Here is a 288,358-nt window from a genome sequence, read left to right as displayed (position 1 = left end):
ATATATTTCATTACGAATTCTTTATTTTCGATTATTCCCCAGGAAATGAAGGAAAAAAATCTCTCGTATAACAAAGCGTGTAGAAGTTAATTCCGAAGTGCATATTGAGACAAAACAACGAAAAAAATACTCGTTGTTTTGAAATCCGCTAAGTAATAACTTCTATGGATTTCATTGTTCAATAGATTTTTTCTTTATTTCTTAGGGGAATAATCGAAAATAAAGAATTGGTAATTAAATTTAAATTTATGGCTTAGCAGCAAGAGCGCAAGACTTTCCCCCTTAAAAGTCCATTTATGTTTTTGCTTATATATATTACCTTTAACTTTCGAAATAGATAGATGATATTAAGTTATATCAAAGTTTTATTCTACTTTGAAATTTTCAGGTAGTAATCAATAGTTTTTCTTCTCACTTCTGAATAGATTAGGTTGAGTATTTAACTGCGACAAAACCTCGTATTAACTCAAAAACTGTATCTCGTAACCTCGTAACTCGTAACCTGTATCTAACTCAAAAGAGATACTTTCATGTAGGACTCATATAAACTAACTCACATTTACCTTATATGAGAAAAGCTATGAAAACCTTAAGAAGTCAGCTCATACAATTTTCTTACAATTCTTTCAAGGTTTAAGTGATATATTCTTCAGAACGAAGCGATAAAATGTTAAAGGCTGTAGTTAGGAGTCAAAGCGTAATGTTATTGGTTATCTAATATCAAAATACTCTGTCATACTCCTTTACCTCCGTCTGATTCGTGAAGTATTTACTTGCAAAGGATAAATAGTTGCTGCAGATCTAACAGCTCGCAAATGTTATTGATTTCTTTTGGGTAAGCTTTGCCTCATTAAAACTTATTTACATTGAGTTTTGCTTCGATAAGAATTTGTTGCTTCCCTTTCCTATAGATCTTCAAGCATTTGGTTGGGTTTTATGTACACTTGATCATGAGTTGAATTATTATTTTATCGTTCTGTAAGCTTCAGAGATATTGCATGTTAAACTGTTAAACTCAAAGCAGATTAACAAGGAATTAGTTCGCATGTGTACGAATTATGCTTTCTCAGATTTTTTCCCTGAAGATGTAATTCACAGTAAGATATTGTTTCAAGGCTTGAATTAGAGACATATCAGTCATGGAAGGATCAACAACAATAGGGCATAATCAAGAGCAATATAAGTTCATGAACTTAAAAATTGATGAAACGTAGCCTAAAAATCCGAAGAATGGTAGAAAACATAATGCTGATTTTAATTAAATCCATGTAAACTAGGGCAAGTTAAAAGTTAAAAGTGAATGGCATTCAGAAAATGGCTGCGGAAGACATGTAGGAAAGACTAAAAAAATAATTAATAATTATAATTAAAATTCACCAAAATGTAAAGAGATAAATAAAAATGTAATAAATTAATTTAATAATAGCTAAATAATGAAATAAAATACGTACCTTCTCATATTCGGAACTCCGGCTAGAATTAAAATTTCATTAAGTAACTAAGAAATAACGGAGCAAGAGTCCGGCTAAATTTAAGCCCTGACTGTACAATATAATGTCATCTTTCAAAGATTGATAGAAACAGAGATTATTCTTTTTCTATTGAACATTATGAGAGTGTTGATGGAAATTTTCACTGAGAAACTAAGTTCAATGATTTCTGATTAAGACCCTTTTCCAACATAATTTTAGCTGTCAAGCAGAACTTGGCAGGAGAAAATAAGTTCCTCTGAACAAGCGTACTCTGTACAAGCGACCGCTTTCATTCTGTATATGTATGGTTACATCGCTTCGAAAAGTCTACAAGGCCTTTTTTTTCCGTGGAAACAAACATCAGGTTCTGTAAAAGCGACCGCTTTCATTCTTTCGACTTTATCAAACCAAACTAAAACTTTTATTTAAAATATAAAGACAAGTTTTTGTTAAGATAGTAATGCATTCAGATGTTAGAATCGATTTTTAAACTTATTTATTGCTGAAATTATAGTTATGTGATCAAAATCATTTTTTGCTCCTATTGTTGTTTCATTTCATAAAAAAGGGCTCTATCTTTGGAACGCTACAGATAGAATTACTATTTATCTCAGGAACTGAGAAATAACGAAACCGGTTTCAGCACATTTTAAACTCTGACGTAAACTATTGTTTTCTAAATAGGAGGTCTACTGTTTGCTAACATCATTTGTTATTAATTAGAGTCTTGTAGAGTTGTTTGGTTTATCAAAGCAGGAAAAGTGGAAAATGAGCCATGTCTTCACAAGGATTCGAATTTCGGATCTCCCACTCACTAATGAAATTCGTTTCCGATTATATTACGAAGGTACATGGTAAGGAGAGAGAAAAAATATTACATTCTCCTCCATTTAAAGGAGGACTGGAGAGAGAGAGAGGGACAAAGTCTGTAAATCCAGGTCGCAACCAATTATCATCCACCACATTTTTAGTTCAGTCACCGCTGTGAGTCATTTGGAATTTCTCAAAGCCAGGAAACCAAAGAAATCCGTAATGTCCTTGCTGGGATTCGAACTTCAGATCTCCCAACTGCCAGCCGTATGTACTGCCAATTACACCACGAAGGCACAAAGAGGAAGAAAGTACTCTACATCTGTAAGGATGGTATTTTGTGCTGATATTTCGTTTATTTTAAATTAATATTTACGTTGTACAGACTTTAACTTGCTCTAAACTCCTCCTCAAAACGGTGATTTAAATTTGATAAGTTTTAAATCGCAAGTACCACTTTGTACTGGTTAAACATTTAATTTGATTTTACTCTTGTTGTATTCAGTTAATACTTCGAAATTATAAGTTAAAAGAAGGGATGACAAGTCGTTGGTGGCTCAGGAAGACTAAATGCATGGTTAGTTTAAGTGTAAATTTCATTTATCCTTGCAAGCCACCTGAGAAAAGAGACACAAATTAACCTGTAAGATGTCATTTTTAAAAATATTTTGTTAAAACATTTAAAATCCAACAAACATAAGACAAGATAATATCAAAATGTCTATTTACGGAACAATTTCTGTAGTTATTTATTCTAATGTACAAATGTATGACTATGCTCCACATATTTCCTAATGTCTGGTAGTTTATAAATCAAACTGTTTCTTTTTGAACAAAGGCTCTAAATACAAACTATATTAAAATACTTCCTTCTTTATTATCCAGTGTAACAAGAGTCCTCACTTCTCAGGAGGCAAAACAAGTTTAGCTCTGTCTGACATTACCATAGCTTCAGTATTGGGATTATTAAAAATGGTTTACATTTCAGATTGTTATATACTGATTCATTGCCAAAGTTTTGTTAATTATCAGAAGAAAACTACAATAGAACTTAAATAGAACTAACTAAACTAACAAAAGAAGTAAAATTATTTCCTCTCCGAAAACAAAAAGGTGAGCCCCAACAATACAAAGATAAAATCGTATCTTAAGTTCAACTTCATATGATGAACCCTCTCGAGAATGTTAACAGAAATTAATTTGGTTCTTAAAGACATTTATTTCTCTATCACGTTCTAGAATTGTTTTTAAGTAGGTAATATTTATAAGATTCATTTCAAGTCGTTAAGATAAGACGTATTAGGAAGGATTAAAACTCAATCAAAACTCAAACGATAAATTCGAAACTTACAATATCTAATATTTAGCCTATCTCGCTACGCAGCAAAAGAAAACAGAACGCACACCATCCGAATCTTAGGTCTCAATAGACTTCCATTCATTTCCGAACGCAGTCATAGACTTACTGCATAAAAAAGAACAACAACGTGAATCTAAATTTAAACAAGGAACAATTAATTTCCTCCTCCTTAGCGAGTTGTCCTCTGGATAGTTAATTTCCCAGCGTTGGGTCCTCATTTATCCAGATTGACGACGTAGAAGCATAAATAATCCCGCAGGTTTCCAGAAGGTAAAGTGGGAATAGAAATCTTTTTTAATAAATTGTTTTCTTTCTTGACAGCGAAAAGACAAGTGCGGTAAAAGTTGCTTCATCATGATGATTTGTAATGCGGATGAAGCCATTTATCTTGGAGTCTGTCAATTCATCAACATCCTCTCGCCAGGGCTTGTGTTGTTTAATCTCGGTGAATCGCCGCTTCAGGTTCCACTTTCGCGGATCAAAGGGCAGCTGGAGTGTTTATTCTGCGTTCTAGGGAAAGGAATTCCGGACGAAAATTTGGCACTATTCTTGTATCCCAACATTATATTAATTTTAAATTAGATAAGGGTCGGCAAAATCCTCAGCTCGAAACGGAGGGCGTTTTAGTCTGTTTCTACAAAGTGAGATTTGTTCCGATAAGACAACAAATCAGTTCAGTAAGAATTTTGCAGAAATCTTAAGTCTCTGGATTTTCGCCAGCAAGAATTTAAGCCTTTCTACGAGCGTCACTTTATTGTAGGTGTAAGTCATTTTCTAAACGTAACCATGCCTGGAGTAGCGAAATGAAAGTAGCGCTGAAATAAACTTCTGAAACTATAAGCATTTTTTAAATCATAGATGCAAGACATTTTAATATGCAGCGAATTCTACTTTTGCTTGGCTTTAGCTTCAAATGAAAAGATTAAATATATGTCAAGAGATGCATTTTCTCTTTTCCATTTATTCTTTAAATTTCATTATAGGAGATAAATAGAAGCAGAATAATTTTCTCCTAAAATGAAAACATACTTTACTATTCTTTATAATTAGATTAAAACCTTTCATTTAAAATTAGTCACAGACAGAAATTTTCATAAAGCTTGAATTTTACCAATTATTAGTGAGAATATGTATTAAAATTTTTCAATAGACTTTTTCATATTATGAGTAATCATAGATAATGTAAAGTATGTAAGTTGATTCCGTATAATAAGCTAAAAGAAGACTGAATATGATTTCTTTCCAAAATCAAAACAAATTAGAAGCTCGTCTAATATTGTTTGTATTCCTATTTATCTCCTACACAATAAAAAAAATTCAGAAAGGGATAACTTAAAAACCATATAATAGTAATGCTGAATTTTGCCTAATTTCACAAAAATTAATAACAGACAGAGAATTAACTTTATATCTAACTCTACTATTTTTTTCGAAGTGATTATTAGAGACTTTGTATTTAATTTTCTGAATCACATAATGAATTTGGAAATATAGTATACAGTGATTATCATAAAAATAATGTGAAACAAGTATCATAAACATGCATGGGAATATTATCAGTATAAATGAAATCTAAGACAAATAAACTGTTTATTCTCTGGCCGATAGTCCATTAGCGGAGCAATTTTCAATGCAATGATTAAAATCTTCTCGTCAAAAGGAAAATGTCTTCTAAATTCATTTCTTAAAGCAAAACACTTCTAAATCTTCTAAATGGTCGGTGGACCAAGCCAGTGCGCATAACATTAAAAGAATGCCTTAATTCCTTACAAAACTTTGAAAGTATGAGGAATGCAATATCTTGCAGAATTCCCAAAATTACTGCTTCCTTTGTACTGCTGTTATTATAACGCAATTTATACAAATATAAGTTTTTAAAAAAATCTAAGAAATATTTTGCTATTGCAAAAATTCTACTGTACTTCAGTAAGCAATAGTAAAGGAAGAATAATTTAATTTTGCTGTTTATTCATTATATGTCTTTGAAATTAATGTCTGAAATACAGTTAGCATCCAAAATGCACTTTACCTTTCATAATAAGAAACTTTCATGTGAAGTTTTCGTTTCTTAAAGTCTTTCACCTAATATAATTCTTCGAAATTCCACATATGATAATTAATCTTCTTACCCAAGCGTAAATATGACCCACTTCGAAAATTGATGATCAGTGCTTATGAGAATTTAGGACAGATTTCTACGAAATTCATTTTTGCTTAATGAATCTTCAACGTTCATTATATTCGGAACTCGGAATTCTTCAAATGCCATCTGAAAGCTATTGTGAAGTGCACATTATTGCTAGAAATTATATCCACTCCCTCTTCTTTGAGGAAGAATAAGAATAAAAAAAATTACAATCCATATTTTTAAAAAATTTTTATTTATAGCACTGCAACTTTCGAATAAATAAGCTTATAATAAGTTTAGGTTTATTTATTTTCATAATAATTTTAACTTCAATATAAAATTTCATATTCAAATTATTTTGCAAGTTAGTGTTTTATTTAAATTTATTAAATAGTTACCATTGCTTCAGTTTAAATTTTACTTAGTTCAAACTCAACATGGAATTTGTTTAAGCAACTTATTGTTTCGTCATTGCGAATAACTCAGACTCCATGATATAATTTAATAAAGAAATAGTTAAGCAGTGTTTATTTGCATTTGTAATTTTTAAACTTTGATATTTAACTAATTCTAAACTTCGTACTCTAAACTTTGATTTCATTGTTTGTTCTCATCTCGTCAAAATTAAAGGATATTAATGCAAACAAAGGCTGATACAAAATTTAAGAATTACTGAAAATTGATTAAAAATAATTTGTGCAAAGGCATTATTTAACATAAATTACCATGCTTGATGCAGTTGATTAATATTAAAGCATTGAATTTAAAATTAACTTTATGGAAATTTTAAATGATAGAAAATTATCTCTCCTATTTTGGAAAAATATTGTTATTTAATAAGGTATACAGTCAACTCTGATATAAATGGAAATACCATATCACGATTTCCATATAATTTTTAAAATTGTTGATCATGTTTTGTAAAATTTGAGGCCACTCTTCTGAAAGTGCCTTTAAGGTATTGAAGAGTACGAAAAGGCATCTTGTGTGCTGCCGTTTAGCAGCCTATGACATCCTAGATGGGCTTGATCGAGTTCAAGTCTGGTGACAGGTTCTCTAGCCGCCCTTCGAATGATATAATCTCTTTCCAAGTTATTTTGATACCAGAGATTTTCCATGAGGTTGAACATTGTTAATTTTAGCAAAATCGCTGAGCAAGGAGTTACCCAAAATATCCTTACATGACGTTTCAAAACGTCGCCTAGATTTCTATGAAGGGTTAGAGAACCACCACCAAAGCTATGCAGCACGTTGTCGACATTTTTTATGATGCCACTCCAAACCACGAAACCTGCTTCCGTGTAAACTAGTTTAATGACCTATGGAAAGTAAGTAGCGTGTTCCTAGCTCCCTCCAGATCAAAACACACCTAAAATCATAGTTCAGACTAAATTTAGGCTCAGTAAACGGTCCCATTAATACTGGCTAGGTCTATCACGGGAACTGGTTTTAGCGTGGAAATCATAAATTAACCTCATTGACAAGGGATGTTAAAATTCCCCTAAAATTCAGATTGTCTGTATTGTTCTGAAGAACTAAAATATGAGTTTTACTTCAGAAAAGAAAACAGTTAGTTATAAGTTGAATCTGTGAAGAATTCGCAAAATTCGTTATGCCAACTATTTCAAAAATACGTGATATATACGTATGTTGCGAATTATATATTCTAATTGGCTTGAAAATCTTAGGATCTTGCGTATGTCGTTTTCGCTCCCTCCAGACCGAAACAAGTCAGGAATCATGGGCCATGCTGTAACCCGGCTCGCCAGTAAACAATACACGGTCTCATTAATCTCGAATCCATTCAACGTCACAATGACACCATCTTAAGCGAGTCACCACTGGCGAGAGTGGAGCACAAATCATTGGTTCTAAAATCCAACGTCGTGAAGTTTCCGTGCAGCAGTAGAAAAGCTTATTCTAGTTCCTTTGGCTGCCTGGAACTCCAGAATTAACTATTTATATCGAGCCGATAGTAACAGGAAGCGGAGCTGCCTTTGGCCAGGCTGTGTACTTACATATTCACTGCTCAAAAAGTAGTTCCATGTTCTTGACCTTCCACTTTGAAAGATCTTCAGCTCTCGGGCGACCTCTTTTTGTATTTATCTCTACTCAAGTCCCAATTAAACGCCACTTTTGCTGTTCGTTCATATGATACCTTTGAATCAGAATAATAATTAGTGCTAACCATTCTCAGAAACCTCAGTAACTTTAAACAACATCACCCACCTCGCATGCGTCTATTATACCCCCATTGTCAGTTACCTAGTTTGCATAATTTATTTATAACTTATGCACAGGAGTTCAGTTTTGTATTCAGTTATGGATAATTATCGTAAATAATTATTGCACTGTACATTTGTGGAACATTTTAATCAGTGAGCAAATATCTTCGTATTACCCTTTAATTTTGACGAGTAATGACTTAAAAACTTTCTTAATGTATTAAAATGTACTGAGATGTTCTGGAAATCATTTAATATCGTTATATGCACTGAAGAACCAAAATATTATAACCGCCTACTCAATAACGCGTTGCCGACCTTTGGCCTGTAAAACAGCTGCAACTCGCCTTGGCATGGATGCCACACGCCCTTGGTAGATAACATTAGGTTGTACCAAATGTCTAAGCAGCGGTCACGCAAATTCGAGATATTCGAAATGGTAGCGTCTGAACACTGAGCAGCTGCTCTATGATATCCCAAATGTGCTTTATCGGGTTAAGATCCGGCGAGTTAGGTGGCCATGAAGCATAAGATGAATTGAAATTCATCTTATGCTCCTCGAACCACTCCAACACAGTTCGAGACAGACGCCATGTTAAGAGTGCAAATGATCCGCTATTATATTCAGATAGTCGGTAGCTTTTATGTTCTATTCTACAACAACTAAGGGTTCCAGAGTCATTCATGATAACATCCCTGAAAGCATAATATCTCTACCACCAGCCTGTGTATGACCTGTTGTACAGGAAAGGAGCAACTGTTCGCCTTGTAGACGACGTACCCTGACATGGCCATCAGTGTGATGAATGAAAAATCGTTATTCTTCCAACCAGGCAGCATTCTTCCACTTATCCACGGTTCAGTTTCGATGTTTCTGTGCCAGTGTAGGTGCATTGACAATGACGTTTCGTCAACAGAGGCACACCAGTGGGACATTTGCTGCGCAGTCCCATATCTAATAGTGTTCGCTGAACTATGTGTTCCGAAACACTTGCATTTGGATCTGCATTATATTGGCCTGGCAACTGAGCCACTGTCTGGGGTCGATTTTGTTGAACAAAGCGGCACAATCTCCGACGTCCTTTCTCTTTGATGATACGCGGGCGTGCAATACATTGGCGTTTACTGCTGGTTTCTCCGTAATTTATTCACTTTACATAACTACTAACAACGGCAGATCGTGAACAACTTACTAGTCGTGTAATTTCGGAGATACTTGTCCCGAGTCTTCCGGCCATTACAATCTGCCCTTTATCAAATTCGCTTAGATCAGAAGTCGTTCCCATCACTCGCAATTCCAGCAGCAGTTGAATACCGTTCCCACGTAATCACAAGGTCTCCACGTCATCCACACGAGTTAATTGAAAAATAGGGGATGGTGATGAAGTTTTGGTTCGCCAATTGTGTTATAACTCTTATAATCTCAAGCAATGTTTGAAATTTCTGCAAAGCGTTATTTTTATTCTAGCTAATCAACTAATTTAATTTAATATCTATAGACAGCAAAAGGCATATTTGTAATAACAAATTATTATCGAAAATAGATATAGTTTTGAATGTATACAATTCAAATAAAAATAGCCCTCAAGGAACAAGGGAAAAGAACAAGAAATTTATTAGAAAACTCAGTTATAGATGAAAGCATAACTGAGTTTGCAAGCTAAGCAAGCAACGTATTCAAAGTATTCCTTTGAATACGTTGCATAGCCTTAATATAGAGCTGCAAGCAACGTATTCAAAGGAATACTTTGAATACGTTGCTTAGCCTTAATATAGAGCTTATTCATTAAAGTAGATTTTGTTTTTTCAAAAAATATTTCTTCGATCACTGATATATCACCGCCAGTATATGTGACATCTCAGGATTGTGTTTCTGAAATTTAGCACAAGTAACTTTTTTACAGTCATTAGGTTTTCCTGAAGGAGTAGACATGAAAATTATGCAATGACCTCTCCAGGACTCGAATCTGAACCGCTTGAATACCCGCTAAGTGTGCTAGATTTATATCATGAAGGCATGTTGGAATGAGGGAGAAAATGCCTTATATACTCCTCCTTTTAAAAGGCGACTGGGGATTAGGGGACCCTATCGCCAAATCCTCGTGGCGACGGATTGTTATCCACCACCATCTAATTTGGGCGCTACTGTAGAGTCATTAGGTGTTTTTGAAGCAGGCGACAGGAAACTCTGTGCAGTGCCCTCGTCAGAACTCGAACCTGAACCTCTAGAATATGCACCGAATGTGCTACTGTTATATCACAAGGGCATGCTCGAAGGAGAGAGAACTTATAACTTAAGGCATTATATGGTGGAGAGAATAAGAGGACGTTCGCTGTAGTTTGAAAACAGCAGCTAAAGTAACGAGCTGCAACCCTCCTGGCCGAAAATAATCGGCTTCGTGTTTAACACAGCATGCCTAACACAAATTTTAAAAAAATACTGTTAAAAACTTCAAATCAAAATTCTCAGTATTGTTCTATTGCCATTTATAAAGTTCATCAAACTCTTTCCTATGGCAATAAAATTCCTTTATGTTGCCGTGTTTCCCCCGAACATGTCGCAATAATGCGCAGTCTTCGACGAAATGCCGTGCATTGCCTTCAGCACTATAAGAATTGCAAACACTATTATTTTGCAAATTAAATCTTTTCTGGTATGCCGAAAAGCGCCCGTGACTAGTAATTATTTAACTGTAATCAAAATCTTATATCATTCTCATATTTTTAGAAACTTCTCGGTTTAACAAATAAAGGTTTTTTTGAAAAGATTCTGTTGTTTCCAACAATCATAAGAAAGATCCTTGATTTTTGCCAATAACAATTCTTTTGGATGCCTGAATATCAAACGCATAAAAATGGCAGGTATGCAAGAATAATGCTGTTCTTCCATACCTGACATTATGTAAGAATCGCGTTATTCAGAAGCTGTTCTAGCATACCTACCAGACACGCGAGTCTGGTAGGTAAGGAAATAGCTGACAAACTTGCTAAATAAGTAAGTAATAACATAAATGCAGAGGAAATCAACATGCGGGCACTTTCCTCTTATTTGAAAAAGGAGCTGCTTCAATAAGCCACCCAGAAAGGGCAGCGCGAATGGGACGTAAATACAACTTCTTCCAGAAAGTCAACTTCACAATTACTTGTCCAACCCACAACTCACCAACTCTGTCCCGGACCATGAACCGTTCTTCCGTCACTTTTGCATTTCGGAAACTGCAACATGAGTCTGAGGAGCAAAAACGCTCTCCAGACCACTACGTCTATCAGTGTCTTCTTACTAGCGCCACTCACCTAAGCCAGTGCTTCACTAATGTGGACACTTACAGACACTTTATTATATAAAACCGTGTAACTGTGGCCAAGACATGTCAGATTATTATCACAATTGTAGCCCTGAGACAGAATATTTGCCAGGTCATATGAAATTTTCCCTCACTTAACTAACCCCACTTTAATGAACATAACTTCACATATTCTGCAATGCAGAGCTGCAGCGACATGCGCAATCTGAACGCTTAGTGCAACATAGTGTGATTATGAAAATTACAATAAACGGCGAACTGTGAATTTAAACAAACTAGTATGCACATAACATGAATTAATATTAAAATTACCTCCATGCTTCATTGTGTGAAAGCGAGTAGGTGCAAAATTATCATCTGCAAATATCTGACGAATACACGGACTCTAGGGACTTTCTAGGGTTTCTTTGCATCTATACTACCCTATTAGTCTCTTTAGCATTCTCATCCATTTGCAACATTTTTATCATTACTAGTCAAGTACATCTTTAGACTAGCTCTTTTTATGTCCAAGTATCCTGCTTGTACTCTACTAACTTTATTTGCATTCGTCACAGTATTAAAATGTTATTTTCACTGTAAAGCACATATTCACATTGTACCTGAATATACACTGGTGTGCAAAAATTAAGGACGAAGTCGAAAAATTAACATATCAGCTGAACGAAGAGGCGGAGCGGACAGAAAGACCAATCAGGAGATTAAGTAAGGTGATGTACGGTAGCACATGCGCAGATATGCAGGTAGACGTAATGGGGGAGTGTCTGAGTAGTATAAAGCATGTTGTCGGTGTAAGATCAGTATTTCTGGCAAAGAGATTGCACGCCGTATAGCAGTTAAAATCACACCGAGTTGCTGCCTCAGCGAGAAATGGCGAATAATCATTCTGTTAGACGACATCTGGATGCTTTTATCCGAGGTCGAATCATTGGAAAGTTGGAGGAAGGCCGCAGTGTGACAAATGTGGCTGCAGAGTTCGGAATTGCTCACAGCATCGTTTCACGACTTTGGAGACAATTTCAAACTACAGGAACAGCTATCCGGGGGTTTAGTAGTGGTCGTCTACGAGGAACTACACCCGCAGATGACCGGTATATTGCCTTACAGGCCAGAAGAAACAGGCGGCAGACAGCGGGAGAAATCGCTAGACACACGACACAGGCGGCTGGACGACCGATATCGCGTTTTAGCCTGGCCAGAAGACTGCACGGTGGTGGTCTGTTTGCACGACGCCCTGTACGGTGTGTACCTCTAACGTCTGCCCATCGGAGAAGGCGTTCTCTGTGGTGCCGGGAACACCGGAATTGGAGAGACAATGAATGGGGACGAGTACTCTTTACAGATGAGAGCATATTCAGTCTGAGTAGCGATTCTCATCGCATACTCATCTGGAGAGAGCGGGGAAGCCGCAATCATCCCTCGAACATCATTGAAAGGGACAGGTATGGAGGTGGCGGTGTTCTCGTTTGGGGAGGCATCACGCTTGGTAGTCGTACAGACCTTCACCTTCGACGCAGGTTCAGTCAACGGGACCCGTTATTGTAACGAGATTCTTCTTCCATATGTGCGTCTTTTTAGAGGCACTATGGGTCCACAGTTCCTTTTCATGGACAACAATGCACCATGTCATCGCACAGTAGCTGCCGAACAGCTCTTAGAGAGTGAGGATATTGAACGTATGAATTGGCCGGCACGATCTCTGGATCTCAATCCCATCGAGCATGTATGGGAGTTTCTAGGCAGACGCTTGGCAGCTCGTACCTTACCACCAGTAACGATTCCGGAGCTTCGATTGGCGCTGCAAGACGAATGGGCAGCAATGCCTCAACAACTCATTCACAGCATGGGCAGACGCTGTGAAACCTGACTAGCAGTCAGGGGAGATCATATCCCCTATTAAAGACCGGATGTTTCTTGCTGGACACCCATCACAGGGATGTTTCGGCCTTCAGTCGCATTGCGCTCCATGCTACTTTTTCAATAAAGCTTCTTTTTATCCCTCTGATTTCTCTTTTAGTAAGTGTTGCTTACATTACTCATGTCCTTACGTATTGGGGATCTTACGGTATTAAATGTGTTGATTTGGAAAGCTTTTGTACAAAGTTATATTGAAAAAAACCGTCTCGTCCTTAATTTTTGCACACCAGTGTATTACGCTTTTTGCCCTAGGCACATTATCTGTTCCAAGTAATTACGTATATCAGAGCATTCAATTATTTGCATTTATCTATTATCATTATTTGCATTATATCTACATTTATTACGTATATGCAGTATATGCAGCCCACAGTATTGCATATAAACTGTGCTCGTTCTTCTGAGACGCTACTAGGAACCTTCGCATTCAATGAAAGCTGAACTACTAGATTGCCGCATGTTTTTAAAAGACAGACAAGTAAGCCACCCACGTGTATATAGTTTAATATATGTTCTTTATTTGTTTGTTAATGTCTTAGTTTATGCATAACTTTAATATTTTTTATATGTTTATATCTTATGCGTAAGGCTTTTGTGCACGATATCAATGTAAATGTGTTTAATATGTATGTGTGTATGTGTAAGCATTAAACTGTCTTAGTACCAGAGCGACATGTAAACCAAACAGTACCCCAAAAGTTGTGTAAAATAACCCAGCTACAGACGCCCTGGAACTGTAAACAAACAATTCTGCTTAATAAACTCCCGGCGTGGTGTTCCCATATGGCCGCATGGAGTTAGTTGTTGGTTCTAGCGAGAGGACGTGGGATGTATACCTGCTTACCTCTGTTAGACACTAGATGTCCCCATCTTCCGTCACCTGTCATCAGCGTTTATACTGAATAGGCTACATTTATTATGTATATAGAGTATTCCATGTGTCTTTTCCATTTACGTTCAATGGGCTAAGATGTTTCTGTACATAATCCTCATGACAGAACAAATGTGAAAAATTCTGAAGTTTTTTATTACTTAATAAAAAAGGGGATTAATACGAAAGATCTAAAATACTGGATCATTTTCTGAACTTCGTGTTCATAACGGATTATCTCGGGATTACTAATGAGGCGAAAACGTCAAGTGCCTGAGCTGTTAGTAATATTAAATTGTGTAAAAATGATACTTTGAATGTTTTCGTATGTTAATAAAGGCATACTTTAAAGCAGAAAATAATACTAGCACATTTTTGTTACATATTTCTTCAAACTACTTATGAAGACTAATAGCTGAAATTATTAGGAACACATTTAATAGGTAAATACTAAAATAATCGAAAGATTTAAACAAAGGAATCTTCGGTAAGTTTAATATTCATATAAAAGCGTTTGAAATTTTAAAGTCACACATTTCCTCACATTCGTTTTCCCTATTTTCTGAATTACCAACATTTTTTTTAACTTTTATATAATTCTTCTTGTATAAGCTTATATTATGACTGCTTTGATTTATAAATAAGTACATCGGTATGGGCGTTTACGAATGAAACTCACTGAACGGCTTATGCCATAAAGGAACACTTACACAGATTAAGTGAGACCGCACTTATTACACACGCCACTCACTAATTCACGAAACATTGAAAGCAAGTATATTATTAAACGGTTTTCTAAATGAAAATATATTATTAAAATGTAATATTTAATTTGGAATTACTTCATGTAGGTGTAGCAATTTCTTTAGAAATGTTACTTTGTTAATACGCAAAATTGCTAAAAATGCAATGTGTACATTTCTGCTCATTTAAAGGATCGGTAACTAGGGGAAGAGAGCTGATAAATTTAATCTCCCAGATTAATCTGTATTTTTGCAGCTAGCTAGCTTATCAGACAATATAGTATCAGATACTTCAAATTACAGATACATCTATTGAAAAAGGAGCTATAGCTCTAGAATAAAACTTTGATACTCAATGAACAAACGAAATTTTTTACTGTAGATACTAGGTTTCTCTTTCAAAGATTCTATTGGCTCATCCCATAAATAATGGGTTTTTTCTGGTGCATTAATCGTCGAAGGAGCACAGGATAATCTACCTGCATCATCTTGCAATAAAAGCAGGTAGTAATTTTATCTAGTTCTTATCCATAATGCAAATTTAGAGAGTGCAGTTAGATTTTTAAGAGTTATTTTCTCAAAACTAAACGGAAGTGACAAAGGAGCATATTCGATATATTTTGCTTTATGAGTTCAGTTAAATAACTAGTAATTGAAATATGAATGCAGTATATGGGAATACAAACAAGCCAGTGTCAAAAACTTCCGAGCCGAAAACTACAGCCTAGAAGATAAGCTTTCTCTTGGAACATCTGTGGAGCTCAACGAGGACGTCCTGCAAACGCTGGTGAAATAAAAACCCATCGTAAATTTGAGAAATTAACATAGAATGAAGGAGATATATTTTACATTTAAAACGGAATTTATATACCTTAATTTTGAAACATAAAGGAAGTATAAAAGTAATCCATTATTTATGGGTTGACTTAATATTTCAAGGAATGCCCATTTCTCAAAAATCAGTCACATATTTTAACTCTTGTAATATTTAGCTGTTAATATCTTAATTCTCCGAACATGCTGTGAGATTAATGCTCTTGGACTTCCTGCAGATTGCAATTTAGATCTTAGAGAATGAAAAAGCTTTCGGCGCTACAAGCATTACTTTCAATCTTTAAAATTTGGAGTAATTTGATAATGTTAGTGAGATTTCATTCTTTAAAATTTAGAATGGATCTTATACATGTTGTAATATCTATATAATATAATGAAATGGATGTTCATTTGTAGTTTTACTTTTACATGTACATATAAATTCTATTACTCTGCACTCTTTTTTGTGTCTGTACATGATTAGCATATGTTTAATTTAATCGAATAACGTAATTTTTAAAATAAAATATGCCAAGTAAATTTTCTGAAATAATGAGCAAATTTCAGAAGATAATGAAAATTTCTGTTAAGCAACCTCTTAAATCTTTCCAGTTTAAGTGACGCCTACCGCTATATTTAAATCTTAGTTACTGTAAATTAGGCAGTCACTTTTATTTAAGGTCAGAGAATAACAAAATCTCACCTTTAAAAAAGATTTTAGTTTATTTATTTAAGACTCGTAAAAATACTGCTACAATAAATAAAATCTTTTCTTTGAAACTACTCTAAAAGTTGCCTTTCTATTTCCATCTCCTGAATGCTTTTAGTAAAGAGCGGAAACAAAGACATTGGCGGATGTTAATGTTTAAAGAGTTGATTTACTGCATGAGGTTGTATAAATTTACGCTGAGAGAACAAAGAAGTTAGTCAACTAACTAGAGGCATCTTCTTAGGTGGCATAATTAGCACTGAGTTAACACTTTTGCATTGTGTCCTTGCAAGTGATCAACAACTGCAAATTTACTGAGATCATTAACAAAACATTTTATTCTGATAACATTCATTCTCGCTTACTTCATCGATTTTAGGGAAGAATGTATTTCTAACCCCTAAGTATGAACCCATTTTAGCACAGATAAAACGTCAAGGTATATATATATGTATCTGTATATGCAAGATGGTCCAAAAGTCCATAGAGAGTAAGAATTTAGAAAACACGAAGAACGATATTTAATAGATTGCTGTTTGAGGGAAAAGAAATTTATCTCAAAGAGGACTTTTTTCGTCGGATATAAATATTTAGTTCAAATTCTCATTGATTAATAGCGCTGCAAAATATCGGCATAAACGATCACAGTTATAATAATATTGCAAATGATTTATCCACAAGAAGGAATCCCATTACATTTAAAAAATAATAATTCAAGTTATTCGCAACCAGAAGCCATTCAGCGCCGTATTCAAATCTGTTCTTATTGTTGATATTGTGCAGCATCATATGGTGCTGAATATTTTGCCTGAATATTAAACACTTTCAAAAATAATCTCCTTCTCTGCAATTCATTCTCATGCAAACCACAACCTGCTATACCCGTTTGTTTTCCAAAACCGCTTCATATCTTTATGGATTTCGGAACTACTTTATATGAGAATAAACTCTTCAAAAAAATTTCCAATAAAGCTTCGTTATTCATTATTAATTTAGTCTATAAATTTAATTTATTTGTTAAAAATTTTAAAATATTGTAAGGATTATGTTGATTTTATTATTAACAGTTAAATTTTAAGTTAAAGTTCCTTTCCTGTCAAATTCTTAACTTCAACTTACTAATTCCGGCCAGAACGTAGTTTTAGAATCACTCTGAATACATAATGAGGAACAGCGGTATTTAACCGCGAAGTTCTTGGGTTACTCTCTCTCAAAGCTGTTATTACGCTCGGCCGGACTCAGGCCCTTGATAGCTTCACAGTCATTAGAGTGAAGAGGCCAACTCGATTAAAACTTTTGTAGCTTTGGCTATATCTCCTTAGTTTAAATTAGTTTTAGTTTACTTCTTAGTCTCTTAAGTTCAAGCCCAAGTGTCGGCTTTTATTGTACACTTCAAGACGGAGTTCTGTTAAATTTTATTGGAATAATAAAGAGTTAGTTATCCTTCCATCTTGTTGTTTCTTGTCAGACGAATTTAAGCGATTATTCACTTAGCAGTTCTTAAGATTCTTCACTTTCTACAGTAACTGAGAAATACACAAGTGAGAATCTCACAATATAATATCAACTGAAATTTTAATTTAAATAGTAAACTATTTTCATGTTAATACAAAATACACGTGATATAGTTTTCACGTATATTTTGTATTTACATGAAAGTATTTTGTAAATATCTGAAACATGCTTCACTATTTAAATTAAAATTTCAGTTGATATCACATTTTAAAATTTTTAACAGAAAAATTAAATTTGCGGACTAAATTTTCTGCTCAAATGCTTCCGAATAATAAAGAATAACGAAGCTCATTTTTGCTGGAAATTTTTTTGCAGAACAAATTTCAGAAGAATGAGAGAAAACTTAATTTCTTTTCGCTCAGAATAAATTGTAATATTTTATTTAATATTGAAGCTACTGTTATATAAAAATGACTCAAAGACATGAACACAACATTGGAAGTATTTTAGATACTAATTTACATAGTACGTAATTATAGTTGAGTCAGGCATTTTTAATTTTAATATTTATCTTGTGGAATTATATACAATTTCAAGTGTTTCTAAAAACTAAAGACGAGGATTTGGCCAATAAATTCATTAAAAAGCTGTATTCGGTTTGCATTGCTAAAAACAAAAAAAAAAATTAATCAAAAATTTAATTTCCATCTTTAGAGTCTTATTTGGTAGGATGATGATTAAAGGTACTGTATAATTCAGAGCGTAACTGTTTCAGCTACGAAACCTGAGAGATTCGAAACTTGAGAACCATCCTGTTTTAAACTCAGTGCCTATAAACTGAATGATTAGATTTACTTAGTTATCATTATTGATAGTTAAAATAATGCTCAAGTTACAAAAATCGAGTAACTGTTAGTAAGAAATTCAAATTTTACTGGTCCTGTAGTTAAGATTTCCTATTAAAGTGATACTAAAGCCTGATCAATATCTTTAATTTTTCTCTTTCCTCTTACTCTTTCCTCCAGTGACTGAAAGTAAAATATTCTTCTACTACACTAATATTTGTGAAAATTGCAGCATCACGAAGGAATTATGCACTAACAGAAAATGTAAAATGAGGTAAGACATTCAAATGATTAGAATTAAAAAGGGATTACGCAAACGTGGTGAGAGAACCGGCCGCTTCTTCCATGTGTGTAAATGACTGTAAAGATACGTTGAAATCTGTTTATCGTCCTCTGCCTGCGGTAAACATTTGATTAGTGATCAATATTCCTTGTCAACAGCGGAGGGTGCCATGGCAACAACTAACGAATTTCAAACGTGGCCGCATCGTCCTTATGCGAGAGGGTAGGCTTTCGTATTGAGCAATCGCGGCCCACACGTATCAACGGCAATGATACGAGTTTCGAAGAAATGGACAGAAGAGAACCAAACAAGGAGAAATCCTGGCAGTGAGGTACGCAATAACACAACGGCATGGGATGACAGACATATCATCCGCATGGCTGTGACGAATCGCATAACGCTGGAGCACGGCTACAGGTGTCTAGCTCGACGATTCGTCGCCGTCTGCTGCAGCATAAACTGCGCGAGAAGGTTCTTCGACGCAGGATTCTCCTGTCGTCGAATCACAAACGCCTCCGACTTCAATGGGCACGGCAATAGAGTGCGTGGCGTTCCATATGGCAACAAGTTGTTTTCTTCGATGAATCTCGCTACAATATGGAGTACAATGATGGAGGAGCACACGTCAGACATACTGTGCTATCCAGCATCATACCGCACAAACTCCTGGCATCATGGCTTGGGGAGCTATTGGGTATAATTGTTGATCTCATCCTCTGCAGATTTCGGGCACCCCCCACAGTGATCGCTACATAAGGGAAGTTGTGGAGCCAGAGATCCTCCCCATACTTCGACTCATTCCGGCTGCTGTATTTCAGCAGGATAATGCGCGTGCATATGTTTCTCAGACTGCACAAACCTTCTTAGGGCACAACAGGTTTCACTTCTTCCATGGCTCTCCATATTACACGGATATGTTGCCCATTTAGCATGAATGGTGTTTCATTGGTTGGCTGCTCTTCCTTACAGCTGGTGAGGCACACACTAAGACTGAATTTGGCGTCAAGTGGAAGTCATGTGGAATGCCATTCCCCAGGATTACATTTAGAACCTATATAATACAGGCTCTCATCGCTCAGCGAGGCGGACACACAAAGTACTAGTTGCCGACGTTCGTTCTGTTTTTTTAACTTGTAAATTTGATTGTTAATTTGTACCACAATCAGTAATACGTGTAATAAATTTCATTCGTTTCCGACAATTCCTTCATAGACATTAGTTCAGGTTTGAAGTAATATGCATTTCATTTGCACATTACAGGTGAAAAGAAAAGTAGCACTACTTATGAAAGAAAAGAAGGAAGAAAGAGCTTGAGAATAAAGTATTTATGTTTAATTCGTTTTAAGATATGAATTTATAGAATTTATCCCTAGTTTTACTATGGTTTTATTATGTCTGTTATCTAATTAGATCTTCACAGTCTGCGACGAGCTCTTTCCCTCAATAAAGTTTAAATTATTCTGAATTTTAAATTAGCCAAAGCCAGCACTCAAATGTAGAATCAAGCTGAAACGTATTAGTTACCAAAACCTGTGTCACAAACTAAAACATGTTGCATAATTTGTGAGAAAAAGTTTTTGGAAGAGCGTAAACTATTTACAGATTCAAAAAGTCTCTAATATGTTTAGCTGCTTCTAGCTAACTTATTAACATTTACTTTCTAATTAGAAACCCCATTAACCAAAGTTCATTCAACGTTAAACTGCAAACTTCAAAGATAAATAACTTATTCACTGAATTTTAATATTAAGAGAGACAGTCACAAAGCACATACTCCAGATTGTAACAATAAGATTGAGCTAGTTAGCACCAATAATCAAGCATACTTGTCGCATTTCTTTTAAAGAAACAAGAAAGCAGCACGACTTTAGGTTGATACGAAAGCTAATTCGTTCGCATTTAAAAAACTGCTGAAAGAAGATGTGTAAAGCATTCAGACTGTATGAACTTATTTTGAATTAAAATGAACAGTTACATTTCCGGCACTAAAGAGATATTGTAATTATAAATGTTTAGTAATACACATTCGTACTGATATACATACTAATTAGCTTTAAATAGCATTGATTCATGTCTCGAAATTTACGAACTGTACACAGGATTAAAAACTCTCACCCCTTCTCTGAAGAAAATAAACGAAACCATCATTTAAAAAGCCAATGTCAATGCAGTGCATTAAGTTTTACTGGAAGAACTTGATGTACATACAGAAATTTCCTCTCAAAAATTTATTCCAGTTCAATTAAACAATAATTATAACAGCTTCAAATAAAATAAATGAAGTTTTAAGTATAGGAGAGTAATTGATCTCATGAAACATGATATTTCACATAGTATGAAAGACATTACATTTATTGTAATTACTTTAAAATATTAAAGAGCTGATCAGTGAGATAATGTCATGGAAATATTCATTACGTTGCTCATAAAACCGTCCTTATCTTATAATTAACTCCTAGTTCACTTCATTACCATTTATTAATGCTATAGAATTACTTCATTCGAAGTCTTCGAATAAGACAATGAAAGTAAAAACAGTACTTCATTATAAGAGCTCAGATTTTTGAGAATACAGACAATATTATATACGTAAATAATTTTGAATTAAAAATAGTTAAAGGATATATAGAAATCAATAATGTCCTTGTCCTCTTGTAACCTCTTATCAGCGTTTGGTACACTTGCAGACGCTTGTTTTTTTTTTAGCATTTGTTTTAATACTGCCTCGTTTTTATTACTGAAGCATGTAAATGATGCAGAGAATTGACCAGACATTTATTACTCTAGCTAAGTTGAGAGTTTTGGTGTATAGTGTTTCCTCTTTTCCATCATTTTTCTTCACCAAGCGAAAGAAATTACCTAAATTACTCGAATGGAAAGCTGTCGATACGATATTTAAGGTGAATAAAAAGTGGCCGTTTGCTTTTCTCCCAAGTTTTACGGAAATCCAATATTTAGGTACTTAAGTAAATCACAGCTGAATTTAATAGTTTAACGCAGTGTCTGTACTTCTTACGAAAGATCACGTGGTAAACCGATAATATAAACTAATTGAAAAAAAGAAAATGTTTAATAAACGCAAGCGTTCTTTTTATGGCAAATAATTCGCTGAGCGGTAGAAAATACGAAGGCGAAATAATTTAGTCTAGGCAAAACTTCTTTGACGCTTCCCAGCAGGAGATAGAGGCACAGGCAGAATTGGATATTATCGGAAAAGCATTTGTTTCATCGTGATGTGATGAGCCTAATATATCAGTGCAGTGCTGTGTCAAATAAAATTCGCGTAATATTTCATTTGCTCATTATGGGGAAGAACTTGACGACCTATTCACCTCTAACTAGAAACAAATCCCTTTTCGGAGTTTCTTCTTCATTTATGTCATGTAGCTGCTTTCCCTACAGTTGTGAAAAACTTAATTTAAAAGCGATGTTTATATCTGAAGTTTTCTTGTTTAATTTATTTTTATTTTAATATATATATATCATAAATAAAACATTTCTTTTTGTAGAATATTTCCTGCTCGCGAGGAAGTGATTAGGATATAATTATGTGTATCAAAATGAATGGGATTTTGATTATCTGCTGTGTTATTAGTTACTAGCGGTCGAAACTCAAATTATGGATTATGTTTTAAAACTAATGAGACTACACAAGCAAGTAAGCAAATAAGATCCAACGAAACTCTATCTCGGTGATATAATTTATAGAACTGCATAGCATAAAGCGAGACATAATACAAAATGCTGAACGTATGTAACTTGGATTTTGTGTACCTTTTGATGGAGAAAATATTATGCTACTGCTATACAGGCTGATCCAACTTTACAGTATTTAAGAAAGTTATCCAAAGGAAATAAGCATGCCTAAAAAGTCCACCAGCGGCCGAGGGGTAAAGTCGATGAACACTGGTAATTCGGTCCGGGGCTCGAATACCGGCGAACGGGCTGGCTGCTAGGGCGCTTTCGAAGTTTTTTTTTTCCCATATTGGGCCCACCAGCCGCCTAGCGGTTTAATTCGCTAAACACTGCTAGTTCGGTCAGAGGCTCGAATCCCGCAAACGGACTGGCTGCATAGGTGTTTTCGTGGTTTTCCACATGTGTAACGTGTATACGAGTCTTAGAAAGTCCTCCACCAAGACATCTCTCCCCTTAGGCAGACAGCACTCGAGGCTTTGCTGTTATTAAATAAGCCAAACCAAACCAAGCATGCGTAAAATTACGTTTCTTTAAATATTTTTTTATGCAGTACCTTTTTTTTTCACTTTTTATCTCTCTGTCTGTGAAAAATTATATCCAGTGGGTGGTATTGCAGCAGGGAGGGTGTCATAAGGGTATTTGGGTATAATGATGTGTGAAGAAAGAGGTAATATAGAATTTTATGTGACGTCATTTCATGTTTATGATCAAAGCACTGTTGATGAAACTCCATTACCTTAACAAGGAACCAGAAACTACAGCTTTGCGAAATTTTCATGAAAGGATAAGACTTCGCATGGAAGAAATAAATGTTAAAGATAATAGCGAATATGAGACAGCTTTTCTAAAGATCTAAAGAGAAGAAACTGCGACTGCAGTTGCAAAAGAATTAGATGTTATTAAAGTCGTCAACACTATGAGTAGCAAGGTGTCTTTAAGTTTCATTGCGAATTGACATTCCAACACTTTGACTGCTTATTTGTTAAATCTTTAAAAAATTTAACATATTTGTGAATTTACTACTTCAACCTTTCTACTTTTTTAGTAGATTCTACTTCAATCTTCAACTTTCTTAAATACCATAATCAAGATCAGGCAATACCTGTTGGTTTATAGTGTTTAAGCAAGACACAAAAAAATTGCTTAAAAAAATGCAGTTCTGTGCAAGTTCTTTATTTTATGTTATGAATTAGAATATAGATTTTTGAAAATGAAATATAGATTTTTGTAAAGGTTTACAGTTTTTGTATTTAACACTGAAATTTCAGATATTAATCTAAAATAATAAATTTACCATATAGGAATGCAGTTTTTGTCAATTCATTTTTCAAAGGAAATTTTATAGCATTAAAAGGAGTAAAGCTCTGTTAATTATCTTAGAGAAGGCTTTAATAGAACACCAGGCTGGCTTCACAACATTAAGTTAGTATTTTATATAACGTAAACATATGTTTTCTATATTAACATGTGCTTTTATTACTATTTGTCATCTAAACTTACTATTACGTAACTGCTGTGCTAATATTACATTTTTCTGAGCCGTTGAATACCTAGAAAATGAATCCCTCTTGTTCTGTCAATAGCTTTCTAATTAAAGACACCAATTCTATGAATGGAATGCAAATTTAGGTATTAACCTGAAAATTACTTTGAGTCTTCGCCTTTCTATAGTGGTCATTATTTTCTTACAGTTCTTAACCATAATTAAATGACAAAAATACGCATTTCATAGTTAATTGACTTGATACTAACACCGTTGCAGTTTCCTGTATGGAACCTATAGAAGCGTCTTTAGAAAGTAGTACAAGTTATGCAAATTTTGAAATCCCTTTATAAGAATTTCTGTTTCAGATATCACAAAATCTGTTTTATTTGCTGAATCTTGTTTGCGCTGTAGTTACTATTTCTTGCTTCTCATTTCATTGAAGCAGGAGTGAAGTTTCGGTTAATATAACATATTTTGCAGCTTCTTTAAAACTTTATTTCAAGATAGATGTTGCGGATTCAGTTAGCATGAAATATAAAAATCACAATTTAGCGACTAGTAAATAGTCTAAAAATTTAAATAAACAGTTCTTAGCTTTGTCCTTCATATTTAACAAAGTGAGGCTCATTTGGGAAAAGCATATGTTTTTTGTAAACGATTATTTTTATTTAAACCTTTACATATTTATTGAAAGAAATTATTGAAAATTCAGCATATAAGCAGTTTTTGTCTTCTTATACGTCCTATATAGGAAATTTTATACTGCTGAAATTAGACAGCTTTTCCTCAATTGATGTCTCTGGTTTTGAACGGCCGGCGAGTATTGAATAATAAAAAGGATACAATTGATAATAATTATAGCACTTTATTGATTAACATATTGACATTCTACAAAACAATTGCAAGTTGTTTTTAATTACTTTTTTCCTTTTAATGGCTTTAAAGATATAAGGGCTATTGTAGAAAATATTTAAAACAAAAAACTTAATATGCGTTCAAAATGTTTGTTCTTTGAGAAACGTTGCAATTATCAACTGATTGTAACGTAAAAGATTATTTATAGTTTACATTTCCTACAGAGAGGCTTACATGTGTACCAGTGGTAACCACACATATGTTCTTCATGCTTACTGGTCGTTTCAGTTTAAAGTCTTCAAAAATTCAGTTTTACAAGGAAAGAAACATTTAACCTCCCCTCCAACCCACACACACATCAAACAAGCAATGTTTAACATTTTAGAAGAAATACGAGAATGCCGACATCTTGAATTATGCATCTGGTGTTACAGTATCATTTTCAAACAAATTTCCATATCTCCTTTCAACTTCAAAATAATCCCTGAGTTAAAATTGATGACTAGTTGTTGTATACTGTCACAGTAAAATGGTTGCATGTTATTAAGCCACGATAGTCGAAAAGAGTAAATGGAGAGTTTTATTTAAAAAAAAAACGGGGAAAAAGTGAAAATAATGAAAAAATGATTTTTAAGAAGCACCTTTATTTAAAAATATTACTGTAACCTATTATTTAAAGCGAAATTTAAAAAACATCAGGCGAAAACTTTGAATTATTTAGAAAAGGTAACAGAACTAAAGATAGGATAAACATGAAGAGCTAATCAATTTTTAGTTTTCACCTTTTTAACAAATCCTTGATTCCATATATTTAATATCTCTTTCAACTGAATATCTATATCCATAGCTCCCCATCAGTGGCTGAGTGGCTAATATTGTTGATCTGTGTTCGAACCAGGATGAAAAGGGTGGCTGCATTGTTGGTTTTCTGGGGTTTTTTTTCTGATGAATTATGAAAAGACGTCAGTTTCTTTTCTTAAAATGCCTAAATACGAGCCAGTTTCCTTCGCTGTCTTTGAACCTCCTCCTCGAAACATCCCTCCGTTCAGGTAGATAGCCTTCGTGTGCTCCGCCATACGCGAGTAATGTGTACCCAGAAATTTCCTACTGTTTCTTACTATGTAATATATATGAAAATGCTAATATACAAGAACATATTTTTCAAAATGAAAGAAGCATTCGACGAGCATTTTAATGTACTTAGCAACATTTCTGTGAGTTGAGAAAGCTTTTTTCTAGCGAGAAATCAGAACTTCAAAACATTATATTCTGAAGTGTCTACTGACTTCATCTATGGAAATGTCAATGAAGTGCCCTTGTAAAGATACCTTCAAAGTGGAAATTTTGTTTCTTAAAGTAAACTAGTACTTTTTCATACAGATCTAGCCTGATTGCAGAAAATATGTATGTTTTTTAAGTGGTAAGCGATTTCTTTGTAAATTGTTGACTCTTAACTTTTCCGGAAATTTTTCGGTCGGATAAACAAGGTTTTAAAAATGTCCAAAGTCTCCATTTTCCAAATTCCATGTATTTCTGATTACATAAGATATTAAGACTGCATACAGATAAGTTTCATTACAATTAACAATATCTAAGTTATAATTCTAAAAATGAATGCATATAAAAATCGGAGCAGACGAAATTTATTTCAAAGTATTTTCAGTTTTGTAATGAAAACTAAAAAGTGAAATGTGGCGTTCTTATTTGGAACCAAACAGACAGAAATTCGTCACAGGTATCCCAATATATCATTTTTCCAACTCAGCTCTAGTCAGAATTTAAAATACCTTCTATGCAGGGATATTTTCTCCTCTACATTTGTAGAAAAATAAAGGTTCCTGTGTTCTTTGAAAATATAAAATTATTAAAACTACTTCTTTCTAAGCTGTGTATTGTACAAAATCAGTAATTATCAAGATTTGCATGCATATATTTTCAAAGATCTGCTGAGAAAATAATTTTATTTTGTTTTATATTTATGGAGTAATTTTTATTGTTTGAAAACCAATTTCACAAAAAAATAACTTATGGAATACAACTTATGTAAGCCTGGATAACTTTCCTGTAAATGTATCTAACTAAGTTGTATATGCATATTGAACACATAAATATTATCACAACTCCTAGATTATGAGAATGCATTCTCTGTCCACCAGCGGTTGAGCGATATAGTCGCTGAACACTGGTAGTTCGGTACGAGTTTCGAATCCCGCGAACGGACTAGCTGCATGGGCGTTTTCGTGGTTTTTCCAAAGTTTAACGTGTATACAAGCCAGTTTTCTTCAGAAAGTCCTCCACGAAGGAAGGCCCACCAGCGGCCGAGCGGTAAAGTCGCTGAACACTGGTAGTTCGGTCCGAGATTCGAATCCCGCGAACGGGCTGGCTGCATGGGCGTTTTCATGGTTTTCCCCATGTGTAACGTGTATACGAGCCAGTTTCCCTTAGAAAGTCCTCCACGAAGGCATCCCTCCCCTTAGGCAGATAGCCCTCGAGGCTTTGCCATAATCACACACACACACTCCTCTACGAAGGCATCTCTCTCCTTAGGCAGATAGCCCTCGAGGCTTTTCCGTAATCACATAAGCCAATGCATTCACTAGAATGACGTAGATGGTACATAACAAAGTAGCAATTTTATTCAACAGTACTGATAATACTGAGGTTTCATTATGCGTGCTTATAATATGAAAGGCTACTGATTTAAGGAACTCTGGCAAAACCTAGATCATGATGGTCTGAAGGCTGGGAACATGTATCTCAGAAATTGATCTTCAGGTGTTCACAAGCGGCTGTTTTTAGCATCCATTAAAAGTGGAAGAAAAACGGTGAAACCCGTTCAGGTATGGGTAAAGGTTGGCGATACAACAGAATTTCAGCATTCATCAGGTACAATCCCGCCGCACTAACTGCGCAGTTCCGCTCCAATTCCATCCTCAACACACCAAAAGTTTCACACTTCTGTTCTCCCTGCCACCAAGCCTTTAACACAGTCGACACGCTTTAACACACGTGTATGTGTGTCCTCTTGCCGCACAGGCACTATAGGCTTACATACATCTGTGAATTCTCTGGAATTTGAGCTCCGGCTCATACTTACGGCAGCTAGCGTCATTAACACTATGCCAGACTCCGAGGCATTGCATCTTCATGCCTTACAGAAGCGGAAAATTAACCTCTTCAGAGAAGGTAAACGGACGGTGTCTGGTAGCAACACTTACAGCTGAATACAAAAGCAGGTCCCAGTACAAATGTGTCTTTTCATCCGACTCTCGTACATGAGACACCACAAAAGAAGCAGCTGCCATATGTCTGTGTTACCCAGCATCTTTAATGTTTTCATGACTACAGTGGTCCCATAACAACATGAATGGACCATGAAACCGCATCATAGAGTTAGTTGCTTAGTCGGATACATTACATTTCTATTAATTTACACTGATCGATGACCGTATTAGGGTAGGTCGTGTACTAAGTGCACGGTTGATCGGCACTTGTACAGTAGGATGTAAATAGGCTGGTGAGGAACTGTGTTTTGAGAGACGTGCCTGAAACTGGTGGTTATTGTAAAATACACCGTGTTAGCTTCGGTCTATATTAACATCACTGCTGACAAATTACACGGTATAATTTCTGCAATCCAACCAGAAATGGGCTTTTCTTGGAGGATAATCTCCTTGTCACAAGACAAGAATTCTACTGCAGTAGTCTGAAGAACATGCTAATGAAATCCAGCCACTGTCTTGGCTTCCTAACTGACCTGAAGATATATTAATTCTTTTGAGCTCAGCTTGGAGCCAGGGAGCACTAACTTAGAACTCACCAACCAACTCCTCATAGTTTACGGAAAATGCTTGATTTCTGCTTATAAATCTGGTAAAATGTTTCTTCGCATACTTAGGAAATACTTGTAGAATCCACATTACGATGGGATGCAAGTATTTAAAGGATTAGAATGGAGAAATAAGATACTCAGAGAGTGGTTATACTGTTTTGTGTGTCAGGCAGAGCTAGATGCACGGAATTCTCGCTTGCATATCACGGTCAAAGAAAATATGAGCCATTTTTCTCTAGAAATTCTTCCAAGTACAGTTTTTCAAAGGCAAAATGTCCCCGCGTGTTTTGCTATTAAAGTATTGCTTTGTTAATCTACTTTCCACTTAATTCGCAATTTTTTCTTAGGAAAATCTGTGTGTTACGAATTATTTCTATTACCCTGCTCAGACTTTCATTTTTTTCGCAACTGTTAAAATATTCGTAATAGTTTTGACAAAATTTTATTTAGCGTTTTTCCTTTATCCAATCTCAAAATACATATTAATATAAACGATTTATCAATTCAAAACTTTCTATCAGCCAAGAATTTGAATTATTTGCATATTAATATTTATTATAATTTTTATAAATTTTTATATCTAAAAGGTATAAATATGAATGTACAAGAATAAAAAACAGTTTCATTTTAATTTTACCTGAAAATAAAAGTAATGCGGTAAACAGTGAAAGTAAACAAATACATTAACTTCAGGTACTGAAAAAATATTAAAAGAGTTTCCTACAAGTTTTCTTAACTGGAATAAAACGACAGAAATATTGTTCCATAGATATAATAATAGTAGGTATAGGTCTAGCAATACATTTCTGATAATTGTAATTTAAATGCATATAATAACCTGGTTTACATTGTTTAGCTTACAATAAAGCAATTTTCTGCAATTAGCCAACTCGCGGTGAGAATTAAGAATTGTACTACTGGGACTCTTATAGTTGTAAACTGTATAAGACAAGCTTTCTTCAATTTATTCATGCTATATATGAACTAAAATATTTAAAAAAACAAAGAAAGTAAATTACTTTTTTTTTCTATGTAACATATATTAAAAATTATATAATTTATAATTAACTTGATTTTCAGTTTTTAATAAAATTTAACACGATACGTATTTTGCTTATTCTTTTTTAAGTTAAACATATATATAAATATATATATATATATATATGAATGCGTGTCTGTGCGTGTATGACTATGAGTGTGTGGTCATAACACTTGTAGAGACATTAGGTAATTTGGAAGCAAGCAAGATGAAAAATTAGCAATGTCTTCGTCGGGAATCGAACCCCGAACCTCTAGAATACGCGCCCAGCGTGCATACCAACACACCACGAAGGCAGGCCAAAATGTGTGAGAAATACTTTATATACTCCCCCTTTTAAAAAAGGGCGACTGGGGTTTTTAGGGGACCAACCGCCAAATCCTGGCTGAGGAGAATCATTATCCACCACCCTTTTAGTTCGGGCGCTACTGTAGAGACATTAGGTAATTTGGAAGCAGGCAAGATGAAAAGTTAGCAACGCCTTCGCCGGGAATTGAACCACGGACCTCTGGAATACGCGCGCAGCGTGCAGACCACTATACCACGAAGGCACACCAAGAAGGTAGGAGAAATACCTTGTACACTATACACCGTGTCCGCGAACGTCTTAGCCAGCCTTTATTTTCGCAAAGTTTTGTCTTATATATGTACACTTAAAACTATGGAAGTGTTTTAAACAACACAAATTTTCAGATTTCGGTAACTTCAAGTTTTAAAAAATCAGGTTTGGTCAAATTTCGTGATCTAACTTTTTATGCTGCTCCGTCCCTGTACCTATATTAAGAAAATTTTATACTATTATAAAAAATAAGAAACAAAAAAATTCTCTCCCGTATGACAACGCTTTACCGGCAATTTAATTTCGAAATCTGCGATTTTTGACGTCATTTTCAACTTTCCTTGAGAGATCAGTTAATAAATACGTTAGAAAACTTCAAACTTTTCATTTCCCTTAAATGCAGTCCAATGATATTCTTCTGTGATTTTTCTAGTGTGTAACACCGTATGATTTATGATTTTGTTATAGTTAATTTGCATGCCGAAAGAATTTTCGCACAATCATCTAATAAGTTTCCAAGCCCTAAAACTACGTTATTATTAATCTCATACAGTTTTGTTGCTTTAAAATCATAATCTAACAATCATACAAAAAATTCCGTTAAACTAGAGATATCTTTTATTTAGGCAAAAAATGTTCCGACTTAGTTATGTGTCAATATAAGTTATGTGTCTGTCAGTTATGTGTTATGTGTCTGTCAGTGTTTTCTAGAATAGGAATTTTATAAGTTTCTGAAAACAATCTCTCCTTTCGAAGAAGTTTAAATTGATCAATACGCTTCACAATAATCTGCATTGAAATAGTCTTCACTTATATATTAACGTCGGAAGCCATTTTCTAAATTCATATTTTAATTTTAGGTATGTGCAAAAGCAAGCACTTTGCTTTTTTGCAAGCAATTTGTACGCGTTCCCTGAATTTTATTTGTAATTTTAAATTGAAATATCTCAGTCAATTTTTGTCGTCTAGTAGTCACCCGTTTTTCTTCTATTTTTATAACAAATATAACATTTTTATACATCAGCAGAATGCATAAAATGTTAGATTTTTTAATATTTCAAAAACTGACTTTTTTTAATTTAAACGTGTCAAATCCTGAAGCTCCGTGTCATATAAACAGTTTTGTGACTGGATGCATACATATGTCTACGATTAACAGTTGCGAAAATAAAGGCCAGGTAAGTCTTTTTTTGGACATAGTGTACTCATGAAATACCTTATGAAGTCTTCTAAATTTACTTTAAAAGCGTTAAATACATATTTAAGCTTATTTAGAGTATCAGTTAAAAATATTTTCGAACTTTAGATATTGATATCAGTTGTTAGAGACTGCTCCTTTATCAGCATTCAATGATTGTTTTCCAGTTTTATACTTCACTTCTCAAACAGTCTATAATCGCCCATGGGAGACTGAAGGAATCTATAAAAAAAGAAAGCTGACGGCATCTAGTCTTGTAAGGAAGTAATCTGATGAGATGACAAAACTCGGCAGTCTTACTAAGTGATAATCTGCAACAATAATAAACAGTTAAAAGAAGATAAAGCAATACATAATAGTAGAAATAATAAAGTTTTGAAAATGAATTGAATTTAGGTTTTTAAAAACTAAGCCTTTATCAAAGCAGCTTACGTGCTGGTCTTATAGCTTGTTTATGTTTGAGATTCGTGCAATGATTGTCAAGCAGTTATACCTTCGTATTCGCGCCTTCATTCGATTTCATGAAAATATCTGGACTCTGGACATGTTTGCCAAAGTATCTGAGGAGAAGGGAACTTAGGCATCACTGTTGACAGCAAAGAAACGTTCAGGAAATAGGAGAAATATTATTCTAAATAACTCAAACTCACGAATTCAAGTCTGACATACGAAAATTCTAAAACGTGATCCTAGATTCTCTCTAAAAAAAATCAAACGTGATCCTAGGCGATCTCGAAAAAAAATTCAAAGTTGTTTTTTCTGTACATCGTACAAAAAGGCCATATTCCCTATTCGTTTATTCAGAACTTCAAATCTCTGAGAATGTATCCAAAATAAACAGCTCCATATTCACAAAGCCGTCATACACATGTTGCTCAGGGAAGTTTGGAATTACACTTAGCGACAAATTTTCCATAAATTAAAAAAGGTATAAAAAACTGAATCTATTTCGAACCATGAGGTGAAAAAAATTGAATTGAAAAGATATTCTTAAATTATACGATACGTAGATGAAATAAAATTATAATTTACTATGAATCAAATCTATAACATTCATTATCTGAAAAATACTAATAAGATGCAGAAGAAAATGTATAGAAAAATATTGATAATAGTAGAAATAATAACCCTTACTTTTACATAAGGAAAGAAGTCATATTTTAATTGAATAAATAAATACTATTTCGTAATAGTCAAACTCGTAAGCCGTTTTCAAGGAATTTGTTATTCGCTGAAAAGAGAGCTAATTAAAAACTTCTGCTTCTCGGTTTTTGTATCTTCTGTCATTCTTTGAACTAACTGAGTACCAAGTAAGCTCCTAAGCTCGACAGTACGTATTATTGCCTCTTGGAATCTCTGACCCATTTTCTGATTTTAAAAAACAGTAAACTTCTATTGGAAATGCAAACTATTTTCTCAGAATTATTTCAAAAGCAACTAGGTAAGGCCTATTCTTTGTTCTCTTACTAATTTTTAGTGCACTGGTCAAAATGAAGACCTATATCCTAAATGAGATTTAAATCCAAAGAGAAATGTATTCTAAACACTTTGAAAGTAATACAGAAATCCAAAGAATTACATAGCATGCTGAAACTGTTTGCGGCTATAAATATAACAGTTCTTAACGTCTTCGTAAATAACTTCAAGAAAGTAAGCATGCTTGAAGATAGCAAAGTCAATAAGTTTAGTTTAGACCATACTGCAGGCTTGCAGTTTCTGACCTTCAGAAATTTCTACCTGAAATAATCAAATATTCTATAAGGATTATGTGAAATAAAGTAAAACAAATTTACAATCAAAAGCGAAAGTGGGATATTAAAAGCACTAATAACTCTTACTACGAAAGCAGAAAGTCCAATATCATTATAAGAAATCAGGCAATTATTTTGCAGAAAATTGCATTCAAATTCAATATAATCTCCATTACTATCTCATGCAAAAGGACCTATTCATCTTACCCAGATAGAGGTAGGCTGCAACCACACTAGTATATCCTCTTGCGACTGCGAAGCAAATAGGATTAAAGTCCAGCTTGAAAACGTTTAACTCAACTATACCTCAAAGGCTAGAACCATGCTATCTAGTCTGATGAATCATTATGCTGGCGCTGGTATGCTAATGGAAATTTGAATGTATGACGTAGACAACATAAAACTAGTTTGGCACATATGTGGATATTTAGTTATTATTGGAACTTTATCAGCGTGGAACTCCTCAGAATTCTAGTTTCCCACAGAAATAACTACGTTCCTTCAAAAATTAACTACACTGGTATTCAAAATTAAGAGAATTTTTACATTTGGTCAATTATCTCTAGAACTAATGCATAAAGGTTTTGGTATGGACATAGATTGATGTAGTAGTAAAAATATACCATGATGGTGCACAGATGGTACACAGTCAAGATCGTACATGTTCCTCATAGATGTACGAAGATCAGAAGCTAATACGGGTTTGGTCCCTTCTAACAATCATACATTTTTCACATTTATAAGTCCCTGAGGCAGCTTGTCCCTCTCCTACAGTAACGCTGTTTTGAGATCAGAGAATGTTATGGAAGAAGGAAGGCCAGTTGCAATCGTCCTGCCAAAAGCATTCGAGACATATTCTATGGGCTTATATTAGGAGGCACGATTAGCAAGTCCATCTGATTAATATTCTTACTTTCCTGAAAAATCATTCACTAGATTAGCCCCAAGTGTAGGAGAGTTGTTCATAAAAATGAACTGAGGGCAAGTGCACTCCAGAGAAGGCGAATATATGACTCTGGGTCCCTTTTCGATAATTCACAGCATTCACAAAGCCTTTATGAACACGAAATTCTGTGCACCAGTCAGCATGATGCTGTCCAGACCATCAAACTTCCATTGCCATACTGTTTCCTTTCGCAGATGTTCGAGGACAAATAATGGGTCTCTGGTTCTTTCTAGATGCAGTTACGTCGAGAATCAGTGTGGTTAAGCTGAAACAGAACTGGATTTATCTGTAAAGGGATGCTTGGTCAAAGGTCGATGTTCTATGCACCATGCTAAATGGCTATTCTGTGGACACAAGTGTGCAAGATGCAAACAGATATCAACAGATCTACAACAAACAATTTTAGATTGAAAAACAAGTTTTAAGACCTGATAATGGTACAGAGTACTGCAACAAACTGACTTAAAATTATGCAATGAAACCTTATTTTTCTTATCAAACTTTGCACTCTTATTCTGCAGCTCAAAGTGATTCAATAGAAAAGGTAAATCATTTTCTAATTCAAATGGCAGACTATGCTAATATACTCAAATTCACTGCAGAGATGTCACTGATGATTCAGAATTAATTCACTTCTATTGCTCAGAAGATGTTTAAGGGAATAATAGAGAAACATCTCTTAGAGATGACGTGCAGCAGTTTTAAAAGAAAGAGAAAATTTTGCTAAATAATGCAGATAATATAGAAAGAAAAATTCTCAGTATAACTACTAAAGGTGTTCCATCGGATAGATTTTCCTACAAAGCATCAGCATTATCTTGAATAAAAGTTCCGAAAAGGTTGAAGACGTTTTTAACTTATCGAAACGAGAATAAGAAGATTGAATCAAGGCGACAGAGAGAGAAACGAGTTTTCTAAAAGAGAACAATATTTATCAGCTTACAGATTTACCTCCAGGTAAACTTGCAGTAGGTAGCAAATGGATCTTTAAAACCAAACACGATGATAAAATGCAAAGGAAGATTAGTTCCCAAAGAATTTACTCAAACGTATGAAAATGCTTATGATGAAACCTTTGTCTAGTAATTAAACATACAACAATTAGAATTTCCTAACATGCTCTCCGTATAAAAATGCAAATGTGCATAACCTAGATGTTAAAGCAGCGTTTTTACATGGCAAATTAAACGAAGAAATATACATGAGACAACCAGAAGAATTCATAGTTCCAGAATAAAGAAATATTTTCTTTCATGGGATAATACAGAAGAATTTGTTTCCAAGGTAAGAAATCTGTTTCTTAAGTGAGTAGTCTCAAACTAAAATAGCATGCAGGTGGCCGAATACATGATCTGAAAGCAACTGGCAAGCCGACATTTTTTTTTTCTTTCTTTTAACCAAAATGGGTATGTTTTAACAAAACAATTTTTTTAACTAAATATTAAATTTTATTTACTAAATATCTATAAAAACATGCGTTAACAGTAATTATCATGAGGCAAATGAAAAAAGCCCAAGTTGTATTTATTTTCCGTCTTAAGTCTAAATGTTGCTACTTGCAAGATATTTCTATTGATTATTCTTTATAATTCAAACGTATTGGCAACTGAAATTTAAGTTTTCAAACTGTTATTTATTTCATACAGTTGTAATATGTTGAATTAACCATTAAATTACTTATTTCTAAATTAAACTAAAAATAAACAATTTAGAAAATCTTTCCAAGTGGAACAAAATTTGAGAACAAATAGTCACAACCTATTATCCTTTACTAAATAATTTTTTCTTTGATTCATACTTTGATTTTTCAGACGAAAAAATGCATATATTTGTACGTGAATAATTACAAACTTCTTTATTTTTTCCCCGAAGCCTCCAGTTACGGTACCTCTGTTTCGATTTTGAAAACTTTGTAACCTTGGAGAAAATTTACGAGAAACTATTTCTGTCACGAATTATAGACTCCCATCGATCAGTCTAGTCTTTTCTTCAGACTTTTTAATTTCAACTGCGGAAAAAAAATTATTCACATATAAACAAGTTCCCAAAAAAATTATTTTTATTGAAAAAATATGTACTACTAAGAGTGCTTATGTTTTGAGAAATGCTAAAAAATTAATCAAATCTATGCCTTCGAATATTTGAATAAGATTTATATCGCAGCGTAAATTATATAGCTCCATTTATGTATTTTCGAAAGAGATAATCGCATTCATTTTTAATGGCAGTGAAAATAATGTAAAATTGAACCCAAAATCATTAAAATCTGAAACCTTCGTTAAAATTTATTTGTAAATTATTAATATTATAACAATGCTAATTAACTTAAGCTAAGTGTATTTGCAGACCGAGTAAAATCTTTTCGAGGATTGCATGCAAGCCGCGGGGAGCCAGTTTAAGACCTATGTCTTAATTTAGTTATTTTAATAAACAAATAAAATAAATAAAATGGAGTGGCGCACTTTTAAATCTTTTTATTTATAATACTTACACTGAAAATGAGAATATTATTGTAAAGAATTAGAACTATCTATTTAAAGATGGACAATAGGCAATAGTATTGACTAAGATCAATTCAAATGAATATGGTCTTCATTCCGGCATCTTTACATGAATTCATATGAATAAGAATGAAATTATGTACCAGTACTATTACAATATATGGCGTATATATCTTACTGTAAAGAGCTGCTTAATTAGTGTTCTTCTATTGCAGAGACAAGAAGCAGGAGATGTGAAAAATGAGCAATGTTCTCACCGGGCCTCTCGAATACAAGTCGAGCGTGCTGACCACTACACTACTACGAAGGCATGCTAAGAAGGCGAGAGAAATACCTTATATACTCCCCCTTGACTGGGGTTTTAGGGGGCCCAAACGCCAAATCCTGGGTGTGGAGAATCATCATCCACAACCCTTTTAGTTCGGGCGCCACTGTAGTCACTAGGTTATTTTTAAAGCAGGAGTGATGAAAAATGAGCAACGCCCTCGCCGGGAATCTAACCACGGACCTGTGGAATACGCGCCCAGCGTGCAGACCACCACACTACGAAGGCATGCTAAGAAGGCGGGAGAAATACCTTATACTATAACGGAAAGTATCTGACAGATTATATTATTTAATGAAAAGTATAAATTATAAGAAACGTGTCTCAGGTAAGCAATACTTTTAAAAGAATAATGCTTTAGTCAAAAAATAGTCACTAAAAGTGAATTTCTGTAAAATATCTGTTTCTGAATACCTTATTATATCCTTCAAAATTTAATACCTTATTTATATCCTTCAAAATTTAATACCTTATTTATATCCTTCAAAATGATATTGTAAAATTTATAATGTATGAAGCAGAATGAGATTTAAATGAAAGATACATAGTAGTTTCGTGAGGCGATCGTGAAACATCCTGTATTAATCAAGATTTTCTTAACCTTTATTTCATTCGTGACTCCTTTTTAATATCGAGATATTTTCGCGACTCCAGTTATTAAATGTAAAATAAAGATATAAAAATAAATATTGTCCCATAAGTAATTTATTTCCTTGGTAAAAATATATGTATGAAAAGAAGTAGTTTCAGGATTTGTTTCAAGTGTAAAAAAAGGATTGAAAGAAAATCACGATTTAAAAAGATGGATGTGCCAGCTTTTTGCTACATAACAAATTAAACTTTGGTTAAATATTTGGCACTGCTGAACATAAACCGTCTTCATCATTTCTCCAATATCTTCAGCGTTGGTGGTTCGAAGTTAATATTTGGATTTAAGAAGCGTTAAATTTGTAAACATCGTTTCACGTAAGTATGTGGTGCTGAATAGCAAGAACATAATGAATGCCATTTCAGATATTGAGGCAAATCTAGTTTTAGCTCTTATCCAGAATTCAGTCAAGGGTTCTAAGTTCAAACACAAGTTCTAAGTTTCATTCACTCGATAGCTCAACAAATTCCTATTTGACTTTACTAGCAGGTGATTAATCTCATTACTGTCAATCAAAAATAGTGTTTGAATACAAGATACTTCTAAGGAATCAATTATAAAATTGTCGAAAACATTTCGAATGAATAATTTTGCACTTTATTCTTCCAAATAATTATTCAGAAAAAAAAACATACGCTAATTGTCCCTTGAAAAGGAAAGTCGTGATCGTTTAGTTTCTCAAAAATATCTGGCAAACAAAACCACTTTGAAACCCACAAGACATTTTGCAAAACAGTAACAAGATCAGATTTTTGTTGGGGTAAAAATACAATAATTTTGTTTTTCAATGATAATGATCTTAAACTCGCTCTCTTGACATTCATTTTAGTTCTACGCGTAATAATATTAATTTTTGTGTTCGTATTCCATACCTTTACAAAACTTTTAAAATAAGGGGTTGTTTAGACACGGCTTTTAATAAAATTTATAATTTTAACGGCATCCTGGAGCACATGTTTCAATTCCTTTGCTAATGAGTTTGCTGAAAGTGCTTGTCGGTGGATCAGGCAGCGTGTAAAAGTTATATGTTCATTACCATCAGCCTTAACCAATTGATTTAAAACCGGTACTTTTTATCCGCCATCGCTTTTTCATCATCTGTACATTCTAAACCTTTAATTTTAAAAATCATCAACAATCATATATATCTTCTTCTCTTAGAATTAGAATTCGGCACTGAGACTCAGATTTTAGACTATTTTTTTATTAGTCCAAAGGGGCTTTGTCCCTGAAGGACTATTGTTTTCGTTTTGCGATTTTGCGTTGGTTCATTATAAATGTCAGTTTCACTTCTCAAACTGTTGTCACCAAATGTTAGAGTCCTGCATTATATTTGAAGAAATTAAATAATTAAAAATCTGCATAAATGTAGGTATATTTCTCGCATTGCGATAAAACAACGGTACATAGGCCATCGAATTTTGAATGACGTAATCTTCCTACGAATATGGGCATGGGGAAGACCAAATTTGAAATTTGGAATTGTTTTTATTACCGATTTCATATTTTGTAAAACTTTAACGAATTTTTGAGTAACAAACTCGACGATTTAAAAGCGAGCAATAGCAAGACTCTACGGAGGAAAAAAAAAACCTTTTTATCTCCAGCGGGCGCGATACTGTGTATCGGAAATTCTAAAGATAGGTTCATTTTAAAATTATTTTGCTACATTACTAATGAACTGAAGTTCCTGGTTTAAGTTCAAAGAACGTGATATTTAATAAATAAAGGCAACACACAAAACGTAAAAAAGAAAAACGACTCTTTGGGCGTAATTTAAAATCTGAAACCTTTCAGATTTTTTTTATTTTTTATTTTTATTTTTTATTTTTTTTATTTTATTTTTTTTTTTTTTTTGGCCAATCCCATTTTTTTATCATACGTTGTGTCGGCTAGGAGGATCGGAGCTGTACCCTTATAAAAATGTCTTTTATATGTTTTTCCAAAGGACGACAAAATAATACGTATTCATCGGTGTTCTCTTTATAAATATATCTGACATATATATACTAACAGCTGAATAATTTCTGAAATATATATATGTTGTTTCGTCCAACTAAATTTTAAATTTCAGCTTTCTTTGAGTTTATTTTCTTCTTCTTTTCCGCATGCCTTTGTGGTGTAACTGGAAGCACGTTTGACGCATATTTGGGAGACCGAAGTTCAAATCCGACGAAGGTATTGCATAATTTTCACGTTCCTGTTTCGATATAACCTAATGTCTCTACAAGTTTATTAATAAGTTACTCGAATCTGTCTTCGAAAAAAAGTAATTTTCTTAATTTCGTATCCATATTTATCATATTAATAGCAACAGTTAGTACAAGATCCTCTCCACTGGTGTATGGCATTTTATGTTTAGCAATCAAATAATTCAAATTATTGCTTGCAAATTAAAGAAAGAGGTTGTTCATTGCCATCCCAGTTGCTGAAAGTAAGGCCAAAATCGATGTATATCTCCTCAGCCTTTCCTTTTTTGCATATTAGATGCCTCATTCTAGTTACTAGATCCTGCTTCGGATCTCGGGATGTACTCATTTGTTCCGATGACAAAGAAACGACTGTATCGAAATAGCATTATCACCACTTTAGTCGCTGTGGCACCCTGCCTAACTCTCGGCAAGCTTGCGTGGTGGAAGACTTTACGTGCTGTGCGTTTGAGGCATATTTTGATTCTGAAATAACTCATATGCTAAAATTGTAATGTGGCACTTCTATTGTGAAGGGCTTAGTGGAATGTTTCAATATGTAACTATAATTTACAGCTTAACTTAGCCACTATGCGATTTTATTGCTGCACTTCATAGAAAATACAATATATTAAATTGAAGGTAGTGAAAGGTTACGATTAATGTTATTTTGAATTCACGTATCTGATTTAAATTTTCGTGACCCCAACATTTCGCTTTGCGACCCCATTTGGGGTCATGAACCCAAAACGCTGTTTAAATCATAACATTATAATAATTATAATCACACAGGAAAGATTAGTTTTATTAGATCCCATCGAAATACAACACGCTCATTTCAAAAATAGAATTTTAAACGTGCAAAATAAATTTGCTTTTGGTCTTGTATGACTTTCCTATTAAGTAAATACCACGGTTATGTTTTGTACGATTTACCCGCAGAATAAACACCTCTTCTCCTCCCCACATATGCATAATCTAGGTGTAGAGACATTAGGATTTTTGGAAGCAGGAGAAGTGAAAAATGACTAATCGCCGGGAATCGAACCACGGACCTCTGGAATACCGGCCCAGTGTGCAGAACCACTACACCACGAAGGAACGTTAGAAAGGCGGGAGCAATACCTTATACATGCATCAAACCAATACGTTGCCTGTTAAAGTAACTAATTGTTTACTGCAGGTATTATGTGCACAGAACTGGTTTCAAACAGCGTGTATATAGAAACATAAATAGATACATACATACATACATACATAATATGTATATGAATTTTGTGACACTGTAATTAATTAATATATGTGTCAAATAAATTTGCTTTTGCGTCTTGTATGAATTGCCTATTATGTAAACACGGCGGTTATGTCTTGTATGATTTACCTGCCGAGTAAACACGGAGTAATCACCACATAGGCATATTCCAGGCATCATGCATACTTATTTCATATCCTAAATTGAATATGTGATTCTAATATTGTAATGAATTATTTATCTACATATATATATATACAGAGAGAGAGAGACTATATATATATAGGTAGATAAATAATGTGCAGATAGCATAAAATAACAGTCATTTCTAAATTAAGCAACCTGACTTTCGGCTACCAAAGTCTACAAGGAAAAACGCGCATACTGCCAAACTTCTTTATTAAAAGCCAAAAAAACGGGCTGAGTCAACAAAAGTTTGTTTGAAGAGGATTTTCTCAAGTTGTTCGTTTCTGCAAACAAACGCCGTTTTTCAATTTATTTATGCAGAAAAGACTTTGAGACTTCATTAATCTGTTTATCAGTTTTATTTAATATCTGTGTGTTTAATGTTTACCTTCCCGTATGATTTTGAAATTATAAAGAAGCTTTGAGGAGGATTTGTTTCCTTAAAACAAGCACGATCTTTATAGATTAGAGCAACTTTAATTCATGTAGATATAAATGAGTTTGTTCTTTTGAAAGAAAGTGGCAGGAAATGTATTTAAAACCTCATTCTCGTAAAACAGTGTCACGTTTAAAAAAAAAACTAGCAAAATTTTAGCAAAGCAGGGTTGATGCGCATTAAAAGGACTCGTATCAGATTTTAAATTTGAAATATACTGATAAAAGCACTAAAACAATGCATACTGAAACATCGTGGTTTTGAAATATGAAACGCTGAAAACATTTAAGTTTCCTTCGGCGCTGTAATTATTAACTTAAAAATATAGCGTTATTTCAATTTCCTTTAATCATCAGTTAATGTTTCTGTACTCCTATGTTGAAATATATTGAATTTGCCACTAAACTCTTAATTAAGCCCCCTAAAGGCTTAGCTGATAAGACGTAGTGCATTAGGCCTTTAACGCACCTAGTTCGTCCTGAGTTCCAGCAAAAGAGCTCCTTACTTAGAGCTTTAGGGATTTTCCTATGCATAATGAGAATACGAATGGGTTTCTCTCAGACAACTTTCCTCGAAAACGTTCCTCCTAAGGCAGGCAGCCTTCGGGTATGTTGCCAGAATCGATAAACCAGTAAAATGTAGAATAAAAGATCGTGTGAATAAATAAAAGATTGAGAGTTGCATGGTTTCAGCTTTAAAACTATAATATTATTTGTTATCAAATCTGTTTGTAATTAAAATTGCACAAATAGTAAGCTCACACTTCTTTTCGTAATAAATGAAACAAATAGAAATTAATGTAAGCATAAACCTGCTTTGTAAGTCAAGATAAATTAATGCTGCTTTAGTAATAACACTGTTAATGAGAATAACGACGAAATAATCATGTTTGAGTAATTTGAGAATAACAACGAATAAGGGTTTAACAATCAAAAACCATCGCCATTATTTAACGATTGAACAGCTTTTAATTAATCCATTTCTCCTTCCAATTTAAATGCGAAATTAATTCCTGTTTTTCCATAAATTTGAAATGTATGTTTTTTAACATGCATTTATTATAATATGTGTTTAACATAAAACTTTATATTAAGTGGACTTTTCGGGCTACGAGAACCATAATAAAATAATAAAATATTTTAATTTTTGTATTTACAAAACCCTTTTACCTCTAGCGTTAAAACTGCCTTCGTAAACTTCTGTGTCGTATATTTAAGTACTTAGTGAATGAACGTGTATAGCTATTATCAATTGTTAAGGAAACAAAACATGCAGCCACCTTTCTCGAACACGCTGTTTAGATAAATAGTCACCTACATGCTTACATTATTTTACGTTTAGGGACATACGCCCCTAAATATTTTGTGTGTATATATATATATATATATAGGGGGTTGAATCCGTGTAATGAACAGCGAGAATTTTGATGTCGTAGAATGCTAAAACGCCGATCCTCAACGAATAAGAAATGTGGCAGTCAAGGTAGATTTAATTCAATTTTTATTTCAGTAAAACTTGTTGCGGTCACAATCAAGCTGGCACATTAATAGCGCCTATACCGAAAAGTTTTACATTTTAGATAAATTTCCAGTAAGAAAGAAGGAGCAGACAGATAGCAGTCCAGCTAGGCCAAAGCATAGAAAGCAAGTGCTTTAGGCTCAGGGTGAAATCTTAATTCAGACTGAGTTAGTTTCGGTTCTCAAAGCATTTTTATTGGATAGTTAATAAAGATATAAAATTACTATAGGCTCTTTGAGATTTAGTTCCATTTATATCATCAGAACTGAGTAAGAATCATATGATATATATATATATATATATATGAGGTAAAAATAAGTTTACGGCAAATTCTTAAAACTCTCACTATTATACTCAGATCAACCGCCATATAAATCAAAGTAAACATTTTTATACCCTCATTAGGAAGCCAAATGTAACAAACGATGTTGTTAATACAGTTCAGTAAGTTGCTGTCTGTAATTTTATTAAAATCAAAAAGTAGTTATAATTAAAGGTGAGGGAATAAATTAAAAGCAAACGATTAAAATCAACTACGAAATGATGAATAAAAAATTTATCCCTTTGAGAAAGAACTCAGTTTAATCAATTTTATTTTCGAACTTTAATATTAGATTTTTAGAATTTTTTGTTAATTTATTTTTTCACCTTTCATTGTAATTACTTCTTGGCTGTGAAAAAAAAATATATTACATTTTTTTTTTTTTTTTTGTTTTCTTAATGAGTGTTTTAAAAATTATTAACTTTTAACTTTGTGTGCGTACATAAACATAGTGTACAATGTATATATACATATAAATATATATATATATGTGTAAGATAGCTATACTTTATGCACCCACCTAGTATAAATAGCTACTAACTGCATAGTCTCTCTTTTTCGCCTCTTCGCCTGCCTCCTGACAGCGTGTCGCTCAGATTCTGCCAGCTATTCGCCATTATTTAAAATGTAATTGCATATCTAAAATTATGGGACGCGTTTATCCCCCCTAATCTACTCCTAATTTTCTATCGGTTATGAAGATGTGTACTAAGAAATTCGTCATCCAAAAGTAAATTATGTTTAGTTATCAAGCTGGCCGTGCTTCTAAAATTCCATCGAGTCATTCCATTACGTCGCAATTTCCAATCATCTACGTAGCATTATTTTCGGCCATGACTAGAACTTGATTGTTTTTATCTTCCGAACCGCTATATATATCAGTCGAACAGGCGTGATAATGGTTAGTGAAACTGACTGCCGTAGCGATGGGCCTGGGTTCGAATCCCGCCGGAGAAGATATAGTTATAACTGTCCGTTCCTTCATAGAAGGCGACAGTGTCACCTATTAGGTGCTTCCATAAGGAAATGGCAACCACTTCCGGTCCTTGCAATGGCACAAAGCCAATGGTTATTAAATAAAGCACCCGGCCATTAAAAAATAAAATAAATAAAATATATACATAATATATATTAGCATGACGCTCTAACAAACTGAGCTATTTTGATATATAAAAGTTTTTGATACATATATCAAAAACTTAGAATCCATAAATTAGAAGAAATAAATTATACCATTCTGAGAAAATTCTATAAATTGAATTAGAAGTTACCTTTTAAATTTATAACAAAGCAAGATACAAGTTGCTAGAATTTTTTTTTTTTTTGAAAAGCTGGTGGTAAGTTTTGGAAAAAAAATTAAATTATATATATAATTGTTCAGTATTTTAAATTAAAATAAAACAGGCAAAGTATGGTAGAAAGTAGGAATGAAAATTATTCAAATTTAATGGTTAGTGGAATCTATTACATTGACTTGGACTGAGCTAGAAATGTTATTTGTAAAAAATAAAAGTACACAATAATGAATACAAAAAGGAAAAATGCAGTGTTCTCATTGACAGACTGAAAACCTTTTCTAGATTAGGAAGAGTATATCAACAATATCACTTTATTTTCTAACAAAATTAATAATATTTCTGTCCGTTAAATTCCGGCAAAAGCAAGGAAAAATGGAAAAAGGTAAATTTTTTAAAAAGAGTAACAGTGTTCCAGCTTATAGGCTTACAAAAGCGATTTTGAAAATTAAAATCGTACAGTATTCTAACGGCACTGAGTTACTGACTGCATCAGAGCTTAAATTCAGCCGGAGGCCCTGAAACCTGATTTGGTACTTCTCGGTTTTCGAACGAAACTGTAATTTCACGCACAGCCGCTTGTAAGATGAGCTCCAGTATTTTAATTTTTTATTTACCTATTTGTCAATAATTTAATTTTTTACTTTGTATCTATATCATTATATCTCATTTAATTTTATTAATTATTAATCATTTTATTTACTTATTTATGTTTACCTTTCCTCATGGCTTTCCATAGGGTTCCAGCACTTCCGTTGTTAGAAATTAAGTTCGTGAACAATGGACAAACAGAGCATAAATTAAGAAACTGGAATAGGTTTGACTTTATTTGACTGTTATCTTGATTTGTTCGCAAAGAATCATATTTCATTTTCCTTCCGTTGAAATAAATTTACACATGAAATTTGTTCTCTTAATTGAATATTGTAATACCGTTACCGTTCTGATTCACTCTAATCGCAATAAAAGAATAAACAAATTTAAGATAATTTCGCAAATATTGAAAAACTGAATTAAAAAAATACATTATAATAATTTTTAATGTTTCAACCAAATAAAATTAAAGATTGTCATTTCAGAAACAATTACTTAGACATTAAGCTGATACAGTTAAATTTTTCTTACCGTCGAGAAGCGAAGATTTTTTTTTTTGTAGCAAAAAAAATAGTTATTAAGCTTCCGTCTATAGAAACATTAACACTAACAATTAAAAAATCGGTTTCAGTATAAAAATAGTAAATGGATGCTTAGTTTTTTGCGCTATATAATGCAGTATGTTTCTTCTTTCTGTTTTTAACAGGCCTATAAGTGATCGAGGAGAAAAATCTTGATTATATTTTTTAACTATAAGAAAACTCAATCTTATATTGATTTATAGTTATTAATCCGATAAAGATTGACTCCAACCTCTCTTCTGCAATGAACAAAAGTATTCAGCAGAATATTTTTGTCATTTGCAGAAATTATGAATAACATTAGCTCATCCTAATCCAATTATCAGCGAAATTAGTCGCTGTGTAGAGTATTTCCTGATCTTTACCGTACATAAATAACATAAACAGGAACGTCTTTCATAAATGACAGCACTCTCTATGACGAACTATCTTTTCGGTTTTTACTGAACTTAATTAATCAAATATCTTACGCTCTTATTTCTACTTATTATTTACATTTGCTAATCTAAATTTATGGATGTACAACAAGTGACTGACCTTTTTTTTAGTAATCAGTTATCTAGTATTTCCCTTTCTTGGGTCTATATGCCTTCCATAGATTTACCAACCTTGCTTTATTAGCATTAACATAGGCATATTTTCTTCTTCTCTCGCTCCAGACTTCTTATATTTACTTTCATTTATCGCTATGCAAAATGGTGATTAATGATACTATTCACGCTGTAAGCGAAGGATTTTTCTTTCCTAAATTTTACTGTGTTTTACTAATTTTTCTTTTATCAATTACATATGTTCCTTTTCTATCGTATGTTTCACTGCTTTTCTATTATTGTTATCATTATTGCATCATTCCAGTTCATTGTTTTCCATTCATTGCTTTTATTATAGCAACAAGATATTTATTTGACAAATAGCACTGAATAAATTTTCAGTTTCAATTCCTGTCAAGAAATCTCGATCCAAGTCAGTGCGAAGCTATCTTTCTAGTATCGTGATAAAATAAAGAAAATTTAACTGTTATGATGTAACAATGAAGTATTTAATACTCGTAGTATTAGAAGACATCAAATTTTTAAAAATATTTTTTATTCATGATGATACCACTTTTCAGATTTATTTATGGAGCTTTGCAATGAAGTGATGATTTGGAGATTCTATCACATAAGTAAATGTTTTTCTGTCAATTTCATCGTTACTGTTTTGTTCATAAAGCTTTCTTTATAATCATCTCTCCACATTAGTAGCTGAGTGGTTAAGACCGCTGAATACTGCTAATTCGGCCGAGTGAACAGGTTGGCTGCATAGGTGGTTTTAGGGTTTTTCCCCATATGTAAGCTGAATACGAGCCAGTTTCCCTGAGGAGGTCCTCCACTAAAGCAAACAGCGTTTGCGGTGTTTTGTCGTATTCCAAATAATTTAACCTTATGCTCAACTCGTGCAAAGATCGCTTATCCCAGAATTATGTTTTATCGTACATATTTAAATTTTCCGTCCAAATCACAATAATCTCCTAGTTCTTGCAAGTGTTTTTCTTGCTACTTTTAATTCCTGATACCTGGAATTCTGAAATAATAAATTATCTGCGTGGCTTAAAAAACATCTGGATTATGAAACCGTTATGAGGCTTTTATTTGATCCGTTAAACGTACATTTTTGCCTTCCTTGCGCTACAGCTTTTTAAATTCTAATCAGGCAAAATGTATAAATAAAATTATGAAAAATGTTATTGTGAAACTTCACTCGCTTTTATACAATTACTACAGCGAAAATTAAAAAACAAAGAACTATATCGTTTACCTAGAAAAGGAGTGCAAATGTGGTGCTTATTAGATCAGAAGACTGGATTTGTATATATATATATATATATATATTTAAACAGGATTTCATCCTTCCTCTCTTTCTCTGATATGTGTTGTTGAATGTAACGTAATCATGGAATATTCGATGCTAAGCGGGCGACAGGATGTCTAGACGAAGCCTCAATGTCTACGTTTAAAGGATTGTGCAAACATTCTCAGACTACATTTATTCTATCAGAGGAACTCTACTTTGAAGTTGAGAAGCTGTAAGTTTAAGCGGGAAAATCTATGCATAAATGCATGACATTTTAGAAGCACCCTTATGTGAATCATTTGGTTCTAAAGGAGATCATGGATGCAAGCGGTTTATGCAACTGTCCTTCAATCAAGGTTCCTAGTTTATCTGCATTTGTGTAGATAATTTGGGGATTTAATTAAATTGCGAATCAAAACTATTAACTTAAAATTCAAGTACGAATGCCACAAAATGTACAATAATTTATGCAAAAGGTAAACGTTTAATGAAAGGTGAAAGATTAAAAGTCATTAAGCATTCGTAAAAAATTGGCCTCGTGTATTTTAAACATCATAAATACCAACACTTCGACAAATTGCAAATAATATTATTGCAGTTTGCCTAAGTGTTGATAGGGCAGTGATCTTTTTATGCCTTGTTCAAGTAATTAAAATAGTAAACAACTGTAAACATTTGGTAACCGCACATTAAATCCCTGAGAGTATCAGTATACATTCAAAATACAATGTGAAAAAAATTACAGCAAGAAAATATACACAAAAGCGAGGAATGAACTAATGAAACACTATTTTTAAAGCTGTCACTTTTATGTCGTAGCCAAATACTTGTAAACCTTTTCTTATGCAGAAAGCAGAGTGGCAAGAAAAGTCATGAAATTATTTTCAGTATGAATTTTTATTGTTCTGTCATTATTTCCTTTAATATAGCACGCCTAGCTAACTGCGTACATTTTAAAAGTTCCCTTTCTCTTAAATAGAACTAACTGTTGGAAAAGGCCATATAAAATTTTGATTTTCTGTCAAATAACCCCATAAAAATTGGTTTAATAGGTAGAAAGAAGCTAAGCCAGCCGTAGCACTACAGATGGTGAAAGTGTTAAGCTAACTGTTAGGCTTCCGCGCCACTACCATGAAAATATAACCTGTTCAAAAGAGCAACCAGGACATCATAGATTTTGAACATCACTATCAAAGACAATACAAAGGAATGTGAGGATAAATTACTTTAGCTTCAAATGTGATAGTGACTTCCCTTACAAACGTTAAATTTGAAAAATTCCGAAGAAACTTTATTCCCCGCTAGAAAATCTGTTGATGGTAAAAGTTTTGGGAGAAACATATTTGTTCTATCTCATTCATAGCAATCATTGCAAATTGATCATTTGTCAAAATATTATGTTTTTGAAAATTTATATTAACATGTAGAAATTAATAAACATTTAGTAGCAAGAAACACGAAAGCTCAACTATGTCCTTATTGAGATTCGAACCACGTATCTTGTACTTGCTAGCTGGGGACGCTAACCTTTTACAGTTGCGATAATGCGATAATTTCTTACAAAGATATCCGGTAATTTATCCTTATATTTGGATAAATTTTCAGCTTCAGTCACCCTGTTTACAAAAACGAACTTTTGATGGAATAATTATCTTTTATTACAATTCCTAGGGCCAACGAAATATTCATAATAATGTCTGCCCAGATACAAGAAAAATATTAAAATTTGTTATTTAGTTTGAAATACTGTAATTATGCCATAAAAATAAATAAGGTGGCATCTAAAATAATTAAATATCTTACGCATGAAAGAAACGCCTAAAGAGTTTTGAGAAAGAATAAACATTTTTACCTTTGTTGAAATTTAGAATGCGTCTTCTGATCGTAAGTGAGAGCAACTGACAGTGTTGACTAGCGAGGAAACAAAGAATAAATGCGAAACGAAATGGAACTATGCTAAATTGTTATGTTCTTATAAAAGATAAAGGAGAAAAGTGAAATTTTTTCGTTCAAAGACGCAACATATCACTCCTAATTTGTCGGCTGTTTTTGATGTACTTCATAAAAATTATTACATTTCTCAAACATACTGCATTTTGCGCTTTCGCTAGCGTAATACTTTGAAAATCTGAAATTTAATCGTGTCGGTGCTGAATTGCACTTTGCTGCTTTGTCACTGATAACCTACATCCAACCCCCTCCCTTACATTATAACATTCAAAACAGTTTTTTAGTTGTTAGTTGTTTTTAGTTGTTTTTTGAATGGAAAACTAATCAGAGTAAATGTGAAAGACCTTTAGCATAAAAATACACATTCATTCATCTCTAGAATTTATTATTAATGCATTATTAAATGTACTGTGATATCATTGAGCTGCTACTACGCAGAATTGAGTCAAAATCTACAGAATGGGTGTTATCTGATAAATTAATCAGCATTTTCGATTTGCACATCTTTTAATACTTCAAATTATTGTAACAAAATTATTTTGACTAATTACTAAAAATTACGTTCGGTTAGGCATTTTGAATATGGAAAAGCACACAAAGACTACCAGCTTAATGGAAGAGACGACTTCGTGGAGACTTTCTGGGGGAAACTGACTTGTATTCATGTTACACGATTGGGAAAAAAATGAAACCCAAACCATGCAGCCAACTCGTTAACCCCTTAAGTTCAAACCCAGGTCGTATTACCATCATTCAGCGTGTTTAATCATTCTGCTCCTTTTGGAGGCACTAATTATCAAAGTAAATGCAAACGTACGCTAACACTTGTGAGTTACTAACACATGTAGGGTTCAAAAAATAGTTTCAATCTGTGTACATAACGGGTTCTCGAAAATAGATATAACGAATATGATCCTAGAACTGGAAGATCAACCTTTTTATGTTTATCGAGAGGTTTCATATGTTTTACCTAATGCCTAGCACATTAATTTGAAGGAGTGCTACACGTAGTGCTATAAAAGTACAATAAATTATTTATTAAGTAATATGCAAGCTGTGACAAATTATCACATTCTTCAGTGCATGCTGTCTAGGTGTTAAGTGGTTGGTATGTCCAACCAGCAGTTGAGAGATCCGTCTACTGAATACCGTCGAGAGCTGGAATTTTTTTTTTTTTTTATTACGACAGAACACATGAGGCTTATCTGTTTAATTGTAGGAATGTCTTCGCGAAGGACTTTTTTAAGGATGCTTACTGGTATTCACATTGCACAAGCAGAGAACCACGAAATTTCCCATGCATTCATCCCATTCGCTACTAGCATCCGTAACCAAGTTGAATTACCAGTGTTCCACGATTTTACCATTCGGTCGCTGGTGGGGGATAGAACAGATAATTTTTCAAATTTTCTACTCTAGAATGTATAGTAGAGGTGATTTGCCCTACAGATGCCTCATATGACTTACACCCTCCACGATGAACGCACTCACGAATCGAATGCACTCCTTCCCACTTTACGAACCGCTAGTGTTGTTCCACATTATTAATACGCTAAACATGCAGTTAAAATCGTTTTATTTTCTTACCTAGACAAAGTGTAATTACAGAAAATGCATCTGTGCATGTAAGAAGACAGATCAATAGGGAAGTAAATGTATCGCTTAATATTATATTACCGCTAAAAAATTGCAAGCTTTGCTTGAACATCAACACAAAGACGCTCGAAATGATTTTTTACTGCAGTAGAGAAATAAGTATGTAATAATAAAATATAAGTAAATTACTGTCGTTTCCAACTTTAGTAGGACTTTTAACATTCTTTGAAATATTTTTAATATGTTTCTCGATTTTGGACTGGAATCAGCAACAAGTTAAAATTATTCTCATACTAACCTATGGGAAACTGTGCCCCGCATAATGTATGATTTACATAATGAACGCAGTCTTCAAAAGAATCACGTTCATTAAACAAAGCCACACCGTAGACTCTACAAAAGCGCTCGAACTCAAAATGTGGTAACTTACCAATGCTTGGATCTGGTCGACTGAGTCTCCTATCTCTCTTCCGGCACTCTTAAAGTGGGAGAGAATGTAAGGGCTTACCACACTCTTAGGTGCTTGCTCTGGTGATATAAGGAGTTAGAGCGTGCAGCTAGCACTTGAAGGATTTGTAGTCCAAATACAGGAGAGATCATAGTTGATTTTTTTCTGTTTCCTGCTATAAGGTACTTCTCCTGCCTTCCTAGCGAGCCTTCGTGGTGTATTAGTTCTGCACGCTGGGCCGGTATTCCAGAGGTCCGTGGTTCGATTCCCGGCGAAGGCGGTTGCTAATTTTTCATTTCTCTTGCTTCCAAAAATACCTAATGTCTACACTGCTCCGAAAAATACCTAATAATCTTTCCAGCTTATTGTCTTTAGATCTTGCTTAAATCCATTTTAGAGTGAAAAAGAAAAGCATTTTTTTTCCAAAGTAATGAGAATTCCTCATTATGTTTTATGATTTTAATAGTTTGTTCAAGTTATGAAGAAATCAGTGATATAAGTAGTCTTAAATATGGGTTCGAAACCATATTTAAGATTATGCATGTGTGTATTACCTAAGATGTGCGTGTATTACCTTTCTATAAAAATGGTATTATGAGTGGGTTTGTGAATACTAGCCAGTATTTAGCATACATTCAGACTTGATGAATGTTTCTATGAAACTTTTATCTGAGGCACTTTTTTTATCTAAAGCATTATTTCATTTGAAAACACTTATGAAAAATACGTAGATTTGTAAAATGAATATGTTTTTGGCATACGTAAATATAATCAATTTCTTTTCGAAAAAATGAAAAGCAAGCAATAATTTTATGGAAATTCTCTCAAATTAAGTTTTTTCAGTCACGTGCAGAAGCCAATACAAAAAATACTTTATTTTCAAAATTTTCATATTCAAACTTCTTATAGCCGAGTTAAAAAAATATACCTGAAACACCCAGTTAAGATTTTTGGTACTATGTAATAATGACTGGAATATGTAACAATAAAAAAGTTATAAATGTATATGTAATATATCAGTAGAAAATTTTAAATAATTTTAAAGAAATTAAAATTTAATTTTTCAGCTGTGTACCAGAAGAGAAATTCTGAAAAGCCAATATAGAAAACTTTATTAATGTTTCAGAAAAAATAACATAAAATCACTGTTATGGAATAGAATTATATCTTGCATTATTTTTGAAGTTAGTTCTTATTAATATTTAGAGACATAGACGTGCGTTACCACTGAAGCTGAAATAGAATTTAATCTAAATTCATTAAATAATAGATTTAGAATAAGAACGGCTTAAGTCACAACAAAAACACTTATTACATATAGTTACAAATATTAGTAATTCTGCCCTTAAATTAAACGTTTCTATTCATTTGCTGGTAATTAATATTTAGTTTTCATTTTTTAACTTTATTTACTTGTTTCATTTCTTGATGTCAATATGCATATGGTAGAATAATATATATAGGCGCCAAAGCAGAGGAATGGTAGGTTAGATTGATTGATTTCAGTGAAAGGAAAATATCGACTACTAGTGCACTTCTGTTTGTCCTAAGACTTTATTTGATATGCAATAGTACCCCCTATTTATTTACCCAAAAGTTGTTTAACTTCATGTTAGGCAAAAATATAGCCTTAATTTATGTTTATTTAGAACAAGAACAGAAACCGTATATAGACGTTTCCTTCCGGATTTAGTTTATAGAGTCTATTAGATTTATTTCGAGCTGATAAATTCCGAAATGACGTCGCCGGGACTTGAGCTTCTGGCCTTCTGATGGCTAGCCAGACGTACTTCCAATTACATCTCGAAGGCCTGTAGTAAGAAAGGAAAAACTTACTTTACAAGTTAACTGTATGGGAACTGTATATACATTATCTATTTGGGATGACAACCGGAATGATTCAAACAATGCAAGAAGTACGCTTTAAAGCATCTAGTTTAAATGCCTCATTATACATAAAAAAATCTGTTCTGTAAGTCAAATGTGAATGCATATTTGAAGTTCTTTTTTCACACAGAAATACCATATTTCTGTACTACTTTTGGGCAAAACTTAATAAACTTCGAACGTTTTTTAGCTGTACTCGTTTTGTTTAGCCTGTAGATTCATTAGGTCTTATTTCGGAAGCAGGCAAGATGAAAAATAAGCAAACACCTTCGCTAGGAATCGAACCACGGACCTCTGGAATACCGGCCCAGTGTGCAGAGCCACTACACCACGAAGGCATGCCAAGAAGGCGGAAGAAATACCTTATATACCCCCTTTTAAAGGGCAACTGGGTTTTTTTAGGGGACCCAATCGCCAAATCCTGTGTGAGGAGGATCATCATCCAACACCCTTTTAGTTCGGACGCCACTGTAGAGTCATTAGGTTTTATTTCGGAAGCAGGCAAGATGAAAAATGAGCAAATGCCTTCGCCGGAAATCGAACCACGGACCTCTGGAATACCGGCCCAGCGTACCAAGAAGGCGGGAGAAATACCTTTATAAGCCATATGCTTTAAGAAATATGTGTAGCAGATGAGCATAATCTACGTAACAGGCGATAGGATATCGGTCAATAAAAGGTTGCTAATCAGTAGCATTGTTAGCTTTAGTTTTCTTGCATATGGATTCAATTGTAAGACCTATGGCAGTTCTGATCATCTATTATAATTTCTGTTACATTCTGTATATTTATGCTAACAATTATAATGTTTAACTTCACGTTAATATAATTATAATTCTGTTATTATTCTTTATATTTATACTAACAACTAAATCAACATTATGTGAATAATTCATATTATCTGAAGTGAAGCTAGGGACCTATAATTCTCATTTATTGGTTATAAATAATGCATCACCTTTTCGTTTGACCCACAACTAGAACAGTGAAAAAAGTCAGACCTTTTATTTAAAGCTTCCGGAATAAATATTATTCGAATTTTTCAAGAGCGCAGCTAGCGATCTAGTGTCGCGGGAATTGACAGATGCACTCTGAACGCTTTCAGTACACTGTATAGTCCAAAGGGGAAGGGAGAATCGGTGGCATTAAATGTTCATCACAGTCCAGTTATTTTCTCGGAATTTACTGTGAGGAGGGGCGGCACCTTTTTACGACTTGACGCCCTGAAAACGGTGCAAATGCTTTTAGAGGATGCGTCCGATCCACTCTGGGAGAAAATAATTTTTGATAATGAAACCCGATGGACCTTGAGTGTTTCAACGAAATGAATCATCGGGGATGATCTCCGGCATTTAATGTTCATCGCAGTCGCTCCAATTCAAGTAGCGAGCTGGTTATGGCGGTGGAAAAAGTATCTCTTTCCCCAATAAAAACACTTCGCAGTTTGAAGCTCTTTACTAGGAGAAACTTGATAGCGGAAAACAGCCAGAAACGCTGTATATGGTGAAATAAAAAAAATAATAAAGTTTGAAGTTTTTTAGCATTATGCCTATCCAGAATCTTTCTTTCCACGAAATTTCACTTAATTCCTTAGCATCTTATATCATGTGATAGTAAGGTAGTATGAAAAAGTAACATTAATTTAGAATGTGGTAGGTAATAAATTTTTCCTTTAACTTTTAAGAAATTGCTAAAGGTCTAAAAGCGTTCAAAATATTGAGCTTCAATCAAAAGAAAGTTGAAGTTTTATTAGATTTATAATGCACAATAAATTTAACCTTCTTAAGAAGATAAAAAGATGACAACGAAACAAATATAGGACCTGACTATGTGCCTCATGGATTATTACCGCATTGAATTAATGTACCATTTCTTTTCACTTCCCTGTTTTCAATTTCATTTTTACCATTTTTTCGACAAAAATGACACGATAATCACAGTAGTAATTATGTGCTAATTCTAATATGCTTCTCTAAGACGCAGTTCCAAAACTTTTCATGCCTAAAAATTGCGTTATTATTCATGTTTGTATATATATATCAACGGGTCCTCAAACTCCTTACCCGGCCTTTATTTTCACAACCATTGGTCGTACACATATACTTCCAACTACAAAAATGTTTTAAATGATGCAATATTTATGTCTTGGCATTTTTAAATTTAAAGAGATAAATTTTGTAAATATTAAGAAATCTAACTTCTTCGTTCTTCTGATTCCTGTAGTTAGAAAATTGTGTACTCGTTATTAAAGATAACGTTTGACACACGTACACAAAAAGTTTGACTTACGTACACAAAACGTTTGACTCACGTACGATCAAATTTGATCAGGATATTTCATTTCAAATTTTGAGAAATTTGATGTCATATTCAATCTACATTGTGTGTTCGACTATTGAATAAATTGATAAGTCTATATTGATTTTTCCCCCTGAATGCCTTTCAATGATATACTTTCGTAATTTACCAAACTTTAGGTTATAATTTTGTTGTATTTGGTATGCCGAATGAATTTTCACACAAGTAATTTATAAGATTTCGAAGTCTAAAAATGCAGCATTAATATTTTTATTATATAATCTTAATCTGGTAACCGTACAAAAAATTCATTTAAAGTACAAATATTTCTTCTTTTTTAATTCATGCAAATAAAATCACGAGTTAACTATGTGCAAATGCTGGAGCCTTCCATTGCTTCCTAGAAACATGAATTCTATAAAATTCCGTGAATAAAATCCACATTTTCAAAGAAACTATGTTGATGAGTATTTTTTATAATAATCTGCATAGAAATAAATGCTCATCCCGTAATCTTTTAGTATCAGAAAACTTTTCCTGAATGATATATTTTCGCCTTTCAGTTCGTGTACAGCTTCTGAATATGATGTTTGAATTTGATATCAAATATCTCGGTCAATTTTTGTCGTATAATGAAAAGTTGAAAAACCAAACGTTTCGTGTTTGATCTTCTATTACGAATACAAAATTTTCCCAAATATGAGTATAGGGACCTGAGAAATGTATGAAAAGTTAGATTTCGAATCTTATAAAAAATTCACATTTTTAAGTTTCGATCTAGGAAAACAAGAATCTTTGTGTCATATAAGATATTTTTGTAATTGAGCTATGTATACGATTAACGGTTGCGAAAATAAAGGCCAGGTAAGGACATTTGCAGACACTGTGTGCATGTATATGTAATATGATGAATATTTAGAGAAGTATTGATGTAGGAACACTGAGACGAAGAAACGCAGAAGAAGCACGTAGATGGCATACTGAAGAGGAAGAATTTTGATTACGTAGAATGCTAATCCATAATGAATAGGAAACTTGGCAGTCAAAGCAGATTAAATTTCATTTTTATTTAAATTCACATTTGTAGCCACATTTCACTTGGCACTCTAATCATGTCTATTTTCAGAACATTGCATTTTTGAATACTATTGCGATACGAAAGAGGGCACAGCGAAATGGCATCCAAGCAGCAACAGCGAAGTACGCATTTATCTAGTACGGAAGATCGCTATGAGGAAGATTTTGGTTTAGGTTAGAACAGTTTCAGTTTTCAGAGTCTAGGTTCCGAATCAACTAAGTCATTTCGTGCCACGCAAGCTCTGGCATAGATTTATCTAGAAATGGCGCAATCCAGAAATGTAATTATTTTTTTAGAATAAAGAGAAAATACCCAGATTAAAAATGAGAAATTAAGAGGCTATTATTAAATTAAATTATAAATCGTATTTACATACTTTTTTATCTTACACAAATATATATACACCAAAAATTATAAGAAAAATATTGATTACTTATTTTGCGGTCCAGTTTAATTTGTTCTATTATTTTTTAGCTCAGCTAACCAAGGTCACAATTTCTGTTGGATTACTGATAATAACCCCTCTGTTATGTCAGCAATTAAAAATCTCTAATTTCTAGAAATAAATTGCTATGATTTTGAAAACCCTTAGACTATTTCTTTGAAAGAAATTTTCAATAGTCTAATACTTCTTCCAGATTTATTTCTCGAAATGCTTATTATTTTTTCAAAAGACAAATGAAAAGATTTCCGCCAATGAGCACTCTTTTACAATTATATAATATAGTAAATTTAATGACACTACTTTTAAACAAGTCAACGGTATCCCTATCGGAACTAATTTCTCTTCACAAGTCTGTAATTTACACACAATCACAAGTTATTTCCAAAAGAATATCACTTTCAGAAGCCTCTAGGCAATACTGATTTACAATTATTTGCCAATATCTACAGGTATATAGACAATATAATTACTTTCAATAATTATGTATCTGCTCAGATATTTGATATGTATCCTTATTGCTTAATACTTAATAAAAACTAATATAAGTCAGCAAGAAGTAGATTATCTTGATCTTCAGATTATTCAATACAATAAAATTAAACTGTTTAGTAAAAGAAGAGAATTTAAATTTACAATTATTAAACTAATCATTGTCAAATCAACTTATCAAGAAAAGTTATTAAAAATAATCAATCAAATTAATAAAATAAAATATATCTGTACACAAATAGACTACTTAAAAGATGAACTAATTTTACTCACACAATCTCTTACGGAAATCAAATTCCGTTCCATTTTACTAATTATTCACTTAACAAATCAAGCATTAAATTTCAGAATTAGTCTTTAAACGAATAAGTTATGATGGGCTTTTCTAAAACTGTCCACAGATGATAAGACCGGAAGTTTTGTTAGCTTTTAAGATTTGCATATTTTGTATTTAACTGTGAATTACTTTAGTGAAAATAGCTCTTTTTTTTTATTAAGAAAAGCCGTTTAGTTTCTTAAGTCCCAAATATCACTGACCCTGGGTGTATTTTTACTATTTACTATTTCTTTAACTTCCAGCTGTAGTATATAATAATTTTTTAATTTTGATTCATATGTTTAAATTCAAAGCAATGGACTTATGTAATAGCCGAAAGAGATATAAAATCGCTCGCCTAACATCCTCTCTCTTACTATTTGGATTTTTTTTTTCTACAGCCTATCAATAAGCTTCTTTGAATAATTTTCTCGCCATTCTTTTATATACACTGCTCAAAACAATTAAAGGATATTGTAAGTTTTATATAAAATAAAGATATAAGGGAATTTTTTTTTGCCGAAAATGGAAGAAGAGAATCAAAACTGCAAATTTTTCTGATTTTCAATCTGTGGAGTATGCTAATTTTGAGTTCGACGTCAAAAATGTCGCTTCAGCGGCAGCGAATGAAATTTGACTTTCAACTGAACAAAAGACAAGGAAGACAAGGATGATCGGCATTCAGTGACTGCTTTGTTTCGATGAGTACGATGTCTCAGCGAAGTCATTTAACCGATTTAAAAGCTTGGAGATTTGTTGGTAGGTTAGAAGGAGGCCAAACTCAAGCCGAAGTAGCGCAAGCCATTGGAGTGTCACAAAGTGTGATTTCCAGGATCTGGAACCGTTTTTTAGAAACTGGAAGTCCAGGCCGAAGACCAGGGCGAGGTCGTAGACGGGCAACAACGCCCAACAAAGATCGTTATTTAGTGTTAACGACTCGGAGACACCGAAATATGAATGCTACTCTTCTCCAACAACACCTTCGCTCGGCTACTGGCAAAACGGTTTCAACTCAGACTGTCCGAAACCGACTCTATGGTGTAGGTCTGTATGCTCGCCGACCGATGGTATGTGTTAGACTAACATCAAGGCATCGTCGCGACCGCAGGGAGTGGGCAACAGAGCATGTGAACTGGAGGAGAAATGAATGGAGCAATGTTCTTTTTTCTGACGAGTCCCGTTTTTCTGTTCATCCTGATAATAGGCGTATTTTCATCTGGAGGGACCGTGGCAGCAGGAATAATCCTGCGTTCGTGCACGAAAGTGTCAGATTTGGCGGTGGGGGACTGTTGGTGTATGGTGGCATCTCCATTGACGGGCGCACAAACCTCTACATCATTCGAGATGGACCTCTGACTGGTCGCCGATATAAGGATGAGATCCTCAGACCTATTGTAGTCCCTTACGCTGCAGCAATTGGAGATGACTTCATTTTAATGGACGATAAGGGCAGGCCACATCGTGCTAACCTGCTGGAGGATTTCCTTTTCGAGGAAGGAATCGTACGAATGGAATGGCCAGCGTGTTCTCCAGACTTGAATCCAATAGAGCACGTTTGGGACGCTCTAGGAAGACGAGTTTCTGGCCGCCAACCACCCCCACAAACTCTCCACTGGAAAGAGCTCTTCTGGAAGAGTGGGGCAGAATACCCCAACTCGTGATTAATAGCCTCATTGACTCCATGCCTCAAAGGTGTTCAACGTTGCTGGCCGTCCGTGGAAACCATACCCCCTACTGAAAATGATTTCCTTTGAAGAAAACACCTTTTCTTATTCTTTTTTTCTCATATGCAGAAATTGTGCTTTTATCCTTTTGTACACAAATGCGCAATAAAATGCAATTTTTCTGCCAAACACGTATAATTTATTCTCATATAACCTACTACGTCTGTCGACCATGTATCAATCAGCTAAAACGTTTCCCAGCCACAAGATTCACCTAAAACCGCAATATCCTTTAATTGTTTTGAGCAGTGTATATATATAAAGAGAGAGACAGTTTTAAAACTGGCTCCCAACTCTTTTATGGTAAACCTAAGAACTACTCAAGTGTCGGTTCCAACAAACATCCATTTCGATTAAAAGATTCAAAACTACAGAAATAAAATTTAAATTGCAAGTTAAAATTAGAATTATATGTTTGTGTATGCATGTAGTGAGGACATTTATAATTGCATAGTAGTTTTAAATGTATCATATTCTTACACATTTTTAGCCGCTTAAACGGGATAGCGATTAGCGATGCTGACTGCCTTACCAAAAAGCCTGAGTTTGAATTTCCGAGAAGCCATGATTGTTTGTAAATGTATAGTGTCTATGCGGCATGGGCGCACTCTAAATATGCGGCAAGTCGAAAACCCTGTCGAAATGTAGGGGAAGATGGGCAGGAGCCCTCGGACCCATCACCCCCCGGGGTACTCTGCATCAAAATTGGAGGCGGAACTGAGCGAAGTTTTACTCTCATCTGTATGGTGCTGTCAAGGCTCTTGCCAACGACAGGCACTATTGCACTCCTTGGCATGATGAATTTCGTGGGTTTGTTCTGATGTTACTGTCAAACAAATGAAATAAGTAAGAACAGCAATAAAACTTTTTATATGCATTGCCGATTTTCAATTCTAATCAGTTCTTCTAAATGCCCCATCAGTTTTTATAACAATGACGCTCTCGTGTTTGGCTATTTTAAAAATCTGATATGATACTACACCTTTAACAACATATTAAATTATATACATTTTTACTGCAATTTATTTAAACTTATTTCCCCGAATTATTCTAACTTAATTACCCGATCTTTCAAGGCAAGTTGAAAATGACATCAAAAATTGCAGCTTTTGTCGTACTGGAATGAAACGTGTTTTTTGAATGAAAAGAATTTTTTTTCATAACTAGTATAAAACGTTCCCAGTTATAAGTACAGGAAACGGGAGACCACATTAAAAGTTACATTTCGTTACTTGTCGAAAATTAACACTTTTTTTTTTAATTTACGTAGCCAGAACATTAACATTTTCGCCATTTAAAACATTTCTGTAACTAGAAATATATGACTACGACCAACGACTGCGAAAATAAAGGCCAAGTAAGCACTCTTAAGCCGGGTAAGAGGAGGATATACATATATATGTATGCATTTGCACACGTTTTGGTTCCGCCGATTGCAATAAAAGAGAGAGGTATACAACTATATATTATAGCAGTCCCATATACAAAATTTCAACGCTCTTAAGACTACTTTTTTTTAATTATACGAGATACATACATACATACACGTACGTACATAGAGAGGTCTTGCAAAAATCTCTTTTGAATCATTTTTAAATCCGTTTTACAATTCGTTTTGGAGAAAAACACTCCTTTATTCCGTCCGTGTGCACACACATCACGCAAAAAAATCTCCCAGATATATTTGGAAACGGTCAAAACGAGTATTTTTGTTGAAATATGTTACCCAAAGGTTTTCGCGGTTACAATACTTCCTTTACTTCGTACAAGGAAGTAAAAAGGAAAATGTCATAATAACACTCTCTTGTTATGCAGTTTAAGGATCTTCCAGTTGCTTTCTAACTTTTAAATGGGAAATGTCTTCTCCTAACTCCTATCTTCATCTAACCAGTATGTTATCTGCAATGTGCTTCTGGCTCCTGTTGGGTCAGTTTAATTGGATTAATACACGATTATGCAATCTATAATTATGCTCCAAATAAAGATGCTGAAATGTCCAGGACTGATGCTTGTAAGGCCCACGTTTGTGTTTTGTATCGCGAGGACCTAAACCAGAACCATTCACTTAAATATGTATGGCAACAGTAGTTTGTAGTTCGTTTTTTGTCACTGCGAGCATAAAGTGTTGCTGGCTTATATAGACTTCGTTGACTTTTTAATATAATGAATGCTACCTAACTTCATCTCCACATTTCATTATTATATCAAGATATTACATTTCCTTATAATGCGCAGCCGGTATCTTTCTAAAAATAACAAAAAAAACGTTGCAATTCTTTCGAGAAAGCTTCTAAGCAGCTACGCCAAGTTGCCATTCAACCGCTTCTGATGAACTTGAATACAAACACATCTGATGAGTACCTACGAATATTTGCCCAGACGTTTCTATCTTTCGTCTGTGTTTCGACCATATAATATTACTTTAATAATGATTATAATATTATCAGATTCGTAAAATTTTCTAAAATAGTGTTTCGTTGATAAATAATAAAATAGTGTTTCGTTAATAAATAATAAAATAGTGTTTCGTTGATAAATAATACTTCTTAACTTCATTTCTCGTCAATAACTTCGCCAAGTACAGTTTAATTATTACCGCTTCTCGCCAAGAGCAGCCGTGAACATAGAGACAAAAATAATGTCAACAGACGTAAACATTAATTTCTTTAGAAGCGCAATCGCTTCGTCATTTAACTATCGAACAGTTGAAAACGGAATAGCATTTCAGAAAACTTTTACTCAAAGGAAATAAAAATGGATTAATCTAGCGCATTGTGGAGGATTAATATTAAAAGATGTTGAAGATGCAACTTTAGATGAATTAATTACTCTTCGTATGCGGTTGCCAAATAATGATGAGAATATACTTCCTGGTGAGAAGCAGAATTACTAACAAAACGAGTAGAATTTTTATATAATCGTCTTCATCCATTACTCTCCCATACATACACCTCATCCTTCTCAAATAAATTTAAATATTACTGAAAGGCTTACTACTGTTCGCACCTTATGTAAATTTTGATTTTGTTCTCTGCAAGAGGGCGCTTGCGAGCGCCGAAGTACCTGTATATCTATTGTATGAACTTGTTCTTCTCACGGCCAATAAACGCAATGACAAACGTCTGTGTCTACTTTCCATCCACTAACAACTACATTGATGGACAAAACTTCTCTTATTAGATAGACAAATGTGTTCAACAAATGTTCTCTAAATAGGTTGAAAGAATTTCAACAATGGCTCACTGGTCAGAAGAACTAAAATTAATTAATGCTGTTTCTCGCCTAGAGGGTTCCGCAGAAAATTAGCTGTTGAGCAGGGAAAAATTATAATGATCGTATTGCGTTGAAAAATGTTCATGTTTAAGAGGCACATCACAATGCAAGAAATTTTAGTACTACAAAGCGAATAAAAACTGAAGCACAGTGAAACATTAATTGATTATATTTATGCAAAAGATGCCTTGCTGGACTTCACCTTCTACTCCAGCACTCTTTTGTTTCTGCTACACTTTCTAGGCGTTTACACCCGCAATTTATTAAAAGTGTTTACAAATAATTGTCGAGATTGTTTACTTCTATTGGAGTATATTTCAGGATATACATTCTAATAAACGGACAACATTGCTTATTCATTCCCTACCTACAATGAGCATATCGGTGTTTCTATTATTAGCAAATACATTATTAATAAAACAATAAACAATTAGTACCATCTTCCATCAGGTCTTGCTTCAATATACTAACACAAAGTACTGCCAAGAAAGGTCACAACGCAAGCACTATAAAGTAAAGCAAATGCAGATGAACATACGAACATCGTAGCCAGTAACTACGCTATTAAATGGAGCAGATAACTGTCAGTACTTACAATTTTGATATAACGAATATCCCGTACCTGAAAAAAAACATCACTGACATTTTACTGTATTAATGTCAACAGATATTGGTCTATTTTCAAAAATTTAACTTCGTTCAAAAAGTACACAATCTAATGAATATTAAAATCCGGGCACAAATTATGAGCCCTTATCTAATCTTTATCAACAGCACATTTTACTTCAGAAATAACCATTATTCGAGTTGGGATTCATCCTATATAGATCAGATTTGGGATTATCTCCCAGGGAAAAAAAGGGAATTAGGAAACTTAATAAAACGTGAACTTTAATGCTAGTCTAGTAAAAAAATTTTTAGTATTGTCTATAGCAATTAAAAACATTTTTATTAAGAAGTATTTATGAAAAAGGTATAAAACGAAAATGTTAAGAAAACATGAATCAATTATTGCTATTAAACGAAAATTAATTGACTTTCCAAGGGAACAATATATCTCGATCAATTAACAATAATAATAATAACATTCCTTTTTTTTTAATGTGAGTATAAAATTTCACTAAATGCAACTATATGGACTCGGAAGCCGTATACGTTCCGTGGTTGTTGCAAAATTGATTTTTTAAACATTCAAATGCGGCAGCATAAATATTTTCCTTATTTAAAGCATTTGTGTAGTTGGAAGTATATGTATACAACCAATGCATAAAAATGAAGGCCGCGTAAGGATTTTTATGAATACGATATATATAGAGAGAGAGAGAGGAAGAGACGTCTAATTCTATGCCCCCCCCCAAATGGGATGTTAGCTTTTTTATTAGATTTCTTCAACCTGAAGGCAAAAATGTAGTTAAAATTCAGTATAAATTGTGCAATAGGTATGAAAAAAACTGGATAAGTGGTTGTACCCCGCGTAAATTGTATCTAAATTTGAAAAAATGGTGATCGGATGTCGATATTGGGAAACGTCGAGGATAAAAATGTGTCGAGTGATGATTTCCCTCAAGCAATGATATGGATTATTTTAATGATTAGCCGATAAGTCCCTGTGACAAAGACATACAGAAACTGGTGACGCCATAAGGAAAATGTTTTAATCTGAAAGGCAGCTGCATAAATATGTAACATAAGTGTGTGCCTAAATTTTTAGCACATTAAAAAGTCTTTTCTACAGTCCCATTTTTATTTTCAAGAGCTTCGAAATCTAAATAAATAACTCTAATATATTCGATATACTGCTAATAGACTAGAGTTGTAAATCAAACTGACAAAGCTGATGACTCAATGGAGACCTAGTATTTAACAGCTTAAAACCCAAATTTTAACTTCAGGTAGCATAAAAATGTTAAAATGAAAAGCAAATTTAAAATCGTTTGAGATCCTTTAAATTTAGATCTGCTTAAAACTTTTTATATACTTGAAAGTGGCAACAAAAAAATGAAACTTCTTTAAAAGCAATGTAGCTTATTAGTAATTCCAGCTGTAAAACTAGAGTTCTAAATTTCTGAATGTTAGAACAAAATAAAAAGGCTCTAACTGTGATGTTTAAGCAAGTTTAGCAAAACATATATCATACATTATTATTACGCTAATAATAAATAAGGATTAAAAAAGGGAAACCAATATAACAAATCTAAAAGGAAAGAAATCCTTTTTATTACTCCCAATAAAATACCTAAGAATATTTTACATTATAGAACAAATTTCTCTAAATGGCTTCATATTTTCGAAACATGTACCTGAATTTCGCAATGCTCTGCAGTTACTTATTCGGAACAAATCATGTGGTTCGAATGAACGGAGATAACAATCCTAATAAATAACAAACTTAGGTACTACGATAGAATCACGCTGAAGAATATATCTTTGGCATGAGATAAGGACAGAACAGGACACTAAGCAATGCAAGTTTTCTAAACCTTTTATTCATTTTTTATTACTTTTTTACCCTCTATTACACAAAAAGATGAAGTAAACCTTTTCTGTGTTATAATATTTTAAGGTCATTTTATACCGAAACGTAAGAAAATATGCTCAATAATAGTCTTTCTCCTCATAAATTTTATTGGATCAAATGGCTTAAAATGCTTTTAATGCTCACAGCATTTATATAAAGTATTCATGTCAGAGTTATAGAAATTCTTCGAGTCTGAGCAATGTTTGGACTAAATTTGTTCATTTCTAATTCTCTTTAATGTTATTTAACAATTTTGTTTTGTCTCTAAATCATTTAATAAAAGTTTAGCCATGCCATTTTACACATAGTAAACAATGAGACTAAACTAAAACAAGGCAAAAAAGCGTTTAAAAAGCTACTGAAAATGTGTTTGTGTAATATAAAATAGCACAGTAAATATGGAGATACGTAGGTAATATACGTGAAAAAATGCTGCACTTGAATTTGCTTTACATTAGCCATTTATGTAGCAAGGTGAAAAGATTCAATAGTAACCAAAATACTTAAAAAGAAAGGAAAATCATATACTCACCACTGAAACGTGAAGGCTTGTTTCTCAATCGAACACTGAAATCCGCTTCTTTACTTTATAAAACAATTGTCCTCGAAGCTTTTTTTACCAGATGCTTTTTGTAAGTAGTCGGGATACAGTCTAACGTTTTGCTAAATTTTTCTCATAAAAGAATAAGTACTAGTATGTCTTTCAGACTAAGAAATTTTAGATAAAAATTCCATTTAACAAGGTAAATGAAAAATGCGTTACCAATTAAACGTCTTCTCATTAACTCTGCGTTTTTCGTAGCACGTTTTACATGAATAGGATAAAATAATTACACTATGAACAGAATTAAATTACGCGAGTTTATAGTTATAGGATGTTTGATCACTCTACTCAAAATAAAAATGCTATTACAGTCTAAACAAAACTCATTATAAACACTCTAACTGAAAAACACTTTGGCAAAATTTCTGTTTCATAAAACAAAGAAAAATACTTAATTTATTACACTTAAAATCCTTTTTGAAAAGTAAACCTCGAAACCAAGATATAAATATTCCATTCTTGCTCCAATTTAAGATATAAACCGATTAATTCTTATGTACTTACGGTCAAACGCAAAAATGCAAGAAATATTAAAGTGTATGACTCACATACACTCGTGAGCAAAATTAAGAGAATTTGCAAGTTATGTGTATTTTTACGAAAAGTATTGAAACGAAGGTACTAATTATGTCTAAGAGGAATTAATGCAAACATTCAAAGTCAAATACATAAGCATATACATGTGTGTCTGTGGAACTGTGATTGTGGGGGAAGCATATAAGCGCACGAAGGGTTTCTACTTTTTTTTTTTTTTTTTTTTTTTTTTTGTGTGTGTGTGTGTGTATGTGTGTGTGTACGCTTGTATTTCTCTACGGCATTCGCCGTCTTTCCAGCACAAGCTGGGTGAATTTTATAAGGTTGTAAGATCTAATTATCTTGGTTATCATAAGTAATAGGATCTTATTAGGAAACCTGGCGAGTTCTCACACAGGCATGAATAATACCAGCATAGAAGAATAGTAAAACAAACCCTTTATTATTCCTCAAATTTTAACACAAATGCACGAACTTCGTGCTTATAATAACACCGACGACTTGCAGTGGAACTTCAGAATAATTTAACAATAAATTCAAAGATAAATAGTAGGGCTGGACTAAAAATTTAGTTTAGTCTAACTAGTAACAAAAAATTAGTTAGTAACTAAAAATTAGTAAAAAAGTCTAACTAGGCTGAAAAATTTAGTTTAGTCTAAGTAGTAACTAAAAATTAGTTAGTAACTAAAAATTAGTAAAAAGGTCTAACTAGGCTGACTCAACAACCCGCCCGGAGATATACAATATACTTATTAAATGGCCAAAAGACATATCAGCAACTCCACGTAACAATAGCAAGGTCGAAATAGTAATGTGTGGCGACTAGCGAAATCACGCTCTGAATAAACCTCTCAATTCGTCTATATTTATATTCTCTTAACTTTAAATTTGCATCTTGGAGGAAAAATGCGAGGGGGAAATAAGAGGTTCAGGAAAGATACCAAACTTAAAATAATTTGTTTTGCAAACTAGGAAAACCTTTATAAGGTATTATATAAAATGAGTATCCACGAAAGTATGGATGACGGAATGAGATGGAGAATTGTTGGTAGATTGGAGGCAAGCCAGTCACAAGCGCAGGAGGACACAGAGCTCAATGTAACGCCCAGTGTCGTCTGCGATTTGTGAGATCAGTTTCAGGACACTGAATCCATATTGAGAAGATCTGGACAAGATAACCAAGATCCACAACGAGGACTAAGTATCGTTATTTCGCACTTTCAGCGCGGCAACCCAGGGTTGTTACAGCTTCAATGTTCTCACGAACTCTGTATGTTGCCAATGGATCCCGAGTTTCACGGTCTACAGTTGTCTGAAGGCTTCGAGAGGGAGCAAGGCTTCAGAATAAAGGCTGTAGGCCAGAATACTCGCTGCTTGCACCCCTACTCATTGCAGCACACAAGACAGTATGTTTAGCATGGTGCCTTGGACATGCGCCTTGGACCAGACTTCAGTGAATCACCGTGCTTTTTACAGAAGAGTACAGATTTAGTTTGACACTGATTCTTGCTGTTCCTGTATCTGTACAGAACATGGAACACGATGCCATCCCTCCCTCATCAGGGATAAGGAACATTACGGTAATGGAAGTGTAATGGTTTAGGGTAGGCAATATGTAGGACGGCCGCACATCCCTGCTTCTGTTTGACAAAGGCTCCCTGTCTGCTAAGAAGTATATAGAAGAGATCTTAGAGCCTTATGGTTGACTTTTCAGGGGTGCAGTTGCTCCTGAGTTCCTATTTATGGACGGCAATGGTCGTCCACATAGGGCTGAGCTGATCGACGGTTACATTGAAAATGAAGATATTCGCCACATGGATTAGCCAGCCAGATGTCCTGAACTTAAGGCTATATAGCATGTCTAGGACGCTCTTGGGAGGACAAATTCATCTCGCCAGTTTATTCCGAGAACCATCCCAGTGTTGAGAACTTCATTGCTGAAGGAGTGGGATCGACTGCCACAGGGTTTCCTCAGCTGCCTCCTGTTTATTTTTCCTCCTCTAAAAGTTTGTGGCTACATTTTGAGACATCCTGATATATATATATCTTGGGTTAACATGTACAAAAACTGACATGTTTTGGTGTGATTTTATAAAGATGCACGACTGTAACCTCTATATATTTAGGAAAAAAATATCAGTATTTAGGAGATAGACGAGACGTCACGAGTTTATTGAAATATTTGTTACTCAAGATTGAATTTCCGTTAAAAGGGAAAATTTCTGTCTTTGATCTATGTTAATACTTTTAATAATTGACTACATCTGAATAACAGCAACATCGGAGACACATATGTCATAATCATTACTTATTTGCATTCTTGCTGATAATTTTCTTAAGGTTATATGTACAATTGCAATATTTATTAATGCAGTATTTTTCCATAATGTATTTTCCTTTTGAAAAACTCGTGTTTTTTTAAACAGCATTCACTATTAGAGTTTAGAGTGGTTGTTTAATACTCAGCTTACATTTTTAAAAAACGTCAAGCAATTTTCAAGTTTTAGAAATTTTTTTTTTTTCTGCAAAGAAATTAATGCTTAAATTCTTTATTTCGCTGTAGTTAGAGTATTCTGTTTTAGAGTGGCCATTAGGTTTATTTAGTTCTTAGGCTTAATTCGGAGCAGAAAAACCAAAATATCAGCAACGTATTCTCCAGAATTCTAATTCCGACATTCTGTTTGCCAGCCGGACGTGCTCTCAATTGTACCACAAAAGCAAGCGGTAACTAAAGATAGGTATACACGTTACACAAGGGGAAAACCACGAAAACGCCCATGCAGCCTGCCTCGGACCGAACTACCAGTGTTGAGCGATTTCACCGCTCGGCCGCTGCTCTCCGGAATTCCGGATTCTCCAGGATCTCGAATTCCAGACCTTCCGATTGCTAGCCGGACTTGCTTTCTAACTGCATTACGAAATCATGCAGTAATGAAGAAGAAATTTCCTTTCAGCCACACCTCAGGCATTCAAATATGTTTTTGGATTTACTGAACATTTAAAGAACAATTAACTTCGGTATAAATTAATTTTTCTTAGTTCTGAAATGTTCGTGTAATTTTAGAGACACAGAGAATACATAACGGTTCCCTCTTCTGCCTCGATTGGAAAAATAAAACCTTTCTTTATATCCTTTGTCCGAGGTAACATTTTGTCAGCATAAGTTTTCTTCAATTTATTCAGCTCCCTTCCCTAAAGTAAATGTTTGTGTTGTTAATTGACATCGGTCAATTGTTTATTTTAGGAATTGCAGATGTTATGTTTAAAAATTTCGTTCACAGCATTTTCATCTTGATACTTTTAGTTCCTCCATTCTATTGTTTCAGTCAAACTTCATGTCCTTCGTATATTTTTATGTATTTAGTTTCAGTACTTCTGGATTGCTTTAAGGATACTTCCTTCACAACTATCTTCTTCCTCTCTCCTAGTTTTAATTAATTTATTTCTTTTGAAAACAATTAAATTAATAAAATTACATTTTCTTTGGTATTTTCCCTTTTCAAAACTTTTGATCCTTACTTACATCTCGGTTTCGAAACATATTTTTCATTTAAAGTATATGTTTATATTTCAGCTTTCGAAAGTTCTAACAATGCATGATTCTTTATCTTTCCTTTCCTAAAGTTTTCTTAGTTTTAAAGTTTCATAATCTTGCATTCCATGTTTTAGAATAAGTTTTTCATTTTTGTACGTTTTCATATTTTTTTTTTAAATTGTTTTATAGAAATTCTGCATCTCTTAAAATGATTGGCTATCACCTTCTTCGCTTACCCCACACCACAATGTTGAACATCTTACTTTGCATCTTCTATTTAGTATTTATTAGAGGTGGCTTTCTAACTTTGCTCTAACTTTAAAACATTTAGTTGTACTGGTCTCAGAGATATCCGAAGTTACTTACTGATGTAGTCAGTAACAAATATTCTATCAGTAAAAATCCTGTGTTCGTTGCATAACGAAATCATCTCATCAAACCAGGACCTAAAAGCATATACAGTTGTAAGAAAGCCAACAATAGGCCTGTCTCGCGGCTAATACGGAAATTAGTTTCGAGAAAGATGAATGATCTACGAAAACGAATTACATTATTCTCAGTAGAATAAATGAATAAATACGTCATTCAGCAAGTAAAAGGCATACGAAATGAAAGCTAAACTTTATACACAAGCAGAGAGAACGAACAAAAATCCACAAAACATTTTTGACATCTTTCATCTTTACCGTTTAGTGTACTTTCATCTACCGTATAGAGATTGGTTTATCTGCAGATATACCCAAGGCATAAAACTGATTAATCTTTTTTTCTTTCTTTCTTTCTTTCTTTTTTTTTTTTTTTTTTTTTTTTTTTTTTTTTTGCAAAAAAGCAATTTATTTTTTTTAACTATACCCCATGATCATCTAATCTTTCGTTCCATCCGCCCCCTATGTGTCAGTATTTATTTCCTTTTATTTTATCGTATTTTTTAATGCAAACGATACTCATTTTTTGAACTAGATAATCTCCGTAATCAGCATTATTAAAGACAATCTCAGCGTTTAGATTTTATATTTCTGGTTCCATAAAATTTAGTATTTCTTATTTTAAATGTTAACATTTCACCATTTTCATAAAAATGATCTCCGCGTTGCGACTACCATTAAAGATGTGAAAGTTCTTTCATGAGCAAAAAAAATTACAAAATTTCAAAGAAAAAAGAAAGAGTAAATAACCTTAAAGCAATAAGTGTAAAGGAAAAAAATGGCAGAATCGACAGCTGGTCTATACACCTACCGTTCTTCAACATTTGCTCTGCCAAGAGAGAAAAAATTTACCACCCTGTTAAAAAGTTTGATGCAGCGTAAGACCTGCAGATGTAGATTGCACGAAAAGCAGCCACGTGGTGAAAGCTTTTATTCTTATAACTTTCGAACTGAGGTGTTTACAACAATGCTGATTCTTGAGTAATTAAGTTGCATTTTCATGTGATTCGTGCAACATGGTTAGTTTAACTGTTGTCGAAATTATATTAATAGTAAGACTACATGAATCCTTTCCAGAGTGTTAGGTTTCAGAGTTCATATATCAATCCTTAAATGGCATTCTTTATTTTCTTTTTTGTGAAATCAGGATAATTTAAAGCGAAAGACATTTATCCACAGTGACCAGTTTCAGATAAATTAAATAGATGAATGCTTATATTTCCATATGCGGGGCTTATTCCTTGTGGAAAAGTGTTAGTTTCCCTTACAAGGTATCCCACGAAGATATCTTACGACAGACAATAGCCATCGAATATTTTGGGAGGCACGTTGAATGGATTCTCGCTTATTTTATGCTGAATGAATTTGTTACATCTATTCAATGTGAGAAGCTGATTTGTTAACAAAATGATTAATGCAGTCTGGAAAGGAAAAAAAATCCAAATCTATCAGAAGACATAAATAGACGAAGTATGAAATAAATATTTTTGTTAATAATGTAAAATTGCTTCATGGAATAAGTTATTTTCCACAATTGCTGTATGACAAATATTTCAAACAACAAAAATATTTCATTTCTTTGACTTGTTTGGTTAATTTAAATATTTTATTAACATTCGGCTACTTTCCATGAAAAATGTATTTAGGATTTACTATAGAAGTTAATTCTAGATAGTTCTGCCTTCCTTTATCGATTTGATAATGCATAAATTTATCTCAGATACTGTGCACTCTTTATAAACCATCTCTACAAAGAAGTATTTTTTATTTTAAAATTATTATTATATTTGGAACTTCGAGAACAAAACTTTAATTTTTATCAATGGATTTTGCAATAAATTCAGGAAATACTAAAATACTTAATACATATTCTTTTAGAGAACTGTAAGTACTTTGGCACAACAATGCAAAACCTGAATTACCTACTCTCACTACTACTAACCGAAATTTTTTGTATCCAAATTTGAAACCAAACATTAGCATTGCTCTGACGTTGCTGGCAAGATTACAAACGCTTTTGCATAATTTTTGGGGATAAAATACAAATTGTTAGTATGTATTGAAACTGTTTCCAAGTAGAGTCCAAGATAATCTGTTGATAGAGTAACAGTGATTGGTGATTGTGATTTGTTTAATCAGAAGGTAATTCGAAAAAATCATTAATTCACAGACTTTGGGTAAACTGTTCCTTAGTATGTCAATTAAAAATTCGTATGCAGAAAATTCTGATCGATCTGCTCATGGTGTTTTTGAAAACACGTCCCTATGGCCTGTGATAGTATCAGATCTCACGATAACTAAGCCAGAAATAAACTAAGAATTTAAAAGTTCTGATTTCACTACTTCTCTGACCTAATTCTACATCTGAAGAAAACTAGGAGTCATAAAAATTTAAAGCATCTGTAGAAACCAATAAGATTTTCACCACCATTAATCATAAAATTCTATTTACTCCAATAAGATTTTGCAGAGCGAAACTGGACATATTAATCACTCATACCACAAGAGCAGGCATGGGGATGTGATAATCCTTTATATGAGTAGATTTAATAGAACTTGTATATATATATTTGTAAAAGACAGAAAACTTTCCTTCTAGTAAAGCTTAAAATTCATTATTTTATCCTCAACAATGCAGTTTAATGATTTAAAATATTACAATGCTTTACACTATTTCGGCGCCCACCGAAAACTTTGTGACGAAAACATCTCAACGAAAACATTGACGAGAAAACAACGCAAGAGATAAATGTCGTCGTACAGAACATTGTAGGAGGAAAAAAAGCAGAAAAAAGACATCACACACTAAAAACTCCGTGGTAGAAAATAAAAAGGTGAAAAATGTTTGAAGTTTTAAAAAATCGCCGTATAAATATCGTAGTAAAAAATAAAGCACCTACAAATCATTGCAGACCCGCGTTTTCTGTCTATATACGTTTTAAGCGAATTTTTGTATAATGATTTTGGGAGAGGTAATTAAGTAGAATTAGGTAATATGTTTACCTGTAAATTTCATCTTTTTTTTCATTAACAAATAAATTTTCGTTGAAAAACCAGAAAGAAACTTAGATATTAAAAATATGAAAATTAGAAAAAACTAATACTAAGTATAGCAGTTAATAGAATTTTTAAATTTACGCTGTTAACTGTTTAAAAAAGGGAAATTAAAAAATAATGAAAATTACACAAATATTTCGTTTCTGATGTCATATAAGAAGTATTTATTTGAAATTGATATTAATTAATTATTTCTTTTTTTAAAGATATTTTTAAAGATACAGCATAAATAAATTAGATATAAAAAATGTTGCAAAAGTTTAAAATTCTATTAACTGGCTATATATAGCATCAATTTCTACTAATTTCCAGATTTATGAATTCTTAATATTCTCTCTTGCTTTCTCAGCAAATTTATTACTTAATACAGTAAATTTATTACTTAATACAATAAGATTAGTTCTCGGTAAATTTATTACTTATTACAAAAAGATGAAATATAGAGGTGAAAATATTACTAATTTCTTCTTATATTCACAAATTATTACCCGAAAATTCACTTAAAATGCTTTTCATTCCGTGATATTATCATCATGCGATGATTTTCAGCTACTTTATTTTTACCACTGTACTTTTAATTACCATGTTTAAAGAACGGCGATATTTTCTCGTTTTCTTTTCTCCCGTAATCCTTTGTACGACACCGTTTACCCCTAGTCTTATTTTCCCTACGACGTTCGACCACGATGTTTTCAATGTTTTCCCAGCTGTTCATTCAATAGTTCAAGAATAAAAATATTTAAGTCCTGGACTCGCATATAGAACATGCTATCAATGCTTAGTTCTTAGTTTGGTCTGTTTGAGTATGGTAAAGCACTCGAAGGGCTATGTGCCTAAGGGGAAGGGTGCCTTCGTGGATGACTTTCTAAAGGAAACTGGCTCGAATACACGTCACACATGGAGAAAGCCACAAAAACGCCCATGCAACTAACCCGTTCACCAGGATTCAAATCCTGGATCGAAATACTAGTTTTCAGCGACTTTACTTCTCGGCCGTTGGTGGGCTCATGCAGTCAAGGATTTCGTAGGATATGGAACCATGCTTTCAAGGAATGACAGATTTAAGTTATAAAATAATTAATTTTATTTCCAAGGAATGTATTCTACCCCCACCCACCACAACCCACGCTTCAAAATTTTCTTTCATGCAAATCCCAGCAAAAGTGGTACAGCATGTTGCTGCAAATTTACTGTAAAGGACACAAGGTGAAACTAGTATTTCGGAAGGCAAATACTGGTTTCACCTTTTGCCCTATAACGTGAGCTTTTACATCAAAAGAAATCAAGTTTTTTTTTTTTTTTTTTTTTTTTTTTTCCCCTTTTCTTTTTCTCACCTTCAAAATTTTACCTTATATGATTCTGACACTAGTCATTTTTCCTTCTAATTATCTTAACTCTATATAAACCTTTATGGGGATTAAGAAAAAATTATCAGCGTTATACAACAGGCGGTAGGTTTAACATAAAATTACAAAGAGGCCAGAAACGTAGAAAAAAGTTAATTTCTTTTTTAGTTCAAAATTATGATGTTACTAAAAATCTTTCATTCTGAAATAAGACAAAGTAATTTAATTACTTCTGAAAATAAAATTTCATTACTTTTTTTTATGATTTCGATATGTTAGCCTGAGCAAAAGAAAAAGGAGGAAATCTCTTAAAATAAACGAGGATAACATTTTATTTTCAAGAACGGACGTCGAGAGACAGGAAACACAAATAAAGAGCTTCTGGCGCCATCTGGGATTCATAGAATGAACTATTTCCATAAAGTAATACAATTGAGAAATGATAAAAAATTATATTCGCAAATTTTAAGCTGATAATTGACACTATTGTCTAGCAAAAAGCATTTAATCTCTTTTCATTATCTTTATATTCTATGGCCACTTAAGACTGCATTTTTTCAAGTTGTTAAATTATAATAAATTATTAATTCAAAATACTTTCCCTCTCCTAATTTTTTCCTTTTAACCATTCAAGTGTATTTCATTAGTAAGACATTTATGACACCAAAATTATGATCAGCAAATAAATTGAAAATTTTTACATTCAAAAGAAGCATGGTTTTCTGTGGGTCTAATTTCCAGTAACTACTCCAGACAAGATCTTTTTATATCATTAACCAGGCTTCAGTCAGGACTAAAAAGAAATCAAAATATACGAAACTTTTTTTCTGTATTAAAAATGAATTTTTAAAAAGCATTCAATACCCAGTTTGTTTATTGAATATAAAAAATTACATATCATAAAGTTTGGATAAATGAACCATTTTAATACTAATGATGTTAATTTCTCTAATTTTTTAAACAATAAAAATCTCGAAAATACTTTTTCTAATATTAATATGAGTTCAGTTTTCATTAACTCGTTTATATAAATCTTATGATCAATTAATTAATGATTTAATAAGTAGCTATAACATAATAAATTACTGAACAAATCAAGAAAAAAAAATTGTGTGTCTGTGTGTTTTAACAATTTTTTCTTCCCTTAACCTCCCTTTCTCCCTTAATTGCTTCTTATACATATCTCACTGCAGAATCCAAATGTGGCATCTACCTTTCATGGCCACCTCCTTTTTACAAAGAAGCATGCTCTGAAAAATGAAAACATTACATAAAACATCAGATGGAGCTTTTTTTTATTTATTTTTACTTTTTGGGAGTTCTTAAAAACCACTATGAATATGGAGATATAATTATTTTTAATTGTATGAAGTTTTTTCATAAGTTGAATATTAAAACTTTATTCTTTGCATTGGTTCCTTTCGTGGACATCAGTTCAGCTCATATAAGAATTCGACAATAGCCATCCATCATTAAAGTGGGTACCTTTTTTTTTCCTTTACTTCATTTCTGTATAGGCAAAATATACTGCGTTCAGTAGTAGTAGTAACATATAGTAATGTATATATTTCAAACCTGCATGCTCCCCTTAGGCAGATAGCCCTCCATTGCTTTGACATAATCAAATATACCAAATTCCAAACCTGCATGCATACATCTTTTCTTAATTTTCTTTAAATAATAATTCCCTTTTACAGTATTTGAATATATTTGACTCATCATTATTTAATATATTTTTGTTGTTTGGTTGTTTACTTATATCGTTTTGCATTCAAAAATGAAATGCAGGAACAGGAATCAGAGTTTTTAAATTATAATTCTTTATGGGTTAAGTTTCAACGCTATAAAGCATAAAGACTTAATTTAATGAGTTGCAGTTCTAAAAAGTATTTTTATACGAAAACAAAAATGAAATATTCGCGTAATTTTTCATATTTTTGTTAATTTGCTTTTTTTAAATAAGTTTTCTCTTATTTTGAGCATTGACATTATTATCTGAAGGTTTCAGATATCAAGTTAAATATTTTTAAACATGGCTTAGGATGAATAATTTCTGTCAAATTAGGTATATGAAACATATTAAAACTATAATATATGCATGCATGCGTGTGCAGTTTATGTCATGAAAAAAATTCAACTACATCTCATTAATATCTGTAGAAATTACTTCAGTTGGGCTTTATTCACAACTTCACGAATATCTGCCAAACAACTATGTCCACCTTGTTAACTCCATTCCTTATCCAAACCCACTTAATACATTCGGCTTAATTATAAAACATTCGGAGGAGTATATAAAGTATTTTCTCCTTCCTTACCTCTTGGCTAAGTAGTGTAAATGATAGCATGTGCAGCTAGCAATCGGGAAATAAACTTATAGCCTATAGATATATTCCCCTAATTCTGTAAACCTATTTTTTTATCATACTGTCAATAAAACGGTGTGACCGAGACTGACGAATTAATTAATTGTGCGAAGAAAATTTATATGCTTTGTATAATAAGTGTGCATATTTCAATATAATGCCTATTAATAAATAGCGCTGGTTAATGGAGCGAGTTAATTGATGGAAAGTCTAACAGCCCTGAACAAACCTGTTAGTTCAATATGTTACTGTTTTCCTGTTATAATGTATCTGGTTCATTCAGTTGTACAAAATATTAAGATTTCATTGCCTGGGAGGCGCATGATGGGCTGCGTAAGATAGCGGAGCTGGTTCTGTGACGTAGAACGACAAGGCTTTAAATCGGAAATGAAGGCTAGTAAATGGGAACTGTGGTGAACCTGGTGATTTATTATGGAGGTCCGGTGTTCCCCTCACTTTTACATCTACTTTTAGGAATCGGAAGATCTGGCGTCCGAATCTCAGACAGGACATTGCACATTTTTCACGTCTCCTACGTCGATAAACCTGATGACTCTAGATTCCTTTCAATAACAAGATGTACCGGAACGCTACTACGTTTAATGTTTCGTATGCATAGTGCGTGATAAAAGAGATGAGAAAAAACACCTAGATTAGTACCGGCGTTTAATTTTGGAGTTATTTGAAGTGATTTTGGGTCTTTTCTCGAATCTTGTTTATCACATCTAGCGAATATAAATATATCGATGAACTATTTATTATATCAACTTTTTATACTGAATAAATGATTTCATTTATTTTAAATGAAAAGTATTATATTAAACGACATTTGATGGAACGGTGTTTGAAAATCTGTCTAAGACTGCAAAGAAATAAGCAAATTGTCATTACGTGTTATATTTGTATACAAGAATGAATATTATAACCTGTTTTATAAGGTTTTTTCTCCTTCCTTCCAGCATACCTTCGTGCTGTAACGTAGCACACTCGGCGCGTATTCCGAGAGGTCTAGGTTCGCGTCCCTGCGAGGGCACTGCTCATTTTTCATGTCTCCTGCTTCAAAAAATCCTAATGACTCTATATTGGCCCCCGAACTAGAAGGTGGTGGACAATAATTCGTCACCACCAGGATATGGCGATTGGGTCTCCTAATCTCCAGTCGGCCTTTAAAGGTATTGGTAGCGCACTCGACGACCATTCCGAATCGTCCAGGTTTGAGTCCCGGCGATAGCATTGCTCCTTTTCAATATATCCTGCTTCAAAATAACTTAATAACTTAACTTTCAAAAATATTCATTTGAAAATGTTTGGAGAACTTACGTTTTGTAACTACATTTATCTTAAAACACGCTTTGATAAATCTGAACTAAGTTCCAAAAAAAGGGCCAGTATTAAACTTAATTATAATTATTAATTTAATTTAATATTAAACTTAACGATTAATTGTGCTAATTTCTTAAGCTAAATTTTTTCATTTGTCTACTGCACTCATCTTGTCGTAGTGTGGTCATGATACATAAAACAGATACAAAGTGCTGCTTTTGTGAAAAGTAACACTGCATTACGTCTTTATAAGTGTTGCACATAGAGAAAAAAATTAACGTATGATAGATACCCTTCGTTTAAACAAAACATGTAACAATGTTCAAATATAAACTGAATTTTTTCGTGCTCCGTTCTTGTAATGAGTTTAAAGTAATCATGACTCGTTGGGCAAACACTTACATGTTTGATCTTGTCAATATTAGTGCCAGTTTCTTTTTCTATCTCACCTATTATTTGAAATCAGTATACTGTAGCAGAAGGTTCGCGAGAGTGTTACGCAGCGAATAATCTTTAGAATTTTGACTAACGAAGGTGTCATTGCATCTCATATTTTTGAGACTGAAAAATCAATTTTTAGGTGACTGTCTCTCTCAATCTAAAGTGTATGATCGGTGCAGGCCTTTTAAATATTTCCCAGTGAGAGGTAAAGGGAAAGTACAAATCTAATGAGCCTGTATTTACACGTAATGTTATCACTGTGCAAGAATAGATGAAATTCAGTCAAAAAACTTTTATTCTTATGGAATTAAGAAGCTTCCTGGGATCTGGGATGAGCATATTGCAGTGGCAAATGACCACGCTGAGAAAGACAGGGTAATGCCCCTCGTATAAGCAAACTGAAAATGAAGTAACTTATATGCCTTTATAAAAACATAAAAATTAAACACCTAAAAATTTAAGCGTCATGTCTGTGTATAGTGAGATGAAGCTTGACTCTTTTTTATTTCTCGGATATGTTTTAACTGTATCACATTAGGTTCATCTATAATAATAAGAAAGTAATATTGTAAAATGTCCAAACATAAGTGAATTAAATGCAAATATACATTTAGTACATTTTTTAAGATCTAGTACATTTTTCTTGTGCAAATTAGTATAAACTATTTTTGCTGGGTGGTCAACCTGGCAGCGTGTAATTTATTTATTTATTTATTTAAACGAAACAAAGCTGAACAGATAATTAGAATGATTGTTGGAAAGAACAGAATTGTTCAAACTATATTAATATACCTTTAGACTAAAGGAAAGTTAGCCGCAAAACATGCCAACTGTTTTCAAAGCGACATTTAAAGGTCATATGTGGTTACACGATGTTATGACCTTTAAATCATTTGGACTTAATGACTTTCTTCAAATATCAGTATTAGCAAAGATCAGCGTACATAAGAAAATATTCAAATTAATTTTTTATTAGTTTCTAATTAAATGTCTTGTAAAGCAAGCACGGAGTTTTTAGATGAAGCTAATTCCATAAACATAAGTTGCTTAGATTTTAGGAACATTAAACAAATTTAAATCCTAGAGTTAATTTAATAGTTTTTAAACGATAGCTTAACAAGTCGCATAAACAATAGCCCTTCATACTAAATTTCATATCAATTTAAAGCACGTAGCGAAAACATCATATTAATTTAAAGTACGTAGAGAGACCTCATAATCTTTATTTCCAATTAAATAATTAAGCAATTTGAAACATTCTATGTAAGGTGAGAGCCTTTTGATTAAAATAAATGAAATAGATAATATTGCGCAAACTTTGATGCTTTAGAAAAGGAAACATATATTTTGAATTATTGAAACATAGCATACTAAGGAGACAATTGATCCGTAGATATTGTAATATGCTTCCGTCTCTGTCCTCATATAAACATTTTCTATATAGTATATCTTCCGTCCTCATATAAACATTTCCACTGTTAAACAGAATTTGAAACTGTAATGTTTAGATTATTGCTTGCCATGCAAGGCTTAACGTAAAACTTCAAAAGTTATGCGAATCCATTAAACCCTATCATTAACATTCCGCGGCGATGCAACTGAAAACATCTGAAAACAAAGAGTTGATTTTTAGTACATTCTTGTTATTCAAGTACGCATTAGAAGGCTTATTTGCATCAAGCCAGTCACCGGAATTCTGCTTCCACCTTTCAGGCACAGTTTCGGACTCATGCCAAACGCTTTCTTCTTTCCAGAACTTCAATTAATTTCGTAACTAAGAATTTTAAAAAGTTATAATTAGTTATAATGCGATGTCCAAATTGTACTACGGGTCTTTCTTTTTCTCCTTTCTGTATGCAATGTACAGTAAAATAGTGTATGTCTATGATAATGTATTAAAAACTATTAAATAGCATTCTTTTGTTTAATTCAGATATTCAATTTATTAAAAATTTTTTTAATTCCAGCCCGGCCAAAAAAAAGCTTATATTGTGCAGCTAACAAGCAGGCTGAATTAAACGTTCATTTGCACATGAGAATGCTAAGCAGAAATAAGTTACTATAGTTTAAGATTGATTTTGGCTTATTTGAATGTAGCAAAGCACTTGAAGGTTGTCTGCCTAGGGGTAGATAGGCCTTCGTGTAGGACTATAGAAAGGAAACTGCCTTGCACAAATGTTACACGTAGGAAAAACCACAAAACACTCCCACACAGCCAGCCCGTTGGCCGGTATTACAGCCCCGGACCGAACTATCAATGTTTAGCCGTTAATGGACCGGCTATGGTTTAAGAATAAAGTTACAAGAAAAAAAACCTAAATTTTCCTAGTCAAATCGCCCTGTACTGCGAAAACAGAAGTTAAAATTTAAATAAATAAAAATTGTAATGTATCTTTCGCACGCAAGTTATATTTATTGCGTTATATTTATCGCAGCACAAACTGCGAAACCAGAAGTTAAAATTTAAATACATAAAATTGTAATGTATCTTTCGCACGCAGGTTATATTCATTTTCCCAGTGACATTTCCAATTTGACGCCTACATTTCACAGAAACTTGATCCTACAAATGTGCAAATCAGATTCAAATACTGTCAAAATACCTCACACAATGAAAATATCTCAAATAGAAATTTTCATAGCGGAAACGAGATTTTCATCTAGCTGATGAGAGTTAACAATCGGGTGTTTAATGAAACTGACAGTGAATTCGATTCTCTCAGCGACACATTTTAAACCGCTCATTTTCAAATGAGCTTTGGTGGCAAAATTTTTAAAAAAATTGAAAGCTAAAGATAAAATTCAAATGCATGGATCATTTGGGAAAACGACCGATAATCGAGGCATATTTAATTCTTCCATTTGATAACTTCGTGAATGGCGTCATGTAACAGTTGCTTTTAAATCATCTTTTGATCTGATAATCATGAAAATTCCCTGCATTAGGTGTATACTTTTGATGGGTCTTTACTCTCGAAATGCGAAATGCTTAATCCATTTAGCCACCGCATTGTTTGGGAATACTTATAACATTTTATGCGTTGAGGTGCATCAGGCCTTTTAACTGATCACTTCAAATTTAATGCAATCTATTTTTTAGAAAATCTACATGAGAATCAAATATACATATTTAAATAGGCAAACGACTTCAGTTATCCTTTATTCACAACGGAACATTTCCCTCTTATTTAATTGATTCGTGTATTCAGAAATTCGTTTACTGATTCCATAAACCTCTCTCTTCTCATGACCTGCATTTGGCCATAACATCTTTTCATTTTCTGATGTGTTTTTAATATATTACTTTGAAAGTCAGATCAATCATTATTTACATAAATATTTTAAAGTGCCTAAAGTTCTGTATAAAAATGGAAAATAAAGTTGATGAGAGGGGTTTACTTAGATTATAGTTTCTGTTCACTTAAAGTACGTTAATATTTTACATTTTGAAGCATCCAGTTAGTTTTAAGATTTAAATAAATCTTAGATGAGAAGAAATCGTACCAGTTTGTATACTGGTTATTTATTACAATTTATACCAAATATTCTTTACAACTTTTTAACAAGCCATGAGGTAAAAAAAATTGTTTATAGTATAACTGGATAAACAATTTTGGCTTAGCGATGATTTCGAATTTATTGATAAATTGAACATGCGTATTAATTGTAGGTGGCTTTCTATATAGTAGAATCAGCATTATAAAACACTAATTTTTGGGCTATTTTGTTGCTTTCATGCCTAATAGTTTCCTAGCCTTTATTTGCTTTTACCTTTAGGAGAACTTCAGATCATCTTCTGATGGGTTTGCTGTAGTATACACTCTGGTCAGTGTTCAACAGAAATATTACGATATGCTTCTAATTTGCATAACATAGATATTCTGAGATAAAAATTAGTCAACAATTAATTAACAATTAAATTGCAAGCCCGTAAACTGAAAAAAAATTCCTAGACTGCTCATAAAAAGATTTATGAAATATTTTGGCTTAAACCAAATTTGTGTGATTATTAGGCAGTGGTGACGCAATATGTCTCATATCTATTCATGTATCTGAAATATATCTGAATGAATTTTTTTTATGATACGAGTTCCAGAATATCTGAGTTTTTCACGCGATGCTGTTACTATTCTGTTTTTTCTCTAGGAATACGTAGCGTCAAGGATCATGCTTTATTTGTATAAAATTGCTTCTAAGTTAGTTATATATACAAAACTCTAAGAATTTAAGCATATTTTATATTTACACTGATAGTTTGAAACTGACAGTTTTATGTTGATAATTTGCTTTAGGAGTAACTTTACCGTCTGTCATTGATTTTCACAATGTATTACATTAAGAAACGTCTTTTGTGAATGAATATAGCAGGCAAAGAAATTCAAGGAACAGTTGGAAGACTTAAATTGTGCCTTTTATTGGGAATATGCTAGTACTGTGTTGAGACATTAGGTATTTTTTGGAAGCAGGCAAGATGAAAACTTAGCAACACCTTCGCCGGGAATCGAACCTCGGACCTGTGAAAAACCGACCCAGCGTGCAGAACCACTACGCCACGAAGGCATGCTAGGAAGGCGGGAAAAATACCTTATATACTGCTAATTTTAAAGGGCGATTGAGGTTTTAGGGGACCCAGTCGCCAAATCCTGGGTGAGGAGAAACATCATCCAACAACCTTTTAGTTCGGGCGCCACTGTAGAGACATTAGGTTAATTGGAAAAGTCGACAAGATGAAAAATTAGCAACGCCTTCGCCGGGAATCGAACCACGGACCTCTAGAATACCGACCCAATGTGCAGAACCACTATACCACGAAGGAACGCTAGGAAGGCGGGAGAAATACCTTATAACTGTTCGCGGATTACGTGATAACTGTTTCACAAACTACTTCCATTTTGCATAAAGTTTTACCCCTTGCAGAGCGGTCGTAATGTGCTAGTTCAACATGGAAGCTGAATGAGTCCTGAACTGGAATCAGTAATTGAGCTTGGAGTAACTTTCGGTAACAAAACAGGCATTTCAATTTACCTGTAGGTTGGAGAATCTTACGTATGCGGTAATTTTTAAATTATAAATAATTTTTCAGTTAAAGTCTAGTCTTTACTTTTATTTTGTAACCTAAGACAGGTTAGTAACTTTTAAGTTGTTTCAAGTTGCAAACTTTTTACAGTGAATATCATAGCCATTGTAAAGACACAATGTATTTTGTCAGAAGGCCTAATTAATGTATTCATTTAAAAAGATAGAATGATGATATATTACACAGAAAAATGTGAACTTCTAATAGCTCCCTCTAACTTGTACATACCATGGAAATGATTGATAGCACAGCAGAAAAATGTTTTTGCACCAATATTGATAACATAAAATAATCTGCTACTCAAAGCCATGATGGCTTTACAGCTGTTCAGTTATTATTAGCTTTTATTTAAGCCTTTATTGGTTTTAATTTAATTTTATTTTTAGTATGACATTATAGCGAAACTACCGTACTAGTTTTATTGGATGTTTAAAAAATATTTGAGTCTGCCGATTATATAACATTCAAAGATCAAAATATAAGCGAGGGTAGGTTTTTTTTGGCTCATTATTTTAAAGATTAAAGGACTTTATTTTCATCGCATTGTCTTTAGAAATAATTATCTCTAAAATTCATTTCAAGCTATCCATAGCAATAAAATGTAATGAAATGCAAGCTTAAGAAGGATCCAAATGCTCAAAATATTTTTTAAAAAACACAGATGTCAAATAAATTTTATGTTCAATATTTTTGGCATAATTTTAGTCTTGTTATAATGGAGTTCGATATGCAAGAATAAAATCGAAAGGCAAGGGTAATTTCAAGAAGAAAATAAATATTAGTTCGAGTATTTACCTTCTTTCCTCTTCCGAGAAATTGTTATCGCTACAAGGTGCTGTAGCAAAACTACATTACCGATCAAAACCATAATAGCACTGCTTTCTATAGTAACTTTCTACCATGCATGGAATTTCCATTAAGATTTATTACGAACGGTTATGCATTATTCATTTAAAGCAACAAATTAGCTTTCAGAAATCATTTTTAGAATCGTTTACTTCGAATAAAATATCGGTGGGTCATATTTCTTTCAGTGAAAGGAAATGCAAATTCCTTCTTAGCACTCCTTATTCAAATGAAATCCTATAAAGAAGAAATTTACATTTTATATCAATTACAGTAGGATCACTTTACGTCAGTCAATGACCAATCATTCAGTCTAGAAACTGTAAATTACTGAATAGACACTTGTTTCATCACAAAGATATCTGCTTAAATGTATGTGAAAAATGAGAAAAATTTCTTTGGGTGAGAAAAATGAGTTTCTTTGGCTGAAATATTTTGAAGAAGGGGAATGAGACTCATATCAGAAGTTTAGATTAATTTTTAAAAACATTTTGTATAAGAAACTTTTCCAATTATGAAATTATTTTCCGTCATCTTAATACTTAATATCTTTAAAAATAATGAATCATAATTAAAGAATGAAAAATTTTTAACAACACTTCTGGCAATGTCCTTTTCAAATACTATGGTCATCACTGTAACTGTAATTTACAATGCATGATGTCTAACATCACATGATTTAAACACGCAAGTAATTCAGAGCATTTCTTCTAAGAATATTATTAACAAAACATGAAGTCTGTTCCATAGTTTAAACCTAACACGGGATTAATTTAACTTGCTCTTGATAAACAATGATTTAATGCAATGCTATTTCGTCGACAATTATATAGCACTTGTATAAAATAGGCTTATGAATATACAGGACTTCATTAGACTCATTTTCGGATTAAAACTTTCCTCGGTCCCCGTTGACCATCCTGAAAACTAAGCAAATGACCACATCCCCGCCCTTTCCGGAAACTAATTTATTCTAGACTCATCTTTGGAAGATTCGCCGAAAGCATATGTTTAACTCATTTCGGGACGACGTGATTTTATCCTGAGAGCTCGACTTGTGAATTAGATTTTCAGATGATTCTAATGGAAGGAGATTTCTAAACTTTATTAAATCTTAATCGAATGGTGTAAAGCCTTGTAATGAGATGTCTTTCAGTTTTGTTTGAGTGGAGATGAAAGATGCTGAATTCAAGCAGAGCACCCATTTCTTCCAAGCGTCTGAGCAATTAGACATGATGAGCAATTTTCGTGGTGGTTCAATGTTTGGATTAATCTTAAGAGTAACCCATACCCTTGTTGAGACTTATATGAATAAGAAATGCAAAGAAGCATACCTGCATTTCTCTGCACCGAGAAGAATGTGACCTATAATGTCTTACTTCAAACAGATATTTTATTTAACGTTTTCACTCCTTCATTAATATATAAATAAGTACCAACCTATAAACAAACTCGCGATAGTTTTAACTTAAAATATGAACTGTAAAATAGCTGCAGTCGGCTTTTAACGAATATATGCTACTAATCTAGCTTTAGATACTTTTAAAATACCAAGCAAAGTCACTTCTTTTTCCTCTTCTACAATCTTTCTAAGACACTTATCCTTTCACATCCTGATCGGATCGATTAAAGGTCAAACAAAGGGAGTCTTTATGGTTAAGTAGACACCATCCAGCACTGTTAACGGCTTTTAGATAGCTCAGTTAGTAGAAATCCTGTCCGTAGGTCCTGGGTTCGATCTCCAGCGGAAACAGATGTCTTTAAATCCTAAATCAGCAAAAGTGCACTGAAGTTCCTATGATCAAATTTTATCATGCTTGAGGTAAAAAGACTGATTTTTTTAGTAAAAACCGCTAAAGGCAGAATAATAAATTTGCAAAATATTTGCAAATAAAAGAAGGTGGTATTTGGGACTCGAACATCTCATAAACAATATGAAGACAGTATTCTTAGTAGCTAATACCATAATTCATATTCAAACGAACCGTAATTTATAACAAAGAATTTCATAATTAAGTTTATAACATTTATTTAATGCCTAAAGCTTCCTTATTTTTATAATAAGTGACATCTTTTTTGTCTCCCGGCAAATTCCACCGAAGACCCACTATTGTGGCAAGATACGACCTTGATTATTCTTTCGACGGGTAAAAAGGCTTTCGCCAGTTTCGACAATCATTCCGGGCACTCAGATTTTAATATTTCGATTATCCTCCAAACCTTTCACTCATATAATTATTTCAATCAATAACAGTTTTATCGAATAAATCCAACTGATGTTTACACCATTTAATGGACGGCTGTTCATATGCCCAAAAATAAATAAATCTTAAAGCTTTTAAAAATTCAATGCGATTGTTTTCAAACCACGTACCAGTTCGGACACCAAAATTTTGTTGACAATTTTTGACATTGCATCTCCAATAAAATCCTGAATTATAAAACCCGTTTTTACAAACGCGTTCTTTGAGTTAAATTCCAGCCTCTCTGAAACATTATATCGCTTCTTCTTCATTTGAAGGAAGTTGGAAAATGTTGATATCCATTGGGAAAAAAATAATCACAAAAAGTTTCACGGGTTTAACCTAAACGTAATAATCCGCGTAAATGTAGCAAAAAAAGGTGTGGTAATAGCAAGTGCGGGACTGTTGCTAATACTCTTCATTTTAGCGCCCTCTTTAAGTTAGAGTTAACCTGTATAACCTACAAGGGTCGCCAGTTATGGCGAGATATCTAGGTAGTCGTCATAGTACGTAAGTACCAAACTTTAATACAGGGTTTAAAATGTCGTCATCAATCGATGTGATTTCAAAAATTTTATGCAATATTGTATTCTGGATAAGTTACAGTTAATTCCTTATTGTTCCCAAAGCATTAAAAAGGTGTATTTGCATTCTAAAATGTTTGAAATAAATAATTATTTCCAGTATCAGTATAACATAAATAGAATATTGTCAAACAGAAAATCTTCTACTAGTGATAGTGAACAATTTGTTTATTATGAAATAATACCCTTATATCTTTGGAAATAATCCAGAGGGAGTTTGCGTTGCATAGGGATAATGCATGTCAAATAAAAATAACTAAACAGCGAATTCACAAGAATATGCAATTTTTATTTATTTATTTGTTTATTATTATTTTGCTAAAATCTCACCCTTTTCTACATTCTAAACTAGCTAATTTATAAATGCTTATTTTATACATTTTCTGTTTAATAATGTTCCCGTTTCCCCTTTACATATAATAATTTCGCGTACTGGCTGAAAAAATCCAGTTTGCTTCTAGTGTGTTAGTAAGAAAATTTGTAAACAAGATTATGTTTCATTTCAATGCACCTTTCCTGGCATTAATTTCCTTTTCAGAAACGCGAACATTTTTATTTTCTTGCATTTTCTATTTTATTTAATCGAATTAGGAAGTATCTTATATATCAAGCTATATAAAATTTTAATATTTTTGTCATGCTAATATACGATATTATTCACAAAATCGTCTTTCCTTAATCCATAATTGCGTGTTAGAAACTCATCATTTTTGTGAATTTTACTAGTCTTCTAAAACATACTTTATCTATTTCCCTCTCGGAATTTCGTAATCCAGTTCGTTTTTACGAAAAAAAAAACTGTTTCTCACTTGTTAAGATAAATAATTTCTGAAGTACTTTTCTTCAAGTACTACAGTAATAATTTTAGGACTTTTCTTTTCTTAGCTAATATATGTAACAGAAAAGTTATACATTAATTATTATATATATGTGGGTGTGGGTGTATGTATGTATGTATGCATACATATATGTGTGGGAGGTGGGATGCAATAATATGTAGTTGGCTAATTGGTTTCATGCAGATGCATAATAGAATGATAAAACTTGCAATCATGGCTGGATTAGAATACTTCTTTTATTCCTTGTCAGCCAAATACACTCTTTTGCAAAAAAAATCGAAGCACCGTGAAGGAAGTGGTTGTTTTTGATAAAATTGAGTATGTGTATAGCTCATACACAAATATTAAAATGGTTAAAAAATCAACCTGGTGACCTTGCTGGCCAAGGAAGAGTATCAACCGCACGGAGACATTCCAGTGATATGCGAACGGTATGTGGCCTGGCATTATCTTGTTGGAAAATGGCCCCAGGATAACGTGCCATGAATGCAACCGGCCGCAGGATGGTACCAGCATATCGTTGAGCTGTTGAAGATGACCTGCTGTCATAAGAAATAGCGCCCCACACCATCACACCAGGGGTTATGGCTGTATGCCTTTGTAAAACAAAGGCTGATTGGAACCGCTGGCCCCGTTCTTTCCAGATACGAACACGGTGGTCATCTGCTAATAGTGAAGCGTGATTCATCGCTGAACACTATACGATGTCAGTCTGATGGCAGCCATGATGATCGGCTGCATCACCACTCCAGACGACTCCGCCGATGTTGTGAGATCAAAGGCAAACGTCTTAAAGGCCTCTGTGAGCGTAACCTCGCCTCAGACAAGCGCCATGAGATGGTGGGCGGTGCCACGGAAGGTATAGACGTGGCTGTAGCGCGTTGAATAGTCGACAATGATACCATTGGGACGGTTCAGGCCTGGCGAACAATCGTCCTATTTTGCCTCGCATTGGCCTTCCAAAGCCTTCATTTCGTCGGCAATTTCCTTGTAGCAACCAGTGCTGCCAACATCTTTGCACAGCAGTGTCTGTACGCTGCAGGTGGCGGCCTATTGTTCGGTATGACCTCCCAGCTTCACGCAACCCTACAATGCGACCACGTTCGAAGTCGTTTAGTTGTCTGTGAGATCTTCGATGTCGTCGTAATGGCATCTTTAGTTGCTTCTTTACGGAATTACAATGGCAGCAACAAAAAAAGATAAATTTTCCGCCTCTGTGCTGGTTTTATACTTTACGAATTGCGCACTAGAAATGCGCGCTATGATCCAATTCTTGTTCGTTTGCCTCGAAACTTTGATCATTTGCATGTTCGATCAAGATGTTTTTGCATACAAAATTTCGTCCCGATCACAAAAGTCCTTGGTGCTTCGATTTATTTTGAAAAAGAGTGTATTTTTCATTGGTACCTTCACATTTTTGAAATACAATTTTGACAACAGCAGAAGCAGCAAGTTTCTTAACAAGGGAAGGACAAACGAAAATATAACGTAATTCCAGATGGAGGCCTTTTTGAGAAGGAAAAATGTTTGGGTTTCCAGCCCCCTCATTGCCAATTAAAATTTTGGATATTGATGATTTGGATTTCAAATTGCAAATTACCTACGTCGTTAGCGTTATGAAAATAATGGAGAGGGTAAATAACCAAATTAAAGCAGGGAATTAATAAATTAACATTAATTTTGCTTTACATATTTTTAATCTTACACATAAGCACATATAGATATATACATAGATTTAACTACCTAAATTTAAGAGTTAGTTTGGATCATAAACTCTTAATCAAAAACTTTAGCGTTAATAAAACTTGGAATATTAAAACTTACAACACTGCAAACTAGAGTACTTCAAGCAGCATAGTTGTAACGATATAAAATTGAAATCATGGAAATCATTCAAAACATTAAAGAGAAGCTCAATTAAGAAACTGTTTTTATTTTTAAACTAAAAGGGCATTATCCTTTTTGAGGCAATACCAATTTTCGTTAGCAGCAATAACTTTTAACACAGTTCCAGCATCTATAAAAATTGGAAGCTTTTCAAAAATAAATCTAAAACGGCTGCAGGGGCAGCAAAAAATTCAAACTATTTTTTTACACCTACGTAAATCTTTGATTCAATTGTTAGTATACTTTAAAGCAAGAAAAATGGGAAAGAATTTTAAAAAAGTACCTTTGCCCTGAAAAGCAATGAGCTTAAATAGCTAAAAAATAAGTAAGAGTAAATATTTGCTTGTCTCACAATCGAAGGTACTGTTGCTTCTCAAATCATTGATTTTTAATTACGAAGCCATCCAATATCATCCCCCCTTTCGGTTTCATGCCTTTCTCGGTAAGATCTGTAACTCCTCGTCTGTCTTAGGAACTTCTAGGAAAAACTGCAATATTTGCTTTAAAATGATCCATAATTCATGTTACTGCGGCAAAATTTTACCGAGAAACTCTGCAAGAAGTTTCTTCAACTCTTCCAATTCAGAATCGCTATCTTCTTCGTTTGCATGAATTTGTAAATCTGATAGCTTATGAAGTTTTTACAAGAAATTTTAATTAATTCTCAATGTTCGCATTGTCATCTTCTAATCATACTCTAGTGGTTAGCTTAATCGTTCGGATAAAACTGTTTCTTCTATCTAATTTCAGTTCCTCGCATATTCGCGGCCATATGACTTATTCCATATTTTCATTCCAAACGAAATTCACTGTAGCATCTGGGATGTGACAGACAAACTCTAAATGGATATCTATCTGCTAAACTATTACCACATATACACTTTTAAAATTTCTTAGGATTATTCATTTTCGCCGTTCGTTTTAGCTTGGTTTGGTTTACTTGATTACGGGAAATCACACAAAGGCTAACCGATTAAGGGGACGGATGTCTTCCTGAAGGACTTACTAAAGGAAATTGGTTCGCATACCTGTTATACTCGGGGAAAACTACGAAATTGTCCGTGCAGCAAAGCTGGTTTGCCGGGATTCGAACCCCGGGCCGAATTACCAGTGTTCAGCGGCTTTGCTACTCAGCCGCTAGTTACCCGTTCGTTTAAGTACTGAAGATTAGGGCCAAAAAAACAGCGGCAAATGAATAATAAGGAATGGGGAAAAGGAAGGAAGGAAAACATTTTTGGGGTTAGAGCACTATATTCGTCAATGATATTTTGAACAATTTGTCAAATGAGTCAAATGAGTTTTTGAACCGCTTTATTTTCGACGACAATGTTTTGTGCCATGATGTTTTAGAACTGCGACGTTTTCTCTTTGCTTTATTTTTTCCCACGATGTTTTGTACCACGAGGTTTTCGCCTTGCGGTTTTTTCTCCGCGGCGGTTTTGTCCGCGAAGTTTTTGTAGCCATGTTTTCGAGAGACCGTAGCAAACACCACTAAACCACCAACGCAGGACAAATGCTCGCCGCGGTTTCAACACGAATTGAACTACCATTGTTAACCAGTCTTATCTATCCAAGCACTAAATGAGGTTTGTTAAAGCTAACAAAAACATGCTTAACTTTCAGTTAAAAAATATTATAAAAATGAACTCTGGCAAAGAAATTAGGGTAAAAATATATTTACTGGTACCCCTTGGCGGTACATGAACACAGAGTTTCTGCAATTCTTTGACTTGTTATTTTGGCTTTGTGTAGCTGCAAATTTCGCGCCAAAAATCCCCGCTAGACGAATTCAAAATAACAAGTCAAAGAATTGCACAAACTCGGTATCCATGACATCGACCTATTTTCACTTGGAAAAACATCAGAGAATGAGATCATTCCGGTGACGTCGGAGGTCACGTGATGTAAGAACTGCTAATATAAACAAACAAGCTTGTGCTGCGGTAGATGTGTTGAAAATTCGGAAACTTTGTTTATTTTTAATTAGTTATGAAATTTGCATTTCATCTTTAATTATTATTTCATCCATTAATTAACTGTCCATTCATTTGGTTAGTATAATAACAGTAACATACTTTGGTTAGTAGGTTATTGTTATCTTCATGATACTCTTTTGTTCGCTGCTTCACCATGTTTTGATTGTTAATATTTATTTATGAATTCTTCCCTTCATCTGATAATTAATTCATTTATAAAAAAAAGTAAAAATGAATACATAAAATCATGTTTACATAGATTGCTCTTCTACACTGAAAAGAAAGTTAGGAACTACTCTGATATGCGTCCTCAAGTCGCCAAATATTTTTGGCGACAAACTGCACGCTGCCATATTACTATCTAAATTTTTGTCTACATTTCGAACTTTAAGCCTAAAATGTCCCCAAAAACGTGGTTTTCGAAAATGCAAAAACCACGTTTTGAACACAATTTAAGCTAAAAATCCGAAACAAAAACCAAAAAATTTAGATAGCAAAAACGTAAATTTTCTAACCGAAAATATTTGACAAGAATCCATGTACACAGCGATATGTTTTAACTTAAAAAAACATCTTCGAATGACACAATCTAGGCAACGAACGAATCTACGAACTACGCTCACCTCGCTTTAATAAATTAACATAACAACAATAAATTTCAAAGAATACCATGTACACAGAATTCTATTTCAACTTTAAAAAACATCTACGAATTGCACAATCTAGACGCTACGCACTAATCAACAAAATAAACTAAAATAAATTTCAAACAACTTTAAAAAAAACAATAACCACAGAAATTCAAACTGAAAAAAAAATGAACATAACATTCTATAAAATAAGAACAAGAATAAAATGCACTTACCATGAATTAATGCTTTTTCGAACAGCAGAAATACCAATTTCATACCGCCTTTAACATCCCGCCACGTAATCACTATCGTATTTATATGACAGCCAAACACACTATCCAGAAAATTCATACTATGGTTCACAAATAAATAAAATCACAAATCCCAGACCCTCTTTCCACACCTCCAAATACCCACTACCCCTCAACAGGATGGCCACGATGATATTTCCTTCTGCCGAACTTCAATTCAATAATCTTTCGCCCAATCTTCTCAGACACAGAGCATGACGCGAACCAACGAGCTCCAGCGAAAGATTTTTCAACGTCAGCGGGGTTGGCATACAACACGCAATCGCGCCAAAAACCAGCGCAGAACACATATCGCCACATTTGGTGAAATTAAGGAGTATATCAGAGTTGTACCGAAAGTTACTATGAATATTTTTAAGTCATAATTTTATCAGCTTAACAAGCAGAACAGTAAATATAAAGAGTTGGTTTCTGAAAATCGTAATACTCAAATTTCCGGAGCACTGTAAATGCAGTTGGCCCTTAAATGATGTAAGGATAACGATGCCAATGCTCTGCGCGGTTCAAAATTAATATATAATTTTATACAACTTAAAATTTAATTTTTAGCAACTGACTATTATCCTATTGATAGTATAAACTGCAAATTAACACATTTCATATACTATAATATAAATGTTAAAAAAATATAGATTTTTGCAACTGAGCTCACTGCAGTACTAGCTGTGAAACTAATAATTTTCATAATACATTTTTCTTCATTTTATAATACTAAATAATAATAAAGTACTATCTGTGTACATTCTAAATATTCAAAAAAAATTGACGTTATTTTTAATCTTGTAAGTTACATAATTTGTGCAGAATTTTTAATTTTAAAATCATGTAGCTCAAACAGATTTTCAAGTGTATTTATTGAAAAAATCTACCATAGGAAATAGACTAGTGTAATTCTAATGCACATGTTATCTCAAACTATGGACTGACACAACTACTGATTTTCAAGGACTAAATATACATGCTAATTTAATATTTAAACTAAGAAAAACTCAGCAATCTCCCATAAAAATTTAGAATTAAGTATAAATTCTTATAAAAGCATCCTTTTATATCAAAATTTTTCAATATTACGAATGCTTCTAATATTACAGCTGTTGGTATACTTAATATCTACAATGGAAGGTATTAAAGAAATTTAACATTCCGATATTTATGTGTATTCATTAAAAACGAATTACAACAGCTAAAATATTAAAACATATCCCGATGAAATTAATAAAATTTTAGCTGTATAAAATATTCTATGACACTAATTAATATTAATAAGAGAAAATTGGCTCTGTATTTATGTTCTTGCAAATTAACAGATCTTTCACGAATTCGGCTATTCCAGTAATTTAGCACAACTATTCATGAACTATGAATATAGTATTATTACACTTACATTTAAAAGTTTGGAAAACGTTATTCAAAGTCTCAGGAATAGTTTTCAATTAACTGATATACACTTAACATTCTTAATGGAAACATTATTAATACTGGTAAGCATCATGCATAAGAAAAAATTATAAATCTTGCCTCGTTTTCTGCAGAAAATTGCACAGATGTTTCATAATTTCGGCCTTCACACAGCTTGTTATAAGTACCGTGCTATCCGGCATTACTTTGAAAGAATATTGTTCACATATTTTTCCTTAAATAACAAAAGACCCTTCTTGTTGACATCAAGGAAAGATAAATCATTTCGGTACTTTTCCGTTTCGCCGGCGCAAATCTCGCCAAGCAGACTTTATTGGCGACAACATACAGTACACACATAAAAAATATTTAAAAAATGTTAGTTCTAAGAATTTTTTATTTTGAAGGCATAAACATTTTAAAATATCGCTTAAAATTTTATAAAAAGCCAATAAATAAAGACAATAACTTTGTAAAAAAGACATTAATTTAAGAATTTACTATGCTTTCATGGTTCAACATCCCGATTCGCCGGTTCATATCACGTGACCCCCAGCGATCTCATCTCACGTAAACTACTCTACAAAAATCTAATGCTCTCAGAAATTATCTACATTATTTTCAAGTTAAATCTTTATTTGGAACACAAGTTTAAATGCAAGAAATATTTCAATTCGTACGACTAGCTTGCTCATAAATTATGTAAAACTGCAGTGCTTTACTTCGCTAATGCATTCTCATTAGAATGGATGAATTTAACCCTTGACTTTACCTTTTCTATATTTTCGGCTTCGGGTAAGCGCTGTGATTGCATCCTAATTGACTTAATTACCGAAAGTGGCCTTAGACATAAAACTGAACTATCTGATAAAAATTCTGTGTAATTATATGCCAGTATTGAAAGAAACAGTCAATCTGATAAGAAAAAGCTGCGACATGTTTTGAAAATGAGGCGTAAAAGGTTACCAGCGAGAATATTCCGTTTGGACTCGGTTGTACCATTATTGGCGACTTTATCGCTTGCGCCGGCAAAACGGAAAAGTACCATCATTTCCAAGCGTATTTTTTAATTTCCGGCAATAGTCATAAATTTCTAAATTCGAAAAATCAATTACTTTCAGCGGAATATCTGCTTCGACTCCATTGTAAACACAGCACATGTTGTTACTAGAGCACGTGACCACATTTTTCCTCTTCTTCTCTTGCGGAATGTACCTCATTGCACAAACTAGGCATTGCGGCAAAAATATATTTAAAGGTACCCCTTGGCGAAAATTCGCGATTTTTGGCGGTACATGAATACCGAGTTTGTGCAATTCTTTGACTTATTTTGGCTTTGCGTATTTATTATTTTGGCATTTTTGCGCCTACACAAAGACAAAATAACAAGTCAAAGAATTTCAGAAACTCGGTATCCACGTACACATCGACCTATTATAACTTTAAAAAATCAGAGAATTGCACAAACTTGGCATTGCGCATTCCCTTGGCTTTGTCCATGTACACATCGATATATTTTCACTTAAAAAGTCAAAGGAGTAGCCAACAAAAAATATATAATCTCAATTAACTACATTTTAACTCAAACAATCAAATAACATAATCAAGAAAATTCATCTTAGCACTACACAAAGGAAATATTCACTTACCTTATTTAGAATTTTTCCTTTCTTCAGTCAAACAAAATTCCTTAACAGCTTTCCGAAAACTTCCTAAAATTATCTGAACTAGAATCTGTATACTGGCGTCGCCACATAAATTCACAAATATAAGAGTCTAAAATATCCTCCGTATTGCAGGTATCCTCCAACGTTCGACCATACGCATTTCCTTCCTACAAATATGATACTTTTAATGGCAATTAAATAAGCCTTCCTTTACACACCAGTCAATTAATGCTTTTTTCCCTTTCGTTCGAAATCGCAAAGAAGCTTCAAATTAATCTTACAACATTCAGCCATTTTACCGTGTAAACCACAAAATAACAAGGTACTAAAATCTGTTCCATCAATTCAAATTCAACGCAGTCATGCACCCAATTACGTCCTAATAGGGTTTCCATAGAATTCAACTACTCAGGTTACCATAAATGAAACAACAACTTAGCGATAAATGAAACAACAACTTAGCGATAATCCAAGGGGCACCCTTCAGTCTACTCTAACTGAAATAAGAAAATATAGTTTACAAAAATTAACTGCTTTTTAGCCAAGCTATTGAATTTCCCTATATTTAAGAAATTAAAAAAAAAAATAACGTAATTCTTATCACATTTTTATCACGCAAGACTTGCAAGGAAAAAGGAGCTGTTTGTATAAACTTTCTAGGAGAAAAAAACCGTCTGAATTCAGAAGTTTTTTTTTTTTTTTTTTTTTTTTTAAAGGCAAAGAATTAATTTCTAAGAATTTCTTTAAGCTGTCTCTTTTTCTTAGATGCCTGAATTCTACAACCTAGTACTTTACCTAAGCCCACATGAGGCGTTAACTTCTGGTTCAGTTTTTGGCCAAGAAAATGCCAACCCCTTAGTTCCAGTATCTATGGAGACTGGATTCTTTCGGAGAGTACCGGCAATCTGATTGACAGAGAATATTCGCTTTCAGAGACTATCGAGATTTCGATCTTCCTTTGATTATAGAGAATATTCCCATTCGGAGACTACCAAAACTCCGATGTTCCGCAGACTCTCTTTTCAAAAGTGTCGGAATCCAGGAGATCCAGAATTTTTTCCTTTCGCAGATACATTCTAACTTTTGTTTTTTCATTAACATGGAACTGAGTAATTTGCTTCCAAAAGTGAGGCAGAATTTTCATGTCCTTTCTTAATATTACTTAACACGAGTATGCATAAAGTAAACATTTCTCAAACTAATCTTGTGATACTAAAGACTAGAAATACTGCATTAAAACATAAAACGCAACAAGAAAAAATTTAACTTTTTTCTCCTTTTCAACTTTCTAAAACATAAATAATCATTCTATTTGTTTAAATATCGTAAGACTTAAACTTAGCCATAAATTAAAAACAAACTTGTTAATGTAGATCAGAAGAAAAAAATCTAAAAATGGCATAACTGCCTCTGCATTCTCGTTCAAAACGTTAAAACTCACTTCTACGACAAGTACTTCATTGCTCAGTTTATTTTTCGTCAAGTATTATTTTTTATGCTTAAGTGAATTTTTTTTAAGCTAAGGCAATTTAAAATGTCAAAGATCAAGTCAAAAACAGTAAAACATTTAGCTTAACCAGCTTAGTGTTCTTCACGTATTTTAGACAGAAAGGTTTTTTGCATATATCTGCTTAAAAAACTACTAAGCTTGAAATTTTTCTTTTACTGGTTTATATTCATAAAGTTTAATTATCAGCTCTTCCGCCTCAGCAGTAAATTCGTATTATGCTAAATTTTACGATTAAATCATTATTTTTTATAAAAGTAATTAATCGTCTAATCTGAGTGTAACTATTCCACAAACGCTTTGCCAGATTGTTTCACATAAATTTTATAAATTTTTCTCGAAATCTGACATATAAATTATTTGCTTGTAAACAAAAGTCTAGTTTGCTTAAAACAAAACTCTCATACTGCATTCTGTGACAAAAATATGGAAGTCAAAAGTTTAGGAATGTATAGCAAGAAAACGTAAGACCTGGCTGTCTCCATACCAGCTTAAGGTCCAACTTCATTCACGCTTATTTCATCGTTTATGCTCTATTCAAAAAAGTTCTTAGACTTCACAGTTTATTCACTGTCAAAATTTTCTCTCTTCTTTCTCAACATATATGCAGAAGTTAAAATATCTACCCTTGCATTTGGAAACATTGCTTTGAATTTTAATATTTTAACAGGAGTTAACTTCCTTTTTCGTCACGAAGCATGCCGGTCGAGAGAATGTTAGTAAAGACTGCTTGCCAAGATGCCGGGCCCTCGTTAGAAACACAATAAGTTATGGATCTTCGTATTTTATGACTGTAAAACCTTTGAATTGCCTTGATTTACCTAGTGATGGTAAAGCTATCAGAATACGGAGAGTAAGGCCGTCATTTAAGACCTTTCTAAAAGAAAATTTCTAATATTTATGTTACACGAGGCGAAAACTAAGGTTAATGGTTTACAGCATAGTTAATAGATTACTACAAGGTTTCCTCTTACTGACCAGAAATATTTGAGTGTGTGACGTCAAATTAAAGAAATAATCTACTCCAAACTAACTGCTTACTTGAAGAACTAAATTTAATTGTATCTTTGTTTCTTCCAGTTCTGTAACTCAAGTGACGTCACTGAACTCAAATCTTGGGAACAGTATAATCTTGTATGTCTACTTCAGCAAAAACCATCGAAACCTCATACAGCCTCAGGTAGTATAAACTTCGGGAATGGAATTGCTAGTGCTTCATGGTTCTAATTACTCAGCTATTGATCGGCCATGTAATATCTTTGTAGAACAGCAGCATTTAAAAGACGTTTACTACGTAGCGGTTGTGTGGAAGACGACTCTGAGATTTTCAGATTCCATTTCCTTCGAGATACAGAATGGATTAATTTAGCTTTAGCTGATTATGGTATAGCACTCGAGGGCAATCTGCCTATCTGCCTAAAGAGGAGGAAGCCTTCATGGAGGACTTTCTAAGGGAAAAAACGAACTTCATTTCTGCCATAGTTTCCTATGAAATGTATTTCCTGTAGCACTCGAAATAGTTAACAAATCTTAGTCCGATAATCTTAACCTTCTACACATTAATATGAAGCGTATTAATATACAAACCAGAAAATCAACTTCCTAAACTAAGACATGCTTTAACGAGCGAAATATTTTTATCGGTTCATATACTTTAGCATAGACTGCATTAATTGGATATTAAGTATAGTTTATAATATGAGGAAGAGAGGCACATCAGTACGAAAAAATGTAAAAGTATCCGCCCCCGAAAAAGCTTATATTGGCTTATATGATATACAAAATTCTGATGATCAAGAGGGTGACTGCTATAGGGTGGAGGATATTAACGTTGAAATTTAAACAATGAAAAACATTTTTGTATGCTATATTATTTAATTTTCGCTGTTTTTACCATCAAATGCAGTTTATGGAAATATGTTTGCACTAGATCTCAAAAATAGTACCAGTGAAATAGAAAGCATAAGATAGCCTTGACTTAGCCTGCTATATCCAGGTATTTTTCAATAATTCTGAATAGAATTTTGGATACTAATTCTTGTACTGCTCGTCGCATATTGTCTTTAAACCATTGAATGGTTCACGACTTATTTTCATATATCTTTCCTTTTAAGTAGGGGTGGCGGGAAAAAAAGTTGTTGCCGTTAAATCCGTCGATCATGATTTCCAATTAAGATTCGAAATTCTGGAAGTCATGCGAAAATTTTCCTTAAGGGTTACAAAATGAAGTTTGTGCTAAAAATCTCAGTACCTTCGAATCTGTTGCTACTGTAAAAATGAACAGAGCTGACTTCGTTTAAAAGAAATTGCTCCCAATTCTTATCGATGAATGTATTAAAATAGCTGCTTTGGTAATAAATTAACGAGAATTTGATGTTACTGCAGATACTTTTTTTATAATTAAGTCTCTTTTGTAAGATAAAATTTTTATATTCGAGACAAGTTCCCATCTTCAGGGCACATTTTAAAGCTTCCTGTTAATATTTAAATTCCATATTTAATATGTAACTTTCGTCGCATCTGAAATTTGTTTTGAACTAAATTAAATGAGCTTTGAACTAAAAATTTCATGAGTAATTTCTCATTTTGTTTTGAATTGAAGTCATAAAATAGATTTTAATAAGTAAAAGTCAATATTTTCACGCACTTTTTTTTTTTTTTTTTTTTTTTTAAATTTTTAATTTTCATCACATTTCAGTTCAGTGTGAAGATAATACACACATACAGAAAGTGTACAATATTTCTAGAAAGTACCATTAACCATTTTTTATATATTATGCACGCAATAGTGGAAAAATTGTGTTTTTAGAAAATCAAATTTTAGTGTGTGTCTTTTAAAGAAATACTTTTCCTATTAGAAAAAGCATGAAGTGTTTATTTTATGTAAGATATCATAATATGTAAGTTATACATAATATATGTATTAGTTATACATAATATATGTATTATATATATGTTATGCATATATTTAATAATATATAAGTATATAATAATATATAAACTCTAATAATTGTCATAAGCTTAATTAATATAAAATAAGCTAATTCACCAAAATACAAGAAGGCGACTGAAACTGATTTGACAATGGTACAACACAGATACAACTAAGAATTTTCCCCCTCGAAATAAGAACTTATCCGTATTCCATTGTTTAAGCTAGAGAGTATTCTGTGATATGTTAAAGTGTATCATGTACATAAATTATTGGATATGTAGCTTCCAACTTGTACATCTAACATATTTTAAATATTATGCCCACAATTGCAAAAAGCCTTGTTTTAAAGAATGCTTAGTGTAAATACAAATTACAGCAAATTATACAAATGATAAGCTGAAAACACAAATTATAAACTGAGTTAAGATATGGGTAAAATGTTTGCATAGAAAATTACTTTTTGTAGCTCTTGAAGCCCTTGCAACAAACATTTTGGCAGCTAATAGCTGACGTTAGCCCTTTAACTCAAAAACGGCGCCTGACTTTACATTTGATCGTAATTTACATTTGATTTACTTTTACGTTTGATCGTAAGGTACCAGAGCAGCCATCTGGAAATTTAAGAGTGTTGCAAACGAAGTAGAAGAAAATTATTCTAATTAGCAAAAATATGAAAATCGATGTTTTAGAGAATTTAAAGTACGTACTATGTTTTGGGGACGCAGTACAAACAGGGAATTATTTAAATGATCTTTAATTACCTTTCATCTCATTGTTGCCTCATTTTGTTTAATAATAATTTCGAAATTATTTTTATTATACGCTTCTAATGCAACGCAAGGAACTTCCAAAAGAATCCAAAAAAGTTCCCAAAGATTTTATTAAGGTATGCTGTCTTGGACTTCATAATTGAAAAAAGAAAAATGAATGGAGAACAAACCATCAGATTATATGTCATCTAAATATCACATGGAGAATAGTAAAAACGTTTATTGAATAAATACAAAATAATGCATTAAAAATAAATGAATTCATAATTTCAATATGCAGAGAAACCGTTAAGAATATGATTATTGGTAACGTTCAATACTACTGTTTAATTATGTCCTCAGAAATACTGAACGCTTTCAGAGGGGATTGCCATGAGAATTTTCTCTTTAAATTAATAGATAAATATATCTTAAAGTTTTAAAATCCAACTTTACACTTCTGGCAAAATTTGCAGAATAATTTTGTCATTCTAAGCGTTAGTAGAAACTCTACTTAAACAAACTTATACAATGATAATAAATGTACTAGACTGCGTAAAAACTCGAAAGGGCATGCCTTGAAAAAATCTCATCCTTCGTAACAAACCTATGAGAATTAGAAAAATTCACAAAGCTATAAATAAAGGTACCTTGTAGTAACAAGACCATCTTCCGGCAATATTATCCCATTATTCGAATAACCACGGGATAACTCTATAATAAGTAAAGCTGTTGAAAGCTGTCTTTCGGTGATACAAAAGTAAAAACTAGAATTTATTTTGCTTTTATTTCAAAGTACTAGCTAAATGAGTGTATAACTGACCATATAAATTCTTCTATTCTTTGTTCAATTAAAGATTTTAAGTTCTACAAACAACTAATAGATGGCGGCACCAACCCTAGCTTTAAATCTGGGATTCCCAAATTTTTCTTGCATCGACCTCTTTAAAGGAATTGTTTTCTTCCCCGACGTCTTTATTTTTCGGGTAATGTTCGGAAAACAGCTTTAATAGGACTTTGACTCCTTTTGTTCAAAAAATTCTCACCAAATTTGTTACCTCAAGAACTATTTATTACTCGAAAATAACTATCTATATCTCTTTAGTTATTTAAGACTCTACAATAATTAAATAGTTCTTTTATTCATACTCTCAAATGATGAAAACAAAAGTTACACTTAACTCTTTAAAAAAGAACAACATCATAGTATATTGCCATTCTCTGAAACATAAACTCTTACAAAACATAGATAATAATAATATGAATAGATAATGAATAACAAAAAAACCTATAGATTAAGAAAACGATTACATCTGCTTGAAGCTCATGCAGTATTACTCAGAAGCTTCAGTTAGATAAAATATAAACAAAAATATTAGAATCCTTCCACCTCGCAATATGAAATTTGGGATTGAGTATTGCAAAATAATAAAAAATTAAACATTGTTCTCACAAGTCCAATCGATGAGGAACTCTAATTGTCCTTCCTGATTTGGTTATCGTGGGCGATTTTAAATGGGTATGGATTATTCTATTTGTTTCTACAGGTACATCATCAATTGGAGTTTGCTCTACCGAAATATTTTCGCATCGTTCAAATCCCCTGAATTTCGATGGAAGTTCCTCTGCAGTCGATAATTCCAAAGGATAAAGATTTTGTACAGCTCTTGTGACTTTTCCATTTTGCACTTTAATTTTGGCTCGTCGACTTTCACCGTCGGTACCTGGAAATAATTGTATGATTTTACCAAGAGGCCAATTTAATCTCCTTTTGTCATCGCTTCCAATTAAGACAATGTCTCCTTCTTTTAATTTACAACTTCTAGCGAATTTTTTGCTTGTTGTTTTCAAAGTTCCCAGATATTCCTGGCGAAATCTTTTCTTGAAAACCTGATTAACATTTTGGATATAACGCAATCTTCGTTTATAAAAGCTAGAATTGAAGTCATGTTTCACAATTGGCACTGAATAGTTTTGTATTTCTCGTAAAAAATTTCCAGGTGTTATGGAAGTGAGACTTGAATAAGCCGATACAACTGTTAAAGGTCTATCATTTAGGATAGCTTCACAGTTACATAAAACGGTATACATTTCCTCATAACTAAGGCAGGCTCTCCCAAGAACTTTTCTTAATATTCTTTTCATCATTCCTATGAGGCGTTCCCACCAGCCACCCCACCATGGAGCGCCTGGGGGAATGAACTTCCAAATAATACGTTCATTAGCTCCTTTTTTTGCAATTTCATTGAAATCGATTGAAGCAAGTGCATTGCATGCTCCAACAAAATTTGTTCCATTATCAGTATAAATTATGGATGGCTTCCCACGTCTAGCAGAAAAACGATGAAACGCTTGTAGAAATTCATCTGTTCTAAATGAACACAACGGTACACTGCGCAAGTGAATAGGCAAATCCATGCCTTCTTGTAGTCTCTTAGAAATATAGGTCCAGCATAATCTATGCCGGTTATTTGAAACACTGAGGCATCCTGTACCCGATTTCGAGGAAGTGGTGGCGCTGGTGGGTTAACATTTTTGTTTGAATAACGCTTACAGGTTATACAAGTTTTCAAAACGGATGACATAACTCTTCTTCCCGCTAATATCCAAAATCTTTCTCTTAAGGAATTTAGAAAGTGAGAAACTCCAACATGTCCTTTCATCTTATGTTCTTCTATTATTAAACTTTTTATAAGAGGGTGATCACTTGGCAAAATAGCAGGAGTTCTGAACTCCGATGTATCTTCTCTTTGAAATATTGCTGTTTTAGTTCTGATGATCCCACAATCAATGAATGGATTAAGACTTAAAATCCGTTTATCTTCTATTCCATTAAAGGACTCATTTTGTATTAAACGAATCAAGATATTCTTTGCTTCATTTAACTCAGATACAGTAAGTTCATCCTTTTTCTTGTTTTGATGTTTACAGTTGTAAACAAAACGACACATCCACGCTACCAGTCTGATTGTCTTGCGATAACTATTTCACTAGCATTAAGATTTATTAAGGACGAAATAATCCTTTTCTTTTTCTCAAGAGCTATTTCTTCTTCATCAGCACTAAAATCTTCTTTAGGCCATTTTTCAGGTGATAAATATAGCCATTTAGGTCCTTCCCACCATCTGGATTTAATTAAATAAGAAGCAGAGCATCCTCTACTGGGCAAATCAGCAGGATTCAGTGATCCTAGTACGTGCCTCCAGGATTCAATAGAAGTCAGTTGCTTTATTTCCTTAATTCTGTTGTGAACAAATACGTCCCATATTTCATTTCTCTGTATCCAAGCTAGCACAGTAGACGAATCTGTCCAAAAACAAATATAATCAGCTTGGAATTCAGGTATTATGCTGGATGCTAAACGTGCACATATTGTAGCTCTAAGAAGTTCCAATCGAGCTATTGTTGTCTTTTTCCTTCCGCTGGGTGCAACTCTCGCTTTAGCTTGCATCAAATGAACTTGAACCGAATCTCTTGTTTGTACTCGAACAAAAGCCAAAGCTGAATATGCAAGTTTACTCGCATCACTGAAGAAATGAAGTGAGATATTTTCAATCTCACGATAACAGTTTAACCATCTTGGTATTCTCATTCTTTCCAGAAACTGCAAATCATTCAACCATTTACAAAATTGTGATTTTGAATTTGAATCAACTTCTTGGTCTCAAGATAACTTAACTTCCCATAGGTGCTGAAGTAAAAGTTTCGGCACAAGTGTTACGGGGCAAGCTATTCCTAAAGGGTCGAATATTTTGTGTGTAGTAGCTAAAATCTCTCTTTTAGACAAAATTTCTGGTAGACTGTAGGTGATGTTAGTAATATTAAGGCAAAGGTAATCTCCACATCGTTCCCAAATCATTCCTAATACATTTGTGGTACTAGAGGAATTATCTGTTGGGTCACTATATTCCCAACCACGTAATTCTAGCTTTCTTGTAGCTAAAGTATCTGAAGCAATTTGTATGAATTGTTGCAATTCTAAATCATTTTTTACACTCGCTAAACAAGTATCTACATAGAAGCTCTTCTTCAATTTCTCAATAATATCCACTTTATACTTTGGGTTTCCATTTAGTTGTTTCAAAGTGGATTCTAGAAGATGGTGAATTACAGAAACTAGCAAGAAAGGGCTGCATGTAACTCCAATACTACCCTACAATGCCTGTAATACTTCAGTTTTCCATCAGTTCTATACCATATGAATCTTAGATAGTCTTTATCCTTAGGGTTGAGACTTATTTGTAAGAATGCTTATCGTATATCTGCAGAAACTCCTATTCTGTTCATTCGGAACCTATGACGAATTGAAGGAATCAGTTCGATAAGGTTCTGACCTTTTTCTAGACAATCATTGAGACTAGGGGATCCTTTTTGTTTGGCCGAGGCATCAAACACTGGCCTGATTCGTGTAGTACTGTTTTCTTTTACTACATGTCGATGTGGTAGATAATGGCATGTTACATCAATTTCGCTTTTTGGTACTTCTTCTATGATGCCTTCTTGTTCCCATTCACTAAAAACTTCTCCATAAGCATCATAAAGTTTCTCAGCTTTTAGTCGTTTTACTGTAGAAGCTAATCTCTTTACAGCTAAGTCACAATTATCTTTTAACGGTAGATGGTTATCAAGCCATGGCAAGCTGACTTGAAAACGCCCCTCTTCGTTCACCTTTACAGTAGACAAGAAATGATATCTTGCTTCTTCTTGAAGTTCCAGTTTACTTTTCTTCTCTGATGGATCTAGAATTCCAAGTGAATCTAGAGACCATAGATCGGATATCAATATTTCCTTATTCAACATGGATGTGACGAGCAGTGCGGAATTGTCCGATATCTCACGCATATACCATTTTTCCCGAAAAGAGTCCAACCAAGTTTTGTTTCTATAGCAGCAAGGCCTGAAGTAAGCAATTTAAATCCTCCGGTCATCAACTTGCCTGCAATGTCAGCGCCAATAAGTATTTCTATTGATCCATTACTATCGTCGCATACGGATATATTGTTCTCTTTAAGCTCTTGAATCCACTCGCCATTAGCAACTGGTGGTATATTTCCACAAATAATATCTTGGCTAAGAGCTTTGAAGTTACAATGATAAGTTCCATCCGTTTTAGACAAGAACACTGTAAAAACATCGTGGTTTATGACATCAGTACATGACCCGCCAAATAATGAATGGCTCAATCTTTCTTTAGATGTACTCTCAAATTTCACTTCATCTGCAGTGCTTTTTAAAATATAAGATCTCTGTGAAGCTGAATCGATAATAGCACGGGCCTGGCGCTTTCTATCTCGCCCTTTCAATGTACCCGTTAAAGTTTGCAAAAACACATTTGTTGTTTTCACCAAATTGGCGAGGGTTTCATCTCGTTCAGGTACTGCATCCGTATTTTCATCCTTATTCGTGCTAACAGGAACTGGAGATTTTGATTCAGCTTGGATATTTCTACATAAAAGTATGTGGTGTTTCTTCCCACAAATCACACACGATGTTCGTTTTTTTACATTTAGCTATTACATGTTTTCTGTCTAAACATAAAAAGCAATTGCGACTATTTAGAACTGCTTTTTGCCTTTCCTCAGACGTCATCTTTCTTGCTTTAACGCAATCACCAGATGCATGATTTCCAGCACAAAAAATACATCCAGTTGAATTTTGTTCAGATGTTGCTATTAGAGTAGAACCAGAAGGTGTTTTGGAAAATTCTCCACGGTTTTTGAAACCAAAGTGTTTAGCATTCCCAGGCTTAGGTGTCTGATATTTAGTAAAGCACTGAGTAGCTATAGATACTCTCTCTTCACCTTCAATTTCATCGAGCAAAAATGAAAGCAAACCATCTAAATCCATGCGATGTGTTGACGCATTTTTCTCTTTTTGCTCACTACTTTCAGATTCTCTCTGACTGCGATTAATAACTCGGAATCTTTGCCATGCTCTTAATGTATCATCCGGCAATGACGATTCGACTAGAGGATATAACATCGCCACATATTTATCTCTAGCAACACCCAGAACTTCTAACGCTCTTAGTTTCGATTCTAAGTTATCATAGAGTTTTCGTAATGAAAATTTCTGCTGAGAGTTTTTTAACAATACTAACGAAAGTAGATCTCTAACATAGACTTCTATAAGAAGGTCTTCTTTCCCAAAACGCGATTGTAGTTGTTCTAAAGCTTTACTATAACTTTCGCCACCGGGCGGAAAGCTTTTGATTAACTCTTCAGAAGATGACCCTTTTTCCATAGACTGCAATAAATATGCAAATTTATCATGATCATCTAAATTGGGATGATCATTATCGATCTTTTTAAACTGGCCCCAAAATCCTAAACAGCTTTTAATATTCCCATCAAAAATCGGAAGTTTAAGCTTAGGATAACGAATAGTAGCATTTTGAGTTAAGCTTTCATTAACAACAGAACCGCTTTCCTTTTCAGCTAAAAGCGAAACTAATTTGCTTTCTACTATTCTCCACTTATCAATATAACATTCTGAATCATCAAACTCATTATTTATCACAGTTTCATCTTTTTCAATTTTAATCAATTCTTCTCTATAAGTCTGTTCTATTTCAATCATAGGTTTTGCTTTGTCCTCAACTAATTTAAGTTTCGAAATTTTTCCGTCTAAAGATAAATCATTTTCATTCTTCTCAAAATCACTTAAAGCTTTTGTAAACAATCTCCTAAACTGAGATCGTTTGCACTTCAAAACATCCATTATAAATAAACGAAAGAATTCTACTTACAGATAACAGTCCAGTCAGCGGACGCCAAATGTTCAAAAAATTCTCACTAAATTTGTTACTTCAAGAACTATTTATTACTCGAAAATAACTATCTATATCTCTTTAGTTATTTAAGATTCTACAATAATTAAATAGTTCTTTTATTCATACTCTCAAATGATGAAAACAAAAGTTACACTTAACTCTCTAAAAAAGAACAACATCATAGTATATTGCCATTCTCTGAAACATAAACTATTACAAAACATAGATAATAATAATATGAATAGATAATGAATAACAAAAAAACCTATAGAGTAAGAAAACGATTACATCTGCTTGAAGCTCATGCAGTATTACTCAGAAGCTTCAGTTAGATAAAATATAAACAAAAATATTAGAGTCAAAATATTGTTCACCTTTAGTACGCCTCCTAACATTTTTTAGTACGCCAATGGATGTGAATATTATGCGATGAATAGTAACTAAGAAGAAGAGTAAAATATGTAAGGAAAAGTATTTAAAGAAGTGTTTTTTCCTATTTACCGATCACTGGTTCAGATCTGTTCTCTACCGAAATAAGTAATAAACGTCAACTAATATGCATTTATGAGAGAAGTAAGATAGGGACGAAAGGTAGGGAAAAGGATTTAAAGAAGTATTTTCTTCTATTTGACAACTTATTATTCATTTAGATCTGTTATCTACCGAAATTATTAAAAGTCATTAAAAGTATTAAAAATTATTAAAAGTATTAAAAGTCAACTAATATATATTTGTGAGAGAAAGAAGTAGGACAGTAAGAAAAGGTAGGAAAAAGAATTTAAAGAAGTGGGTTTTCTTCTATTTGACAACTTATTACTCATTTAGATCTGTTATCTACCAAAATCAGTATTAAAAGTCAATGTGCATTTATGATAGAAAGTAGAGCAATTAATTACCGTTGGAACTTTAACCAATTACATTTGTATTTCCGCTCAAAGCAAATTATAATACGGTAATAAAGTCGAGGAACACCAGAGGCGTTTTCAGCGCCCGCGGGCATCTGAAGATTTTGCGCCTCCTTCTGTGGGCCAAGAATGGAAGACATTTCATTCTAAAATTTCTTAATTACAATTTGGCCCTCTTTCGATGTTGCGTCTGGGAACAGATATCCTTCTTGCCCCACACTAGCTACGCCACTGCGGAACACTGTAGCTCGTTCCGAGGTTCGAATCCCGCGAACGGGTTGGCTGCATGTGCGTTTTCGTGGTTTTCCCCGTATGTAACGTGTCTACGAGCTAGTTTCCCTTAGAAAATCCTCAATGGAGATATTCTTTCCTTTTGGCAGATAGCCTTCGAGTGCTTTGCCATAATTAAATAAACCAAGTCAAATCGATCCACGTTTAACTTAAATTTGACTGTTTCGCATAGCTGCATCACCACGAGCTGTGGTGTTTCGCATAGCTGCATCACCACGAGCTGCTTTTTCTTGTGCTAACAATATTGTTGCGTGCGTACGGATTCGTTACTAAATGAATGCACAAGTCCGATGAAAAATGAACAAAAATTTATTATTATCACAACAAAAATGCTTAAATTTTCTCAAATTATCACGCAGTATTACAATATCTCACAGTAGTTTTCTTTTAACTACTCAAATGTCCAATAGAACGTAATTCAAAACAGCTAAAGAACGCTAATCCGCGAATTCGCTGCAATCAACAACAGTAGTTTTCTAAACAACAACAAACTAAGCAACTACTACAAACTGAGATGTTTTCCTCCTTTTATAAGATTTTAAAATCACGCGCTAGAATTTTCCAGTACTTTCTCGAAATCAAAAAGAGATATTTATTTATTTAACGCACGCGCTCTTGTATTTTTAATTTTTCCGGCTTAGCTTTCTTTTAATATTCGTCACGCGCTGCACTGCGCGAGAAATAAAACCATTTAATTTATAATTGAACTAACATTAGCTTTTTAAATACCAAATTCGTAACACTGCCCCCTTCCCAAGGACTGCACGTCCCGGGCAGTACAATCCCTGGACAGGAAGCTAAATTTACAACTGTGACATAAATGCAACTGAGGCATAAACATTACATTACAATATCAAACAATATAAACAATAAATGCAATAACTAACTTAAACAAATCAAATGCTATCAAATACTAAATACAAAACAAATACTAAACGCAAATCAAATACTAAATACAAATCAAATACTAAATGCAAATCAAATACACATTTAAAAACAAAAAGGACCATGGTCTGATACTATTTACAATTATTTACATTACGTACTATGGCCATAGTAATAAGCTAACCTGTCGTAAGAGTTCGAAGATCACGGATCCGAACCACGACGTCATTCGTGTTCAGCACTGTATATGGACCATCCGAAGGTGACTGTAATTTAGGACTCAGTCCTTTTCGTTGAATTGGGTTCCACAACCACACCTTGTCTCCTTTGTTGGATCTCTGTCTAGTAGCTCTTGTGTCGCATCTGATCTTCATTTTCTCCGTCGCCAAGTTGACTCGCTTTCGTGAAGAACGGTGCATCCCCTCAAACCGGGCCTGGGCATCTTGGATGTGTTCCTCAGGCGATGAAGGCGCATCCGTAGGGCGACTAAACAGGCGGTCACAAGGCAGACGAAGGTCTCGACCGAAGAGCTTCTGGGATGGAGAATAGTCTTGAGTTTCTTTTCGACCCTGGTATGATTTCGGCAGCTTCCCGAGCTCGATCTTTCGGACAAGGCGTCCACATTTCCAGGCGAGGATCCCTTTTGAGGATGGATAGTCATGCCATCAGATGCTGAATGCAGCTTATTGTTTTTGAAATCTAAGGAAAAATTGTATTTCCTTAAAAAGTCCAATCCGAGTATGCATGGATCTGTAATATCCGCCACATATGCCGTGTGATGGTAGGCGGCACTTCCAAACGTGATGTTTACGTTTAACTTCCCAGTTATGTCGATCTTGTCACCAGACGCAGTCTGAAGGGTAACACAGGATGGCGTCCAAATAAGTTTATCTTTAAACTGTTCAGCTAAATCTTTCCTAATGATGGTAACATTAGCTCCTGTGTCAATGATCATATTGCAAGGAACTCCATCGATATTCCCATTGATGGACAGTCCGTTATTGTTGCCACTCACTATAGAGATCTTAAGCGCTTTAAAACAGGGTTTTTCATTATCTGGCAACCTCCGTTCCTTGATATGGTCATTAATTTGTTTCCTGCGTCGTTGCTCAGAAATTGTCTCAATTTTCGTACCCTGGGGTGTTCTGCAATTCTTTCGTACGTGGCCTTCAGCTCCACAGTTCCAGCACTTTGGTTTCTTGTCAGTCCTTTTCCTTCCCGTGGCATTTAATTGTCTGTTTAAATCGTATGCCTTATTTTCCGTGCTCTGGGGAGTTCTGCAGTTCCTTCGTAGGTGGCCTTCAACACCGCAATTCCAGCACTTTAGGGTCGGTTTTGTTTCACCACTATTCCGTCTTAAAGCATTCACTGGTCTTGTCAACTCATCTGTTTTATTATCCATGCCCTGGGGTGTTCTGCAATGCCGTCGTAGGTGACCTTCAGAACCACATCTCCAGCATCTTACAGCCACTTTGTTCTCACTGCTACTCCGTATCAATCAAAGCATCGACTTGTCTGGATAAATCATCTAAACGAGCCATCAATTGGTCCCCTGGGTCGTGGACTCGCACAGCTCTGACTGGGTAGCTATCCCTAAGAGTTGCTTGCTGGGCTGCCTCAAATTTCATGGCATACACTAAAGCGCTTTTCAGATCTTTAACATCCGCCATTCGCAGTGCTTTCTGTATTTCAGGGTCCCGGATGCCATCGATGAAATATTGCAGGGACAGGATTTCCCTTGTTTCTGTCGGGCACTCCGAAAAGGCGTGATGTGACAGCCTTTCAACATCCGTGGCGAGCTCCTGAAGCGTTTCGGTGAGCTTCTGTTGACGAGATTTTAATTGGAGCCTGCTGTAGTCTTTTAAACATTTCTCGCCAAAGTGCAGCTCCAATGCGCTGGATAGAGCTTCGAAGTCAAGTCTTTGGTTTTCGGGAAGCGTCTGCAGTATATCCGCTGCGTCTGCTCGCAGAGAAGCGGCGAGATGACAGGCCTTAGCTTGGGAATCCCATCCATTCGCATCCGCAACTATAGAAAATTGGGTCTTATACACTTGCCAGGATGTCTTCCCATCATATGTGGATAGCTTCAGAGGTGGACGAGCAGGCATCGGTAAGAATTTAAAATCATCATTCTTGCTCCCTGCCGTCGCTACGAATTTCTTTAACGTTTCCATTTCTTTGGCAACTTCAGAAACTCTCTCATCAATTTGTTGTTCGATTTGGTGTTGGACGGCACAAACTCTTCCTTCAGTTCGTTCCTCCACAGCAGAAACTCTCCCTTCTATATGTTCTTTTACAGAAGAAACTCTTTCTTCTATTTCTTCTTTCACCGAAGAAACTCTTTCTTCAATTAGTCCAACTTTATTTTCAACTGTGTCAATTCTGCCTTCCATAGCTTCAAATTTATTTTCTATTATGCAGGTAATCTCTCTTTTCATTTCTTCTTGACCTGCTTCAATCTTTTCTTGACCAGCTTGAACGGCTTTCATTTCGTCCTTAACAGAGTTGACGGCCCCTTCCATCTTTCCTTGGCTAGATTTCATCTCTTCTTTCATTTCTTCTTTAAACGAGGCAAAGGCTGTTATCAATTGCCTTAACTGCTCTTCCATCGCTCTTGTTATTGGCATTCAAACCCCACTCCTGACACCAAAAATTGTTGCGTGCGTACGGATTCGTTACTAAATGAATGCACAAGTCCGATGAAAGATGAACAAAAATGTATTATTATCACAACAAAAATGCTTAAATTTTCTCAAATTATCACGCAGTATTACAATATCTCATAGTATTTTTCTTTTAACTACTCAAATGTCCAATAGAACGTAATTCAAAACAGCTAAAGAACGCTAATCCGCGAATTCGCTACAATCAACAACAGTAGTTTTCTAAACAACAACAAACTAAGCAACTACTACAAACTGAGATGTTTTCCTCCTTTTATAAGATTTTAAAATCACGCGCTAGAATTTTCCAGTACTTTCTCGAAATCAAAAAGAGATATTTATTTATTTAACGCACGCGCTCTTGTATTTTTAATTTTTCCGGCTTAGCTTTCTTTTAATATTCGTCACGCGCTGCACTGCGCGAGAAATAAAACCATTTAATTTATAATTGAACTAACATTAGCTTTTTAAATACCAAATTCGTAACAATATATTATTATATTGTTAGTACAAGAAAGTGCATTTATGTCCTAAATTCGGCTTAAATAAGAAGGTTATTTGAAACCTTTTCATGTTTTCTAGTTACTCCAGACATAGCGATAATTCTCTTTACGTCTGTTGGGATTTTAAACCAATATACTAACTAGTTCTAGATCAAGTAAACCCCACAAGTAACTTCTACTGAAATACCTTATTTCCAAGAAGAAATTGTTCTACTTATTAAAACATTAATTGCAAATAATTCATCTTACAAATTTATAAATTTTATCTAAAAAAAAGGCTGTCATAAACTATGCCCTATAAATCTTTAGTGATATAATGATCATGCTTATTTCTAAATTGAGAGGAGGTTAGAAGCGGATGAGTAAATTAAAAATTTATAGTTATGTACATTTTGTGAATATGTAACTATGTAAATATTCATTTAACTTCTATCCTTTAACTAGCCAGGCCATTTCTTTTCAGTTAGTCACTATAGCAACCATGTAGTCAGAGGAATGTTTGCTGCTGATCTCTCTCTCTTTTTTTTTTTTTTTTTTTTTTTTTTTTTTTTTCAAACTTTGCAGTCAGATTTTAAATAGTTTTTAAATAAACTTTCAGTTTCGCCATTTGCAACATTTTTTTTTTTTTTTTTTTTTTTTTTTTTTTCCCCAGTAAACAACAGTATTATTAGTCACCAAAGTTTCAGACGATAAATGTTTTCACCCATTCAGTAAACCCCATAATACATTGCATAAGCAACCGTATTTCCTTTCTAAGAAAGATTCTAATTATTATTTTTCAACAAGGAAACAAAATAGTACATTACATTTTTAGGCCTTATGGGGATTTTACTTTATTTTCCTAATAGTTATTTTTATTTTGAAACAAGACTTTCCTTCCAATTTTCTACCAACGTTTCTCTGCCAGAATGAGTTTTCATTATTACGCTTCATGCAAATAAAGTAGAAGCTAGTATTTAAGCTGAAGTCTGAATGACTTCAGCAGGACAACGTGTTCTAGCTTTCAGCCATGTTGTTGCTATTCTACGGCCGTACTTAATACGTGCCTGCTAATATACGCCAGTTATTCTTAATTAAGGACCAACTTTGCGAGTTTGATTCTGTGCAGCTTCGGCTGATTAAATGTACCTAGCATTAGTTTTATATTTTCTGTTTTGAGTTAAAACCCAAATGAAGGCTTCTTGCACATCCAAGAGGGACCCTCTGTAAATATATTATGAGTTAGAATGTAAAGGATATTTTAACACTTCTCCGGAGTTGTTACATGAAGGCTTCTTGCACGTCCAAGAGGGTCCATCTATAAATATATCATGAGTTAGAATGTAAAGGATATTTTAACACTTCTCCGGAGTTGTTACTTACGCACAAGAATTGAGCGAAACGTCATTACACAGTTCTTTTATATTCTAGCTTCCAAGGCACTCTATTTTAGCCAGGATATTATAGCCTCTTTGTTAATTTGCATTTAACTCGCTGTATAATTGACATGATGATTTATGCTTTATTAACCATAACTCTAGAATTATAATTAATTCTAGAATTATAATTAATTCTAGAGTTTATATATTTTATACGTTTTAAAAATGTTTAAGGATTTTAACGTTTTTACAATTTTTTAACCATTGTTAGTTTTTTAGTTTTCTAATTTTTGTCATACCACATGAACGGCTTATAACTTTTACTTGGGAAACTGTTAAATTTATTTTTCAGACTGTGTTAGTTACATAAGGAAGATTTAAAAAAAGCGTAGGGGTGTTATTCTTGATTTTTAAAAGCATACTTATTGAGAGACGTTTGGATATCAACAAAGCCAGAAATATATTTTATAGGACTTCTTGATGTTAGCTGATGGAAAAACTTCAGATAAGCACCTCATGACGATTTTTATCTGAATTTGTTCAATTAGCTACATCATCAGTTGTTTTCTTTATTTATTTTTATTTTTCATTTGATTCCTTATAGATCATCACCTATGGTAATTTTTAGCCTAAAGTTTTAAGCAGTCCTTTCTCCTTTTCTACGATAATGTTACATTTTATTACATTTTAGTACCTTACCTATTTACCTTGTTTTTTATTTTTTATTTATTTATTTATTTAGAAAAGCAACCTGTAAAGCATCAATTTATTTGTTTAATTACAATGATTTAGTGCTGGATTCTGTAAACACCTTGAAGATTCGGTTCGGCAATAGTTACGTAGATACATAAAATGGCAATCACAGACAGACGTAGCTGAATAAAAAAACATAATTTATTGTTGGATATTTAAATCTTGCAATACACATGCTCAATGACACATCATTATGGATGTGATATGCACCCCACAATTATATATAGCTTATCACATTTTTAGGCAATATATAAATATATAAAGCAGAGCGGCGAAAGATGAATGTTAGCAGCAGTAAAGAAAAGTGAAAAAAGAAGTAAATGTGCATTCCAAAAAAACATGAGAAACTCAAAAAGTATCTGGATCTGTGACTGGATACGATATGTCCGCCTTGCAAGTTTACGTAAGTAAGCATCAAACCGATTAATTTCGAATGACCTTAACCTAACAGAGCATGTTTGGAAAGCTCTTGGGAAGGCAATTTCCTTTCGCTGTCTTCCTCCGAGAACCATACCGCAATTTGTTTGAAGACTGTTTTGCTGCAAGAAGCTGCAGGAATGTAATCGACTGCCATAGGAACTCTTCAACTACCTCCTGTCCAGTACGCCGTCATGCTGGGCGACCTGTCTGGTTGTGCCAATGGACCATACCAAGGCCAATCCATAACCCATTTTAAACTCATTTTTGGCTCGATATTACAACGTGGATTTTGAACATTCCTTTACTGATAATCATGCGTACATAAAATGATTTTTGAATGTTACATCTCTTTCTATGTTATAAATGTACCAAAATACCAAATTTCATAAAAATCTGTCCATTAGTTTTCAGAAATTCGACATAATGTGCCAATTTTCTTAATTTTGCACGAGGGTGTGTTTTCGCTCTAAACGCGCCCCATTAGGTGTGACCTTGCCAGTTATGCATGTTTAGCCCGCTTCTTAGTTCAGCGCTACAATATATAATAATTAATAATTTTTATACTACTCTCTTATTCAAAGAGTAGAACTTTACTGCAATAATTGCTCGTCATAAAAAGAAGCTGATTAAAAATTAATTAATACGACATCTAATAAGCCACTATGCTTTGACACGCTTCATAAACATGCATCAGAGCAAATTTGAACGCATTCAATAAGTCCATATGAGGATTTCGCTACCTCACATGTAACTTCTGCTTTGATTACTTTCAGTAAAGAGAATAATCATGCGTAAGCCATATCATTCTAATCTGTATAATCTTAACATCTGTATAATGTTAAGCATGATATAAATTCTGAGCACATGAAAAAGAGTTGATAATATTGCTAATTTGAAACAGTATACGTTTAATTTGAATAATACAGCTAACATATTTGTCAAGTGACATTTATAACGTAGTATTAGGAAACAATAATGAGAACTTTTCGAAATTAAAGAACACTGTCGTTTAGTTTGATTCAATAATCGCAGGATATTTGTAAAGAGTTGCAGTATTATTAATTTTAAAAGTCAAAATTTTTAATTTTCATTACCCTGGACATTATCCGGGAGGGCAAAATTATTGTTATACTATTGCTATTAAATTTGTTTACCTTAATAAAGATATAAATACTGCAAAATCAGAGGGATCTTTCCATGGAAGATTTTCTAAGGCAAGTAATCAGAGTAAGCTGCAAATAAAGTACTTAAATCCGAAAGATCGTCTGTCAAATAGCAATTGAATTATGCGACAGAAAAGATAATTTATATTTTATATAAGTATTTATAGTTTCGGAGTATTCTTTCTCATTATAATCGATCTGGGCTTACTAACGGCTATGAGGTAAAATTACTAAATACTGTTTTGGTTTGGTTTACTGGATTACGGCAAAACAGATGAAGACTAAATACCTAAGTCAAGGGTGAAGGGATACCTTCACCGAAGACTTTCAAAGGGAAGCTAGCTTGTATCTACGCTCGTTACCTTTGTATCTATGTTACACATGGGAAAAACACAAAAACCGGACAGAGATCATGTGTTCAGCCACTGAATACTACTAGTACTAATAGTTCGATCTGGGCTCTGCTCCCAAGAAACAAGCTGGCAACATGGGAATTTTCATTTTTTTTAAAGCCAGTTTACATTAAAAAGCCCTTCCAGTTTAGGTCCTTCCTCCTTAGCCTATTTTGCCATAATGGAATATAATACAGTTTAAACCAGTTTCGTGTAAATATGAAAGAAATCTCTTTATTTAATTTACATATATGTCTAAGTTATTCACTTAATTTTTGCATTCCATTTTCACAATAAATTAAATACTTTTCGTTAATATTTCTCTCTGCCAAAGAAGCGAAATACAGAGACTCAAATTTAAACATGGACACCTGTTTTTTTTCACATTTTATGAAATGATTTATAATAAAAGAAAATTGTGAATAATTTTATTTACTCTTTTAAAGCACATATAAATTCAAAAAACAATAAAGCAAAATAATTTTTGCTTTGAGTTTGGAAAAATAGGTTAGGTTATTTAATTACGGCAAAGCCTCGAGGGCTATCTGCCTAAGGGGAGGGATACCTTCGTGGAGGACTTTCTAAGGGAAACTGGCTCGTATACACGTTATACATGGGGAAAACCACGAAAACACCCATGCAGCCAGCCCGTTCGCGAGATTCGAACCTGGGACCGAACTACCAGTGTTCAGCGACCTTACCGCTCGGCTGCTAGTTTGGAAAAAGGGAAAAATAAAAGTTCAACAAAACTATGAGAAATAGTTTCAAAATCGAACATGGACATAGATTGTGGTAATTAATTCCAATTATTGAAATAAAACTTAGTGTTTGGTTGGTAAGCCTTGTTTTGCTCCAATACCTCGTAAATTGTTTATAAATAAAAAACGTTTTATAAATAAATGTTCATCACACCCTGCTAAATTATGAATTATTAAAGGAATAAAATTAGGTATTTGATAATTTAAACTACAACTATTAGATGTCGGTCTTCTAAATTTCCCAGTTAAATGGCAATGATCCATAACTTTTCTTTTGTCATCTGAAGCATCAGATAATAGTTCATTTTTACTTATATAAGTTCTACTGTAACTGAGAGATTGTATGTAAGTCCTGAAGGCCCTACGAGAGTGCTAACGAGTTATCGCTTAGTACTGAGACCACCAAAAATATTGAAAAAGTTTAAAATAACCTTTTTATTTAGTCTTGAACTGTATAGAACAAGCACAGTTTGTGTTACAACGGAACTTCCGACCGCTCAGACGATATAGTAGTTAGGGTAACCTACTGCGGTACCGAACGGCCATGGTTCGAATCCCGGAGAAGGCAAAGGCATGGATATTTTTAAATATGTAGTGTCTTTGCAGCATGAAGACACTCTAAATATATGGAGAGCCGAAAGTCCTCTCGAGAGGTTGTGTGTAGGGAAAAGAGTGGGAGACCCTCGGACTCGCCCCCCCCGGGTGCTCTTCCTCAAAATTAAGGGCGGAACTAAGAGAAGTCGTACTGTCACCTGTATGGTGCTCAAAGCTCTTGCCAACAACAGGCGCAGTCTTGCTCTCCTTGCTATGATGAATTTCGTAGACGTGTTCTGAGGTAACTATCAAATAAGTGAAATAAGTCACAACAAAAACACGAACAGATAAGTGAGATAAGTCACAGCAACAACACGAACGGGCTATCTTGCGGGTAGGTGATAATAGAAAGTTAAATTTAATGCAGGTAACGTAGTCAGAGACTATACATAAAGTAGGTCAATTACGCTGGCTTAGAATTTTACCAGTATTTTAGAATATTGGCTAGTAAGACGCTAAAGCCGGAATATATCTTTAGGCAGAGCTTGTGCGAGTAACATCAGGACGCGGCTGCCAGAAGATCTTAACTAAACATCCAAAACTCTCAGCTGAAATACATAAAAGCATAATTTGCATTCTGGTGAGGAATACGGAAAGAAGAAGTTATAGTAAAGCCTCAAATCATAATAATTGATTAATTAAATTAAAATACCTTAACATACGAGGGCTATCCAGAAAGTAGATTACGTTTTGGAATAAAAAAATAAACAAAGTATAGGAAACAAATTTTATTATATACAGATGAAAGCCACACTCAAATACTACTTTTCTACATAGTCACCATACAAATTAAGGCATTTATCGTAGCGATGTACGAGCTTGGAAATTCCTTCGTCGAAAAATTCGGCCGCCTGCGCCTTCAACCACTTCGTTACCTCTTCTTGCAGCTGTGCGTCGTCATCAAAACGCATTGATTGCAATTTCGTTTCACAGTTCACATGTTTCACCCATGTTTCGTCACCAGTAACGATGCGATCGAGTAAAGAGTCACCATCCTTATGGTAAGCGTCCAAAAAGTTCAACGCTGCAGCCATTCGCTGATTTTTGTGGTCCTCTGTCAAGATTTTTGGAATCCATCTTGCACAAAACTTGTGGTAACCAAGCTTTTCGCTGATGATTTCGTGCAACAAACTTCGCGAAATTTGTGGAAAACTCAAAGAAAGTTCCGTTATTGTGAAATTTCGATTTTCACGGACTTTAGCATCGACTTTTTCGAGAAGTTCGGCGGTCACTATGCTGGGTCTCCCACTTCGATCTTCGTCGTGAACATTGGTTCGGCCATTTTGAAATCTTATGACCCACTGACGCACTCCACCTTCAGTGATAATGTTGTCCCCATACACTTCACGAAGCTGCCGATAGATTTCTATCGGTTTACAGTTTTTTGCAGTCAGAAACCTTATTACTGAGCGCACCTCGCAGCTCGCGGGATTTTCAATTAACGCAGACATTTCAAACCGTCACAATATCTGAACGGAGCACAGCACGAACCTCTCACTAGCACGGCTAGATGCAGACTGAGCTGCGCAACGCTCTGACCCCAAGATGGCCGCGCTAGCCCCGCCCCTAGCGGACACAGACGGAAACGTAATCTACTTCCTGGATGGCCCTCGTATATACTGCTAACATTTGGACTTTTATAATGCTCAATACAATAATGCAATAATAATATACAATATGCTATGCTTAGTTTTTTCATTTTTTCTTCAGTAAATTTTCAATTTCTTGAACGTCATTTGCTAACATTAATACAAATTTATTAGCTGTGACATCCCCTCTTTAAATAACAGGTGATTTATAAAACTCATGTACATATTTAATATAACAACTAAAACTAGAGGATTGATACGTTTGATATTTTATTGTGCAAGATTTTGTTTGTTTTGGTTGAAATATATCTATCATTGTCAAAACGGATTCAAAATCGGCATAAATGGCAAATGGTACTTTATATCTGTGCTTTAAAAACTGGTCCATGACTTTTGCGAAGTAATACTTTTTTTCCTCTTGTTTGTATTTGATCAGTTTATTTTTTAATTGTTTCTTTTTTTCTGCATTCATTTAATCAACGCTCTCTTTCATAAGCGAAAGAAATCCTCCTCTTCAATTTTTTAATTTTTGTTTGTTGTGTGTCACTTGTCCTTGAGAATGTTTCACTCTCATTTTTATCACTTCCGGTGGGCATGTGTCCAGTTTTCCAGAGCAGCGAAACTTTTTGGAGCTCGTTTTGAGAATGAATTTATCTTTTTTTCGAACGAGAGCATTCACTTGAAAGATTATTAAGCGCAGAAGTCAACGGATTCAGAATTTTGAAAACGATTTTAAAACACTTTTGGAGGCAACCAAAGAATTAAAAAATTCTGGAAAGCCTAACAATTTAACAAATAGTTATTTCCTTTTCTCTTTATTTTTTGTTTTATAAATTTCATCTCTCTTTTTATCATAATTCATCAATTCTTTTCCAAAAGAAGTTCCTTTAATTCTTCGTTATTAAAATCTTTTAGTCTATAAGTAGGAGAATTCGTGATTAAAACTTCAGAAATAATAAAACCTCTTCTCTAAATGATGGGTTATAATCTTTTCTAAATAGGTTCTTAAATCTTCAGAGTCTAACAATATCACCGATTTTGAATTTTGGCTTTATAATTTCTCTCAGTTTATGTAACTTCTTATATACTAAAACTTCGTTATCTTTATCGGATGACTCTAGAGATGTCATTTTTATAGATCTATGATATGAACTGTTTTAACCACTAACTAGTTTATCTGACACGCCTATATATGTTTTAGTTCTGTGTACATCCAAATATTTCCTGGTCTTTTTAAAGTCTTATTAAATCTTTCAACTATGGCACATTTGATTTTTGCATTTTCTCTAGTAAACCAATGAATATTATTATTTTTAAATAATTGTCTAGTCTCTTCATTAATAAACTCTGTACCCTTAAAAGTCTGAATCTCCACGGAAATTCGTTCTTGAAAGATCTTTTAAATGCTTTTATCACTTCTTCCCCAGCTTTCCTATTCATGGGAACAACACAAGCATATTTACTAAAACAATCACTCAGTCAATAACAGTTAATAAATAATTTATTCCACCGTTATATTAACTATTCCGCACGAGTTGGCCTCCGACCGGGATGTTAGCCATATAGAGTTTAGGTGCCAGCTTGTTGGAAGATACTAGGGCTATGATAGTGAGATTAGTACTGATGAACTGACCAAATGTAGCTTGGAACTTATTAAAAGATGACAGTACACTTTGTTTTGAGGAAGACCTTGAGCATACGAGTCACTTTGTGCAATCAGGGAGAAGCAAAACCAGAATGGCCTTGTATGGACAAAGTTAAATTCCACTAGGCATAAGCTAATGCAGCAGGTCATATCATTTAAACATATGGGCAGTCAATTAGCAAATAATCAAATTAGAAATATAGATATTAATACTGAATTATGTATAGAGTTAAAATACTGAATTATGTAAATACTGTAATACTGAATTATGTATAGTCAACAGCGTTGAGTATAGGGAGAGTGTGCCGCTGTACTTCTATTGCCGCAGGAAACTTAACGTTGTGGGCGTGTTTGAGGGCAGGCTTCATATGGCTTGACATGACTTAATGAGTAGGTAGTGGCTCAATATGCAGTGACTGAGGCATTGTGTGCACAATCTGGTACTGCTTGTGTTAGTCGCTGAAAAGTTTGTAGAAGCTTGATTTTTTAAGGTGCTATCTTGAAGTCTGTGGGCAGTCAAATACGTAATAGTCCGCTGTTCTTTCCCTACCGCATGCGCAAAGATCTGTGTCACTGCGCCGGAAGCGGTGCGAATAAACTGGGAATGGACCATGTCCAGAGAAGTATTGCGTCAGTGAAGCAGAGCTCCTTCATAACTATATTGCTACTTTTGGAAAGAAAAGGAACGTCCTGCGACCCGTAGTAGCTATGAGCCATCTCTTCTTCCACGTTTTGAGCATGTGCTCCTGAGTGGTCTGCTTAAGCTATGATGCTGGGAGGAGAGCTGAAATCACTTCATCTTGGACACTGTTTGTTGCCTGCTTTGCCAGATCATCAGATAGTTCATTTCCGGTGATACCCTTGTGGACTGGAACCCAATACAGAATAGGACGGTAAGGAATAGGAATTCGCAACAACAGGTGGCGAATATCATGTACCAATGAACTTCCGCTACTTGTGCCCGATATGGCCTGAAGGCTAGATGCCAAGTCACTAAAAATCATGGCGTTTCGCGCATGTTCAGTTGCACAGCAGATTGCAGCATACAGGGCAATTAGTTCCGCTTGGGAAACGGAGTTGTTGAGTCCGAGTCTACGTGTCCATTTGTACTGAAGGATTATAAGGCATTTTCTCCCTCTTTTCTGCATGCCTTTGTGGTGAAAAGATAGCACACTCAGAGCGTATTCGAGAGACCCAGGTTCAAGTCCCTGCGAGGGCATTGCTCATTTTTCACATCTCCTGCTTTAAAATAATCTAATGACTCCAGTGGCGCCCGAACTAAAAAGTAGTGGATGATGGTTCTTTACCATCAGGATTGTGCGATCGGGTCCCCTAATCCCCAGTCGCCCTTTAAAAGGGGGAGTATATAAGGTACTTTCTCCCTCTTCTGCATGCCTTCGTGGTGTAAAGGTAGCCCACTCGGCCCGTATTTGAGAGGTCAAGGTTCGAGTCCCGGCGAGGGCATTGCTCATTTTTCACATCTCCTGCTTCGAAATAATCTAATAACCCTACATGATGTTATTCAGCAGATGGAAAAAGCCACTGCCATTACCATTTTTCGTCTTGAATCCGCCTGTGTAGATGGCTTCCGTTACTTCAGTGTACGGCGAAGAGTCCATACTCACATTTTGTTTCAAGTTTTCGTGCGCAGGATGGTAATGCATATGAGTCTTGCATTTTTCATAGATGAATCGTTATATGCACTAAAGGGTTTTTAAGATTAATTGAAACCCTTTTGCAGCAACAAAATATAAACCACTCATTAGAAATTTTAAAAGGAGAAGAACATATATGCCCCGCACTAAAGATCAATGGTAAGCAAGCAGATTTATTATTCTTAAAACTGCTATATTTACTAAAGAGTTTTAAAAATAATAAATTTGCTTGCCATTGATCCTTATTACTAGGCATATATGTTCTTCTCCTTTTAAAATTTCTAATGAGTGGTTTATATTTTGTAAAAACATCTTGTTGATGTAAAAAGGTTTCAATTTCTTTGAGGTATTTAAGTTTATCTCTGCAGTCCGTTCATGTTGTAGTTGTCGGTTTCGGGAATACAGTAATACACATCTTTTAAGACTTTTCTTTTTCTTTAGATAATCGGTTTGACTTCAAAAAGTACATCTTTAGAGTCGTAAACATCACAGATACCTCTGAGAATGCCTGATTATTTTTAGAAACGGTTTCATGTGAATTTTTAAATTAAATTAAGTTTTTAATTTTTGTTTTGCACAAATTTTCCCATTCCAGACTTCTTTTTTTTTTTTTTTTTTGCTTGAATAATAGCAAGCAATCTGTCTTGCTATTCTTTTACGAAGTGTAGGATTTAGAATTGCATCATATTTTTGCTTCTATATCTTCTTCTTCTACCTATCTTCTCTCTAACTTCTATCTGTCAAATTTACATCAAATATATTATTTCTAAGCTTAGTATCGTTACTTTGTAAACAACACATATCATGTTTGTATGCAATTTCATCCAGTCTGTTTATAAGCTTAAACCATTCTTTATAAGTTAAATCAGGATTTAAACTGTTCAAGTTTTCCTTTTTCAGATATTTTTTAATTAAGAAACGCTATAAATCTTTAATAAATTCTCGCTCTCTTACCCAAACTTCTTTTGTCACGGTTTCAGCTTTCAAAGAATTTAATAAAAATTTTAAAGTGTGCTTATATTCCTCTTTTTGAAATTTTCAACATTTTACCTAGAATTTTGATCATTTCTACTACAATATTCGTTGCCGCAAGAGGCAAAATTGCGAAAGCTGATAATGAGCTGGCATTTAACAAAAATTTTAGAGACTGATAACGAAAAACTGATATCATTATAAGTTTTATAACTCTTCCGATAAACGTACAACCAATCTTACTAAGTTATTTTCCATTTATATAAAATTTAATTTTTTCTGTATCTCATTTTAGAATTTTTAAATTCAAGCATGATGAAATCATAATGTTCTTTAACACACCTATTGTACATTTCACTAAATGTTTCTCTCGTTTATTTTCCAGAAATTTCTCTCATTTTTCTGTTGCATTTCCTTCTGTTATAAATTCAAAAATATGAAATATTTTTTTAGGAACGTTGTAATAGGCTTGAACTAGGTAAGTGACGGGCACATTTCTGTCTGCCGCAAAAACATGATTTCTGAATACTTGTCTGATCTTCAGCAAGACATTCATTGAATACAATTATATTCCTTTTATTAGGATCTAAATCTTCTAAATGTATAATTTCTTATAAATCATCAGTTGCAAAGAAAGGTTTGCTATATTTCTTATATTTTCGCAACAATTCTTTTTGTAACTTTTAATAAATTGTAAAATTTACGATATCTTCCCTTTAAATAACTTCAGACCTTTTAAATTTTTCAGGTAAATCTGAATATTTATCTTCATAAGTATTTTTAACACATATGTATAAGGCACTATAATTTAGAAGTTTCCTAAGTAAATTCTTGGAAACTTTTGGTTTTCCTGATCCAGATTTCCCTACAGTCACAAGCCTGAAAGATTCAAAGGGCATGAGACTGTTTTGATTTAGACCTAAAACATTTTCTTTTGTGTCACAAATTTTATTTTTATATGCAGAAATAAATATTGGATGATGCAAATTATGTTTTGCATGACGCAAATTTTATATTGTTATAAATGAGCGTTGCTAAGAGAGAAAAAAGAAAATAAAGCACACAAAAAGTTTTAGAGGCCATACAGTTACATAAAGAAATTAGACTAAATAATGAAGAAAGCGTTACAAAAGAAAAAAGAATACTTAAAAATATTCAGAAATTTCCTAAGCCTGTTACTGATACGATGGAAAAAGCTCATACATATTAATTAAAATTCAGTCTTATCAAAGCCATTAAAAAATATTCAAAAATTTCTAACGTTTGGTTTGAAAAAAGAGTTAGATATTAGATTTTTAGAAGAAAATAATTTAGATCTATATTCAGAGCTGCTTAGTACTCTTGTAGAGAGAGACATTAGGTTATTTAGAAGCAGGAGACATGAAAAATGAGCAATGCCCTCGCCGGGACTCGAACCTCGTACCCCTCGAATACGCGCCGAGTGTGCTGACCATTACACCACGAAGGCATGCTAAGAAAGGCGAGAGAAATACCTTATACTCTTAAAGAGTGAAAATTGATCAAATGATTTAAAAAGCGAGTGATTTAAAAACAAATTTAGGGAAACAAAGAGGCCAATTAAACAGCCAAATTTCTCGGGCTAAAAACTTGACTCAAGGACTTGAAGAAAAGAAATCGATTTCAGAGGGTAATGATAAAAAAAGAAAAAGTGCTGGAGATGTATTGAGAAACATTATATAAAATAGGAAGTTCTTCAAAATTACTGACCAGTAAGGACTTAAAAAATAAAGAACTTTTAATTCAAAAAATTTGCAACGGTTCTAAATGTTTAAATAATAATAATAATAATAATAATGTTGCTTGATAACTTACTAAGAAATGGGGTAGTGGATAATGGTTTTGCGAAGGAATATTATAATAAATTTCTTTCCATATAAATGAGACATTGCTTTAAAACGAGTATTTATCTTTCTGATCTACAGAAAAGTAGTATGAGAAAAGCATATGAAAACAGAAAAAGTTGTTTCATTAAAAATCACAAATGATAAGGAATCTTATTTTGATATACTTTTAAGAAAATCTCAAATAAAAAATATTCAAAAAATGGAGAAAGCGCATCATGGCCCTACGGCTTGTAGGATCCAACAACTAAATCATTATCCACTACCCCATTTCTACGGCTTGTAGGATCTAACAACTAAATCATTATCCACTACCATTTGTTTTGATTTAGTTGATCCAACTTTCAGTAAGATCAACTAAATCAAAATAAAGAGCGGGGATTTCTTTCCCATTCTGATCCATGCTTTAATAGAGGCCATTCATAGGCTTTACAAGTAAAAGCTTCTTGAATATGGAACCGTCTCAAAATTTTTGCGGTTAGTTTTAAATCTGAAACTATTAAGGAGAAAAGGCGGTTACTGTGCATAGTTGCTGATTTCTATCAGCAAACATTGATTTCAGTGAGCTCATTCAGTTACCTGGTTTTGCTGCCTGTTTATCGTCTCATGGATCCTACAAGCCGTAGGGCCCTGATTTGCTTATTTTCCTGCTTGTGGCTGATGCTTCATGTTCTATGATGGAGATTCTGATTAACTACATTGCATCGGAAATTGCAAACCTAGAGTTACAAGCCGAGGTTCACAACAATCTTCCTGACAACGATGTTCGCGGCCTGTCCTTTTTAAGTCGACAAAACGAATCATTGACCAGGAGCTGCTGCAAGACCAAGTTAGTGCTGCTACTTCTGCGACCTGCAGTGATAGCTACAATGAAGAATTTCCTCAACTTCCAACTGCTAAACCGAAATGTCAGACGCGCTGAAGGTCCTGCATGTTCCGATAAGGACATCAGAAAATATAAAGCTTTGAACGAAAGTTCAGATTCGGAGAATGCTGCGAAACCTCCTGAGCATTCTGATTTACCGATTGCTGATAAGGCAGCTGTTGCCTCCAAACCTGAAGTTATGGATACCACTCCAAATGATCAACCTGCACTGATGACACCTTCAACTAATCAAGGCACCTTAGGACGTAAACCACCACCCATTATAATAAAAGATGAAAGATTCACCTTCTCTCATGTAAAAGCTCTATTAATTGGATATAATCTGCAAGCTGAACGTTAAGCTGATTAAGGACAGTTAATTCAGGGGGGCTTCAAAATCCAATCTAAGACTCCAACTTTATACAAACAGATAATTAAGGTGCTTACGGATGCTGGAGTCCGCTATCACTGTTTTGAACTTCCTGAGAAGAGGTGTATCAAAGCTGTAATCAGAAGTCTAACTTCATATACTCCGGTTGATGAAATAACGGATGAGCTACTTGCTAAGGGGTACAGTGTTATTCCTGTTAACCAGCGAAAATGTGTAGAAGAAATGGTGAAGTAATAAAACTTCCTCTATTCCTAGCAACTCTTGAAAGAAAAGATAACAGCCATAAGATTTTCCATGAAAAATTTATTAATGGAATGAAAATCACTATGGAGAGATATAACGGTCGTGCTGGGCCACTGCAGTGTTTTCCCTGCCAGGGATTTCATCATGCTCAATCACACTGTAAGCACGAATCCAAATGCGTTCGATGCGGTGACTCACATGAGTCATATAACTGTGATAAAGATAGAAGCACTCCACCGAAGTGTGCTAACTGCCAGCAAGTGGGTCACACTGCAAATTACAGGGGATGCGAGAAATTTCCTAAGCCAAGACCTCTCCCAATTTTTTATTTATTTTATGCTGCAGATTTTCCGTGCTATTAAACCTGAACAAGCGAGAAGTGGAATACAATTTAATATTTGAATCTGAAGATAAAAAAGAATTTAGAAAAAAGATATTTAAAAAAAAAAATTACGAATTGCTGTTACAGTTTCCTGCTATATAAATGAGTGATAGCTGATATAGAAAGAATAATAAACTCTGATGTGGACACCACGACTTTCATGTACGGCCTATTAAATTATACACAATTTTTGGTGCACTTCATTTAAACTTGTTTTCTCGAATTATTCTAACTTAATTAACTGATTCCTCAAGGCAAGCTGAAAATGGCATGAAAAACTGCAGATTTTGAAATTAAGTATTCTGATCAATTTTTGCAGTTCCGGAGTCAAACTTCTTAAAGTTTTATTTTTTTACAAGGAGTATAAAATTTTCCTAAATATAAGTATAGGAGCCGGGCGACCGTCTTAAAAGTAAGATTTCGTTTTTCGTCGAAAATTAATTTTTTTAAATTTTAGATTGCCAAAATACGAATATTTTCGTCATTTAAAACACTTGTGTAGTGTCGCTTCAGTTCCGTTAAGTTTCTAATTAAATTTAGTTAAAGCGGAATGGCAATACCTTCTAGTCTCCGCGAAGAACGAAGTAAACAAACTTCGAGTTTTTGTCACGCGATGCTACGTGCATGTAAAATGTAAATAAATCTTATGAATAAGAATCTATAACATCGTAAGGAATAAAATATTGGTTCCATAGGAGTCAGAGAAGTGTTATTTTTCTATATTTGCACACCAGACACTTCACTGGTGTATCCCGGCGTGATCGAATTCTACAATGGCTGACGAAGACGAAACCGAAATTAAAGCAACAACTGCATCTGTCGCCAAGGTAAGCGTTAAAGTTCCTCCTTTTTGGAAGCCAGATCCTAAAATATGGTTTATTCAACTAGAAGCACAATTTAGAAATGCAAAAATTAGTGCAGATCAAACAAAATATGATTATGTTATAAGTTCCACTGAACCCGATATTTTGTCACAGGTATCTGATATTTTGCTAAGTCCACCACAAGATAATAAATATGAGGCAATTAAAAATAGACTAATTTCATTATATGCTGATTCAGAGACTCAAAAAACCCAAAAATTACTGAGTGAGTTAGAACTGGGTGACAAAAAGCCATCTCAATTACTGTGTGAGATGTGTAATTTGGCGGGCGATAAAGTAACAGATACTCCCGTTAATATGCGTAGCATTATATCTGTTAGTAGTGAAGATTTGTCAAAAGTGGCTACAATGGCCGATAAGATTTGGGAATTAAACCCTGTTACTCCCCAAATAGCTGCTGCATCATCCATAACGGTAAAAACGGAAGTGGTTGAAAGTTTACAAAAACAGGTTAGTGAACTTAGCTTACAAGTTTCTGCTTTAAACAAGCAACGCCACAGTCCCTATTGTCGTAACCGATCCAAATCACGAGATAGGAGTTACAGTGGTAACAGATCTAGTGATATTTGTTACTATCATAAAAAATTCGGTGATAAGTCATTTAAGTGTAAACAACCCTGCAACTACTCATCAACATCACAGACAAATAGTCCGGAAAACCAGCTCCCCGTCTCTCATTGACGACGGAGGGACAAGGGGTGCAGCTGAGTCGTCTTTTCATCAGCGACAAAGAATCGGCTACCCAATTTTTAATAGATACCGGGGCAGAAATTTCTGTCATTCCTCCCTTGCCTGCAAATAAAAAAAACATCTCAAAATTAGAACTCTTTGCTGCAAATGGTACGAAAATTAAAACATATGGCCAAAAATTACTCAAGCTTAATCTTGGACTCAGACGATCATTCACATGGCCTTTTGTAATTGCGGACGTAAACAAACCGATAATAGGCATGGATTTTCTTGCAAATTTTAACCTTTTGGTAGATTCTAAAAATCGCAAATTGATTGATGGTACTACATTCTTAACAACCAATGGAACTCCTTGTTTTCAAAATAACAATAATAATATTCCGATTTTAAATGCCGTAAATGATCCATATAAACGTATCATTAACGATTTTCCGGATTTGTTAAAACTGAATGTAGTTAATAATAAAGTTAAAAATCATAACATCGAACATTATATCGAAACCAGAGGTCCACCAGTTTTCGCTAAAGCCAGGAGACTGTCAGCTGAGAAACTTAAAGCGGCTAAAAAGGAGTTTGAATTTATGCTCCAAATGGGTTTATGCAGACCATCCAAAAGTAACTGGTCGAGCCCACTACATCTCGCTATGAAGAAATCAGGTGATTGGAGACCTTGTGGAGACTATCGAGCGTTAAACAACGTCACGATTCCTGATAGATACCCTCTCCCATTTTTAACAGATTGCAGTTCCATTTTAGCTGGAAAAAGAGTTTTCTCATACATAGACTCATTAGAGCGTACCAACAAATTCCAGTTCGCGAAGAAGGTATACCGAAAACGGCCATTCTCACTCCCTTTGGCTTATTTGAGTTCCCATTCATGACGTTCGGCCTACGAAATGCGGCCCAAACGTTCCAACGTTTCATGAACAGTGTGTTGAATGGACTAGAATTCGTGTTTTGCTATTTGGATGACATTCTAATAGCCTCTCCAGATGAAGAAACTCATCGAAAACATATACGAGCAGTCCTCGAGAGACTAAACGAATATGGCCTGTGTATTAATGCGGCAAAGTGTAAATTTGGTCAAGCAAAACTTGCATTCCTGGGATACGAAGTGTCAGCTGAAGGACTTAAACCTCTCTCAACGAAAGTTGATGCCATCAAAAATTTCCCAGGACCAAAGTCATTTACTAGTTTAAGACGATTTTTAGATATGGTGAATTTTTATCACAGATTCATACCAAATTGTGCGAAATTGCAACAACCTTTAACAACATTTCTCAGTGGTATAAAGGTTAAAAGGGTTAAAGTGGTTAAAAGGAACTGCAGTAAAGAAATAACCTGGACGGCAGAAACAAGAAACGCCTTCCAGATCTTAAAAGATGCACTTATTCATGCCACAAACTTAACTCACCCATCCGAAAAGGCTAAAATATCGCTAACAACTGTGCTTCCGATACTGCCATTGGAGCCGTTTTACATCAGATTGTGAATAATGCAAAGCAACCCTTAAGTTTCTTTTCCCGAAATTTGACATCAGCACAACAAAAATATAGTGCCTACGACAGAGAACTCTTAGCCATCTATACAGCAGTAAAACATTTCAAATACATCTTAGAAGGGCGAACGTTTGCAATATACACGGATCACAAACCACTAACATTTGCCTTCCAACAAAATTTGGAAAAAGCTTCGCCACGACAAGCTAGACAACTGTCATATATTGGCCAGTTCTCAACCGATATCCGATTCATACAAGGGCATGAAAATACCGTCGCTGACGCTCTCTCTCGCATAGACACCATTTCTGTACCATCTGCAATAGACTTACAAACTATAGTAGACTGTCAAGAAGATGACGACTTGGAGATACTAAAAAACAACCCAAACTTAAAAATCCTACAGATCCCTATACCGGACAGCGACAAGAAAATTTACTGTGATACTTCTACAAATTATAATCGACCATGCATCCCTGCAAAGTTTCGGCAGAAAATATTTTCTTCAATCCATAATTTATCTCATCCTGGAATAAGATCCACGATAAAATTGATAACACGACGTTTCATATGGCCCAATATGAATAAAGACTGCCAACTATGGACTAGAGCATGTTTATCTTGCCAAAGATCTAAAGTTCACAGACATACACATTCATCTTTGGGAGAATTCAAAGTACCTCCACACAGATTCCAGCATTTAAACATAGATCTGGTGGGTCCGCTACCTCCTTGCAAAGGATTCAAATACCTTCTAACCATCATCGATCGTTATACACGATGGATCGAAGCGGTACCGTTAGAAGATCAATCAGCAGAATCTATTGCTAAAGCTTTGATTTATACTTGGTTTTCACGCTTTGGAATTCCGAATCGCATAACATCTGAGCAAGGTCGGCAATTTGATAGCCAACTTTTTCAAGCTTTAGGAAAATATCTTGGTTTTCATACAAACACTACAACTGCGTACCATCCACAGGCAAATGGCCTGATCGAAAGACAACACCGAACTTTAAAAGCAAGTCTCAAATGTCATCTACTCGAATCAAAATCATGGCTGGAAGCATTGCCTTTCATTCTTTTAGGCATAAGATCTGCCATCAAGGAAGACTTAGGTTGCTCATCCGCAGAACTTATATACGGAACTCCTTTAGCATTACCTGGTGAATTCTTTTCAACAGTACCTCATATGAAACAGTCTGAATTTTCTCAAAACCTTCAGAAAATAATAAGAGCTATGAAGCCAAGTTCTACCACCCCCCATGGAAATAGAACAGTCTTTGTTTCTAAACATCTTTCCAACTGTTCTCACGTATTCCTATACAACAACATTAATAATTCGTCGCTACAGCCTGTCTATCTTGGACCGTATCCTGTAAGAGCAAGAAAGGATAAGTACTTCGATATTGAAATCCAAGGAAAAGTTAAAAGAGTTTCAATAGACAGACTAAAGCCATGTTTCCTAGTGCAAGATTCTGATATTCCTTTTCAAAACTACCATTCCAAGAAAGCGGAACTTGGAGAAACACCTGCACTCAAGAACACTGAAGAAAATTCAGAAACTCATCATAAAACCAAGACTACTAGAACCGGCAGACATGTGAGGTTTCCCAGTCACTTTAAAGACTATCTTCCATAATCGCTGTCACTAGGAAGGGGGTATTTAGTGTCGCTTCAGTTCCGTTAAGTTTCTAATTAAATTTAGTTAAAGCGGAATGGCAACACCTTCTAGTCTCCGCGAAGAACGAAGTAAACAAACTTCGAGTTTTTGTCACGCGATGCTACGTGCATGTAAAATGTAAATAAATCTTATGAATAAGAATCCATAACACTGTAAGGAATAAAATATTGGTTCGATAGGAGTCAGAGAAGTGTTATTTTTCTATATTTGCACACCAGACACTTCAACTTGTGCAAATGGAAGTATATAACTATGCAAACGATTGCCAAATAAAGGCCAGATAAAACTTCTAAGCCGGGAAGGAGACGAGTGTGTGTATATGTTACGGTGAAACACCGAAATCTGGAGAATGTCGACTTTCACCGGTGAATGTCAACATTCACATAGTCTGTTGGTGTATGTCCGAAATATTTTCCAAATACTCTTTATTTCTGACTTACACCGGTCAATGCCGACATTCACCATGTACTATTTATTCACCATAAACATATAACAATATTATATTTTCTTCTCCGTAATTCAGTCGCGAATAAACGCACTCGAAACTTGAAATAAGAACTTAAGAACATGAGAACCTAAAACACACAATACATTCAAAATGAGAAAGGAAAATAATTGAAGTTAAAAACTTACTTAATTATACAGTACGTTCTAAATGAGAAAATAAAATAACAGTAATAAAAAACTTACTAAATTATGTGATTCAAATCTTATTTATTGCAACAACTTAAACTATTATGGCACTTTATGACCTCTCTTTTCGACTTTCACCAGAGCATATCTGTGATTGTCGACATACACCGGTGAGGGTCCGAACATACAAGAATGTAGTGAAATATTCGGTCTTTCACCGACGTATTTGGTGAATGTCGACATTCTCCAATTTCGGTCTTTCACGGTAACATATATACACATTAACGTTTGGTAATGCCGATTGCAGTAAAAAAGAAAAGTGCACAACTAGCTGTTATAACAGTCTCATATACAAAATTTCAACGTCCTACGGCTAATCGTTTTTAAGTTATGCGAGATACATATGTACGTACGTAGTCACGAAAAAAAAATCCTTTTGGCTCCTATTCTAAATCCATTTTATTATCTATTATTTTTATTTAACTATTCTACATCAGTTTTGAAAAAAAAAAAAAAAAAAAAAAAAAAAAAGAGTCCTTTATTTTGTCCGTACGTATAGAAGTCACGCAAAAAAAAAAAAAAAAAAATTCGCCCAAATGGATTCGGGGACGATCAAGATGGATATTTTGTCGAAATATGATACCCGAAATTTTTCGCGATTACAATACTTCCTTTGCTTTGTACAAGGAAGTAAAAACCCAAGGAAGAGAGTTTTTTTAAAGGTATTTTAACTGAGATCAAAAATGCAGTATTAGGAAAAATAAAATATGTTGTCTGTGACTGAGAGATGTACTTTCTACGGCAGGTTTAAAAATATATAAGCTCTATTTCATTGATAAATAAATGGCAAAGTTTTATGATCTGGGGAATACGAATTTTATAATCAAAAAATAAAGAGTTATGAACTATCAGAAAAACATTGATCTCAAGGATGAAAACGCAAAAATGAATTTTCAAACAAGAGTCTGGATGAATGTTTTCTCTTTTCAGATGGTTTTCTTCATCAAAGACTTAAAATCGTAAAATCAGACAGTTCTCTGATTAGGAATGACATGTAATATTTGTTAATGTAACTAGATTTGATCAACTACAAGTGTTTAAAAATTGTACCGTTGAGAAAAAATCAACAAAGTACGGCACTCATGTTACAAGCATTGAGCTTTAAAAAACTTTACTACTAATTACTCAAATTCCGAGCCTACCAATGCGTTTTCCTACAAAAATACAGCCGATTATGCAGATACTCATTTAAGTTATTCTGGAAATGGCGAAGATTTAAAAAGACTTGAAATATTATTAAAAATATAAAATTTAGTAAAAATTACAACCAAGGCTTTGCAAAAAGCTTTGATTTACGAAAATAACTATAAATACTATAAATGCTTATAAACCCTTGAAACATATATTTAACTTCTTTAACGAATACGGAAGTGTTATTACAGGTTTTAAAGCTGAAATGGAATCTGGAAGGACTAAAGATGTGCATATGTTATACACAAGTGCAACTAACGACTATAAAGCTGTTATAGAAGAAGTGAGTTTTATTTTTCATTGTTACTTTCACAAAAGATGCTGACATTAAAAATTCAAGTAAATACTTTGAAATAAACTGGAATGAATTTACAAGTGAAAGATCAAATCCGTTGGAAAACATGGATGGTATATAAGTCAAATCATCATCAGATTAAGCGCTAAGTGTTTATGCGATTCCACAATATGTTAAACAAGAAAATAACATATAGATGAACGATATTTGTTAATTTAGATAAGATTGTAGCGATTTTTTTTTTTTTTTTTTTTTTTAAAGCAAGAGTATATGAAAAATACGGTGTTAGGTTCTATATTTTGAATTTCTTCTTCATCACTTACATTTTGGCTTTTCTCTACAATAACTGGTTTGGCGTCTTTGTTTTTAATTTCTATTACTTCAATTTTGGTTTCATTGCTTTCTGTCATTTCTGCGCGTACTTCTTGGTTTTGAGAATATTCTCAAACTTCTTTTTCTATAATCTTTGCCTCAGACTGAACTTCCGCATCAATATTATCTGTTTTTATATTAACAACATATTTAACCAGAGCATTTTTTGTTTATTTCTTTCTTCCTGCATTTTTTTCTATCGCAACCGGAAGCATTAAGATAATTTATATGAAAAGCTACTTCAAACACTTCAACTTAATCACTACCAAAAATTTAATATTTAGAGCTAAAACTCATCCCTCTATTCTTGATGTTTTTACTTGACTTCTGCGCACCATGCAATACGCATCCAATATCACGTGTCACACCCCCCACCTACACATTAGCTAGTCAACTCCGCTAACTTATGTACCATGGACCATTTATATGAGTACATCTTAATAAAAAAAGGAAATCTGTAGATTTAGATTAAATTTTAATTAAGTATGTGGATAAACTTTTATTTATTTGGTGAAATAGAAGGAAACTCTTATTTTTACATTTTTTTTTCCAAAGTTAACAGTTTGACCAGGCCCTAGACATTTATCTGTGTTATAGTACGGCCTGTGTTTGACAAGTAATAAAGTGTTTGAAAAACTGTATACCATGTTTTGTTTTTATCTCCAACGTCACGAAGATTGTTTAGATTTAAACAGTTTAGACACAAAATTTCACTATGAACACAGAAATGCTCCAAACAGCCTTAGATTTCACTTCCGTTTCCCACCACAGAAGAATCTGTAAAATTAACATGGTTTCTATGGCACACTCTTTGGTAAAATGAAATTTTTTATTCTTTAATAAATGACTCCGTGTTATCCCTTTAGTAAAAGAAATAAAGAAAAATCAGATTTCAAACTGACAAGCGATAGAAATTATGATATAGAAAATAAACTTTTAAGCAAATAAGGAAATTCGAAGAATGAAAAAGAAGTCGCATATTAAGAGTTCGTTTGGAATATATAGACGACAATTGTTTAAAAATTAAGGATACTATAGATACAAGATATAAATGAATTGCAAATGTTAAAGATTCAGTTGAGCCAAAAACTTTAATCAATAAATGATATTTAGATATAGTCGTATATTTCTATCTTCATAAAGTATCTTATAGTTGAAGTCACATTGAACAGTCTTGTTAAAAAATTTCTCATTACTCCTTTTGATAGATAGTTTCTATTTTTAAATCCCTGTGAAGGAGTTCATTCCTGATCAGATGACAAGCATAGGTAATAATACGGAGAAATTTGTTTTATAGCTGATAAAAGTTGATTCCTTGTTGCCATGTCCCATGCTGGAGCAACGTAGCATGAAATAGGCCTGATGCACGTAGTGTGTCTTTTGGTGCGTAGGATGAGGGTAAAATACTTCCCAATAACAAGAAGAAATCTACTCATAATACCAATAGCTTTGCTCTTGACGCTTTTAATGCGATTAGCCCAAGTTGGTCTTTGATTCAAAATAATGCCTAAGTATCTGGCCTGCTTAACTAAAGAAACTGGTTTTTGAAACAAGAAGAGTTCTTTGAAGTTGATATGCTTTCTGGTCTTGCTAAGGATTAACAATTGAGATATGTTTGCATTGATCTTGACACAACAGTTAGTACATCAGTTTTCTACTGAGTAAAGATAATTTTGCATTTTGGTGATAGTTTGATGGCTATCGCCATAACACGCAAGCAGAGAGTAATTGTCCAGTCCCGGATGTGGAAAATCTGATATATAAAAAGGGAATAGTACCCAAGATTGACACCCAAGTTCAGTATGACTCTTTGTAAAGCGTGGTGGTGTGACTGGGGTATTACGTTTTACATTAATTTTAGTTGCCTATTTGCATGTGGCAATGCAACCTCTCTACTATAAATTGTATACTTTAATTCCTTTGTTTACATTTATACCTTTTCTTTTAGCGTGTGTCGATTATTATTTTTGCATGAGTGCATTTTACATACAGCTTTTATCACATTCATCAAAAATTTACCTTTTCACCTCATCGCCTTTACTGAAAAATTTTCTCAATTTGAAAGCTCAGGCTGTGAATGGTCGGGAAATCTCACTGATTAAGAGTTGTTAATTTAAATGCATCTTTTCATAGTTTATATTTATTTTATGCGTGTGTATTAGAAAAACTAGATAGTTTATAATATAGTCAAAAGTCGTTAATCCGGACTCGTCGGGACTTCGGCGATTCCGGATTATAGATCATCAGTTTAAATCTGGTAAGATGGCATGCAGAAATTATAAAATTAAAAATATGAAACCGTAATTTATGAAATAAAGAACACTTATGATCTAAAGGGTATCAAAATTTACAAAAAAAAAAAAAGCTTAATATTTATTTGTTTACTTTATTAAACATTTCTTTCAATGCAAGTTGTTTAAGTTGCTTCGTTTTTTATGTGATAATACATTCTCTTTAATTCTATAAACAGACAAAATTTCTTGTTCAGTTACAAAGTTCCGCTGTTCAAGTCCTATAATTGCTGTGTCGAGAATACCGACTAATTTGTCAATCGAAATTTTTTCGTTTTCAATAACTACTGTGTCACTTTCTTCACTATCGGAAGCAAATTATAATGACGAGGAACTTGATTTAAATCATAGACGGAGTACATCGAGATGAAATACTACATTTAGTAAGGAATTATGAGCCAAATAAAATAAAAACATCTGCCCTGAAGATAAGGATAGTGCTGACAGATCAACTTCCAATTCATTGCGCGCCGCGACGTTAAAGATAAACAAAGGATATGCCTTTATCCATTTTTCGCAGCAATTCCACTTTTTGTTTAATGGACTTTGAAACATACTTTCGCTTTGTAGATCCTTTACATATTAGTAAATATATATCAGAAATTCTATTTGACATAATCGAAAGTTCAAGCTTACTTTTATAAAATTGCTCTAACAGTCTGCAAAAAATAATAAGCCGATTCCAATTCGAAGATTAAAGAACAACGCAATCTGCAACATTAACTGAATTAGATAATTTTAGCTTAGCTTATACCGTCCGTTATACATTTAAACGTGCATTCGTAAACGTATTTTGCGCACGCGCATATTCGCAGCCGTAAAGGTCTTACGAGCATGCGTCAACCCGACGCATGCGCAGAAAGTTTGTAGCTTTGAGGTCCGGATTATAGATCATTCCGGATTATGGGTGTCCAAATTAACGACTTTTGACTGTATGCTTAAATGTGTCCTCATTCGATCCTTTATCAACTACTAACAAACGGTTTTAAACATTTTCTCAAAGTGTAAAAAATCACATATAATATAAACAATGATCATATATGGGTCCTTCCCTATTATTCGTTTACCCTTTTAACATGTACCCGTGATAGAGAAACCATTCCATCCTTCAGAAAATTTTTTACCATTATATGTACAGTACCCACTGATTATTACATTCACTGGTTAATAAACTTGATCACTTATTCCGTTCAAATTTCCAGAAACCAAACACATACTAAACAAAAGATGAATCGCCAATATTTAACTCATCTCTGCCAGTAAACTCACATTGGTAAAACACCAATACTTTAGTGCTAGAATTACCTACTTATACGTATCACAGCTTTTTGCCATTTATCTGCTTAATCCAACTCCAATTTAAAGGTTACAAACATGGCCAATGCTTTCATCAATTTTTCTTTAGCTTACAATTATCAAATCCTTTCCATTCAGACTTAACGTACGATAATGCTAAGAAGCATTACCGCGGCATTCCGTATAATGTGGCCTTTATCGTTCAGGTATGTAGGGCTTCAATAAAACGGATTCGAAGGAACTTCTTCAATCCTCCAGTCCCTGTACCTCTAAGACACCATTTTCAGTTTTGTGTTCGCACACGACTTTAGAGGAGTAGACTTTTCTCATCTTAAGGTTAACAAAAGCAATCATCTAGAGTAGAAGCACTGTAAATAACCTACTTATATGTATCACACCTTTTTGAAGTTCATCTGTTTAAAGTAATGTGGACCATATGACTTTATTATTCAGGTATGTAGTACTTCAATAAAATCGATTTAAAGGAAATTCTCCAATCCTCCAGCCCCTGTACCTCTATGAGACCATTTTCAGTTTTGTGTCCATACACGACTTTAGAGGAGCAAACTTTTCTCATCTTAAGGTTAACAAAATCATCCAGAAAAGAAGCACTGTAAATGAGTAAGGTCCCTTCTCGAATGCCAGCTGATTGGAGATGGAAGTGCAACTGAAATATATTTAAGTATATCTGAAATATATTTAAGTATATCAATTTAAGTGTATCAAATATATTAAGTATATCAATTTAAGTATATATGAAATATATTTAAGTATATCAATGTGTCCTTTGTGGTCTAAATCCATCTTCAAACGACTGCAATTTCACTGCATCTGGGGCATGTGATAAATCTGTTCTGTAATGATAAAGGTTTAATAACAAAGGGTAGTATTTCTGATGCATATGCATGCAAACATCCATTACAAGAACAAAAAGTTGCATACTCCAGTGAAGATAAAGCAGCAATTTTCATCTCACTAACACCAGCTGACCTCAGTTTCCAAAGAGATTAAAGAAGTTCACTCCTGGCTTGATGTGTCCAATGTAAATCCTCTTCCTGTAAGAAACTAAAGTCTAGGAAAGTTCTTGAGCTATAGAGCACTACCAATAATACAATCACCAAGTTTACAAGCATTGTTATACCTTGTAAATAATTATTTCAAGATCCTGATAATACACTAATGTCTACATATTTCTCAGACTTGGAAGAAACACAGCTAAACCTAAAAGCTTAAACCCCAAATTTACTCTGGGTACTATGAAACATTCATAAAATACTCATCTTAGCACCGAAAGTTTACTTCTCTTGATATGCAAACAACTGAGGTTCAAGGGAAAAAATTATCCATAACCACAAAAGTTAATAAGGTTAAATGAGTTTACCCAAAGCAACAAAAGATGCATTGCACTACATACACTTGTATGGCAAAAGCATTCATTTGCATCTGGCATAAGGAGCTTCATAAATTGATAAAAAAAGGAACATCAGCCCAGAAATTATTCTACAGTCAAATCCTTCTTTAAAACAGAAAATCCCTATAAAATATGACAGTCCTCATGAATATTATCATATCCATACTGCTACTGTAATAAAGTCATTGAATTTAGATATGCAATATCAAAACCTTACAAAAATTCAGAATTGAAAAATGGTATAGTAAAACAGAGGTTTAAACCAAAAGGAGGAGGTAAAATTCTGGTCCCAGTCACTATTTTCTGACGTGACTACCTCATTCTCTATATAAACTTTTAAAGCTTTTTATATAGTTTTTAATAACTTTTACCATATAAAATGTCACATTTTAAAATTTACTTTTAAAAATAATTTAATTCGAACATTTGCATCATTTTAAAACTCTTTGCAAATGGAAATGTATGTCTATTAGCAAAAGTAGTACAAGAAGTTTTATAGGCAGTGTGTATTCAGGATTGTATAGGTTATGAGAGTTATTAGGGACGTGTCCCAAGCTTTTAAATATAAATGTTCAAAAAACTGCCATGAACTTCATGAAATTTGAGATTTCAATGACTCCACGTACCAAAAGCGACAAATATGGAAAATAAAGTAATGTAAGCTGAATTGTTAAATTTCTATTTAGCTAAAAGTTAGATACTGGCCAAACACAATACAGTCTTATTTCTTTTAGCTTATCAACATGCCAGTGAGTATTTTTGTGTCAAATTACTATTAGATAAAAACATCTGTTGCTGCAGCTATAATATTTTTAATTTCAATATTCAATGGACACACATAAAAAAAGCAATAATACTTTTTTTTTTTTTTTTATTTAGTATCTTTCTCTAAATTACCACAAAGGCTGATGTGTGTGTGAGTGTAAATTATGGATAGGAAAACAAAACTTTTTTTTTAAACTTTTAATATACAAAAAACTAGAGCTTAATTTTTCACAACAAAGCATGGGCTTAAAAATGAGCACAAAAATATTCGTCAGAATGACTATTAAAATCTCAGTGTCAGGAATTAGTGTTTTAAAAATTAAAGTATATAATCCTCTTTGCTGAAAAGCACAAACGTCAATAACAAAGATTTTTAAGTACTTTAAATTTAATATTTACATTTGGCGCATTTTAATGTCACAGTTCTATAGAATTTCAGTTTGCCTGGTTTAATTACACACTTTTACATTTTCTGTGAATCAAAGCATAATACTTTTACCTTGAAACAATAAGAATGAAATTTAGCACTACATCAATCTTTATTGCAATAATAATTATAGCAGTTTCCTAGCTCCACACACATTTACAACCCTTAAAAGTCTGAAGTAGCATGACTATCCAGTTGAAAACAGCAAAGCAATACCAAATATAATTGGATCAGGACTATCAAAATAATACGCATTATCTTTTTTGGGGGGGGTTCCAATGCAATGTTAGTTTAGAGCCAGAAGTTTTGTTCTTACTAAGTAAAGATGCTTATTTTTTGCTGTTCTAAGTAACGGGAACAATTTCCTGTTTTAAATGCTCTACTGAATTTTGATTGCTTATAAATTCCCTTCAAAATTTCATGAAAGATACAAACTATTAGTTATGAGGGTTACAAAGCAGTTGGTAATATATATGCTCTTAATTACAGGCAAAATTTAGAAAATGTGTAAAACCAAGGTACTTTTTCTGTTAGCAAGGTTGCATTTTTAAACGCAACACACAAACAAGATAATTTAAAATTATGAATCTTATATGTACGGATAGCAACAGTTAGAAAAGCATATGTAACACTTCAAAATTTATTAACATTACTAGATTAAGATAAAACATGTCAAACTTAATTTTTCACTAACTCATTTTTATTGAAACAGAAAGGGGGGAAAAACATGCACAATGATGAATGCTCCAAATTTTATTCTACAATTCATCATGGATGAAATACACAAGATCAATGTCAAAGTGTAAAAAATTAACATGAAATTGCACAAATATGTCATAAGAATAATTTGAACAGTTAAACCTAACAATTTGGCTTCATAAAAACACAGAGGAATTACCTTTAATTACAAATAGAGGTGCTGATTTTTTATAGCTTAACATTTTTTACACGAAAAGTGGCAAAATATACTTTCAATTTTTTTTTTTTTTTTTTTTTTTTTTTTTTTTTTCTCCCCAAAAGCAACCTTTTTCATTCCTAGAAAGCTAGAAAGTATTCTCTCTCTCGTAACACTAGCACATGCCAATTAATGACTGTTCTGATAATATAGTCAGAAGATAGCTCTTGATATAAAGCCTTTGACATTTCAATAAACACTAATCTTCTTACATCAAGAAAATACAAATATACTGATAACAAAGAACAAAATTATCAATAAAATTTTATTTACATACAGGCACATATGCTGACAAATTCTGCTAAACATTTACCAATCATTTCAAGTCACAAAACATTTTAAAAACACCTTAAAAACTCAGAGAAAGTTTCAGTTGCAAAATAATACAGTTAAGATACAAAAACTAAATGCAGAAAATGTTAAAAGCTAGCAAACAGTAAAAAGTATTACAAAGAACAAAAATTTTCTTCATACTAAATATATAACTTGATTCTGGTCATGGAATTTTACAAAACAAGGATAAATTATTTAATATTTCATTTTTAATATAGCTGCCTCTAATGTTTCAATGAATCCTTTATAAGTAAACTCATTAGAAACAGTACTTAGCTAGAATTTGTATACAGACTTTGTCATGGATCAGTAAATATTTTCCTTTAAAAAATCAACCTTATAATACATATAAATCAAGTATACATATTTAGAAAAAGATATGGGACTATATTTTCAAGTTTTAAAAAAGAAAAATATAATTGGTTCTTGACATAATACAAACAGGAAGCAGGGTATTTGCCAATCACTTTTACTTTTTTGCGACATATTAGTAAACCCCATAATGTTCACACCAGCATAATGGAAGAAGTAAGCTGAAGTGACTATTCAGTTCATCTCTAGATGAATAACCTATGGAATCTCTGAATCCGAAGCACACATTTTGAACATGATGCAGGCCATTCAAATTATGAAGTTATACAGTCACATCCAGCACCAAGCCAAAGTGTAAATAAGTGTTGGCAGTTATACATGTGAAATATCATACTGAAAGAATAAAAGTAATTTATGCAATCTATTTCCAAAGCTTATAATACTCATCTTTAACACACTTCATTAAAATTATTAATAACTACATTCCAGAATAATAACTTACGTATAATGATCCTAATAATAAAATGAAAAACACAGAGGTTCTCTATATATATACATACACTGCTAGGCAATTGCTAACTACTATAACTAATAGCTACCACAAAATGTGGAAATAGTGCAGAATACAATAAAAAAAAAGGTGTGCCTTTGCAGATTTTCCTTTCTTTGCCTGTTCATCATGTGACAACGTTGATAAAAGATTCGAAGAATTTCAATCATGCAGGCGGTTGCTGTACCAAGTGGAAGTTTTAGGAGAAAGATTTAATTGGCTCATCTCAAAAGTTTCATTGTCTTCTGAACATCACTTAGATAATTTTACACGTGCCCATTGGAAGGACTGGAAGAAGGGTGAAGGAAAAAAAAGATGCTGCCCGGGAGTTCAACACTGCCCACAGCATTGCTTCATAGCATAATGATGGCAACCATGTTAAATGTATGATGCCTGCAAGAGACAGATACATTGCTCTACATGCAAAAAGAAACCAGTGCATCAAAGTTCAGGACCTGGCGAATTAATATCTTGCTGCCACAGGATTGCAGAACACTAAAAAAAAAAAAAAAAAGTAGCCAGACATTTGAGAGAAAGAGGTCTATATGCCCATAGACCTGTTATGTGTGTCCTACTATCCGTTTGCAATGGTATTATGAGCATTGCAAATGGACTGACCTGGACTGGGCTCGAGTGCTATTCTCAAATAAACACAGGTTCAGTCTGTAACCATAATATGGATGCCAACTAATCTGCTGTGAAAATGGTATTGCTTATTATCCAGAAAATATTCAAGAAAAGGACCAATATCCAAGATGCAGTATCAAGGTATGGGCAGGCATCACGATCAGTGGCAGCATACCCCTACATGTGGATGCAACTGGGACTATGAATGGCCAAAGATAAATTCACAGTTTCATGTTCACCTTCTCTGTGGCACTTCTGGTTATAAGCGGTTTTTTTTTTTTTTTTAATTTTTTATTATTATTAACAACATACCATGCCATCAAAGACTGGTTCTTCAGGATTGTCTGACAGTGAGAATATTCAATGCTTTGAAATGCCAGTTTGTCCTCCAGATTTAAAGCCCACTGAAAATGTTTGATGCTGGTGTTTTGCTGGTAAAAAATATTCTACAATAACAACGAAAAAAATGCTCATCTTTGCACTGACAGAGAAGTAAGATCAACTCTACCAACAGCTGCTGGATAATGTTTTGCGATGCAATGTATGCAAAGTTGCATAACACTTCACGTAGAAACATCACCTAATGACACTTCTCACAGGTGCTTGCTGTTCCTTCATATGTATTTCCCCCTTCACAGCATCAAAAGAAAATGTTTTTTACTTTTGGATGTTTCAAAACCTTCTGCATTTTCCTGAACAATAAATGTCTTATTTTAATGCCCAAACAATGTGGCAATGGCATTTTATCCTGCTTAGCTTCCATCCTTGCTTAAAGTTATGCTACACTACAATTTGAGATCTCCCTTAGCAACTGTCCAGCAATGTATGTAGCAATTCCCTCTACCCAAAAATTACTACTTTCTTACAAGACGTAAGTTATCTAATTATATCAAGAATATAAATCTAAACTCATCCATACCATAACATTTAATTCATTCTATCTTATGAAGAAATTTTTATTTACATAAAGAAGCACAGTATTATAACTTTTAGGATTAAATTAAATAAGTTTTTAAACATCTCAACTTGAACAAAACTTCACAAAAGAGCCATGAAGAAAGCCCTTTCTTTTAATCTTATTTCTACTTGAATTTTCATTACATGAAAGTGCTTGTGAAAAGTGACAGGTTTCTAAATAATAAAAGGAGATTTTAATTATTTCAATTATAACTGAAATGCTTAAAAAATGAATAATTCTTTTCCTTTAAATTTACGTGTGCTACATTATGCTCTTTATAAAACTTTGAATAAATATATAATACACATATTTTACAGGTATTTTAATACTACAACCAGGGCTGGGGCAAGGCATTTTGAAGCCCAATGCTATCTCTGCAGATCCAAATTATTTCCCATTGCCTCCCTAAATTCGAAAATTTTGCTACCCGTAAATTCTGCTATGAATTGACTCCTTCATATTAAAAAAAAAAAAAAAAAAAAAAAAAAAAAAATTCTCACTCCTACATTTTCTGTTCACTACTTCTCTACATTCAAAAGATTCTGCTGCTTCTAAATTCAGCTACGCTGAGCAACTGCACTGGTAGCACTGGCTCTGACTACAACTAATACACTAACAACATTAACAATATACATTTATAATACACTATTCCAAAATAAGTCATTCTTGCAGTTCATACAGAAATGGCATATTAATTGAAAAAACTTCTATAATGTAAATTATGTCTATAGAAGGAAATAAATGTTTTATCAATACATGTATTATTTTTAAACCTATTTTAAAATGAATTAATGATAATAAATTACATTAGTTTAAGATTTCCGAAACTTTAATTTCTACTCCCTTTGTCTGTCTAAACTTTCAAATTAATACTTTAAATTCAATGTGAAATGAAAAGAAGTCCACTGTACATTTAACTGTGACAAAATTATCTTATTTAGCTCCCTTACCCCTTAACTGATGGAAATTCATTAGGTTTGTTTTATACATTTTTTTAGATATAAAATAAGCATTACATAACATATACAAAGAATTCTTTTTATTACGAATCCTTACAAGTCTTTAGAAAACCTTTAGTTTTGTAACAATTCATTATAAACTTATACTTTCAATTAAAATATTTGAAATAAGGCAAATATTCATATTTTTAATTTTAATATTTGAAATAAGGCAAATATTCACATTTTTTAATTTTAATATTAACACTAATTTTTAAAAATTATGAAATCTAACTTTTTATACGGTTTCTAGTCCATATAGCTACATTTAGTTAAAACGTCATACAGGTTCTACAAAATAAAACAAGAAGTTCAACTGCCACATAATCGAATACTGAGATAACGTGTCTTGAAAATTCAGATTGTACCCCCAAATGGAAAGTGAAATATTTAAATATATATGCAACTAAATATGATACCTTATATGATTTACAATATATTTAAGAAAAGATTTTTGATGTTACATTTCATGACATGAATTGATAAAACAACTGTGATGAAAAATTTTCATCAATGCAAATTGTTCCAAAAAGGAATTTTATTCAAAGAAACTTACAGAATTTGTGTTTTACAAAACAGCACCAGGTTTCAAAGCACTGGCACACAGGCAACCTTGCACAATCATTCACATAAATTAATGAAAAATATTTTTAGTCGAATGAATTTTTTCATATGATAATCAGATTATGACAACTAAAGTAATAAAACTGCATGTACTAAATATTAACATATATTTAGCATTTGGAAGCTTATGAATTGTATAAAAATGTTTCTGCATATCACATATAACAGAATTATAAAACGTTACATACTAGAAAATCACAAAATGACATTATATGAAACAAAAAAATAATTTTTAAAACCCTTGAGGTAAGCTATAAACACTTTTTGGTGCTAAAAAGTCCATAAGTTTTGAAATCAAGTATTTTAGCCTTATACTGGAAAGGAGTTTGTTGATGGTGTTTCGGTGTTTTAAAATGAGTATGAACTTTAATTCAATCTATCTACAGATGCACAATCGAAGTTAGACTTTAGTAAGTAAATAGTAACTTTTTAATACACCGATTTCTTTAAAAATAAAATGAATATGCATTTTTGTATTTGAATGTATGTCTGTAATTATGATTGGCAAAAATAAAAGCCACACAAGAACTTCCATGTGCACAGTCTGCAAAAAATTGCAAAGTAAACTTTCAGAAAGCAAACTTCCAAATTTGGAAATTTTACCTGCAGGTGATAATGTATTTTGGCATGCAGTAAATGCTTTCTTAATCAGCTATCAAATCCATTCATTTATAACAAGAAAAAAAAAAAGAGATTAAAATGCAACAGAGCTTGCTTATCTCAGATGATGTGTTTTCCATGACAGTGTCAGCATTGAGAAAAAGTTACTACTGCATTAGTTACAATGGCTGAAAGATGATAGATGGGTGAAAAGCACAGCACCTTTTGTTATGAGATCTAAAGAAAGTTACAGAGCAAATAAAATGCTGTGTTTGATTTTAATAAACTCAAACGAAGTAATCTCCTCACAGTCTAATAGGAAAAACCAAGACATGTTCTAAAAGCCCAGTCATGTGACAATGAATGGAAATGACAGCAATTTTCTTACAAATTTATTATAACCACATGATTAAAAATATAACAAAGTTCTTTAGAAGTTTATTAATATGAAAGGTATTTGAAAGTAGTTACCTTGGCAGTACTTATTTCACATTTATGATGCTACCTTTTCCTTATCTTCCTTCTCCTTCTTGTGTTTCTTTTTCTTTAGGAATGATGGCGTGCGAAGACCCTTCTTTTTCTTTTTATCCTTTTTAAGAGACTCATCACCTAACTCTTTTACAGGTGAGCTCTGAAAATTTATACTTTTAATTAAAATTTTCACAAAATAAAAATATGATTGCATACTTTATTGTTATGTATGATGTGTATGAGATGTATGATGATGTGTATGAGAAGGCCAAAACTTAGATGTCTTTTTTCCACTTCTAAAAGAAAACAGATTTATTTTATACCACAGCACATTATACTAATGAAAGTTCTATGCCTATTTTATATATTTAAATAAGAAAACTACCTTCTACATTGATAATATGTATTTGTATCAAATTTTATTTATACATAAATAACACCAAAATACAGTGATTGTTATGTAATAGTTTCTGACACTGGACATTGCACTGACATAAACCAACACACTGTTTATTTTCCACATTATGGCAACAGTTTGGAATAAATTCTTGTTTCAGCTCAACAATGGAAGGTCTCCAGATGCATGACTTGAAATCATGCCAATGTAAAAAAGCTGAACTGGCTGGTCCAACGTCTTACTGCACACCTCATTGAATATCACTGGAATAAATTGGAACATTGATTGACCACAAAACTTTTTAACAAGCAGGCACTTGCCAGTTACGGACTGTCCATTAAATATGGCCAACACCTATTGGTCATTTAACCATCTCTTCAAGAATTCTGTCCACGGTGCAACCACAGTTGCCAGCAGAATGAACAAACCAAGTTTTACAAGGGAACTGATTATTCATTTTCAGTTAACAATTGAGTTTCTGTTAACTGCTAAAGAAATAGTGACAGCACAAATATAGAGATACACGGTGGTACATGGAATGCAGAGGTCAAGAACCTTAAAAGGCTAGCCCAAAACCTTTCCTCAATCCTACTACACACTACTTGGATGAGCTGAACATCCACTAATGACAGACTGTTTACCATCTATCATTCATCAAATGCTCCCCTAAGAAAACAAGTTTATGTGAAAGCAGGCTTATAAAGTTAAGATGGTACAATCTAAGTATAACTAAAACAAATTGTTCTTAAAATCAATGGAATTTTTAAAATTTTAAAATAATTTGCATTTTCAACAAAGATTTATTTCTTGAATGTAATGAAATTATGTATTTCAACAGGTGGCCTTATTTTCAGAATGCAGTCTTAACAAATTTATGATAAAAAATATTTGTTTTAATTGGTGTTATATATAAAAATTTTGTTTACAATTTATAATGCAATACACCAATATATAATAAAATTGGTGTTTACAAAGTTTTTTAAAAAGTATTATTGATATTGTACAGATAACTTAAAATAATTCAAAATATTATTGACTTCTATAAATTTTATACATGAATTAGGTGAAGATAAATGATCTCACCTCTTTGCTACTTCTGGATGCAGCTGACACTTCTCCACTTTCAGCCGACTTTAATTTTTCTTCTCCATTTACAGTTATATCAGCAGCTGAGAAGAAAAGTAATTTTGATACACTTCTGTTCACACTAGTCTACGCTCAAAAAAAAAAATACTCAAATACACCCAAATATTTTTTAATTGAAATTCTTTTCGAATTATGTTTTAAATTTACTCAACAGTAAAAAGTGTTTTATGAGCTGACAACAATCGATACGATTTTAACTTAATAACAAGAACTGAAATATTTGTATAACTTAAATATATTTTTAAATTTTTCATGATTAATTCTTTTCTCAGTTACTAAGTTGAAATCTTGGAAATAAAGTTATATTTTTAAAAACTATTTTCTGAAAAATATTGGTCACTTTCAGAGGTGGTTTTCTTAGGGAGGCGATTGCTTAAGATTCTATATATATATTACCTTTCAAATTCTATTAAACAAAGTTTCACATTTTAAATAAAACAAAGATTGATAGTTATTAATTAAAATTTCGATCAAAATGAAAAAGGATTACCAGTGACTTGTTTAAAATCCATTTTTCATGCATATTTATATTTTTTCATTTATAACGACACACATTGTTAATCAAGTTGAAATTCTCAATCTTTGATATGGCATATGATTTAAGTTCTAAATTTACATATGAATAAAATTTTAAAAGACAGTTTCCATTTTTGAAATACCTTCTAAAGGTTCCTCAGACAACGTATTTTAAAATATATAGTTAAAATAATTTTAGAATTTTCTAAATATAAAAACTATGTTTAAACTACAGAATGTTTAGAATAGTGAATTAATAATTCAAGATTTAAAATTCTGAAAGATTTTCTTTGAAGAGCGAAAAAATGTCAGGGTTAACAAAAGTTTGGCAAATGAATTTCCCTCCCCCCCCCAATGTGAAAATTACAGCCAAGATTTAAACACGAATGCCTCAGAAATGGCTTGTATTAATTATTCCCAAATTTGATACAGTAAAAATACTATACGGAAAGCTTGGAAAATGTAAAACGCTGGGTTCTAGAAAATTTTGGATAGTTGAGCATATTAAACACGCAAAGCTAAATTAAGGAAGACTAGTTACTCTGGTCTACAATCATAAACACAGTCATCTTATTTGTTATCAACTTGAATATTACATCCTTTATTTAAAACTGCATAATATTTCAGAGGGAAAATGCATAACAGATAACATATTCTGTAAGCTTTAAAAATTTGAGAGTAAAGCATCCCATTAATCATGAAAGTTGGTAGCAGTGTCATTAAACTTAATGCCAATTATTTGATCAAAAGTTAGTTGTGCTTTTACTTCAACTCAAACATACAACTGAACTATCAAAATGCAGTGATCTTGAGAGCTAATCAAAAATGCTCATATTACAAAGCAGTTCGAATATCAGAATCTGTTGCACTAGAACTCTTTTTCAACAGCAGTATAATATTTGACTGCCATGTAACAGACTTAAAGATCGAGTTCCATATATGTGTAAATAACGGTATGCAAAGAATAGAATGTTGCACAGAGGACCAAACCCTTGAATGTCCTGCTGCATTTACATGTTTCACCTTAACATGGATTCTTAGATATATAATAGAATACCAATATACATATATACGAGGGCTATCCAGAAAGTAGATTACGTTTTGGAATAAAAAAATAAACAAAGTATAGGAAACAAATTTTATTATATACAGATGAAAGCCACACTCAAATACTACTTTTCTACATAGTCACCATACAAATTAAGGCATTTATCGTAGCGATGTACGAGCTTGGAATTTCCTTCGTCGAAAAATTCGGCCGCCTGCGCCTTCAACCACTTCGTTACCTCTTCTTGCCTCCCATCTTGCACAAAACTTGTGGTAACCAAGCTTTTCGCTGATGATTTCGTGCAACAAACTTCGCGAAATTTGTGGAAAACTCAAAGAAAGTTCCGTTATTGTGAAATTTCGATTTTCACGGACTTTAGCATCGACTTTTTCGAGAAGTTCGGCGGTCACTATGCTGGGTCTCCCACTTCGATCTTCGTCGTGAACATTGGTTCGGCCATTTTGAAATCTTATGACCGACTGACGCACTCCACCTTCAATGATAATGTTGTCCCCATACACTTCACGAAGCTGCCGATAGATTTCTATCGGTTTACAGTTTTTTGCAGTCAGAAACCTTATTACTGAGCGCACCTCGCAGGATTTTCAATTAACGCAGACATTTCAAACCGTCACAGTATCTGAACGGAGCACAGCACGAACCTCTCACTAGCACGGCTAGATGCAGACTGAGCTGCGCAACGCTCTGACCCCAAGATGGCCGCGCTAGCCCCGCCCCTAGCGGACACAGACGGAAACGTAATCTACTTCCTGGATGGCCCTCGTATATAACAGAATCCATCTTAAGATTCCAAGGGCCCTCTATGTGTGCCATACGACACAGTTAGGAAGCCCTATGGAGCAAAGACAAAAACTGAATTCAATGTTACATATACCATAATTTAGCTGAACACAAAGCAAAAAAGCTATATGCTTTTGTTTTGATTCCCATCTAGAGGAGAGCTCTCAAAGTCCTTATGATAACTGTTGCTCAGGCTTATTGTGAGAACAAGTTCTGAATTGCTTGATGCGAGCACATTACAAAAATGAAGGACCTTGAAGTTCACTAGAATTCTCAAAGCATCTATCTAGTTTTAGGAAATGATTTTGTATTGTACCCACATGTAAAAATTTCTCTTAAATACAAAAAGATTGAGTTGGCTGAGGGTAGGAATTAAAACTTTTTTTGGACATTATAAACATTGCACCAATTCTTGTTTCAAAGCTTAGTTATACAATTAATTTATTTACATAAATCTCATAATAGTTTAATCTTAATGCAAAACAAAAATCTTTAAACAAAAACATGAAATTCCATTAATTTTTATTTGTAATTTAATGTATGTGCTTGCTAAATTTCAGTTAAATTTTTTATTTACATTTTAAAACCTGTTAAAGATGAAAATGGGGATTTCTAGTCTAGATACTGTTCCTTACAATCTCGTGCAGATGACATACTGTTTCTTCATAAAGTCGATTATATCAAAGGATGAGAGTGCTGTCTGCCTAAAGGAAAGCATACTATGTGAGAGAAAGTGAGTTGTATTTACTATTGCATGGGAGGGGGGATATCTAAGCTATTAGATCATTCACTAGGTTTCATACCTAGAATGAATTACTACTGTTCAGAAGTCTTATTCATTTTGCCACTGACAAGAATTTGGTATATTGATGAGACTGCCTTAACTTTAGCTTGCAGAGGTCATAGGTTAAGAGTAAAATTATTAAAACTAATATTTCGATTGGAGATGAACAAAAAGAAAAATGTTAAATAAATTGCTTATCATCTTATGAAATGATATAGAATATAACGTTTTCAATAAGCAGAAAATACTGAATAATATTAAAATTTTCTTCTTGATTTAATAAATGATGAATTAAATTATTTACACCATTTATATGCCTTTTTGTTTATAAACTATAACATTAAACAAAAATCTTATACTATGGAGAAGAAAGCTTTAAATGGGGAGAAAAAAAAGAATTGTGCACTGCTTTATAGCAGGCAATGAAGAAAATTAAAACTGCTGATCAGTATCTCCAAGTTGAAAATTCTAGTTAAAAATATCCAGCATTAACTTTGAGGTTATAGGAACAGTCATCAGAAAATAGTGAATATTTAAAATGCAACATCAGACAGTTCAAATTCAATTTTAAAAATTAAAAATGTACCAGAAACTATTTCAACTGAAGTCATTGAACAATACCTGTCAGAAAATATTTAAGCTCCAGTCAGAAATAATGATGTAAAAAAGTCTGAAAGTGTTCCAACTACTTATAGAAATTAAAAAAAATGAAAGATATCCATCTGATTTTGATCTTTACAAAGGGATAAGAAGATATTTATTGAAAAATTTGGCCTTTGTAGAACATTAATCCCGTTATTGCATACATAAGGCATAGTTTTAAATCTGACTCACTTTTATTAGAGCGCCATAAAAGGTAGTTAACTCTGTCAGCAGCGGGTGCGCATTTCTCACTTTGTGTCGCATGGTTGTGTGCATACATACACACTACTCAGAACTTAGAAGTTTGTCTATTCTTGCCTGCTACACATCTCAAAGTATAGGAATTGGCAGAAGCCTGTCAAATCCTGTTGCATTTATTTTACTAATCCTTTATTTTCTAGATACAGGCAATTGGAATATATTTTTTGAATTTTTGTTGAAGTTCAGTTGGTTTGGCACCCCTAAATTTTGCTGCCATAGGCAATTGCTGACTTTACCTACCACTGGTCCTGAACACTGGCAAACATTATCCATGCGAATAAATAAGGGCAAGGGATGTTCTCATTATTTTGCAAGCTGTATTGAAAAGAAAAACTGGGAAACAAATAACCATATTGATCAAATACTAGATAAGTCTGTAAAAGATGAAATCAATTTCAGTTACTTTTGGAGACACTAAATCAAGATAACTTGAATATTAGGAAAAAATAATAGCAGTTTTCAGGGACACAGAGAAAGGACTTGGTTACATGTGGAATTATAGTAATTTTGACTTCTGCACAGCAAATACTGACCGTGATATTTAATTAAAAAGTTGCAATTTTTTATGTAATTTTCGTGGACTCTGATACATGTGTAAGTAATTTTTCTATCTGATATTAAATTACTGGCAAAATATGACACAATGATGCATGAGGTTATAAAAACAGCCTCAGGCACTGTTAAAAGTATTCAATTCCTGCAATACCAAAAGAATTGATTGTTTAAACAGTTGTTTGAAAACAAAGCTTTTGGATAAAATTAAAGCTCCTAGACTGTAACGTACCACTGCAGTAAGGTACACCTAAGTCTCACGTTTGATCACTCTAATACATATTCCTAGGTATCTTTGAATTTCCCTATGCAGAGCTTCCTCTATGGCAGGTGTGCACGTAGTGCACTGTTGACTGATTTGCTGTTAACTCAGAAAGCTCTAGCCTCACTTAACGTGCAGTTGTCCAAACAATGCACAACTTGGCAGATGTGGAATCGCTCTTGGTACATTCGTCTTGCACCTTGTCCATTTCTATGCATGGCTTCATATGCACATCAGCCAGTTCCTTATTACTCAACAAATGTGTCCTTCTCCTGTAACCTCTTTACCTAAAATGGTTCCCCTTTCCACTCGCCAATACACCTGCACACATAGACCTCTAGGGAACAGCTGATCAGGGTTTCTCATATAATTTCCTATGTAAAATTTGTTTGTCATGGTCTGACAGACCAGCATGTTAAGTTAGGAAACCATCTTTTGGGACACTCTTTATAAGTCTGAAAATAAGGTGCATCATTTTAAAGACTGATAGCTGATGAGATACTTTATACTTTGTAATCAGGTTTAAAACTGCAAGTTTGAGTATGAAAACTTAATTCATTCTGATGATGTACTCAAAATACATTTCATTTGGAATTTCTAATATTTCCTAGTTTTGTTCACGAAAACTCAATCATTAATTATTTTTCAACACCGGCCAATACCTACTCATAAATCCTGCTCGTTTTTCTTGCTGCAAGAATTTTCCTCTAAATACTTTTAAAAAATACCATTTCAACAAAATAAAAAATATATTCATAATGTAATATGAGAAAGAGATTTGAAAATACTAAATACTGACAAAATAAATCACCATTCTATATATACATGTATAGTACTTGACATAACTTACTGTGTTTAGTTTTCGGTTTACGCTCTGAAAAAGTACGGTGTTGAAAACCCTTTTCTCGTATCTCTTCAGCAGCTATAAGTAACATGCAAACATGCATCACAAGATTACATGCAAATAGAAATCAGGCAAAGAGAGAAGCAACTTTACATGCTGAGAATATAAGCACTTACATGCATCTCAAAACTAAAAATTAAAATATGCGCCATTGTGCATTTTCAATGCAAGCAAATTTTTAATGCTGGTTTTTTCCTCCAAAATTCTTATTATTTAAGAATTGCAAAAAAAAATTTGCTTTCAAGTATCTACACAGAATACTTTTTACATCAAATAAATTTAAAGTAAACAATTCATAAACTAATGTTTTAATGGTTTTTAAACTTATATACTAAGTGAAGAGTTTTATTAAAAACTTTAAAAAATACCGAAATTTTACATAAATGTATTCTATAAGGCATCTAAATTAATTTGAAATCGCAAATAAAACATGCAACAAAGATTCACTGAAAATCTCTAAATATTAAAAATGAATCACCAACAGGAAAATGATTGCATGCCTCATCTATTAAGGCAGTCTTACACTTAAATATAATACTTTGTGGCTTACATTCATGATCCATGACATGTGAAAACAGCAATAACATTTTGGTCAAATTACCTACAGAATAATCTTAAAACAAAATTCACAAGCATCTGCATAACATTAGAAATGAAAAATAAGAATATTTAAAAAACTGCATTTATTTAATAATACTGAACTTGCATTTATAAATAAACTTTTTGATTTAGCCCACCAAATGTAGTTTTCTCTAACGGGGAACACATAACATTTCAGTGTGATTTCATCTTCTCAGTAAAGCTTACGCACCTTTAAGGAGGGGTAAAAGTTTAGGAAATTGAGTCCACTTTGTAAACAGTCTCCAAGACACTTGGATTTCTACAAGATATTTGCCGAACCACACATCTTCCAAGATGTTCTTTATAGAATTTAAAACAGATTTGGCTATGCGACTTCATTCAACATTTGTGGTTCAAGAAGTTCATCCAGTTTGCATATTATCATCCATAACAAAAATAATTTAAAAAATTCTCCAAAATGATTTATAAGAGATTATAAAACTTCATCTCTATTTCTAAAGATTTCTAGATGCCTATTTCTAGGCAGCCACAGATTTACAAGAAATGTGCTCAGAAATATGATTATCTCCATAACATCACATTTGCACCATCACTTGATCACATTCCCTGGTGTGGGTAGGAACTTTTTTGCTAGCATTTTCCCTGGGGATGTAAATGTATTTAGAAAATATGTTAAACTGAGTCTAAACTCATCACCGAAAAGAGAACAGGTCGATTGTTATAGGCTTGGGACTCGATGCTCTCTGCCCTTTTCTTGTGAAACCAGAAATGCAACCCATTGATTTTCTGGACTAAACATCTCTCATTAAATCTTCGAAGTATTTAATTTCTGTTACATAAAAGGCCTAATAGGCAATAATTGCAAGATATTAATATTGCTGTCTAGTAGTTAGGTTCCAAGGTTGATGGCCAGTTGCAGACTGAAACTGATGTTGTGAAGCAGTTGCTACTACAATTGCCAAGCTAGAAACATGAAAAACTAGGAGTATTTTACACTGCACCAACATGGCTTAAAAAAGAGCCAAATATGATTTGATGAAAGGGAAACAAAAATTACATTTTTTGCAGTGGTCATAGGGTAAATTTAATATTTTAGTTAAGCTACTTTATACTGCTTAATTTGAATGATTAAATTAGTTACATGATTTCAAACTAAACATATATATAAAAATTTAGACAAGTAAACTAAATATTAAATTTTTTTGCTAATTTCACTTTGTCACTTCTTAAAAATGTATAGGGGAAAAAAACCAGAGCAGGGAAAAAGCTTCTTGGATTAAAACAGTGTAGACAAAAAAAAAAAAAAAAAGCTTGCAAAAAAGGGAATTTGCACAATTTTAAAGTTTCACGGTGATATAACATTGTTGCCTAGTAGTGTTTTTTTTTCGGGGGGGGGGGGCATAAAAATTCTTTACTGCATTTCTTTTTGATACCTAAAAACAATAGTTCCAGAACTACAGTTTGAAAAATACAATGTACATTTAGATAACATAAAAATTGGGAGATGTGGTAAATCAGTCTCCTAGTTTTATTACGAAAGTTTGTAACCAAGCATTTCTATTCAGCAACATTCATAATTTTTTTTCTGTTTTATTCTCTAGTAAAAAAAAAAAAAAAAAAAAAAAAAAAAACAAGCTGACTAAATCATGCAGGTATCTTGCCATTTACATATTTGTTTACTATGCTTCTAAATGGTGACCGGAGAAATGCCCACAGGAAAAAAGGCCCAAAGGAAAAATTCTCACACAACACTTCTCACAGGTATGAATGCTCACAGGAAAACAGCCCACACAGAAATATGCCCACATAGAAAAAAGCTCACATGGGAAAATGCTCACTTAGAAATATGCTCACACGGAAAAAAGCTCACATAGATATATGCTCACAGGGAAATAAGCCAACTGATAAATAAAATACGTAGAAATATTCTTAGGTTAATGAATAATTAATCGATTTCAACATCGATTGAATGCTCACAGGGAAATAAGCCAACTGATAAATAAAATACGTAGAAATATTCTTAGGTTAATGAATAATTAATCGATTTCAACATCGATTGAATGCTCAAAGAATTTTTCAAGGTAAAATTATTTAAATTATATGATATAATGATTCATATACACACATGTATATATATATATATATATATCAGAAACTGTATAACTTATGTGTAGATTCAGTTGCTATATAAGATTAATAAATGGGCTGTTTTGAGTTAGGAAAAGGAGATAAGAAAGAAAAATGAAACAGAATATACAATGAGAAATTATTAAAATTTTAATTGTTAAAAATAAATAATAGTAAATATAACTTTTATAATATAAACAATTAGAAGAATAAGCAAACTTAAATAATTATTTTATTTAAATTATGTAAAATACCTTATTATATATAAATCATAATTATATATTTAAAAATGTTATAAATACATAAAAGTGCTGAATATTAGCTAATATATGTAAATATCTAATTTTATATTCAATTTCATCATAGTTTCTTACATGATTCACAATTACCAAATGTAAGTTTTCATACTTTTTTTTTTAAACTTTTTTACTTTCGTCATGCGTTTACAATAGCGAATAATAAACGTTGACAGGCTAGATCTTTTTTCAGTCTGTCAAATAAAAACCACGTACTGGGATGGCTACAATTACATAATGAATTTAGTACCTTATTAACCACTTGCATTAAAAAGACATGCCACGCACGTCGAGATGCTTTTGTCTCAAACCGCGAATGACGTGAACACCACATCAAAAGTCATTTATCACAAAAATGAAAATGTGGTGCACATGTCGCCTAACAACGAGATTGTTTATTTCTCGAGTTACAGCTCTGGATTGCACTCGCAGACGCGGAGCGACGTAAATGAGACACTTTACCCCTTGTTATATTGTAGCGCACGGCACCGTAACCATGAAGTTTAATCGTAGCGCAAGTGTTTAAAGCTTCTGTAACAATTTGTGGTTTTAGGAGACTTTTCGAAAGCTGCTTTATAATGATTCCACACTTCAATTGAAAACTGTGGTCTTCTAGAACTTTTTTGGCACCAAACTTAACTACATTCAAACATCAATTTCTATAGATACACATCAAAAGTATGCAAAAATTAACTATTGGCAGTTACAGAAATAAAAATGTTGTACAGGGGCAGTGATATAAAAAATAATAGTACACGAAAAAATTTACTATAGTTTTCATTCTTTTATATACCGACTCCGAAAATGTTTATGTGAGCATTTGTCCAATATTTTTTTTTAAATGGTCAAATAATTTTTTTACAAAAATTAAGTATGTTTATTATGTTCAAATCGATTAATTATTGATTGATTAATATAAGGATATTTCTATGTATTTTATTTATCAGTAGGCTTATTTCCATGTGAGTTTTTCTGTGTGAGCATTTTTCCATGTGAGCATATTTCTGTGTGGGCTTTTTCACTGTGAGCATTATTCTGTGAGAATTTTTCCTGTGTGCTTTCTTCCTGTGGGTTTTTTCCCCAGATCCGCTTCTAAATGCACAACAGTGGTAGGTTTACCAAAAATTTTCCCAAATGATAGTTCACCGTAAAAAATTTTTGTTTCTATAAATACAGATATCTGATTTCAAACTACAAAATTCAGTTTGCTTATAAAATAAAATGGGTTTGCTTTTTACCCATTTCATTAAAAAAATACATCTGACTGATTACTTCATGAATATATTAACTTACATTTATTTATGTAAAGATAATTTTGAGCATAAGTATATTTTCAGATCAAAGTATTACCTTTTAATTTCTGCAGCCATTTTTTATTTTAAAAATTTCAATTTTTTTATTACTTAATAATGTTATCTGATCAGCAGTTTGCAAACAACATGCAAGTAACATTTCATGCCTTAGAAAATGGAATAAGTAATTAAACTTCCCATGAAGAATTAAGTAAACTAATTATAAACATTCATTCATTCATTTTAATAAAAATTTTAGTTAAAAATGGTTCCTGACATGATTTATAATAAATAAGAAAGAATTGTCTTTGAAATTAAGAAATGAACTAAGAAATCTTAATTCACATCAAGAAGTGAAATGAAAAAATACCAGTTAACTAACATAATTAAAGCTTTCATTTATATCTTAAAAAGCCGTTCTTTAACATAGCCAACTTGTGTTTAAAGAAAGCACATCATATATATGAATAAACCGTTCCTCAGGAAACTTACCTTCAAGTTTTAAGCACTCAGATTGGTCTAGAAGCATGAAAAACAGAAGCATTGGATATTTAGAGTATCAAACGCAGAACATTAAATTCAATATTCTCCAGCAGTATCTTTTAAAATTGAAATAAACAAAACACCTTAATATGAACAGAACTCAATTATATCAATAACTCAATGATTCACACTGAATGGAAGAGGAAATGAACTTTTAAATAGACAAAAATTCACAGCAAATGTCATAACATAAGAATTAGAATACAGGAACTCAAGAATAGAACACATAATGGCATTTCCAAATCTAAAAGATTAAAAAGTTAACAATGGTATTTATTCAACACTGCAAATGAATGAAAACTGAAGTCAAAAAGCAAACTATTTTTTGCAATTCTTTTAGTCCCAAATGCAGTAAAAAAAAAAAAAAAAAACATGCTAAAGCAAAGATTATGGAGAACTAAGAGAATAGTTCTGAGATGCAAAGCAAGCAGAGCAGTGCAATGCAGACATTTACATTTAACCAAAGTAACTTATACATAATCATTTTTCAATATATAAAGACTTTTTCAAAGCAGAATATCTGAAAAAGCATTTTCTTACTTGATCTAAATTCGTTTTCTAAAATTTACAAAAGTCAATCTCTTGTTTTGAATTAAGCAAGTACATTTTTAAATACTGAATATGTGGAATAACCTTTAATACATTTTGTAGTGCACAGATTGCTGGTAGTAAATAACATAATTCCTGCAGAGTCAAATACTATTGCACATTATTTTCTGTTTTAGAATTTTAATTCATAGCAAACAAAGCATTTCAAAGCCAAAATTCATTTTTACTGCAAGTTTTATACAAACATTGCACTATATACACATTAACTTTCAATTACATAACTTGGGATGCGGTCCCAGAGGCTCACTATATTCCAAAAGGTTTCCAAAAAGATATGTGGAAACAGAATATTACAAATACAACAATAAACTTAAAATGTTTCCTGTAAGTTTTCTTTTTAAACCGCATTACTAAAATTGTTAAAACTGCCAAATTGCAATAAATTTACATAGTGGTGTACATTATTAAAACATGCTGCTTCATATTAGTGGTCAATATTAAAAATCTACTCTAAAATTTTTAACCCCCTTTTTTTGGCACAAATAGATAAAATCATATTAAAAATAGTCTGTATAATATGCATACAGATCTTAAAAGAAATGCATGCAGATCTTAAAAAGAAATGCATGACAAACCCTTAACTTTGTTTCTTGCTTTTAACAATATTCTGCAATATATACCAAGATGAAATGACTTAATCCATAGCAATGAGAAAATTATATTCAGAATGCAATTAATTTATATCCATTTAAAAACATTCTTGGAGATTATTTACCTTCAACACTCAGTCTTGCAGACAGAGACCTCTGAACAGAAGCACCTGATTTGACAACTGCAGGTAAATAAAACAGTGAAAGAGACAGCATGCAAATTAGAATAAATTAAAAGAATATGCAAAGCAAGAGTTCATGCTTAAATATAAAAGAATAGGTGCAGTTTCTTCAATTTAAAAATGACTTATTTTTCAATACATGATATTCTGATTATCTTAATTTTAAAATATTGAAAGGAATATTTATACATGCTACAAAGTAGGCAATTCAAAACATAGCAAGCTAATTATGTTTAAAGATCAAAATTCAGTGCAAGCAATTCATCCCATATAAAAGGCTTATGACAAAACAGAAGTACCTTCTTCATCAGAACATGGTGATGCAGGAGACTGTGGAGGTGTATTAAGATCTTGGACAGGAGAACTGAGTGTCTGGTGTTCTGGCGCTAGTACTGGCTCTAATAGTAATGGTTTGATATGATCCGGAATATCATCTTCAACTATAAAGGCAAAATTTTAGAAAAAATTTTTTTTAATTTCAGTATTTTGTTAACAAATTTTACAAGAAAATTTTCTAAAGAGAAATTAATAAATATAAGTAAAGATTTTTCACAATTAAGAATATGCTTCTGTTCCACAAAGAGACCATTAACTGTCCCTTTCAGCCTAAGAAAAACCTATGCATATCCTATATGGTTGGGTATATCATAAATAAAATCATATTTTTCACAAACACTTTAAATATGTAATCATTACATATGAAAATGATTAATAATTAAATTTTAGGATGTTTAAATATTTCCACTGAAATTTTAACATTTAATTAATTTATTCAGATGTATAGCACTTTAAAAAAAAAAAGCAAATTCATTAAAACAGCTCTGCTTAGGTCCCAGTTCTAGACATTCGAGTATTGGGGTTTACCTGGCAAGTTCCCTACACCAGTTAATGGTTACCTTAATATAAAGTGCAACAATGCATATATTTATTTGATAAAGTCACCACAGATACAATTGAAGCAGCCCTACACAGAAATTACTTTATGTTACTGCAAAGATTTCAACTAAAAATCTAATGCAATTTCAACATGATTTTGCTGTCACGACATTCCCAAAACATTCTATAGTAGCAATTAATATTAACCATTGATAATATAATATACGAATAAGAATACGAAACATGTATTATTTTCCATATTTAGATGCTAGATTTACACTTTTCCATCATATGGACCATGATTAGTTGAGTGGCTGAAGTCTCTGAATAGTGGTATTTTTAAGGGTTTCCCATGTGTAAACTAAGCCAGTCTTTTCTGTCTCAATGCAATTTATGTGCATCATTCTGAACCAGCAATTCTCTACATAAAGGGCTGAAAGGAATTCCTTGAGTGATGACACAAAAATCATCACTCAAAGAACTGCCAATAAGCTGATACTGTAAGGAGATCAAATATATTTGTAGGAAGTGTACAAATATTAAAAGAATTCCCAGGGTGAGGACCATAAAAAGGTTCGGAACTATGTTTTAAGCTGTTATTCAGCAATACATGCAAACTAATCTTGCAATAAAAGTACACCTGGCAAGCAACAGACTTTAATAGTATTAACAAGTCAATAGCTCCAGAAATTCAAATTAATTTACCATTTGTTTCCAGAGATTATCACATCCATAAAATGCCAACATCAAAATCTCCTTGCAGTAAGCTTTACCACTATTCAGAGAAAGGGGGGAATGTCTGTCTAATACTATCAATTACCTGCTCTGAATCATTTTCAGACAGATCTTCTGTTTGTCATATTCAAACTTATTAGCAACTGAAACACATTTATGAACCTAACAAAAAAACCATCTGATCTTCCCATAATAGTTTAAATGCCATAGAACTAAGCACAAGGCTGCATAATCTATGAATATACGAAATTAAAAGCAAACAAGACAAAAATATATATTACATATTACGAACACAAATTCGCCATATAGTCACAACTTGATACATAAGAAACTTTCACTGAATTTGAATCAACATAAAATGAGAACTGCATGAATAAAAATTAAAAGTTTTAAATCTATCATTAAGAATGCCACAAATGCAAATTTACATATTAATGATGTATTTGCATTGAATTACTTAGCTGCTTAAGCAAACTGAAGAGCTACAACACTATGATCCCAGTTTTGCAAAAATGAAACATACTAAAATTATAAAAAAAAAAAAAAAAAAAAAAAAATTCTACCAAGCTTTCATATTCATTGATAAGTGTATTATAATAATTTTATGCCCTTTCCAAAATAATTTTTAATTTAAAACAATGAAATCCAAGACTGGAATGAATTTAGGTAATGCATACAAAGATTACCTGAATATGATTTATCTCAATTTTGTAGAAAGGCATCTGAGGGCTTTATATTCTCCTCTCCACCACAACCTCATATAAAGACATTGTGCCCTCATTTTGCAAAGACAGAATTCCAAACTTTGTCCAAGATTCAAAACCAGACGCAATGCTGGGTATCTTTGTTAGTTATTATACTCTACAGGATAACTATTATAGAAATGAAAGCAATTACTTGCATAAAACTATGAATATTTATTAGTTTATTTGGCAATATTCATGTGAATGAATGGTTGTTGTTGCAAGCTACAGTCAAATTTAAATATCACTAAATTCATAACATCTAAGGCAATAACATCTCCCTATAGTAGGCCCAGAGTATTCAAGAATGGCTTACAGAACATGAACATTGGAGGGAGAGAGCAACATAAACCAACATTTTACTGAACACAAGCCTTTGGGTCCTTTGCATTATTCAGAACCAAAAACTATAGTAGACCAAAAATATAGCAATAGTTTGTCCTAACTCGCAGCATGTACTGCAAGAATAATTCTCTTCCTGGTCGACGTTTAAAACTCAACAGACCAGATAACTATTGTCTAGTTACATTATTTTTCTATGTTGAAACAACATAGTAGAGAACACCTAAGTAGTATATATTAGTGAACAGAAAGTCAGCCAGGCCACTGCCACACAAGAACCGCAGCAGCTCATTCTAAGAAAGTTACCTCAGCATCTACTGAAGCTTTCAGTTTCAGATTCAGTTCAAGTACAAGATTTTTCCCTGGTCTTCAAAAACTACTCAGAGATCAATCTACTGGAAAAGCATGCAATGAGAAGTAACTTACTGGTAAAGATATAATTAAACAAAATATATGCTTCACTAATGAACCATTTGAGTAACACATTACCCAACATATTAAGCAAGTGATCATGTTTTAGCTCTTCAGTATATTTCTAAGATAGAAGTAAAATATTCAAATATGTTTTAGCATTTATAATATTCAATTACATTTGAACTTTAAGGATAAAATAACATACCTGGTTCACCTCTTTGCTTTCTTTCCACAATTTTCTTATATTCTTCTAAATCCTGATCAGAAATGTTATCAAAAGGATTTTTCGCATAAGCTGTTTTATACACCATTGCATTATGTTGGAATTCTCTTTGTATTATACCTTTTGATGCAGCACCTACCAATACCACATGATCCCCAGTAGCATTTGTCATTTGTGCATCCTGACAAAGAAAGATGGGCAAAATACAGTTCTTATGTCAGAACAAAATATATATTTAGTGTTTAAAAGGTGTTCAAGGTCTCAAAATCAATTTCAAATATTAATTAGGTTTAGTTAAATTATCCAAGTTTTAAGATATCTTATGCTATCTCTATAAAGCTTATGTAATAAATTGCTGGCTTAAACAAAAATTTCAACATAATCTTTTTTGAAAACATCTATCCCAAAAAATAAGACTAATGCTGGAAAAATCATTGTAGCCAACAGGTTCAATTAAACTCAAAGATCTTTAAGTATGGTCCTTGGGCATTAACACAGTGATTCTAGCATTCATAATTACATACTGTCAAAATCTCATCCCCATAAAGCTTGTCTTAAGATTGTAAACAAGGTGGTTGTAGATTTACCCATAGATGCAAAAGTTTATAATGAAACATTTTGAACTCGCTGCATTTTTCTCGCTATGACACAACACTAAAACACTTTCTCATCTTGCTAAGGACCTTAACAATATAATGTAATGCAAGCAACTGAATTGAGCTTCAGTGTATGTCTTGACATTTTTGATCAACCACCCTCCCTAGGATCCTAGGAAATGGTAGGATTGCTCGGATTCAGCCATGAACCTTCTGATTAGCCTGGCATAACTTGAAATTTCTTTTAAAAAAGGGTCTTTAAAGTTAACTCCAGCTGTACAACCTGTGGTGCAACAGCCCACCTTAATACAGTTTATAAAAAAGATCTGATTCATCTTGCATAAGCTCGCCTCCCACAATAGTTTTGTCACATATAACATTCACCATTTGTCATCCCAAATGAAGTTCTGCATAAATAATGTTATTTTATCTTGTGTCCATTGGTCACCAAATTATTGTTTTACTGAATCATTTGCTAAACATTGCCCTAGTACAAGCCATAATTCACAAATGACCTTTCAGAAAATAATTTTGTACTTGGTTTTATTGGATAAAATAAAATTGAAGTGATGCTTGTATTAATAATTTGTGCAACTTCTTTTTTAACTATAGTAAGTTAATATTAAGCCAGGTATGAAACAAAATCATTATTTGAGATTTTTATTTTTCTATTAACTTTGTTGTTCAGTTATGTCCATTGCTGCAGTTGTTTTAGATACTCTACATTCTTCCCTACTCTCTACCCTAAGTAAGAATGAACAGAACTAAACAATGAAGTCAAGTAAAAGACACAACAAGACTCCTGCTTTGGACATGGCCTTCAGCTCTGGGCCTGCATTATTTAGCAATATTCCAAATTTTATTTCATATTAAGCTGCAGTAAGTTTATTTCTGTTACTTTTTATTAGTTAAGCACTGTTTTAGGAGTTTCAAAAGTAGCCTTAAGTTTGGGTCTACAAAGAATACAGAGCATAACTGAGACCTACTGAAGCTTTACAAAACGTAAAAGAATTTTTCTTAACTGCACATTTTTTCTGTGCAAAGCAAAAATGATGCAAACAGTAAAAGCATTTTAAGTCTTAAAAAAGTGCACTTTCAATTAAAACAAAATTCAGCAAAGAAACCAAGGACAACGTACAACAGTTTTGTTAAAATAGATATTTTTAAGGTAGAGATAACATGCCAGCCTGCCAAGCTTAAGAATCAGAAAATTTTTCCACTGACAAAATTAATTTTTAAACAAGAATATACAAAATGAAAATTATTTTTTAAATATTAAACTCTAAAAGCTATCCAATATCAAAGTGCAATCTAAGTTTTAAAATGCAATCAGTATAAAATACATTAAAAAACATACTTTTTTATTATTTCAAATATATTAAAGAAATATAACAGTTTGATCTGTTTCAATAGTAGCAGATATTGCTTTCTTTAAGAGATCAAAATTTTGCTCATAGCAATTCCCTGAAGACCCGTTTTTTCTAACAAGAGTTTTACAAGTGTGCCATCATTCATAATGGACCTCAATTCAGTCCATGTTTTAGTAACAAAAATGAAAATTCTCTAACATTCCGCATTCCTGCTGAGAATAGTACAGATGGTTAACATTACTTTAGAGAGTTCACTATATATTCTATCAGCACTTTTTCATTTTTGAATGAGACTCATACAAGTTTTCTAATTGTAATTTATCTGTTGCAATATATATAAATCTCTGTCTTTGAAAACTAAGCAACGTAAAACAGAAAAATCTATTAAAAATATTTTACATCAGAAAAGATGCATTTATTAGAGTTGAAGCATTTGCAACTTAAGCATGTAAAACGAGTCCAGTGTTAATTAAAAATTTACATTGTATGTAATCACACATTTGGCAGAAGTAATTAGTAAGTAAATAAAATTTTTTATCTTCACTAGGAAATTCTTTCACTACTCCGCTAGCTGTAGCCCCCCCATTAAAAAGTATTCATCACTTTTTGTTTTCCATTTTGCAACAATTTACCTGATATCTAAACACATGTTGGTTCACAGGAAGACAAAACAGAGGTTGGTTCACCGAACATTAATAAAATGTATTTAAACAAATGGCTTATAATTACATTCAAAACATGAATTAATGGATTTTTTCGCTGCAGTTACGTGTCAAGAACATTGAGTGATGTCAAAATGGAGCACATGGAAAAGCAAAAAGCCCTGTAAAGTTAAAAGAATGAATAATTGTTCTAGATGAGATAAACTTAGATTAGTAACTGGTAAATATTTTCGTTGCCAAGCAATTTTTCTTTACTTATTTAATTTTGTGAGACATCTGTGTCAATTTTATTATTTTATATTGTATTCTTCTGAGCACTGGCAATTAAACTGCCGAGTACTAAAAAAATTATTTTCTTATACTTATTTTTAACAGAAGTAGTAGCCCTGCCTTCATTTACTTTAGGTATTTTGTACTATCATTAGCGAGTTTTAATATTAACTCTTGAAGCATTTACTTCTCGCTCAGAAAATGTAGGAAGCGGGTTCCACCACTCAAACTCTAGATAAACATTTTTCGAAAAATAACCAGCATGTACATACATTTTTTTAACTCTAGTATTATGTAGGTGTTGGAATTCTTCCTACTTTTCTTTCCTCTTAGAACTCTTTTTTAAGCTAAAAACAAACAACAACAAATTCATCTATAGTTATTAGTAAAAAAAAGCTGGACTTTTTTTATCACCTGAATTTAAAAAGGTAGAACCAAATAAAATCAGAAAATCTCAGTTTTTTCCCACTGCCTGTAACACCAGTCTTCAAATCATCATTAATCAACTTGGTTTAAGGCTTCAAAACACTTTCCCCTTAACAAGTTTTGTTTGAAGCATTTATACAGAGGAGATAAACATAATTTTTATTGTTTTAGTTTTATCTTTACTTTTTCCCAATTTTTTCTAGCTGAAATGTCATTCTTGTTTATATTTGGTATTTTTCTTTAATTTGTAAATTTCTTAAATTAAGTCTTCAAACTTACAACTATTAGTGCATTGCCTGTACTAAGAGCTAAGAAGTTAATACAAAAACTCTATTTTCCTAAAGTTTCACTGATTAGCTATGCTGTATTCAAACCTATAAAATCTCCATCCAAAAAGAGAACACAAAGTAAACTAACTATACTCAATTTTTTAAAGCCACACGATTATAGATAATTATACAAAATTGAGGCATTTTATTAATATTATTTCTTACATCGATAAACAGGCAGAAAGAAATCATTCTAATGCAATTCACAACCGAGAATTTATTTCACCTCCATTTATGATAATTTCTGTTCTTAGTCATGAATACTTCTTAGTGATTTCACCATCAAAACCATTTTTCTAAATAGAAAGCACAGCATGATGAAAGACATTCAAATGCAGATTATACTTTGGTGAAAAGGCAACGATACAGTTCACTATCCTTGCAATTTCGTGTACATACATATTTTAGTACATCGGCCCTGCCACCATGTGAAACTGAAAAACTTCAATGACAAATGATAACATCATAAACATATTACAATATAAGGAAAGTCATCTGCATATGTTCTTGAAAAGTGCACGAGTAGTTTACTTTTTTTGCAGATGTCATTAGACAAAAGATTGCAAATCCTTAAGCAACTTCAACAACTACAAAAAACTTTGTTTCATTATTCCAGAAATGCAGAGGGTTGTTTTGACTTTTATTTTCTGCTCACTGGCTTATGTCCACCACATAAATTGCAGCTACACTTGGCAGCCATCACAGAATTACTTTACTTATCAGTTTCAAACATCTGCCACATGCAAAGCAGTAACAGTGCATAAAACACACTCCCCTTTTTTTTTAAATTGGTAATGAAAAGGAAAATCAAGTAATTTCATAAAGAGGAAATGATGTTTTGAGGCGAAAATAACGAAATATTAAACCAATATAATAAAAATTTTAGGAAATTTTAGGAAGGGAGAACGTTGGAAAAAACATGTTGTAAACTGGTGTTGAGAGTGATCAAAAATCAAATCTCGTGCCTAAGTCTGGAGAGTAGGCATGTGCAGTTTATAAATATAATAAATTTTATTTATACACAGGAGGAATAATTAAAGGAACAACTAAGAAACTGCTTCATGTTAATTCTAAACTCGACGTTATCACACACAGAGCTTCATCTTTGCTACACAGACATATGCAGATTTTTATGACCATTTTTTTTCATGTGGAGGAAGACGTGCAAGAGGGTGCACTTACTTCTAATTTCAAAGAATATACCAGCAGCTGAGCACAATTTTCACTTAAGGAAGGTGGAACATGTTATTGAGAAGGCATCTGACAGATTGTGAAACACAGCTAGCAATTGGATGAATGGACGCAATACAGACACTGACACAGGTCTGTGAAGACTTACAAAAGTAGCCAAAAGTATCATGTAAACCACAAACAGTATACAAGACACTAGCAATGTATGCTGACAATCAGGTCAAGGTCAAAAACATGGCACAACAGCCTCCCAGGACAGCTGCTTGGCAACAACTGGCAAAAGAAATAATAAGACAAATGACTTTACTCCTATCTACAGGAGCTTGATTATCCAGATACCTCATAAGCAACAGGCTGCATAAAAATAGCTCTTTGTATGCAAGCCTATGATGCGAGTTCCACTGACTCGGGCTGTTAACTTCTACACTTCGCTGTAGCAGTTCAGAGATCACTGTGATGAACAATGACCAAGTTCTTTTTAAGTTTGGAACGTAATTTTAAATCTGGTTTGCCTGGAAAGTGATTACAGGTAATTTTACAAACTAAAGTGAGCAAAAGACACACTAATACTGAAAAACATCTATGAAAGGCATTGGTATAATTGTGATGAAATCATGGTACGGGTGAGTATCATTCTGAATAATCACATTGACCTACACATTTTTTTAAGCATAACTTTGAATCTTAAAATACAGAGATTCTTGAACCTTATGTTCAAGAATTTCTGTATCTTATGTTTAAGAATCTCAAGTTGCTTATGGGTGCAATCAGTAATAACTTCCTTCTGATGAAAGACAACTTTTGTCCAGATTGTTCTACAGTGACCAATTTGTCTTGAAGTAAAGGAAATCCTGCATTCCACCCATTAAAATTTAATAAATCGAGATTCTAATGCACGAATTTTTTTTAGGCAGTCAATATACATGATTTGTCCAATGTTGGCAAAGAATACGACAGCAACCTGTTAGTACTCATATGCTTTGCTATAAATTTCATATTAATTTGAATTCACACCACATGATGAAAGTCGAATGTTTTGTACCCTCTTTCTCAACCACCAATGTTTCACAGACTTTCGACTAACAAATTTTAAGCGTCCTTATTATAAAAACACAATACAATGAACATCTGTGTCTTGTCTTGGATTCGATAATAACTAGCACTATATATTGCACTAATCATCACACCATTTAACAGCAAAAATATGAATAATTCCAATTGCTTAGAAACACAGTATGATTCCACAAAAATCTTTTCTAGTTTAACTGATGTCATTTAATTAAGTCTCCACTTACAGCAACCAACATTATTTCAATGGAAACAACAAACTCTTATAACCACCCCTGCTACTGGCTACTGAAAGCAACTGCAGCATTTTGTAATGATTGCAGCCAGTATGTAGGTTTCAATCCATGCTTCTAGACACTCTGTTAGCTCACTCTATATTAGGCAGGAAGAGACAAGTGCTAAGTACCAAGGTGGGTGAAAGCCACTAGGCTAAAACGAGGCACAGCATATTAGCTGAGAAAGGGAGCCTCTAATAAAAGCCAAACGGCTTAAAGAGAAGGGGGATGCCTTTCAATTAAAAAGGGAAGAAGGAAAAACTAAAAACTGGTCTAAGAGGAGAGCCTTCGTGGCTAAAAAAGAAGGGGTGTTACAGTTCATGTATCTGGCCACGAGAGGGCACAGCTTTTTTACTTTTAGCTTGTTATATTTTTCTTACCGCATTGCGGATTTTGATACAGATATAGTGGGAAACATGATGAACGTTCTTCTGTAGCATACAATTGTTGTAATTAACTGTAAATAAAGTTTCTGTATGAAAAGCAAAATGGAAAAGAATTCCAAGTGTTCCTGTGCATATTCATCAAGAAAGGTAAGCAAAAAAAATCACTTATCAAATGTTGAATATAAAAAATAAGAATAAGAAAATACAAATAAGAAAAAAGATATGCAAATGCAACAAAGGGAGCAGGCGAAATGAAGCAAAGCCTAACGACAAAAGGGGGCTGAGAGGTAAGGCCTAATGGCAAAAGGGAAAGAAAAAGCTTTGCAAACTTAAAACCAAACAGGAGGGAATTCATGTTGGCTAAAACAGGAATGAGGGACGGCCAATGAGGTTACAATTCTAGTGGAATAAAAAAAAAAAATTTTTTTGTTTTTTTACATAAATTAACAATTAAGGCAGAGTAAAATTCAGATAAACATATTAACAGATATACAAAAAAATAGTAAATAATAATCATAATAAATAAATAATAATAAAATTCAAATAAACTTTATAAACAGAAATACAATTTCAATAGGGGGAACCTGCATCAATTAACATAAAAGGTGTGTCAAAACAACCACAAAGATATTAAAATACAAATCTGAACATAGGTACCCATTGCATTATTACTTTTTGCACTTTATTCCGACATCAGACAAGATCTGAAGATTTTATTTAAACAATTAAGCCAGAGTGGCATAGGTTCTTTCTATCCAGTAATGAGTTTATCATTTGATATATTACCTTATTATTTAAAATGTTTTCTTATTTTAATAATCTAAATAGTATGTTAATGAATGAAGGTTTATAGAAACTGACTCAAATAAATAATTACACACATTTAGCTAATGCCACATTTAGCACTTAAATTCTTCAAAAGCAGATACAAAACATAATTTTACTCAGAGCATCAAAAGCCTTTTTTATTCAAATGATAATTCAAAAACAGTAAATAAAATGGACTGGTACAGAACAGTACAACAAAGAAGAAATTAAATCTAAATTTCTTTCCTGCATAAAATGACTCCTAATTCAATTTAAAATGTAACCCTTAATTTTATTCGCCATTCTTAGTATACTCTGTGATACTGCGAGGAGCTATAAGATTATTTTCGTGGAAAATTCTAGAACTGTGAAGTGCTTCTTTTGGTAAAATAAAATTTTATCAAGCTATCATCAGTTCTGCATGCATTCAATCTATTACAAAACCATACACATGCAACAACAGTAATCCATTCATTCAAACACAACATGAACAGATTCCATTTTCTAAAGGCTAGCTTCCATAATGAAATTTTAAATAGGAGGGAAAACCTACAAAAAATTATATTCTTGTTCTACCAGGGGATAAGAGACAGACAATTGACAATTCCTTGCCATATTCCAAATGCACTCAGTGCTTAAAACTTATACACAATTTTATGTGACCAAACAGATTTTAACATTGAAATCTCAAGTCTCAATAGCATTATTGAGACTTGAGATTATCTTAACAAGTTATGCTTATTATATTATAACTTAAGATAACTAATGTAATGCTGGTTCTTCTTGATTTAATATCAAAACTTATATATAATGTTCATGCAACTAATTATTTCTACTACGAATGAATTTTTATTTATAAAGTGAAAGTGTTTACTTTTTTAAATTCAGAATAAACTTCCTTCAGGCATTAATTCAAAATAGATTTTAACTCTAGATGTACTTTAATAAAATAATTACAAAGTTAACCATTACTTTAAATAATAAGCAAAAATAATCTGCATCAGAGCTGTAAAACTGCTAGAAAACAGATTGATTCAATATAATTCTATTTTTAAAAATAAAGAGTGAAATAATAATGCAAAAGCAGCTTAAAAAATAGAAATTAAAAAGGCAAAGAGATACTCGAACATGCCAATCTATAATAATTTTGAAATTAAAATACAACTGCCCATTCTGGCATACTTTTTCTTGCCTAGTAACTTTTAATCAAACTATACACTATTTAATCCCTTGTTGAGAAAAGTCTACATAAAATAGGTGTCCTCTTGAAGCACACTTTACGTTAAACATTCATATTTACACAATGCACACAAGAAGCTATAAAATGTCCATGCAATTAATTCTTTCTACTATGAATGAATTCCTAGAGATAAAGTGTTTAGTAATTTTAGGAACTCAACCACTGACAGGCTTCAAAATTTTAGAAATCCTGAATGTTACAACGTTCAGTGAAATTAAAATTTTTAACACACATCATAAAACATATCTCTGGCATTGAAAACTTACTTGCATTTTCTTTATTTCTTCCCATGTCACTCCATCCAAAATAGATGACTGAGGTCCAGCTGTAATTTTTGAATGCATTCTATTTTGTTTGAGCTACAAAAGAGCAGAATATCAATGGAAAACACACATCTGATATGTTCAAAAATAATATTTTTACTAACATAAAAAGGCAATATAATTATGCTTAAGTACTTTATCCCTTTTAAATGCTCATGTAGTATAACCAAGATACTCCCAAATATTTTACAAGAGATTTATATAGGTGTAGCCAAAACGTTCAATAACAATTTCTATACATTTTTAACATGAAAATATACTAGATGTTTTAATACTTTTGTTTTAGAAGAAAACCTTTTTCATAAATTCAGGTTACAGATAGAAGCGCAAATGTAAAAATGACACTAAGGTTTGCAAAAAGTTCAGATTTAACTGCCAACTTCAGCACACACAGAACATAAAATCAGAGATTTCACCCTTCTGGAGACGGTCATATAAACATGACATGTCCTCAAGACAGTCATGTAAATAGAAAACCAACCTACGTGAACAACAAACAAACCCAATTTTAAATGTCTAAAATTAACATATCAAAATCTGTCAGAATGTAATGAATATGTACACAAAACTCACTTAGGAGAAAGATGAGTTAAATATTTATTCTTACTGGAGTATAATGTACATAAAAATTAGTTTTTTTTAATTATCTACAATGTTATAAATAATAACATAATGCTATAAACGTCTTCGACAAACATCGTATCCAAGTACTCTTAAAAAAACATCCACTATCCAAGAAAAACATTAAATTTAAAAACTGTCCAGAATTATCGGCCTCATTTTTCCAAGTGGCAACAGTGCTAATATCAGCAACAATGGCAACAGTGACATACCAGCAACAATGGATGCATGCCATTCTTGCTGGTATAATGAGAGAATTATTGATTTGGCATGATTTCGTCAAAAAAATAAATAAATAAAAAAATTCAAATTAAAAAAATTAGCTTCGAGGTGCACTGGCTCTTGTCTAAATGCACGTATGTACCAAATTTCGTAGCCCTGGGTCTATTAGCTGACGTGCAGTACGAATTAAAGACACAGACAGACTTCCTTTTATTATATGTAAATTAAATAAAAATGGTGTATTTAATTATGGCAAAGCACACTAGGGCTATCTGCCTAAGAGGAGGGATGCCTTTCGTGGAGGACTTTCTAAGGGAAACTGGCTCGTATACACGTTACACATGGGGAAAACCACGAAAACACCCATGCAGCCAGCCCGTTCGCGGGATTCGAACCTCGGACCGAACTACCAGTGTTCAGCGACTTTACCGCTCGGCCGCTGGTGGGCTGATTAAATAAAAATATTTATTAAATATAATTTATTGTAAATGTAATTTTAATTAGTAATTTGTCTATACATGATACAGTAATTGCATTACTGATATATAATAAAACTTATGCTATAAACTTATGCTATGTTAAATGAGTGTAGTATAATTATAAGTATTAACTACTTTAATTTTACAAGTGTAATTTATTCTATATTAGAAAAGGGAAAGTTAAAAAAAGGGGTGTGGCAGGTATACAATTAAAAATAATAAATGTTTACTAATATGTTTACTAATGTTTAAGAATGATAAATATTTAAAAATGTTTTTACCTAAAACACTGAATATTGAAGTTTTTGATTAATAAGTTGATTTTATTTTGTTAAATTTACTGTCCACTGCTGCACAAAGTTCGAGTTGTAAAATAATTTATCTATCTTCATCTAATCTTTATTAAATATTATTTATCTATTATTTAATCTTACTGCCAAGTCTCAAAATGCCTACACAACTTCCATGTTCATTCTCAAGCAATTCATATACCACAGCAATGTTTCACACACTTGCATATTCGATTCATTAGAGAATCAGGGGCTTACTAGTGATCAACGGATACTCAGACTAGGGCATAAAAATTTGCATGAATGCTAGAATGATAATGTAAAAGTACACAGTTTACTACTAAAGAAGAAGATAATAAACAGTCATAGTTACCTCCTTTTGTTTCTTCTTAAATTCATTTGGGTCACCCGTTTTTGGTATAAACTGATGGGGGCTCTCAATTTTCACAAGAGTGCTGTGAGAAGGTGAGCCCTCTTGAACCCACTGAAACACAAAAGCTGCACTCAGTTCTTTTTCACATAAAGGCAGATAAAGCTTTGAATTTTCATGCAATAACCATTAACCATCCCAGTTAGTTCAGAGCAAAGCAGGCATGCAATTTGAACTTTAATTTAGGTTATTTCCAGAATTGCATTTGTTAGAAACTACACTGTTTAAAAACAAAACCACAGCAAAATTGCAGTTTTAATTTTATCAGAGTAAGTTCATATTTGTAATTCCATGAACTTTCTTGCACTTCAGACTTATGATTGTTAGCCATAAGATTAAACATTTGTTATAATAACAAATTAACTTTTTCTAATTTACTCAAATCATGAGCTTGAACACCAGCATTTAAAGAAATATTAAAACATAGGCCAAGATACTATCATTCAAACACTCTTTAGAACAGAGCATGCTGTGGAGAATATTTCTATACAGATGGAAACCAAAGCATGAAATTTCAAGTTATACCTTAACTAAAATTAAAGAATGTCATTCAAGCAGTAGCATAATGAATTGCAAAGAGCAGTATTTTTGTTATGTTTGGATTGGATAAAGGGCTTACAGAATCATTGTCCCCAATATCTGGCTTTTCGACCCACTGTAGGAATAAAAAGAAAATTTTAGAATGCCAGACAAAATTTTAAACAAACTTAAGTGAAAACCTTATTGAATAAATTATTGCACAAAATACATAAAAAAATAACCTTAAAAATTTCAATAGACACATTTAAATATTTATCATTTAGAAAAACACCCTTACACAACCATAATTCAAAATAAACATAATATATTATACCCCTGTTTAATATTTATAATAACATGTCACAACTGCCATAGAAGCATATTCTCAATGTATAATTGCCAATGCTAATAAAGAAAGGTGAAAATGCTCTCAATTTAATAAATTTAAGTAAATCAACCAAATGAATAAATTACATAAACTGCTATCACACACAAAGTTATTTCACATACAAGAAACACTATTATTTCACATACAAGAAACACTATTATTTAACAGAGTTCCCACTCAAACAAAAGAATGAAATTCCCCGATTTTTTCAGGTTTTCCAGGTATGTTTTAAGAAAATTCCAGTCTATCTGCGTAGTGCACGTTGGCTGTGCTGAGAGGTAAATTAATTATAGTATAACTTGAAAGAAAACACAAAAATTTGCTATTTACATATGACATATATAATCCCCAAAGCATTATTATTATAACTATACTAAAAGTTGTTTTCCTCCACTGAAGATTGAGATTAGAATCTGACAATATATGAACTGAATTTTTTCCCCCCTCCCTGATATTTTGCAGCTATATGAAAAAAATCTATTTAATGATACTTTAAAATAAATTCAGGTATTTTATATTTATTAGCAGCATATTTAGCTGCAAAAATTCGCTCTATGCCAGCCGCCCGAATGACGCTCATGCAATACATTATTCGTCAAGAAAGTTGTTGTTTCCAATGCTGATGCAAAACTCGCTTTTCTTTATAGAATCGCCATATGAAATTCCCCAACTTTTCCAGATTTGTGACTATAATATTTAAATTTCCTGACATATTTGGTCAATTTTTAAATTCCCTGACTTTTTCTGGTTTTCCAGGTAGCGTGGCAACCCTGATTTAATCTAGGTAACATACTGACAGCACCTGATAGGAATATTTATTACATGCTGTTAACATATAAATTATTATCCATGTTCTTGTTAGTCTACATTACAAATATAGATATAATAAAATATTTACCACTAGACAAAATGCTGAATTGTTTACACTAAGCTTGTTTCATAGCTTAATAAGAAATTTAAGATGTTTTAAACTGAATGCTCTTAATTATTCCACAAAATATGCATTGTTATGACAAGCTGCCACAGCAGTAATAGTGTTAAGCACATATTTAATTTACAAGGAAGTATACTTTATCTAATACCAATCATTAATGGTGCTAAAATTTGCTTGCATTTCAAAAGCACTAAAATGTCCCATAACAAAAACAACCATATCTTCTCTCTTGCAGCTTCACAAAGTATTCTTATACAACCAGTACTCATTTAGAAGTGACCCGACAAACTGAAAATCTGAGCCCAAAATTTAATACATGTAAAAAAATGCTTAACTTGATATAGAATTTAAAGTATGTCATAATTAACTTCTTCATACTCAATATTTTAAAGAGTTATCTGCTTACAGAATATTGACCTCATTAAGTTTATTAACTGACTGACATGCACCATTTATACATAACTCGGAAAACCCCAAGACCAAACTAACTGCAACAGAAATTTACAAATCAAATTTTCTAAAATAGCAATTATATATAAAATGCAGTTACACAAAATTCTAAATCTGAAAGAAATTTACAGATTAAAATGGTATGAGCTTAAGTAATTTAAATATAGCTAGTGCTCAGAAATTCCTAACATGGATTTCACCTCTGCCTTATATATATGGTTAAAATATCCAGTTATCTTACACACATAAATTTGCAATTCGGCTAGGATATTTTTTTATTTTGAAAGTTATTGAAATGTACCAATTTATAGGTCTCTTTAATTAACTGTGTTCAAATAGTGAAGAAACAAAACAAAAATTACATGATCTTTCCTAAACATCACTGGCCGCAAAGAAAGTAGCTTCGGATGACTAGATAACTCAATTCAAATGCCACCAAAGAAAATAAGGATGCACATAAATGGTGACATGAAACAGCACATTATATAATGAGATGAATGATTTAAATCAAAACAAAATAGACCATGAAAAGAAAGAACTGGAAGTGCCAGCTAACATGGAAGTGAACTAGGAACTTTTTTCTTTTTGCATTATATAATCATTACTGTATCCTCTCTTAGTTAGGACTGCATCCCCATAAATGCTTACAAACATCACTATTACATATACTAATGCCATATCACAACTACAGTGCTATCTTTGATTCAAGCAATTTAAAGGCAGAAACTCCAATTTTTCAAATTCTATCACAATTGGCCAATGAATTATCAATTACATGACATTCAACTGCTATGTACCTCCACACGTTTAATGTGATCTAGTTTTTACATACCCAACAAACTTACATTTGAATAGAAAATGAATCATGACTGGCATATGTTTCACCACCGACACATGGCAAATTCTTGGACTGTACTACGAAATGCAATGAAAAATGGAGGGATTTCTGTATGACAATGCAAAGTCCCTGAAACAGTGATTTAAGCCCTTTGCAATTTCTAAAGCAGGCTCATCTCCACTTAAGACTTTAGTGGGATATGGAAGATACCTATTTTGCTGAACAACAGTAATCACTGCTGGCATACGCTGCTTCACCTTGACAAAGTATATGTACAATTTAGCCTTCAAATAACCAGTACTGCTCTATCACAATGGCAATTTCTTACAGCAGGACAGAGAGATAAAAAGAGTAACTGACAGCAAGAGGTTAGAACTGAACACTGCTGGAACATTCAGCTTACCCTCCAGGCACTGTTTCTACAGAGTATCGCCTTTTCTGACCAACACAGCATTTCCTGGGATGTTAAAAAAATTAAATTGAAATAGTTTTTTATTTTTTATTTAATTTTTTTTTTCAATTTTTGCATTATAAAACCACATTTTTACAGGACAGGTAACCACCACCAGCTACTTGGATGACAAAAGGTCATGTTGATGATGGAGATTATATTAGACCAATTTCTACTCATACATAATGCAAGTATATTTTTTTTTAAGATTTAATTTAGAGAGATTACTTCCTTTTCAATCATTTATCATATTTATGTACCAACTGCATAAGCAGCACTCTCATACTTATACCACTCCAACCTTTCAAGGCACTGTGGGTTTAATTAGAATGCAAAATTTACCCAGGCTCACCACCTAAAAGAGTTTTTGGTTGTTCAGTCGGGGGGGGAATCATAAAATTATTTCTTTTTATCAGAGTAATTCAAAATTCGCAGAAGTGGCAAAAATTTACTTTTTGATGCACTAAGCAGGTCAACAGGATATAACAACACTCTGAGTTTTATTTAACTGCAATCAAGTCAACAACTTAATTTTTAAAAAACATTTTAGCAAAACTACATAAAGATATCTCATTACTAAAATATTAATACCTAACTATTTATAATTAAGCTAGCATTAATTCCTCTATTTTCATAGGAAAAAAGTTTGCTATGCAGTCTGACAAATGTCTCAATTTGTAAATTCATAATTATAAATCCTTCATTTACTAATTTTTTTCAAAAAAAGTATAAGCTAACAAACATTCCATGACAGTATTTACAAACTATAACTAGACCTTTGCTATATGCTTCTTTATTTGAATACAGCAAAAGCAGACCAAGACCATCTGCCTAAGGGAAGGAATATCTCTGCACAAAGCTTCGTAATGTTAAGGTAACTTGGTAATGAACATGTTTTTAAGGTTAGAATTATTAATTTATAGTAAAGCATATTTGGGCTTATCTGTGAAAGGGGGATGCCTTTATGGAGAGCTTCTAACGGAAACAGGCTCATATTCATATTACACATGAATTACACATGAGAACCCGCCCATGCAACCAGCCTGTTTGCCAGGATTTTAATCAGGGCCAAACTACTAAGAGCAGTAAACCAAGTAGTATTTTCCACTCAGCCATTGGCGGGCATTTTTTAAATTTCAAATGATGCAAATTAGCACATTTATCACTGGGACTTCATTCTGACTGAAAATAGTAAAACACATATATTCATAACAAATATAAGAAACAGCACCAATTCAGATATAGTGCCACAGATGACATTCAGTGACAAGATACAAATGTTCTATCCTGGCCAAACATACTTCTAGATCATATTGCTGAAATAGTCTTGCTTAAAAAAATTAAAACATTTTTTGTTACACAGAGCTACAGTTTGAAAATATATTTTTCATTTATTACAGAATTTTTAACTTTGTTCACAGAAATATAACAGCATATGACCATTCTAACATTTTAATAATACTGAATGAACTTTTAATGTTCACTTCATTTTATATGGAGAAAACCATAATTCTATTAAGTAATGATGACTTCGTGTATATGCTTTTAAGAAGAAATTTCTTCAGATACAGAAGTACCATTTTAATATACATATCAGAAAGTTAATCCTTTCTTTTAACATATCCATTGCCATTACAGTTACCAGCCATTTATTATCTCATTAATCAACAGAAACCATAACAAACTTGTCATTACATATGAAAATCTTACTTAACATGATTAATCCATCAACTGAAGAGTTCTATACATAATTGCATAAAGCAAATATGGCAAAAACCAAGCAGCATCACTTATTATTCATACATTACTTAGCATATGTAAAATACACACTTTATATGTGTGTCTTAAGAACAAAAAGAGAAGTCGGAAAAAAAAATCAGTTGTCTAAGCTTTGATTTGAAGGAGATGAGACACAACTGAACATTAAAGATCAATCTTATACCTCAAAGGAGATTTTACAATAAAATTACTAAATGCCTATTGCAGTTAACTCATCAAACAATCTTTTCCGATAAACTCTCCAGAAGTTTCAGAATTGAAATTCTCCCATTTCTTTGCTGCTTTTTGGATTGAGAAATAATGTAAATAAGAAAATACCCAAAACAGAACAATGTTTAAAAAAGAAGATAACCATTTTAATGAAATTGTAATGGGGATTTATATGCATACAAATGCTTGCAAACATATACATGCAGAGAAATGTTAAAAACAATTTCACCACCCTAACATTTTGCAGAATCTAATATGCATTCAGTTGTGCTGTAATATGACAATGTTGTAATCAGGCAAATAAAAATTTAGTTTTTCGTTACCTGCAATATTAAGAGTGAATGAAGGAGGTAAAACTTCATTTAGAAGTAAAACTGCACAACATTTGGAAATCATCATTTAGGAATGGCGTTAAGGGATAATGCAGTGACATCATTTATGAAAAGTATTGAAACAGTACTAAGTACTGAAGATTTTTCAATATATTATATAGCATACAATAGAAAGGATCAGATGTAATCAATCTAGTGAAAGAATTTGCAGATAAAATTCCATCAAACTAGGGCTGCAAACAAGAACGCTGCCAGTACTGGTTGAAAAAAAAAAAAAATAATGTACATTATTGGAGGACCAACAACTTGTCCAGCATTTATACACAGTAAAGTGACAGCAGAGCTCAGGATTGCATATAATGCAGAGTATAAAGTGGATTTAAGCAGCAGGACTGTCATGTCACCGCATATGCATTAATTTAAAAATTCTCATGGATTGCCACCTGTGAGCTAATGCTAACAGCATAGGACTAAGCTAATGCTCATAGCATTATGAGATCTCAGCTTGTAATGGACTATTTAATATTGGAAAGTAGTTTTCTCTGATATATTTAAAAACCTGGATTTAAGTCATCACTATATAAAAAAAACCCTCTTATCAAAAGACTGTGCCAAGCTGCTACACCCACTCAGAGCTCTTTGCAAAGACTGTAATGCTTGAGCAGATTTTAAGTGACAGTCACCAAATAGCCAGCAGTCCTAATCATGGTTATTTCTATCTACATATAATGAGAGATTTCAGCAATATTAAACTTTTTAATATACTCTACATAATTGAAAAGTAGCTCACATTGATTTGCCATCAACTTCTTATTCTCTGGCCCATATTCAGAATGAAATTAGATCATAGAATTCTAATTTAAGTATTTTTTCTAATCAAGAAGGTAAACATTCTCTCCCTCATTTGACTCTCACTTTCATTCAAATTACCAGTGGAGAAAGAATTTTACAATTAAAATCTGATCCAGTATTTAACAGATCTTTCTAAAGTATATGGACTGAACTAATGGACCCTAAAACTAAATGGCCATTTTTAAGTTATCTTTTATTAAATTATCATCAAAATTAAAAAGTGAAATTCCACAGAAAACATTTAAAATATCCCTTTTCTAATTATATTGCTTGAGATAAATAATCTTTTATTTACTAACATTTTAGACACATGAAAAGTTGCAGCAGAACGTTTAGTTCATGGTATAACAAAACTAATATGAAAGATCCATTCTAAATGTAAAATATTTTTACCAAGAATAAATTTAGCCCTAGCTGTTAACTTAACCCAAAGTTAATATTAACTCCATTTTAAGCAAAAAATACATTTTTTACCTTACCCAAAATTAATGTGCAAAAAATGCATTTTTTACCTTTCAATTAAAATTAAGCTATAATTTTAAAATGACTTCTATATTGAACAGTTGGAGATGAGTAAGAAAATAAAAATATCCGAAACTTAAAATGCATTATCAAGGACCACATCTCAAAAGATGCAAGCTAGTGTATTCTGAACTATTAAGAACTATGCTTCAGCTAAGACTAACTATCTAGGGGTAAGTCTCCTATGTGTCAATATCAGAGAAATGTAAAACAGCATAATGTTACAAAAAGTAAAGCTTCATAAAACACATAAATTTTATTTCAGTGTTAATTTCAATATCAAAATGTTAAAAAAAATTGGCAGAATAACACATTAAATGGGGAAAACACAAAATTATCTTTTATATTTCCTATGTATAATTTAACTGCCTCAAACTTGAATTTCCAATGGTATATAATTACCTTGGTTATCTTTTTTGGATCATTTGTACCAGTTTCCAAAACTTCAACTTTCTGATAAACGTTAGGAGAGTTCACCCATCTTAATTTTTCATGTGTTTTTTTCCCTTCCATAAGTTTTCTTAAAGGACTGAAAAAAAATACCAACATATCAATAGCAAACTGGCATTATCTTGCAAAAGGGATATTAATATGCATTATCATAACATGGCCTTAAAGGGGAAATTGATTAGAAGTATAAGATTATACCTAAGCCATTTGTCCTCTTCAAAATACTGAGCAAATGATGTGGCTGACGGTGGAACTTCAACATCATTCTTCTGACGGGGAACTTCCACTCTTATTAAAGGATATCTGTACAAATAACCAGTACGGAAGCCCTAAACATAAAAATCTGCATTATTCCTATAGCTCTTAGGATTGAAACAAAGATTTCCAGTTTTAGATAAAGCCACAAAGCAATTTACAGTTTATATTACTTAAATATTTTTGTTTGCAAGACACCTGCATTACTAAGAAAGAAAATATAAAATACATGTTAGAAAAAACTTACTGCATTATCTAGCATTCTCATTTGGGCTTCAAATTCCAGATCCCAAACTTTGAATTTTTTTACTTTTGTATCTTTATCCTCTTCAACAGCTCCATCAGGCTTTCCAGTAACCTCAGCATGATTTTCTGTAATTATACTTCTAACTTTCTGTTTAGCCTCTTCACTCATAATCTGAATATTTTCTAACCCAATAGGCATCAGTCTCACCTATTATACAAAAATTATCAATATTTTGAAAGAAGCAAATAATTATCTTTTAGTTAAAATAAATTTTACTTCAGTGAAGAATTAATGCAATTTATTATTTGAAACCATTTGATAAAATTTGAAGTTCTCTTTTATTTTTGGCCTTATGAGCAAATTAAAATTACATAAACCGACTAATTGAAAATTATACAAACCTGTGCTTCACATGCTAATACAAGATTCTGTAGATAAAAAAGGGCTTCCTCTATTGATTCACAACAAACAATAACTCCATGATTTCGCAGAATCATAACCTAAAATAAAAGTTCATTAACTAATATTCATCAAAACCTATTAAAAAATGTACCAAAAATCCCTACTAACTTTATTGACAGGTCCAAGATCCCTAGCTATTTGCTCTCGCTCATTAGTATCCACAAGAATACCTTGATAATCATGGTAACTAACATCTCCAATTAATGCTGCTTCTTGCGAAACGGGCAGTAGACCCGTCTTCATAGCAGAAACCTAAAATACAAAAATTCACATTAATATTGACTTTAAGGCAACTGCATATAACTCCCTGCATATAACTAAAAAAGTTTAATTATGTTTAAACTTAAATATGTGTAGCTTTCTCATACCAAACTATTCACTGAAGTGGCAGAAAAACTGGTACAGATGAGCCTATGTACAATATACACTAATGTTACCTACGCATGTCACTACTCACATCTACTTATTTCAATATAAAGTGATAGGCAGTGGCGGAAGTTTCACATTATTTTAGAGGTATAGTCGAGATTTTTTACATATGCGAACTTCGGAAGTAATCATGATTGGAAGAACTTAAACAAAACTGAACGTACCACAGAATGGCCTTAAGACAGTGAATAAAAATACCACTTTAGCTGTCAAAAAACATTTTACTTTATTATTAAGTAAAACTGGAATTCAATGCTTTTAAGTTTCAACAGATATCACAGTTAGTACTATGCAGCAGCCTCTTCTTGTGCTTCACTATACCAGCTTTATAAAGCAAAAATCTAATCTTATACCCACTAATGAATAAATGGCAGGTCGACATACGTTATATGGGCACGAAAATTCATACACTAGACACCTGATAACTGGACATGAGTAGCCTAGTCTGACCAGTTTACATTTTCAACTGTCGCAAGCTGATGAGAGGATATGTATTTGAAAAAAACTGTACATGCATGAATTTCACATGCAACAGCAGACTGCATAGGATCTAGTTGCTCTGTAATGACAATGTTTCTTTTAGTTGGCATTCAATGAAATCTTGACATAATAAAATTCTTTCAGAGACAGCATCCTTTTTGATGAGTTGCATTTTCTCTGATGATAAGGTTACATTTATTAAGACAAAATACAACTTCACAAGTCTAGACATACCAGATTATGGAAAAAGGAGTGCTCAGCTTGTCATGGCTATCTAATTCATCAGATCTCGATGATATTAGAAATATTAGGGATGTCATGCAAACAGATCATTCTGCAGGAAATATGATATTCTAATGTCTACAGATTTTTGGGGAGGAGGGGATATGAGTATGATAGCAATTTGCCTGTAGTTTTACACTCCAGTGCAGGACCTATTAAGTTTTAGACTGGTGTACCAGTACTTTTTAGGGCCAATTCAATGTGTTTATTTAAGGCATTACAGGTTTGAATAATTAAAATATTAAACAAGTATGTATATATATATTCCCACTTCCTGTTTTACAGTTGATTAGTTGCACATGACTTAGAATGAAATATCTTTTAATTCAAACCTTTTTCAAATGTAGCACAAATATTCTTACATTTTTCTTAAATTAACCACTGTTTTATAATACTTAAGAAGACTATAATATTTGAAAAATGTAGTTTACATCATTCCTAAGAAAATTGTACATCTTTTAAAATTTTCCTTTCCTAGCACTCACTATTCAGTTTCTTAATTCAATATTAAGTATATCCAATCAAATGCTTAAATATCTGCCACTAGCTCAAGTTTGTCTTAAGAATAAGATTAAATTCTACCATAAGTAATGGTGATTCAATTGACTTAATACAAGAGCTCATACTTATACTTATCGAGGATTAATTTCTTAGATTATGAAAAAGCACACTAAGGTTATTTGCCTACAGTGAAGAGCGCCCTTGTGGAGTACTTTCCAGCACAAATTGTCTTATGCTCACATTACACATGGGTAAATCCATAAAAATACCCAGCAGGCAAATTTATTTCACACCATCCTTGGATGAACTACCACTGCTCCATTTAGCAAGCAATGGGCACTGGCACTTTATAATTACCATATCTGCCGGCATATAAGATGCACCCCATTTTGTATACACTTTTTTGAACGATAAAACTTTATTACTGATTATTATAATGAATTTACAGTATTTTAAATATAAAGTAATACAAATTAATACTTTCTACAAATACCCAATATACCTGGGAGAGAAAACTTTTTAATTCTCTTTGTCAAAACCCAGAACACATCTGCAGAGTTAAATGAAGAGTCACTTGAAACCTCTTCTAAATTAGCATCAGAGTCCTCATACAACAAACTGTCCTTGGTACCATTCAGTGAATTACTACATCTTCCCAGTTCTGCCAAGTTCTTGTCATTGTCTCAGTTGGAGTTGGTCCGAAATGCCTCTCTGCAGTCTCATTTCCATGTTCTTTAGCATACACAATCACACGTAGCTTGTATGCTATGTTACAGCAATGCTGACTTGTTTTTAAGTCATAACTTTATAATAAATTTAAGAAAATTGAACAGCAGAAATTTCACAGGCTTAAAAAATGAAACGTTAAACGAACCCAACAGTGATCGTCAGTGACACTGCATGCATATTCACTGAACAATACGTAACTATAATATTCCCACACTCCACAGGGGAAAAAAACGCATAGCTCCGAATAAACTTAATATCGATGTATAAGATGCAACCAGTTTTTCAGATTTTCAAAGAAAAAAGTTAGTCTTACACGTCGGCAAATATGGTATATGAAAACTTCAGCTAAATTCGTAACAGCCTTTTAAAAATCTCTATGTTATGCATAAAACACTCCTGAAACAACTGATCTAGAGAACAATTCATTTAGTACCAAATGAATTAATGTTTTGAGAGCTCAACCTGCAATATTCAAACACATGGATCATAATTACCGAAGTGTTGTTTTAAAATTTTAAATTTATTTTCTTCATTTTTTGACCAGTATCAATTCTTTTATCCCCAAGTCAATAAGTTAATTTAAGACAGACAAGTTATTCACATCACTTCATTTTACAACTAGTTTAGATTAGTTACTGAATGGAAGGTCGATGCACTAATAACATAATTACCATGATTTAGCATTTGATAGGAATCAACATATTTTGAAAAGCTTAAAAACAAGCTATGGGATCTTAACTACATTATATAACTATCTTCAACATAAAAGTAGCCAAAGATAAATTTTCAAAATTGCTTCACTGAATTCAAATCTTTTCTCTTACAAAGTTTATTTGTTGTTTACAATTTGTTGCAGAAAAGACACTAATAATAACCAACATACTCAAGTTTTCACAAACCAAATTAAGGAACTGGTTTCATGCAGATAATATAAAAAAACTTATCGAATTAAAATTCAAACATCCATTTTCTCAGCTACACTTAGAGATAACCAAGAAACTGTTTTCTGCCTGCCCATTAAGATTATCAAGTTTTACAAATTCAGACATGAAAGAAATTCGTATTTCTAACTCCTTTTGAGACTTTTTAAAAACATTTTTAAATTTTTAACTGCTGATGGCAGAACATATTTTGTGGGTAGTAGAATTTTTGATACTGTATCCAGCCACAAATGTCTAAAAAGATTCAAGTAGAAATAGTAGATTTAATTTTTTTAACCTTTATTGCACTGAGTAATGCAGTTTTCAAATCACATCCCTAAACAATTTCAGGACCCATTTTAACCCCATCATTGCCATCTTCCATTTTCCAGGTAAACAAAAATGGTTATTATGCACTTACATTTTAAACTCTTGCCTCCTAATATACTAATCTCTTATGCTTCTAGCTTTAATAGTTTCAGAGTAATAAGATAAAGAAAACTTATTATTTCACATTAACTGCAGGTTATATTATTTCATATTAAATTCACCCTTCTAAATTATAAGCTATCCAAACTTACTGCAACACATGGTGGATGATGAATATGAATTACACATCTGACATCTGGACGTGCAGCATGTACAGCAGAATGTAGAACAAAACCTGCTCTATTGAAAGTAAATGAAGTAGATCCAGGATCTACTACATTGCCTTGCATGTCAACTTTAAGCAAAGATGAGGCTGTAACTTCAGGATATTGCAGACCGAACGGATTGAGAAGAAAGTGTTCCAAATCTTGACTAACACGAACCTGAAATTATACAATATATGTATACAGACATTCATTTATTGAAATGTATCAAAAGTTCAAATTGTAAAATCAGACTTACTGTAATATGATTGTAAATATTTTCAGAATATCCATATAGATCAATCAGTCGGTAAACTGCTGCCAATTTACAACGAAGAAGTTTTTCCATTTTGGTGTAACGAATACCATCAACTCCTCTAATATCATTAATAGGAATTACACAATGTCCAGATCGAAAACCTGAAGAGCGGCGATTAGGTAGTAGTAGTTCTGTCACTTGTTGTAAAGCAGTTAAGTTGGCTGGTAGATAACCTTCATTAATTTGTGATTCTATAATACGCTCCAATTCTTCCCGAAATACTTGACTAAAAGAAAAATTAAAATATTAAAAAACTTTTACTGCTGTTACAATCAATACAAGTTAGTGTTCCTGTTAAAAAAAATAGCCTTAGACATTACAATTTTTCAGTTCTGATTAGGAATCGCGTGTCTAATTCAAACGAGTAATTTATGCTTTTTGAACACTTATAACTTTTCATTTTCACACACGGTAAGAAAACTCGTGAAGCTTCTTTGTTGATACTCAAGGCCTACCAGATTGAACAAAATTCTGGTTCCCAGTTTTCATTGGCTTTTGCGAAATTCATCACTAGGTGGCGCTCGCACTCTGCTACACTTTTGCTATACGTTCACTATTTGTAACGTGGCTTGTTATTTACAAAAAATGTATTTTATTAAAACGTGTCGCGGTTTACTTAAAGTAACATAGTAACATGGTATATTGTAGCGAGCCATACTGTAGTTCTAAACATGTGTCTTTCTGTGAATTTCATGGTGAGGAATGTCTGAAATAAAGATGGACCAGGAACATATCTCGAAAGCGTAAAGTTACTGCTATTTAACACTTCGCAAATGCAACTAATTGAAGATAAATCTTTGAAAATTAAATCATTTGTTAAATGCTTGATTATCTGTCAATATACAAAGACCAAGGACTAAGTTAATTATTATTATTTGTGGAATGCCTTTTGAAAAGATTCCAACTACCTCCACACTGTACTTAATAAAAACATGAGCAGAAACAGAACAATTTACCATACAGATAGATAAGGATATTAAAAAGAAAACATGACTGGTAAAATTGAAATAGGAAAATAAAGGCTTTGGTATTTTTATAATTTGTACGATTTTCTTTGGTATTTGATGCTTTTGAATTTTGTATACAAAAATACAGCACAAAGTCAAAGGAAATTAAAATCAATAAGCTCCTTGGTGAAATGGTCATAATCAGATGATAGCAATGTTTAGGGTATGCGAAGAAATATCCATATCAGAATTTAATCTGTGGAAATGATGCAATTAAGAACACAATGATAATAAGGCTTGTTGTTCACTTTATACTGAGATCTGATTAAATGACAGAAATAAAGAATGAAAGCATAGCATTTCAGAGGTACAATTCAGATTGACAATGTGTGAGCACAGCTACCTCTTCTGAAAACATCTCTGCTGCAGTGGAATCTTTTAGGTACATGGAAGATGTTGAAATCGCAACTAATTATGGCCCTTGGTTATTTTGCTCAACAGACGTACAAGTTGCTCCTTTTCCAATCATTCCTTCATAGTGGGGCATTTTCTATCAGGTAGATTTTTATATGGTGCAGTAGATATAATTTCAAAAGCTATTGGAAACATTTTTTATTAAGCTGATAGTATAATACTTATTGCAAAATGCCGTTAACAAGTCCACGTAAAATACCTGTTTCACTTTCTTACACAGAAGAGCTTAACATAGCTGCCAACCTTGAAATATGAAATCTCAAGAGGCCTCTGTATAAAATATCATTCTGGTAGGTTTTCTACTGTGATGCAATGCCATTTCAAAAGTACTCCAACCTGACTTAAATTCCTTTCATAATGCATCATTCAGGTTACAGCACTCTTTATAATGTGATTCTGATGTTAAAAATATTAATATTTAATTAAATATTTTAAATTTTATGGCCTTTGGCTAATTTCTTTTCATAATTTCCGTACATTTTTATACTGAGAAAATTCTTAACAGAAAAGGGCTTTCTCGACAGTACATTTAAATACATAAATCATCACAGCATATAAACTAATGTACATGCTACTGCATATGCATTATATTTTCTGGATAATTTACTATTATATTGGGGCAAAACAAAATGAAATATGAATATTCACTAATTAAATACTGGTTGAAGATTCACATAAAGTTCTACAAATGTCTAAAGTAGATTAAGGCGATTTACATCAAAGATAATTTAATAAGAAAACATTAGCTTAAAATCACTCAGAGAGGGGAATGAAGTTTCATTAATTCAATATGTTTCATGTACAGCTGAAAAACACTTGACACAACTAAGGCTAAAAATTAAAAACCAGGAGACTGACCTATCAGGAGATGTGATGAAAAATCAGGAGAATTGGTTGAAGAGAGAATCAGAAGAGGTTAATAACCATTAACAGGTAAATGAACTATAGGGACAAGACCATTAAGATAACCAAACTCCAATCATCTCTTCATTAGTATAAACATACTCAGCCAAACCTCTGCACATTTCTAAGTGAACATATTTTGAAATGAATATTTAATTCTTAACAACACTAATTTAAAACAATTTTCAAAACTGCAACATGTTAGAAGCTACTTTCAAAAATTTCTATAAGTAAATCAAAAACAAGCATATTCTAAAATTCAGATCCAAAATTAATAATTATTATTTACGCTGTCTAAATGCTTTCCATGAACTTCAATAAGGGAACAAACCTTTTCGCAAACAAAAATTAAAATTAAAATCAACAAAATGAAAAATGGATTTATCAGTAACTTATTTCCTATTTTCCAGTAACTACTACAGAAACTAATACATCTAAATTAAAGGAATCCTATTCAATAAATGAAAGAAACCTGTTCATAATCATGTCCACCCTTTTCCTTCTTTCCATTTCTTTCATATCCTGGTCAATATCTGGAGGCCTCCACATTTGTTTCTGACTTTCTGGATCATCTGGATCATATTTGGCAACAGGCCCATTTTCTTCTATGGTCCCATTTGGCTTATTTTCTATGTCGGCCATACCTGACTTAAATCTATAAAAAAAATCTCCATTTTACCAAAAGAAAATGCATCAATCATATGAATTCCATTTCAAATTGTTTTGAATTAACATATTAAACCAACACTGCTTATTACTACAACAGTAATAGGCCATATACAAATACTCGACAAAAACCCTCCTCCGGAAGAACACTTCTTTCTTTTACATAATAGCTTACTTTTCCATCTTGCATTATAAAAAGCATAAACACATTCATATAACTAGCTTGTTTTGTGAGTATGGATTCTAGATAAAATTATTACTTTTCATCTTGGTTTTTACCTACTCTGGCACTGATTAATTTGTTTAAATTAATTAACAGCTTATGACAAATAAGCTGTTTGTTAAATATGTCAGCACAGTATAATAAGGGAAAGCCTGCAATAACTTGAGGTTAATGTAATTATAAAAAAATGCTGGAGTGCTCTACTGCTTGAGGCAAAGCACCTTTGTGAAGAGTCTTTCAGAAATGGTCTGATTTATAGCAGACATTAGAAAAACAGACACTTGACTAATTCATTCCATCAGCAGAAAATCCTGCAGCCCTTGTTTTGCAACTTTAATTACCTTTAATTTATTTAATAATTATAATGATGCATTTTTTTCCCCTTTGAAAATAGGTCTGAAAAATAAGGTACATCTTATATGTTGATACTCAGTTTATTCGGAGTTAGCATTTCGCAAGTTAGTGAATGGGTCAAAGCTTCATGGGATGCTGCGAAAACAGAGTGGTTAAATCATTTAAGAAAAATGGTATTAGTAAAGTAGTGGATGGTACATAGGACAATTTGTTGTATAAAGACTCAGATGCTGGTTTAAAAGAGGTTTTAAGTGACTCTTTACTTAGCTCTGGAGATGAGTGTCTGGGTTTTAACTAAAGATGAAAAGGTGTTCTTTCCCAGATTAAATTGGGTATCTGCAGAAAGCATTACTTCATATTTGTATTACTTTATATTTAAAACACCATAAATTCATTATAATGATCAGTAATAAAGTTTTATCCTTCAAAAATGTGTCTAAAAAAGGGAGTGTATACGCCGTCATATACCATACTTGCCACTTGTAAGATGCATAATTTGTTAAAAATTATTCAAGATATAAACATAACAAATATAAAAAAGCAGCATGTGAATTTATATACAATGGCTCAATCATGCACATTACATCTCAAAATTTAATCGAACAAAACAATTTTATGCTAATATAAATTTTATAGTCAAAACAAATTCTACAATACTTTAATAAACGACTTTTGCATCATTTAAAAATAACGAAAATAATTGTTACATTCAGTTTTATTAATAATCGAACTAATTAAATGTTCTTAAATTCCTCAATAAATTTATTTTCAGTGAGATACATGAACTCACAGAAAACAAGATTTATTTTTGGTTAGTTGGTTTATTTTTAATGGCACAAAACCTCGAGGGTTATTATGTGCCAGACAAGTGGTGAATAAAATTCAAGATGCGCAAACACACTGTATCAAATGAATGGATGAAATGAACATGAAATGCTGATGAAGGCATGGAGAAATGACTGAGAAATGCTCTAGCAACAGGTAGAGCAGGATAAAAGGAAAATAACTCAAATCATATGGTAAAAAGAGACATCTTTTAAAAATCTTATGAGGTTGATGTGAGGGTTTCTTCCACTGAGATCTGTTAAGTTAACATTCGTCGAGTTAAAACGATAATCATGTTTTTCACTAAAAGTAGGACAGCAGGTTAAAATGTGATTTACTGAAATGGGAATGTTGCAAGTGCCACAAATAGGCTCATTACCTCCTTTCAAAAGATACTGATGTATCAGTCTGCAGTGACTAATTCGTAGGCGAGTCAGCAGTACATCCTCCTTTCGCTTCCCTGCCTTAATTTGTTCAGAGTCTGGCATTCTCAGAGTTCTTGCCACCTGGACAAGATCTTTAATCTGATGTAATTCCGTATGTCTGTAAAAGGGAAATCATTTTCAGTGGTAACATCAAAGTTCGTTGTGACATCGGCGAGTGCATTGCCTTTGATGTCAGCACGTCGAGGCACCCAGCAGTACGCAATAGAATAACCTGCATTTCTCAAACGGAGGTGTGCCTTTAAAATTTCTAAGACCAAAGGGTGGCCAGTATTTGTATTTATTGAATCAAGAGCACTTAGGGAAGTCAGAGTAGATGATGAACTTTCTGCTATTCTGCTTAGAAATAAAGATTAAGGAATTCAAAATGCCAAACGTTTCTGCAGTAAAGACAGATGCAGCCTTACGAAGTTTACTTCTATGTTTCTTTATCACAGACAAAAGCTGCCCCGACATGATCATGATTCTTTGAGCCATCTGCAAAAATTGCTCTATAGTTGGAATAACTGTTTCTATGCTCCAGGGAAATTTGTTGATATTACACATCATTGGTACTGCTCTTCTTAAGTTCTCCAAAAATGTTAAGTAGGTGAATATTCACTTCTTGCCAGGGAGCAATACTGAAAAAGGTCGAAGCTTTTGGGATGCAGATCATTTAGGTTGAATTCTTCATCAGTGAGTGAATGCAAAGATCAAAAGGTGAGTGAGATACATGAAGGACGTACTTGGTCAAGATGCCAGTACTGATCAGATGTCATGAGTTGGACAGGATGTTTGGCCTGTGACATTACTTTATAATGAAGTTCGATGGACAGTTGCTTGCATCTGAATTCCAGAGATGGTTCAAAACAAATGATATATAAACTTTGGACTGAAGATGTTCTGAAAGCCCCACAGCAAATACATAACGCTTGATGGTGGACTAGATCCAATTTCAGTAGCACAGAAGATCTTACTAATCCATAGATAACACAGCCACAGTCAAGTTCGGAACAAATTAAAGCTCTATAAATGCGGAGCATAGAACAATGTTCTGCTCGCCATGAAGTATTGGCAAGGACTTTCAGTATGCTCAGAGCTTTAGTGCATTTTTTCTTTAAATTTAAGACATGCGGAAGGAAAGTGAGCTTTTTGTCAAAAATAACTCCTAGGAATTTTGCTTCTGGGTCAACACGGATCAAAGAGCCGTCGAGATGCAGCTCTGGATCAGGATGAAAGATTTATTTTTGATTAAATTTCTCAAATATTTTAGTATCTCCCAACATAAACGCATAGAACACCAATGAAAAAACAATTCTTTTACATTTAAATATTTTTAAATAAGTTAACATTTTAATGCCCACATTCAAACTTCTTTACATAAAAGTAATTAATCACAGCTCCCATAACTACTGCTCATACACCAAACACTCAAAACTAAAGCATAAAAATCAGAAAATTTTCAAATTTTCAGCAAAATCTAGAACTAAAAAAATGAGTACCAAAAGCTGACAATTGAAGGAACACATTTTACAACTACATGTCCGTGTTACTAATTTTTTAGTCTAAAATATAGAATTTGAATTAAAATATAGAATTTGAAACTGGGTTTTTAGGTCCTCATGAAATGAAAATCACAGCTAATGAAAATATCCAAACATTTAAAATTAAAGTAATTTTGAACAATTTGCATTTTTACACATCCAAAATAGAAATTACAGTACAGCACTTTTGCTATTTTGTTTAAGTAATTATCTATACAACTATGTAAATGACTAATTGAAGATTAAATTTATTAAATGATGAAACATTATCAATGTGTACTGATTATCCTGTGCAATTGAAGTCTAGAAAATACTAATTTTGAATTTTAATCTCACCATTAGAAACATTTCTGTTGACTGACATTTTGTCATCTTTGGATAAAAGGCAAATGATAGTATGGATTCCCATCAAATTTCTCAAAAATACACTAAAAGCAAAATGCAATATTTTTTTTCCCACTTTGAAATAAACTTTTCAAACTTGGGGCCATATGCAGAATGCAAAAGTATTTGGAAAAAATATTTTACAAGAAGTAGGCACAAAACATCTGTTTAAATAGTAACATGCCAATGTAAAATAACCGCAAATAAGTTTCCAAAATTTTCAGCATATTTATACGAATTTCCTATATTTAAAGTAGTTAAAATTTTGAGGTAATGATAAATTAAAAGGCAAATGGCCTCTCATTTTTGTGAGCTGGTATTTAAATGATGCAATGTTCATTTACACTGTTCATTCATTTGAAGTTTTATGAGATCGAAATTTCCACTTCACACAAAACTCAGAAACTGCAAGTAAAATTTCTTCAGACTTCATAAAATCGCAGACGAGACAATGAATTCTGACCGACTGACGACAATAATAATGAAGTAACTAGCTTAGAAGTTCCAAAAGAATAAAGTATCTACACTACAGGAAATCGTATCGAAATAATCGAATCATAAATAAAGCAAACTTAGCGACTTCTACGAATCTGTTCATGCCATCGAAGAAAAATTCATTAAAAATATTAAATTATATAATCAAAAACAACGAAACTCCTTTCATTTTCTTCGCCCAAACAATGAAACCATAATTCTCAGAGTACTCCCACCCCCCAACTCCACAATCTGACGAATATCCGGTTCAAAAACAATTATGAATTTGCTTTCGTTTCGTCCGCTAACCAGCATTACCATCACAACAAATGCACGAAATAAATATCGCCGATTTACTGTTGTGGTTATGCTTGTGCGTTGAGCAATTTTTGTTTTATTTCACATGCTGAAATGTTCAACATTCGGAGAAATAACAGCAATACAGAGTGATCTTCCAAGTTACTTCCTTAACCTATATGGTGGACGCACGCTCAAAGTATTTTGAAGAGATTTTCATCTAATATTCTACTGCAGTTTAGTCACTGAAGCATTATTACCACCTTCACAGTTCTTATCATAGAAAATAATATTCAAGTGGCGCCGATGTCGGGCAGTGAACATTACTTTATAATGAAGTTCGATGGACAGTTGCTTGCGTCTGAATTCCAGAGATGGTTCAAAACAAATGATACATAAACTTTGGACTGAAGATGTTCTGAAAGCCGTATTCTCAAATAGAATCTGAATGATTTTAAAATAAATAAAAATTTTTCAATTACTAAAATATGCATGTCACTCATCCGCAAAAATGATTAAAGCCAATTAGTTAATGGCAATCCAAAACGTAATGTTAAAGGAATTCTTCACTCACTGCACCCAACCTCAAAAACAAAATACGCAATACAAATTTGAAGATTCATTTTTAAATCTACATACGCAGTGCCTCCCCTTTCTTTTGTGGCATTTCATTAAGCTGACAAATGAAGTGTTCAAAATCTGAAATGTTGAGTCTAAATTGCATGGTACCATCTTCCGCTGCTATTTCATCATATCCAGATGAAATATCAATATAAAATAAAAGAAAGTGCAAAAATATACTTCGAACGAGGCACCTACCATTAAAACCAATAATTACATAACAACGGCATACATGTTTCAGCATAAAATATTAAATCTCCGCTCATCAAGAATATGCTTAATTCCGAATATCAAGACCTTATTTCTGTGCCGAAATGTTAGCATCCTCAACAGTAGCACTCAATCGCAGTTCAAAGTTAATTGAAAATTTCCCCAAAACGTTATGAAATTTATAAAAGTGTACAATGAAAGTTAATTCCAGAGGTTTCTAACAAACGTAAATGAATTTATTAGTGAGTAAGATTTAGTTGCAAGATCGAAGAATATACATCATCACACCGACGCGGATCACAAGGTGGTTTCATTACCCCTTTCTTTAAAAATGCCTTCAATTAATGAAAAAAAAATCCGAAACTTTTCGGACAAATAGTAGATATTCACATCTCGACAGTTAATACTCTTCAAAGTGTTAAACAGGAGAAAAGAACATAACCGTGAAATTAAATATCTAATACGCATAGCAACTCCCGATTAACCGGGAACGATGCTCACGGCTAGTGAGAAGATATAGTTAAACAGAGGCAAAAGGAGTAAACAGAAAAATATTAAGTTTTCCTGCATTTTCAAGCAGTTTAATCTGGAGGACAGGAGGATAATTCTTTAGCTAGGCGAATTAAATCAGCATCGGAGGGTAGGACTGCAAATAAAGATCAGAAAATGAAGAAACGAAGTTACCTAATGCAAATAAAAATTTAGTTTAGTAGTTGCATTTTTATTACTCAGCAATTTGATTTATTTTTCGGCTTTTAACTGTATCGTGAAAAACCCTAAAGGCATCACCAAACATTAAATTTAAATCCCGCACAGAATTTTACTCTGCAGAACAACTTGATCAAAAAAAAAAAAATAAATAAATAAATAAAAAAAAATGTATCATATATTTAAAAAATTACATTGGAAAAAAACAATATCCCTTAATACAAATATTAATTATCCTAATAAATAAATTAACCAACTTCCCGTTGCAAAAAAAAATCATGCTAAACTTTTCACTATATTAAAAAAAAATCGCTTCGAGGTGCACTGGCTCTTGTCTAGATGCACCAATGTACCAAATTTTGTAGCCCTGGGTCTATTAGCTTACGCGCAACATGAACAAAAGACACACACACAAAGACAGAATCTTTCTTTTATTTATGTAGAGAAGACTACTCAGCAATTTACAATTAACGGATGATTTCACAGTGCCATATATTCGGGATTACGTAAATCTGAATTTTTTTAATAAAAACAACTTCCAAATTATCTGCAATTACTGTCCCACCATTGACCGAGCGGTTCAAGACTGCTGAATACTGGTAGTTCTTCCCCGAATTCGAATCAACGAAGAGGCTGGCTGTATGATTGATCTTCCTCACGCGTAACGTATATACGAGGCAGATGGTCTTAGAAATCTTCCATGAAGGCACACAGCCCTTGAGTATTTGCCATATTCATATAGCTATCTGCTATTATTGCTGCTAACCCACTCTTCCCCCCCTTCTCCCTTTCCTTTTATCCGTTAACAGATTAGTTTAACGGTTACGGTCTGGGTCCTGAGTTCGATTAGTCAGTCCTGGTATAATCGGGAAATGACTTTGATGCCAAAGAAAATTGTGAGCTTGCTTTCAGATACACAATTTAACCTTCCTCGCTTTCAGTTTCATATTAAAATGGAAAATCTTAAAGCATAAAAGCACGTGTTTAGGAAACACAAACAACATTGAGTCACGACTTAAAACTTATGACAAGAAATTTCATGAAAATATTTTAAAAACTTTGTTCATAATATCGATGCCCACCAGCGACCGAGCGGTAAAGTCGCTGAACACTGGTAATTCGGTCCGAGGTTCGAATCCCGCGAACGGGCTGGCTGCATGGGTGTTTTCGTGTTTTTTCCATGTGTAACGTGTATACGAGCCAGTTTCCCTTAGAAAGTCCTACACAAAGGCATCCTTCCCTTCAGGCAGATAACCCTCGAGGCTTTGCCGTAATTAAATAACCTAACCTGTTCATAATATCGATATAAATCACGTAATAAAATATAAATACGCTTCATAATCTCTCTTTATATATCTCTCTTTTTTATTTTTACGACGGGCATAAGCCATTTTTAGGCGTTCGCCATTGCTAAGGCCTGAAGCGGTGGTCATTTCATTATGGAGGTACCTTGATAGCTGGCCACCGTTACCTCCTATGAAGGCACAGACAGTTCACGTCCATACCTTCTCCGGGATTCGAATCCGGGTTTTTTTGCTATTGTAGTAGGCTACCCTAACGACTATACCGTCTGGCCGGCTTTTTTATAAAAATGCGGATCTGAAAATTATTTACATTTCCAGCTTTCCTAAAAAAGTTTACCTTTAGAAAACAGCAAAAGTATGCATATGCTAATTACTGGAAAAACTACAGAAGGCATTTTATGTAGCCAACTATTATCGAATTAAAAAACTGCTTTTAAATTCAGTTTATAGAAACAGCTCCCTCCACCAAATTAACTTGAAAGAATTACAGCATTTTTTTTTTTTTTTTTTTATACTTCTAACATAAATTTTGGACAAGAAAGCATTTAAATTCAAACTACGGTCCCTAACGAAGTGAAACTAGGCTACTAAACATTAACCTACTTTTATCCGACAGGTTATCAGAAAAAATTTCAAAACAGGTCACGCTCTCAGATCATACAGCTTAATAATTCCGCAAAGAAAACAATAAAATACTTCAAAAGACACGCATGCAACACAATTCAGCAGAGAACTATTCCATTATTTTTTGAAAGATATTGAAAAGGTGGAAAAACTACATCGAACTACATCGACTGACTGAATATATATATAAAAAAATACCAGGGGATTTCATTTAACAACAAAGATAAGTGAACTCTGCAGTTTCTTTTTAATGATCATATAACACTTGACTAACAATTAGATAGCATTAAAAGTAAATCTTCATATATAACCTAAGTTTTCAATTAACTGCCACATTTATGTAATTAAGAGTAAATTCTTACACCTTTACAAAAGATCCCGAAAATAAGTGCGTTATCCTCAACTGAATATGTGTAAGCTTTTTGACAGTGATTAGCCAGTTTTTCACACTGAATGATAAATACTTCCTCCTCTCTTCCAACAAAGCATTAGACTTTCCCTTTTTTAAGTCTTTCTCAGACCATCTTCTAAATAACTCTACTTTTTAATACTTAACGTTGGCGACTGGAAAGGCTCCTCGAGTACTTCGATAAAAGTCAGAGATGAATATTCAAAGCTAAGCGTTTAAAAATAGTTAACCTTTCAGCAGACAAAATTTTATACATTCCGAACCCCCCCCCTACATTCTCTCTTCAGTACGTCGACTTCCGTATACAGGTTCAGAGTAGAATAAATGAGCTTCCAATGCCCTAATCCGTTCACTGCCACATGCCAGCATTAATTCTAGTTTAAGGAATTAATTTGTTCAAATCAAATCTAATTTCCAAATTATATTAATTAAATTTATGTGGAAATCATTCCTCAAACACATAAAACAAGAAGTCTTGTTGGTTTCTAGAGTATCCTCAGAAAACTATAAAAAAGCGCTAGTCAGTCTGTTTAATTTTGCATGAATACAGAATTTAGACAAAACTCAAAAACCCCAATATATGGTTTAACAGATTCGAATGCAGAAACTTAATTATCTGCCAATCGGTGACGACAGACAGATAAGATTGTATCTTTAAACGCTCACTTTAATCAAAAAGGAATGATGTTTGAAACAATGGCTAATAACATCAAACATTTTTTGCTCGCAGCCCAACTAAGAGTATCTAAAGCTTTTACACCTTTAAGGTTTAAATTTAAGTTTGCTTCCTGTTTTGCTAAGTTTGGAAGTAGTTATGTTTAAAGTATTAACAACATAATTTAATTCCCCCCTTAACCTAAGTAGTGGAGTTTGATATCTAGAAGACCTAGCTCACTGGCCAAGTATGGGAGAGCGCCACAGTTATCTAACTTACGATGGAAGAACTCGTGACTGAAAAATTGGCTCGTATTGAATGAGTCGTAATTTACCTCATAGACACAGAACGAGCAACGGAGCATTCATAAAACAAAAAAAAATTTTTTTTTTTTTTTAATGATGTAAACTGTAAGTCGCATCTGCCTCCAATGATTACAAGAATTAATTTTTCAAAATAAAACGCACCACGTTAAAAACGCATAAAAAGAATACTCATTCTACAACTATATCCTCTAGACGTCATAATTACTCAACCAATCAGACTTTATAGCACTGCATTAGAGCTAACTACAAGTAATGAGAATAAATTGCCTGTGAACCTGCATCACCCACTATTTCAATGCTTTGACTTATGGAGGTTTTTCACCGTTAATTTAACTAGCTATAAACTTACTTATCTCGCGAGATACAATATAAATACATAAAAAGTCATTACCAGTTTACATGAGAAAAGCTGTACCAAAATTCAGTTTCACGAATTTAAAAAATGTATTGAATTTTTATTACTGGTATGGAGAAAGGGATATCAGTTGTACTTAAGTCAAATAAAATAAAAGGCTGCTTAACAGAATATTTAAGCAAGATATAATTGTCAGACTAAGGGAAAGATTGCTTAGGGGAAAGTTTCATGAAACTGAGCTGTATTCATGTTACACATGGGGAAAAAAAACCTTTGTATTTCCACTGTTAACCAGAAAATGAGCCCCAAATAAACGACCAGCGTTCAGCAGTGTTACCCCACTGGCCACTAGTGAGCTCGGTTAGAATAAATTTTAACGTCTGTTAAACTGAATGCAAAAAAAATCTGACTAATAACTTCATATCTTTTTATACTTTAACCGTATACGAAACATCACGAAATGATTGAAATGTATTATGTTTTGCTTTTATATCCTGCACACTCTGCAGAAATAAAGTATTAAGGCTTCAAAGAAATAACGAAACCCTTTGAAAGCTATGCTCTTTCCAAAACATTTGGAAGTATATAAAAATTATTATTTTGCTAATTGAAATTATGAAAGAAGAAAAGGGAATAAAAGACTATGTAGTTCACCTGACACCACAGTGTACCTACTCTTAAGATAACGTTTTTTAACTTTAAATTTATATTTAACATAAAAAGAAATAAAATAGCTAGTTTAACAAAACAAATTAAATGCCTTCAAAAATTATCTTGGATTCATTGATGCCTTCTGGTCCATTCTCAACAATGTCTAAGACAAGATACTTTTCTAGCTCTAGCCTTTACGAGCCCTTTTATACAGTTATTTCCCAGAATGTTGTTTCTACGTTGTATTCTAGTTTCTGGACTGTTTTATTTTGTTAGCAAGATTTTTTTTTATTCCTGCTGAATTTATCACTTATATGGTAAATTTGAAATCTTTCACAGAGCATTAATTATTCTATGACAAAAAAGGGGGGGAGAAAGACAACTGATTTTTTAGACATTGCTGCCGACTTTCATGAGATACTTTGATTTATTCTTTTTATACTACTGATACCTTAACTAACCTTCGAGCGGTATGATAAAACATTTGTGAATAATTGTTATTTAAGGGGTCCTTCAGGATTATAAATAAAATCAGTTTTGCGAACATTAAAAATGTAGATTAATTTCATTTTAAAATAAATACGCTGAATAGTTCAATTGAAAACAATGAACATGCTTACATAATCATATTTTTAAGGTAAATATAGTGCAAAATGAGTCACTTAAGCCCATACTAGGTACATTTTCAGGTGGATGGGACACCACTATTTCACCACGCACCACTAGTCGTGCAGGTACAGTCCTAAAGCACCAATTTTGATATACAAGATCCCGAGGGGACGATTCGAGGGTCTCCCACCCTTCTTCCTCTATCACCAAACTATTCCTGAGGTTTTTGGGGCTAGCCAGTATTTTGTAAGTGCCCCATGCCGCACAGACAAAAACATCCATGCCTTCTCCGGGATTCGAACCCTGGGCCCATCGGTACGGCAAGGCAGAGTTTACCACTACAATATCGATCAAGGTAGCTGAAGCACATACCATACCAACTCAAGGTTAAAAGAATTTATTTGATATCATCTGTAACAACTCCCCAGATTTTATAAACTTAATTTTCGCGTACTCCGCATATTAAATTACCTCGATTTCCTTTTCAAATTATCTTTTCCATCTTAAAACTAACCTTTCCTTTTCTCTTAAATTATGCTACCGAAGACTATCGATTTCGAAAGACATCCTTCACCAGCAAAACTCGGAACTGACTGACCTTAAGTAGCTTCGTCAATGCCTTTGCGCTGGATAAATCAAGCAAACTTATTTCCGTGTGTCTTCTAACCAGATATTTTACAAGATTCCCAAGAAGAAATAAAACTAGTCACTTACAAAATTTTGTGGGGAAGAGAGCTATTTTATAAAAACAGAATAACCCGAATGAACAGCTTTAATATTATCCAATTTTAAGTATTTTAGGTCTCTTTCAAGATGCTATTTCATAAAAAAAGATTTCGCAAAGATGAGGAGAATCGAACATATTCAAAATGCTAACTCTTCTATTATTCATGCAAAATTTCACTTTCATAAAGAAAATTAGACCATCATCTTGAACATAAGTCTTCGTATAAATTACTAATAAACTCCAATGCATCATTTTTAGCAACCAATATTCGTCGGGCAAATACCAAGTAGTTAGAGCAACAGTAATATACCCATATAAAAATGTAATACTAGGAAAATTAAGGCCAAATAAAATTTAATTTTGCAAAATCTAAACTTACACCAATGTTCGACATTTAAGTAAAGTTTTTAATTTTCTGCTGACACGGATATTTTGGTATATCTCATATCCCAAATCAAATAAATTAATACATCATTCCTAGTTTGAAACTATTATTCCCAATATAAAAATCAGGATGCTTCTGACTCAGTTTTTCACTGTGAACGCTAAGGACATGAGGGAGCCATGACGAGGCAGCTGGTCCTAGAGGCCATAAGGGGGCATTAAAGCAAGTGGACAATAAAAACACACTTGAAAATGCTTGTTGCTTGAATTCCTCATACACTCATCCATTTAATAATCAAAAGCTATAGAAATGCATTCAAATTTAAAAGAATTGGACCCCACCAGTGACTGAGTGGGTAAGACCTAAAACGCTGGTAGTTCGTCGAACGAACTGGCTGCATAGGAGCTTTTCAGTCACGTGTAATGTAAATACGCGCAAGTTTTCCTTAGAAAGTCCTTTAACAAAGGCATCTCTTTCCTTAGTCCGATAGCCTTTAAGTGTTTTGCCACAATCATTTTATTCCAGCACACATGCTGGTTAAGTTTTAGTATGTAAGATTTAGTAACAAGAAGTAAGTATGTAAGATTCCTTTTTTCATTCTAAAGAAACGCACAAAACAAACTCGTCTAAAATTATAAAAACACCACTTCAGATCCGTACTTACAATGATAAGCACAAGCAGAATGATTGAACATAATGCAGCGAATGTTACCGAATGTTTTCTCTAGTACAATACTGTAACCAACAAACTTGTAATAAATTTAATCATGTCGCTTTTTCTTGAATTTCATGACGAGTTTCAATTCTTCATGCAGTGCAGGCATATTCAGTGCTCTGATACCATTCAATACAGCATAGTTGCAAAAGAATGCTGAAGAAACAAAGCTTCGAAAAGAGGGCGGTGAACCGAAAAAGGTTGGGAACCTATGCGTTAACCTACCAGCGTATAATAAAACACCTAAATCTCATCCTACTCTACAACATCTTTTGGTGTACAATATTAAAATAAAACTTACCATGTGTTTAGAAAAGAAAAAAAAAAAATCAATGGTATCGCCAACCACAACGAAGCTTAGACTAATGAACAGAACTACCATGAAACTAAAGCAATCGTTTCAAAATGTGTTAAATGAACGCAGTAAAATTTAATTTTCAAATTAAAGTTGCACGTTTCCTGATAATAAAATCTGAATATTTTGCCATAGACAATACAAAATTACAGCGCTGATGCACATATGTGTACAATTATCACGTTTTTGCAATTGGTCTAGACCAGCGGTTCTCAACCTTTTGACTAACGCGTACAATCTAAACAAAAATTGAAAAACTTTAGTACTACCACTACATTTTATGATGATTATTTTTCAATTTCCCAATAGAAATATTAATATATATATATAGCTATTCGTGCATCCTACTGTATATTTGTATTAAATACGCACACATATAAAATATTAGATTAAAAAATTGGTTACCATTTTAATTATAAAAATTTAAGTTATAATACTTTAATTCAAAAATTTAGTGCAAAATTTGGATATGTTTAAGAGAGATCAATTTCTTTATATCTGGTCTTATTTCGCTAAGTTTTAATCATAAATTAGGATTCACTTTTAGTTTTGTATTTTTTAAATACAACATGGATGAAAACCCTTATTCACACAAATAGGTTGTGCAAAAAGGCAATAAAAATTTAATAGCTTTATTCTTTTTTTCGGTTCAGCCAAAAGTTAACAAGTTTGTTATTTTTTAAATCTTCAGTTAGAGTTCGATCACAGGAAATTTCTATCAATTGATCTCTTTCTTCACGAAATAAGATTTCGAGTACGCTTGAACAAAATGAATTTCTAATCCAATTTTCTTTTTCATAATCCTCGGGAAAATACATGTTGAAATTTTTTATCAATGAAACACAATGATTTTTATTGTCGGATGCTAATTTTTCTTTTATTTTCAAATTATTTTCGGTTAGAAACTTTCTAAAAATGTTAAAAAGCTGAAAATATTATTATCCAAATCTTTGATTATTAGCTCGAGTTTTTTTTTTTTTTTTTTTTTTTTTTATCATTACATTTATTTTACCTCTAATGGTAAACAAATCAACACTTTGTCCTTGTAATCCTAAATTTCAGCTAGATATGCTAACCATAATTCACTAAATAAACATTTTTTCAATTCAAATTTTGAATCACAGAAGAAAATTTGAATTTCTGACCCAAGTTCAAAAAGACGATTTAAAACTTTGTGTCTGGAAAACCACCTTACTTCGGAATGAAAAAACAGCGTTTCATGTTCACTGCCTATCTCTTAGCATAAAATCGTAAGTATGCTTATCTTTTAATAAAATTAAAAATTTTCACAGCTTGATTCAAAATGATTTTCAGGTTTTGAGGAAATTGTTTTGGTTACTAAAGCTTTATGATGAATGCAGTATTGAGTAAATTTAGTTACAGGAGAGACATTTTTTTATTTGAGAAATAATATCGGAATGTTTTCCTATTAAAGCCCGAGCTCCGTCGTTGGAAACGGCAATGCACTTATTCCATTTCAGACATAAAATTATCAATTACTTTGAAAATTTCAATTGCAGTTGCTCTATCGTTAAGAGATTCACAAAATAAATACTCTTTGGCAATTCGTTTATCTTCTTCGAAACATACGTAAACTAATAATTGAACAAAGTTCGTTATATCTTTTTGAATGAGTGGCTCTTTTATGGAATTTGCCATTTCATGAATTCATAGACTGTATCATTTAATAACGAAATATTACTAAGTTCATTAGCCAATTTTTCGTTGAATAATGTTGAAACGATATCTTTAACTATAAGTCTGCCCAGTCTTGGCAATTCTTACGCTAACTAGGTAACTAGCTTCCAAATTTTTTCACTTGAAGTAACAAAACCTTTCATTACTTGTTTACTATATTTGAACTCCAATAATTTTCTTCAGATTTATTCCTTAAATTGGCATGCTTAGATTCAAGATGTCTTTTAAGAAACGATGGTTTCATACTTTGATTGGTTAATAGTTCCCCGCAAACAACACACTGAGGTTGAGGGTCCGTTTCATTTCCTTTCCAAGTAAACCCAAATGATAAATAAGTTAAATTTTCTATAAACATTTTTTCTTTTCTCTTCAATATTCTTCGTGCTAGCAGATTATCCTGGATCCATAACCTGTGAATTATCACTTTTCCGCTTAGTCAATCCTAGCCATTTTTCCACTTTGAAAAATCTGGGCTTGTTTTATTATTTTTTCAAAAATATTAAAGTCCACAATATATTAAAAGTTCTTCAAAAACAAACTATGATATTCTCAAATCGCGTCGAAAAGTAAGGAATACAAAGCAACAAGAAGACAAAATACCTGCTCTTCGAGGCAGCAGATCGACTTAAGAAAATGATTCTAATTGAAAACTGAACAATATCAGCCCAGAAATGGTGTCAACGTAAAGTGTAAACATGCTAATAAATTGATCAACTCTAAACGAATTAATGAGATACTGTTAGCTTTTTATAGGAAATTATTTTTATTTCCTATTAAATAGAATATCCATTTATCTATTTCTTTTTAAAAACATCATTTATGACAAATTTTGTAATGAATATTTGTGAAAATAAAAACGGATTATTTTGCTAAAGTCCATGAGCTGCAACTGATTTGAACAATGCTCAGATCGCATAAATTTGGAAGTGTTACAGAATGTTGGGGTATTTAATTTTTGAATTTAGTAGTTAAAAATACTTTGTTTCTTTTGCGCACCGCCTATTTTTCTCTTGCGTACTACCGTTGAGAACCGCTAGTCTAGACAATATAAAATAAGGTGTAGCTACAAAAGACACCATGCCAAATGCAGTAGGAAAAGTTAACATGACCTTGATTCCGGTCATTTCTACCTAGTGAGCCGACTCGCCGCTGCTACATGTACACAACACTGACGGATATTTAAGTTATATACTTTAGCACCGGAACACACATTAAAAAAACAGCGCAAGTACCGAGGACGGGAGCAAGACCCGCGGCGCTTTGTCTTGCCCACTACAGCTTAGTATCTAAAACCAGAAGTGCTGGAACTCTATCGATGGCCGCTACGAAAGCAAAATTAAAAAATAAAAATAGTTTAATAATGACAAATAGTTAAATAACAAAATATACAGAAGCTCATCTCATTTCGGACCCAGGTAGGCATTATGATCTTTCTCAAAGACAGAATTACCGAGGCCGGACTCCGGACGTGCCCTTACCTCATGCCTCACTCACAGCATAACTGTATCAATGACGTGCAATTCCATATTATAATCTCCAATGGCAAATAAAATTTCATGATTACAGATAACTAAAAAGCTTCAGAAAACTATATAATTACTCAGCATGTTACAATCTTAAAAAAATAAAAGTTTGAATATCTTTCATGTTAAAAATCGTTTTAAGATTTTCAAAAATCAAAATATAATTCAAAAAATATTTTTCTAACCTCAAGGCGCTTAAGCACTTATTAAAACTTTTTTGACCAGCATACAGAATATTAGGCTTTCCAGTCAGTTTCTGGTGTATTCAGGATTAGAAATCGCAGATAATTTTCACATTAGCAATTAACAATGACTTATCTGAATGGCATGCACTGATTTTTCTCGATCTGCTCCGCAGAATTTCAACTCTGACAATTTTCTATATAAACTTCTAATAACGTAAGTAGAATGCGCGAGTTTTAACCACTACCATACCAGAATTTTCATTACAGACAATAAATCTTACACATTTTCGTGTATAAAATGAACAATGAATGCTAATATTCCATTTTTAACCATATTTACTAATTTAAATCGGAACTTTCATGCTCCTCTTAATTAACAGTAGCCAGAACTCTGGCTGAAATTACTGGTCATTCTAAAACCGCATTAAAACTAAATTAAATGTAACATGAAATTACTCATCTACTAGCCATTAAGACTATATAATGCAAAGTTATAAATTAAAATTTATAATAAATGACACTAAAGGAAAGAAACACTCCAAACTTTTCACAAAAATGGAAAATTACATTAGAGACACGGAAAAAAATAGCAGTTATGAAAAAGTAACTGCTCTTAAAAGTACATTACCTTCTCGTAACACGATAAAGTAGGATGGATGCACGAAACAAAACCAGTTTGTCAGCACGAAGTATAGAACGTAATCGCTATTTTTATAAGTGGTCAGACTAAAACGGAAACAATCCGGAAAAGAACTAAATCAAAGACGAGATAAAAAAAAAAAAAAAAAAAAAAAACAGACAGACAACTAAAGAAGGAAGCAGCTCACTGTCTTCTTCACCGGATGGCTTCATAATTTTATACGTTATGGATATCGAGTTATCAATATTTAAGATGCATTCTTCAGAGTAGACTATACACTTCTTGCAAACAAGTATATTTCATAAACCTGGTTCAAACGGATGCCTGATACTTAAGAAACTAAGGAATAACATGTCTCATCTACTTGAATACTGTAAAAAGAGCTGGAAAAAAAAAAAAAAAAAAAAAAAACGTTTACAAAACAATAATTGGATTATTTAAATTAAGAAAACATATACATTGACTATTTTTCAACAGACACTTATGGTATCATGCATAATTTTTGCAGACTTCTGTTATAATATGGAGAACTCATATTTACATACCAAACCCCTTGTCTCACTACCGTCAGAAAATACCTAAATATAATTTGAAAAGCAAATGGTTGATAAAATGTATATTAAGTAAACGACAAAGAAGACATCTTTTATCCATATTAAAGAACAAGAGTTCCAAGTCTTATTTTAATCAGAACTTTTTTTCAACCAAAACTATCTTTACTTCGCCTACAAAATTAAACCACGAAACAAAAAAGTATTACACTGAAAAATTTAGGAAATTAAAAACACTCACTCGACACTCTCTGGATATTTCATAATTAAAGTAGAGAACTGCCGGCACACACTTTCATAAAACGAGGTGCACGCTTAAAATGCACAACACACCTTTTAAATAGCGAGGTAAGTAGTCAACACCTCCAAGCAACGAATAGCGTTCGAGCACCAACAGGTTCTTCCGTCGTTCAAACAAGGACGAAATCTGATTTCACTCGTTTACTTTTCCCTGCTCCACTGAAACCAACAATTCGAATAATCCTATTGCTAATTCAACTCCACACTTGCGCTTCATACTTCCGTTTCACAATTTGTTGCATAACACACCCACACATAAGATAGATGAAACAATCACTTACTTCAATAGCACTGGAGGGAAACAATTTTCTAGTTTAAAATAAAATTTACAAATGAATCAAGTTTAATTTCCTAATCATTTTAATTTTCCACGAAAGAATAAAATCAATTTAAATAAAGTTAAAATATGACATAGTTCGTTTCCAGTTTGCTACATCAGACTCAGAGGAATTAATTTCGAAAGCCAGATATTACATGCTACCAAATATTTTTAAAAGCCATTGTTTAATGCCTTAAATTCAACGAATAAAATTATAACGTTCAGTCAGTAAAGGGAACTATTTTAAGGAATAAAATCAATATAACAGTATCATTTATAGAACATTCGTTGCTGATTATTTACAACGTGAAAAATTTGAAAAAGAAGACAGAAAACGCTTCTTACAAAGATTATTTATTCTAAAGCGATGTCTCTAAAAATATAGGATATTCGGTCCTGCATTTTTAAAACAATTTTCTGAGCGAGACTCGGAAGGAACCAATTCTTAAATAATCAGCGATACGTTACGCCTGCGTCTAATGGTTAGATCGCTTTGAGTGTCTACCACATACGTTATGAAACACTCATTGTGGTTTGTAGAGGCAAAAAAGTGTATGTTAAAACTTATCCGTACATTCAGGTCTATTACAGGTTTTCCCAATTTTTTTCTTTGTATAGACCTCTATTAACTGATTTGGTTTATTCGATTACGTCAAAGCGCTCGAGGGCTATCTGCTTAAGGAGAGAGATGCCTTCGTGGAGGTTTTTCTAAAGGAAACTGGTTGGGGGATTCGAACCTCGGACCGAACTACCAGTATTCAGCGACTTTACCGCTCGGCTGCTGGTGGGCCCACCCCTAATTAAAGGAATTTTTTTCCATCCTTACATTTTTCTTTAGAATATAAAGTACACATCATAAATTATTGCACACAAATTACTTAATGACAAAAATTAGATTAAGAAGCTTTGAGAAAATGGTTTAATTATATTTGAATTTTTTTATTTTACAAATATAAACCAGTTTTCAGAAACAAAATGAAATTTTAATTGCACTAAAGTTCGATTTTAATGAATATGAGGTCTGCACTTGATGCAATGGATTATTTTTTTTAAATATTTGGCACAAATCTGCTTAATATAACTCTTATATTACCTCGTTCAAAAATATTCAACCAGTTTCTTGTTTTTCATTGTAGTTTTGCGTTTTTCGCGTCTGTCTGTGTGTGTGTTCTCGCGTTTGACTATTTTAAATTCCTTTAATGCATAAAATTATGCAATTAAATATTTCAAATATTAATATATTTGAAAAATATTACCGAGTTTTGAAAGATATTAAACCATTGTAGTGTATTTTCCATCCTTACATTTATTCTGAGACTTCTTCCTTACTGCATAATACAGCTTTCTATCACTAAACAATTAATTCTTTTTTACTTAAAATCATAGGGGTCGTGATTATATAGCGATAATCTGGCCGGTACATATTCGGCTCTCAAGTCCCAGTCGAATCCTCGATTACCACTAATCCCCTTTAAGATATCATTGACCCCACCCAGGGAATCAATACTAACCCCGCTGGGAACCCCTACCCTAGTACATACATTTAATCTTGCCCTGTAGCGAAATCCCACACAGCAGGAATGTATGTACAATTATAAGGTATTGTCTCCCTCCTTTCCGCATGCTTTCGTGGTGAATTTGGAAGCATACTCGATGCGCATTTGACAAGTGCAAGGTTCGAGTCCCTGCGATGGCACTGCTCATTTTTCACGTCTCCTGCTTCAGAATAACCTAATGACTACACTATGAAGATCATTAAGTCTACTCTCGAGTGTCTGATGGTTGATCGTTTGGCCAAATATGTCCATCATTTACAAGAAGTCAACGAGTTAGTAAAGTATGGGAAGGCTCTCCGATTAAAGGAAATGATGCGTTTATGGAGAGCTTTCTAAGGTTAACTGGCTCGTATTATGAATGGCTGATTTCATCTGAATTAAATATCACATTAATCCTTGCACTTTTCTACCAGTTATTGTGCTGAGGTAAGATTACAAGTTTTGCACTGTTCTCTAGTCGGCAGCGAAGTCCAGGGTTTCCGTAAAAAATCTGTTATCAAGAAATAAATATTTCGATTTACGCAAGTCTAACATTTTAAAGAGGCTGCAAGGAAATTACGTGAACACCAAACAAGTTGGAAAAATGCTTGGTTAGTTAATTAAGAGAAAACAGCACTGTGGAATCCACAGCTCTTGAAATTAATGATTGAAATTGGTTCAAGTACACTAATGAGAAAAAAAAACAAAAAATACCCACCCACGTAGCAAGCCCGGAACCGAGCCTGGGATTACTTAGTGGACTTTGGAGCTCTACCGCTAGTGGCCGTAAATTATCTGAACAAAAACGTTTAAAAAAATGCATTCATTTAAGCCAATAATTGCAATATGTCTCAAAAAATAGCCAATCGGTAAAATCTGCAATAAAATCTGACTGCAATGAAAATAAGCTTACCTTATGCCCATAATTGCAGACCAATTAGTTATAATTAGTTACACAGAAATGCGCACAGTAACCGAAAAATACTCTGAAGATGAATCCAGTCTTATCAAAATAGGGCGGCCAAAGCAATTCTCAAATCAACAAAATAGATTACTGCCTATTGCTATCCTTTGAGATAAGACTGACATAGTTTTCACAAGCCACCTCCTACATACGATTCAAGTAACAATTTGTTTCAAAATAACTATCCATAATGAACCATTTTTTAATATTTAATTATTTTATTAACATGTTCTTTTGATGCGGAATTTTATACACTTCTTTAACAAAAGTTATACAACATGTAATTACAACACTTAAATAATAATTAAAAACGTTCTGGCTTACGGCGAGAGAAACGCGAAACTTTTCATAAGCATGAAACATCACTTTTCAGCTAAAGCTATGCTTTATCACAGATGAAGTGTTCGTGTTTCAGTCTCAAAAATAGGATTTGCATTTTTACACTCCCAATTAAATCTACAGTAACCACCTCCATAACCGAAAAGTTGACTGATTGAAATCAAAACTAAACCAGTATTTTCCACTTTTGCAACAATTTCCCCTTTTTCGCAAATCAAATATATGCATTTTATTATTTAAGCAAGATATCGCGTGCTATTTACTTACATGTAAAAATAAAGAGTTGTCTTGGTGATTACCTTAAAATACCTACGTTCATTGGTGTATTATGCCAATTAAAATATGAGCTGCCCTAAAAGATTTCCCACAAAGTGAAAAAATTCTTCATAGACCAAGGATTTCAATAAATCGTTATATTAGTAATACTGCTTTCCTGCCATCCAAAGCGGAGAAAGAAATGTTTAAATCCAAAGAAAGAAATGTTAATGTCCAAGATGGCGAAATAATGTTTACCTGAGTCAGCCATAAAAGTCCAGCTTCCCCCCCCCCAAATACAAATGCAAAGAATTTCCTTTATGTAGTTTAAATAAAAAGAGTAAATTTAAGACAGAAAATTTTATGTTTATCTTCAGATACATTTAAGCAAAATGTTGTAAATGTATAAAGAAAAGTGACTATTTATCCTCCTCCCTTCTTTCTAACTATGAAAGCAGGTTTCCCCCTGGGCATATTTTTCATATAAATTTGTCCGAAAAAGATGTCATTCAAAATTGCTGTTATCCGAATTACTGAAGATGCTTTTGTACTTCAACATTTGGCGGTAAATTACTTTCGAATGGTCAAGAATAATAATAATCCTAAATGCATTCAGTTGCTAAAATTCTTTGATCTTCCAACAAACATGGCATTTTCCTGAACTTTTCAAAACCATCGCAATTTGAAAGTCGAGAACATCCCCCCCACACGCACTTGATTGAAGCCGAATATGCATGCAGCGCCACTTCGCTTTATACGTAGAACACAATAAGAAGTTCATTTCACATAGTGCGGGTTATTTACTGGCTAAGCAATTTCAATTAAAATCAGATATTCGATACGTTTCCAAGAAAATGATACGGAACAACTTCTCGTTGCTTCCCCATACTCAATGATCTAACGGATACACATTTTAAACTGAACATCAATTTAAAAAAACAAGTAGTCTCTGGCCTTAATTACGCAATTTGCAACGACTTGCTCTACTCGCTCACTAAGTCTGTGGCTTTAACTGGTGAGTAATTTCGGAGCATAATGTTGAAACGTCTTGTTTGACCTCCAGACTGACTGAATACAAGTACTCTTAAAATCTATCGATACCTCTAATGCGAAGAATGATTTATGAAGAAACATGTTAAGGAACACTAACTCTAAAAAGCTAAAAACTTTTTAAAGCATAGGAAAGGGGGAAGCAGCACCAAACTAAACATACCAATAATATAAAATCCCTACTTGCGTTTAAATTAAAAAAACGAGGTGGGGGAAGGTAAAATGTTCCAAGCATTAAATATTCTTCAGTTGCTTAACCTACGTATACATAATCAAAGTTAAAACTGTACATGATAATAACAAAACCTAATTCCAATTATTATTATTATTATTATTATTATTTTCCTCAAATGTTACTCCTTAAAAATTTCAACAGGTTCTTATCCTTCCATTTCACTTCCTTTACAGAAAATTCAGATTCCGTGAAATTTTATTCTGAAGAGAAAAATGAGAATTAAAATTAATACAAATTCAAAGGAAAACGTTTCATTCGATTATCACACAGTAAAATTTTTAAGTAATTTTATATATTAATTTAGACATATTAAAAAACAAACTCCAGAGAAATGCGCAAATTTAAATACAACAGTTTCCACTCCTTTGATAAATGGAAGCAAAACAATCTCTAGACGAAGTAGGATAGAAAGTGTAATCTTACCTTTTCATTAATAAATTAAAAAAAAAAAAAAAAAAAAAACGAGCACAGTAATTTTTAATATTGAAAAAAAAATAACGCTTCCGCTGAGAAATACACCCCAAAGTAAAACTGAATTTGCACTGGCAACTCTTCATTTCCAGTATTACATCTACAAAAATTATAAAATGCATTATAATGATCCTACATGACAGTATGGAAATTGACAAAAATAAAAACACTCACTATACTCTAGGGGAAAAAAGGCTTCATTTTGAACTCTAAAGGTATTTTTTTTAACAAACCCTAGGCATTAAAATTCGCAGCTAGTTATTTAAGACACTAAAAGCAACATTACCGAAAATAAGCAACATCTATTTTGCCCTTACTTTTCAAACGCTTATTTTACATATTACCAGGCACGATATCTTACAACTAAATACAATTCCAAGGGCATAGCACAATGAATTACAGCAAACCACCTACGCAAAGCAACACCCACGAAAGTAAAGAATTCCTCAAATGCCACAATCAATTGAAGATTATTAATATCTGCATTGTGCTATGTTAGCAGAGTTTTTGTGCACTACAAGGCTTTCATGAAGGTTGTTGGTAATATTTGCGTAAATAAACCTATATTTTCCTTGGAATACGAATCCGGAGCTAAGTAAAACTCATTTTATCCGGATTTGAGATATCTGAACTCCAATTATCTTGATCACAAAATAAATCAGATACATTCCGACTTTATTCATTAAATTTAACATTAGTAATTATTAAATACACTGTTCTTGTTTTTACTCTGTCTAGCCGCTATGCGGCCAGCCTTCGTCTGGGAACACCAAACATTAAATTTGAAAACTGCACAGAATTTTACTCTGCAGAATTGAAAAAAAAATTTTTATTTCAATAAAAATTTATTACATATAAAAAAATTACAATGAAATAAACAATATCCCTTAATACAAATATTAACAACCCTAATAAATAAATCAACAAATTTCCCGTTGCCTTCTCTCGACAAACGTCCAGTATCCAAGAAAAACATTAAATTTAATAACCGCACAGAATTATCACCCTCATTTTGCCGAGTGGCGCTGTTATATAATGACAGAGAATTACCGATATGATGCGATTTCATCAAAAAAACGAAAAAATATGATTCGAATTTTGAAAAAAATCGCTTCGAGGTGCTTGTCTAAATGCACCCTATGTACCAAATTTCATAGCAATGGATCTATTTACTTACGCGCAGCACGAACGAAAGACATACACAGACAGAATCTTTTTATTTATATGAAGAGATAATTTCATTGATTATAAACTAAAAATTTAGAAATTAATATTTTAATTCAGTTATGTGGCTAAAAATATCCTTATTTAATTTTAATCGAACAGACAAATTACGGGTTTTGTTTTAGGCAAATAAAAATTTCAGTGCTTTAAGAGAATGGAAATAAGTACAGCTAAGTAAATAAAAAATAGTTACTTCGTTTAATTTCTCAAAAAAGTGTATTATTTTGCTTTATGAAAAATTTTACTTAAGTATACAAACTTTGTTGAAATAAAAGATACATGAAAAAAATCCTCTATGTAGCATTATAGTAAATATGCTATTTAGTCTTGAAGGGGGGTGAAGACATCCCATTAATCGGATTTTTTTTTAATATTCAGTATTGCAGTAGTTGTAATTCATCTACATATTTATAGTTCTCGTGTACAGCCGTAAAGAACTTAAATGAAGTAAGCCTTCAACAAAGTTATGAAAGAAACAGGCTTAATTGATCAAAATAACGATTACCACGACAATCTTCTAAATAGTAAAATGCATTTCTTGACATAATATTAAAATTAATACACTAAAGTAAAAAAAAAATCATGCTCCTTAACTCAAAAAAAAAGGGGGGGAAGAAAAATTGAGGTCCTTGGTAATTCAAAAGTTTTTCCTGAGAAATGAGAAATTTTATTCACCAAAACAGGAAGATTTAAAAACGGAACATATACTCATGTTTCCACCAACCTTTCTAAAAAATGGTTATGAAAATTACTCTTTTAGAATGTGCTCTTTACGTCTGAATCTCAATGTGTAAAATATATTTAATCAGATTTCCTCTTTAACAAAAGCGCATAAAATATGTCACCATACTACTAACTCTCTTTAATAACTGAAACAGTCTAAATCCAATTTTTATTGATAGTATAGTAAAATACTATTTGAAAGGTTATAAATGCAATAGATAACTTTTATCTGGCTATAATCCATTTAATTAGAAAATGCCTATTCGTAATATCCTAGCCAGCTGGCTAAAATGATTCAAATTTACATATCAAGACCACCTAACTAGTTGAGAGGCATTTTCGTCAAGAATCTTCTATTAAAGTATTCTGAAGTCAAGTATGAAAACTTACAAGCTAAACAAGAATGAAAAACGCAAAAAGTTTTCGTAGGTACCCTTGGCATTTCAGTTTCGAACAATATTCTATATCAAAGAATTAAACGAAAAATTTAGAAAGCAATAAAAAGTTTAACAATGCAACAAAAATTTACGCAAGAAAAATTTTTATTTTCAAGATATGTAAAATGGGTGCTTCATCAGTATGGTTAGCGAAGGCTAAAAATAAGGCCATGAATCCCAGCATTTGATAAAACAAGGTCGCTTATGCCCTTCGCTGCAGGTACAATATCAGCCTACCCCGAATAATATATTGCACAACGTTATCGCAATTCCAAGGAAAAAGCTTAACTCGCAAATGCCTATTCTAAAATATATAGAAAAAGATGAATTTATGGAACGACATTATTAAATAGTACTGCAGCCGATTTACTTGAAACTGACGAATAAGATTCGGATCTTTTCCGTTACAGGGCAGAGCGCGGCCAACAATTTTCTGCAGAAAGATGTGTGAGGCAACGTTATCAACGGCCACCGTTAAATTAAATGTGCTGTTCTAATCGCTTATAGCAACGTTCTTGTTTTCAAAGTACTGTCAATAAAAAGATTTTAAAACGTGTTCTATTGTATTGGGTACTTACGTATTAACGCAACCATCTTAGAAGAAGTCGCCAAATTTTCACAATGTGCCAAACTCTTGCAACCATTTGCATCAACATTCTTCTGGTAACCATGCTCCTAGCAATCGTTCAGTCAAGCAACGCCGCCATTCGTTCTTTTTTGTTCCACTGCAAGTTCCAACGGTTTTTACGAACAGATTTTTTTTTTATAAGTTTTAAAATATGAACTTGCAAAATCTGTTTCAGCAATGGAAGAAACTACTATAAACTTTCTGCAGGAATAAAGAATTTTGCTGAAAATTTTCTAGAAAGAACAATGAGTTTCCTGCGTAGCCGTTGTTTGTCAAAAATTGCACGGAGTTTTCGCCTTTTTTTTTTAAAGTGAAAAACAGATTGCTGTGTATTTCGGAAGAACAGCGCAAAAAAAAATTTCAGTAAGATTTTGAAGAAGAATGTGTTTAAATTTTCGTTTATTTTTTAATGTATCACTTAATCCTTATTTAATAATTCAAACTGGTATTTTAAATTGCCAAAGTACGTTTTCTTTTCATATACTGATAATGTTTAGGTTTTGTTTATGTTAATAATGATAGTTTGGAAATCCTAAAAAAGACACGAAAACCACCAACTTGCACCTCATAAGTATCTTTTACCTTTTCATCTGCAAAAAATCGCCAAACTGTGTCATAGTGGTTGGGTTAATATGCAAGTACCGTTTACTGATTTATTATTTTCTGTTTCGCTTCTTTTATTGAAATAACTAACTTAAAAGACATATTTCTTATGTTAATAAAAATTTTATCGTAGTTGAAATGGTGAAAGTTTTTTTTCGCCGGAAGTACCGAGTACCTTTCTACAGCGTAAGTTATTCTGTAACGGAAAAAAATCAGATAATTCTAATGTTCCTCTTAGTGTACTTGAAATTTTTATTAGGCATTATATCCTTATCAAATATATGCTAATCCTTGCATATGAACTGTAGAATATTAAAACAGCAAACGAAAATTTAAATGCATTAATTACGGCAGAGAATGCAACAGCCATCTTCTTATGGGAGGCTTTTGAAATAGAAAATGACAAAAATTTACATTACACATGGAAACAGAATCTAGGACGAACTGCCCGTGTTTTTGTGGCTTAAGGAATTAGAACACTAGTTGATTATACACGAAAGCAAGCTTGAGCTCAATTAGCGCTACAGAATCCGATTGTAATGAAATTAAAAATCAAAGGAAAGACCAAGTAATTTCACTAACAAACCATCATCTGAGTAATCTGCCTATTGCTGGTGTGGTTTGGTTTATTTAATTATGGCAAAGAGGACAGACGCCTTCGTGGTGGTGTGGTGTATTTTTTTACGGCAAAGCACACTAGGGCTATCTGCCAAAGGGGAGGGATGCCTTTCGTGGAGGACTTTCTAAGGGAAACTGGCTCGTATACACGTTACACATGGGGAAAACCACGAAAACACCCATGCAGGCAGCCCGTTCGAGGGATTCGAACCTCGGACCGAACTACCAGTGTTCAGCGACTTTACCGCTCGGTCCCTGGTGGGCGACGCCTTCGTGGAGAACTTTCCAAGTGAAACTGGCTTGTATATACGTTACACAAGGAAAAAAAACCACGAAAACGCCAATGCAGCCAGCCAGTTCGCCGGAATTTGAACCCAGAATGGAATCGCCAGTGTTCTGCGACTTTACCGCTCTGCTTACTGTTACCTAAATCCCATTCATGAGCCAATATGATTACAATATGCCTAGTTTCGAACGTCCCGTGTAATGTATTTATAAAGTTATGTGTAAGTAACATAATAAACAACAGTTTTTACTATTCCTTGAGTCAAACATCCAGTTTCCCTTAACAAGGCTTCCACGAAGGTATTCCTCTCCTTACGCACATAACTATTAGTCTCCTTTGCCAAAATCAAATAATCCAGTCTGTTCTAGAGAAAATACTTAGGTTATTGAGAAAGCATGCAACGCTTTTTATGGCTATTTCACATGAAAAACGTCATTTCAGGAGCCCAAAAAAATGCATAAGCATTATTATTTTTTTTTTTTTTCCTATAGTCCTATAGTTGTCATATAGCATCCTATACTTGGCTCTTTAGCAGCAGTGCACAGAAAAGATGTTACTTCATACTCTTTCGAGAAAAAACAAAACACAGACACTTGAGAAATTTAAAATGCTAGAACACGTTACAAAACAGCAAAATAAAAAAAAGCAAATGAATGCCAAAGAACGTAGTGTTACAGCTTTATCTTCACTAACCATTCAACGAGCCCAAAAAATTAACAATCGGCTTATTGAAAGTATCTGGCGCGACATAGTAGTGTAATTTTCTTCAACCAATTCATCAATAAGCGGAAAACATGTCAACCCACGAGATAATCTGAGGAAACTAATTAAACATGAAAACGCATGGCTATTCTTATTAAATACACCTTAAAAATTTATTGAAACGCTCAGCTAAGAGAGACATCATAACCGTCTTTAACACAATGAATAACTAAAGTAGCCGAATTCTAAACATTTCGACTGAATTCTGGCAGAATACGTCAAAATTTCGAAATATCAAAATTAACTGTGAGTTCGAGCCAAGATAACTCTCCTGTGCTTTGTCGTAATTTAAATAGTTTAAAAGTATCAGTTCAACACCTTTCTTTCACAGAAAAATATTTATCAAAATTTGAAGCTAGATTTTAACATACTTTTATTACATCTGTACTCAGTTAATTCAAAATTTAAACTAAAAAAATATCATAATGTAAACAAATAAATAATTACAATATTAAATTTTCTGTTTATAGCTCCTTCCACTTATTCCCATGGGGAAGAAAAAGATCACTGTTCGAAACTTATTATATTATTACGGTTATACGCCATTCCAAGTATGGCGGGATTCAAGTATTTGGATACATTTCAAGTATACGGATGCCGGGATGAGCGGAGAATGTTAAGAAGAGAATTCAAATGAGCAAATTTCTCTCAGTTCTAATTGAGAAAAAAATTGAGAACGAAGTGCACACTCGCAAAATAATAACACCTTGCCAACTTTTCTGAATACAATGTAGAGGAAGCAATCAGTCATAATTTTAACAATTAAAATGCATAAAAACACAAAAAACTCAGGTTGTAGCAAGTTTATCACATAAAATAAACTGAAGCAAAAAATATATAACAGAGCATTTACCAAGCGAAATCAGATAACATACGACTTAAGACAACATAACGATGAGAGAGTGACTTATCTTGCTCACTTTTTTTTCACATACGAAAATTTTAGAAATCGAAGTGCTGAATAAGCGTTGATATGAATTAATATATTCTTTAATATACATCTACTATAAATACATAGAAAACCACTTACTCTAAAATTCAAATGAATGCAGGGTTTACTTATTTTAGCTACATTCAAAATTATTACTTAGTAAGCACCGATTAACCTTCAGCTGATATGGTGTGGTTCCCACGGACACAAATTATCAGGAAACTACGAACATATTTTATCTTCAAATGAAATTATCTATTTTTTTTTTAATAACAGACTAAATATTTAAAAACATTTTCACAAACAGTGTCATTTTTTATTCATGAGAAAAGTCCGTTGGACCGGATAACTAAAAAAAATTTTTTAATATCGATTTAACATTAATACGATACTTCCTATAGAACAAAACGCAAGATGTCTTAGGAAACAGCACTTAAAACTACCGTCCACAATTTTTTCAAACACTCAAGTTTTCTTTCAAGAAACATTTACTCCATTTTATTTCTTCATTTTCAAAGAAAATAAATACGACTGGAAAACTTAACCTTCAAAATTATACAGCAAATCGAATTTCCAGCCAAATGAGCTCAAGGCTAAATGTTCTCTGCGGTCGGTATAACACCTATCTGAATCCCGATTTTAATGGCGGAAAAAAATTAAAACTCCGAACTATATTTTCGCAGAAATTGCCTCTTATTTCCCTTCCCGCCGGAATTCAAGCACATATATGAAATCCAATGCATACATTAGCATGCCTATAGTGATCATAATATACCGAATATGCGAAATGGAAAGAAAAATGTAGGAAATACGCAGAAATATATCTTCGCATTTGTCAGCCGAAGATTGGGAAATGCGACAAGTTTTAGTAATGTGTGTGCATTAATTAATGTCATAACATTTATTTAGCATCTATTATGTACCCCTCCCCAATACTTTGAAATGAATTTTTGATCGAAGCACACAAGTTCCAAATATTTAAAAGAAAATTCAAAACATATCGCTTTTTCTTGAAGGGAGAAAAAAAGGCAACTAAATTTATTTCACAAAGATTCTCTTCTTTAACAAAGCACTGTGTATACCCATATACATGCCATCCAAAACTTCTCAAGTTTATTAATTTTTACGTACAAGAGCAGCAAATCTTTACAACTCCATTCTTTTTCTACGCGAAGCCGGTGTAAGCCACTTTAGCTCCCTATTCAGCTAGACTTGAGTGTGAAGATACTGCTTCAGCTGGGGTTTGAACGCAAATGTTATTACACACAAATTCTATATAACTTTTAATTAACGAGTTCGGTGTCATAAATGTAGAAATATTATTACTATGATAAATTAAGGAATTTCCTATTGCATTTGAAATCACAATAGCATACCAAAATTATTCTGAAAGGAAAAGGCAATATTGCGCCATTCTGATTAGAGATCAAAATGAGAAATTTCAATGACCCATCGTTCATTTCAGCATAGCATAACTCCAGGGACTTGAATGGACCGCCTTGACACATTTTCATGTAAATTATTCAATTAAGCTAAGAACAGGAATGAATATATGTAAATAATCATAAATAAAGCAAACATTAAATCCAGTTATGCGTAGCAGCCAGTGAAATGGAAGTCTACAGATTCCCCGGCGTAAATCAGAATTATCAGCTACAGCTAATTAATAGAGCGAACACATAAATGAATCCGAAAGGTGACGTAAGCCTGAAATTCACTATCAAGAACCAGGAAACATTAACAGTTGGAATCTAATTTCTCAAACTCTTCCGCTTCAAGTTATGCTTTAATGCAATTATTCTTTATCATGATGAGCTTGAAAACCGCTAGCAAAGTTCGATGAACAGTAGCAAACAATGATAATACTCGTATTATTGGTGCAAGTTATGTTCTTTAGTTCTTAATTCTGTTCCTTAGTTACTTTAGTTCTGTTCTTTGTTAGTTTTGTAGCTTCCAAGACCTCCTGCCCTAAAAGAAGAGGTAATTTACTTATCTCTTGGTTTTTTTCGAATTAAGCAATTTATTTAATGAAATCACATGCTGCAGTGCCATCTTGCGCAATAAATATGACTTAAAGAATGTTAAGCCCCCGAAGAGATCAAGCAACACGAAATTTTGCAAATCTAACTCATCTATCGATGGATCATCATTCATAATTTTTGTGTTATCTCTGGAAAGGGTCAAGGGATGAATCAACCAAAATAACACTGTTTTCATGTTTCTTCACTTAACAATTCAGAAAGGGTAAGAAGGTTTGGTACTGTTCTGCTGTGGAGACCGGATTCCGAAATGTGTGCATATATATATGCATGTATGTACGAATGTGTGTACGTACGTATGCGTATATACATATATATATATATATATATATATATACACACACATACGCAAATGCATATGTACATACATTTCCGAATCCGCTCCCGATAACAAACGAGTACCGAAGGTTTAAAATCAGATTTATTAAAAACATTAATCTTCTTTAAGGGGAATTTTTATATCAAAATACAAAACAATACAAATGAATGAATGGTGATGATTCTCCACCACCAGGATTTGGCGACTAGGGTCCCCTAATCTCCAGTCGCCTTTTAAAAGGGGCAATATATAAGGTATTTCTCCCGCCTTCTTAGCATGCCTTCGTGATGTAATGTCAGCACACTCGGCACGTATTGGAGAGGTTTCAGGTTCGAGTACCTCCGAGGACACTGCATTTTTCATGTCTCCTGCTTCGAAATAACTTAATGTCTCTACATCATTCAAAAAGTCCTTCTAGGCACTGCTTCCCTTACGTGGATTATTAGCTTTCGAGTGCTTAGCTCAAGCCATTATCCATCCAGCATAGACATTAATTACATTCAAAACACCTACTCGAATAATAAAACACTGTCACCTTTTCCAGTCAAAAGAATACACTTTACATATAAAATTTACAATTTTAACAAGTTAAATGCCGCATGGTTCCGAGGGACCGACCTTAGACTAAACAAAATAGGCTTAGCTATTAACGAATTAAATTAAATCATGTTCATTATTACCATCATAAATCTCTGAACAAACCCCACACATATTTTTCCTAAGTTAAAAAAAAGGTTCAATTTTCATTTTTTTAAAATCTTTTATAAGCTTTATTCAGAAAATTTTCTAACAATTATAAAAATGTTAATAAGTGATATGTGGAATCGTGAAAATTCGTATAGATCGTAATGATTTTTTCCTCCTACCGTTAATTCCGAGTTCGAGCTACCACTCAGCAGTGCTTCCCTGAGATAGGGGCAACTCGCAGGTGGTACAGTTCGCACACATTAATAACTTCCTCGCTTAACTGGATCCCCATGATAGGATCGATGCAAAAGTGCTTTTAAGGCGCCAACATTTACAATATCAAAATAGCGCTTTTACGAATAAGAAAATAAAACATGCTGCGAAAATAAAATTTGCTGCTCAATTCATAAGCTCTACGTCAAATGATTTTGCTTGCATTATTTTCTACTAATGAAAAGCAACGTTTTTGCAGCATTATATAATGATCCATAGTCACATAACCCACAGCCTTCAAGAAACAAAATAATTAATAAACGCATAATTACGATTGAGATTAAAAGAATTCGGTACAGACTTTTTAAAAGGTAACAGACTTTTTAAATAACAAAACCAACGGCTTCAATAAAAATAAATTAGGTTTCCTGACTATTAATATTAAATAATGAAGAAATCCATACCTAAAAGCTTCCATTTGCCTTTAAAAATTATGGCTCTTCATTGTACGGCATTCCGGTCTTTTTAGACCTCACTTTTCCTCCTCACCAGTGGCCGAGTGGTTGAAACCGCTAAATGCTGGGAGTTCGACTTAGATTTCGATCCCAGGCGAACGGGCGCTGCATCGTTTATTTTCCCCATGTGCAAACATGAACCAATTTTTCTTGGAAAGTCCTCAACGAAGGCATCCCTTCCTTTAAACAGATAGCCCTTGTGCGCTTTGCCATATTCAAGTAACCTAACATTGCAGTTTCTCAATCTCATTGCTTCAGTTCACAGAATACAACAAAACGGAAGCCTGAAATCACGTTAAAAACTTAAAACCTCAGCTTTTCAAATACATTTTGTTCTTCGCAATGCGTAGTTAAATAAACAAAACAGCAAGATTGCAAACACATACGAAAGCTACTTAGCATACTTTATATGTATTTAAATTAAATGCTTACAAGGAAATTCACTAAAATGTGCAATGATTATTTGCTTATTTAAAAAAGTTCAATTAATTATGGCGATGCCCGCAAAACATTACATATTCACTATATATCTAGCCTCGTGTACAGTTTCACTGCGTAAGAAATGAAATACTCGATTCTACAGCAAAATATCACATGTCTGGAAGCATTATATTACTTCTTCACTTCTCGCCAAACCTAAAATCAAGCATGATGCAAAATGCAGCAAGCAGTTACAGAATAAGGAAAAAGGTTGTCGAGAACGTTTTGGTGGCAAAAATTTATTATTAAAAAAATATCGCAAATCAGATATAGGCTTGTTCTAAATGAATATGACATAACAATAAAGGTCATCCCCACTCTGCTTTAGACAGAAAATATAAGATTACAAATTTTAAAAAATTCATCTTTCTAGAAGAATCCAGCTTGTTCGGTTATCGTAATACTCACAGAAAAGCACGGTCACAATTGGGTATTACTGGCAGATACCGAATATGGAAGAGGGTGGCAAGATGGTACCTATATTAGATGTAAAGTATTTCACAGTTAGTTAACTAATTAAGGTAAGAATGCTTTCGTTCAGGACTTTGAGAAAAACCACAGAAAACCTATGTAGTCAGCCCATTCGGCAGGATTTAAGCCCGGCTCGAACTACCAGTATTCAGTGGGCTTATCCTAATTAAGGCAGCCAAAACTACACCACATACATAGCTTAATACCAAGCTAATATTTTGCACCCATCTATGGATATTCCAAAGAATTACTTAATGAAAGCCGAAGCATTAACGCTAAATTAACCTTAATTTCTGAAATGTTAATTACTAGTGTTAGCTCACACGTACTATCGTTGAAAGCAACAGCTGCTTCCGTGACCAACATCAATTTGAATAAAAGCAGAGGATCAAGTTTCAACACGGAACTGCGACGCACTTTTTCCAAAAATAAATATTTAATAATTGTAAGCTACTTTTATGCTGAATACCTTTTATACTACTTTACTTCTTTTAAATCCACAAAAATTTTTAACATTAGCTTTACCGTGGGAAATAAAGACAATGCATTGCAGAATCTGAATTTCCTTTAAAGGATAATTATTTTAATTAAATGGAAAGTGTGTCAATAAAAATATAGGAACCATCGAGATGAATTTCGAAATTTTAATACATTAAGTAACTAATAATTGAATCATTTCGCTTGATGTTATTGTAGAACACGTACTCTTTAAAGCAATATTTAAATTAATTATTTCATAAATGCTAACTTTTAAAAAAAAAATAAACAATGATGTAGTTACAATGCCATTTCATACCAAACCTGTGTTTATCCCAGCAACTGAACCGAGTAAAGAAGAGGCCACGAAGGGACTGCTTTCTTTTCTAAGCAGCTTTAAAGAAAATACTGGGATTTCTACCCCATATTGCAAATATGATCAAAATACAATTACTAAAACAAACTCGAAATAAGTTCTCATGCTTGGGCTAAAACGCGTATCATGCGAAGAATAGGAAAGAATAACATTCACTAAAGTGTAAAAACTGATACCGGCCAATGAGTAATATTTCAGCGGATATGAAACGTAAGATTACAGCATCTGTTTTAGATTTCAAATTATTTGAGAATATGGAATAAGTGGCTGTTAAAAAATTTTAAAAAACTAACATGAAAATATTTTACGGTAAACCTACGGGTAACAGATTACAAACGATGTATACTGAGTCTTAGTTTTAGGTATATCTTTAGCATTATTAACGCACACAAATTTACAACTTCCAAAAAGAAAAATCTGTAATGGCAAGATATCCTCAGATAGCCAACTGCCTATCAGCCAAAACAAAATCGTTTTCATGGAAGATTTAACAAAGGATACTAAGGGTTATTCGTATTAAATATAGAAAATTTATTTAGATCGAGCACTGTTCGCTGAGAATGGTAAACTGGGCTAAAATACCAGTCTTTAGTAATTTTACTCACGTCGCTCCAGATGAATCAGTGAATTTTCATTTTTCTTTACTTTGCCTTCCCTAGCTTACTCACAGCCTTTGCACGGCTTTTAATTTAGTGTCTTTGCTTTGACTCTTGCCTCATTTTTAATTCTACAAAGACGAACCTGTTCGTCTTTGTAGAATTAAGTATGTTACATTTTTAGCGTTTACATTGAGAACCACAGTTAAAAAAACTGTGGTTCTCAATATACACGCTAAAAATATGTAGCCCGCATATATTTCTGAAACTAAGTCAAAATTTAACGGTGGAACTGTTAGCATTGATGCAAGATTTGGTTATTCCAGTGTTAAGCATCTATTTTCTTAAATTTACTATAAATCTGTCGAAACCGCAATGAAATAGAGTAATTTGAGTATAAACGGAGCAATTAAAGCTTCTGTTCTTTTAAAACTCTGATGCACTTACTCAAGTATACGTGTATATGAAAAAAGCGAGAATGAATCTACTGATATCTTATTTCACATTAAAAACCTGCATGAAGAAGTAAATTTAATACGCTCTTCTGTCTCATCCTTACCACAAAAAAAAAAAAAAAAAAAAAAAAAAAAAAAAATTTAAACACCTATACCATTTCGCACGGAACTGAACCCAGAACGACCTACTAGTGTTAATCGATCTTACGCACTCGAACGTGATAATGAATCCTACAAGACGACAGCCCTCCTCTGGCAGATAGCTCTTGTGTGCTTTCTCTTAATTAAATTAGTTACAGACGAAAAAATGCAATTTTTTAGTGGGCGACATAAAATAAATAAGAGACCCTTGAAGTTAAAACTGAGAAACATTCAAACTTAGGCTATCGTTTACTCTAGAGAAAAGTTTACTCGAATTTTTTACTAAAACAAATGCCAATCTGAAATTTAACTCAGCCAGATTTTTAAATTAACATCCTTTTCATAAGTTAGAATCTGTATTTATTCACAGATAACGGTTAATGTACTTGACAGTAAGAAGCATTATTTGGCTGAGGAAAACGAAATACAAGTAAAAGCAAGGGTTAATGAATTTTGACCCGGGAGAGAGGGAACTAACCCGCCTTTACATTTACTGCAAAAATGCATTAAAAGAGCAATTCATGGAACTAAAATAGCTAACAAATTCGAAGAATTCGTTGTTCTTCAGTTGATTGTGTTGTCAGATATTTCAGGGACATCAAAAAGTTTCCGAAAACGCCTAAACTACGCTACGCTTGAGCTAAAACGCGTATCAGGCGAAGAATAGGAAAGAATAACATTCACTAAAGTGTAAAAACCGATACCCGCCAATAAGTAATATTTCAGCGGACATGAAACGTAAGATCTAGCAACACAACAGAATAAATTATCTCAAATTAAATAAAACTATTTCTTACATACAATTAAAGAAGGTCTCAATTTAAATCTTCATGCGAGAGTTTCGATTCAGACTCTAATGAAAGCTTCACACAGAAAATTAATACTATTGAAAATATGTAAATATTTGCACATTTAAGGCTAACACATACATTATTTTTATGACAAATGACTTCCATTTACTAATTTTGCACGATCACAATTTGGATACATTTGTTTTTCATTTTTAAGTACCACTGTAACTTTACCTTTTAAACAAATATTTTAGTTGAAAAATCTTCATACGTATAATAATTTCCAGCACGTTAGCAACATTCGTAAAATGTGCAAAACCTGGCGATAAATGTGAAGATTATTTTTTGGTTTTCAGAATCTGATCTGCAGCTTTTCATTCAGCAGAACAGATGATGCAGGCAAATTCTCTAAATACCCCATCAAAATTTTTAATACATGTGTAAACACAAACCCTTTAAACGTTTATAAATGCTCAACAATTAGATATAATGGTTTACATTTTCCCTCAAAATGAATCTCAACAAAGTCGCCTCTACAGGTAATAAACATTTAGTTCAATCTTTCACCGACAGAGGGCATTGTACTATACCGAGGAGATTGGTTTATTTGGTTTATTAGATTAAGGCAAAGCACTTGAGGGCTATCTGCCTTAAGGGAGAGATGCCTTCGTGGAGGCCTTTTTAAGGGAAACTGGCTCATATACACGTTACACATGGGGAAAACACCCATGCAGCCAGCCCGTTCGCGGGATTCGAACCTCGGACCGAACTACCAGTGCTCAGCTACTTTACCGCTCGGCCGCTGGTGGTCCTATACCGAGGAGAGCGATCTAATAGTCCTACAAACGATATATGCGCTGCAATAAATTCGTTATATTTCACAAAGGTAATTAACTAATCAGAGTTATCTGCCGGTAGCAGTCTGATCTTGAATCAATATAGCATGGCGCCTTCTATCGGTGAAAATCATAAATATTTATTCCCTCTCTTTTCCCCAAGAACCAATGGGTGAGTAATTATAACAGCTGAATACTGACAGTTCAACCCGGGTTAGAGCCCGGGAGAATAGGCTGACTGCATGGTTGGTTTTCCCCAGGTATAACGTGAATACGTGCCAATTTCTCTTGAGGAGCCCTCCAAGAAGACATCCCACCCTTGAAACAGATAGCACTTGCGTGCTTTGCCATATTTAAATAACCCAACCTTCCCCCCAAAACCCCTTAATAACGGTTACATTATTTGGATTATGGCAAACGGAAGGACAGCCACCTGCCTAAGGGAACAGATACTTTCTTAGAGGATTTTTTAAGGGAAACCGACTAGTTTTCACATTCCAAATGAGAAAAACCACGAACATTCATTCCCAAGCAAACAGTCCGTTCACCGCTGTTTTCTTTAAGCTAAGCGCAAAGGTTCTTAACTAAACAGAAATTCCCGCCTGGGGAAGTGAAATTTTTTTTTTCGGGGGGGGGGGTTATGGTCAGCCTTTTATTTACTGTATTTCAGTTTATGAATATAAAAACGACTTTTATTAAAAGTCTGGCACATATTTTTTCTAAAAATATATTTAAATATGTGCGTATTTTTCGAGCTTTGGAAAGGAGGGTGAGGGGAAATGATCTAGCAATGGTGAAAGGGGTGCATGGGGCAAAAAAGATTAGGAATCACTGGTTTAGCACCTATATCCATTTGGTCACTGGTGGGCTCATTTTTGCAAAACTTACATTTCGTTATACACACCTGTTTGGTTTCCATAAATTTTAGAAATCTTTTGAGACTTTTAGACCACACTGTATACAATGACTCGTTGCCATTGGCACGCAGACTTTTTACTCAGATCTCATCCTCAGTTCTCGGTGGAAGAGTTTGATTTTAATGCGACTTTTCCCCCAAGCTCTGAATATTGTCAATGTGTTTTCGAGTTTATTTGCCATTAGTTTTTGCTGACATTTCGCCTGCATTTTGAAAGCATAAAAAATTATCCCCCCTTTTATGGTTGATTTCCGGCAATAGCTTTCTTCCCGTGATACTAGAAGTAAAAGTTAAATATTTCATCTCTGTCTAATATTACGAGTAATTGCTTGGAAGTTTCAATAAAGATCTACCTTTCGCTATCACTAGTCTATTTTTTCAAAGGATTAAATGAGAATGCAAGAATACGCGATTTATAACATAATTAAAAATTCAAATATAACAGCTCTCATGAAGTTTTTGCTATCACCACTTCATAAGAAGAATCATAAGATTTTCATAAGAAAGGGGGAAGGTAGATTTTCAAGTTTTTTAAAAGTATTACCTTTATCAGCAAAACATTAATCCGAACCTCGAAAGAATACATTTTTGCAAGCTACCATAAATACTGCTTTCTATAGCAGTTATATAATCAACACTTGAAATATGAAACTTTTTCTGCATGACCTCTACTGCATTCGTATTAAAACACATTTTACATTTAAATGTGGAAAATGCTTTCACTGAAGCATTTCGAAGTAATATTTTCTTAGATAAAGGTGAGGCAATTTTACAAGGCGAATGAGAAAAACTAGCATGCGGAAGCTTGTCTTAGGATTCTAATCATCCAAACTCATTATGTCCGCCGCTGAATAACAAAGAGTGAAGGCATTAATGTAGACACCTCTTTTCAAAAGAGTGCAAGCATTAATGCATTACATGATGTTCTCTTAAACAGTTCCTCTCAAAATTTAATTTCTTTCTTAAAAAATTAATTAAATAAGACAAGCTTTCGGAATATGATGCTCTGGTACCTTTTATTACTGACGCACAAAAATTTTGATCAAGCTCCGTTGTTTAAAAAAAAAAAAAAAAAAAGAACGACAAAAATTGTTTAATGACAGCTAAATTGGTATAAAAAATTTGGTATAAATTGATATAAATCTTTTACGGTCAAACTTACCTAAGGTATTCTCTAAATTTTTTGTATAGCATATAAATATTGCTGAAAATAGTCATGCACAGTTTCTAAAAGCGAATATCTAAACTTTTAAATTAGGAAATAATTTAAAAACATTGGTTTTAAATTACTATTTCTAATAAAACCGCTAAAATTCGGAATGTAATAAAATTTAGTTTCCTACGACCCTTAAAACCGACATCTTAAGTGAAAGTTGTTTAATGTAATTTTGCAAATTAAGAACTCCTCCCCCCTTCCAGAATGAAACTGAAGTAAATGAACCTCTTACTAATTTGAATATTTCTGTACGGCAACTACATGCAAATTTAATATATTTGTATTAAAAGTGCCACGTGACTAAAATTAATATTCTGAAAAACGCTACCTTATTTGGATCATTTTTAAACTGGAACCACTAATCTACAACTAGTCATTCACAAGACTTTAATTTCAAAATGCTTTGTACTTTAGATCCCCATCCAAACAGTACCGATACTGGAGATTGTCATTCCTCAAGCGCACCAAAAATCGTCAGGTGCATTATGGTTTTCTGGAGCCCTAAGAAATCAGAAATCTTTCTGATGCATAATACCAATCTTTTTGTCGAGATCGAGATGAAATTAATATACTTTAACAGTACTTACGAGCGCCTTGAAAAATATATTCTAGGGATACAGAGTTTAAAGCATACCACACAAAACATTCGTTCATATAGCTTCATAAAAATTACAAAAATTTTTAATAAAATCGTGCTACATACTACTCCAATGTATTGGATTATATAATAACGGCAAAGCATATTACTTTAGTTAAAGGAAAGACTTTCCAAATTTATAACTTGAAAAATTTTAGAACTGATAATGACCACCACTGAAAAAAGTGCAGCAAGAAAAATTCATTAAATCTAACACAGCTGACGCTGCATTTTAAATTTCTGAAAAATGATACAAAAATGAATTAAAATTCTTACATACCACAATCATAAAATCTGCCCTTTGCACAGTGCAGAAAACAGTTCCCATTATGACCTAAATATACATTTAAATAAATATTCAACACATCACATATAAAAGTCCCTTTCAAGTTATGAATATCGTCTTGCGATTTACTGCACTAATCCCCGAAGAAAATGCTTCTTACATAACTAAAACTAAAAAATGAGGCCACAACTTTGAAACAAGCTTTTAAATCTACAGGAGAAACAGTTATGTTTTACATGAGCTTCATATACAGATATTTCATTTCTTCAGCAAAATAGAAAATTTATGTGGAATGCAAACTCTAAGGCTGGTCTAAAAATCACTGTCCATGTTCGAAAAAAGGTGAACTGAGGTATTCATACACAATGCAGTTACGCGTGCTACAAAGAACAAAAAATACATTCAAAGAGTTTAACTCGCCTATCAATAGATATACAGGAAATCAGTTACCAACAACGGAATGTGAAAATGCAGATGACCATACACAGATCTTCACATACTGTGCTCTTCTGCATATATTGTGAGCATAATACATACATACTGCTATCTTCTTCAGGTACAGTGTACTCTCAAAACTTAAGATTTATGCAAGTTAGTGGCTTGTAAAACGTTTTAAAAGAAAGCGATCCAAGAATAGGAATTTTACATTACTCGCAATATCAAAAATATCGGGTATCAGAACTTAATGATGAACTCAAGGCTAGAAAAGACAGTATTGGTGTAACAGCACGTGAAGTTTGATAAAGACAAGACACGAAATATCGAATGTTACATAGCAGATGCACTGAAGCATATAGCGCACATGTGGAACAAAGCAATCATTTCAAAAAACAGTAAAGAATTCTAAGCAAAACGTTAAGGTGCGGTCAAGTGACGTAAGACTCTTCTTTCAAGTCTTTATACAATTATATTTCCGCTGTGAAGATAGCTTGGGAGATAAAAACAAGTTAAAAACAAACATAAAAGCGGTCAGACTGCGATAGGATGTTGGACTTGATGGTTCCGTGGGTGGATGATTAGATAAAGAATGTTTAAAAACCGAGGCATAATAAAAGAAGGCAATTCTTAGAAGAGTGAATGCCTAAGAATCGAGGTGTTAAATAAAGATCGATTCCCAGGAAGGTAAATTATAAATTACAATAAAATGCGTTAAAGGAGAGGGATTAAAAGCTGCACGTTAATTAATTAAACTAACTTATTCTCGGGCATTTAAGAGCTTAAAATGTAGCCAAGAGACAGCAAAGCCTATTTTTTTTGGGGGGGAAGGCTTCTCCAAATAGCCTATATCACTCGGACCACCAGCGGACGAGTGGTAAAAGCCGCTGAATACTGGGATTCGGTCCAGCGTTCAAATCCAGGCGAACGGGCTGGCTGCGTGAGTGCTTTCCGCCCCCCCCCATCATGTGTAACGGGGATACAAGGCAGTTTCCTTTGAAGAGTCCTCTACGGGGCATCCCTCCTTTCCGCCTAGTTCCTAACGCCACAGCAAATAATAAATAAAAAAACTATATTACTCGACACATAACATTACCCGAAGTGAGAATATCCAAGAAGCTAAAATTATTTTACATGTAAAGTTCCAAGCGACTCAAATAATTAACCAAATAATTAAATGCCGGGTTTCATGCGACTCAATAAATTTAATTAAACGTTAAATTACGCAGTTCTAGAACATTACTAGAAGCTCAACAATTTTTGCGTATGAAAAGTATGAAAATTTTGGTTGGTTTATTATGGCAAAGCACTCGAGTGCTATCTGCCTAAGGGAAGGGATGCCTTCGTTTAGGACATTTTCAGGAAAACTGGTTAGTATACACGTTACACACGGGAAAAATCACGAAAACGGCCATGCAGCTAGCCCGTTCTTCAGGATTCGAGCCTCGGACTGAACTACCAGTGTTCAGCGACTTTACCGCTCGGCCGTTGGTAGGCCAAATAAAACTGTCAGTACACTTTCATATCTGCCTTTTCCTATGAGTATCTGCAAATGTTACTTGCTTAAACAAACCTGTAATAATATGCTTACTTAAAGCGTTCAACTACCGACTTTCTGAGTGATCAGATTGGAACAACAAACCGTAATTTCCGTGTACATGATTCCATTCCCAAACGAGACATACGAAAGAAGCTTCCGTGGTTTTTCCGAAGTTTAATAAACAGGTGTATTCGTTGCCTTTGAAAGTCAGATGACAATCCGATCCGGCCAACCTTTGATATACGTGGTTGATCATAATTCAGGTATATCTTTGCAAAACAAAATGAAAGTGTTTCCCACAGTGACAAAAATGAATTGGAATGTATTGATCCTTAAAATAAATTCCATTTTGTGCGTATAATAACAAAGTTTCGCAGAGTTAATAAAATATTTTACTCACGTTCGTACTTCAGATTCCAAAAGCAAATAATTTCAAACTAAACAGATGAATAATAATAATAATAAGCGACTAACTACATATTCAGTGGCTACTAAATTTTTAAATATGCAGACATCGTCATGTAAAATTTTTCTAAACAAAAAATAAAAACTGCACAGTTCGAATAAACCCATAAAATTTCATATATTTGAAAGTTAAATCAGGGTACGTGAAATACACGGTTAAGTAAATATACCCCTCTACAAGCTAATCTAAACATTCAAATTCAACTGAATATACGTTCAGATTAGCTTCGAACTCAAGCGTCCATGAACAACATTTCTATACTTCTTATCTCAAATCGTCGTCGCGACGCTAAGAGCTTAACTTCAGATAAGTTATCATTTCATTTCTTCGACTTAAAAACAATTTATGTTTCGATGACTAAAATGAATTTTAACGTAAAGAATATAATTATTGACGATTCTTGGAATTCGGAATATACATTTATCAGAAGGAAAAACAAAGCAATTAAACTTACTATTTGACGCAAATACAGCCACAGCAGAATGGCCTTCCTGAAAATTTTATGGTTAGCCAGTCATTCGTATCGCGATTAACCTATAACTCAGAAATCGAAATTGTAACGAAAACTGTTGTTAAAACGGTACGACTTTTCTCAGAAAATGTAATAGATATTCTGAAGCAACTAAATGACCTCCCACTACACTCGGCATAACAGGCAATATTAAGTTATTTTCATAATATGAAATAAGAGCTAAAGGGTTCAACTACAGATACAACAAACAAAAAGCAAGAAAAACTTCCGTCGCCGAACTCTAACCCTGACAAAAAGATAAATTACCTGGCAGCGATAAGCACGGTGCTCCGAAAAGCATCGAACAACGTGCTAGGGTAAAAACCGTCTGCCATACAGGTTAAATTTCCAGCTGAACACACAGGAAAAAACGCAAAAACGTTAAGGAAAAAAAATCTACCATGAAGATCAAGCCAGACACCAAATATTTCAGAACATGAATCCAGGTGTACTTAGACTTGGACTAATAGTCTGTTGATAAACTGCGTGCTAGCACGCCTGAAGAAATTCCATTAATTAATGAAAAATAACTGAATACCTTTATTTATATTACGAACAAAACTTCAGAATTATGAGCATTTAAAGCAAACTGTAATCAACATTAGAAATACTACCTTGTTACAGGCATTTGAACGTCTTTAAAAAATAGCTAAAACATTGCGTACAATTATGCGATGGCATGTTAAAAATTCAAAATGATGCAATTGTATCACACAGTTTATTACGACACGACTCAGATGATCATTTAAGAAAAAGGACGCAAGAGCTATCAGCTAAAGGAAGGAATGCCTTCGTGGAGATCTCAAAAGGCATGCAGCGGTATCCACTCGGCTACTGTTGGACCGCGTCAGTGAACGAACTTTTCTTTGTATTATTATTTGTTCATCCTATTGAGCACGGAATTATGATGTTATACATCTTTATTCTAATAAGTTTTAAACCTCTTTGACTACCATGGCCGGTTTCGAAATCCGCTAACCATGAGATGCAATTTATTTTCTGTTTTACTACATCATCAGCCAACGTCAATGCTTAAATTATATTAGAAAATTCTTTGTTAAACTATATCAAAACATGTGAATAACGCTGTTCAATGTTCTTCTATAAAGACGCTTTAGTTTTGTAAATAAAGTGATAATAATGGAGAACAAGAACAAGTATTGCACTTTTTTTTTTTAAGCTTATAGCACTTTCCGTTAAATGCTTTACAAATATTTTTACAACCAGTTATCTTTCTGTGAAAATGTTTTTAAAAAATACATTGAGATCTGTTTTAAAGAAGTTTCGATAAGGAAAGAGAAACACTTGACTACTAAAAAAAATACCCAAATTAATCATTTCTTTAATGCTTTCCTTCGGTTTACAATTTCTCCCTCCATTTGCTTTACACCTCGAAAGAGAAGTATTGTTTTCGCTTGACAAATAAAATCATCCTTCTGTTAAAATTAAACCCGTATATCATGACTCGAAAACCAATGGATGAATAGAACGAAAAAAATCTGGAGCCTCTTGCAAGCATTACCACCGAGTCAAACCTAAGATCTTTAGCTTATCCTCCACGAGCCCTAGCGCTTAACGGTTTCTCAGAGCACTACCATTTGACAAAGTGTAAATTCGACAAAAATCTTTATCCATAATGTAACATCTTAAACAATTATGCATTAAAGTGTTTATTTTCTAGTTTTCCTACTTCCATATCCTTATTACAAAGGCATTAACAAAATTTGGAAATGTACACTGCGCAAAAAAATAAATAAAATTTTTTTAAAAAAATGGGACACTTCTGTATCTCCCGTTCTACTGGGCCGAGTGACGAAATTCAACTAGCGTTTTTCATGTCTCGAAAGCGCTACTTAGCATATGTATTATTAGATTTATATATAGCATTGTTCTAATATAGGTATTTTGACACAAAATCGGACTTTTTCTGAAATGACAAGCCAATTTTTTTCCATATTTCGATTCTAAAACTCAAATTATGCCAAACTGCCAAGTTTTGTAAAAATCACACGAGTAGTTTTTAAAAAATTAGTTCTCAAAATTTTAGCTCCTCAATGTTAATTGAATTTGGTATATATTTATTAATATCTCTTTTTTTAACGTATTTGATTATTCCTTTCATATTTCAAAATTTAGGTTCATTCAAATAAAATTCGCCAATTTATGACTTTATTTTTTAATTTTTTTAAAAATAATTTCTATAAATTTTTCGAAAAACATTTTGAATTATAACCTATAAAATTTTTACTATCATCTTAAAGCAGATGTATTTCTAAGCATACCTGCAAAAAAAAAAAAAAAAAAAAATTTAAAGTTTTTTATTCAAAGTTTCCCAAGACATATGTGAGTTCACATTTTGGCGCGTTTTGAAATTTGGCTTATTTATTATAAGCGATAATAACGAAAATGTGGTTTACGCACTCTATTAAAATTATTTGAAATTATGAACGATGACTTTTTTTGCATTCGTAAACAATGAAAAAAGGAAAGGAAAATAGGTTGCTATAAATTAAGAAGTTAGCCAAGTGCATTCTTGATGCACACTGCAAAAAATCCGCCATTTTTAAATTTCTCACCAAAAATTACAAAATTTAAAATCCAGGCATAATTTTAGTCATAGAATCGAAATATAGAAAAAAATGGTGTGTTATTTCAGAAAAAGTCCGATTTTGCGTCAAAATACCTATGTTAGGACAACGCTATATATATAAATCTAAAACAATTATGCATTAAAGTCGCGCTTTCGAGAAAGAAAAAAAGCGCATTTTGAATTAATTTCATCAATAGGCTAAGTAGAACGGGAGATATAGAACTATTTCCTTTCTTTTTCGCAGTGTACTTACGTTACTTAATTGCAAAAATCCTGAACCACTTCTAAGATAACAGTTACCATTTCATTTGGGGATTTTTTTTTTTTTTTTTTTTTTTTTTCCTAATATAAAAATATAATGGGTTTTTATTATCTTTTCGCACTCCAACAACCTGGGTGAACTGTACATTGCACTACTTATGTTTCCGAAATAAGCAGAATCCCCACTTCAACGGGGGAAAAGTGCAGTTAATCGGCACACTTGAAGTAAGAACTCTTGAGCTCAGTCATTCTTCTCTTTCCACCCCTTGCCAAGTCCCATCTTTTATAACCCATCATATCTTCGTGGTCAGAACTTTTCGGAAATACCGACTTAGCGAATCACAGCGGTATACAATATTCAATCAAGTTTTACATAACGTTGAATGACTAAACTTAATCCTCAGGCTGTTTCGTATGGACTTTTTGACCTAACTGCACAGCTAACTGTTAACCACGAATCATATCTGAATCCTACATTCTAGCTCTCCAGCTCAGAAAGTAAATGACGCTATAACACATTATTAACTGTAAAACATTATTAAGCAACTAAAATTAAACAGAAACGTGTTAAAAGAGTTAATGCATTTCTATTTATCAATATATGCAATTCACAGAAATACGCGAGTTCACCTGCGAAGCGTCAGTTTGAACTTCTCAAAATTGTGACAGAACATTAGGCAGTTGAGGCACAAGGCCACATCACTTTTTTATTATTTTTTCCCTACAATAATTTTGAAGAAGCGTACTTTGATTCTTCATAATATCATCTAAAACTTAACAAAGGTAGTAGATGAACTTGAAATAACAGCAAAGATTCTCGACTGCGTCCGTGCATCTTGGAAGCTTTGTGAAATTTGTACAATCAAGACACTAACTCTTCTAAGATTTCATTACATAAACAACTGTGGAGAAAATCATTTAAAAAGCAACGATGTTCACAGTCTTCTTCCGTCTTTGGAAATACTTCCAGAAACTTAACTTTTCCCTTAGAAGTTAGTAATAAAATAGGTTTGCGCAAACTAGTCCTTCTATACATCAGGCATGGTTGCTGCACTTCACCGATAAGCGCACTGCAAGTTCTCAAAGGCCCTCTAAAATTAATATTTTAAACACGGAATTTATCACATATTATAAACATATCAAATAGACAACAAACGTCTATAACCCTGCTAGCACTAAAGTAACGTATTTTTTTGGAATCGATTTAACCCGGCACTATTATACGAGTAATTGGAAGTTATTGCACATTAGTACATCTCTGGATGTCAATTTGTTAGAAGTTTAGGACAATTCCAAAAAAGACTACTTTCTCGTAAATTTCAAATTCGTCAGAGACTATTTTGTTCTAGCTCGCTGCATAACAAAATCCTATTCGATAATTTTCATATTTTTCCGCTAGTTTCTACAATCGATTTTATTGAACAAGCACACGTATGCTTTCTCTAAGACACGTTTAATATATTGTTACAAAATGTACAGGCTGGCATCCCCGCAAAGCAGTTTTAGGGTTGCCATAAAATGTCAAGGAAAGGCAAGGTTGCCACATTTGGCGATATTCCATGGACGGATGGAGAATTTTCTGGAACGAATTCTTACCGGTTTAGCCCAAAATGTTCTCGAACACCAATCAAAAGCTATATAAACCCTGCTGGTACGCAGTTATAGAGCGAGTGTGCTTCATCGAGAGGGCGAGTCAAAGTGCCTCGTCTGTAGCGCGAGTTAGTATCGAGTTGGTGTCTCGTCTAGCGAGTCAATCCCTGCGGAGTCGATCGAGTTGACAGCCGGGCAGCGGAGTGCCGAGTGGGTCGTCGATTGCACCGAAAGAGTATCGTAGTGTATCGCGGTTAGTGCATTGTCGAGAGAGCGTGTTGAGCTCCGGGAACGAGTGAACCGAAGAGTCGGGAGCCGTGCTCTGAGTGTCGTCGAGTGCATCGCGAGTTGTAGCGTGGAGAGTCTCGAGAGTACGTGGAGTTCCGAGAACAACCGAGCAGACTCAGGAGCTGTACTCTGGTGCTCTGCAGTAAAGCTGTCTCCACCGTTATTGCCTGACAGTGCGAAGGCTGTGTCGTTGATTGTTCCAGCGTGTTTATAGTAGATCTTCGCCGACTGTAAAAGTGTTTTGGAGCTGTCCTGATTGATACTGGTAAATAAAGTGTGTTTCGATACTTCATCACGTGTCGTCGTTATTCACTCCAAATCTACAAACTCCGTACGAAAGTGACGGAAGAAAATAACGTAACAACTGGTGTCAAAAGAAAAACGCAACAATATATACAAAGTGGGATCACTTACTCCAAAATAAAAAAAAAAACCACAAAATTTTTATTTTTGGTCCTTTTCTTTCTTAACCTTTAGCATGCTCCTTAGCCGCTCAAAGGTCCTAACATTTTTCAATACTTTTCTGTCAACGGGGTGGCGCCATTTAAGCGCTAAACTTACAAATGTTGGCGAGAAATTTGACTAGATGGTGACAACAGTAATGATACGTACAGCTTCATGGTAAGGAAGGCGGACGCATACCTATAACGGCATAATAAATTAATATTTAATAAAGTCGTTCATGAAAGCACCCCTCTACTAAGGCAGACAGCCCTAGTGTGTTAAGCTCTAATTTAATAAATCTGACATTGTTCAGATTATAAAATTTTAAATCGATTGATAATTTACTAAAATTTCTTCAAAAAAAATTGCCACCTGGAGATCTTGAAGTGTCTATATATATCTTCAAGTGTTATAAGGAAAACAAATAAAATTACATAAAATTGCTAAATCTTAGTAAGGGGGAGAAAAAAGAAACAGAATGGTCTAGTGATATTTTCCCTATAATTCAAAATGATATAAATTGCATTTCAGAAGTTCGCATGAATACCACAGAAACAATACAGAAATTTCTCAGTTTGTTTCAATAAAAAAGTGCAGTCAACTTGTACACAATACAGTACAAAGTCCGTAATCCGGACGTCCATTATCCTGAATGATCTATAATTCAGACCTCAAAGCCACAAACTTTTTTGTATGCTTTACGCATGCACGTAACGCGTTTACGCATGCGCGTTTAATGTTACGCATGCGCATTTAGCACAAAAAACGAAACAAACAACTTACATTGAAAGAAATGTTTAATAAAGTAAAGCAAATAAATATTACGCTTTTTTTGTAAATTTTGATACCCTTTAGATCATAATTGCTCTTTATTTCCTAAATTACGGTTTAATATTTTTAATTGTATAATTTCTGCATGCCTTCTTACTACATTTAAATTCATGATCTATAATCCGGAAAAAAACTAATCCGGAATCGCCGAAGTCCCGACGAGTCCGGATTACGGACTTTGTACTGTAGTAAGTGGGCTTTCCTTCTGAATGAATAGAATGTGCACTGAAAAATATGAAATCAGGTTAGCACATTGTGAAACTGTCATAAATCTAAGCAGAAATCCAAAAGATAAGTTTCTTTATAAGTTTAAAATTTGCAAACTTACTAAATAAAGCAAAATTTTCTTCAGGTCTAATTTTCCCAAAATTTTATTTGATAAAATTTAGAGAAAACTAAATTTGTATCTGATAAAACATGAAGAAAAACTAAGTTCTACCAATCTTGATTTTAAAATTTTATAGAGAGTTTTACTTCAGTCCTCCAAGCTGGCAAATTTTAAACTTTCATTGATAGCATTTCATTATTCTATATGCTAAGCCACATTTAATCAGGTTAATACACAGAATAATGTAGTCCACCTTAAAATACATATAATGCTAACTTGTACGCATATTAATGTGTACAAGTTAACATTTTTTAATTTGGCATTAAGCAGCAAATTCAGAATATGCCCAATTAAATTTGTGGAACTTCAGAATATGCCTGATTAAATTCCATTTTACATGATATTTAATAAAACATATTTACTGCAAACACTCCTTGAAAACTTTTAAAGCTTATTTCTTTTATTATTTGCTCTTTTCACTTTGTGAATCAAGCTTCTGCCAGTTTCCACAATAGGTGTTCTAGGTTTAAAAAGAAAGGAAAAAAAAAAAAAGATACAATAGGGAGTAATGCCCCGTAGCATATTTTAAGCAATGTAGCACTAAAACCAGAAGGAGCTTTCATTCATGTTCTTATGCTTTCAACTTAACCTCAGATACCTAAAAAAATGCAATGTTAAATGTTCAGAGTTATTCTATAAGTTGGTGCAACTGGTCTGATATTTAAAATAGCAGCAAACCTTTCTTTTGATACAAGCATAGAAATTATACAAAAACTGGGAAATGGAGATAAAAAATGCATATAAGAAAATATGCACAAAATAATATGCAGTACATGAACCCGCCAAGTGGCCAATAGCTTAGCCCTAAAACCCTAAAGTTTCCCAAAAGTCATGAGACAGTGATAAAATGACCCTTCTGCTTGGTACAATTCCTTTTCTTCTATTATGTTAATACCATAATTGTCTACACACACTTCAAAATGCAAGTATAAGTACTTAAAGAATCGTAAAAATATTTTTGAATGTATACATACAGATTGGGTGATTGGAGATTTAAATCCCAGTTTAAGGGAGGGGGTCTGAAGAAATTCATGTAAAGCCATCAAACTGAAACCACGTGAATTCAAAATTAGAGAAAAAATGCAACTTTAGTTTAACATTGTCTTTAAATTTATATATCCAAGTCTGGCATAGATGCAATCTGCTTTGATAGCAAACTACTGGTTCTATTTTGCCTACTTTTAAATTTCACACTAGTGCATTTAACTTCAGTTTGAATCATGTCAATGCCAAAAATGTTGACAATATTAGAGCACACCTGCTTAAAAATCGAAAAGACCCCCTTCAATTAAGGGTTTCTCCGTCTTTTTCTCAAAACGTACCAGTTCTACCCTCATTGTCACAATGCAGAGCAATTTGCTCATACTGCTTAACTTTAAGCTGTTTACAATGCTTTTATCTCTATCACTGATAAAACTAAAGTAAGAAATTTTCTATACTGCATTGCTCAAATACAGAAAAATATTTTCTTCAAAAAATATAAGAAATTGAAAATGAAACACTTACAAGAGCAAAAAGAATTAGTTACAGATTTTTCTTTATAGACAACAGCTTAATGTGATAAGCATTTTTATTTAACTAATGTGTATATTAATTTTTTATTTTATAAATATAATTTTATTGTTAATATTCTGTATTTTGGATCATACTCATTATCTCCAAGATGTGTATATTTATGTGATAAAAAGGTAAAATATGTTAGAGAGAGAAGGAACAAATTCAGATTAGAATTGCTTTATCACAATATAATCCTAAATGTGAATGTACCACATAATTTTTAATTTTACAGATCTTTGTCCCACTACGCATCCTACTACTACTAAGCATTTTATCTGTAAAAGAGAGCAACATCTATAAATATGTCAGCCATGACTAAGAAATAACTGCTAATGTCTTTCCCATACATCCTAAAATACTACAAACATATATATAAAATGCTCTCTATCAATTTATGCCAGCAAGACAATGTCCTCATACACAGGAATAAATGCCATTAAGCTTCAAGGATTATTTATTTCGAAATACCTCTGGATAAAGTCCATCTACCTCGACATGAAACGTATTAAAATAATAAGTAGAAAATAGGAAAAATATATAAATAGCACTCGAGGAAAAATTAGAAGTCAGCATAACTTGAAAGAAAGTTTAAGGAGAATAAAAAAGTTTTTAAATTAAAAAGTTTTCTAGGTATTTTAGTGTTTTTTTATTTGTTTGACACGTTGATATTTTTGGATACCTTAAAAATACAACACTATGGATAGATGCAGAAAGTAAAGCATTTAAAATTAAGAAGCTAAGAAGCTCCCTGGTCAAAAGGCCATAGCATCATAAAGTAGCAATTACTGGGTATGTGGGAAAAATATCTGCTTGCAGAACTGAACTTGTGGAAATTGATGCGATTTTTAAAGTGAATAATCCATGATGGTCTCTTCAATTGATAGATGGTGATAAAAATCAGGTGATAAACGATAGCTTAACACCTTTTCAGCATTTATGGATGTAAAATTCTGCATGGAAGGAATTCAGCATTCTTCATTTTCATTACAAATGAAAATGTCTGCCAGCTTTTAATGTACCTGATTTCGAATTAGATATATATTGGAAGAAAAGGAATCAAGGTACAAATTGGGAAAGTCATTTTTTAAACTATAATCAAGAAAATACCATTTAATCACGACATCTTGAGGAACTTTGAAATTTCAGGGATAAATCCCATAATGCTCGGAGGAATAAGCACTTCTAAGTCACATCCAGATGTAAACTCCAAGAATGAGTTAAAGACCTGTTCAGTAAGTGCTGGTTTGACTTGCTAGAGCAATCCATTCACTCATCAGACTACATGGATGCACAGAAAGTAGATTTCATGGAAAATGTTTGGAGGACACTGATATCTATACATCAATAACAAGGAGTACAACTCCATAAGAAAGCTTAAGACTGCATTTAGGATGACAGAGTTTTAAAGTAAACCTGCATCAAAGGTTTACAGATTCAATAAAGAACTACATTAATGATTTTATTTTAAATAAACATATTAACTATTGAATTAATTATTGTCATTTGTTGTTTCTGATTTATCAATCAGAAACAACAATTTAACAGAAATTGCCATAATTTATTAATTATGGCAATTTTCTGTTAATAAGGCATTATTTAGCACTCTATACATGGCATATCTAACTTTAGTGGCATGCTCAACGATACATAAAGCTTCTTTTAAAGAACAAGTATTTCATATACAATATGCACAATCCTCAATATGTGCAATTCTAATCTTTTTAAAGCAAAAACAGATGACTGCCCAGGAAAGAAAAGCACACAGTGATGCTTTCACTTGAAAAAAAATCAGAATATTGCAGAAAATTGGCAATGAGCAAAGTTGCATATTAAACTTTATACACTGCTCTCATCAATAACTTTAAAGGCTCCATGGGTTTTACCTTATGCAAATTTTTAGAAGCCAATCAGCAGAAAATTGACTTGGTTTCTGCTGACTGGCCAATGACATGTTATGAAGAAAATATAAATTACAAAGATGGTTAACTCCATGAAAGCTTTTTGTTTTAGCTTTAGTTCTACTGTAGAAGAGCTGTAATTGCATTTTAATATATTTCTTCGCACCTACACTGAGAGTTTATGTGATCCCCAGTTACACTATTAATATTGTTAAATGAATGCAAATGAAGGAGGCCATTATCTATGACAAACACAAAAACAGAAGTGCTGAAGTACTTTAGAAGTGGGTTCAGTATGTTGTACTTACATATAATCAAGATGTCATTCCTACCAAAAGGGTTTGAACTGCTAAACCATGACAACAGGGATTGATGGAAAATTGACATAAAAATGCTCTTACTAGAACAGAAATTGCTGGAGCTTCATAAAAGGTAAAGAAGAATTATTGGATAGAGATGCAACAAGCCATGAAAAGCAGGCTTACTTCAAGAGAAAACAGAGCTTTTATAACATTACGCAATGGAATTAAGACTGGAGTTCACAAACATTTTTGTTCTCGGATACAAAATGTTTAAATAGTAAAGAAGCATGGAAGGTCTTGCAGAAGCAATTTAAATTGAAAACACAAAGAATAATCCAGCTACTAGACATATTTTCCAATATTAAATTTTCACCAGATGAAATGAGGCTATTCTCACAAAGATAAAAGACGAGTCAGCAGATCATTTTAAGGATTTCAGGTAGACATCTGCTTCAGGAATACTCTGGGATAGTATAGCTGATATACAGGTGAAAAGACGAGGACTTTATGTTGGAAAAAATCGTTAAGGCACTGAAATAGGAAAAAAGTTGACTTTGCCAGGTACATGTCGATTTAGAAGAGACAGCAAAGCAAGCATGTTTAATACTATTAGCACAACTGCAGAGAAAAACAGAACTGAAAGTAAAACTAAAAAATTAGGGAAGAGGAAGCTAGGACTTTATCACTAACATTACTAATTTGAACACTTAATTGCACAATATATAAAGAAAATTTAAATAAAAACAAGAAATTTAAAACAGATGAAGAAAAATACCTGAAATTTCATATCTATTGGTTGGGTGGACAGGCCACTAGGTGTTCATATATCAGGGAAGTTTTTTTATGACCATCCCAGTATTTCAATAACTAGCACAGATTATGCTGTAACCGTAATCGTGAGAGCTCTGTTGTTTTAAACCATCATAATCTTGAATGCATACCTTCAAATAAAAATATCTGAAATTTGAGTTCTATTTTGAGCAGATAGGCTGCTAGAAGTTTATATATCAGGGAAGTTTTTTTATGACTACCCTGCATTTCAATAAGTAGTATAAATTGTGCTACATGAAATGATATGATGAACTCCATCATGTATATCCACTTAAGTTTGAAACAGAAAAATAAGAAGCTTGTTAGAATTCAGAAACTGAGAAGTTAAATAAAGTGGACAACATGAAGTTATGGTGTCAAAAATTTTGCTTACATTCAACACTAGTGAGAATAAAAGCGTTAAAAGACTGCTCGAAATTAAAAATTAAAATAGTGATGTGAACCTTGTATTACTGCCTAATCTAATAGAATATATTTTAAACCCACTCTGAAGAGATCTAATAAGCCATTGCAGTTGGTTTAATTAGATATTTGTGGCCCACTCCCAGTTCTATCTAAAAGTGGTAGTAAATATTCCCTCACTATTGCAGATAACTATACTAGATTAGTAACCGTGTATTGCATGAAAAATAAAAACAAATTGTTCAGTAACTTTAAAAACTATCAGTCATAAATAGAAAGTTTGATAATCATATTTAATTAGTATATGCAGCGATAACGACGTCAAATTTTGATAACAAGCAATATGAAAAATACTTAGCCAAAAATGGAATTAATACTGAACGTACAAATACTTACACCTCAGAGGAGAATGATACATATGAAAGTTTTAACAAACGGCATCCTATGAAAATAATATTCTTCAACAGAAAACCCAGCTTTTTTATTCTTAAGTATTTAGATGCACACAGGCAGTTCCTAGGCCACTGGCTGCCCGCGTACTTTCCTAGGATTGCCGTCCCCAAAATTTAAAAAAAAAGTTCTGTGATTAATAAAGCTTTTACTTCATATTCACCAAGTACTTACATATGAAAAATTGTATGAAAAGTACTTACAATGGTACTTACATGGTATCACGAGAGTACAGCTGCTCCCGATTTTCGCTGCCCAGTACTTTTAAGCACTCCACCCCCACTAGGAAAAGCCCTGGATGCACAGCATATACCAACATACCAAAACAGAATAGAAATAAATGGCAAATGAGATGCAATGAAGGAATCATAATAGGATATGCCAAGAAAACTAAGGGATATAGAATATGGCTAGAACAAAGATAAATAGAAACGTGTTATATGAAGTTTGATGAAAGAATGAATGTAGCAGATAGCACTCTGGGCCAGAAACTTAGAACTCAGTTTAAAGGATTAAAACTGTTATCACAGTCAGATGAACAAGAAACTAACAGAATGAATAGAATCATTAGAAGATAAATACAAAACAAAAGTTTTGGACTTAAACTACCAAAGAAAAGGTTAAGGGGCAAAATGCAACACAGATATATATACATCCAAATACCAAAAAACTGCAGACCTGAAATCCGCCAACTCCTGAAATCCACATTGCCTCTCAAAATATAAACATTCAGTTTATAGGTTCCGGAAACTGCAACATTTAGTATGAAATATCGAAAAAATACTTACCGAATAATGACGTCATAATTACCGAATAATATTGAGTCATAACAGAAATACCAAAATTATTGACATCATGATAAATGTTTTCCCTCTAATCTGCATTGAGGTAAAAAAGCAGACGATTCACTCAACTCTTCTTTCAAGTTTACAATTCACGTTGTTGTATTTTCTGAGCTTTGTTATTTCACGAGATTATTGAGTGCTGCCTTTTCTTTATCCGGATATTTTGTGGATAAATTAAGAATATTTTAAATTTCAGCCCTTTTTAATACAATAACAGATAAGAAACGCACTCATGATTTTACTGCTTGCAACGTTGAAAAACGTAAAGACATTGCATTGACGGTAATGCAAAAAGTGCAGATTCTGCAAAAGATGGAGGCAGGTTCCACTCCTCGGTTTGTAGCAGAATCGTATGTAATTGCGACACGATTCTGTATGATATACGGAAAAATAAAGAAAAGCTGTTGAAATTTTACAGCAACAGTGATTCTAACACCGGAATCCGAAACCGGAAATCTTTGCATAAGGCGAAATCGGCAAACCTGGATGTACATATAATACAATGAATAATGTAATCAATTTATACAGATAATAACTTAATGCATATAATAAATTATTGCAATGAAGTATATAATTTAATTAAATGTATCTATTACACCTTATTTATTTTGTACTTTGAGTCTGAATATTACGATTTATCTTTTGTGTCCTGAAATTCGCAAAATCCTAAAATCTGCTCAACCTGATCCCAAGTTTTGCGGATTTCTGGACTTCTACTGTATTACTATATACAGGGGCAGCTTAAGAAATTTCTGGGCCTTCTGCAAGTTGGGAGATGAGAGCCTTCTAACAGAATCCCTTTTAATAATATACTTTCTAAAGCATGCTCAGACTGTTACATAAATCATTTCCACTAATAATTTTATTTATGCATGTATGGATGGATGGATTCATTGTATGCATGTATATATATACCAACACAAATGTATGTGTTTACACATACATACACATACATGCAGACAGATGTGCATACCATTCAAACATTCCTGAATCCAGTCCCAATAACAGAACAGTACCTTTTATTAGTACTTATGCAATACTTTTGTTTCTGAACCATTTTCAAAATAACAGAATACAAATGTATTAAAAATTTATGATTTAATATTTTCTTAATATTAAGCAAAATGCTTATATTAGATAGCTAAAACATAGCATATACTTGATAGCTAAAAAACTAGCATATTTTTACTAAACTTAAAATTGTAAAAAGTTTCAACATAGAAAATTTTAAAATGCATGTAAAAGTAAAGTTAACTTCAATACATTTTATAGCACACTTCTAACCCCCCTTTTTTTATATAATAACTACTATATTATACACATTTACTTAAATAATTAGTCTGATTTATTTTTAAACTTTTCATTTTCATGTAATTTCTTTTTAACTTCATAATTTTGTCAGATAAAATTATATATATATATATATATATATATATATATGTTTATTCTTTTCCTGGCTTCTTTCTTTCCTTTTTATATAACTTTTTCTGACATTTCTTAAATGTTCATATTTTATATTCTTTTCAGCAGCATACATTTTAATTAACTTTTCAATGTCAAAGGAAAGTTGACAACTGTTCAGATAGCCCTTATTTTTTTACAAGTTCTTAATGGCACAAATAACACTAAACACCTGAAAACAATGATTTAATTGTGCAAACCTTTTTGTCAACAACATTACAGCAGTGTTTATTATAATACACTCATAATTGATTTTCTTCTCCTAAAATGGATTTATTTTTGCTTTCATCAGAAAACAGCTTTTTTATAGTTCTACATCTAGTATCACTAGATTAAACAACACCTCCTTAAGGTATAATAATTCTATTTAACTTTTCTAAGTCCATTTTCTCGGAACCCTTCAATATTACATAGCGTTGCACTTATAAGCTTTACTATAATGCCTAATCGTATGCCTTTCTGATGAACTGCTTCGTTAACTTTAAGGACATGAGCGAGAAAATCACACCACATCAAAGTTTGATTATTGTTTAACATACTATTTAAAATATTTGTTTACTTATTGTTATAAAAATGCATTTTTATGCAAAACATGCATTTTTATTACAATAAGTAAACAAATAAAAACGAAATACAAGGGTTTTTCAAATTGAAGACAAATTTTGTAAATGGTTCGCACGAACCCTCAAAAGCTCTCTACAGCTCACCCCTGCTTCCAAGTATACTTTTCAAATGTTTAACACTTGAAAAAGTAATCACCTCCAGATTTTACTGCAAAGCATATTTTCCTTCTCGCTATCAAACTGACTGCTAGCAATCAAAGTTGTAAAACATTCTAGAAAATTATTTTGGGATACATAAGATCACTTTCTTTTGTTCAAATCACTAATGGCTGTTTTCTGAATGCACACTATGTTTTTGGAAAGTTAAAAACATAGAATGGCTGATCTTTGGAATATGGTAACTGGTAGTTTGGCGACATTTTGGAGGCGATAAAGGTTACTACCTAGGACTTTGATAATAATGTGAGCAGTACTCATTTCCGATTACACATTATTTTGTATGAGGGAAATGAGAGATCATGAGATATGTCATGTGATATTAATGGACGAATTACAGTTCTTTAATCGGAAAAAGGGGAATTTGGAAAAATATCTGTGCCAGTATATTATTTTGTATTAAGCTTCATTGCTTAATGAAATGGATATTGTGTGTGTGTGAAGTAGTGTTGAATAATTTTTAGATTGTATGGCGCTGTCTAATATTATTTTAAAGATCCGGAAACAGGTGCACATACCAATACAATAGAGGGCATGTGGAGTGCTATAAAAAGCGCCATTCCGAGGCATTGTGATAAAGAGAATTTTGCTTTTTATTTAGCGGAGGAAGTGTGGAGGAAAAATTTGCAGAAAAATTGTTCAATAATTTTAATTGAATCAATAATAAAAGTGTATCCACCATGTAAGCAAGATTCTGAAGAAGATTAGGTAAGTTAGTATTTTTAATTATTTGAGGATATTATTTTTATGCATTGTTCTAAATGTAAGGTGGAAGTAAAGTAATTTGGTATTATTAGAAAATTGTTATTAGCAATGATTTAGTTTAAAGTAATTAGGATTGTAAGTTAATTTTTATTATTTAATGTATGTGCTTATTTATACTTTAAGAAGTGTTTTTGAATTTAATTATATTTTAATTAAATTATAGTTATTTTGTGAATTATATGTTTGTAGAATTTGGTATACATTAGAGTGGAAGTGAACGTGCATGGAAATAATTTAAATATTTGACACCAAGTATTTGTAATCATTTATAATGTTTGCAGTATGAATTAGTTGGTGACGTTTGTAATATAATAGATAATGTAGAGGTAAAAGTTTTTGGATATTTTATTTATTTTATACGTGGAAATGTTCATATTTGGAAAGGGTATATACTTTTTCGCGATCAGGTAATTTCATATATGTTCTTTTTAACTCGTTTAAAGATTCAGAAAATTGTCATGCATTTTCGTGAAATTTTTCTAATTTATGAGAAAAAAGCAGTGTACATGGATATAGTGAAGAGTGTGAGCAATACCATTTTTGTGCAATTCTGGGATATTTTTTTTAAGTAAAAATAAGTCGACGTGTACATGGTTTAGTGATATTTTAATTAAATTATAGTTATTTTGTGAATTTTATGTTTGTAGGAATTTGGTATACATTTAAGTTGAAGTAAACGTGCATGGAAATAATTTAAATATTTGACACTAAGTATTTGTAACCATTTTTAATGTTTGCGGTAGAAATTCGTTGGTGACGTTTATAATATAATAGATAATTTAGAGGTAAAAGTTTTTGGATATTTTATTTATTTTATACGTGAAAATGTTCATATTTGGAAAGGGTATATACTTTTTCGCGATCAGGTAATTTCATATATGTTCTTTTTACCGAGTTTAAAGATTCAGAAAATTGTCATGTATTTTCGTGAAATTTTTCTAATTTATGAGAAAATAGCAATGTAGATGAATAAAGTTAAGAGTGTGTGCAATGCCATTTTTGTGCAATTCTGGGATTTTTTTTTCAGTAAAAATAAGTCGACGTGTAAATGGTTTATGTGTATGTGCTATTCTAAAAAACGTGCAAGGAGTTTGTGATTGTGCACTTTTCCCCAAATTTTGCAGTGAATATTTGTCATGATTAAGCAGTTTTGTTACATAAAATTTCTAGCATAAGTGTAATTCGGCTATTAGATTGTTGGAAAAAGTGTTGAGTAAATAAAAAGAAACATGTCTTTACTTCGTCAAGACAAAATGGCGGCGGAAAAAAAAAATAGAGGTTTGCTGTAGCAGAGTTGGTCGCCAAATTTTCGCCAAAAAATCGCCAAGTTACCATAATCCAAAGATCAATCCATAGAATAGGAGCAAATATTAGAAAATTCCAAAATACTCAAAAGCCACAACTATATCTTAAAGAGCTGAAGTTGTACTTTTATACAGGGTGTCCACTCAAAAGAGACCCCAAGAAAAGTGTGATAAAAATCTTATAACAGAAGGAAATGAAACCAAATTTTTAAATAACATGCCTTTACATTTGAGAAATGAAAGTGCATTAGAAAAGGTGCTGGAAGTGACCTCCTCCCACCTGTATATACAGTTTAACATGGTGTTGCAGTTTTCCAAATTTTCCAGACTTGATCTCCCTTGAGTTTTTTTTTCTATGGGGTCGTCGTATAAGTAACATGTACCAGCATAAACCACGCACGTCGACGATTTGCGTCAGAACATCCGTCGTGAAATCCAAGAAGTGATGCCCAATACACTGGCAGCAACACACGTGAACATGCAATGCCATGTTTAACTGCATATACAGGTAGGGGAAGATCACTTCCAGAATCTCTTCTAATGCACTTTCATTTTTCAAACATAAAAGTATGTCATGTAAAAATTTGGTTTCATTACCTTTTATTATAATATTTTGATCATACTCTTCTCGGGGTCTCTATTGAGTGACACACCCTATATGATTTTAACAGTTTCAGAATAGTTTAATAAAATGAAAAAAACTAAAAATGAACAAGAAATTAAACATTACCAACTGGAGTGTTGTTCTAATTAGATTCCAATAAAGGAATTATCTTATAAATTCTTTCTCACTCACACTGCATTATTTAATTAAAAATAATTACATATGCATGCAAAATTGGTCCAAAAAATCCAAGTAATAAGACCTTTTTCATTTATAAAGTTCTACATTCAAGATGTCTAAGGAATCGTTTATCAAACTGGAAAAATATCTGTGAACACATAATTTTCTTTAAACTGCTTTTGATTTGCATCAAGAAATTTCCCCATATTTTCTGCTTTATTTTCGGTGCTTTATATGTATCTTTTAATCAATGTAAAAAAATTTGCCAATTTACGTCATTTTAATCCTTTTTCTAAATGGCAAAAATATTGATAAAGCTGTTAACATTTCATGGAAAATTTTAATTTTTCCTCTATGTACTGTGCAATTATAAATTACAATGGCTTTATTTTATGGCCATTTTTAAGATTATTAAACTTCAATATGCTACAAAAGAAACATGAATTTTTACTAATGTAAATAATGCAAAATCTTCTATAATGCAAAATGAATGAAAAAGGGAAATTACAGCAATTAATTCATTTGGATATATCTGTTATATATACAGTGGCTATGAAAAGTGTTCGTACACTTACGATTTTCATTGAAATAGGGCTCTATCCAATAATTAAAAGTAAACTTTCTGAATGAGATTTTAATAATAAGATCTATGATCTATTCATAACAAAGAAATTAATAATAACAAAATGACAAACATTTTATCTCACAAAAGTCTTTGTACACTAATATTTTTGGATAAAATCAAAATTAGAATTATCGTTTGCCGCTTTTTTTAATTTTTGCATTGTGGTAGCATTTAAAAATTCGTTTGCTTTAATTTTTTATTGTTTACTTCACAATATTCTATTTATTATTGAAAAATGGGTCGCAGTCATAAAGAAATTACAAACAGCATTCAAAAATTGATAATTTTTCACCATAGTAGTGGTAAACCAATTCGAAATATCGCTAAATTAGTTAATTTATCCCATTCTACAGTGCAGTATGTGATAAAACGCTTTAAAGAAAAAAATTGGATTGAAAACAAGGTAAGAAAAGGTCAACCGAGAAAGTTAATTAAATGTGATGAGAGATTTATTATTATAAAATTTGTGAAAAACCCACGTTTGAGTGCTGTAAAAGTTTCTGCAAAATTTAATGCAAAGTTTTCTGAGTTCTCAGTCAAGCTGGATTACACAAGCATTCTGCCCGTAAAAAAATTTTTATTAGTGAGAAAAACAGAAAGCTTAAGCTTTCATTCGCAAAATCAATGATAAATACACCCGAAACGTATTGGAATTTACGTCCTATTTGCTGACGAAAGCAAATTTAATATTTTTGGTTCTGATGGTCGAATAACTGTATGGAGAAGAAAAAATAAGGAACTTCATTCCAAGAACTTAGTTGGAAAAGTTAAGCATGGCAGTGTAGGTGTTCTTATGTAGGGGTGCATGGCAGCATCAGGACTAGGTAATTTGGTATTTGTTGATGGCATAATGAATCGATCTCTTTATTTAAATATTTTAAGAGACAATTTAAAACTATCAGCCCAAAATTTGGATATTGGAAACAACTTTATTTTTAATCATGATAATGATCCTAAGCATACGACTCTCAACGTTCGCCTGTGGTGTCTCTATAATTGTCCACAGGTTTTGAAAATACCACCTCGGTCACCAGATTCAAACCCGATAAAACACATTTGGAAAAAACTGAAGGTTAAAGTACGGAAACACAACTGGGATTAATTTATGTTGAGAGCAAGTAAAGTTTATATAAGAATTACATTTTGAATACAATCAAAGCCTGAGTCTTCTTACACATGAAATGATGACAATAAAAATGAAAATAATAATAATAAACGTACAATCTGAAAACTAGATTACAATGCAAAACATTTTAAAAATTATATTAACATTTCAAAGTTCTAAAAACATAAAATATAAAAATTCATAGAAATATTTCACCATCCGTCATAAGATCTTAATTTTGAAGAGATTGTTTTCATACTTTCTTTATCTATGTCATTTTATGTTCAGTAACAGAAAAGTTAAAAAAGAAAATAATTTTTATAATCTTCTCTTAAACAAAATTAATACCTGTTACCACCAACTGAAAATAATAAATATGTGCTATCAAATAAATAAAAATTCAATTAAAAATTATTTTGAAAAATTCTACAGTTTATAAGTCTTTCTTTTTTTAATGTAAATTGGTATAAATAGGAAAATGTTTGTCAGAAAGTAGAAAAATGTGAAAACGTCACATCCGTCAGCAAACTGCAGATACAAGACATTTACGACTGGCTAGAGCATATGGATAACTTATTCAGCTTTTTTTATTCTCATACTCGAGTAACATCATCACAAATTTTTGAGGGGCCTTCCACTTCAGTGATGGCAATGAAAGTCATTTGTGGAGATACTGTTATCAGACCATCGCATCTGAAGCACGGACTTGAGTGTAAATTTCAAATTCTTTGATCTAAAGGCAATGGTGCAGTGTCAATTTGAGTGCAAAATTCTTAACACTGACAAAAGAACTACAGATACAAATTTTGTAGTGTTATTTTTGGATTACTGAACTGGAATTTAAGTGCATGTAAGATTTCAAAAATTTAAAGTACAAAAGTATTGTTTCAAGCAAGAAATCCAGCCTAGTTTTGTTAATATTTATCGATGAGATGGACCCCACAACTGCTAATGTTGGAGCCCCTAAACTGACCATGACTATGTAGAAGGAATAAATGGCCATTTTACATCTCGTAATGAAAGTGAAAAATACCATGAGGCTAGAAACATTACATCTGAGAATGACTAGCACAAAAACATGAATACTCAGGAAAAGTAAATTTTGTAGAAAAAAGGACACTTCTTTAACTGAAGAGGCAAATTCAGTATAAATTTTTATCTCACAAAATTTTAACTCCTCCTAGATTGGTGTAGCATCTTATATGTTCAGCGTTTTTGTGGCCGTACGGTTGGCATCACATGCCGTGCAAAGAAGAAAAAATTTTCATCACTGAAATCGAATTCGTCAGTACTTACATGTATCTTTTACATTGCTAACAGATGGTGCAAACTACTCCTATTTTCTTCACAATATTTGCAGTGAGATTTTGTGCTTTGAATTCAAAATCATTTTATACTTTCTATAATTTCACTTTCATTAGTGCTATCTTTGCATGTTAAAATAACTTTTATGATGGATTACAAGAGTGAGTCCAAGAACAGTGAATTTAACTTCTCAGTCAGAAGATAGTTCCGATTTATCAAGGAATAATATTTATTCAGGATCTAGTGAATCAGAAGGCCCAGTAAAGATGACTATATGAACTCAGTAAAGATGTGAATAGAAGAAAAAACAGTAAGTCTTGCTCCTCCTCGTTTCAGTTTTACAGTTTAAACCCTGGAATATTGGTAAATTTTAGTAATGATAATTTGATATTTTGAATATTTTTCCGACAATTCTATGTTGTAGCTAATTGTGGATAAAACTAATACATACTGAACAATGTCTTTTATTCCCAGAAACCTACAAATCATTTAAAGCAGCAAGAATTGTGTTCAACTTACAAACAAGACGTCAGAATTTTAATTTGTATTTGGATTATGCAGAACATAATTTAAAAAAACAGTAAAATTGTGATATTGGTCAAATGATGAAAAATTATGCACTCCTTTCTTCAGGAAAATGATGTCATACAGACGATATTATGAGTTGAAACAATATCTGCACTTTTCTAACAATAAAAAATTATGATCCTGATACACATGCTAAGGCAAGATTGAATAAAATTTGGCTACTTTACTAAAAAATAAACGAGCAAAAATACAGAATAGGATGTATCTATTGATGAGAGTATTCTTTTATATAAAGGCAAACTTGCATAGAAATAATACAGTACAAAGTCTTTAATCAGGACTCGTCGGGACTTTGATGATTCCAGATTAGGGGTTTTTCCGGATTATAGATCATCAATTTAAATATGGTAAGATGACATGCAGAAATTATACAATTAAAAACATGAAATCGTAATTTATGAAATAAAGAGCAATTATGATATAAAGGGTATCAAAATTTACAAAAAAAAAAGCTTAATATTTGTTTACTTTATTAAACATTTCTTTCAACGTGTGCATAGTTAAAGCATACATTACGCATAATCGAAATTAGAAAATTGCAACCAGAAAACTGTTTGATGTGTATTCGTGATATTTATAATGATGAGGAAATTGATTTAAATCATATCGGAGTACATCGAGATGAAACACTACATTTAGTAAGGAATTATAAGCCGAATAAAATAAAAACAGCTGCCCTGAAGATGAGGATAGTGCTGACAGATCAACTTCCAGTTCATTGCGCACCGGACGCATTTGCATTCAATAAAATTGTACTCCCTAAACTATCAAATTTTATGGATTAATACGATGCACTGATGCCGAATTTGCAGAATTCTGATTTTATTGAAAACAGATCACCATATGCATGGGAAAAATGAAAATGTGTGCACAGTGCCAAGTTTCTGTAACTCTGATGTTTATGTTTTTTTAAGTTAACATATATTTAAGGGTGCCCCTTAGATTGTCGTGAAGTTATTGTTTCATTTATGGTAACCTGAGTAGTCGAATGTTATGGAAACCTTATTATGATGCGACTGGTTGTGTGACTGCAATGAATTTGACTGATGAGAAAATATTTGTTGGATGTCAGTTAGGAAGTACATCACATATTGTGTGCTGTGCATCATAAAATGGCTGCCAGTGATAAAGTGGGTGTTTGGGGGCATCAAATAAGAGAGCAGAAGTGTTTTTTTTTTTTTTTTTGGTTTGTTTTTGTTTTTCTTTTTTGAAGTGGTTGAGGACAGAAGAAAAGAAACTTTGTTGGATGTAATTCAACAGAATTATAAGTGTCCTGTTGGTATGAAGGAAATGCACATGATCGAACGAAAAGAATGTTCAAATGGCTTTGAATGGGTTTTTCGCAAGAAAGGTTCAAATGCTGACCATATAAAGTGTTCCATTAGAAAGGGCACATGGTTTGAGGAAAGTTTTGGATGCTGTTAAGGAATTGTGCCACGGACTGAAGACAACGAAATTTCTATACAAGGTAAGCGGATATTTTCTTCGTGTAGTGCTTAGATGCTATAAGATGAATTTCTTTTTATATTATTTCACAGTTTGATTTAAAATGTAGTTTATTCAGATTATATATTTTTTGTTTGGTACTAGTATAGAACTGGATGCTCCTTTGATGTTTTAAGGTGCGTTCAGACGTGGGCGTAAAGCGCATAGAGGCATAGTCATAAAGGCATAAAATACGGGAGACCCGTTCACACCTGCGAGAATGATGTGTAAGCCGTGGCCAATGAGAGAAGCTAAATTTGCGCATGCGTGGAATGTCTACAACTTTCTCACGCTATTCTCCCGCTCGATTGATTTCCCGCGTTCGCTCTGCTTGTTTTTTTCGTTGTGTCATGGCTTTTTCAGCTCGCCACAAAGTTTTACTGGCTCAACAGAATGATCTTTTATCTGCCCTTCTCATTAGCCAAGAGGCAACGAAAGAACGTAAAAACGAAAAAGAATGAAATGGTCGAGAGATTTTTTTTGAAAGACCAATATTTGGTTGGCACATATATTTCTGTGCAAAGCAGTATGGAATATTTCTACATTGTACTGTAATACTCTCTATACTATAAACATGCATATTTATATATATAAAACCTTCAATTTTTATATATAATTTCTCTTAGGAGAAATACGATATTCTAAATATGCCTAATTAAAAAAATCTTGAGGATAACTAACAGATTGCCTGTATATAATATTTTTCCATTTTGCAGGTGTGAAAGCAGTTAAGCTAAAAACAGTGCTTGCCATACATTATTATTATTATTTTAATTTTCAATCAAAAGGAATATGTTTCTATGACAGTGAAACATGTGTGCTTAGCACTCCTTATTCACTGTCCCTGTCGATCACTATAGTAGTTTGCTGCACTACCAGTATCAATTATCACTAGTACTAGTATCCCATAACTGGTCACAATAACCAGCAACCACAACTAGTACAATACTAGGAAATGTTCACCCAACAATGTATTTTATGCTCAATCATTAAATACATTTTGCTGTGTTGCCAGCTGTTTGTATACACCTATTTCTAATAATTTCCATGTATAAGCCACACCCCTGAATTTAATTTCAACATATGCTGTCACTTCTATTTACGACCAAATCTCAGAAGTAATTTCACATTGACAAATTTTAGGTACCCAAGTCTTCAAATACATCAAAATTATAAACATTCATACCTTATCTAGGAATTTCTACCAGAGAAATAGCATGAATTTAAGGATCAAAATTCCATTCAAATGATAGTAATAAAGAGTGGATAATAATAATAAATACTATTCATTAAATTATAGTCCATGTTACGAATTATGTGTGCTATTCAGTTTCATTAAAAGTAAATTCCTTTCATGGAGAACCTAATTAAAAAACAGAACTTCAACAGGAGACAAAACTGTCTAGACTCTTGACTGTTTTAAGGATATTTCACTACATTTTTTCCTTCTTGGAATTCATAAGAGCATTTTCTCAAAAGATTAATCTTTTATTACTTATACAAAGCTTACATAATTGAATTGACTATTGTGACTATTCTTAAAAGGGTGAAAATAATTTTTTCTTTTTCTGTAAAGTAATATTTTTACTGTTAAAAAAAAAGCAGATTCTTGATATTGATTTGATGTTTTAGTAAAATTAATTCATGAAGTTTGTTTGGAAAGAAAATCAGCATTTGAAGCAAATAGCAATACAATATTTCCAGCTTTTGAATAAATTTATTCTTAAATACAAAAATAATAAAACAGGAAAAAAAAATTATAGTAATTTTTAAAAAAAATTATAGACAGTAAGAAAATAATAATAATAATTTACACAGAAAAAATAAAATTTTTGCAATCATGCATTTTTTAAAGAATTTTCACAATAAAATGAAAAATATTGGATGGGATCAATCATTTACAGGATCATACACAGCGTGCATAATCCTGAGCTTAACTTTCGCTTTACGAGTTTCATCCATATTTTTCAATATAAATTGAAAAGCTCGTTAAAAAGTGCATGTCATCATCATAGTTTTCTTGCGAGATCAACTCTTTATTTCGTTCGGATACGATTCCAACTCATTATTTCATTCAGATACGATTACAACTCATTTGGATACGATGTGTTCCATATTAAAAAAAACGTCGCCTTCGATATAACAGCGAAATCGTCTAAAGAAAGCCGCTTCGTTTTAACTTCGCTCTGATTGGTCGACTTCGTAAAGTTAAAAACTTTGAACCCTATGCCATGAGCCCTACACCAGATTCTGTGACGTAGCAGAGACTGGTTGCCTTGGCAACAGAGCTCTGCTTTAACCACTTATGCCCCTTACGCCCTCGTCTGAACAGGGCCTTAAGTGAAAATAGACCAATGTGCACATGGGCAAAATCAAGGAAGAGCACAATGCCGAGTTAAGTGAAAATAAGTCAATGTGTACATAGATACTGTGTTTGTGCAATTCTTCGACTTCTTATTTTGGCTTTGTGTAGCGGTGACACATAGCCAAAATTTGCACAAACTTGGTGTCCATGTACCGCCAAATATCTGTGACATTTTTTAAAATGGCTGTTGTCTTTCCAGTCTTAGTGCAAAATTAGTCGCCCTTTTGGGGAAGGAAGAACAGATAACCACAAAATACCAACAACTACATCTAAAAATACATTTTAAAAAGTGACTAATCTTTGGAATATGGTAACAGGTAGTTTGGCAACATTTTGGTAAGGCAATAAAGGTTACTAGCTAGGACTTTAGCAATGTACATAGATAAAGAGTGTGCGCAATGCCATTTTTGTGCAATTCTGGGATGTTTTTTTAAGTGAAAATAGGTCGACGTGTACATGGACACCGTGTATGTGCAATTCTTAAAAACGCAGCAAGCAGTGGGAGATTCTGAACTTTCTCCCAATTTTGTACCTAACCTTCGTCATGATTAAGTACTTTTGTTCCATAAAAGTTCTAGCATAAGCGTAATTCGGCTAGCAGATTGTTGAAAAAAAATGTTGAGTAAAAAAAAAAAAAAAAATGCCTTTACTTCGTGAAAATAAAATGGTGTCCAAAACAAAACTAGCAGGTTGCTGTAGCAGGGTTGGTCACCAAATTTCGCCAAAAAATCGCCAAGTTACCATAATCCAAAAATTAACCAAAAAAGTAACGTGTAATTTTAACAACTGATTAAATATTGTTTGAATCTTAATAAAAAGTTTTTTAAATATCCACAGTGGAATATTGCAATTCATATCAGATAAAATAGTTGTTACGTTAATAATTTAAAAGAGACTAAAAATTAAAAATCTACAGCTACAGTCATTTACTCAAAGAAAGACTAGGAAATTGCAAAAATTCGGAAGAGTTGATAGCTTCGACGCAAGTATTTAAGTCTGTAGTCTTATTCAATTATTCACTAATAGCTACAATTTCATAACCAGCAACTTGATATAAAAAGCAGGAAATGCTTAGAGGAAAAAAAAAGGGCTGATCTTTAGAATATGGTAACTGGTAATTTGGCGACATTTTGGAGGCGATAAAGGTTACTACCTGGGACTTTGGTAATAATGTGAGCAGTACTCAGTTCCGATTACGCAATATTTTGTGTGAGGGAAATGAGAGATCATGTGATATTAATTGACGAATTATGGTTCTTTAATCGGAAAAGAGGGGAAATCGGGAAAAAATCTGGAAATTTTGTATTTGGCTTTATTCTGTGTTGTGTGAAACAGTGTTCATTAATTTTTGGATCCCATGGCCCTAACTAAAGTGAATTCGAAATGGGTATTTAGTGGGATTGAAAGGGGTAGTAATAAGTGTTTCTTTAAGGTTGTGCGAGATAGAAGTAAAGATGTTTTATTAAGTTATTTACTATTTTACCTGGTACCTTGCTGTGAACTATAAGTATGATTTTAAAGATCCTGAAACAGGCGCACATACGCTTGCTTTTTATTTAGCGGATAAATAAGAAAAGTTTATCAGACACGTAATCAAGATTCTGAAGAAGATTAGGTAAGTTAGTATTTTTAATTATTTGAAGATATTATTTTTATGCATTGTTCTAAATGTAAGGTGGAAGTAAAGTAATTTGGTATTATTGGGAAAATTATTATTAGCAATGATTTAGTTTAAAGTAATTAGGATTGTAAGCTAATTTTTATTAATTTAATGTATGTGCTTATTTATATTTTAAGTAGTGTTTTTGAATTTAATTATATTTTAATTAAATGATAGTTATTTTGTGAATTTTATGTTTGTAAGAATTTGGTATACATTTTAGTTGAAGTAAACGTGCATGGAAATAATTTAAATATTTGACACTAAGTATTTGTAATGCTTGCGGTATGAATTCGTTGGTGACGTTTATAATATAATAGATGATTTAGAGGTAAAAATTTTTGGATATTTTATTTATTTTATATGTGGAGATGTTCATATTTGGAAAGGGTATATACTTTTTCGCGATCAGGTAATTTCATATATGTTCTTTTTACCGGGTTTAAAGATTCAGAAAATTGTCATGTATTTTCGTGAAATTTTTCTAATTTATGAGAAAAAAGCAGTGTACATGGATATAGTGAAGAGTGTGCGCAATGCCATTTTTGTGTAATTCTGGGATGTTTTTGTTTTTTTAAGTAAAAATAAGTCGATGTGTACATGGTTTATGTGTATGTTATTTTGAAAAACGCGTAAGGGGTATGGTATTGTGCACTTTTTCCCAATTTTGCAGTGAATATTTGTGTAATTCGGCTAGTAGATTGTTGGAAGAAGTGTTCAGTAGATAAAAAGAAAAGAAACGTCTTTACTTCGTGAAGACAAAATGGCGGCGGGAAAAAAAAAATAGAGGGTTGCTGTAGGAGAGTTGGTCGCCAAAAAATCGCGAAGTTACCATAATCTAAAGATCAACCAAAAAAAGATACCATTGAATATTAAAAAAATAACCAAATTACAGCCATCTCCAAATCCAATTTTCTTATTAATTTCATAGCTTTTTTGTCATTTTGATATCATAAAGAAACATCAGGCATGATAATAGATAGCCTCAATCACTTTAAGAACATAAAATATTACTATCAAATGCCTACTTCAAGTTTCAAGACCTTTTTATTCTAAAGAATTTAACGATGTAATTCATAATAATCATAAAAAAATTTTTACAAACTAATTTTCAAAATATATGCAAATACCTTTAAGAAAACAGATAACCTTCTCAATTCATAAATTAATAAAGTTTCATTGTTATACTGCAAATACTGAAATTGTTTAGAAATAAATAAGAGCAAAATTACAAAGATGTAAACTTAAACTAAAACAGACTATTTTCATCAACTACAAACTTTTCAAAATTCCTTCTAATATAATAATCTTCATATATAATTAGATCCATGTTTAGGTGCAATGCTGGTTAGTACAAATACAGAAATTCATGAAATCAAACAAAATGTTTTTCCAATAAAAATTACATTCATCCTTATACAAGTTAACAGGGAGGAAAAAATACGAATTGAAATGCCTTCATAATCTCTTTTCCTTCATTAAACCAATGCTAATTGCGGAAAAAAGGTTTGGGCTGGGAGAAAATACTTTTATTCCATAAAAAATAATAATAAGCATTCATTTTAAAACGTTCCCGAAATGAAACTTCTGTGTATTAAAATTCAGCACTCATAAGACAATTTTGAAAAATCATCAGCAATTATAAAATTAAAGTACTTGATAAAAATCAAGATAAGAAACACTTGCGTTTCCATTATTAATCTTTCACTATAAATAACGAACTTTATTTCAATACATTTGACAGAAATGAAATTTATTTGAACAAAATTTCAAATGGGCTGAGAAGATACGCTAACTGCATCAGACATGGTTTCACTATTTGCACTTCAAATTCAATTAAATACCTTAGCATAATAAAATTAAATTATAGCTTTAACTCATTTAAATGCTCATAAGTATCTAATCTTTCCGGTTCATGAGAAGGAAAATATAATAATGTGCAAAAGTAAAGAAACTGTAAAAGTTTTAAGCTGTCTGTAACTGCTAAGCTTCAGAAACCATGCAAACGGAACATTGAGAGGAGGCTTTTAAAGCCCTGTCAAAAAACTTACCAGCTTTCTAGCTACTGCTACAAATAACGAAAACGAAAACTAAACGACAGTACTTAGGAAACAGGGAACAGTTCAACTCCAACATAAAACTTTAAAATTCAACACCCAACTTCCAATAACACAGAAATCTACTAAATGCTGCCAGTTTCGCAAGGGCGCGGCAAGAGCCACAAAATACGGCACAGATAGCACTAACCGCCCATGCTTAGCCTATGATTGGCCGCCTAGTTCGCATTTCCTCTATTGCCACCTCTACATGCACTTATTTAAAAATTTAAATCCCCTTATTTTAAAAAAAATCCATAAAAGCGTTATTAAACTCAACAAAAATTAAAATATATGATCTTCAGTCTCATAATGCTTAAACTGATGTCACTTTAACCATCATGCAATTTGTTAAAATCATTTTTGCGCATTCTAAAAGAAGCAATGTTTTTAGAGTAGGGCGTTAAGAACATAGAGCTGTAATGTACTAGAGAGAGAAACGGCAACCCTGAAGGGGACAGGAATACGAACCACGTGACATTTGGTACATTTCCCAGATCGTATTTCCCGCGAATCTTCCTTACCATTACAGTTCTATGGAGAATTTGTGAGAAGCAAGGGTTTTGCGTGTAAGCGCATTGTTTCGGACTTCAAAAATGATACTTTCGTGCTCCGCATATGGATGTAACTCCAGATATGTGAAAGATGGAGGAGTAACATTTCACAACTGAGCTTTTTCTAATGTTTTAAAACCTAATTTTATAAAATGTAGAGGTTTTTTTATCCACTCTACTTGCCTTTTTCTAATAAAAAATAGATTTTCTAATTTTATATAATATATGCATACTTGAAATAACATTTAAATAAAAGTATCTTAATATATATGTATGTTTCTAATAACTGTTTTCTGAAAAAAATGTTAAAATTTTAGTAATACAATATAATTTTAATTAGTCTAGTATTCTGTTTTGGCGACATTTTTTATACGCCAACAGACTGCTTTGAATGCGTTTGTTTATATATTCTTTGCGTTTGCTCATGCGGACATGTGCGAAGTAGTAATGTGTGTATTTAATACTTGGTAATGTTGATGTAACACTGTGTAAGAACTGCATAAAATTATGTTTTTTTTAGGGGGGGGGACATGAATGACTTTATTTATATCCTTTTCTTGCATCCAAATATAACAAATTTGTTTACCTTCAATCACGTATTTTCTTTCTTATATCATGTTTCTGGCATTTATTCAAATATTAATAATTTGTTAAGTATTAAGAAAATAGCAATTATATAGCAGTTAAATTTCAAAACTTTAATAGTTTTAATAAATTTCTTTTTAAAAATAATGAACATTATTTAAATTTTAATTTTACATTATTTAATTTTATATATATATATATATATATATATATATAATTAAACTTAGGAGATAATATAATCAATTAATCAATACTGTTTAGGTAATAAAATATATATATATATATATATATTTGCTAGTAAAAGGAAGTCTTAATTTACCACCTTTTTGTTTCATAATTTAATTATTTACCACTCTCTCTCTTCCTTTTAACTTATATCTGCTATATTGACATTCATTTTTAGTTCATTTTATTTAATATCTTTCTCACTTTGATTTGCCTACTCTGTAGTTCTCTGTAATACACCGTATTAACATTAAATTTCCTTTTCGTATTAATATTAAATTTCCTTTTTGTACTATTTTCTGTTTTCACTCATTCTTCTTATGTTATCTATTTTTTTGTTTTTTATTCTGTACTGAGTACTAAAAAGCCTTCTTTTTTATTTTTTTATTTATTTATTTTTTAGTTTGCTATTAGTTTATTATTTATTATTTAGTTTATTATTTAGTTATTAGTTTATTATTTAGTTATTAGTTTATTATTTAGTTTGTTCTCTCCAGTTTTTTTAATTTTATTTTAAATTTGGTAGACGCCGATGAACATATTGCAAAATATTATTCTACAGCATGAAAATTATTTAAATTTTAAAAATTAAAATAAAGTTAAATTTTAAAATAAAGTGTTCAATTTTAGGGAAATTATTAATTTTGGCTGGTGTTTATCGATCTAACCTCTTCTGCAAATTCAACGGCAGCTTCTGCGAAATGACGTCTTTCCAAGTTCGCATTTCGAACTGAGAGAAAAGAGAGAAAAAAATCGCCAGCCATGGCGATAGTACGCCAAAGTCAGTTGCATTTCATGCCCAAACTCCTGCAGCTCATTCCTGTGCCACTTTTTCACCCGGTTTTAAATGGCGATGCTCCGTCTAGTATATAACAGGTCTATGGTTAAGAAAGCAATGACGAAATCAGTTTTAGTTCCTTCTTTTTTAAAAAATCATGAGAAACACTTGTTTTTCCCTAACATTACAGAATGTTTTACCTGTGGAATAGAATAAAAGTGCCATTGCCTATCCTTGTATTTTCAAAGACGGGAAATGTTAGATAAAACACATTGAGTCAGTGGCGTAGCTAGGATTCCAGCGCCCGAGGACAACTGAAGAATTTGCGCCCCTTTCTGTGTGTCAACAATGAAAAACATTTCATTAAAAAATTTCATAGCATCAATTTGGAGCCGCCTGGATGCTGCGCCCGGGTTACAGATGTCCCCCTTTGCCCCACCCTAGCTACGCCACTGCATTGAGTAGTTGCATAAGAACAGAAAAGCACTGAAATAAGCAAAAAGAACTAATTGCAACGTAAAGCTGGACACCAGCTTTTGCAAAAGGTAATCTTGTCAGTGCTGTAACTAGGTAAGTACTACAAATACACAGGCCTGAAAATAACCCTAAAACTAAGCATACAAAACTTAAAGAATGTTTCATTTGCCATAATGTATTTAATCAGAACTCCAACAATGATAATGTTGCAACTACCACTGTTTCCGTATAAAACTAATGAATGTGTCTTCGCGCTAGAGACAGTCGTGCTCACTAATATAAAATACATTAAAAGAGCAATTCTGCTTGATATCCTAAGAAATTTTTTAACTTTTATGAAATAATGTATCAGCGGTTTTTATTTCGAACACTGAACGTTCTTTGTGATTCTAATGCATTTTGTAACAAAAGTATTAGAAAGTTATATTTAATTAAAAATTACTCAAGATACTCAGTCATAAAAATAAATTAAGTTAATAATTTAATCAACATATAGAAATTGTGAACGATAAATAATTCAGTCACTTTATGGTACCAAGTTATGGAAAGATTAAATGAACGTTAAAAATCCAATTTTTTATAGTTTATTCTGACCCAAGCGCTTAGCCAGGGGGTGCCCTCGGTGCCTGGGCACCCTCACGCTGCACTACTACCTACACCTAAAAAAAAAGTGTTAAATAATTTTCAATAGATAAGACTTAAGTTTTTAAAATACTGCTTTCCAGCTTTCGAAAAAATTCATGAGATTAACAAAGAATGACCGGAAAGTCTACAATTTTCCATTTAAAAGTAAGATCAGGAAGAGTCATTCTTCCTCAGCAAACAAGAGGCGGGAAAATACTTCGAAGGTTAGGTGACACTTCAGGTCGTAAAACTTTTGTTCTTTTACAGTTTTTAATATCCCTCCATATCCCGGGCCAACTTTCTCCCTAGCTATCAAGCTAAATCTCACTAAAAAAAAGCCCTTTCGTTTCGGACCAAGCATCTAAAATCATCACGGTTAAAAGAAAATAAGTATTTAAAAAAAAAAAGAAAGAAAAGAAAGAAAAGATAAAAATATAAGCTGGAGATTTAATTTTGAGGCTACTAATTATCTAATTATTTCAAAAAAGAGCGAAGGAAACACAGTAAAATAATTTTGAGTGATTGCTTTTACATTAATTTCGAATTTCAGTTAAGTTAATAAATATAGCAAAAATGTTAAACTTTTTTTTTTTTTTTTTTTTTTTTGGAATGATATAGAAAACATGTGAACATCGATGCTTTCAATGCAATGAATTTTATTTTCTTAGTCGTCTAGCAATTTAAATTCTTGTTATTTAAAACAATTTAATAGGGTAGTTGTTAAATACACAGATAGTTCATTCACTGCCAAGTAAATTAATTTTATTTTATTGTTAACTCAAAAGGGCTATTAATTTCGTGTTGTTTGCTATAAACGGCGTTTCACTTTTCAAAGTGTTGCCACCAAATATTAGAATTATATTTAAAGGAATTAAAATAAAGAATCTGCGTTAATGTATGTATGTTTCTCGCAAAAAACAGCGGACGAAATTAATATTAGACCGGAGAAAATGGTGTGGTGTGGTGGTGTATTTAATTATGGCAAAGCACACTAGGGCTATCTGCCTAAGGGGAGGGATGCCTTCGTGGAGGACTTTCTAAGGGAAAACTGGCTCGTATACACGTTACACATGGGGAAAACCACGAAAACACTCATGCAGCCAGCCGGTTCGCGGAATTCGAACCTCGGACCGAACTACCAGTGTTCAGCGACTTTACTGCTCGGCCGCTGGTGGGCCCTCCGGAGAAAATGGACCGGAGACCTTTGCCGGAGGAAAGAGGCCATGGGGCATAAGGTGTACCATAATTTTTATAAAAGCCTTTTTCGATATAATTGAATCCCTAGAGCGCATTGTGTGCTCAACCAAACCAGATGCGTATGTGCATGCATAATCAATGGAGTGCGCAATGTAAGCGAGACGCTATGGTTCTGCCGAATTCAATCATTTCATCTACTTTCATTTTAACATTCATAACAGCATATCATTATCTATCTCCTTTAGAAGGGATTACAGTTTAACTTCAAAGACAACCTGTTGATATTGTGGAAGCTTATAACATGATTCAGGAAATAGTTGAATTTTATATTTCTGAGCGTAAAGAGTTTTGAAAGTAAATTTGATCATACTGGTCAAATTCGTAAAAAAAAAAAAATAGATGAAGAGCTTAAACTGCCACGCATCATTCGAAAACAAGTCTATGGAAACAATGCTCATTGTGATTCTGTGTTTAATTTTACAAAACTATTTTAGCAATCCCTTTACTTGACCATTTCATTTTCCCTTTAAAATTTCCGCTTTCAAATTTAGAAAAGACTGCATCATCCCTGTTTTGCGTACTACCATTAGTTTGTACTTATCGTGTAAATAAAATTGCTGTTGAAGGTGACATATAAAGATGATTTACCCTCTCCGAAACTTCTAAACCAGTGGTTCTTAACCGGGGGTGCGGGAATGTATTTTTGGGGGTGCGGGAGAAGCCCCTACCTAACCATAAAAATTATTAAATATCATTTATTAAAGTTCTTATAATAGAATAGTTGAAATCTGCAATAGTGTCCCCAGTATTGAAGCTCATAAAAATTGGTAGCACCTAGCTCACTTATCGGCAAAAGACACAGGAAAGAGCCGGTGCCGATGGGAGTATACACTACGCTACGAAAAGGCATGAAGCGCTACAAACGAACGCGAACAGGCAGCTAGGTGACGGAGAAAAGAAAAAAACTTTGTGGGAATACAAGCGGAGAACGTTATCCCAGCTTACGCATGCGCTGAGTTCAATATGTGCTACTCGAATGGAATCTACGGATTCACAGATTTGTATCTACATCTACTGCGCCTGTGTTAGGTTGAGTCAAGTTGAGGCAACTTTTGTGTCTTCGACATGTGAATTGTGTATTCTGACTTGTCCAGAAACCTCTTGAGACTAATACATTCTTAATTGCCCGTTCAAGCCGAATAGGATTCAGTGATATTACAAACATAAGAACATTATATACATTATATTACATTATTTCTAAATAATTAAATCGATTATAGTGAACCCCACTATGTCAAAAAACGACAATGGAACAATAAAACCACTATGTCAAAAAACGACAATGGAACAATGTCAGTTATGGATTTTCCTGCACAACCGAAAAAGATTACACGCAACGACCGCAATGCATCTTGTGTTCCAAAATATTTTCAAACAGCAATCTCAAACCATCAAAGTTATTAGAGCATTTCAACAATCTGCATGGTGGGGGAAAAAGGGCATAGCATGAATAGCTTGAAGTCAAAGAAGGCTCGGTTTGATAACAGTGGAACTATCCTAAAATTGTGCGGACCAGCAATTCAAAAACCTTTATCAGAAGCGTCATATCAAGAGGCATATTTATGTGCCAAAAAAAAAAACTTCACACGATCGCTGAAGAGTTGATTAAACCTTCTGCTTTAATTATTGCTAAAACAGTTTTGGATTCAGAAGCACATTAAAAAATCCAACAGATTTCCATTATCGAATGATATTATACGATCACGAATACAAGTTCTCAGTGAAGCTATTTTAATGCAAGTAATTGAAGACATAAAAATCAGTCCACTAAAAATAAGCATGCAACTGGATGAGTCAACTGATGTTGATAATTGTAGCCAACTTTTGGTATTTGTCAGGTATGTGAAGGAAAAAGACGTGATAGAAGAATTTCTATTTTGTGAGTCACTGGAGGTGAATACGAGAGGAATTGATGTTTTCAATCGCTTCAAAGATTTGTTTACTAAATATCAATTACCAATGAATGTGATTGGCTCAATATGCACTGATCGAGCCCCAGCAATGTTAGACAAAAATTCAGGATTTTTTTCACACATGGAAAGAGAATTACCGAAAGTTATCATAACGCATTGCATGTTGCATCGTCATGCACTTGCTTCGAAAGCATTGCCAGAAAGTTTAAAACAACATCTAACTACAGCAGTAAATGTAGTAAAATACATCCGTGGACGAGCGCTTAATCATCGCATTTTTCGTGCATTTTGCGAAGAAATCGGTGCTGATCATACCGTGCTCCTCTATCACACCGAAATACGATGGTTATCTAAGGGTCGCATGCTCAACAGAGTTTTTGAATTGCGTGAGGAAATTATTCAATTACTGATAGTCAAAATTGTTATTTAGTAAAAGATTTTGAGAGTAATGATGCAATGCTTAGGCTGGCCTACTTAGCAGACATATTTAGCCATTTAAATGAATTGAATCTATCAATGCAAGGATTTGGTATAAATATAATAATATCTAGTGAAAAATTATCTTCATTTATCGCAAAATTAGAAATTTGGATACGTCGAGTAGAAAAGGGGAATTTTGCAAACTTTCCCCTGCTTGATTCTGTTATTGGGAAAATGTAAAGAATACAATTATACCCGACATTATTATACATTTAAGACGATTGAGCGAATCATTCAATGGATATTTTTCTACCGGAAATATTACCAAAACTCAGAGATGGATACTGGATCCATTTCTATTTGACTTGAATTTGATGGATGATAGTTATCTGAAAAAAGATCAACTTATTGAAATGCGAGCAAGTGGACATGTTCAAATAGAATTCGAACAATTAGAATTGCAACAATTCTGGTGTTCAAAGTTACAACTTTATCCAAAGTTGGCGAACGGAGCACTGCAGTTACTCTTACCCTTTGGTACCACCTACTTGCGCGAAATGTGATTTTCATCGCTTTTGCATATAAAAACTAAAGCGAGAAATCGCTTAAATACAAGTGATGACTTACGCGTATGTTTCTCAAAAGAGGAACCTCGCTTCGCCGGTATAATAATGAACAAACAACAACAGACTAGTCATTAATAAAAATAATATTGTTTTGTATTTATATAAAATGTACAATGTTTTTCAATAAACAATAAGTTTTGCATAAAATGTAGTTTTCTAGACTATAAAAATTAAAATACATTTTTCAATGGGGTGCGGAGATATATTTTCAGATTCAATGGGGTGCGACTCGCTAGAAAGGTTAAGAAACACTGTTCTAAACTAAGAGATGAAACATTAGCGACGGCCTTTTATGTCTGTTCCCAGATCAAAGCTTCCAGACACACCCGTTTTGGCTTTAAAAGCTTCGAATAAAATCTTTTTCCCAAGTACTGATGTGCTTTTGCCCATAGCTGTTACACTACCGATAACATCTTGAAAATGTGAACGTTCCGCAGGTGCTTTGTAATGGTTAGAAAATTATAATAGAGTTATTATGACGGAAGAGAGCAGAAATTCTTTGGCAGTAATGCACATTCAACATATCAAAGAAATATCAATAGACAAAAATATTGGTATATTTGCCAGTTTACAGCTATGAAAAATGGAATTCGACAATATTTTAATTGCCAAACCAAATTGAAAGGCCTGAGAAATGTTTGCCTTTTTTAAAAAGAAAATATTTGCAATTTAATTTTACGTCCAAAATAAATTATGCATTTGCAACTTTTATGTATTTAATTCAACATCTTTTTTATATAATTATATACAACAGAAATCTGAATTTTATATATTTATTTATCTTTATTTGTATTATGAAACCAAAGTAAGATGACTCTCAAAATTCTTTTAATATTTAATAATACTTTTAATTAATTTAAAAACAAAAATATTGAGTTCCACATTTAATATGTTTGTAACGTAATAATTATAAATACGATAATTAAATGCAATATATCCATAATTTTGCTGCATAATTTTATTATTAATAAAATTCATAATATAATTATTATTTATATTAAGATAAATGCCATTAACATAATATATTCGTCACGTAATAATTATGTACTTGAAGATGATGTAATAGATAGAACAGTATAGGCATAGCAGTCGTAACGGGCCACCCCCCCTCCGTAATTTGAGCTCGTTATGCCCATGTGACCGTTAAAGACCTGACGCGGCTTAGCGCTTACATGGCAATAAACAATTCGTGTAGGACTTCGTGCAAGTTCCTTTATGCTAGCAGAGCTTTGTACCCAAGAAATGCCCGCTAACTTGACGGCTCTTAATCGAATTAGTTTAATGGGGAAGTATTTCAATCTTGAAATTTTAAATGACGTTGCGGCTGCTTAAACATAACTGGACTTTTGAACAATTATTTACTTTCTAACTGTTAATTTAACTGCATTATTTCGTGTACCTAAAACTTTAATTTTAACTGAAAAAGAAGTTGTAGGAGTGGGGAGCTGTGATCATGAACGATGGCGGCGGTATTGTAGCAGAGCTCGTAAGTTTTTAAATGTGCATTCAGTATTTCTTACCTCCTTAAACAATTTTTTTTTCCTTTTTCCCTCCGCAAGATTTCGTCCATCGAACTGAAGGAATCCCTGTCCCTAAAAAGAATCTCATCTTCTCCCCTCTTCATATTCCGCAGCGTCTACGAAACCGAAACCTAGCACATAGGACGAAACATTCGGGTAAGTATCTTTCTTTCTCTAAACTAAATCAAATCTCTATTCCTAATCTACTTACCACTCTGTAGTGCTTTCTTAAAGCATTCATTTATTTTTTAGAAGCATCTAACATTAAACGACAGTTAGTAATTGCTCGTAATAAGTATATGGTACCTTTTCCTCAAGTACTGTTAACAGACGCTACTTTCCTTATCAGTTCTTGTCAATCAGCTGTTACCCTTCTACGCTCCGTTCCTTACAAGGAACAATTTCTTTAGAGGGAAAATGGAGACCTTGGGGGGAGTAGAAGTTGCATTAGGTTTGCATCATTTGCTTCTTCTATCTCCGACCAGTTTTCGTAAAAATTGTTTGCCTTTAAATATTATACCTTACTGTAATTTTTTTAACCTCAGATTTTTCTCACACTGTTCTTTGCTATTTGATTAACGTCCAAATGTGAGGTATGGCTATCCTATATTTCCTTTAATAAATTTTGCTAGAATTATGAGCTAATGTAAATGTAGTTGCCTGAGTCTATTAGACTAGTACTAATAAAATAAATTAGGATGGTTAAATTTATAAATAAGCACTGTGTTTAATTAATAAAAAATTCATTAATAAACGCTAAATTTTTTTAACTTATTTTTTCTTTTATTTCCCCTCACACGCTGCCACCGCTCCAATCCTTCTGCATGTCTCGCTATTGTTACTTCCAGCTTTATGCAAAGCACTCAGCGGTGTGGGCTGTGTTCTATCTCATTCTCACTCATGGGTAATTCATGGTAGATGTTATGCAACCTTTTAGTTTTCATGTTTCATTAGGTAATATAATTTTTTCTATTTAATTCTTAATACTTTCACTTCATAAATGACCTAGCTATTAGGTATTCGTCCTGCCTATAGATGGCGTAGTGAGTTCATACGTCCATCTCCGAGTTAGATTATTGTTAGCTTCCCCTAAAAAGGCGATGCGTTCTGTGCGCTTAATAATTTCTTAATTAATACAGGGTGGCGCAAAAGTATCTTCATAATTATTTTTAATTTCCATACTTCTTTTTGGAATTAATATTTATTGAATTTAACATTTTGGGGTTAAAATAAGTATTTGGGGGTATTTCGATCTGCAGCGAAATACACCCAACGAGATATATACGCAATGGCTAATCGCACCGACGGTGCGAATAGCTAAGAGGCTATTCACACCACCTACGTTCGCGCATGCGCACAATCAGCCCAAGCACCAGCATTTTTCGCCGATTTCCGTAAGACAGGCGGTAGTGAGAGCGAAGGTTGTTAACCCTAACTCAGCAATTGAAAGGGTTGTTTATAGTTCACCAGCAAGAGAATAATTTGCAAGTAATAATTATCAGTTACAAAGACGAGGTTAATCTATATACATGATAATGTTCAGGAAATGATTAGATAAAATGGGGATTTAACGATGGTTCTAATTGCAAGCGAGGACGAGTTAGTTAAAAAATCTTTAGTGTATTGACAAAAAGGCTACAGAAATTACTTAAATTCTCTTATTTAACAGAGGAACTTTTATGCAAACTTAGATCCTATTCTTATAGCATAGGACTGTCAGAATTTTTTATCCAATAAGAAAACTTACTGAAAATGATAATATTCTTATATATTCATCACTTTTTCAGTATCCACACAGGTTTATAGGTTCAAATGCCATAATTCAAAATCAAAGTTATTTATGAAATAAAACCTTACAAATTCTGATAAATCATTTGTGTGTGCAAATTTTTAAATCTAAATCTCTTACATTAAATTATTGCTGTCTTTTAAATTACATCCCATTATTTATTTCAATTTAATTGATTAATATGTTTGTACTAATATTTCAAAGTTCTTTGAAGCATTTTTTGTGTCCTGAAAATGCCAAGTATTTCCATAAAAAAAATAAGCAGGCATACAGAATAATTCATTTAATAGTTGAAATAGTTATCTAACTTATTTCACGTCTAAATTTTCTACACAGAAATCCTCTGTCTAATTTTTAGTATCTTTTATCGGACGAAATTTTTCAAAGAGGAATGAATTAAAGTATTGATTGCGCAAAACACATCTTTAAAGCTAAATGTATTCTAAGAAGTACAAAAAATGTAAACAAGATTTTGTCCCCTCCCCCAAATCAGTCATTTAAACTATTCAAACCGTTCAGGAAAAGGATAAACATTCCGAACATAAAAATCTGTCCTTTTTTATATATACTTTAATAAAAGGAAATGTGTTCCTTCTTTTTATAAGAAAAGAAACCCATTTTCCTTTCTAAACTTTTGAAAGTCGCCAACGCTTAAAAAATGATAAACTACGCCAAGGTATTCCTTTTCCCACTGTTGCCGTGTGTAGCTTGCAGATAGCAAGCTGTATACCGGCTGTCATGAATTAATAAGTACACTGCAGGTATAGCAAATGCATGAGTGTGTCCGGAGGACAGGATGCGAAGTGAAAACGCCAAGGTAGAAACCCGCCTTTTATTTAAAGATTCACTACAACAGTTCGCGTACTTAGAATTCGTTCCTTTCGATTGGGTTCAATTGGCGGATCTGACAACTCAATGCGCATGCGTGTAATGTTGGTGCGAAACAGGGATAAATAGAAAGGGCTAGATCATTCCTTTGTTCGACTCTTCGCCGACGCGAGTCTCATGAGAGGACTTAACCGGCAGTAATCTGACGTCACTGTGATGCACCCATGCACCTTATAAGAAAGAGACTAACCAAAACGGGTTTTCTCCCTCGTCTGAGGCGTTGCCGGCTGTCACCTTGATCACATCCGGAGGAGTAGGGACGACTTGCAGAAATTTAACATTGGTTGCCTATTGCAGCCTGTATAATTGTCAAGAAAAAGCTGGTTGTAGCGCCTCATTTCACAAATTAGAATTTCTACATATTTTTATTTTTGAAATTGAGATTGATTTTTAAAAATTTAGCATATTTATCAAGCATAATTAACATTCCAAATAATTATAAAGCTATTGCAGGCTTTCAGGACTGGATATTTTTTTAGCTTTTACTATGCTGTAAGGAAATTTGTAACTACTTCTTTTAGAAAATAATATTTTAATTCTGAACTAATAAAAAATTTCAAACAAGCAATTTTCTCTTGCAATTTTTATGCTTTTTATTGGTGTAAATAAGTAAAAAATACTAAAATATTTAAAAACGAATTTTCGAAAGTTTTGTTTAAAATTCTAAATTGTGCTGCTTTTTTAAAATTATAGATGAGTATTATAGCACAATTTCTATAAAGGAATTTTATTTCAATTATATTTCATAATACATAATAGTGATAAACACTTTTGACTCCTTAAAAATTTTTATACATTTAATTCTAATATTAAAATTGTATTTAACTGTAATAATTAATTTTGCTTGTATTTTATAGTGATTATTTTTTTAATTTATTTTTATTTCTGCATAATATTTTTTTTATTTACTGTTAATTTAATTTATTAGCCCAAAGGGGCGGTAGCCTAGAAAGGCTGTTAGTTTCGAAGCGGCATTTTGCGCTGTTTTACTATAAATGTCCATGTCTCCTTGCAAATTGCTGTTACCAACTATTATCGCCCTGTATTATATGTAAAGAAATTAAATAATGAAGAATCTGCATGAATACATGTATGTTTCTCGCACTGTGACAAAAGCGACAGTATCTAGAGCCATCAAACTTTGAATAATGTAATCCTCCACCCCGACATATGCATCTGGACGGCCAAATTTCGAATTTGTTTTAATCTATTTCAAATTTTGTAGAACTTTAACGAATTTTGATTAATAAACTCAACGAGTTCAGAGTGAGCACTGTACAGAAAATAACAGTTTTATCTCCAGTGCGAAAATTCTAAAGATATGCTGTTTTCAACTGTATGTGGTTTACGGGCGAAGAACATAATATTAAATAAATATAGGTAACACACAAAACTTTTAAAAAAAGAGTGCTTCTAGATTTTATTTTATCTTTTTTTTCCCTTCATTATGCTCAAATTTTATGAATTATTGAAATAACTAATCCGCTTTAATGTTAATAATTTAATGATTATGTAATCAAATAAATGGTCATTTTGTAATGTTATTATAGTTTGGAAAATCACTGCCTGAAAATGATCATTAAATTAAAAAAAAAAAATCACGAGATCTTGTTTAATTTTACCTTATATATTTCAAAGCATCGCGTACTATCAATCTTATTTAATTTTACTTTTTTTTTACGTAAAATTAAGTTCATAAATTTTGTGCTTAGAGTTTTTAACGTTTTACCAAAGTAAATATGTTTGTACAAGAATTACGAGTGAAAAAATGCGCGAAATACAGTAAAAAGTGCTTTAATGATTTATATTAAGTCATATTTGGAAAAAACTGTGGCTTTCATAATCTTATCACTATACAACGTATCACATTTAATAATTAAAAAGAGTAATGTAATACAAACGTGTTAAAACGTCCATAGGTTTCAGTGTTAAAGTAAACCAGATCGTCCCTACTCTTCCTTGCCGACATGTCGGTGACGCGCGCCCCGCCCACTGGGTTGGTCTACCTCTTATAAGGTCTATGGATGCACCTGTTCTGATTTCTCGCGCTTAAAACTGTAGTTTTATTCAGCTGCGAGACGATTTTCAAGAGGTTACATATCCCAAATTAATTTAAATCATATATATTTGTTTTCTAATAACGTAAATATTTAAAATAATTTATATATATATATATATATATATAATTTTAGTCAGTTTTTATTTTAAATTCTATATTGTAAAGTATCGTTTATGTAATATGGCTTTTTGCGCTGCAGTAACGTGCCGTAGCACTTACAGAAGTACGAAAGGATGAGATATTTTATTTCATGGGACCAAAGGATCCAAATGAGATTTTGCTTTTGACGAAAGAATGGATACACAAATGCCAAAGACAAGATTCTATTAATGTGAAGAGTGGAAAAGTCTGCAGCGAACATTTTCTATTCAGTGTTTATGAAGATGATAGGAAAAATCACTTGTTTGGATAGCCATAAAAAGAAACTGTTGAAATGGAATGCTGTGCCGAAAGTAAATTATGATGACAATAATAAATCGAAATTGATGATGACAATAATAAATCAAATGTTAATGATTTTGAAATAAAACTCACAAATGAAAATGTAGATATTCCTGAATGCCCTAAGTTTAAGGATAAACAAGAATGCATTGATAGTTTGAAGAACAAAATAATATCCTTAGAAAATTGTATTAAAGTATTGAAAAATAGAGAAAAGGAAATTTTAGAATGTTTGCTGAAAGAAGGTGGACGACATCTAGAAAGAAATTGATATCAGAAATTAAAATCTCAAAAAGAAATTTCGAGGGAAAAAAAAGCACAAATTGGAGAATTTGGAAAAATGTCTAAAGCCTATTTTTATAAAGATGAAGATTAATGTATTGCTGAAAAAGAAGGAAAAATCAGGTGGACTAGTGAAGATATTTCACGTTGCATTATCATAAGAGCTCTGTCATCTTAAAGCTATGATTTTTGGAAAGGGAAAAATTGGAATTCCTTAACCTAGTATTAGCAAATTAAAGAAATGGTGCGCTAAATTTTAGTGTAGTTCAAGAATTCAAAGTGATGTTCTTACTCTAAAGAAGGAAAGAGGCGAATATTTGAATTCTGTAGAAAAAATATGCGTTCTCAGTTTCGACGAAATTCATATAGATTGAGAACTCTGCTATGACTCTAAGCTGGACCAAGTTCTCGCTTCTTTTCAAAATGTACAGTTTGTTTTAATCAGAGGTCTCGTTTCTCGCTTTGCCTCAAATTACTGAGAAACCACGTTTTAGATACAGGATTTTTTTTAGAAGATGGAAGTGTTTTAAATTTTGATATTATTAAAGAGGTTTCAAATAGAGATTCAGAAGAAAACAAATTGTGTCACAAACTAAAACCGAATTATTTAATGGTCACGGAAAACGAGAGTCAAACAGACGAAAATATTATTTTCAAGAACTACCGCAAAAGGTATACTCCACCTCACAGAAAATCAAAAAGCATCTGACTTCTATGAGTTAATCGATATCTTCGATATTATGGATAGTACCAAAATAGTGCCAACAAGAATAACAAGTACTTAACAAAATAATTTTGTTAAGTACTTGTTAAAGTTTTCTTATTGTTTCCTTTGTAACTAATTATTGATTCGATTTTGTAGCATTCTAGATAAAATATAATACTATAAAACATCAAAGTAATTGGCATAAAAACTTTACTCACACTTTTACTTACACCTCCTTTACTCACACTTTTGAAAAAATTTAATAACTGTTTTAGGTACTGTGAGTAAAGCTATTTTGTCAAAATTAAGGTAACAATCTTAAATACATTTATTTAATTGCAATCTAGATGTAAGTATAAATTACAAAATTATTTTTAAAATATCTATTATTATTCAAACGTAGATTAGCAGAAATTTTGCCATATATGTCATATATGTTTAAATCTATGTCAATGTAAAGTTGTTTTTGAGAAAATTTAAATAGTTGCTGTTATAATTATCTTTGAAGCGGTATAAAAATTCTCTCTGTTAGCATGCAGATAAAGAAATAATTATAAATAAACGTACATTAAAATAAAAATCCTGCAAATAAAAAAAATAAAAACCACGGAACTCTATGTTAAAAGAGTAGCGCATTTTATCTATTATTTTTTAATTAAGTATTATTAAATTTTTAATAGTTCAGTGTAAAATACATGCAGCAGTAACATTGTCTCTTCCAAATTATAGCTATTTTTCACAGGCAGCTCGTTTTAAACGCTGGTTCAAAAACGCTAATTTCTAAGCTGTGAATTGCACCTCCGCGCTCATCTCCGTGTCATCATGACTACGTCATCACTTTACACTTTCTGCTTCAGGGGGAAAAGCTCTATGAGCTAGCCCTTCTCTTCGAAGTCCTGGGTGCGAATAGCTTAAGCGGCTAATCGCACCGGTGGTGCGAGTAGCATCGACCAGATATATACTGGTAGAGAGCGTATCTGCAACTTCCAACCGGTTCCAGCATTAGTGTCACGTGACTGCTGGTCGAATTCCGAAAGTACGGAAATACTTTACATTCATTTCTATGGGACGAAAGACGACTGCTCTGCTTGGTCACATAAAATTTAAGAAAAAATGGTTATCCGCTGCAGCGCTTATGGATGTAAAGAAAGTTTTGTAAAAGGAAGACCTGTAACCTTTCATAGGTAAGTTAAAACTGCATGATTTATTATTTTATTTCCTGTATATGACATTTTCAGCATGTATTATTAGCATCAAAATGTATTAAATACTCTGACACTAATTACTGCAATCACCCTTTACAAATAATTGAATTTTATATTCTTTTTCTGTGTACTCCGTTGAAATAGAAAGCTGCGCCAATTGGCCCTAACCTTTGTTCGCCAAGTCGTACGCGTTTTGGTTTCTTAAACAAGTACTGCCTGCGCTATAAAAAGAAAAAATGTTATTATTATTATTAACTAACTGAGAAAAGATTGTACGATACTTTGTTTAAAAAAAAAGTCAGTAATTAAGTAATAATCAGCAATTAAGATTGCATTATTTTGTTCCAGTAATACTTTGTTAAAAATAAAAGCTGAAAATCTTGATTCATGCAATATTGAACATAAACATTTAAACAGGATTATTTTAAAAATCCGATTGCTTTTACAAAGCTCAGCGCTTTATCATTATTGTCTATAAAATCAATTAAAATAAAAATAATCTGGACTATAATTCTGTCTCATCTACGATGCAGTTGGAAATTTATCCTAATTGAAAAAATATGATGTTAAAATTTACAGTATTTTAAATAGTAATTATTTTAAAAAAATAAGAGAGAGAATTTTTAACTATAATATAGGTTGGTTTTGTTTAATCCTAATGATAAATACTGAGTTGAAGTTTGTTATGGTTTGATACATATTCAGTATAAAATATTTGTTATAGTTAATAAGATGTATTGATCCCCCATGACATACACATGAGTGTGGAAATCAGTAATTAAGATTGCATTATTTTGTTCCAGTACAATAATCTCAAGAAAAGGAAGGAGGTGCTCATTTTAGAAGTTTAACCTACATGCAGTGAAATATAATTTTGTTAATAGATTCTTATGAAGAAAGAATTGTTGATGGCAAAATCAAAGTAACTTTGATCAACATTGCCTTGAGCAGAACTTTAAATTTACACTTGACCCTCTTTTCTCCAGAAGGCACCCTTTGATCTGTAAGTTGATGTATTACAAATTCTGTTTTTGAATGTACGTGCTATTGTAAAAGAATAGAGAACTTTAAGGTGTTCCAAAAGGACCCTTTTGATTTCCATTCCAATAGAGAATTACAAAATAAGAATCATGTAATAAAAGGGGGGAAATGCCATCCCCCATATACAGGCTATTACATTATTGTTTTGACTCTAGTTGTAGGTATATTTACATTTCCTTCCCACGAAAAATCACTACACTTTTAAAATTTCATGATATTTTTCAGCATGTACTTAAAGAATTCTCAAATGATTCTGAAAAATTACCATTCTCCTGTAGTATACCTGTATGACCTGGCATACGTATATGTGTGTAATTTAATACTTCATTTGCTACCTTAGTACAATTAAGTTTTTTTTTTTTTTTTTCAATTATACTTTCCCCAGAAAGACAAAAACAATGGGAAGTTCAACTGCGACGTGAAAACTTTAAAGTAATCAAGTATAAGTTATGTTCGAAACATTATACACCAGACTGCTTCGACAGAACAAAGTTTGGAGGCATCTGGTTAAAGGTCAGAGTAATTCCAACATTATCTAATTTCTCTGCTTACTTACAACAACAACAACAACAACAAAAAAAAAAAAAAAAGAGGCTATAGAATTTTTTTAATTTATAATGAGGATCATATGTGTATTAAGATTTTTAGTAGGAGTTAAATTTAAAAAAAAAATCCTTGAAAACAGGCCTTAGCTTTTTGTTGCATACAAACAATATATATATATATAGTTTGTCAAAGAAACTATCAAACCTACATCTGAGTGAGCTTTTGCAGGTTTGAATGAGGCTTTCATCATTATATCTTTACTAGTTTTCACATTCTATTCATAAAAGCTTTTTTTCCCCTCTTATGAAACAGTCAGTTTTATTTAAGCCCTGTATTTGTTAAAATAAAAGCATATATTTTTAATTTGTAGTTGTTTTTTTATTTACACTGCTTTATGTATTCATTTTTAAAAAGTAAATATCACATTCTTTATATATCTATAAAGATTTCCATGGTTTTACAAGCTAATTTTTTTTTTAATTTATATCATCTCAAAAAAAAGTATGATTTTCTTTTTCTCTTTAGGATGCAATGCATTAAAAATAAACGATAGTTTTTCCCCCTCAAATATTATAACAGTATTGCAATTAATTTTTAATATTTTAATTTTTAAAAGTTATTCAAAAAATAAAGTTTCTATCTCAATTTTTTTTATTTTAGTTTTCTTCCTAAAATTATTTAACCTAAACATCTTAAACAACGGTGCAAATAACTTAGAGCGATTATTACATACATAGATAAAATATTTAAGAAAAAATACATCAAGTTATATCTAAAAATAATTGTAAAAAATGGAATAATCTAATTCGAGATCGTTATCTGCCGAGTGCCAGCAGACGGAAATAAAAAACACTCCCTGCCATATCAAAAGCGCGCCAAACCGGCGATGGACAGTCTCCAAGAGCACTCCCCAAGAGCGCCAAGACCATAAATAACGTGGTATATGTTGGGGTTCGCCATCAGACGAATTCCCTATGGAATGAACTGTCTACCTGTTATATGAAGTCGTTGTATACACCTGCAGATACACACATTCCCCGAATAGATTCATTTCTAAAAACGAAGACTTGAGAGGGTCATCCAAGATCTCCAGAGCTCACTGCTTCAGATTATTTTCTTTGGAGCTGTCTATATAAAGGTTTTACGTTGTAGAGTTCCCCCCTTTGTAAATGCTAAGTTACAGATAAACGTGAAGAATCTTAAGAACTGATAAGCGAATAACCGCTTGAGTTCATGTGACAAGAAACAACAAGATGAAAGGATAAATAACCTTTTAATATTCATATAAGATTTAACAGAACTTCGTCTTAGAGTATACAATAAAAGCCGATACATGGGATTGAACTTAAGAGGCTAAGAGGTAAACTAAAACTAATCTAAACTAAAGAGATATAGCCGAATCTATCAAGATTCTAACCGAGTTGGGCCCTTAACGCTAAATGACTGTGAAGCTATCAAGGGGCTAAGTAAGGTCGAGCGTGATAATAGCTTACGAGAGAGTAGCCTAAAAAGGCGGACGCGTGCAAACAGAATACCTGGTGACTCTCTCACTAAGACCGAAGAACTTCGCGGTTTAAATACCGCTCCTCCTCATTATGTATTCAGACGTGATTCTAAAACTACGCTCTGGCCGGAAGTAGTAAGTTGAAGTTAAGAATTTGATAGGAAAGAAGTTTAACTCAAAATTTAACTGTTAATAAAATTAACATAATTCTTACAACGTAAACAAGCTGCAATGCTTGGAACAAGTTAGAGCGAATATTAGGTGAGAGATTTTGGGAATATCACAAGAAACTTTACGAAAGGTCATGGGGATGTGTAGACACCATTTATTAGATATCATTTTTCGTAAATAAAAATTTCAAGAAACGCACTTTATATTATGAGTTTCAAAATGTAAATTTAATGAACTTTTCATAATTTTTTTAAATTTAAAAATCGTTTAGTAATTTTACGCTACCCCGTTATTATTGCATTTATGCCAACTTTCAAGAGAGCGAGGAACAATTTTAATTAATCATTGCCTACAGCTCATTCGGAGTTTTTGATCATAATCATTTCAAATTTGTTAACTAAAGCTTCCATAGCTGGTGACAATATTTTTGCATCACATTTTTTTGTTTTTCATTTCCAACCGGTGCGCACAGGTTTAGACAAGCTCTGGTACTTTGAATTACTGATTTACTATTCGCAATTAGTTGTGCACTAATATTTGTGAAAAATACAACACCATGAAGGAATAGTCAGAACTGAAGGAAATTTATTCCACATATTACTGATAGCGGTGCAAATAAATTTGTACCACTATCAGTAATACGTGGACTTGACGCCAAAGTTCAGTCTTAGTGTGTGCTCCACCAGCTGTAGAAGCGAGTCGTAGATCGATGAAATCCCCCATATGCTCAATGAGCGATATATCCGGGGAATAAGCACTCCATGGAAGAAGCCAAACCTGTTGTGCCCTAAAGGAGGCTTGTGCAGTCTGAGAAACATGTGCACGGGCATTATCCTGCTGAAATACAGCTTCCGGAATGCGTCGAAGAATGTGGAAGAACTCTAGTTCCACAATTTCCCTTATGTAGCGATCACTGCTGAAGTTGCCCCCAGTCTGCACTAGATGGGTTCGACAATTATACCCAACAGCTCCCCACACCACCTTGACAACCGTTTGTGCGGTATGACGCTGGATAACACACTCTGGGAGCCGACGTTCCCCTCTGTAACGTCTGACGCATACTCTTCCATCATTGTATTTTGAATTGCAGCAGGATTCATCGGAGAAACCAACTTGTAGCCACAGGGTACACTACGCACTATGCTGCCGTGCCCATTGAAGTCGGGGGCGTCTGTGATTCAGCGAGAGAGGAATCTTGCATACAGGAATCCTTGCACGCAGTTCATGCTGCAGGAGACAGCGACGAACCGTGTAGCTAGACGACACAACCTTTGTAGCCGTGCTGTAGAGCTGTACTAACATACGAGAGGGCACTGTATGATCCGTCACCGCCATGCGGATTATGTGTCTGCCGTCCCGTGCCGGTGTGTTATTGCGTGCCCCCTGCCAGGATTTCGCCTTGTTTGGTTCTCCTCTGTCTATTTCTTCCAACACTCATCACTGTTGTGGCATTACGCTGCGTGAGGGCTACGATTGCTCGATACGAAAGTCCACTTCTCACATACCGACGATACGGCCTCGTTCGAACTCCGTTAGTTGTTGGCATAGCACCCACCGTCGTTGACGAGGCATATTGATCACTGATTCACCGCAGACAGAGGACGATAAACAGATTTAAACGCTCCAAGTAGAAATTCTAATCCACGAAAAGCAAAGATTTAGATCGAATTCAAGAAATCGTTATTTTCACCAACGCTTTGGCCAGAGAGCTTACAAGTGTACATCGCCACATCAACATCAGGTTCCGAAACAAGAAAACGTAATCTGCGAGTTTCAGTGAGGCCAAGGGGTTGAGGTAAGTCGTTTATATATTCTTGACAAAGCATTAGCAACCCATTTCTTAATTGACACTGGAGTAGAAATATTGGTCGTCTCACTATCGCCGTCGGAAAAAAAGAACTGCGGCTAAGCTCGGGCTGTTTGCAGAAAACGGTACAACTATCAAAGCATATGGTAAAAAATTATTGGAACTGGATTTGAGGCTACGCAGATTTTTTCACCTGGCCTTTTATAACTGCAGATGTCAATAAATATATTGTTGGAATAGACTTTCTTTCACATTTTAACTTATTAGTCGACAACAAAAGTAGAAAATTAATCGATGGTACCACCTCATTTTCGACTAGATATACCTTGTGTAACAACGACGTCTCTCCTAAATGCATTGCTAACACTTTTCAGAACAATATAGACTTTTTAAGTAAATTTCCTAACTTACTTAAATCCAGCATAAAAAATAATAAAATTGATTATAATTGTGCAGCATCAGATCGAAACTAAAGAAAACCCTATATTCTCTAAAGTCAGTAGATTTTCTAAAGAAAGGTTGATTGCTGCGAAAATGAAATTCGATGATATGCTGCAAGAACGTCTCTGAAGACCATATAAAAGCAGCTGGTCAAGTCCATTATATCTCAGTTTTAAAAAAATCAGATGACTAGAGGTCATGCAGTGATTACCGTGAGCTTAATGCAAACACAGTACCAGACCGTTACCTACTACCATTTCTAACGAACTGTACAAATATTCTGCACGGAAAAACGATTTTTTAACCACAGATTTGATAAGCCCGTACCAACAGCTGATATTAATATAATATTATCGTTCAAACAAAATCGTAATAACAAAATATTATCGTTCACGAAGCTGATATTCCAAAGACCGCCATCATAACAACTTTCGAATTTTTTTAACTACCTTGTATGACATTTGGTCTACCCAACGTTGCACAAACCTTCCAAAGGTTTATGAACACCATGCTGAGCGGCATAATATTCTGCTATCTCGAGAACATCCTCATT

General features: G+C 32.9%; 1 protein-coding gene across 10 annotated transcripts; it reads right to left on the bottom strand.

Annotated features, from left to right (window-relative positions):
• Positions 1 to 143,521: 143,521 nt before the first annotated feature.
• LOC118191570 (protein hu-li tai shao-like) lies at positions 143,522 to 266,104 on the bottom strand. 10 transcript variants are annotated; one of them, XM_085807360.1, is made up of 20 exons: positions 265,902 to 266,104; positions 192,897 to 193,079; positions 190,041 to 190,326; positions 189,731 to 189,961; positions 185,917 to 186,060; positions 185,748 to 185,846; positions 185,347 to 185,553; positions 185,043 to 185,173; positions 184,797 to 184,923; positions 177,739 to 177,774; positions 177,063 to 177,173; positions 175,021 to 175,113; positions 166,117 to 166,315; positions 163,101 to 163,241; positions 162,745 to 162,801; positions 161,370 to 161,396; positions 156,527 to 156,598; positions 150,748 to 150,833; positions 149,268 to 149,427; positions 143,522 to 144,832 (listed from the first exon to the last, which is right to left on the bottom strand). In XM_085807360.1, the coding sequence occupies exons 2-19, from the start codon at positions 193,064 to 193,066 to the stop codon at positions 149,290 to 149,292; spliced, it is 2,355 nt and encodes a 784-aa protein (XP_085663486.1). In that variant the 5' UTR covers positions 193,067 to 193,079; positions 265,902 to 266,104; the 3' UTR covers positions 143,522 to 144,832; positions 149,268 to 149,289. The 10 variants fall into 10 exon arrangements, with proteins under 10 accessions (XP_085663486.1, XP_085663485.1, XP_085663489.1 ...); XM_085807359.1 differs by lacking the exon at positions 265,902 to 266,104 and adding an exon at positions 211,106 to 211,262; XM_085807363.1 differs by lacking the exons at positions 156,527 to 156,598; positions 265,902 to 266,104 and adding an exon at positions 211,106 to 211,262.
• Between the last annotated feature and the right edge of the window lie 22,254 nt (positions 266,105 to 288,358).

This window comes from Stegodyphus dumicola, chromosome X1 (genome assembly GCF_044657685.1).
Source record: "Stegodyphus dumicola isolate Sdum_Otavi_A_Nest chromosome X1, ASM4465768v1".
Classification (NCBI taxonomy): domain Eukaryota; kingdom Metazoa; phylum Arthropoda; class Arachnida; order Araneae; family Eresidae; genus Stegodyphus; species Stegodyphus dumicola.
Note: the sequence above shows the minus strand (reverse complement) of the source record. Positions and strands in the feature narration are given on the sequence as shown.

Excerpts from the sequence above, each read along its gene's own strand:
- LOC118191570 (XM_085807359.1), bottom strand. The coding sequence starts at position 211,128 with ATGAAATATCCAGAGAGTGTCGA. Across the intron at positions 185,847-185,916 it reads ATCTTGGACCTGTCAATAAA|GTTATGATTCTGCGAAATCA; the intron begins GTTAGTAGGGAT and ends CTTTTATTTTAG. Across the intron at positions 184,924-185,042 it reads GAAGAGGACAAATGGCTTAG|TCCTTTAAGAAAACTTATGG; the intron begins GTATAATCTTAT and ends ATTTTTTTTCAG.